Source organism: Phalacrocorax carbo, chromosome 4 (assembly GCF_963921805.1).
Source record: "Phalacrocorax carbo chromosome 4, bPhaCar2.1, whole genome shotgun sequence".
NCBI lineage: Eukaryota > Metazoa > Chordata > Aves > Suliformes > Phalacrocoracidae > Phalacrocorax > Phalacrocorax carbo.
In genome coordinates this window covers 35,252,428-35,540,785 of record NC_087516.1, presented here as the reverse complement: position 1 = coordinate 35,540,785, position 288,358 = coordinate 35,252,428, and the positions used below count along the sequence as shown (strand labels likewise).

At 38.2% G+C, this 288,358-nt stretch overlaps 2 protein-coding genes across 6 annotated transcripts; both read right to left on the bottom strand.

Moving 5' to 3' along the window:
• Positions 1-30,914: 30,914 nt before the first annotated feature.
• LOC104047760 (melatonin receptor type 1A) lies at positions 30,915-32,167 on the bottom strand. Its single transcript, XM_009508113.2, has one exon. The coding sequence runs from the start codon at positions 32,036-32,038 to the stop codon at positions 31,304-31,306; it is 735 nt and encodes a 244-aa protein (XP_009506408.2). The 5' UTR covers positions 32,039-32,167; the 3' UTR covers positions 30,915-31,303.
• A 90,162-nt stretch (positions 32,168-122,329) lies between these two features.
• On the bottom strand, positions 122,330-235,021 carry FAT1 (FAT atypical cadherin 1). 5 transcript variants are annotated; one of them, XM_064449560.1, is made up of 29 exons: positions 234,584-235,021; positions 223,448-226,736; positions 195,185-195,499; positions 175,758-175,819; positions 170,511-170,840; positions 169,742-169,952; positions 165,433-165,572; positions 156,578-156,853; positions 156,153-156,363; positions 149,561-153,628; positions 148,722-148,918; positions 147,157-147,310; positions 145,494-145,727; positions 143,828-144,217; positions 142,185-142,399; positions 141,636-141,773; positions 141,165-141,308; positions 139,099-139,296; positions 134,073-134,874; positions 133,070-133,201; positions 132,802-132,965; positions 131,873-132,335; positions 131,256-131,409; positions 130,890-131,000; positions 130,049-130,680; positions 129,663-129,800; positions 127,550-127,609; positions 124,728-124,763; positions 122,330-123,786 (listed from the first exon to the last, which is right to left on the bottom strand). In XM_064449560.1, the coding sequence occupies exons 2-29, from the start codon at positions 226,713-226,715 to the stop codon at positions 123,161-123,163; spliced, it is 13,869 nt and encodes a 4,622-aa protein (XP_064305630.1). In that variant the 5' UTR covers positions 226,716-226,736; positions 234,584-235,021; the 3' UTR covers positions 122,330-123,160. The 5 variants fall into 5 exon arrangements, with proteins under 5 accessions (XP_064305630.1, XP_064305627.1, XP_064305628.1 ...); XM_064449557.1 differs by lacking the exon at positions 234,584-235,021 and adding an exon at positions 232,699-232,785; XM_064449558.1 differs by lacking the exon at positions 234,584-235,021 and adding an exon at positions 232,224-232,345.
• Between the last annotated feature and the right edge of the window lie 53,337 nt (positions 235,022-288,358).

Below are 288,358 nucleotides of genomic sequence, written 5' to 3'. Positions count from 1 at the left end.
CCCCATTGCATTCCATAAGACCTGCAGCCATTTTTCAATGCAGTAAACAGAGAAAAAAAAAAATCCATTCAAAATGGTTTTCAAAAAGACCTGACATTTTAGCAGTTGCTGCTCAAGTCCCATATAACTCAGAACAGGCCTTCAAATATGAGAATCTTAAAAACTGAACTGTAAATAAAATTGTGGTTCACTTAGTGTTATATCTTGTTGTGTTCTGTCCATACTCCCTCCTGCTTCTGAAACCTTTACCAACTTTCCAAACCAAATTTTTATTTCCTTTCCAACATATTACCTTGAGATACATCTTGCAGTATGAGACTTGAACATACTGTGCATGTGTTTGCTTTGTGTATTAAGCCATGACTGTTCTGCTTATCTACCTTCTCAGAAGTTGGAACAAATCTATATCATGTGAACAATCCTCTATTAAATCTTGTACGTACCTGGCATGTGGTTCAGTAACAAGTATTTATATAATTTAGATTATTCTTAGAATTTATGGAAATTATTGCAAAATTAAATAGATGTTTCTCAGCCAGCTGAGAAGCAGTCTGTGAAATGAAAACTCAGGTGGGCAGATGTCCTGAACAGATGCATAAGCAAGAAGAATGAAGTATTGCAAGTCATTATTATAAAAGGAACAAAGACCCCAATTTCTGTACCACAGGAAGGTATGAGAAAGAGGGCCAAAGAAAAGCTAGATGGAATTTTTAGCATTAATTTTAACACAAGGTGCGAATATATGGCAAGAAATGTAAGCGAAGGCAAGATAGTTGTCAATGCAAAAAGGTGAAATATATAGCCAAAAAAATTAGTCAAAACTTCAGAATTGAAAAAAACAGTGGAACTACAGCAACTAGAAATGTTTCTCTATGCCAACACATATGCAGAAAATTAATAACTTTTGAGGATTTGAACAAGACACTGGGAAGAATGGAGAAAAAACACAGTGGTAAGTAACAAAATAAACGAGAAATCAGTAAGTTCAGGTGTTTGAAGAAATGACAATAGCCTCAAAATTCAATCCTTATCTGAAGTGACTGCTTATTGTAGGAAATATAAAAAGCTCTCCGTTGAGTCCTTTCCTATCTCCAATCTGCAGTGATTCTTGTAACCACACAGTCTGTAGATATATTTAGGGAAGGTTTTCTACTCAAGTGGTTCTAAGGTTTGGTTTTGCAGCAGCTAGGGCTCATGGCCAGTCTAATCTCTTTAGTGCCAAGTCCCCTGTTTGTGGAATGGTTGCTGGAAGATTTATGCCCTGTGCAGATGTATGGCACTTGGAAGTTTACCATCCTGTTCTTGTGGCTGAAAGTAACTATTGCAGGACTTTATGGTCACTCAGGTGGGTCAGGTAGGTAGGAAAATAATTTGATCACTAAATCAGAGAATTCTGAAGAGGAACGAGACCTTCATTTTAAACTGGTATTTAACTGAAAGCCAGTGCAGGAACACTAGATACAATCCTAAATACCTTTTTCAATTAGTTCTATTTTTTAATCAAAGTAAACGTTTTGCACTCTATAGGCAGAGGTTTAATTTCAACGTACACTGCAATAATCAACCCAGAAGGCCACAGAGCTACAAGATTCCTAAGTGATAACACATAGCCAGAACAGGACCCAAATTCTGGAAAGATGCTGGAGACCTAGGAGGACTTTTGCCATCTTTGAGAAGCAAGAGTCATTAAAAGGGTTTCTTTTTCATAAAGAAATGAAACATCTTACTGGTTTCAAAAATTTAATTTTATGAACATAGCAAGTTTCAAATCTTTGAACTCCTCATATTTCCTTTTCTGCTTACTTCCTTCCCCTCTTCTTCTCCAGTCAAAAAAAAAAAACAAAACCACAACCCCAAAACAAAACAAAATACCCACCAGTAAGGGGAAATCAAAAGTGGGAAGAAAGAAAAACAATACTGCTATTGGTTTTAGTAGGTTTTATCTGGTTTATAAGCTGTTTTAAGTCTCTCCAGTATTTTAGTACAAGTAAAGTATACAATTAAAGGGGTAAACATTTTCCATTTCACTCCAGCTTCAGAGTCTGAAAGATTTGACAAGATCAACCTAATTTCTTTGCCCACTAGATAATAAAGCCTTTTTTTAGTGCAAAAAAATAAAGCCATTTCTTAGAACTTGGAGAAAAGGATATATGCTCTAGGGATAATATCTATTCTCATGTCAGCATGGACAAACTGAAAACTGTCCCAGGATCTGTTCATCCTATAAAAATATAACAATAAATGTGAATGTGTCCAAGACAGGGAAACAAAATCATTATTGCCCACATAACAGTAACTAGCCCTGGCTGTAAATGGGATTGAGGATCCACTGAAACAAGAGCTATTATTAGTAATCATACTATTTAAAATAGCCTTAGGAAAACAAATTGCTATCTACTACCAAAAATCATTTCTAAAAAAGTTATGATATCTTGAGCTGAATGAATAATTCATAATGAGCAATTTAATAAGCTAACTTACTTGCTTCTTTCTGCTTGAGATTTGTCCAGGAACAGATTGCCATTTTCACACATTTGTTTCTTATTCAGAATTATTTTTCTTAATTAATCTCTGGGTGAGTAGTTGTTTGTTAAAAATTCATCAAAAATATCCACCATTTCTCATGAATTCAAATTACCTTGGCTCAGTTTTTTGTGGAAAAAGCATTTTGTTTCCTTTTTGGGGAGGAATTTTAGAACTGTGGGGTTTGTACCAATATGTATGCTAGGTAAGTTTTTATATTTGGCACCTGTCTTAATGGTGTCTGTATTGGATATAGTTCTATAAATAATACAGTAACTGCATAGAAATAGATGCCTAAATAACTAGACACCAGTGATGAAAAATAAGCGAATTGTGTTAGAGAAGGTTGCTTTGATCACAGTTACATGCCAAAAAACCACTGACCACCGGATTTTGATCATCACAGTTTCTGCCCTTTAAACACAGTTTGTTCACAATGGATAGATAAGAGTTCAGAGGCAGCCTCCACTGATGACCTTTGTGCCTCTGTGTCAGTCATATTCTCTGGGGACAACTAGAGAGGAGATGACAGAGAGGGAACTGGCTGGGCTTGAAGCATAAAAGGTGACTTAGTGTGGCTAGCCCTGCTCTTATCAGCCACACTGGCATGGTGAAAAAATCTGGCTGTGTTTTTCTAACTCATTCCCAACCATACTGCCTTATCTATGTATTAATGTGAGATGACAAGACTTCACAGGCAGATTAGAGACTAATGTTTTGTGGGCATATACTTGTAGACTCAATAGTCCCTGAGAACTCTTCAGTATATACATAGGTGTTCTGTAACTAGTCACCCAGACTTTCTCTCTGCTGGAAAGTCAGACTCCATGTTAAGACAGTGTCCTGGTTTCAACTAGGGTGGAGTTAATTTTCTCCATAGTAGCTTGTATGGGGCTATGTTTTGCATTTGTGCTAAAAACAGCGTTGATAATGTGGAAAGGTTTTAGTTGTTGCTAAGCGGTGCTTATGCTAGTCAAGGCATTTTCAGCTCCCCATGCTCTGCCAGGTGCACAAGAAGCCGGGAGGGGACACAGCTGGGACAGCTGACCCCAACTGACCAGAGGGATACCCTACACCATATGATGTCATGCTCAGTATATAAAGCTGGGAGAAGAAGGTAGTGAGGGGATGTTTGGAGTGGTGTTACTTGTCTTCCCAAGCAACCTTTAAGCATGATGGAGCCCTGCTTTCCTGGGGATGGCGGAACACCTGCCTGCCGATGGGAAGGAGTGAAGTAATTCCTTGTTTTGCTTTGCTTGTGTGTGTGACTTTTGCTTTGCCTGTTAAACTGTCTTTATCTCAACCCATGAGTTTTTTCACTTTTACTCTTCTGACTCTCTCCCCCATCCCACCAGGGGGAAGTGAGCAAGTGGCTGTGTGGGGCTTGGTTGCTGGCTGGGGCTAAACCACAACAGCTGGGAGGTACCATTGTCACGCAATGCTCAAGAGAACAGAATATATGTTAACTATATTGCAATACATGACTGCAGTGTTCACTGGGTAATTCAGTCTGAGGCCCACAATTACATATAAGTAATTTAATCAAGTTGTCATGAATATGACTGTTAGCAATGTTAGATCTATACAAATATGTACGCAGGATCAGAGACATCCTGGAAAACTGGTTTAGTTCAATGAAAAGTCCTAGAAATCATACAACTATAAAGTAGGCCACCTGCATTTTCATCAGCATTTTCATCAGTCTTACACTGAGCTCACTAAAGATTATACTTTTGTATGTGAATTTGACATGGGATTACTTCACTGTTTTTAAATAGGGAATACATTTTCCTGAAATACAATCCCAAAAGAACCAAAACAATTCCATGATGCAAATGAATGAATGACTGTTTCTGTACTTCTAGGTAAGTCATGACATTTTAAAGGCGGCATGACTCTTCCTGTTTGTCCTTCCCTTCCTTTTTAAAGTTGTTACTTACATAGGTGTTCAGTGTCATGCCAGCTATAAGAACAAGACAGCTTTGTAGAGCATTATGCTCATGAAAGCCGTTGGAACTAAATATGTCCTCCTAAGTCTAGAAAATCAAATTTCACATGATGCAGCACCAAATGAAAGCTTGAGACTTGGTAGATTTAACTAGCAGAAATAAAACATTCACTTCAGAAATTTACTTGATTTAAGAGATAATGTATGTGTTAACTTTGTAACAACAATTATAATATGCTTTAAAATAAGACTGCAAACAATTTTCTAACAGATTTAGATAGAAAAAAACATTTTTTATTTTATTTCTGTGCATGATCATGAAGGCAATAGATATTATGTTTTTCTACTGTGCTGTAATGGTTTCTTACACAGCAGAAGAGAAACCTAAATAAATATTGTGTAGATTTAATCCTGTATCATAACCAACAGAAACAGTGACAATAGAGAAAAATACCATATATTTGTTCTGTAAAATAGTAGTTCTTTACATTTCATGTAACATAAATCATTAAGGATGCTTCTGCAATGCAAAAGTATCATATACCACTAATTCTCTAAAAGACAGAGGTTCATGTAGATTATAATGCAGAATTAAATTACCTTGGATATAGCATCCAACTGGAAGACAAAACTGAGTCTGAACTTTCAGAAAATGACAGCTCACCTACGGACTCTGACAAAGCCCTCCCTCATTCAGCATCTAAGCTGTAATAAGGGCTACATCAAATGATTTCTGGTACTGCAAGTTTCTGGATGATCTCAATGTCAACTGACTGCCAGAGAACTGAATGCAGTGGAGCGAAAAGAAGAAATAACTGTTAAAACAGCTATACAATGACAGCTCCAATTAAGACTGCTGCCAAAATACTCCTCAGGAGGTTGATAATTTGGTAGAACTATTGCTGCCCTGTTAGCAAGATCAGTTCAATCTTCTTCTACAGTCCAAAACAAAGGCACGTCAACATATGGTGTAAATATGTATTATGTGTGCAATTCCCGTCATTAAAAAAATTAAGTGGACTGGCTTCTGAAATGACTGAGAAATAATGACCTTTATGGACAGGCTTCTCTTTACTGCTGGTTTGTCTAGTTTAGGCCTGACACACTCTTCAGAACTACAGTGATCAAAAGCCACATTTGAAATACCTCTTTTTCTTCTCTGGAAGAGAACCTTCTCATTCTCTTCAAATCCCAGCTGCTAGCACGAGCACTGCTGAGCAGACTAATATATAAAGGAATCGAAGAAACAAACAAAAAAACACTTCAAATATCCCAAAGAACACATCACTCATTTTATCCCCCCAACAACAGCTTGTCTAAATATCACAGATGTAAGAAGCTTCTACCTAACCTGTGTAATTTAAGGTCCATAGCGACATTTTGTTAGTACTGTTTCCTTCTCCCCTTATTTTCAATAGGTATGCCAATTAATTAAACCCCATCCTGATTGGCACTGACCTTTAACTATTCAGGGTAAAAGTAGTCTGTGATCTTCTTTCCTCACAGTCTTTTGTTTAGTCAAATGTTCTTTGTGCATGGCTAATAGCTTCCTCCATTCTTAGGAAGACACATTTATGTAGTCTCTTTTTGTGAAAGAAAGAAAGAACAATTTCTTTATTTAAAGTAGTCCCCATAAACGACTTCCTACCCTTTCAGAAATTTCCAGGTTTACAAAATCCCAAGGATAGTAAGAAGACAGACTTGTGAGGGCTGTGATTATACATCTTTATAAATGCAAGCAATGTATCAGATAGTGTGATTGCAAAATATTTCTACATTTTAGAAACTAAATACTTTGTAGGAGCAGTTTTTACTTCAACATTAATTTCAGAACTGTGAAAACCATGTTATCTAACAAGGGGCTTAGTGACTGGTTAAAAAAACTTATTCAAGTGAGCGTGGCATTGTGTGAGTTACTTTTTCTTCAATAAAAAATGCCTGTAAAAAGTCAGGAAAATTCTTTCCCCATTTAGCCTTTTATACATAAGGCTTAGGCAAATCTAGCTACAATTTGCATCATTATAAGAATATACTTAAACCCAGTATTGCATATGGAGCACTACTCCACATCTACCAAGTCAACCTATCGTGGATAGGACAGCTGAAAGTTTTGTTTCTTTTAAAATATGTTTGCACCTGTTTCTCTAGACATTGTGCTCTGAGACTTGACACACTACCTTTTTGCTTGTTTGCTTGTTGTTTGAAACCTCCTGAAAGCCTCAGAAAGCAAACCATATCCTTTTGATTGCAGAGCCACTGTGGAATAATTTCCATCTCTCAAGTCTGTGCAAGATCACAGCGTGTCCCAGTTTCTTTCTGCTAGTGAGGGTATGCAGGGCAGACTGCAGCCTGCCCTTTCCTCATGGCACCAAACCTGCACTTCTGAAAGCCAGCTCTGTGTGTGAAAAGCACCATGACAAGTTCTGTTTACATCTGCTTTGTGTACAGGGGATCCTATATCTGAACAACGTCTATTTAGTTTATTCCTTTAGCTGATATTTCCATTGTAATAATATTCATTCTCTGAGCTTCAAAGGTCTAATTGCAGGCCTGTCATTCAAACTGGAACCTGGCCCTTTTCTGACTGAGGGTGATGCTTGACACAAGTGACCACATAACCTCTGGAGGTCCCTTCCAATCCCAACCATTCTGTGATTCTGTGACAGGACTATGTATTCCAGCACTGATTCAGAATATCCTGTATGATAATTTCAAAGCACCACCACACAGAAAAATATCAGTGTAAGAAGCACCTTTTGTTGTATTTGAAACTAGAAAATTGTGCATTATATAAGGATATTTAGTAAACACAGTGTATCAACACCCCCCCAGTGTCTGTCACAGCCATGTTACTACAAAAGTGCTCTTGCCTTTTTAGATTATCCTAGGCAGCGTAGGTGGTGTTGCTATGACAGCAGAAAAGGTTCTTCTGTCAGCTTGTGCTGCATCTCCAGCCAGACCTATGCCAACATAGCTGTGCCAGCATTGGCTTTATAACGTAGATGTGTTCCGAAGTATCAATGGAGCATGATATCTGGAAATCAAAAATCTCTGGAAGCTGGTACTGTTGCTGGTAGAAAAGGGATATTTTGTGTTGTAAATAAAATTAGTTCTTTCTCAGAAAATATGGAGCCATGAAAATGTAGTTGCAGGATATGCTGGTGCAAACACTTTGAGAAACTCTGGGCATTATGTAATTCCATCCAGATACCATGCCTTGCTGTAGGACATGGTCATTGTTGAGGGTTTGTATGGAGGTATATATGCATTTAGGTGCCTACTTCTTTGAACCCCAAGGCAGAGATATTTGTGCCAGATGGTCTTCTTCCAAAGTCCTCAAGAAGACAGTAATTTGGCAGCTGTTCACGTTTCCAGCTGTTTCACATCTCCAGATCTCTTTAAAAACTGGATAGGACTCTGATAATATATTTTCAGGTTGTGATGAGAAAAAAAAAAAAAAGAGTACGGAAGGAACTGTAGTTCATTACATTTCACCATAAGCATGGGGAAACCATGTCTTGAAAGCTTGTAGAGTATGCTTGTGCTGAAATGGAGTAACAGGCTTATGACCTAGCTACAGTACAGACAAAAGTGATGAAGTAGCAATATCCCTTATATAGGAAAGAAAAAAACCTCATCTGAATGTATGCTAAGGAATGTGCTCTACATTGTCTGACATAATTTTCTGTCTATGAACACTGAAATCCCTTTGCTCTTGCAAATTCCATCTCTTTGGATAATATACAAGAAAATTCAATATGGGAAACAATCTCAAGTCATAGCAAAGATGTTGCAATGTGCGTGCCTTACCTTGTAAATAATATACAGACTGGAAGGGCAAATTAATTCATTTTAAAGAGGTTTATTTCCACAGTATATACTTTAATTGGCACTATTCCCTCTTCCAGTATGTTTCTGTATGCCTGTTTTTGTTACAATATATTGTACGTTCCTAAAGTCCATGTGATGCAATTTGACTGGGGGCAGGGAAGAGGGCAGGGGCAGGCAGTGGAATATCAGACTAGGGAGAACTGAGAGTACCAAGATTTTTGGAGTCCACAGAGAAAGCAATTTAACCTGAAATGCAATTGAGTTCCCTGTTTACTAAAATGCCCATTTCTTTCAACTAATCACACAATACATTTAAATGCAAGAAAGATAGAAACTTGATTAAAAAGAAAATTGTACTCCCAATTCTACTTACAGTCGTGAAATAAAAATAAATTGTTCAGTTTCTTGTCCATGACCACCCAATATACCACACTTCTAATGAGCATATATAACTTGTATCCCACACATTGTTGCTAAGATCCTTTTACTGGTACCTGCTTATAGCTGTAGAAGCCCAAGAGGATAACACACAACATGGCATATAGCTGTATGGAGATGACAAGCTTTTCTAAAACTATTTACAATATCCTCATTTCAGGTAAATTTTTAGGTGCATGAATATATAACATTTAGCACTTTATAGACTACACATACACAGTTCAAAGTAGGTGACTTATTTTCAAGACATTTCTATTCACTATGCCAACTTAGAATATTTATCACTGGTTTTTGAGTCTGCCTATAGTGCAATTAACAGCACTTCACAACCTATGATCTTATAGGTAAGGGATAAAGTAGAAGGATGACCAGTGCCCTGTTTGGCCCTGTTTATGCACAAGGACTGCACATTTTGTTCTTCATTCATATTGTGCTATGATTAATTATAAAAAAAAGGTAATTGTATAACTGTCCTTAGACCACAGCAAATCTTTGCTTCTTTATGATCCAGTAAAACAACAATTTATCTTTAGTAGTCATTGCCAAATCTCCTAAAATCCTGTGTATTCTAGCTGGCAGTCTTTGAGCCACCCTTGTCCTCTGGGCACTATCACCAGTGTATGGTCTGCTATTATTAGGCAATGATTTCTTATATTACACAAACTGTATAATAACCTGAGAAAAAGTTATCAGATCAGATAAAAAACAAAGCTTAAAATTAGGTGAAAATTACATGAAATATATAACATAAAGGCACTGGCAATGCAAACGTTCTCTGTGGGTTTGTAGAGGATTTAAAGTTAAATCTGCTTAAAAGAAATATTGAAGTTCTTGCATAGAGAGAGAGACAACTACAGGAACCCATGGGAAGGAGAGAAAAACACTAACAATGCTATTATTGTCTGACATGTGGGACAAGTTGGAGAAACTAGGAAAAAATATTTTTTTTCTTTTAGGCCAAAGACACGTGATCAAGGCAAGGAAATACTTTGTTTCTCTTAAGAGCTTTTAAGCAAAGAGGTACACACAACATGTAATTTAAACCAATAAAGCTGCATTTTACATGTAGGAAATATAAATTAAGCTAAATCCTTGTTAGAAAAAGAAAAATCTCAGAAGAAATTCTCTAGGTGACATCTTATAGCAGTGAAGATGATGACGAATAAGTGCTGATGCTTCCACAGAGTTCAGACTGTCATTCTAGTTGCTTATTTTTGTTGCTATTTCCCTGCCGGATCCAATACAGTGATATATTGTGAAGAAAAAAAATTACCATCTTAATGAGACCAGATGCTCTTTATCCAGTATTAGCTATATGAATAATTTTTGTTCTTTAGTTCTTGTGTTTAAGTCTTTTTTTTTCAAATGCTGAAAAAATACTATTTGATTGTGATTAGAGATTTAATGCTAAATGTTCCACATCTGCTTGTTTTTTCTCATTTCCTATGCAGATGTGTAATTTTCCTCTTCCTTTAAATTTCTGGATGAACAGTATTTAGGAAGAGTTATTTAGTTGGAGGAATTGAATGTGAAGAATTAGTTTACCTATGTTTCAAGTCTAGTTATGCATCTGAATATTTGTTATGCTGAAATGTCCTTGATGACATTTTTTGTAATAGGTAGGCTATGTAATTTTTTGCTATTGGTGGCAGCTTTGGGGACTACTGGCTTGCTAAAAACTGGCAGCATGATTAAGCAGTGCTTGTTCATTTAAGCTGCTTTTTACATTTTTAAAGCAAAAGAGAAAAGATGGCATCAATACAAACTATTACTGTAGGGTTTATTTACTGCACTTAAGTGGTTTTCATCTGCACTACATTGCAGGGATTTCCATCTCCCAGTATGAATAATGATGGGCAAAGATGAATATTGACAAATACAATTAAATCATGAGAGTTTGCAGACTGCAGCTCTTAATGGGACTGGAGGAAGCTGGGATCTTAGGGCTGGGACTGAGTGTTAGGAAGATGAAGTGAAGAGATGCTGGATGGCAGTAAGTCATTTTAAGTATCATGATTCCAACACATCTTCTGTAAAGTTTCAGAATATCTTATACTATCTTTGATGTACATGCAACTTATTTAAGTCACACAGCCAATGTACTTGGTAATTTTCCATCAGAAGTAGAATACACCCGCTCAGTCTCACTGTCAGCATCAGCAGAGCCAAAGTTTATAGAGCCAGGGAACCATATCAAAAGCTCTGAGATCCTCAGCCTCAAAGATAAGCTTTTGAAATGCCCATGATGGATGAAAGTCTTAACTCAGACAATCTGCTTGCTGCTTCATTCCTGCGTTACAGGAGAAACCTATAAGGTATGAATTACTACCCCAGGGGCCTTTTGATTTCTTCACAATGGCCAACAATAAAAGAAGTGTTAAATATAAACTTAAACTCTCTGAAAGTAGAAAATGCTGTTTTTTCTTTTAAAAAATGTCATGGTATATACCACTGATATGCATGAGCTTTACACTATCAACTACTTTTTACACTCAAATACTTAAACACATCTAAGACACTCCAGTTGTGGAAGTCCTATGCAAGCCCATCTTCAGCATTCCAGCTTAGTCTCCATCTCAAAAACAGACAGGCAAGTCTGAGGAAGACGTTTTCATTCTCAATGCACTGATATAAATAAATAAAAATTAATGGCCAACTTTACACACCCTTGAAAACAGAGCCTAAAATGAAAGGTGTTAACTCTCAAAAGAAAATCTAGTAAACAAGTCCTAAGGAAAAACACTTGTTACAGTGATAATGCCCGGAAACTATGCTAGGCATTTCAAGAAAATACCAGCAGGCAAATTCTGAACATAAATCACCTTATAGAGCAATAATTCCTGGTTTTATTTAATTGTAGTTTAAATATATATGCACAATTTTCTAGCCTTAAAAGATGCAGTCATAGGAGTTGGGATTTTTTTATTTTTTTAATCATTCTTCTTCTTAGAAAATCATTTGTCTGAAAAAACAGTGATGGCTTAATGGACTGAGCATTGTTACTTAATATGGTTTCTACTGAACTAGCTAATTCACATAACATTTTAAATGTTATTCCTGTTTAATGTTTTCAGCATACAAAACAAAAAAAAACCGTAGGGACAATCAAACCAGGAACTGTTTACACACATATACTGTATCTTTAGTTAGCAGATCCACCAACATCAGCATCCTGGGTAGAGCCCAGTTTTTATGTACAAGCTGTTTATGTTGATAAGTACATAAGGCATACATAAGAGTTTCCAAATCTCTTGTTACCTGGGCTGCTGGGTGGCTAGAAATTCATTGTTTGCTGCCTGAAAATGTCAGAGCAGTGAAATATTTCTATAAGAATTAACCTGTCTCTGAGAACAGAAAGATTGTCAGCCCTATGCAGATTCATTGGCACATGGTGTTATATCCCAAGTTTTTTGATACTTGGAGTGCACTCTAATTTGGATTAAAATTGGCAGTACAAAGGAGATCTTCCTAAACAGCCCCAAGCCTGGCCAGCATGGGCTACTCACATGGCATCCCTACCACTGCTCACTTCTATCAGGCTCCTAAGATTAAATGCTAAAAGCAAATGGCAGAGCACACAGGGCATTGCCATATTTCTACTATTCTTATGGTACACTATATACTAAAGCACACCCTTTGGGAATCACTGGCAACATTTATCTTTTGAGATTTTGTACTTGCTACTGCAAAGCCACAGCTTTGAAGAGGGGGACTTGTAGCTACCAAATTTTAAATATAAAACAATGATAAATTGCAGACTAAATCTGGGTGTACACATCTGCAATTTTCTCATAAATGGAAACTGACATGATTTAATGTCCACAGATCTATTAAAAGAAGGGAAGCAACAGCATATCTGAATCAAATTACAATATTGATTTTTCTGAGCACAGCCACAGATATATTTTCTTAGTACTACATCAACTAAAGACATGACACTTGCATTTAAAGTTAATATTTGATCCTCTCCATATTGAACACATCTTAAGGAAAACATTTCAGAAAAATACCATGCGGCCTTCAAAAAGATAATAATTTTTTCCACTGATCTTTTTTTTTTCCCCTAAACACAAAGGGTTTGGATTCAAAAGAAGACTTGGCAGTCCTTTCTTCAAGGGATGGTGTTTATAAATAATTTTCTTTCTAGTTTAATCAAGATAAATGTTTTGAAATATAAGGTGATTAATAGGAATGTTAGAAAACTGGTACACTTGTTCATGTGCATGAATTCAGAATGAGAAAGGCTCATTTGAGATCTAGTGACAGCCCAGGCTTCCACTTTCATATGGACTTTGAGAGACTTAACTTGATTAAAATAGAGTAAACCTGAGGAACTCAAAATGAGGCAAGATGGCTCTGCTGAACCAGACTTACCGGCAGAGAAGTCAGTTGGAACAAACTTCATTAAGTCAGAACATAATGGCAGTGTTTGTAAAATGGGACAACTGATAAGGCTGGTGTCTCTGACGAAAGGACTAGTGTCCCCTTAGTGTCAGGTGACAATTAGGCAAAAACAAAACTGAGGGGATCGAGTCTTTTCAAGACTGGGAATAAATACGGCATATCTGTCGGCACAAACCTTGAGCTAGACAGACCTGGCCTGACAGCAGCTAAGGAGAATCAGATCTGGTGGTAGAAGCAACCTAACTAAATTCATAAGGGAGTCCCGTGTGGGTGAACACTATGTTTGAACACTACTGTGAAGTAACCGAGCCAGTACAAACTGTGCAGGCTGTCATTCATTTTTTTTAACATTGCTGATTTCTTTTTGTGAGAAGAGTTATTTAACTCTCACTCCTCAGTGAGGTGTTCATCTTCCCAGGAACCACTAAGTAGATTGAAAGTGAGAAGAAAACAGTTGTTCTTTGTTGAAGTTCCTAATACCTGAAAGTTTCTGGCTGAGGATTAAAACCCAAATATTTCGTTTTATTTGAAAAAAAGTACTGCTAGACATTGTACTTGAATTGATTCTTGTTTCTGTTAATGACACTTAACAAAGAAAGGGTATACACCATGGTTTGCCTGTTTTCTTTTTACAGGAGGTTGCCAAACTCACTTGCTGTGTTTATAGGAGACAGTTTTACTGGTGTGATTCTGCATAACCAGCTTTGGAAAACTACCAGACCATCTAGCTTAACTGAAACTGACAGTCAGAAGTTGTTTAGATAGGGTTTCAAGAACATTATTCTGATATGGCAAATTGACACTTTGCAAATCACTTTTGCATATAGCTGTTAATTCACTTGAGTATAGAATATTGCTCTGTTTTATGTACATTTTAATACATCTTATATTTTTATAAACCTAAAATGTACTATTTATTTCAGAGAGAGATTGAGAAAGACAGAGCACAGTTTTTGTATACCTTCTTCAGTCTTACTCAGGAAAGACTGAAGAAAGCATAATTGGGAAAAAAAAGTTAAGATTGCGGAGCCACACATCCTAGCGGAGGGTATACCATTCCATGAATTTAATGTAGTGGTTCATAGAGATGGTGCCTTCTCTCTGTCATAATTTTTTCCATCTCTTATGCTCAATATCTTTGATAATTGCCATACTGTGCAAGTACACAAGTGAGCCCAGAGTCTGATCACTCTGTAGTTAAACTCAGACTCTGAATTTCAGTGCAGATTTATGTGTTATTCTTAGGCACCACTGGTACTCATCACAAACCACTCAAAAAAGAACATTTCCTCAAAACATAAGTAATCAGGTTACCACCAGATCTACCTAATGAGACAACAGTTTGTTTCTTTCTCCCAGAGAGTGTTGCAGCAGCCATTTGACTTACAGAAACTGAACCTGGCTGATTTTGTTGAGGTAAAATGCAGAACCCACAAAAGCATCAGTGGCCATTTTTTCTGTAATATTTAGGAAAGCTCAGTCTGGTTGTTTTGGGAATTAGGCCAGGAAAGTAGAGGCCAAATGCCTTGGTTCTTATTATAGGGCAGGTATGAGAAGGTTAGAATCTGAGGGTGATGAAAAGGAAAGGAGAGGCAAGGTGAAAATCACCTTTTAGATATTGAGAAGGAAGTTGTACTTGTAACACTCTTGAAGAGGGGGAGAACAGGAAAAAAGAATCCTGCTTAAGAGTTTTCAAGGGAAACGGTCGATCATTTAACACTACGCAATTTGTATTTGGCTCCTGCTGTCTGATTCATAAAACATGTTTTCAGTGTGATTCTTCTCCTTTTGGTGGAGAAATCAAAGCCTCTTTCATAATTTTAGGAGAGAAACACGGTGTTTGAATAAGTCAGACTCACTGCTGGAAGCTGTCCAAAGAACCTGTGATAACGCTCTGTAACAAAGACATGATTGAACCCATAAACAGAGTAACGGGCAAGAGGAACCTTAGCATTCCTGGAAACAAATGGTCTGTTTTCTATTAATTTTGGTTTTTTTCATTAACTTTCAGTATATTGATAGATAAACAACGTGTGTTGTTCCTTTAAGACAAAAAAAGCTACTTTAAGTAGCTTCCTATTTCTAAACTATGGCAGGCAGAAAACATCCTACTGAGTATTGATTTTATTGGATGGCAGGACTAAAACCTACTTTCAGATTTAAGTAAGGAATGTGAGCTTGGAGTCACATGCAGGGGCCATTTGACAGAATGACGCAATGGATACGTCCTTCGGTTGCTATGGTGATGGCTCATCTGCTTATATGTCCAAGAAATAGGGCTTTTCATTATTTCCTCTAAGAAGAAAAACTGCTAACTCATAATAACAAAGTAATTTGTTTTTGCACTATAGCACAGCTAATGCAAATACCATTGCTTGATTTTAATTTGGGCATGAAATTAATATCCTAAAGCAAATAATATGAACAAATAACTTTTCTATCCTCTACCTGGTTACCCCCATAGCATTTTTCACCACAGCAACTGTTTACCTCTTCTGTGAACCTCCAATATATCTGCAATAAATTGGATTTCTGGAATAACTGACACGAGGTCCCAGAACACTGTGGTAACTTTAATAAATTTTATTTCAAAGTAGGATTTAATTATTTTTTTTTACTCTAGTCATCCAGATGTTAGAGCTGGACAGATTTTACCAGCACTTTCTATTAATAGTTTCCAGAATATTTAAGTGAATTCTGCTCAGCTGTGGCCATGTTCTATTTCTGTTTGTTTTCTTCAAGTACCCTCTGACCAGTCTCTATTAGTGGGAATGTTTACAAGAAGCTCATATGAAAAATGCATGGCTGGAGCTCCTGCAAATAACATTTTTTTAATGTAACAGGGAATACTTTTGTTAGAATTGCCTGCATTCACAATCCAGGACCAGCAACACTAAGATGTGACTAATCAGATCAATTTTATGTGTCAATCAGAAGCAACTATTTGGTAGCACTTGATATTTTAACTCTTTGATTTGAGGTGCAATACTATGTTTCCTTAAGCAGTAGAAAAATCAGTAGAAGAATGTTAAACAAAAAAGCTAGAGGAAATCATGTTGTCTCTGCAAGTGATCTAAAAGAAAAATGAAATTCTCTGTCAAGATGCTTTACAGATACATCAGCCATGCTACAATTAAATGTAGCTGTCACTTCATTTTAATATTCCTCATACTGTTTCAGAAATTCAGATAAAATACATATCAAGAACAACATGATATGGAAAGTGTTACAGAAATTACAGACATATCTGCGACGCATTGAAGCCATCTTCACATTCAACTCATTCAAAATCAGAATGCATGACTATGTAATTATATAAATGCAGTAAGGGGCTCTAGGGCCTCCAAAAAGAATTTTTTTAGATTAGTATATCAGTAATTGAACTGTGACACTTATTTCCAGATGTCCCCTTCATAAGTATGCCAGATAGAAAAACTAAGAAATCTAAAAATACATTTTTGTTGGCATGCAGCCCCAAATCTGGAGGTACCTGTTGTAGAATAAGCCTGTTCACTTTGAATTAATTTTGATATTTTTTAAATGATTTGTCCCCCAGCTATATTGCATTACACTGCATGTTATAAATAAACTTGTTACAGTAATGCACAGCTATACATTTTGGATAGCAATAGTCTTCCCTGATATAATGGGAATTACTTTTTTTAAAAGGAAAAGAGAATGCATGAATTTTCTCAAATGCCTGTGAACATGAACCTCCTAGGCATTATCTTAAATGCAGAGACACATCTTTATGTGATTTCTATAGATGGTGCATTTTATTATAATGAAAGTTCCAAGGTTGCAAAATATACAATGACAGCTTTATGCAAATAGTAACTGTGATGACACACACAATGAAGCAAGGATTTTTGGGAGCAACTAAGGATTTTCTCCCAGAGCCGTTCCCACTGCAAGGCACCTGTGCAAATTCTGTGGCATGTTAAGCTCTGCTAGGTGTTGCATAACGTCTCAATCTCTCTTCCTAGTTTAAAAGTTATATTTAAATATAAGTAATCTGTTTATAAATCTGGGGTTTGTTTTCCTCAAAATTTTTTTACCCAATTTCTAAGTGTTGGCATAAGACTAATAATATAAGACTTCTGACTGCATGTTTTTCTGCAGAGATAATCCCGATTAACCATCTGCTTCATGTTTGAGTAACTGTATGCCACGCTGCAGTTCCTACCAACTCACCCATTTTCCCCTCACAGTAAGTTAATGGCTATACTGAGGTGAACAAATAAATTTAAAGGCCTAAAGGTCCCTTGCCCTCTGAACTGTCTCATGCAGGTCAAGTGCACTGCCAATACATCTCTCTAGTCTGTGCCCAGCCACATTTCGCATGTCATCAGTCTCCGGCTAAATTTCTCCTGGTAGTCTGGAAGCAGAGCTTCTGATCTGGCAGGGAAGCTCTCCTAACCACACAAAACACTGCCCCCCTCACCTTGGTGCTGATGTTAGCAGATGTACACTGGGGACACGAGGGCCATCTGCGGTATCACTCACCAGTGCTGAGAGATCTCTGCTGCGTTCCCAGTGGTGACATTTCTGTTTCTAATTTAGCCTCAGCTCCTGCTTTAACCAAGGTGATGTCAGTCACAACTGGCTCATCAGAATCCCTCTGGGCTGCAGCAGGCGCAGGTGATCTACCTGGCCTACCATGTTTTGCCTGAAAGAATATGCTGGACTGCAACTGAAAATTGCCTTCTTGTTTGTCTTCCTGTGACAGACTGACCTTACCCACTTTTCTGTGATCCACATTCTTGTCAAGCACACCCACACACCCCAAACCCCACAGGAAATTGCTACAAATAAGCCATTGCCTGGCCTTTGGCTTGACCAAGTAGAAACCCACTTCTCCATGGGCCACGCTCCTTACTTACTGCTTCTCTTCAGCAAATGCTCATGGATGCACACCATACTTCAGCTTTTGGGTAGTATGCACCTGCTCAGAACTCAGAACTCAGAACTTGGTCTTCACTTTTAACATCCTGACATTCTGCTTCATGCAAACAGCGTACCCGGCACTGCGCAGCAATATTACGCAGCCATCTTGGTCAAGGTAAAATGCAAAGACCTGGTGAAGGATCACGGCATTGCTAGCTGAAGCCCAAGTGTTTGGGTGGATAGGGGAAAAAGGCATCTGGACAAGGGGCGGTCAATTGCAGCTAAAGCTACGGGGCAGATGGCTGTCAAGGCAGTCCTGGGCCCAGGCTCCCTGAGGACAGCCATTTTGCTGGGCCCCTGGTTGCCATAGCAACAGGGGCTCCTGGCAGCAGGAGGCCTGACATGGCAGTGCAGGGTGAGCATTACATCCAGCTCAGGTGATCTGTTGCTCCTGAATACCCTCAAGCTTTGAGGCACTCCCCAGCTAATCTGAGAGAGTAGAAGCAGAGCTGAGTGCAGGAAGGCAATTATTCATTGGTAGTCTGAGGTGTTTGTGGGCCTATACCTGGGCAAGGCTATATGTGCCTGCTCACATCTGCCTGCTGCTGTCTGAGAGCTTGAAGCTGTTCACAGGCCTAGTGCTTACTGTGTGATTTTGGCTCAGGTTGTGGTAGGAGTTTGAGCCCCATAGGTAAGGCACCAACTGCCGTCAGGAGAGGTGGTGACAGACTTCCAGGCATGGAGGTCTGCACCCTGTGTGCTTGCTTGGGGCACACAGAACTAACATGCCCCAGGGCCAGTCACCCTCTGGAGGTTCACAGAAGCTCCAGCCCAGCCTTTAAAATCCTAAACACGCTTGTCGACTCACATGCTGTGCAGTTGCAGTGGTATATGTACCTATATTGGCAGGATGCATATATAGTGGTGTATGTAATCGTATTTATCTTGTAGTTCACTGCGAAAGAGAAGAGAGCCTCAGCCAGCAGTGGGAAAGCTTAGTTAAAGGCCAAGATTCTCTGGTGGGGTAGAAAGAGCTGTTATCACCTGCACAGTGAGTGAATTTGGTTCTTGGGTCTGATTCATCATTCTGCTGCCTCAGTGTTGTTTTGATGTAAAAACAGGATGGTTCTATATAGGACATTTGCAGACTATTCCTTCCTAATGTGTTTTATTATGGCACTTCCTGAGGTTTGCTCATGTGCTTCACCTTATGACAGAAAGTACAACAATAAATACATTTCCATGAGATCTTATCAGAGTCTGGTTTCCTTCAGAAGGGCAAGCTCATCAAACTTTACTGTTGTAGGGCATATCTCAGATCCTGAAGCAAATGTACACAGTTACAGGCAGACTGACAACGGCAACATTTTCTGTGGCCTCTGAAAAGAGCTCTTTAACAATTTAGATGGCTGGGATTTTTCCAGTGTTCTTTTAAAATTTGCTGGCTGTAATTAAAAAATAATACACAATATAATTACTATCCATTAGATAAAAGTGCATTCTGGGATCAAAATAACTCATCCCTGGACTGAAAGAGAGTTGTTTTACTAATTCCAAGTAGCTCTTTTCATTTTTATGGTACCTATGCATTTGTAGGAAATGAAAATGGAACTCTTAACAATTTTTGAAAATTTTATTTTTTGTTCAATGAATCTTCAAAAAAAAGTAATTCATATGTTCACTATTTAAATTTATCTAGTTTTCTTAGGTACTCTAAGCCAGCAAATTTTTAACCTTGTACTTTAAATTAAACAAGTAATTTGTCACAAAGCCTTTACTATAATTTAAATAATCTTAAATGACAGCATATCTTTTGTTACATTAAAAAATATAATTAAATCCCAATCCAAATTGCATATGTATTTTATTGTCCTCTGCACTCTAGTCTGTACGTCATACTGTGATGGAAATATGGGTTAGAAATTTTATAATTGCACACTGGCCAAACACATTGAAATTTAAAAAAAATCACTTGAATTAAAACAGGCAATAGAAACCAAATTAAACAATAATTTTATTGGAATTGAGTCTCAAATGTACATTTACAAAAACCTTCTCAGCTCCAGTAGGTAAAATTTCACTCACGGAGATGTCTCCACCCTTTTCTACATTAGGAATATTCAACTTATGCAGGCTCTATAAATTCCAGAAAGATTTTAAAAATTCATGTGCTTTCATATAACCACAGTGATGTTTCACTAAGCCAAAAGTTTGCAGTAACACTCCTCAAACACAGACACTTGACAAACCCATGCTCAGTTTTCACACAAATCAGCTTAGACTCCTGCATGTTATTGAAGTTTCCTAAGAGTTCAGAAAATAAAAAAAAAAAAGTCGTAACTGATTTTATGAGCTATTACAGTGTGACATGAAGAAAGATTGTTAGTAATGTGTAAGGAAAAAGTAAGATTGCAACAAGTATAATATTAGCTTAATAAAAAGGAAGTGTTAAATTTTCAGTGATTTTGTAAAGTTTTGAGTTAATATTGGATAGCTTATATGTTAACATCTTGTGAATGGTTACATTTAAATGCATATTTTTTGAGTGATGTTTTAGTAAAAAAGAGTAAGAGAATGATGTGCAAGCACCTTGGTTTAAGCATGCTGGGGAATGCAAAAACAGAAAACAAAAGAATAAAGGGTCTTTAATACCAATAGGTCTAAGAACCACTTCTAGTTATTGGGTTAGTTTAGAAGAGTTTGAACTTCCAAATAAGCAGCAGATTAATTATTCCACTCCTATGCCTTGGATGTCTCCAGCCTTGATGAAGTTCATTTACAGTGCAAAAATCCTACTGAGTTCAACGCTTACTGCATAGTGTGAGTAGATTTGCTTTTACCAGGTGAAAGAATGACTGCACATGAGTCATGTAAGAACTTCATGTGCAGTTCCATACTGAAGAGGCTGCAGTTATGGGCTGCATGCCAGAACAATTTACTTAGCACATGGCTCACTCCCTTGCTATTTCTGGAAAGGTCCTACGAAAGAGCTTGGAGGCTTCTTATCTACAGTATGCACAGGATGCAGTTATCCATGGGAATTTGAGTGGATAAAAATAGTTGCTAGTGCTTCTCATAAAGGAAAACAAGGCTACGGAAATTATCTGAGAATTTGCTGAAGGCTAGGAAAAATCATACTGCCTTCATGAATACAGGTAGTTGCATCTTAGTACCCAAGAATCACCCCAAAATTGCACATCTTAAGCATGTTAGACTGCCCCCATAGCAGAATTAAGCTTTGTCAAAAACATACTGAGCGAAATTATATCTTTTATTCAAGAAGGCATCTTGAGTTTGGTTTTGTTTTATTTTGTTTTGAATTCTTGGTTCAGTTCTAATATGCTCCTATATTTTAAAAGCCCTGTTTCTTCTATATGTGTATGAAAATGTGTACTTTTTAGGATTGCAAAAGTTTAGCTGACAATTGTTATGCATATTTGAAGTTACTGCATATTATTGGTTTGGTTTGGTTTTAATTTTCAAAACACTGATTTGGAGACAATGTAAAGGCAGTGACAAGTTGATCCAAATCAAAATTGATAGCTCTAAAACACTGAAACTTTCAGAAATAATTCATAATCCTGGGACTGTTACGTAAGGAGAGTACAGATAAAATTTGTTGAGAGTTGTATGCTGCTGTAAAATCTTGAATGATCTTATTAAATCAAATACATCAAATTCTCTTATTATACTGGCACATACGTCTTCTCTTCAGGTTGCTACTAATGGCTGTCCCCACGTGACATCTTGAAGTATCCTCATGCTTCCACAGTCAGACCTCTGGGTCTGACTTGCAATAAATACTTCCTGAAAGGGCATTTCACCACCTGTAGTGTAGCTGCTGCTCTTAATTTGTACAAAAGGTTGTACAGACCTGTACAAAGGAGAGTTTCTTTAGTATTTTGCTCATTCAGATGTGCACGTGTGCTGGAAGTGATGCACTCATGATGCCCTGCAGGCCTTCCAGGATCTATAGGATCCATAGTCAAAATGAGTGATGTTTGTTGTACAATCATCTTTATTTTAATATTATAAATATTCAGGATGGAAAAAAACAGGACTAGAAATTATCTAAGGGAAAAAAAGCCCTAAATAGTTGGAAGGAAAACATCTGCGTTTATTTCTTAGGTGAAACTATTTTTTAATATATGTAATATATCTAATTATTTGGCGATTCAGTAATGTTATTAAATTTATTGTATTATTTTATTTGTTTTGTATTTTAATTAAAAAAATTTCATTAGTACGGAATAGCAATAAAATTATCAGTAAGGACAATTTACATGCAGTTCCTCCACTGTGCTTTCCTCACACTGCCTCATCCTCCATAGGATTCTTTGCAAATAGTAGATGAAAAGAATGACAGAGTGGAGGTGTTAAAAGATAGTTGGGTGGTGTATCCACTCAACTATTTACAATGTATTTTACATCCAAGTGATAAAGGAACAGTGAAGTTTATGGGAGCTTCTTGTTGTGCTGTTGAACATGAGAGAAGTACATGGAGAGTGGTTTCCTGGTTTTCAAATATGTATCTTAGTATAGATCTAATTTCAGCATGATTATATTTGTTGGTTTTCACCAACAGTTACAGGAGAGCGTCACTCTTCACTGGAAAAGAAAAAGTAAATGTCTAGTCCTCCAAGTTTTCAGGAAGGATTGAAAATACAAATATGATTGCATCTTAAAGACCTGAAAATGGAAGGCAAATTAAAGTAGTCTATTTGTATTATTATTTGAAATCACATTTTTGTTTAATGCCATTTTCAGGTTTTTGTGTGCCCGATTCATGGTTTGTGAAGAATTAGGGCCGGCAATCCAAACTTCCAGAGTGACCCAGGGGACCAATTGCAGTCTATTCCTTCTAATTCTGATTGTCTCGCTCCTTTTTTTCCATTCATGGAGTAATTTTGTGTAGGGACGATTTATCCTACACTATTTGCAAGTAAAAGCACATGTGTATTTGATGGCTGGTTAAAGGAATGATTTGTGCTGCCTCTGTCATTTATTAGTGAAGTGTAGCCATCCCAGGAGTGTAATTCCTGTTGCAATGGAGTAGTAATGCGTATCAATGTTAAACAAATTTTTACTGCATGAAAGGAAAAATATACTAGGTTAACTCTAAAACAGAGGAGGGTCCTTTAGGCAGGAAGAATTTAATAACTCAGGTTTGAATTTGGACATAACTTACCTGTTCTTTCATGGTGTGTCCTTTAAAAAAAGACAAATAGTGGTGCCATGATGATACATTTTGTCTGAAAGAGACCACAATGTCCTCCAATCTTCCATAATAAAATTGGACTAGTATTGACTATCACGACTGGATAAAATTCACTGATATCACTTAAAAAGTTTTCATTCAGATGTCCTGTTCAAATACCAACAAATTCAAACTTGCTTTACTTGCAAGATATGCTGACATAAATGTGAGATAGCACATTTCAGCAAAAGGTGTGGTGGTGTTTTAGTATAAATTACTCACATTCTATTTCGTCTCATCTCCAGAGTTAAAATACTTGCTTTTTAGAAGCAGCAAAACATAGAAAATTCTAAATTTCTGTATCTGAAAACTAATGAAATTCTGCCAGTTATATTTACTTTCTGTTGCTGCAAGCCATGAAAATAAGAAAAAACTTCAGAGGATCTGCTGTCACGACTCAGTTGAAATCCATTAATACCTTGATCCCTGGTATTAGCAATTGTGCTTCATGTTGCCTAGGAAAGGAAGGAGTCAGGACTAATAGACAGTAAAATGAAACAGGGGTGGCTTTTACTAGGGATTTAGTGTGGTCCATGCCCACCAGAACTTCATAAACACCAGTAAAATATTTCAGACTTGTTTCCCTCTTCCACTAAGTGTGCGTGGTGCTTCTGCTAGCACCAAGCCCAGCACTGCAACACATCAGATCAGGAGGTATACCCTGGAGTGGGAAGTCTGCTGTGCCTGCAGAGTAGCCATAGTGGTGGTCACTGTGCCTCTCCTCAAGCTGGCAGAGAGAAGCATGTAGAAAATAAGGCTGAGAGAGAAGGGAGATCTACTACAGGGTGATTTTCAAGGTAGCACCCATTCTTTTCTGGTTTTCTACATATGGCAGCAGCAATCCTTGTCTTATTGGTAACAACAAATAACCTTATTGCTTTAGTTTATAAGATATTGTTCTATCTCACCTCCACTGAGCATGCATGCACACATACATGCATACGTGAAGTCCATTCCAAAATTTTATGTTGACTTCTCCACCAGCTAGAAAGCATTAGGATTGAATGAAATGAAATGAAAAATAGGATAACAGGGGAAATACAAGCCCAGTAGTTCAGTGTAGCTCAGTTTGGTGTTGACAAAACAAATGTAATACATATGATTTTCAAACAGTCATTCCCCATGGCTGTTACTTTTTACTGAATGCAAACTCAATTTTCATAGCTGCCTAGAATTATATATACCCAGCTGTATCCAAACATACTTGGAATGCATTATCAGGGTTCTCCCTGAATGTTTTCTTCTTCCAAAATAGAAGAAAGAACTGAAAACAAGAAAGTCTCACAGTCAAATGCTAAACTGCTGTTCTCAGTATCATGGAACTCTGCCCAAAGATTGTGATGCTGAAGAAGAAAACTAAAAAATAAAGTAACTGATGCAGCTGAAACTGAACTCCTGTGTAAGAATGCTTTCATGGGGCTACAGACACTGCTCTGAATTTCCTTGTGGGTTGTCTGGAAAGCAAAGGACACGTAGTGAACAATCCAGACTCAGACTGTGTGGACTTAATCTGCCTGTGAACAAGAAGGCCTCAAGGATGTTGCAAGATAAAACCAATGTATGCAGCTATTGCTAACAAATGTGATTTTGTATTTTCCAAGACTTACAAGGTGGCATTGTACAAACTTACTGTGGGGATGTGCAGGATGGCATTACGTCTTCCTAATAAGTTGCAAATTCCAAGGTTGGTGTAACATCTAACTATTCCTTATTGCTGAGCTTTTCCTGAAACAAGGTCTAATTTATTTTCTTTTTTTTTTTTTTTTAATCTTAGGTAACAGACACTTATTTTTAGTCAAAAGTTTCAATACTTAGTGATGCCTGCCCTGAATTTGATCTCCCTTCCTGTCAGCTTATAGACTTCAAGTGCAATCCTTCTTCTACTGACTATTTAATTCCTCCCTCAGTACAGAAGCTGGGTTCTTGACACGTGGAGAAAAAGATGGGTTAATAATGGAATTCATGAGCATTTAGAATTGATAAAATTATTTTGAAGATTATAAAGCAAGGTTTTTATTTAAAGAATAGAGCCCTGTGGAGTTTTATTCATGTTATAAATTGTTATGCTTGTCTTAAATCATAGATTCTTGAGAATGACTAGTACTGAAACTATTGTATTTAATTTGTCTGTAAGATGGTCTTTAGTTGATATCAAACTACTCTTAAAAAACACAAGTGGTCATAATAGATCACAACAGGACAGGGACATTTCAGAGTCAGGAACATGATGGCATACGTTCACTGGTATGGACAGATGGAATAGGGACAGCCAAGCTGATAGCATGGTCAGAACTGAGGAATGAAAGCAGATCGTCTGGGACTGGAAAGGGGAAAGGATTAATTTGGGAAGAAGTAGTATTTCTAGGAGTTGTCCTGGAAAACTGAATTAACATCAGAATTAGTTGGGAGAGATGATCTGTATGAACATAAATATTAATGAAGCAGTTAATATTTCTGCCTTCAAGCTTGGCAAAATTTATCGTGAGAAAGACATTGAATGTTATTAAACTATCAGGAAAGACTAGAAAATAGTGAACAAATTATTGGCATATTAGCCTTTCAGTCAGTCTGAAATAGAAGTTTGGGAACCTAAGGGCTTTATAGATGGTTTAATGTGCTGGTAGTATCTATATTTCTTTATGTTGGATGTACACATCTACTTGAATGTAGTATTTGTAGGACATGTCTTTCTGCATGACTTTAAGGTTGTAAAGTGTGAATATATAATCCACAGATCTACATAATATTTTTATGTAAATTTAAAAATAATCACAAAGGCCTTAAAGACATTTTTCCATGTGAATTTTTAAGTATCTGAAAATGTATCATTAAAAGGTGAACAAAAGTATCTCATTAATGTACTCTTAGTAGAACTTATTATTTTTATGTCATTCTTGCCCACATATGTTTTTCTGTTGTTAACTAAGCCGACTTTGTAATTTGAGTGGCTGTCTTCCTCTGTCCCATCCTAACCTACCCTACTTTCTTAGGATTTGACTGTGTTATATTTTTAAAATATACTTTTTACTGTATCAGCAGTTATTGACTAGTAAGGGAAAAAAAGGACTTTGCCGGTTTCTTGAAACAAATGATTTATGACTATGCCCTTTGTCTGTCAGAGTGCAGTGTTGGATTAGTTCTGTTTTACATTTCCAGATCATACATGATCAATAAAAGACTGCTGACTTAATATATTTACTTATAAAAGTGACAAATCACAGAAAGAGTTCCACTGAATGAGGTTAATTTTGCAGATGTTTAGCAGGCAAATTCACATTCTCCCACAACCTGGACAGATGACAACTGATGACTTCCTTCGAAATGAAACATATATTGCTTGTGTAATAGTGTAAAATAGCTAATTTTTACATTTATGAAATCTAATATGCCAAAACCCTCAGCTGGCATGAATCAATGAAGTTGTGCTGGTTTATGTGAACTGACAATGAGACATTGTGTTTCAGATACTGTTTGGTTCTAACTTTTGGGATAATCAGTATATACTTTTATGAATTACAAGCTTCTCAAAATATGCATGTATTGGTCAGTGTTTGGTAATAGGGATGGATTGAGTGATGAGTATTTTATTGAATTGGGCAAATATTTTCTGTGACTGTTATTAATATATGTACTTTGCTGAATTTTATTTCTATTTAACATTCTAAAGGCTATTGACTGGTACTGGGAGTCTTTTCCACCCTATTCTTTATTGCAATCTCTCAGACACATCTTTGAGGTAGGAATAATGTTTTTAATTAGTAAATTCATAAAACCACATAATGAAATTCTTACTTCACACAGGCAAAATTGGAGATACAGTACATGGGCTATAAGCCAGGCTTTTTCTTCCAAGAAATTCGGCTTTAGCATGTGCGATTTCCCAAGCCTCAGTGACAAGATAACAGACATCTGTAGTTCTTAACTATTTGTAAACCATATTAATGATACTTAGAAAGTGCAGTTATTAGAAAAGAATTAAAGAATAACAGTCCATCTGTATTACTAGTTTGTGAACAAGATGTTCAAACAGAGTTTCTGTGATTCAGTTTTAAGTTTGGTGACCACGTATACTTATGTACTTGTGTATTATATTTTAAAGAGCTTTTTTTGGTTGGGTTGGGGTTTTTTTCGGTGCAGTTTAAGGGAAATAACAGTTCCCTTCAGTATGTCATAATTAATCAGATTTAACATGATACCATTTCAAAGGAAGGAAAAGGTGTGATATTAACTGATTATAGAAGGATGTGCTATACACTGCAATACAGATTGATTACAACAGTATGTTTATTATGGATGATTCAAAGACTTACCTTCTAAAACACATAAGAAGAAAAACAAAACAAGTAAAATAATTGCTGTATATTATGCCTATTGAAATAACATATACTTACTTCATATCTATGAACTTCCACTAGCCCAGTGAAAGAAGCAAATGTGCAAAGCACTCTCAAGTGAGCTATTCCAAATAAAATTACATTGTTGCATACAGTTACAGTTTAACTACAATAAATACCCTGTTAATTGATTTAATATATTCATTAATATTCTCTTTGCTGGTAAATATGACATAATGCCAAACCTTCCTTGTTAATGTGAAGTTTGCAATGAAGATGACAACCACTAAAACTAGCTGTCTGTAAGGGTTCAAGATGTGGTGATATAAGATCATATAATCAAGATAGTAGTATAAGAGAGAAATTCTTGTACGATCAGGTCAGGGTTATTTAGGCTAGAAGTCTTCAGTCTGTTGCGTACAGGGGCTTCACTTCTTCACAGAGGTCCTTTGGCTTCACTGCAGCTCAGACCAGAAATGGATAGGAAGTAGGAAAGAGAGGGGTCCCTGCAGGTGTGGTAGACTGCCAAGACACATGTTTTAGAGTTAAGTCTGTCCAGTGCTGATGACTGCTATAGGACAAATACACTACCTAAAACTTCCAGATAGAGCTCTAAACAATGTATTTGTGCTATGCTAGCCTTTCAATACAGGGGAATATGTAATGACTTGGAATGTAAAAAACACGTCAGGACTCATCCACTTGCACAGAAGCAACTAATTTTGGATCAGTTTCTAAGTCGATTTCCTTAGAATGGATGGAAACCACAATTATTTTCATCAGTCATTTTAATGTTGACCGTGAAGAGACTGATCTTGTGAGGTGCTGACTTACATTATCATGCTCATTGTCAATGAGCAGCTGACAAGGCTACTGATTGTCTTACATGAATCACCTGACTCCTTTGAAGCAATAGAATCTGATTAAAAGAAATCATTACTGCAGTTAGACATCATTACGCTTTCACTTTTGTAATTAATTATTTTACAAATCTTACCTAAAAATGCTTCAGAATGGCAGTAAATGCAAAATTAATTTGAAGAGGGCAGCAAATATTTCCAATTTAAATTAAATTCTAAAGTCTAACACCCATCCCTCCCCCCAAAGAAGAGCAAGAGATTAATTTCTTAAAATTATTGCTATATTTAGCAGCTCATAACATCACCAACATGCACATTTCTGTGATTTAGATTTAATACAAATATTTCAAAATATCAGATCTGAAAAACACTGTCCATTTTTATTATAGGCCTATTCAATAAAATATATACCTTTGGTATAACGTGTTTTATTGCATATAGCAAACCATTTTCATTATCATCAAAAATATATTTTAGCACTTGTGAATTACCGGGGACTTTAATTCCTCACATAACCCACAATATTGGATACAGTATCTTGAACCGGCTCATAAATATGTAGACATGATAAACATGTAAATTTTCTGTTGGAAATGGCAAGTGAAAGATCTTTGAGAATTCTAAATTTACTAATAATTAAGCTATTTAAACTATCTTTATGCTACTTTATTAGATGCATCATAAGACATTATTTTCATTGAAAATATAGTTTAAATAAGGCAAGTTTTGTAAGAATTTAAATAGTGTTTTTTCTTACATGAAAAACTTCTTTTCTTATAAGGTGGTCATGCCTCCCTTGCTATTTTGAAATCACTACACACAAAGCAATGAAATTACAGAGCTAAGCATCCTCTAAGGATGAAATCACAGTGAAGAAAGCTGTGATACACTTCATGCTGTTAATCATGTTGTATCATATCACATCATATGATGATACCACACAATAGCAGAGAGCTGGTTATTTACACAGTGGTTCTGACTGGCAAATGTAAACAAAGATGAGTCAAGCACCTTGGCAGTGCATTGACTTGCTAGCTCATCTCCAGGGTTTTACAACATTGTTCATTAGTTCTGTTGTCAACTTGACATGAGGCACCTATATTTAAGGTAAGAAACTGGTCAGTTGACTAAGTGTCAGTGGGATTTTCAAGTAAATATGAATCTGTTCCCTTTTAGTTTATCATTAAGTCAAGGGTACGCTAATCTATGGTCCAAGAAAGATGAAATGCTGTTAAATTTTGTCCTGGTTTTGTCTGGGCTAGAGTTATTTTTAGTTAATTAGAGTTAAACCACCACAGATTTGTATGTAGTTTAAGGAATTATGTAACATAGAGTGACTGTCGGTTTCTAAGACATATAAGCTCAAGAAAATCTCCAGTACAGCAAGTAATAATTTAAATGAACTGTTTGGGTAAAGTCCACATTTTAATACAGATTAACAGAAGTCTGATGGCTATTCAGAAACTCTTAGTCCAGTTGAAATGATTGGAATTGGTTTGGAAAAGCTCAAGTGTACTTGAACACTACAGTATGCTTCCCCTCACTGAAGAGGTGCCTGCTGACAGTGGAAAGTCCACACAGCAGGTCCTGTCCTGAGAGTCATATGTTCCTCCATGTACCAGGGTCAGAAGTAGTGTCTTCTCTTTTCTATTTAAAGGTGTCTAATTGTTCTAGGTTATTACACTGTGTTCATCATTGTGGTAAACACCTGTTTATTATTTTGAAAAGCGTATCTGTGACAGATTACAAAATAACCTATAGTCTCAGGCTATTCTCAGGAGATCAAGTTGAGAAAGATGTTAAATTCTCATCCTGTGAATATTTCTTATTTCCCAGGGGTTTGTGAGGGTAAGATTGCACTAACCAGGCAAAACTGTCATCCCCACCCACTGTCCCTCTTAAATACATTAATCGTTTTCTCACAGAGGTTTAGATCTTCTGTACTGTACACAAGTGACAAATAATGGTCCTTCCTTACTTATGTTTCTAGGAGGTGTTTCCCCAGAAATTCCTCTGGGGCTCCTCCCGCTTTCGTGAACTATTGTCTCTTCAGAAAGAATGGTGGTTTATACTTCTCTTCCCACCCCTTCTACACCTTTTTTTAGTGCCCAAAAGGCTTGTGCTGATGAAACATGGCTCTTTTCTTTCCTTGTTGTTTACCCTCCTGCCCTTGTAGCTTTGAAGATAATATTTCTCCTCTGAAAAGCTGTTTTAAAATTGTGAAGTCAATTGAGAATACCATTCCTAGGAGGGCTGGTGAGGTTTAATCTCCAAAAAAATGAATAATCATATCCATGTTAGGAGCAAAACAATATATATAGAGGTACGTATCAAAAATACTAATGAATTTTCAGTTACCTTGATTTCTCACTTCACATTTCCTAATATATTTCATAATGGTCTGATTTAATTTTCTAAAAGAAGTTCTCAGAGGTTTTAGAATCAGGACCATAACCTGGCCAGAAGCAGCAGGCAGAAAGTACTAGGAATAGTTTTGTGATTTCTTTTATTGGGCCAGGCAATGTGGATACTTCTGTTTCAATCTGTTTCTAGTTGTTTATCTGCATTTAATGAAAAAAAGTATCCATGCATAATTTTGTAATTCCCTCAAGGATATAATCGTGTTGTATGAGAGATATACCATTGTATAACAGGATCTGTATGTCAAGGCTCTGTAACTGGAGTTCCCAAATACCATGCAAGGAATTTGATCAAAGTGCTTTCAGTGTAGAAGAGATTTTTCACTATAATATTTAACAGAAGGTCTAACAAAACAGATACTTTATTTGGATGCTCTTGAGTGACAGTAAGATTCCCATTTTCAGACAGAGTCCACCTTCACTTGATTGTTGTTTGTAATCAATGGAGAAGGTTTACTTTTCATCCTGTCTCCCACATCATTAGAACTATCCTGGAAAAAAACTTTTGCTGTACAGAAAGTGACAATAATTCTTTTGTATTCTCTTCTGAAGTTCTGGTTCAGGAGTCCATATATGATAGCGTTAAGGCAGCTGTTGAAATATGCCATGTAATAGCTAGATACAAACAACCACTCTGGAATCCTAGGGGTTATAGTTTCAGGATTGACAGCCACAGCAAGGCCTATAAAGTTCAAAGGAGCCCAGCAGAATGCAAATAGTACAAATACCACAAACATGGTTACAAAGTTTCTGAAGTCATGTGGTTTCAGTCTGGGGTTGTTATCTGGTTTAACCCTTCGCCTTACCTGAATAACCAGGATCCATATCCTCAAGTAACAGAAAGTAACTATGGCTATGGGAAGCAGGAAATGGAAAAACACAACTGCTATTGTATATGCTGAGCTCACAGATTGTGCAAATGTACATGAGTAAATCCTGGGATCATATTGTAGCGATCCCACAAACAGGTTGGGCACAATAGCAACAAATGTTAGGACCCAGATAAGAACAACATAGCACAATGAATTCTTGTCGCTGTACAGCTTGTCGTATTTAAGACTGTGGCAGATATAGCAGTACCGATTGATAGCGATGCCTGTAATATTGAAGATGGATCCAATGACACTTAGGCCCATCAAGAAGCCACTAATCTGGCAGTGAAGGTATCCCAGATTCCATCCGTTGTGAAATACAGATGTGAGGACCAGTGGATATGGGTAGATTGCTACAACCAAGTCTGCAACTGCCAGGCTTACAACAAACACATTTCCTGTAAAATAAACATAAAAAAGCAAGTATTAGGTTTTCTTTTCTCTTTTCTCCTTCTTCTGCTCTCAATATATTTTCCTTAGCTGCTGATTCTCAAAACCTTTTTTTTAATATATATTTCAAATATCTTAATATGCATATTCTCTCACTAATCTTATGCTTTAAATCACCAGGTAGAAATATTAAACCTGTAAACACCTACAGCGAAAACCATAGAAATTATATGGCTCAGGATGCTTTTTTTTTGTTTGTTTAAATTTTGCTACATGCACAAAGTACCACATTTGATATTTATGCTAGTGGCAGCTGGGACAAATGGCCTCAGCGAAAAGATTGCAACACTACTTTTCATAGATTTTGTATCTGGATTTATAAATATCTCTCTCTTGATGATGTCTGTAGTTGTTTCTTCTTTTGCTCGGGAATTCACTGCCAGACTGAAATATGCTTATCCTGAAGGCTTTGGCAGAATTCCAGATCATTTCAGCACAAACACCAGAGCTCCTTTAAGCAGAAGACAAGGGGAAAAAAACATTGCTTTCGGTATTTACCCTTGACATAGTCACAAGTGATACAAGAATGGATAGAGAGACTATATGAAACTCAGAGCTCTGTGTTTATCTTATGAATCAAGAAGTGGAAAGTAAATGAAAAGTTGCTGTTGGCAGGATTTTTTTCCCTGCCCAGAATATTGCAGGTTTGATTAATTTTCACCATATAAACTCCAGATGGGACAAAGAACCGGGACACTTATTTAAATGTCATACTTAGAAGAACCCTATTTATATTTGTTTATAAATTTTCTACTTCGCTGGAGACTGTCCATCCCGCACTTCTCTCTGCCATCCACTGAAACTTCTGGTGGTGCTCTCCAGTCGTACTGCTAATACTATGGTTATTCACCCACTTGAGGCAAAAGATTCAGCTGTAAGAACAAAGGTAAAAGTGTGTGGTGTTTTTTCCCTTTGCTGAAAGATAGGTGGTATACTTTTCTCTGAATAGTTTTAGAAACCCTGTGCTTTGGGAACAACTGAATCTAAGAAGAGTAGGCACTCTGTCTCTGAATCGGCCAAATTTCAGTCTTCCACAAACTGGTGCGCCATGGTTGTCCCAGCTTACCTTCTCAGTTGGCTGCTGTAGAGTGACAAACTGAAAGTCTTGGAAATACAAGCTGTTTCATATGGAAATTGAAGGCTAGCAGGACATCCTGGGAGCCTGTCTTTTTAACAAGATCCTGAACTTCGAAACCAAGTCCCAGGCTATCAGCTCACGGTTAGCATGTCGGCTGGATGACCAAGGCAATGGGCTAGAAACTGCCTGGAAACAAGATACCTGCTTGCAGAGAGGACATTTAACTTGCCTTTCAGGAAAGGTTATCTTCAAAGTTGACTTCAGATACATTTTCCTTGTGAGTACAGAAAATTTGTCATTACGATAAAATAGAAAATTCAAGTAAAAATTTATTTGGGATTAATATGTTTGTTGCATATTTTCAGGCTCTGAAGATGGATCTGAAATGAAGTTGAGCCTTCATATGTTATATAATACACAATTTAAAAATATCATCCCAGATTTAGGCACCCACCATTAGTGGAAAATATTGATATTTTATGGCATATCATGAAATTAAACTCTTCTGTTTGTGGAACAGTTGGTATTGTAGAGGTGAATGTATACCATAAAATAGATATATGAAAAATTAGTTTTTATCTTCAGAGTTGGCTTTTAACAGAATGGTATAAACAAAGCCTGAAGCTCCATACTGAACCATTTTTTTAAAAAGCCACAAAATAAAAATCTTTAATATCTCTTCCTTAAACAAAAAGCATTCATTCTCTTTTGAGAGTGAGATTACATTGCTGTGAAAAGATATGTTTTATGTAACTAAAGAATGCATTAGTGTACATTAACACCAGGTAGCTGAACTGAAGAGGTAGTGGTTGAATTTCTTGCCTTTGATATAAGTCAAATAAACTTTAAAAAGTTTAAGCAAATTATGTGATACAGATATATGTGGGAAGAAAGAAAATCTACTGGTAACCAGCTTTAGCAGGCTATTTTGTTAGATGCAGTCTAAAGCAAAGTTCCATTAAACATTTTCACCACACTTACTGAAAAAGACACCTTTCTGCTCAGCAAATACATACCAACATGAGACCTACCTGCTGAATAAAAAACTGCATTAAAGTGACAAACAACAAACAAGTGCTCTTCTAGAAAATTTGACTTTTCCAACATAAACTGCAGGTAAAAAATGTTACCCTGACAGATTATTAAAAAAATGTTTATGGGATTAATTTTCATGATGCCAAAAAGAATATAAGAGCATCAGATAAGAACTACATGGTGTGGTTGTTTGTATCAGTAGCATAACATATAGAAATTACTATTTGGGTTGTTATTCCCTACGTTTAGTGCTAAGTATGTCCTGAAGTTAATGAGAATTAGAAAGTTTCCAGAAATTTCTAGCAACTTAAGTGCAGAATATTAACCAAAAAGAAATTACAGCTGCTTAGTATAAGTGGTGGTGAATGCCTCCCATAGACTTCGACTGAAGGGCTGAGCACTTTGCCAGCAGATGAAAAAGGACAAATTCTCTCTTCAATTTTAGAATTGAGGGAGATGTGGTCTACAGAGCTCTTTCCTCAAGTGCTGACACCGTGAAGCATTTTACCTCTCCCCAAACTTTTAGCCTGGCCAAAAAAAAAAAGAAAAAAAACAATTGTAAAAAAGGGAAACAGCTTATCTATGGAACAAAATAACAATGTTTTAAAGCATTAGGGACTCCAGCTAGAATTTTTCCGTACTAAGGAAATCTTAATTAATTTTAGAGAACATCTCAGTTTTCTGACAAAATTGGTAAGGCTACTATTTCTCCTCCTTTTTTTCCCAAGATATTTCTGTGCCTTTTAATATTGGTTGCTAGGTCACTATTTCTGTTCACCTATTTCAAATTATTTCCTATATAAATAATGTATTGGCTTCTTACAACAAATACTTTCCTGACATCATCGAGTTTTCATCATAGTGCTACATTTTGAAGTATATAATGTTACATTTCCTGTTTATGCATTAGTACTTCAGGTTGCATCAAATTCAGCTAAGAAGGATTTAAAATCTTTATGCTAACTGGAGATGCTTTTGCTTTTAGGTTCATCAACTAAACAGTTCATGCAGCTATCATTGAAGTCACTTATGAAGCTTTTGTTTCAGTGGCCATCAACTCAGACCTCTAACATGTACTTATTAAGTATATCTTTAGCAAAGAGGATAGTGTAAACATTTACAGTGTTGGACCAGTTTCAAGATTGAACTTAATTTCTAACTACCAGGTCCGTGCCACTCTTATCTACTGTCTTTTTATCACCTGTCAGATATTGCCAGGTATGCTAACAGTCATTTCTGATTGTTTCATAATTAGGCTTAATTAACAGGATGTTTTGCTATAAATTTGGATCAGGTTTTCTAGAATTTGTGATGTATTCAAATATCATATTGCCAATATTGTTATGTCCACAGTTTTTATATATTTAATGGCACCAAAGTTTTTATTTATATTTTAAAGCACTGGTATCTGATGACTCGAATACTTCTACTAATTTTCTTCAAGGATAGTTTACAGAAATTTTTTTAGCATTTTGAAATGTTTCTCATTAATCCAGCTCTTGCTCAGAATGTTAATCTGGGGTTTTATGCTACTAGCTGAAAACAAGACTAAGATTAGGTGCGTGCTAGTAAATGCCTGCAGCAGAAAACTTAAATGTGGTAACTCATTTAAGCTGAGCACAGCACTGTACTGGCACATTTGAAACTAGCAAAAGTGACAGCATTGATAGATAGCTGGCAAAAACACCTGGTTTAGAAAACTAGTAACTCCCCTTCACAGCTGAATGGTAGGAGTAAGTCTCTGATTCTAGAACATAAGATATCACATGAAATACTGCGATGGGCTAGTTTATGAAGAAAGCAAAATTAGAAGGCTAAGCATAATATTCAATACTATATGCTTTGTTTTGCCACTAAGAGCTGAACTTCTTCCTTAGAAAAGCATTTTGTTAGGCCTTTGCTTTTCTTATGGCTGTTTCCATACACAAAATTATGTCTCAATGACAAATATTAACACTAGATTTGTTTCACATTCCGTGAACCTTTTTGCCCTGAATGTTGTTCCATAGCACCGGTATTTCACTTTTAAAACATCACAAACTACAAAATCAAGGAGAGAAAGCTGGTTTTGTGAGTGCCTAATGCAAATTTAACAAAATATCCTTGTTCATGTATCTGGAGACAGAGCTTGGCTCTACAGGCTCAGTAACCCTTCTCCTTGGGACCTCAATGAGTCATAATGTTTTAAGAAAAAGATCTGTCCATAATCTCTCTAGAATCAATCTAACATTGGAAAGTTGCTGTACAGTCTGGGATTCCACAAAGGTCACACGGAATAACAATTACTAAATACCTGTAAGTGGGCTCAGTGACCACTATTTCTTAGGCAAAACCCCAAAGCCAAGTAAGGTTACCCAGACAAGCAGTTGTGCAGACAGTCCCAGTTTCACTGAAGAAAGATTTTAAAGGTTTAAGAAACTAACAGTCCTTGCAGCTCAGCATCAAAATAGCACAAAACAGCTGAGCAAAAAATGTAGGAATAAATATTACATAAGCTCCAGTTACTCCTGGGAGCTTCATTCACTTTACAGATCATAATATCAACTCCCTTAGATCTGAAAAGCCTATTTTTAAACTAAAGGCACTATTTATAAACCTGGCCTGAATCAAGAAGTCCACGTGCACATTAAATTTGAATAGCGTGATGGGCCTGTGGGTTTTGCTTCTCATTAGCAAATTAACCCTGAAGCTGCAGGTGGTAATGCAGGGTAATTTGAATGGCTTAAAGCCCACAATGAACCTTTTAGCTTTAAGCACATGTAGGAAAACCTTTCCCCTTACTTTTAGGATGAAAAAAGACCTTGTATGATTTAGTGATTTTCTTAAAAGCTCATTCAAATGTGCAGCTCTGTCACAAAATAGAAGGGGTTTTCTGACCCTCTATCATCTAGTTGGGACACTAATGAAACCAGCTGTGTAATTACAAATATGGCAATTGCCTATAGCTTTAATGATACCAGGCACGTAGCTTGTGTGCTGGTTTCGGCTGGGATAGAGTTAATTTTCTTCATAGTAGCTACTATGGGGCTGGTTTGGATCTGTGCTGGAAACAGTGTTGATAACACAGGGATGTTTTCGTTACTGCTGAGCAGTGCTTACACAGAGTCAGGGCCTTTTCTGCTCCTCACCCCACCCCACCAGCCAGTAGGCTGGGGGTGCACAAGAAGCCGGGAGGGGACACGGCTGGGACAGCTGACCCCAACCGACCAGAGGGATACCCTACACCATATGATGTTATGCTCAGTATATAAAGCTGGGAGAAGAAGGAATAAGTTTGATATGTTCAGAGTGGTGGTGTTTGTCTTCCTAAGTAATCATTACATGTGATGGAGCCCTGTTTTCCTGGGGATGGCGGAACACCTGCCTGCCGATGGGAAGTAGTGAATGAATTCTTTGTTTTGTTTTGCTTGTGTGTGTGACTTTTGCTTTGCCTATTAAACTGTCTTTATCTCAACCCATGAGTTTTCTCACATTTACCCTTCTGATTCTCTCCTCCATCCTACCGAGGGAGAGTGAGCGGCTGTGTGGAGTTTAGCTGCCGACTGCGGTTAAACCAGGACAACTTGTTAGCACTGAGGAGAGAGTATTAAATATTTACGGTTTAAACTCATTTCTAATCTTAGTAAGGTAGACAGTCTGAGTGTCATAGACAGTTCAGATACTGTAATGACCTAAGTAACCTCAACTTTTAACTTCAGCTGATAGAAATTCAGGGTGCTGACTCTTAAATGTCTGGATGCCTGGAGAACTACGTAACAGTATATTTGACAGATATGGAAGAATAGATTTGTTAAAAAACGTGTTATCAGAATAATCCATATTGTAATACTTTATTACAGGGTGCTGCAAGTTGAAGAAAGTTTGACATATTTAGCAGATCATAAATAAAAAATCATACTGATGCACTCTGAAAACCAAATGTTATACTGTATTTAGATTATAATAATTGTCATACAGAAACTTCCAGTGAAGCTGCAGCAACAGTTTAATTTGAAATGCCTATGCCATCTTCTGGCCAAGAAAATTAGATGCATGAAAGAGTAATTGGCAGAAAATGGTAGTAAGGAATTATATAATACTCAGAATATGAGAATGAAGGATTTTGTTATCAGGTCCAAATTGACTGTAGCCAAACAGTATGTAGATGTGATTAAGTGGTTTTGCAGATATGCTGAATGGCATACAGTTTTCTGTGACTTTATCACCTAATATCTTTTTCTGCAGTCCCATGGCACACGTGTAAGCAAGACAGCTACTGCTTTCCTTACAGTCTAAAAATACTTGTCAGTGCTATTCTTGGTGTCTCAGTCATGAGAGGAAAGTGATGTGAGTTTTACTGTCAGGCAGAGAAAGGAACTGAATCCACATGCTGGATGAGTGCTACAGACTTGGGGATGTACCTTGCCTCTGGCAGTTTTGTATGACCTGTTAGGGCTGCTTTGAAAATGTCTCTTGTATTGGACCTCTCACATGATATGAATACTTAGTTTGTACTAGGCAGTAGATTTAGTTGGTGCATGGGATATTGAATATCTCAGTACTGGCAAGACTGAGGTATTTCTGGGTATGCTCTCCACTGGATGAATTTGTTTGATGTGAAATACAAAGCACCTGAGAAAAGCAGCAGTAAAGAAAAGGCCTAGACTCCCATTGCACATTTAGGCACCTAATGTAGGAGTAGATAGGAATTGACTGGAAATATTTTGTGGACCTAAACTTAAAAATTTAAAGGTGGTCAGGGTTTGGGTCTTTCTGAAGGATGTTTAAGAGTGCAGTTTTAAAAAGGACTTTAAATAATAGCAGCCAGAGCTACCAGTGAATCTCAAGATACACTCATCTTTCTGCTACATTATGCAGTGCCATGAGGCTTTGAGCCTCTACATAGTAAGTTCATGCCCAAGATATTTTACTTTAGAAGCAGCAGCAAATTGAACAAGACTTCTGTTCTTTTATGGAAACCTCTAAAATTTTATCATAGTACTACCTAGATAATATATATTTACTTTGGTAACAAGATTGTATTAAACTGGCACTGTCATACAGTTTTGTAGTTTTATAATACAGAAATAATAGCTGAAAGTGACTCTTGTTAAATAAGGAGTCCTGAAACTGAGGAATTCAGTTTTTTAAATGCTTCGTTGAGAAATCTCCAGTAGATGTTGATAAAATAAACAGTTTAATTGTTGTTTGACAAAAGTTTGAAAAGCAATATGCATATCCTGATATTCAGAATGAATATTGTGTAGTTAAGTGCACACACATTCAGTGTGTAAAGTTGTTTTTTCAGTTCTGTGGGTGTTTTTCACCAAAATGTGAAGTCATGACAACTAATCTGTTCAGATGTAATTTTGTTTAAATAATTCTTAACTTAGTTTTTTTTTGCCCACCCAGCCAACAGTGAAATAAGACATAACATAAAATACCAAGAAGGGTTGTAATGACATTGATGTGAATCAACAAACCCTGCTGTCTTGCAGGTGGAAGTTAGGAACCAGGGTAGGCAGACGTAATGGTGGATGTCTCAAGTTCTGCAAGCCTGGTTTTGGCTCTGGTATCTGCCTGGACTGTTCTTTCTACAGCTCACTGGGCTGGCGTGTTCTCAAGGTCAGGACATCTATTCCCTTTAAACACCAGCCCCTTCTACCGTGATGACAATATTTCAGAGACCAAATAGATTTGCCTGAGTAACTTATCCACTTTGACAGAAGGGAATTATATTACCACTTCTGATTTGATCTTTTCTATCTCTAATTTCTATGATTCATTTGGGAAGAAAAAAATCCTGCGGAACAGCCTGTTTTCCAACAAGGTATCGCCTAGATGTTACAGAACACTAAAGTTGTCATCACAGTTCAGCAAGCTGTATGAAACTGATTAGAATAACAATACTGCTGATGTCAGAGGATCATGCTACTGAACTGCATCACAGCAGAATCAGCGTAAAAGTACTTCTTCCCCCCTTCAGCTGTGTTTGCATTAGAGACTGGAAATAATTGGAAGGACAAAAATGGTCCTATCACAGAGCTCAGATAAATAAAACTAATAATACAGTTCAGAGACTAAAACAAATGAAAGGGAAAAACAGGAAAAGGCAGAGAGGGACGCTTGTGAAATATAGTTATGTTTTGTATTTGTACAAAATATCATAGACCAGTCATGATCAGGGCTAGAAAATAGGAAGATACAGCCTATTCCCTTCCAAGTTCTAATATGTATTTTGAGAAAACAAGTAGGAGAAAACAGGAGAGTGAAGGTGCAACCATACAACTGACAGCAGACTTCTATGCTGTATATAATATTGCAAACATGAAATCCCTTTCCTGAATATCTTTGAAAGTCGCTGTTTTATGTAACAGGATTTTGTGGCTGAATTTGTCCATAGAATTATTCATGGGAAGAAAAAGAAGTTAAAAAAACTCTCAAGGGTACAACATAATCCATTTTCTTTCTGACATGACTAATAACAAAATAGGTGGTCATTCAGTCAATCCCACATTTAACTACAGAGTCCGCAGTAGGCAGCAAATGAAATGAGTTCTTAAAACAGTCTTCCCAGTTCTTTCTACTAAAATCAGCAATGCTAGGATATCTGCCAGGAAACTAGAAAGTAGCACTATAGAAAGTATCACTTATAGATAGTTCAACGCATGTGTATTTACTCTCTTTTCCTCTGTCCATTCTCTATTTCTCGATTCCTTTTCTTCTTTCTCTTATGTATTCCATCACCCCATGTCTTTTCTCTCCTTACTGCCTTACAACCCAAAATCTTTTATGTTTCTGACAGAAGCCTTTTTCCTCCCATCTTTCCTGTCCTTTCCTCTCTCTGTTTGCCCAAGTTCCTTAAAAAAGGTGAGAAGACACAGGAGACTATCATATTACACTCCCACCTTAGCAGTTTGATTTTTAGGGGATATTCCATTGCGTCATTGTCAAAGACCCAGCTGCCTCCCATTCTTCCTGCCTCCCTTTCATTTCTTCATTTTCTCTGTTGTGTTACAGCAAAAATCCAGAAGTTGAACGGTCCCATACCACAAAGGGGCAAGTGAAATCGTGTCAAGTATCATAGGGAGTTCACTAGAATAAGTGCTATTTTAATTGCAATATTAGTGGGGTTTGTTGATGAAAGTAACTGCTGGTTAAAAGAGCTCCTGCTCTTCTATAGTATTAGAAATGCATTTAGCACCAGAAACTAAAGGAATGACAAAGAAGTGGAACTTGTATATGCGTGGCAGCAAGGCCAAGAATCTTAATACATGTCTTCTCCAATATTTGTCTATTCCTTTTTATGAAAATGAAATGGGAAAATAACAACTCTGGATTAAGAGAGAGTGAAAACCACATGATGAGTAGCTCCTTTCCTCTGTAAAAAGTTTTATAAACCTTAAGAAATTTACTACAACTATTGGACCAGACCTAGTCGAACACTGGAACACCTACATTATCCTCCCATATCTGTGTATATCTGCAGCCTGCCAGGAGAATCCCTTTCTTGGCATGTACCTTTGTATTTTGGTGAGCACCCACATCATTTGCAGGGTTCTGCACCTGCCACGCTGGGTTGAAAATACGGTAAGAAATGCAGATTAAACCTAAACTGGTTACACTGATTGTCAAGCAGTTTCAAAATATAACAAAGCAAAAATTCAGACTTCAGACAACTTCCTTAGAGCATGTCAGTTTAAGAAATACATTCAGGATTGCTGCAGCAAGTAATTAAAATGATAGCCTGATAATTTAAGTGTGTCAAAAGCTTAGAAACATTAGTATGTTTTCCCCCTTTCTATTATTTAAAATAACATGAATTTGGATATATAATACAGGATAGATTTATAAGAAATTAAGGAAGCAGCTAGTTTATTCATTATTGCCCTGATTCACACAGGCAATTAATTATCACATTTTAGCACCTGTGTAGTAAAATTGACTCAGAAACAATGTTTGTTTGCTTATATTAGGTGCGTATTTTAAAACAGCTTGCTGATAAAACCCTAGGCTACATTTGAAATTTTATATTAGGAATCTGTATTCTAATTTGTATCAAAAAGCTGGGGGTAATATATAATTTCTCTCCACCCAAACTTTTTTCTTTTTTTTTTCTCCCTAAAGATCTAATTTCTAGTGTTCTTACAGAACTAAAACACATTTGGAGAAAACAGATTCTCAGTTTTCTAATGCTATCCCCATTGCTAGTAGCATTTGTCTATAGAGACCTTAAGATAAACTTTAATATTTATGACATTTGAATGACCATAAAAATATTTTAATTTATTCTAAGGCTTCTCAGGATTCTTATCTTTGTACAATTTAGTTTCTTTGTTACTAAAGCAACTGGCAATACAGATAAAATAACAGGAACACACTGACTATAAAGAATTTATAGAACTTCAAAAAATATTTTTAAGTCATTATTCCTTTAATTCTTCAGAAAAATAAAGACATGAGGGTTTCTTCAGTATTTCTTCTGGGCAGCCTCAAATATACACTGTGACTTCACTGCTGGCAAGGAACAAAGCTATCCTAAATTCATACCAATACCTTCACAGTATACAAATACAAGAGAAGTACTGATGCATATGTATGTCAGCTAGTTATTCCACGAGAGAATTCATGATGCTGTTTAAAAACATTAACAATGTTTAAATAATTTTAAATATAATATTTAGAACAAGAATTATAATCCTACCTAAGCATTTCATAGTACAAAATGTTTGGACTGTCCTCCATTTAGGCATTGTGACCTATAAGTCAACCAATACTTACAGCTTATGACAGAATATGGAAACAGGAGTCTTGGCTTGGATATGCTGTTATACTTGTAGTTAATGAATATATCTCCACTAAAACCTTAACTGAGTAATCTATTTTTTTTGCCATAAGTTTGAGTGATAAAACTTCCACAGATGTTGGCTCTAGTTTAACCAAGCTCTAGAAGTTACATTGAGGAGGGAAATTAATTTATTGCTTGTTGCCTTTTATTTTTTTCCCTGCATGGTGGGATTTTTCACACAGTAGAGAATAAAATTTCCAAGCAATAATTACTTGAGAGAAAGTAGTAAGAGAAGTAGTCAGGTATGATTGCCCCTTGACATCATAGAAGACTTCAGGTATTTCCACAACGTACCCTGATGGGCTTACATAAGTGAGGTCAGCCTCCTAAAGCATTTCCCTTCTCTTTAGTAAATACTGACATACAAATCCAAAATTTTCTGTATCTTCTTGGTTAGTTAATTAGCAAATATATGACTTTAATAATAATGCTTATTATTTAGAAATTTCATTAGGAATGAAGGGAGTTTGGATTTGTGCCTTAACAATATTAAATGAGGTTCTTTACTAAGAGCTTACTTACATGGAGACACATAATTTAGCATGCTGATGAATTTGCCAAACCATTGCATCCTAAGAAGCAGGCTTATGACTAGAAACAATTGGCTAAAATAATGATTTAGCTAACTCTACTGACTTCAGACAAGTTGAAGTAGTGCTAGTTAGCAAATAACTGGCTCTGTATATTGAATATATCTCATAATTTTATTATGGAATTATTATTCCTCTCTACCTTGTTTTAGTTACTTGCCTGTTCCCTGGGTTTTTCTTTCATAAAGAGCGGTGTGGAATTTTTCAGAAAGTATTTATTTTTCTATTGTTTAAGTCTAAACTGCTTCTTTATCAACAAATGTAGTTGAAGAAAAATGAAGCTATGGGACTAGCTAATAGGAAAGAAGTATACAAATGCTGTTGACTTTCAGCAGGTACATATGTCTTCAGAACTTATTAGTCAGGGTTCCTACTTAAGCTGTAGCACCAGAAAAAATCTGTCCAGTACAATGAAATAAATTGCTGAAACCAATACTTGCTGTCAAAAGTACTGGATTTTGTATTATGGTAATTTCACTATGTTAGCATTTAAAAGTTGTGTTATGGTATCTCTTCTGAAGTATTTGTACCCACTGATTTTCATTACAACTCAGAAGTATCCTAAATGCTCACCTTGAGAATCCAAACACTATTTGTAAAATCAAGTTCAATACCTCCAGTGTAAAAAATGTGAAACCTTTCTCTGTGTGAAAATAAAATAGATTTGGAAAACTATACCACCAATATAATTTTAGTCTCATAATATTATGTATGTAATATCTTGGCTGTTGGATCTCCTTTACTTTTTTTAATGCCTATTTTTTCTCTTTTAGTCCTTTCTATCTTTGTTTAAATGTTAGAGAGAATCTCACAAAAAAAAAGCTTTTAAGCAAGCTGAAAAGCTATATATAGACAGCTAAAGATAGTATCCTTTTAAATATTCAGTAAAATCTTTGCCTGTTCTCCCTCTGAACCTTACTCCTGAGCTCTTCATCTTTTTTTAGGTACAGGTTTTTAGCGTGCCAACATACTTGATTATTTAACAAACCAGAAGTCAACACTTCTACTTACAAAGCTAAGAATAAAGAAGGCACCCAAAGAAAGGTGGGATAATTATCTCAATGAATATTAAAAAAAAAAAACCTATGCTGAAAGGGTGACAGAAAGAAGAGGTTCTGTACGATCGATGTATGTCAAAGATAAAATGTATATAAACTCTGTTGCAAAACCTGACATGAAATTTTTTATGAAAAGGATAGAATGGTGAGCAAGTGATAAAATAGCCTTAGCTACAGATGGCACTGGATGGTCCCTTTGCTTTTCTTTACTTTGGTCTATTAGGGAATAATCACCTTATTTTTAAACATTATCCTTGTAAAATGTTCTACAGGTGACTGAATGCTAAAAAAAAAAAAGGCAGGGTGGGGGTGGGGTGGAGAAGGAAAGTGTCTTCCATATCTCAGCTAAAGCCTCCAAGATTATCTTACTTTAGTTTCAGAAACATCTGTATTTAGCTTTGTGGATGAAAAAATTCCTTCAACAGTTTTGGAAGTGAAAGAGGGGTTGAGCTCCTCTGAGATCCACTTTAGCTGTTTCCATATATGAGCACAAAAAATGTCTGCTTTAGCAGATTAATATATTTTGTAAAGTAACAGTAGCAGGGCTTCCCTAAAAGATCTGAAAATTCTTCACTCTTTCAAAAAGTATGTAAACCCAGACTAACAGCTTTCATTTGTGTGAAGTAAAACTGGTCAGTCCATGATTCAGAAGTAATTTTTTTGGTAACACGTAAAAAAACTCCTTCAAACCCTTTTATTGAAGTTGTGTGTGTCAGTTGCAACCACTGATGGGTAATAGTTTGCTGTCATTATACTCATTTCCTGATAGACCTGAATTCATATTTTAGGAAAGTTCAAGGGGGTGTTTTTTATAAATTCCAATATCTGGAAGAGGACAGTGTCAGTTCTTGATTATATTTTTACATATATGTTATTAAGAAAGTCAAGCTTCCTGTAAATTTGGTGTGGCAGGATGTTGAGCTGGCCAGAACTTTAAAATAGATCAGTTAACCTTCTCCTTACAGTGAGCTCAGTGAGGAAAACCATTTAAGAGAGAGAAGAATAAAAATAAACCAGTTTCTCCCTGCCTTTTGTACTTTCAAGCCAGATCCTTTCTTCCAGGAATGATTTCAGCCGGTTCAAGGACTTTAATGGTCTCCTGTGGTCATCTTCTCTCCATTTCTTAGGCCTGATCTATTTTCTGTTCTCAGCTATCTCAGTCCCTGCTGTAGCTGCAAGCTCTCTTCTTCTGATCAGGATTGTAATACTAATCAATTGCATGAACATTTGTTCAACATGCTGTTCGCTGTTGAGAAATGCTAGAATCCAAGCATTAGAGATTGTATTTTCACAGTGAACCTGGCTGCTCTTCCTCTTCTCCTGTGGAGAGGGTTTCTAAAATGCAGTTCCCTGGAGCAGGAAGGAAGTGGAGCAGGTCTTTCTCTATCTTCCTATCACAAACATCCAGGACCTAAAGTTTAATGTGTTTAAAATGTTGACATTGCTTTCTGTGAATACGTGTATACAGTTTGTAAGACTTTGATCTATATGTATTCCTTGTATCAGTGTGCTTTCTAATGAGTTTACAAACAATAATTGATAACAGCTGAAGAGCTATATGCATATATAGACATGTAATGATGACTATAGAACAAATATGGGCCATAAAAGGCTGGAAATAATCTTAGCTATATTGTGGAAAAGAAGCATGGACTGCTATGCATTTGTGGTTCCATAAATAGGGAATATTATCTGAAATCATTGCTGCCTCTAGCTCATAATGAAAATTTATTTTTTAATGTAAATTTTATTATAGTTAGTACAAGATTTAAGATTTAAAAATCATGCTATCCATAGGTTCAAATTGCATATCGACCTCGCAGCAACTTCAGTTAGTTGTACAAATACAGAATATTTGGACTATGGTTTATAGTATTAAATGAGTACATTGGTATTTTTTTAATGTGATAAGCCTATGCTTCATTGAGAACACCAGTTACTATATAGTGATCTTTTAGTGTTCCCTACGACACCTTGCTCATCAAGAGTATTAATCTTCATAAAAACTGAGAGGGAATCCCAATCCCCAAAAAAACCAATGACAGAAGCCTAGTGAACTTCTCAAACCACCATTAATACATCCTGTGTTTTATATTTCTCACAGTCATTATTATTGCACACAATCAAGCCCTTCAAGGAAGACACCTACAAATTTCCATTAGCAGTAATTTCTGCATTTTATTATTTTAGTCACTTTATCTCAAGAAAAAATAACTAAAATGTAGTGATTTCAAAGCAATGCTCTTCTAGAAGAAAACTCTGAGAAGCAATAGTCAAAATATTAGCTGTTGGCTATTTAAAATGTTGCTATAGTCAATTGCTTCAGAATTTTTGAAATCAAAATCAGAAAAAGTAGCATGAATACAAAAAACTTAAATAGGACTTGAATACCTCTATTTTTTTAATTTCAGCATAGTATCTTTTTAAGTTTCAATATACTGATTCATTATGATGCAGTCTCCAGAATTAAAAAATCAGGCGTAAACTGTTTCCTTTTGAAGTTAACTATTCTGCAAATGGAATTCAACTATTTGCACTCAAGTATGTTTAAGAGTGAATAAAAGCACCCCAATAGATTCACTCATATAAAGTTCAAACAAACCTTTGAAGCAAATTCAAGGGTAAAAAACCCAGATATCTCAACTCTTTAGCTTTCCTGGCAAAGGTTAAAATAAATAAAATAGTACTTTTTAAAGAAAGGAGAAACATTTCCCTTTCTAAGCTGAATGTTGCCTGCAGAAATAAATTGAAATTCTAAGTGGAAAAAACTCACACAGAATACCAGAATAATGGAGGGAGACCTGACCTGTCCCTCACTCTGGAAGATATGTTTCAGAAAAATTGCTGGTGAAGTGCTTATTTTAAGTGTCCTTTAGACACTATATACTGTTTGCTGACGGATGGTGCTTTGCCTGGATATCCTTTAAGGTCAGTGCTTGCTGTAGAACTTCATCTAGTTTTCACAGTTTATTTTCTGAGCAAAGGTATTATTTTTTTTAAATCTCATGATTACTAGGCTGGATTGAGAGGTTACTTTAAAAACCTAACATTTAGTACAGCCAGCTTTGTGTCTTGTAGATTTTGCTAAAAGGTCAGAAAAGTGAAACTTCTATTTTCAAAAGAATGGTGGCATTTATAAGGACAGAGCCATAATAAATTCTGGGCTTCCAGTAATCTTAAGAGAGCTGCAGCATGCTCATGTACAGCCTGACCTGAGCCAGCAGAAGATATTGAAGATCTAGGACTTCTACAGACAGTAAATTAATGGATTTCGTCCAAAATGATGCTGGGTTTTTTTCATTTACTTTCTTCTCTGTTCTTTGATTTCTTCTCCCTTTCTTCTTCCCGCAGTTTGAGGCACAAGTAGTGGAAAACATGATACCTTAATCACACTAGGACCAACTCTTTTGCTTTCTCTTACTGATAAATTGCTGGTGGATAGTATATGGGGAAAGACAGCCTCTGAATAAAATGTTTCATATTCCCTAGTCTAGTAGTTATGTGAAAGGATATCACAGTGTCCACCACTGAGTGACGGACAGCTTTTTGTCCTGAAGTTTTTATGTCATGCAGTTAAGAAAAAATTGGTGCCTTTGCCAAAGACGTGTCAAGCTAAGGTGAATTTGATTGTATTTCTTATATAGGTGCTGGAAATCTTCGGAAACTAATACTGGTGATCTTGACATTGTTAACACATGACAATGTCTCATGGAGGTTGTACTAGAATTACTATAAAAATTATTATAATAGTTGAATATTTGAAAGAGTAAAAAAAATCCATATATTCTCCAGTAAAAGTTTACAATTAAACCTTCTTCCAATCTTTCAGGTAATTTTTTATTCTAAATGGCCAATACTTTGTATGTCATTTAATGTTGGTGCAGTCACTGAAGTTAAAAATCTGTCTGACATCTTCTCTTGTAAAGTTAACTGTTCTGTAAATATGATTGACTTATTTGCTCTCAGGTGTGTTTCAGAATGAATACCAGAAACACAGTAGATTCACTAGCCTGACTGAATCTTCCTGTATTCTTATACAGACACAGACCAGCCATTAAAGTAAAATCGTGAAAGAGCCAGTATTTGTGCTAATATGCATTCATGTTGCCATCTTGAAGAAGGGCTCCACGTTACAGAGGAATTGTAACTGCAATGATCACACTGCTATTGGATATGTGTTCACCTTCTGGTACTTTCAAGACAAACAAAGGTGACTCTGTTACACACCATTTCTGTGTCTTTTCTTGCAATTGTATTGGAGGAAAACTTTGGGGTCCAATTGGGTTTGCTTGAGTTAACCAACATAATCACAGTAACTTTGAGGAAACCATACAGGTGTACACACATTGATAATAAAGCTATTTTGTGGTTTTCCGAATTTGACAATGTGTCCTCACCAAGGCCTAAAATCAGTCATTACTGTTCTCCCATAGACTTTCTAAAAAGTAGACAGATGTGCTATAATTTTATGATATTGATATCTATCCTCTTATTTCAACATAGTGCCTAAGCGAAAATAGGACCTCTTACTAAAAATTATCCTTGACAAGTATAACTTTTAATTTTTATTTAACAAACAAAATAAGTTTAAATATCAGTTAGCAGCAGCATTTCTAGATCCGTGCATGTTGTATTTTCAGACAGTCAAGAGAATATAAATAATCCACTGTTCCTATCACCTGTTTCTCAGCTGTATTGTTCTTTGTATGTGCAGACAGTGGGTGAGAATGTTCTTTAAATCACTTCATCCACCATAATATGAGGTATCCACATTTCTTGGTCCTTGGCCATTTAGGAACAATATGCACAAACAAAAAAAGAACTCAAAAATGAAGCATGTGTAATTCTCAATTCATAATGACATATGCTACCTACTGTAATAAGTATAACCTCAGAGGTTAAGTGTTTCACCATAGGAACAACTTTCTGATCTATAGCCTGAACAGATGTTCATTTTATGAAACATTGAGCTTTTAGAGGTCTATTTATTTCTGATACTCACAAATCCCATGTTATTGGGAGCTGCAGCAGTTCAAAATATATGAAATTTCTAGCCAGTTTTTTGAGGTACAGGCCTGTGAAATAATAATTTTTATTTATTTGATATACACATAAAAATATGATACTATTTCAGAGGATATTTTAATTATGTCAACAGTTGGAATCATGTTCATTAGCAACATCTTATTTTGGCTCAGATCTTGCTCTGTATATTTAAATTATTTTTTTTTAAAAAGAGAAATATAGCTTTGATTATAATCTAGGAAAATTTTTTTTTTTCTTAGCCATTATTGCTAATCCATAATACTTTTCTTGGTAGAAGACCGTGAACTGTAACAAAGAGTTATACACTGAAAATAATAAACAGTCCTTGAAGTCAGCTAAATCAGAATGACTTGGTGTAAGAAGATCTGCACGGAGGGAAGAGAGACACAGTAGAGGTGAGTTGTTCAGGGTCCTCAAATCATGCCTAAATATTTGATATAGACAGGGATCAAGGTTGGTGGAGTTTTACTTAAGTTTCTAAACCCTTTCCTTCTCCACGAAGATAGAAAGTGTACAGATAAAGGCTTTGGTTCAGGTCCAGATCATACATGCAAAATATGTCTCTGGAATTAATCACATCCAAGGGAGACTAATAGAATCTTCAGGATCCTCAGTTAGTTTTAAGTTTTTCTAAGACAAAATGATCTAATCAGCCTGAATTTGCATATTTGAGAGCAGAATTCTGCCCTTCTTTGAGAGCTAGTAGCATGGTACTTGTGAAAAGCTCTGCAAAGAGCCAGCCAGTGCCATCATTAGAAACTTGTTTTGTTTAATTCAAGGATGTCATTAATTCAGTGAATAATTTTGCCATAAAGATGTCCGTTGCTTTCAAGTGCAGATTAAAATATATGGGAGGACCTTACTCTAGGCACTTCTTTTCTCATGCAATGAATTACACATAGTATTTACATACCTGCCAAGCTCCACTCATTTCAAGTGAGACTAATAACCAGCATGCTCTCACAATTCAATGCTCAAAGAAAAGTAAAATATAAAGTAGTGATGACATCTCTTAAAAAAAAAAACTAACTTCATTGGAAAACTAGATGAGCATCCAAATTGAAGTCATGAAACTTTTCTGAGCCAATATTCTGTAAAATTAGTATTTTAAATGTGCATCCATGAATGGGTCCACAAAAATATTTTAATAAAGTGGTAACTTCATAACTTGAACACAGTGCAGCACCCCCTGCTCTCTCCTCATAATGCTTGTGTCTTTAGTTTAAATGCATTCCGTCTTCAAAAGATTGCAGTCAGTATAGATGACTTGTGAATATGCAGAAGTAAATAACAGGATGTTTTCAATTTTTGATAAGAGAAATTATATACAGGATACCAGTTGATCAAGTAGTCAGTAGTCTTCCCTCTCTCAAAAAAAAAAAAAAAACCAAAAAAAAACCACCAAAACCCCACACCTTTTCTACAAAGTTCTTTTTTTAAAAAATAAATTTCTAAGGAAAACTCTTCAGTAGTATTCCAAAACTGACTAAATAGGTGTACAGGCAGCAACCCAGTGTATGGTAGCACTGAATCTTTACCATTACTTTTTAAACTAGGGTATTATGAAAGCTATGTGTAATATTTGGCAGTGCTCGGTGTGTTATTCTAAGGAGTAAGCAAACATGCTTCCTACACTGTGGGCTGCAGTGGAAAGATGGCTCCATATCTTCTGTAAAAGAAGTACTCTCCAACCTATTTGCTAGCCAGGGCACAGACATCACTATGATTCTTACTACTCTGTGGGGAACTGGCTGAAAAAGTGTGCAGGCAAGTTAAGTGCATTTGAAATGGCCCTAACATACAATAAGAAAGGACCATCCAGCTGCACTAGTATTATGCATAATGTAGGCTTTAATTTTGTACACACTGAACCAATTGTGTAGGCTGGCTACACAACCAACGTATAACATTTGTAGAGTGGGTTTAGTAATGATTTGACAGCAGAGACAACAGTGATAAGTTACAGAAGATTAAATCATAGCCTTTTTTTATAACTTTAGTTCAGATTTTGAAAGCTGCATTTAATGTTTCAACTCACATTGTCCACCAATTTTAACTGGACTTGGCCATCTAGCAGCTTGAAGTGGCATTACAAATATTACCCACCAATTACTATTTTACTCTACCAGTAGGTTGTGGTAAACTGTCCTAGCTGTTATATTAGACACCATCCTGACATTGCTGGTTTAGAACCAAAACGACTGAACAAGACAAAGTAGAGGAAAAAATATTTTCTCATCTATATGAAGAAATATTTCATATTTTATACCTATAGGTAGTCTTTTGCTGTACAGACTACGATGAAGAACAAGATGAGGTAAAATTTATTGACAAATACACGTGCTAGCAGAAGGATCAAACTTGGGTTCTAAATATTAATAAATCCTTTTTTAGATAAGATCTTAAGATATCATAAAACTTCAAGAAAAAAGCTTTAAAGATATTCCTGTCTGGATGTCCCCCTTTTCCAATGTCTGAAACTTTTCAATCAAATTTAAAAGAGGGTCTTTAAGACACTGATGCAAAGCTTCTACTAGTTGTGTGAAAAACTGTAGCTGGCTAAAGGTATAGGGTAAGCAAGCCAAGGGCCCAAGATGATGGGAACAGAAGGGACACAGCAATCAACAAAGCAACAGAGTCTAAGTGGAATCCCTGTGAGCACAGAAGCAAAGAAGGAAGTGCCTGCAGAACAGCCCTGTGGGGAAAACTCTCAGGCCTCTACCTCTACCACATCTGGGTGCCTTTCTGAAAGGCCTCTGTACTGATGCATGCAGCACGGAGAACGAATTGGAGGAGCTGGAAGTCTGTGTGCAGCTATGGGGCTATGACCTCATTGGGATAATGGAGACATGGTGGGATGGCTCACGTGGATGGAGTGCTGCAGTGGCACTTCACAGGCTTTTTTGGAAGGGCAGGCTGGGAAGACAAGAAGTGGGTGGTTGACCTTTAAGTGACAGAGAGCAGCTGGAATGCATGGAGCCCTGCCTTGGGATGGGTCAGGAATCAGTTGAGAGCTTATGGGCGAAGATTAGCAGGCAGACCAACATGGTCTGCTGCTGTAGTTGGTATCTGCTACAGGCCTCCTGATCAGGAAGAAGTTGATGAGGTTTTTTTCAAACTAGATGAGGCCTTCAAACAACTGGAAGAAGCCTCACATTCATAGGCTGTGAGCCTCATGGAAGCCTTCAACCACCCTGATATCTGCCAGAAGGACAATACAGCAGGGCTCAAGCAGTCTAGGTTCTTTGAGTGCACTGAAGACAACTTCCTGGAATGGGCAACTGAGGACCCAACAAAGAAAGATGTTATAATGGATCTGATACTTATGAACAAGGAAGAACTTGTCAGGAACTTAAAAGTCAGAGGCAGCCTTGGCTGCAGTGACCATGAGATGGTGGAGTTCAGGATTCTAGAAGAAGTAATTGGGCAAAAAACAGGATCACAGTGTAGATTTCAACCTTTTCAGAGAATATGGCCCTGGGAGAGGCGGCTGATATTCAAGCATCATCTCCTCCAAGCTCAAGAAAGGTCTGACCCAAAAATTAGGAGATCAGAAAAAGGAGGCAGAGTCCTGCATGGATAAGCAAAAACCAACTGACAACTCAGACATAAAAAAAAGAAGAGTACCAGAAGTGGAAGCAGGGGTAGGTCACCTAGGAGGAGTATAAAGTTCCTGTTCAGTCATGCAGGGATAGGGTTAGAAAAGCCAACTGGAGTTGAATCTGGCAAGGAATGTGAAGGGCAACAAGAAACGATTCTACAAGTACATAAACAGCAAGAGGAACACTAGGGAAAATATGGTCCTGCTGCTGAATGGGGCAGGGGAACTGGTGGCAAATGAAATGCCAAAGGCCAACGTGCTCAGTGCCTTCTTTGCCTCAGTCTTTACCAGTAAAACCATCCTTCCAGAAGCTCACATACCTTAGACCTGAGGGACTGTTCAGCCTGGAGAAGAGAAGGCTCAAGGGGAGACTTATCAATGTGTATAAATACCTGATGGGAGGGAATGTAAACAAGGGACCTCGACTCCTCTCAGTGGTGCCCCATGATAGGACAGGAGGCAGTAGACACAAATTTAAATAAAAGAAATTCCCTCTGAACACGAGAAAACACTTTCTTACTGTTGGGGTGGTCAATCACTGGCAGACAGGTTGTGGAGATATTCAGAAACCTACTGGACACTGTCCTAGGCAACCTACTTTAGCTGACCCTGCTTGAGCAGGGTGTCAGACTAGATGATCTCAAAAGGTCCCTTCCAACTTAAATGATTCTGTGAATTTCTGTTACTTAACAAAAAAGCATTATCTCTTTGATAATGAACACTTAGAAAACTGATAGGAGTTGGTTTTCAGTTCCTTAAATACAGAGATCTTTTGTCATTTTTGAGACCTTCAGGTGCCCTAACTAGCCTCTTGCTGCTGCCTCAGGAGATAGTTGTCCTGCAGGTTCTGTTTATATGTCCCAGCCCTGTGCAGACATCTGTCTCAAATACCATATGGCACCTCAGACGGCTCCTAGGTTTAAATACCTGATTTGTAAGTATCTTAAGAAAGTAAGATGAACGTCCAAAGAAGCTATGGGACAGGCAGGGAGAAGAAAAATAAATAACTTAAGGGAAGGAATGGGATCTTTCTTTTTTATGTTCTTAATTGTTAGAAAATTAGTTTCATGCCTTGTCTGAGATAGTTTAAAGAATTATGTCCCAAAAATACTGAAAAGATAAGCACAAACTTCTAGGATCTTGGCAACTGAGTGGGTTTGTGCTATATCTACCCAAAGGTGAAACATTCTTGGAAAAATGAGATGGACTAGACTCAAAATAAACTTTCCCAAAATATCAAGAAACAGCCTTCTTTGTAGAAGTACTTCTCTGTAGAAAGCATTTAAAGTAGACAAAAAGAAATCAATATTTCTCTAATAAAGTACGTATGTCACATTGTTGCATTAGGAAAGAAAGGAACACTGTAGTAGCAACATGAACAAACTAAGACTATGCCAGATCTTTCATTTACACTTCTGTACTGATTCTCAGCTACTGTACTACTAGTTCTCTCAGTAACATTTTGTGCCATTAAGGATTATCTGCAGTACTATGAAACAGGAGGCCTAAACCTGAGTGCAGCAGAGTTCAATTTTGTGGAATGCAGGTTAATCCAGATTGAATTGCACTTAATCTTTGTTAGTAGATTAACAAAATATATTTTCCTGTTGCTTCTAGATTACATAGAAATGTTTGTAGAGATTAAGAATTGACATAGCTTAGAGCTCAATAACAAAAGGTTTATTGGTTATGATTTCAACACTGGAAAAACACTGTATTTGCAATTGACAAACTCTCTAGGAAATGGGAAGACACAAAATGAAGGTTTTCCTGGATATATACTCTTTTCCATAGGGATCACTCTTTGTTCCCTTCCAGGTTAATGGTTTTACAGCTTACATATATATATATATAAAATTATTCAACAGCAGGAGAAAAATCTGTCTTTAAAATAAACATATGCATAACAATGCTTACATACACATATATAGTATTATATACAAGTACATAATGCCAAATTGTTTCTGGTATAAATATAGCACAAGAAATAAAATGCAGGTATCTGTGATAGATACTTCTGTGAATATCAGATAAATTCAAGTCCATATCAAGTTAATGGCAGAAGCCTGACTCTATTACAAACCAAGCTGAACTCTATTAATTTTTTTAGGTGCATTTATTTGATGATAACTCATAGTATAGCCAAAGTTGTTGAATAATAATGTTAGAAAACAATGGGATAGAATAGTACAAAATTAAGCTATTTAACGTATTCAGAAATCTCAGTGACAAGTCTCATTCATTAGTGATATATTTTCCCCTTGTCAAGTACATATTAGTCTCATTAGTATTAACTGGAGAGATTTATGCATGTTTAAAACTGAAGATGACATTTAATAACTGTATCAGCAATTGCATGGATATGTGTTACGATAATCTGACTACTCATTTCTGGAAATCACTGTCTGGAACATTTCAGCCTTGCTAAGTAGTCATGTTTGCTATACAATATGTATGAAGCTGTCCAGAACATAAATACTCCCTTTTATATATAATTTCATTATAGATATATTACTTTTATATAAGTGGTGCCTTGGTTTATCTAATGAGTTGCACATTTTGATTAATAATCAAGCCCTTACTTTGTGAAAAGCACTGGGATTTTATTGCTAATTGTCAGAAAAATCTCCCAATAGTCACATTTGTAAAACGATAAATAGAAATAATAAATCTTCCCAATTATTTAAAGTAGCTCTATAGAATCCTGTCTAAACTCTGTATTTGGCTGTCTCTATATAAAATTATCTACTTTCAGATGAATAAACCAATCAGTTTGTAGCACCCTTTCCTTCATGTGAAGATATATTTACACTTTAGGATATAATCTCATCAAGAATTTGGGGACTTCTGGAAATATTGCCATTCTTTCCTTTTGACATTTCTTTAAACTGCCTCCCCCAAAAAAAACCCAACCAAACAAAAAATCCAAACAACAAAATCAAACAAACCCCACAAACAAACAAGCAAGCAAAAAACCCCAAACAAACCCAAATCATTATGGGCAAAGGTGTCAGTCTTGCTTGTTACGATTTTCTTCTATTTTTTTTCTTTCTCCCCCTCCACCCCCAAATGTAGTTGCATCCTTGTCTTCTCACCTACCAAAGTTTGATACTATGAGTATCAAACAAAAGTTCATATTATTCTTCACTTGACAATTCAACTTTTGTCATCTAGTAGAACTAGCACAGCATCATCTCTCACCATACTGTAGCACTCAGACAAGGGGTAACTAATTACATTGAGTAATATTCCTAGCCAACACTCCTATTTATCTTTCCTCCCTTTTACTCTATTGCTTGCATCTATCAATATGAAAAACAGCTTAACATGCATCTCTGCCCTATGTAGAGTATTGCTACACCTTTTTCTCAAACTAACCCACTGAGATTTGGTCAATCTAAGCAAAGACATCAAAGTAATAAGGTAGCAGATATCTTCATAGGAGAAGCTTGGACTGAGGTTCTAAAATGGGCCTCAGGGACGTGGATGCCCAGATCTCACAGGTTCAGTGGGAACCAGAAATCTAGTTTCCTTGGGCTTCTTTGAGAATTACAAGCAGCAGGTTGTATCAAGCAGTTGTAATAGAAACAACCATAAAGACAGTTTATAGAACAGTAGCAATTATAAAAAATGAGCAAAGAAACTACTAGCAGCTATGATTAAAAAGTTATGGTTCTGAAAACTCTGGAGATAACTGAACTTTGACTTAGAGTACATAGAGAAAGAGAGCAGATAACATCCCACCACTTTTAACATTGTTCCCTAATGTCATATGCTTCTCAGGATTGGAGACATTCCAACATCCGGGATAGGATGTTCTTTGGCTTAGTTTCAGGAGTACACCTGCACATGTCTGTTGTTCTCTCTGTTACCCATGACTATTACCCAGTTCTGCTTTGTGTGCCTGTCTGGGAGAAAATACCACTGAATTTTTTTAAATCTCCAGTTTATTTCAAATAAAATGTATTTAAATATATATTTGGATATATATGCCCCAAATATTTGGATTCTGCAAAGGTCTAAGTATGCCAAATTTCCTTTTTTTTCTTGTTCTTTGGGTTTGTTTTGTTTTTGTTTTTGTGGAAAAGCAGAACATGGAGAGTATGGAATTCAAGAAAAAAGCTGGGGGACTAGGAGAAAGACCATCAAAAACATAAAATAATTCTTTGTGCTCGTGAAAATTAAGATACATTTCCTAGCAAAGATGAAACGTAGTTTCTGTAAATGAGCATGCACCTATAAAATGTTATGAGTATTCCATTGTAGATGGGAATGAAATGAATCAGCTATCATTACCTGTATTTTAATGGATTTTCAGCTTCCGTAAGGATTAAAAAATCAGATATTGTATCACATCTAAATACCAGCTGACCGCTTAGTAAAGAACAGTTATGAATCCTGTGTTCTCTCAGATCTGAGTGTTAATTCAATGACTCAATAACAACATCACTACAGTATAATTAATCACTTCCTGCTACAACTAAAAAATCTTTAACAAATGTTATTATAAGCGACTGCATTCTTATTCTGAGAAGTGATGCATAAAATGGAACACATCACAGTTTGGTTTGCATCTTCATGATTTAAAAACACAGAACATTTTTCCCCTCTAGCGTTTGGTACTGGAAAATACAACCAGTTGAATGCATTTTTGAACAATTACAATATTTTAGTTAATTTATAAAGATTTTTTTAATATTATGAGCATGTTAAGGTCTTAGTTAGACCTAATGAGTTATTTCGAAATTATTTCCTAGTCTCATACTGAAATCAAGGAAAGTTTTATTGTTGATATCAATGGGTTTTAAATTCCTAATTAAAATGAGAAACTGGGGAAAAGATATCTTCAGAAATCTCTGATGAGTTAAAGTAATATTGTATGACTGAGTTAGAAGCAATTATAGCAAATATAGATTGGATCTCATATTGAAAATGTGGATATTTAACTTTTGGAAAAGTTCTACGCCTTCAGATGTATCAATATCATCTGCATTACAAAGCAATGGTTTCTGGGAATAGCCAACATTTGTTAATTTGCAGTCAGAGCCTGATCTGCCCCATCCGAGTCTGTCTGTCTCTATCGGCTCTATAAATTTAATACAGCGGAGCCATAGATTGACACTGGCACTTACTAGATCAGCTAAATTCAAGAAATCAAGGAGAGCAATTCAAAGTGACTGCTATCTTTCATATCCTAGTCCTGCAGGGTCAATAGAGAAAAATCAGGCATATAATCAAGGAACTTATACTAGATGTTTTGCATATAGCATTTTCCTGTCTGTGTAGGGCGCTTTGGAGAATAGATGGTCAGAAACATTAATTGCTGCTTTGAATGTCACTATAGTGACTGGATTTTCTTATAGGCCTGAGAGTCTGTTCTCTGAATACATCCAGTAAGTGGTAAGTATTATTAAAAAGAAATCAGACTAAACAATGGAATATTTCTAATCTTCTGCACGGAGCATACGTTCCCACAGAATTTACAATTTATTGTACAATTACATTAAACTAAAAGCCTTTGTGTGTAAATGGGACTTAGCCTGGATTTTGCTGCTTCTTTTCAGATCTTATGAAAGGAGTCTACACTCGAAGTCTGCGTGTTTTCACCAACCATTATTTTAATCAAATTTATTACCCCTGTGCACAAATATTACCTCAGACAACTAAATTTCAGTAAGTCTTCCCAACTGGTGCTAATAGTAACTTTAGAACATTGTTTCTTCTGTTGAGTTTTCTGGAATTTGTCTGGGTTTTTTTTTTTTTTTTTATGAAATATCTTTTTTTTTTTTTTTTTGCTAAAGTTGTGCTGATTATCAGAGACAGCAGGTTCACTCTTGCCTACCCAGCCTACTCTCCAGCTGACCTTTCTCAGGAAAGGCAAAAGCTAAAACATTCATGTTCATTTCTCCACAGAAAACAAGTACACATACCCCATTTCTTCCCTCTTCCCATTCTCAGGCTGATGAAGGGCATAGGGTAATAGAGGGATCTTTTTCTGGCTACACAGTTGTGACCTAAAATCCTGTGCAGAACTTTGTACTTCTTGATGAACTTCATGAGGCCCTTGTCAGCCTGCTTCTCGAGCTAGATCATCAAGAAACATGTTTTTCTTTTATGACTCCTCTCCTTTTACTTTTCTGCTTTTAAGCAGAGGAAAAGCTCAGTACAAAATATAATTGATTATCAGTAAAGATTTAAAAAATGTGTTCACACTATTTAAGTAGTAATATTTATTTCATATTATTTGAGAGGAACATTGTCAAAAACAATTATTTATTTAAAAGTGGACATTCTGCAATCAGAAACGGTATTTATTTATTAAGGAAAAAGCTCTGAAGAGTCTTTAACCTGGACTCTGAAGTTTGCACACAAGACTGCAGAGGTGAAAAATAAGAGTGCCAGCTTAAATTATTTTATTTTCTGATCAATTTTACAAAAAAAACCACCCCAAACAAATAAAATAAAATAAAATAAAATAAAATAAAATAAAATAAAATAAAATAAAATAAAATAAAATAAAATAAAATAAGGAAAAAAGAGTAAAGAGAAGCAAAGACTATGGCTTTCCCAGCTTTCTGTAACATCTTCATTCTGCTTTGTGAAGCAAGCAATTAGCCCTCTGGAGATTTTTTTCTATTATTAAACTATTTTTCAAAGACTTTATATACTTTACTCTCTTCCTACTATCGTTCTTTTTTTAATAGGCCTTATTATTATTTCTTGGAGGAAAAAAGCACAGGATCTCCTATAAGATCCTTATTTTCTTTTTCCCCGTCTAGTTTTGTTCTCCTTATCTCTAGTTTTCTTTGAGGTCTACTTTTTATCTTCCAAACTTTTCCACTGGTTCTTATCTAAGAAGAGAAAGAGCGATGAAATCTTCTAAAATATCAAAGATGTCTCTATACTTTCACTGTTTCTTTGACTGTTCTGGCACAGGTATATGTGACTATATTTTATTCTTCTCCTGACCCAGTGATGTTCCCTTTGGGGGATTCCCTTTTCCAATGATTCTACTGTTTTTGAATTTTCCAGTTCTTGGCTCCTTCTTGCCTTTCTAAGAGGAGCTTATAGGTGGCTCAATCCATTACCATGTATTATCAGTAGTTCTACACTCTCGTAACTTTCTCTCCTCTGTCCCTCTGCTCCAACTTGTATGTCTAACATTCATTGTTCTGGCTTCTAATACCTTTGTGTGTCCCATATAGCCATATATTTAGTGGGAAAAATGAAACTTCATACACTTTCAATGAAACCTCTCACCTTGCTCCTTCTCTATTATAATTAGTAGCCCTTCCTCTTCCTCTCAGTGATTCAGGTATGCCATATGTTTATAAGAATGAGTAGTTATCCCAGTAACAAAACTATAAACCAGAAATAGTTACTACTGGAATGGAGCAAATAGCAGCCAGATATTTGTTTAATGAGAAAAAGATGGCTCTCAGAAAAGTCACAATAGTCCTGATTGTTATCAACGATCTGTATGGCACTCTCATGAACCTCTGAGACATCGTGAAAAACATGGTGGAGAATTCTGTCTCAGCTGACCAGCTTTCTTGAGGTATTTCCATCGATTTTATAGAGGCCTCTGATACTGTACTCCTAACTGAGGTACTTTGGTTGGTACTCTACAGCAGACGACTTGAATAACATTCCAAAAAAAAGAGCAACCATGATATAAATCATAGATACAAGAAAATAAGAATGCCAGATACTACCCATTCTTGTTTAAGAAGCAGATAGTTTGCAATTAATCATAAACAAACAAACAAAACCAGTGAACAGAACCTAAGACAAAATTTCTATGCTGCTTTTTAATCTCCCAAACATATTACTCAAATTTCAAAAGTTTGTAGGTGCCACAGATCTGTAGACTTTTTGGTGCCTAGTCCTTTGATACAACACCCTATTTTCCCTGTTCAGGCAATTGCCTAAGTATTTTCTGGCCTAAAAAATATTTGTGGAGGAGGATACATTCAGGAGAAAGAACTCCTACATATGACAGATTGTTTTATGACTGTCCTATGAAGGCAACCAGAAAAGCTGTACAAGTTTTAGAGACATTTTATAAATAAACTTAAATACAATACTGAAGTCCATTATTGTTTAAAATATTTAACATTCTGGTATAAGAATGAAATCAAATAGCCAGTTTTCAGTTAAAGAGGATGCTGGTCATCCTAATGGAGACATTCTTACAAAGGTATACGAGGCTTAACAAAATAAATTGCATTCCAAGAGAAGAAAGTTTCAGTGCCTAGTAGCAATCTCAGAAAAAAATGTTTTATGTATATCAAATGATTAATGTCTCTAACAGAATTTGCAGATTGAAATATGCTGCAACTTATTATTTTCAGTGTCCTTTAATGAAGATAACTGCCCTACAGGGGAAAAAAGTTCTAAATAGTTTGATGCAATAACACACAAGATTTTTATTGCGGTATTTACCCACTGCCAAAATCACTGCTAACAGATTACTTTGAAAATCTTGAGATGCAAAAAAATCTTATCAAGCTTGGGTGAGCTGTAAAAACCTGACGTTTGCTGAACCTTTGGCTAAATAGTGCCAAAGGAAGTATAAATCAAATACTTTGCCTAAAATGGCTCTTTAACAAAATCCCTCAGAGTTTGCTGTAGATGAATTAACAACAATTGGTTGCAGAGGGAGTTCTCTGTAGATGGCAAGCTAATGAATTCTGACAGGTTGAATGGTGCAAAGATAATGGGCTGAGCTGTCCACTGACTGTAAAGCAGAAGCTGATTAAGGTTAAGACTTTAGGAAAACACCCCAACAAAACTGGACCAAAAGGAACGATTTATTTGATTTAGGGGTTGAACTGCAGGGGTTCAGTTTACTAAAGATTAACGTGTTAGTCCAGTTCAAGCATTTGAAGTTTTACACTGGTATCATGACTTGCTATGTAATTCATGGTTGTTCTAATATTGCCATTCACTCCTCCTTTCCAAATATGAAGGGCCACACAAAACTGAGTTCATCGTCTTAATACTCTCTTTGAAATAATTTCAGATTTGATTAGATATAAAGAGTTATTATTGCATAAGTTGTTGGAAAACTTTTTCAAAACAGAGTACCTGAAATTGGATTTCAGGAGATGAAGCAAGACTAAATAATAGTAAGAGTTATCCACCAAAGAACTGTTACACACTTTTTCTTCCAGAAGAAGTGTCATTTTGTGTCGTTAAAGTCATGGCTGATGAAATTAAGACTTTATGTAAGAAAGGTGGCAAGATATACATGAAAAGGCTGGATGACTTTTGTCAGGCCTAGAATCAGTAAAAAATACATAGGGCTTGTTAGGTGGAAAAGAAAGTTTTGCTTCTAGGGATATTCTAGGGATATGTTTAACTTATGGACAAAACAGATTAATTAAATGTCTCGGAAACGAGCAATAGAACATTTACCCTTTCTATCATCAGCAGAATGAAAAACATTTAAAAGATACTTATTTTCTTTACTCTTTTTTTGGTCATTTTTTTAGATGTCGTCTGCAAAAAGCGGACTGAACTGTTCTAGCCAGTGACCTGTGGAATCAGCCAAGGCTGGATCCTATTATGACTACTCAAATATCAACAAACTAGCGAGCTTTTCTTGGTCATCATTACAAAGACTAAAAAAATATTCCACAAATGTAAATAGAAAAAGAAACAGAATCTGAATCTGAAGGTGAATTTGGCAAGATATCAAACTTAACGAGCTTTGATAATGAGGTTCTGAAAATTCTTATAGAGTTATGGATCATTAACATCAGTAGGCTGCTGGAAACAACTTTCAGGGGAAAAAAAACCCAAAACTTCAACAAGAAGACAAAGACTGTTTTCAATGGACAAGCATAGAACCTTCACTGTTAATGCTCAAGGTTAAGCCATGTCTTACCATTCACAAACTATAGATAAAAAACCCCATATTCTTCTGAAAAAAGATGTAATGATATTAAACAGTAATTTTCTTCTTTTACAAAATGGTAATCTATCTTGAAGCATAAAATTACAATATAGTTTGAAATTAAAGGCTTTGCCTTCCAAAACTCTAAACACTCTAACACATGCAGACACTTTTTGTCATAAACCTCAATAAGATGATTCACATGATCCAAAGTAGGTTTCTGATAGGTCAAAGTATTTTAAGAATTTTCTTCTTAAAGTCTTAGGTCAAAGATAAAGAGCAAGTGAATATTTCTCATAATATTTTATTGGAAAAAATGATTATGTGTTATTGGAAAATGAAAATACGTGTTTGATCTTTGTGTGTGACATAGACATGTGACAAAGATAGACCCGTTAGAGACTGATGATAATACTTTTAAGCTCTCTTCATCAATCCCACATGACATGAGAGGCAGGAAAAGAAACAACACCTCCTGAAGAGAATAAGAAAGTAATTACTGTATGCACAGATGCAGTCAGTCTTTACTCCATAACCTTAGTGCACAGAAGTAAGCAAGCAGAATCTGAAATACAATAATGAATTGACCTAGAAGATAGCTCATCAGGGTCACTTTGGTAGACCTCATCCTGTGTTGGGTAACATAAGAGGCAGACTGGATGACCCCTTGAAATTTCTACAACATCTATTTGCTGTCACCCCTCTAGAATTTGACTTATCTAGTATGTTGAGAGCTACTAATATTTCATTCTGAGGGCACAAAAGACTAAAAGCTTGAAGGGAGATAGTGTGAAACAGATCAAAATTTCCAAATAGAAAAAAATGTCAATATATATTTTAAGTTCCTAAGAGCCTTGAATTATTTGTTTTAACATCATGCTTATACGTCCCATTCAGAATTCAAGCGCCATTATAATGTCATAAATTATCTTTCAGCCACTGCAATCTGCCAGGTAGAAGTCAGACAGCAATCACTGTGGCTATATATTTTCCAAACTGTTGAAAATACTGATGTGAGCCATTTTTCTATTCTGGATAACTGCAATATAGATGGAATCTTAAAAAAAAACACTCTGCTTTGTGCAAGTGTTAATGATACCATTGGCAAAGCAAACATGTCAGGCAGATTTGGCTTGACAGTCCAAAAGGTAGTAGCCTCATCTGTTTTCTGAAGAGAGATGATGTTCTCATATGACACGCATGCTCCTGGAAACTTGGGGAGGTAAAAATCTGCAAAAAGTGTCATTTAGCTTAAAAGACATGATAGTGAAAGAAGTCACTGGCACAAACCAGTGAAGTCATATGCTTGCTGGAAATGGTCAAATTCGTCTTTTGCAAACCATCCATTTGCCTTTAGAAAACAGAAAAGCCCTGGCTGCTTAATATCATCAATAAGAGCTCTCATATGAAAAACATTCAAAGATGGGGTAAAATGGATACTAAAATTGTGGAATAAAATCACCTTGAATTTAATTTTAAAACAACAAAGACAAATAAACCCCAGAAAATATAGCAGTGAAAGCTCCTTCTGAACTTTGGATTGCAATTGATGTGCACAGCTTTGGCCTGCAGTACTCAAAGAACAGCATCACAAACTTTATTTTGATGAAAAGCAGCTGCCTCTATTAATATGACATTTGTGACAAGTCAAGCAGCTGAGGATAAGCCAAAGGGGAATGCAGTGTGTTGGAACTGATTTTGATTTTAGATAAATCCATGGATCTGAGTGACTAGAACATGGACATACTAGGCATGTAGATGCAATGACATAAAAAAATCTTCAAGTTACCATTGCTAAAAACATGTTGTGGGAGCTTCATTTTGAACACTTTGTTTACCAGAAGAAGAGTCAAGCCGTTTGAGCAGAAAGTGCCTTGAGCATCTGGATAGAAAATAAAATAAATTTGTCTCTTTTTCTCAAGTGTAACTGGCACTGAAGCTAGTTTTTTTCTTTCCCTGGATGTTTAATACATCAATCATACTCTGCTTTTGTGGAGGTGTTGCAGTAAGATGAAGACAAAACTATCTGAAGTTACTGACGTATTCTTGGGACTTGTTGCAAATTCAGTGGCAGCATTTTGTGTGTCCTGAATATTTTCTGCTCTCAAAAACATTTGAATCCTAAATTCAGTTGAGACAATAACAACAACAAAAAAGACAAAAAAAAATCTTTATAATGGGTTTTAATTCCAGGCATTCCAGTGTTGACATACACAGCTGAGCCCCAGACCTGCAAAATATTTAAACATAAGTCAGCTTCAGGGATAAGAATTGTTTGACTGGGGCATTCACATCCTTAAAATGTTTCTGTTGAAATGGAACTGCACAGAAAAAGATCACTGTCTGAAGAAACAACAACAACAAAAAAACCAGCAGTGACCACCTTCCCCCTTCTTCACTTGTGCAAAAAGGGTCATGTGAAAAAAGAAAAACAAACTTCATCTGAGTCCCCTATATTTGACTCTATTTGAAAGACAGCAGGAACCAGGTTTCTAAAAACATCCTTAGCAAACTATAAAGACTTGCTAATCTACCCAGGTTTTCCTGAAATGGACAGTATGAGCTGTTCCCCAGTCCATAGTTCCCAAACACAAAAAAGCCCCCTGTCTCAGGGAGACAACAAGACGACAGTCACTAATAATTACAGACCTTCAGAACTCTATGCATGCCTGTAACAGTACAGGAGGTACGTGCACCGTACACCCTCCAGCTGGAAGGTTTATCTCAAGAATACTCCTGCAGAGCTCAACTGTCCTGCTGTTCTCTCTACTCTGCAGCGGTGGAGAAGCTGGTACTTGCTTTCCATCTCTCAGTTCTTCTGAACTGCAGAGCTCTAGTGTGTCAGGGACTTTGAAGAGAGTAAAAGGGGATGTAGCACATGCACATGGATAACACACCTTGCAAAGCTCCAGCTCCCAGTAAGCAGCTTTCACTTTGTCACGTGCATATCCTACTATGGGTGATTTACATCCTCCCTACGCAGCTTGCAGCTCTAAACAAAGATGTCTAGAGGACTGCTTGGCCACTCCCAGTGTCCCCTCCGAAGTCTCTGCAATGATGTAAAGCACACTGCAAATGTGTAAGGAGTTTTAAAATGGCATTATGTGGAAATTCTGGAAAGAAAGATTTTTTTGAAGGGAGGCCACTTAATCTACCTGATAATATTCAATCAAATTCTGTTTTGGCTTGAGTGGGCAGATGTCATATTGAGTAAGAATATACCATAGCTTCTTATGGCTTGAAATAGGCAAATATCATTACAGGGGGGTGTGTAACATCAGCCGTAGCTGACTGTCACAGCGGTAGGAGCTGAGAACATTTACATCAGTTAAGGACCTGTTTGTTTGATTTAAAGCAGATTAAGGAAGAAACTACCAAACCCTGTGGTGGCACGAACATCCCACTTTTACACAACAAAATGTGGGCAATGCCACTGCTATTAAAATCTACTGTGAAACTCTCAATAAAATGTAAAGAATCAGCATAGCTGAATTCAATGGGGCAGATGGCTCTGGATTTTCATCTGACAGATGAAATATGACACTGAAGTGAAAAGAACAGTTTGAGATACACAGTCCATTTGAAATTAGGTTTGAAGAGAAATATATCAGTAGATATATTCTCACATACTGAGAGGAAAGAAAATCTCAACATCTGCAGCCAAAGGTGTATATATATCTAGGGATATATATTTCCTATAGTACATGATAGGCATAGTATATACTCATACACATATACACTAAACAGGCTTTCAGTCTGCCATATCTCTTACCGAACTCTGATACAAGTTATAGCTGTGACACACAACTAGAATGAATGAACAGTAGAGAATTCCAGAATACTGCTGTGATGAGACCTCAAATAAGAAATATTTGCACGAACCCAATTCCTAATTACTTGACTGCAATCCTTTTAATAGGTACCCCTTTTTTGGTGCTTTTGCAATGTTTATGGCATAGAAGCTCAATCCGTGACAGGGGCAGTATAAACAAACATGAAATTGATAAATATTATTCCTATTGCTATGTAATTTCATTTCTGTTGTTATAAACATAAGTCTCTTTCATCTTTTTCCTATGGTTTAGAAAATACTTTTTCAAATTAGTAGATAAGGCTCATGGAAATGAAAACAAGATACTGTTTCCAAATTTGTGCTTTCCCTTTATACTGGTCATGATAGTTTCAATATTTAAACCACTGCATATCAACAGAGGGACCACTCCAATGCTTTTTAGAAAACCTCTGTTTACAGTTTACAACTGTATTAACAAATCCCTGAGTCACACTAGCAGCTTGATTTGCGGTTTACTCTACATGACCTCAGCTTTGCTATTTAGTTTCTTCAAGGACAAAATTTTTTTCAGGAGTATGTCTGATTTACTCTTGCTTTTATGAGAGAGAATATTTGGCTCCTAGCCCCAGACTAATATTTTAATGTAAAAAACATGTCAATTCTATGATGATTACTTTTAAGTCAAAATCACTCATTGTCTCTTAAAATTAACATAAACGTGATAAACATAAATGTCAGTAGAACAGAAACTTTCTAGAAAGTTTTTATGGCAGCAGTTTATGTGTCAAAGACCATAACTGCAGTAGCAAGCATTACTAGCTTGTAGTGATTTTAAAGCTATGCCATGCCTATGTTTTATGACTTCTCTATAGTTGTCAGTAGAATTTTCACACACATAGTCACTGTCGACTGTTATTTCAACTTGCTTACAAGGACATAAACAAATATATTAGAAATTTAAAAATTTGCAAGCTAAAGGAGACCTGAATTCATAATATAAATCTGTTCACAGTTAACCTGCAGTCTTCTGAACATGGTCATCACACGTTGGCCTTAGGAGAAAACAAACAAAGCTGCCTGTAAATAAGAAGGACTGTAGGCTTTCCCAACAAGTACAGCAAAGTGGTTTTTGGCCAGACTGAGTGGCTGATCACTGATTTCACATATGTACTCTTTAAAACAATGTTAACTTCACTGATGTGAGCAATCCTAGCACAGAGAAAAATGCAACACAAGCCCATCTCCTGCTTTCAGAAAGTCCAGTATCTTCTGTAAAGTTTATGATTTCAACAGTATGGGAAGCTATTGAAATGTTGTGGAAGACATGACAACACTTATTTTGCCTGGTAAAATGGAGACTTTAGGGCCAGCTCTGTGAGAAACATCATGAACTTTAAGCATTTGTGCAAGACATGAGAGAAGATGCATTGTGGGGCATATTGGACATATTTGAACTGTCATTTGAGACACGAAGAATGGAAATATCAAAAAACTATTTTCTCTGAAGCTAAGCAATATGAGGCAAAGTCAACTAAATGGCATGGCTAAGGGGGCTGACAGAAAGCTAAAAGAATTCACATGAGCTTTTGAACTTTGTATCACTAGTGACTAACTCATATGTTTAATTCAATGATCTTGATTACATGGCATTACATGGAAATGCTGGAAATAAAGGCTTTTTGAAAGGAGACCATTTAATATACCTGATGGTATCAAATACCTGTAATCCAGTAACAAATACTTAGTTACAGTTATAGTGAAAAGACTATGCTGTAATGGAACCCAGCAGGTCAGGTGAATCACGGCCTCGTGAACTCCACTAGCTTTACCATCTAACTGATGTCTCTCAAAATGGTATGGTTTGGATCAATTCCAGAAAAAATAAACCCAATGTCCTTTAATGTTTATCTTCATTGTATCATCTCATCCAAAGACAGCTGGGTGGTTCATTTCAAGGTAATTTTTTGAAGCTGTATCGGACATATATTCTCTGAATAAAACGCTGTTGTGAACAAATGGCATTTATACGGAAGGCTATTTGGAGAAAGACTCAAACGTTTTCTTTTAAAGTTATCATTCTGGCAACATGCAAGGTACATTTTCAGAATTTCACAAGCTGCACAAATATTATTTTTAAAATGTATGGGAGGATCAAAACTGAATGCCATGCTGACAGACTCATAGACCACTCACAAAAGAGCAGGGAGAGTACCAAACTTGAAAGTCAGAAATGAATGTATGGAATTATATATACAGAATACATACAACAGTCCACACAACTGAGTCTCTGTACAGATACAACTTTTGAAGTAATGGGTCACAAATGTAGAAAACAAAATCCCGATCTGCCACATTCAAAACAGATGACTTAACAGATAAATTCAAAAATTTCTGTCTCAGCTCTAAAGTACTAAAGAATAAATCACATATAAAACTTGGAATTCAGAGACACTTAGCATTCTTCACTGTTTTTAGAGAATGTATCACTCAAGGTTTATATAGGAACTGAAGCCAATGTACTGCATTATTATGGATACTCATTTAATAGAGATAATAGTCCTCCCTCAGATAAGGTAGTCTGACATTGTGCTTGCAAGATGTCAAGGGACCCAAAAAAAGCCTCAGGTGAGACGATCTTAATGGAAGCAACAGTCCAGAATAAGAACAGCTCTTAATACTTTTTCTTGAAAAGTTCTACAGTGTCACTGAAGCTGAAAAGCTTCCTTTTTGGTAAGCCTAAATATGCTAAACTAGGCATGCTCTGAACAAATGCATCCATCACTGAAATAAATCTAATTGTGCAGTGTCTGAAATTTGTTGAGGGCTAGGGGCATTCCTGAGCATTGTACATTTGTAATGATTCATACACTCCTTTAAAATACACAAGTTTCAGAAAAATGGATTTTGGTCAGTAGACTCAGAAATGCACCTAGAAAGGGAAGAACCATAAGTGGTGTGAAGTCGTCATGACAAGTGTTAATAGCACAGCCCTAAGGCACCCTCCCAAATATAATTTGTATCAACCTTGAAGATCCTAACATAGCTATTAAGAAATAAGAACAGTGAACTTAACCACAAACATTTAAGTTCAAATAATCAAATAGGTGGTGAAAACAAATTTAACTATTCTGGATAAAGAAAATGGATAATGACAAAAAAAAAAAAAAAACAAAGAGGAAGAATCAGCTAAACTGGGCACACTAGACACACAGTATTACACATTTTTTTCATATTCTTTTGGGGATAAAGTCTACTGTGGAATAGTGGAATACTTTGACAAAAAAATTAAGAGACTAATTCAGGTACATTACAGGCATCCATGCAATAGCTGAGGACTTGATACAAACTCATAGAGAACATGAAGAGGCACTGAAGAAAGCAGTGACAGAAGATAGCAAGTTGGATGAGATAACATTGAGGACATGATGAAAGAAATCAAATACACTAACTATATGTTCTCTCCATGGAAAAACAAACCAATTAGCAGAAAAGCTGTGGTCATAGTCTGCTACAAGGCTTCTATATGGCACAGAGGTGATGCAGAAGATTATATTCCCTGCACAGTTATTTCAGATAAAGAATCACTGCCCTGCTGAGACAAAAGAGTGTTCCAGAATGAAGATGGGAAATGTTCATGGGAGCATACAAAGTACTGGAACAAGTAAATTCAAGAGCAGAACAGGGATGCGACACACAAGCCAATATCATTCTAACAGTGAAATCCAAAAATGGCTTAGGAACTGGGCTTTTACAACACTACAACAGAGGTTGTAACAGGAGACAGTCAGCTGTAACATGAGAAAGAAATAGATTCTCAGCTGAAAAGAAATTACTTATCATTGCATATGACTCAAAAAATATCAACAAATATATAAACAATATGGGTCAAAATAAAACAGACTGCAGTCAATTCCAGATATTTCATTTTCTTGGAAAGTGCTTCCAAGGTTATAAGCATTACTTCAGTTAAATAAGATGGATCTTAAAGTCATATTCCTTTTTCAGTTTGTATGGAAGGGAATCAAAGACATCACCCTAGTCCTTTTTCTTCCTCAAATATATTATTAACTCTGCCTTTGGCATTCCTATACATAGCTGCCTATTACATCTATATCTTAAATCAGCATGTGATCTTATCTTTCTTGTCCTGGACTAATTTCTTACACTGTCCAAGTTTCATCTACAAAGTATTACAGACTCTTAGAGAACTTCACAAGCTCTGAAAATGGAATATTTATAAGGTCCTTTGGCACCTGTGGCATCTTCAGGTCCAAAGCCAAGGGCTTCATGTCCAATTAGGGTTAGACAGAATCAACTCCAGGGAATACACAGGTCCTTAAAAGAGAGTCACTACTTTTAACTACTGCTGACTCCAGATTTTTCTAATACTAGAATTTTGAAAAATCTCACACAGTTGGAATTTTTTATTTCATACTTAGAAAGGCCTTGCTCTTCTTATTTCATTACATACTTCTGTCACCTATCTTTCGGCAACAATAGTTTGCATAATGTATAGTTTTACTCTCAAAGTACTTTACAGTGTATCAAAGAAAACAGTTTAGACCCAAACAATAGTTAGCTGTATAAGTAAAAGTCATTGGTGACAGAGGAAACTTGCAGTGATTTTTTTTCTGGATTCACAAAACTAACAAATGGCAATTTCAGGTGCCTACAACTTTCAGGTTCAAATTATTCTACCATTTGCTCTACTTAACTGAGACTAATTTCTAGACTCATATTAATCCCTTTTAAACAGCCCTTCCTCTCAGAACAGTGCCAGCACACCATGAAATTTTCAAGGCAATGCTGAGTCATTAAAGTAAGTAATCTGTCTGGACAATTAACATAGCATTAGGTACTGGTTTGAACAGCTTAACTCCAAGCAGACCTTTTTTTCCAGTGGCCATAATCCAAACAAGAACCTGAAAGAGCAAGAGGCGAAGACGACTTGTCAGTGAATCTTTCTAAGACACTTGCAGAGTAATACTGTATTTCAGAGAGTTCAAATCTAATTCTTTCTCTACTTACTACAAAATTCTTATCTTTTGAAATTGTTTTGACTGAAGTTCTGTTATTGCTGCGCTTTTCTTCAGATACTATTAGTAGTAGTTATTAACTAAAATGCTATCAAGCCTATTTACCCATGTAGAAAAGACTGACCTTCATAGCTGATCATTCCTGGTATCTGACAATGATTTGTAAACTGAAGGGATTTGATGTAGAGGTAGTTTATTCTGAAGTCCTAAAGCATAATTTTTAAAGTCATTGTTTCCTACGTGTACTAACAGTTTAAAATGACGTAGGGTTTGATACATAAAATGTACATAGAAAAAACTACATAGGGACTGCAGAAAGCAATAGAAGCCAAAGGATTTAGCTATTTTCTACACTGACAGCTTGAAAATCATGACATAAAGCAAGATCTATAAGGGGATCTAATGAAATGTAATGAATTCTAAACTCTGGCTAGGAACAAATATGGAAGGAAAGACATGACAGATAGAAGGAACAAAAAAAAAAAAAAGAAGAAAAAAAAAATAAAAAAGAGAACAGTACTAAAAGCAAAAGACCCAGGGAGAACAAGAAACAGAGGTCACATGTACACAAGTGCTCATAAAATTAGTATTCGATATATTGACACAAACTGAAAGAAAAAGGTCACTTCTGAACTTTGAGTATGGATATAGAGTCAATGAAGTCTACAGAGGACTGTGAAGATGGTTCTGGAAGACAATAAGGAAAAGGGCAACTGATGCCCTTTCATTAGAACTTCAATAGAAGATTTTTTAAATCTGATCTTCTGAATGAGCACAAAAAGTGACATTGGAGAGCTTGCTGCCATTTGTTGTTGAAGAGCTGGAAAAACAAACTAAAGCTGCTTGAAAACTCTAGAGAAATAAAGGGCAAGAGAAAATGACAAAATGAACTATGCCCACTTGTATTTATTATTCAGTACTTTAGAGCATACTGGATAATACGCAGTTTTGTTTTAGTTATGAGCAGCAAAATGTTTCATTATCCTTCTCAGATAATGAAGGGTAGGAGAACTGAATCAAATGGATTCCCTTAATACTGCAATCTAAAATGGTTGGAAGCCTGGTGGAATCAAGATATCCTGAATAAAAGAGCCGGTCCTTCCAGAAAGCTTCCTCATGACAAGGATTATGATGGGCTCTAGTACCATGCACTTTCATTTCTCACGGATGGTGCAGAGGTATCCTTGAAGTAGCTATATTGTTCTGCATGGTGGCTGAGGAGAATTCCAAGTCGGAGGCAAAAACTAAGTAGAATAATTAATTTCAGGGCAAATAAGTCAGGGTACTTACCAAAATCAGAATACTTATCAAATTATACTAACTGCAAAAAAGCTCAACCCAAAATGTTCTGGCCTCTGAAGGGTCCAGTTTCTTTTCCAAGAGCAAGAGAAATACGAGGAAGCAAGAAAGCATGAGAGAGAACAGCACCATTTTGGAGCTGCTAGCTGAATGACACCCTGTGGACTAAAATCACCTTGGATGACTGAAAGTTTGCAGTGAGGCCCTTTCTGTCCACCATGAGTACAGTAATTACTGCAGCTGAAATCACTGGGTGGAGTGCAGTGCTTCTAATCCTGAGAACAGTCTCCGGTAGCAAAGACAGACTCCAGCCCTAAGTAACCATGTAGGTACATGTACAGAGAGACTAGTAGCTTACTTCTAATAACTAACTCCACACTTAGACCTGTGAGAGGAAGGTTGGCTTTAGGATTACTGCCTAATTAGTGCACTACTATAGCTGACATATTAATCTAACTTTTCCAGTTACACTGCATTCCTAACTTGTCAGCTCACTGACTCTTTTCTTATGTCAGTAGCAGCTCAGAGTTTCTGAATATAGAAGGCGTAATGTTATTTTAATTTACAGGTGATCATTAGACAGTCCGTTATTTCCAGTAACATTCCAATGTACTAAAAATATTAATTTTTTAGTGTTTCTGGGAAAAGGAGTTGGTCATATACTACATTTGTTCTTATCACATGAATACGCAGAAATGATCCTACGAAATAAATTCTTAAAATGACGTTGATAAATATGTCTTCAGAATGGTTCTTAGCTTAAATTAAGCATATACTGGAGCTGTCACCCAGTGTTACTACTGGAAATTCCATTTACTTCATTGGAATACCTGTGTAAGAGAGTAGACCAAAAAATGACACAAGCAAATTCCTGATTTGGAGATTTATTTGCAAGACAAGCAAGTTTCATGTTTTTGAGTAAAGTAAGCGAACATTCTGTCCAGTCATTGCAAGGAATGCTCAACAATTCAAAACACACAAACAGACAAAATGTCTGTGAAATTTGAATCTGATCAAGAAAGTTTTCTGGGTAAATATGGGGACAAGCGATAACACGAATATCTGAATATAAGCAAAAGATCATAGAAATCAATTCACTGCTTTGGTGGTAGCCTATGAAGTTATCTCTGCACAAGAAAGATGCTCAGGCAGCTAGACTCCACTAAGCATTCTGGCAGCAAAGCCAGAAGACCCACTAGAAAAGCTTACAAGGAATGTGCCACTATTCTGACAAATGGGATACCCCAGTACAAAACAAGCACCGACAACAAGCAATTGCAAATTCTGCCTCCACTAGGTTGCTTCAGCTTAGCTTATTTGCTTCTTTTTTTCCCATTCATACTTACGCATTTATATATTTGTCAGATTCAGCAATGTCTTTAAGGCATATTTTAGATAATGATCACTGCATGCAGTATTAACAAGGTGCAAGGGCAAGCTTTGTACAACTGTGCAATCTCCCCCAGATTGTCACTAAGTAAGCATCAGAAATTCCTACCAGGAATAACTGCAAAAGCAGCACTTAACATCCTTTGAAAGTATTAGTATTCATAATGCCCCTAAGAACAGTCCAGCATCTCATAATATATAATAGAATATAATAATATTCTATTATTATAGAGTGTATAAAAACCAGCTTTCATTGAATGTGTAATCGATCCCATAAGGGAGAGACCCAAGTAAATAACAACTCTAAAACAAGAGCCTTTCAGACAAAACCTAACAGATCTACCCTCAATGGAAAAAATGTAGGGAAAAAAGAAAAAAGGAAAAAACTTCAGCAGCAAACAATTTGACAAGGATAGTGCAAAGTTATTCTTCAGTACAAGAGTGGTCATCTTCATGTCATCTTCAGCATAATACCCAGTGCGTATGCATTGTCCGAAGAAAAAGTGCAAACTTATGATGAACAGAAGCAGGACAAATTCCTGGCGATGTCCAAAAATAATTAAACAAAAGTGGGTATGTTACGTAGATAAAAAATACTGTTGGAGGAGAGCATCTATGAACAAGTATTATGCCATGAAAACGATGAAAGTCGAGGCAGGTTTCCAGCAACTAATAAAATGGTCATAGTTGACAATCATATCAGGCGCTGCAGAGATTCCCAGTAGTGCAATACAATGAATGGGCAAGAGAAAAAGGAGTCAGGAGAAGAGCTGCAAAAACCAGGAGTAGGATGTACATGAATTTGTAAAAGAAGCTGCAAAAGAAAGGCCCAATTATTTGCTAAAAACAGTATTTGAAAACCTTTGCTGCAAGAAAGGGCAAGAAAATCTGACTGCATTTTGAGCTCTACATTAGGTATTTAATATATGCGAAGACAGAAATTTGCTTCTCCTGTCTTTTCTGTACTTACCAGTATACAGAGATGAAAAGCTGTTTTACCCAGCCTGATGGGGATTACTGTTAACTCTGTAGTCCTGGACACTTCCATCCAGAATAGTTAGAATGAACTTGGCCAGTGAAAGTTATGTTTGCACGACATTCATCAATACAAAAATCCCTGTGGGAGCTGTTGCAACAAGCATGAATTGCAGAAACATTGACGCTGTTCTAATTTATACCGTGAACAAAACCTACCACCTGTGTCTAGGTGGAGGAAAGATAAAGAAACATTATTGTCCTTCCTTCCTGTCAGACATGAGGAATATTGTTCTCCTACATATGAGAAATCCTCATTTCTAGAGAGTGTGTACATTCACAAGCAATATACAACAATATCAGTTACAATGTGCCAGTGGTTGCTGCATTGGTGGGGGGGGGAGGGAGGTACTTTCTGCAGATATACCCAAATAATTAGAGGAAATTTTTCTCGGTGCATCTGTATCTATCTGTACATTCATAAAACCAACGTATACCACAAAATGCAACAATCTTTGGTATGAGTACCTTCTGCAACATGATAAAACCCAGTAGGATTGACATATGCTGTGATATAAATGCGTTTCTGTATATCCCCAAAATAAGACATAGCCAATACTAAGAAAATCCTTAGCAACAGGTGTTGAAATGTGTAACATCATCAGGAAGGGAAATAAGATGGGTTTCTCTCTGCAGAGTTTCTCAACAGTATGGTTCCTTAGACAAGAAAAAAAATCAAGAGGAGAGCTGAAATGGTAGGGGTTGTAGATAGGCAGACTGATAACAGAAATTTCCAGAGGAACATCATACACATATATGATGATGTCGTATCTGGCAACAAAACCACCAGACAATCTGTACAATGAGGCTATAGCAGCAAAACCACAATTCTGAAATGCATTCTGTTTAACGAACATATTAAAGAACTACGAGTTTCTAGAAAGCAGAAGAGGACGAAGATAATACCAAGGATAAACTGACATGATCTGACCAGACAACTCTAGTACAAGCAAACTGTCCTTGACCTAAGCAACATAATATCTATTTGTTAAACGAACAAACAAACTCCCAAACCCTAGAAAGGACAGCATGGCAGTAGTAGATGGTGTCTTGTGTTTTATTTGCAAAGGTGTTCTTGAAGCATCAATCCACAGACTTAAGAGCTTGCATACCTACTATACATGAAATTGCAAGTGGCTTCCCATGACGTACCCACCTCAGGATATATAGATGAGGCACGCACATCCCCAATCCGTAATCAGCTTTATTGCAAGGATTTCTGTGATCCAACAAAAATCCTGTTCTGAGTCCAAAGTTTTGGTAAAGACTCCTCTGCTTACTGCACTTTGGGTTTCAGGTTGCTAGCAGTATAGCAGCCTTCTTACTCATGGGCAAGCAGTACAGCTAAAAAAGTGAAAGGAGACAGGTACTCACCTTGGTAAGAGGTTTGCTATTGATTTCAGTAAAACCAGGATTTCACTCTTAGGGAAGGTAGTTCCAGAGACAAGGCGTACTCCTGGGGGTAGTGCTTTCTTGCAGAAAGGGAAATGTTCTTTTGTAAGCAAACTAACAGAATTTGATATCTGCCTTTTTTTTTTTTTTTTTTACTAGCAAGCCAAGAAATGAGGCTTTTATTCTCACTCATTACAAGGATAGAGAGATCTTAAGTATTGTTAAGTAAGATTGGTACAATACCAAAAACATATAAACTGACAGAAAATACGTTTCGGCAGTGAGAATACCCTTCCTGAGTCAGAATAAGGAGAAAAAGCTATAACTTAAGGGGACAGGTGATTCTGAAAGGATTTGCATGAACACCTACTACACGTGGAAATTGGACTTGATGATTGAGAAAGTCCTTTTCAAGCATTTTTTTCTAAGTGAGAACTACTTCAGTCACACAGATTTGGGGAAGGTCGGAAGATGTAATATGGCATAACGGAAACATGGGGAAGTACCTAGGTTTTGTAATTTGCAATTGCGTGAACCTGCATGTTAGGTGCAGGCATTACAGTACATTACAATACTCAAATTACAGAAGGCAGACCCCAGAACTACACAGCCAAAGATAATCTGGAGACATACCTTTAATGTAAATAATTACCATAAGTAAGACAGAACATATTAATTCAAAATACACATAAACTGTTAATAAAAACAGGTGAGTTGTTTTGTTTATAGGGCTTTAATTCTTCATCCAAAATGAAAAAAAAAAAAGCAACTGAAGTAACTGATTCATTCACATTTATGCAAATTTGGATTTTTCATAACATGTAAGTCCCGTATTTTCAACAATATCCAGTCTCAAAATAAGTCTGTGGATGCTGTTACTTAAGAAAAAAAAATATCCAGAGAGTGTTGAAGGAGGATAAAAAGGCATTGCAATTCTTCATTTTACAAACCACTTTGTGATGCCTGACTGAAAGGGTAAAGAGTGGCTGTTAATGAGGAAAATCTACCAACAGGTACCTTCCTTTCGATATTTCTAACACAACAAAGTCCATACCCTAATTGTATTGGGCTAAGAATACTCTTTCACCTCTAAAAATGAAATTACTTCTTTTCTCCCCAGCACAGACATGGAGAGGAATATGTCCTTAAAAATGAAATAAGACTAAGGAGTAGAAAAGTGCTCATCACTCAGTCTGGAAAACAGGAACATCAAATGAAATCCATAGCTACTACCCAGGGGGGAAAGAACACTGATGATTCTTCCCCAAAACATACACAAAGGTAGGTACCTCCTAAAACTTCTCTAGGGTGTGCTGGATACCAATTTTCAAGGCTGATTCCTGTACTCATGCCCATCCATCACTTTGGTCAACAGCTGTAGAGTTGGCCTCATCTGGCTAAATAACGTAGTACTGACTGTTGCATCATAACCACGCTAGGCTAAAACTCGGGTTCAGCTGAACAACAGCAATGTTACCAACTGACCTCACACAAAACCAAGCACCACGGGAGGAGCTGACCTCTGTCAGCACAGGGGCAGAGTACCTCTGCTTGGTAACCTCTCCCTGAAGACCAATTAGTTTTCCTAACCTTGCACCTGCACCCCAAAAGCAAAGTCAAGGTGATATGATATAAATGGACCTTGTATTTCAGCATCACATGTAGAAACACATGTGCACATCATGTAGAATGGGGTTTCTGTAGGCCAAATTGGAAAAATTACACATCCTGCCCAACTTAGACAACAAAGGTAGCTAAACAGTCCATTTAAAGCTGCAGACAGAAATATGAAATATAATCAACCTGAAACCATCCATAAACCTTTCCAGCTGCTTAGTATGTATTTGAATAGAGAATTCCAGTGCTTGGGCAGGCACAGTAGGGTTTGAAACCAGCTGTTTCTATTCTCTTTTTGTTTTAGACAGCAAGGGATCTTAGGAGTTCGGGGAGATTAGACAGTCTGAGTGAAGCATTGAAGGACTTTTTTAGAACTCTAGCAATGAAAAAGATGAGGAGTCCTCCCCACCCCAAACTCAGACAACCTAATTCAAGCCCCTTACTCAGGTATAGGACTGAGATAACCAAGAGCTGTATTTTCATGACCATCAATAAAGTAATAACTTCTTCAAAAAGCATATCTAACAATATGGCCTGGTACTGTATTAGAACATTTGTAAAATGAAAAGAACGAGCTGAAAAGTCTTTTCCTTCCGGTACAAGGTGTTTCCTCAAGGAAGGGGTGTAAGATTACCTTCTCTTTACAGATAAGCTTCATCAAAAACAGAACTATAGGACACAAAACTTTGTACAGTTGCTGGTTGTTTATTACCACGAAACTATTTAGAAGCTACAATGTCACTATTTAAAAGTTATAAACAGACTTACTGATTGTACCTTTGTTTCTGCTCTACTTGAAAAAGATTAAAGAGTTTGCAGCATGCTTATCTGAATTTAAGGGTATTGGTAAGTTTTTTTCTGTATATTTTATCCATCTTTAAAACTAAGTAGATAATCAGACCTTTTTTTTGTCAGGTAAGGTAGGAACCTGGATGATCCCACTGAACTGTAATATTGCCCATCTTTGTGACTTCAGGATTTTGAAAGAACACTTCATCAGTAGCAGCATTTGTATTATAGTCCCAAGCACTATTTAGCTACACATTAAGTACATGTTTATTTGTTCATTAAATACGCAAATGTTAAAACATTAGTAAATTGTTTTCTGTTATTCTGAAGAATTCTCAGTAACACTTGTCCTCCTGAAACAGATGTTGGTAATTGTTTTTCAGGAATGGAAAATGTGGAATTTGAGGCAGTTCACAGATGTGAGAAGAAAATATTGCCAACAGTAAGGGTGACAAGGTTCTTATTGAAGTTGCAAAATTAAACTGTGATGCCCAGCATTGAATTGACACGGCAACATTTTTATTGCCCTAAGAAAGCAAGCCTCATTGTACAAACAGAATGGACATTGTCCTATCAGCATTGGATATTCGTTGGTAGCATTTTCTGTCACTAAACTAGACTTGATGATGATGACTTACACTAGAAAGACATGAATTATCTATAACAAGATAAATGGCTAGTGTAAAAAGAAATAGAAAAGGGGTAAGAGTAGAAGCAGATCAGAAATTGCTAATGAAAAGGTTAAAGATGAAAAAAGCTTCATAAGAGAGAACCCCTCAAAAAAAAAAATCACCAACCCAAACTTAAAAGAGACAGCAAATAGTATAGCATATCAGTACTGTTGTCTGCTGGCAGCAGCAAACTAGAAAAAGCAGTGCCTCCAAAAACTTCAGAATGCAGAATCTTGCAGAAAGAATAAATAGCGAAGTTAATGATTTGAAGAACTCGTCTCTACCTTTGGTTACCAGCAGCACAGTGCCATTTAAACAGGCTTCTGAAGTAAACCTTTGATTCAGTAAATTATTCAATCAAAGCCAGTCTGAGGAACAACTTTATTTAAACTGTATTTTTATGCTCAGTTCTGTCCAACAATTGGCAAAGTTCAGCATCTCCACTAGACGTTTTCCCTTCTCCCAAACGGCTTACCATTTTTAATATTGGAAGTTATTCATGTCTGAAATAACGTTCATTGCCATCAACATGTCTGTTTTCATCAGAATCCTGAATTTGTGCTACTACTTGATCTTCTACAAGTTATCTCCCTTGAGTCAAACATTTGTCGGGCTACCCATTTTCTCTCGGAGCACAAAAAGAAGTCCAAGGATCACCTGTGACAAAAACAATGATTCCATTAGTCTGAATTCACAGCAGGAGTTTCATTTATTAGATAAAACAATCTTTAATAGAGCATTTCACATTATAATTTTAAAACGAAACCCCAAAACATCATCAAGAACAATCATATTCTCAAAAGGCTGATGAGATTTCCAATCTGATTATCAAAAGATAGTTCCATTCTTATATTTAAAATTTATAGCCTAGAAAATGCACTAAGAAAGGAACACTTCAGCTAGATTCTTACACTGCTCAAACCAAAACCCAGGGCTAGTTTGAAAAGCCTCTAAAATAAAATTCTTACTGATGGATCCCATCCCCCGATTCTGCAATGGCTGTACTACTTAACAAATATTGGATTTAAAAAAAAAAAATCCTAAGAGGCTGTGTTCCTGAGTTCTTCCACAAGTTACTTCACTGATCTTATAGATTTTGGTCAAGGCTTACTCTTGAGTTCATTATTCTTTTGAGCACTCACAGAGCTGACTTTGCAGACCTGTTTGGACCTAATGCAGCTGACACAGGTTTAGCATATGAACATGGGGCTTTGCCTTTTTCATTGCCATCTCATTCAGAAAAGTAGTTAACACACACACTTAAGTTTAAGCACATGTGCAGTCCTAGCGAAGTTAACTCTGTCTTGCTGCTCCAGGGCCCTGGGGCCTCGGCAATGTCAGACCTCCTCTCTGCCTTCTTCACTAGTAACAAAACCGAGTTTTAGCAACAGAGCATTTGGGCCAAGAACATGGGAAACAGTACAACAACCCAAATGCCTCTAGCACAGATCAGAGATTGGCGAGAAGGGGCCAAATGCAGCTTTCTGCCCTGACGTGGTAGGTGCTAGTTACCAGCTTGGCACCAGCCCCTGTGTTATCCCAAGGTATTAGCAGGGAGAACAGGCACAGAAGGGTGAGGGTGAGACTGCTGGGGTGAGGCTGCCTTCCAACCCAGGAGTCTGTTGGAGGGGTAGTCAGGGCACCTTTGGACTTTACCACATAAAGCGCCCAGGAAAAAGGAACCCACTGGGCAGAGAGAACAGTTTCAAAAGAAAAAAGAAGAGCAAGAGGGATAATAGCACTTAGGAGAGCTGACTTCATTGACCTTAAGAATGGTCCAGTCCTGCAATCACTGAGTACCCAAATCCCCTGTCACCAAAATGGTAGGTGCATGATAATTGACTTTTTAACATAACAAGCAGTAAACTAATCTCCATAGTTAAAGACTTACAACTGCTCCCTCACCTTGTTCTTGATGCATTGTTTTTCTTGGTGAGGGTAACAACAAAGGCATAAGGATACCAGCAATCACTCAATTTGTGTGTAATATTACTCAAATAACTTTAAATGATCTCTTCATTTGTCCGAGATGCTCTAATCCAATGTCAATAGTTTCAAGTAAACGTCACTTGTTGCAAAAAGTGCTGATATTCCTTTAATCCACCTTCCCTAGGACTAGTTATTTCACCTTTGTCGGGTGGAATTTTGACCTGATTTCTGATCTATGACTATGGGCAATGGAAAATGAGACACTATTTACACCAAACTTCTTATTTTAAAGTGAGCTGTTCTCATTATTTTTAAAATTAGTTGTTAAAGAAAGCACATCATTTTGAAGTTCAAGCTGCATGAATGTACTATCAAGATACGAGCATTAAAATCCTTATGCCTTGAATGTTTCCCCTTGAACTTTGTTTCAAAGTTAAGAGATCACAGTCACCAAACCACATTCAGTCTTTGTGTAGGCCAGCGTTCAATTGCAGCTGTTCCCATCAGGACTGAATTGGTGTCACGCACCTGTTAGATTACAAAGCCACCATAAAAAAAGAAACAGACCAGAACTATGAAACTTATTACAAGTCAAGTACATTAAATAAAAGAGGATCCTACCAGTTGCATCATCAGCTTCTGTGTCTAGAAGAGCATCTACTGAAGCCATGCTTGTGACTATGAAGGAGTCTGTAGTATCAGACACTCCTCGCTTGCTGTGACAAACTTCTTTGGGATACTGACTCCTCTGCTTTGATCAGTGTCTTTTACTACCTTCTGACTGTCAAGAAGGTTACACCACTTGTTGAGAAGGTTTTTCTAGGCTTTCCTACTATTCCCCAATGCACTTTTAAAATCATAAATCCACAGGTTCAATGTGTAGTTATCTTCCAAAAATATTTATATATTAGAGAGTGGGACAGAGGTGCAAGAAGTTTTGCCCCACCAAATCCACCTTTTTGGTAAAGTGTTAAATACTCCTTATTTCTGTTAGTCCTTTCTTGCAAAGAAGGAAGAAAGTCTTCAGTGAGATACATTTTCTTCAGGAGGTATCTTCTGTTCCTCCCTGACCTTTTTCCAGTGGAATTTTCATTCTGTGTCCTTTTTCCTCAATAAATGTGCCAGCAAAAGACTTTATTAATATAGGTGGTTGTAAAATCAGAAGTTTCTTATTACCGCTCTGTAAGAAGTTGTAACTGTCTTTATAATTAGAAAGTTACAAATTAACTGTATGTATAAATCAGGTTACTTTCAATGTAATCTCTGCCTGAATAATCTGAATTGGTGTAAAGATTTAGAAAACTTTCTTTTTCATACTGACAAATATTAGGCCAGACTTTTCTAAATACTTATGCCTTGCCATAAATTTGCTCACCTGAATAACCTCTTCTTAATTCAACGCCAAGTTTAATAGTGGTGCTCATGTAAGTAAAGTTATGCTGAGGCATAGATTTTTGCAGGACTAGTCAAGCACTTCACAGACCTTTTTGAAGCTTATTAATTACGTTCTTTCAAAAATCTCCTTTTATCCATAAACTAAAAAAAAAATATTTACTTTGAAGAAAAACAAGACTTTAAAACTTTAACTTTTTTTTCCCTAAACCAGACAATGAACTATTTCCCACCTTGTACCAAGTATCTACTTGTTTTAAGCAATCCTTAATTTCACAGGGTAAAACAGTATGTAGCTCATGTTCCAGTCTAAAAGAATTTATGTTCAGACAGAAGAATGCTCTGCTCTCCTAGCTGCAGGAGATAACTGTTGCCACTTTGCTGCAGTTCTTAACAGCCACTATGACAGAAAAGGCAAGAACAAGAAATGTAGTGAGAGTGAGCAAGTGAGCACGTGTCAGGATTCAGGAGGGATTACGTGAGATCTACAGTAGGGAATATGCGCACACAGAGACCAATGTTTGAGTTATGTTTCCAGAAAACAGGCACTACATTTATTTCAGACTTGTTACCAGACTTGTCTGTATTGCAAACTCCCCACAGAAGTGCTGAAGTATATATTTAGTAATTAAGGGGGAGAATATCCCCCTTTCCCCTGGAGTAGCCCCTGTAATATGCCTATCTCAACCCTTTCTCCCTCCATCTGAAAATCTCCCAGGGAACAAGGGTAGTCAAGCACTGACTTGGACTTTTGGAGTCTGATTCTCCTCTCAAACATGTGACATTGCAGTGTGTAACCCTGCCAGCTCCAGTGAATGAAATTTCTGTCAATGAAAGCAAGAAGAGAATATAGCTTTCAGAATTTACATCAGCAGCAACCGTTGGGAGAAAAAAAAAAAATCTGTTAATCTTCATGTTGATGCTGTGCTGCTGGCATTCCACCATGGCTGAATAAAACTGAAACATACAGCCCATTTGGGTTACCTGACTTAACCTTAGAAAGTTAAGTATACCACTGTTTGCCAGAGTCCAATGATAGCTACCTTTTTTAGACTAGCTTACAGCAAAGCCTGGGCTCACACTCCCTCTCAGATGAATTCGAAGCCACTAGCTAATGAACATAATAGTTATAGTAAAGAACCTGACAGCCAGCTGCGAAAAAAGTAAAAGCAGCCTCTCAGTCATCATGGACTGAAATTCTGCTTTCGTTAACATATGCAGCTCTCTTCGCATGCTCCCATATTTTTTTTCAATGAAAGATGCATAGGATTTTGAGTGCACAGATTTGGTACATGTGCAGCAGCTGGTCTGACATGATAAAGCAGAATGAATCTGAAGAAGTTCCTGCCTGTCTGACCAATAATCCATTAACAAAGAGGGATTTACTCAACAGACCATCACAGAATATATCTTGTTAGAGATTTATTTTTTTAAGAATGTGCCTAAATCTGTTTTCTGTCAGATGTTTCCCATTCCCCAAAGACCTAGATAACAAGTAGGAGGTGAACAAAGAAAATGAAATGACTGTCTTGTTTGTTTGATTGTTTTTTTTTCCTGCATCCTGCAATGTCTGTAACTTCGTATTTGCTTGATTTGAAGCTCCAGCCATGGTATTTGTTGCTGGAGACATCTCTGTAACTCAAAGAAAATCGATCAGAAGAATAGCATCCAGCATGCACAGGCACACGCTGTACGGCACAGCAGCATCCCCAGTACCACGTCTAAATTTCATTCTTAAGTAAGGCTTACTTGCCTTTCTTTTTTGCTAGGTGCGAACCGTCGAGAGCTAAAAATAGCACCACGATTCGGTGGCGGGCGCTAAAAATACTCTTACCCGCTCGAACACCGACTCGGTACGACAGATGAAGCCCTTGGCATCTGTCACAGCCTGTAACCGCTAGCTGGGAACGAAGGCAAAGAGCGCCCAGCCCTGGAGTTGGCGCGCCCGGGCGAAGTCCCACCGGCAGGCGAAGAGGGCACGGCGCTGCGCCCCCCGCCCCCGCCGCCCCAGGCGGCCCCCGGGCCCCCCGCCGCCCCTTACCCGCGTTCCGCAGCTTCTTGTTGCGGTAGACGGAGAGGATGACCAGCAGGTTGCCCAGCAGGTCCACCACGATGGTGAAGATGAGGATGGTGGCCAAGGTAGCGGTCACCCAGGGCGGGCGGCGCGGGGCGCCCTCGGCCGGCGGGTCCCGCGGGAGGACGGAGCCGTTCAGGTCGCTCCCGTTCACTCTCATCCTGCCGCCGCAGGGCCGGGCCGGGCCGGGCACCGGCGGAGCGGGGGCGGGACGGGGGTGTCCCGGCCCTAGGGCGGAGCGGGGCCGGCGGGAGCGGGCGCTCCTCCCATGGCCGCCGCCACCGCCGCTCCGGCGAGGAAGTTTCCCCGAAGTGTGCATGTGCCGCGGCGGGACACTTTTATAGCCTCCCCCGCGCCTCCCGCCCCGCCCGCCGCCGCCGCCGCCGCCGCCACCGCTGCCGCCAGGTGACGCCGCGCCGCCCCCGCGCCGGCACGTGCGCGGCCGGGGCTTCCAGCTGCCGCCCGGCACCGGCGGCGGCGCCACAGCGCCCCCCAGCGGCCGCGCCCGCCACCCGCCCGCGCCCGTCCCCCATTCATGCGCCCGGCCGCCCATTCATCGCCGGCCGCTCCATTCAGCGCCGGAGCCGCCGGAGGGATCGATGGGTGTTGCTGGCTGCCGTTACGTGGTTTGAGGCGCTCGGGGCTATTTTTAGCTCTCCTTGTTATCGCCGTCTCTTAATTACGCGCGCGCCTGAACTCCCCTCTTCTCCTCCCCCGTCTTTATTTAACATCGCACTTGCACGGTAACGTGAGTGTGGCGAGAACACCCCCCACCCCCGCCGTTCCCCCCCTCCCCCATCGGGGAGCGGGTCGGTGCTGCTATAAAAAGCTCCTCGCGAAGCCGCGCTTGCGGCGGGCGGGTGGGGACCCGCAGCCCGGGAGAGCCACGTGCCGCTGCTGAACGGGGGCGACGGGGGACACACCGCCCCGGCAGCCCCCCCCGCCTCCCCCTCCCTCCCGCAGCCGCGAGCCCGGGGGGGGTCCTGGCTCCGCCGTGCCCCAAAAGCAGCGCGGAGGGAGCAGGGAGCCGTTGCCCGGCTGTGAGGAGACACCGGCTGAGCGAATGGGGGTACCCCCTCGCCCCCTCGTGCGGTGCGTGGCCCGGTAAAAAAAAGCCAAAAAGGTACTTTCCTCTGACTAATGACGGCACTGAATGATCCCCTTGCGTGGTATAAAGCTGTCTGATATATCTGAGCACGCGGGGCACGGGAATTACTCTCGCACTCCGGGGCTGCGATCGCGGGCGGCGCCGCGCTCCGCTAAGCACAGGGCGGGGAGCGGGGCTGGCGGCCAGGGGCGGCCCCCGCGCACCGCGGTCACGCCCGAAGCACTTATCGGGGTCCTGCGACTTGGGGGTGCCCGCAACCTCGGTGGCGGGGGCGTGGGCAAGCCCGCAGTGGGAGCGCGGGGCGGGAGAGGCTCCTGCCGCCGCCAAGCCGGGCCCCCCGAGCCGCCCTCGACCGCCCGGCGGTTGCCGTACTTGCAGTAGCGCTCCTCGGTGGTGAATAATTAAAGCCATCGTGACGAGCGGTTAAAAACCGCTACGACCAACGGTGGCTCCCCCGGCCGCGTTGCGTAACGGCGGGGACTGTGACAAGGCAACCGGCGTCCCTTGGCAGCGCGGACCTCGGCGGCAGCGGCTGCTCGTACCCCGAGGCGCTGCCGACGGCCGCGCTTCGCCCCCGAGGGCTGACTGAACCCCCTCTCCGGGCCCCCCCGGGGCAGCCGGCCCGTTCCCCCCCCCCGCCCCAGCGCCGGGCCGGGCCGGGCCGCAGAGGCGGTGGGTGCAAGGGAAACCCCGAGCTGCCGCTTCACCCAGCGCTTTGTCGCACCGCCGCGGGCAGCGGAGCACGGAGCTCAGCGGCTCAGCCTCCCGCTGGTGCATGAGCGCGGTTTTTTGCGTGAGGGAGCGCTGATTCACTTCATCATTTATTGACTTTCAAAATGCTCAATATTCCGGCAGCGTGCCGTGCCTTCCAGCCCCCCCCCCCCCCCCCCCGTGATGTGGAACAGCCACGGGGAGATGTGTCGGCGCTACAGAGCGGTCCCTCCCAACTGGCCCGAGCAGAGCAAAACCCATCACTGGGATGCTGGGATGGAGAGCAGCGGCCCGCACTAGAGGGGAGGTTGCAGCGCGCCTCCCCAGCCCCTGGCGGGGTGAGCACACGCTGTGCCCCTCCCCCCCTTGCAGGTGATCTTGCACAGAGAGAAACGAGCGTATGTGTATACTTGTAGGTGCGTTACAGATAGGTTATCCAGACGTGGAAGAAGGTTAAAAATAGGGGGCCACCAGATCAAGCGCAGGTACACGTGGAGACAGGCAGGACTGGCTGTTCCTTAGCAGACCTCATCAGGTGTTTCACTGAACAGGGACGGGCTGCCCAGAGGCAGTTGTGAAGTTTCACAAGGTCAGATATTTTTAAACCAGAAGGCAGAGCGGATATGAGGATCAGCCCAGGATTTTGCTTCAAAGAAAGGGAATCTGGTCTTTGAGGGGACTGCTGCCGTTTGTCTCATTTCTGGGATGTTCAGCCACGCGTTTGCGATTCAGACCCAAGGGGGAATGGAGACGTCACTCGGGCCCGCTTTAGTCTTGTGACAAGAGTGTACGCTGGGCACAAAGGCTGCTTGTGCTGGTGAGAGCAATGCTTAGGGAAGGGAATGCTTCCTGAAAAAGGAACTGGAGATGTCGTATCAGAAAACCCTGTCAGAGCTAAGGGTGACCCAAGCTTCAACAAGGGCCAAGACACATTGAGAAACCTTGTGTTATTGCTCCGTGTGCTAACTTTGCGTCCCGGAGAGTGGGAGCTGAGCATCGGTACGTGGGTCAGGCTCCAGCCAGGACTACCTTCCCATTTCCCTGGGCTGTCCTTCTCTCACCCTGACAGAGACACCTCTTCCTAGAAAACATGCTGCCCTTTAAAGTTTTACAGGTGTTTACTCACATTTTGGAGGGTTAGAGACTTTAAGATGCCATGCAAAGAAGCGGGCTGTGAAATCTGCAGCTCTGACAAGGTCAGGCTAGTTCACACCGATCAGCGTTCAGAGTCAGTCAGGCAGTCTTAGAGGCAGTTTGTCTGGTACTGTCTCTGCATCCTCTGGGACTGGTCTCTCTTTCCTCACATTTGCTACACTTTTTTTCTACCTATGCATTTTTGAAGAGTAAATGAAATTACATTATGCTTTATGTGAAAGTGGCATAAAAATGATCAAGGTGTGAGAACCAGCAAATCACTAGGGCAGTCACCCCCTATAATAATTGTTTAAGTCAGGATTGACTTCACTGTAATCAGCAAAGCTAGCAGAGATCTGAATCAGCTTTTGGTGAATTTACTTTATTACGTGAAGAAACACAAGACTTTCTGGTCTGTCTTAGAAAAGCCCTGTTGATCTTTGCTTGAGTGGCGTTGTGGGTGTGCCTGTTTCCAGTATTGTCTCTGGCCTTGTTTCCTGGCTGACCTTGGACTGATGTAGTCTTGATTTTGGTCCTGTCTTCTGTTGATCCTCCTGTGGGCTCTCTGGGATGGTGCTAGGCCTGACTCATCTCCTTGCTCTGTCTAGGCCTGCCAGTCGAGCCAGTTGTCAGCTCAGCAACTTCCAGCTCACAGTATCCTGTGGGACGGTGCTGTGGTTTCCCTTGCCTCCTGACTTGCCTTCCCTTGTGGAGAAGCTCTTACTGCTACCCAGCAAGGGACACCAGATTCGTGGGGCAAGGTAAGTTAATGGTTCTACACAGTCCGTCTGAAAAGGTAAGTGGAAATGTAGAAAGCGTGAGAAGAAATTAGCAATTCAATTGGTTCTCTGAGTAAGAGAATGGAGGTTGCCTGGCAGGTGGGACTGGACCATGTGATAGTAACTGGATTAAGTACTGAGAGTGTGGTGGTATGGGTGCTTGGCAGAGAATGGAGTGGGAGGGCAAAAGGCGTAACACTTGTCTCCATCTGGAGAAGTCTTCATCAGGGTACTACATGTTTTTCTTCCATCAGAGGGAACAGCTGGGGAGGCTGATGACGCAGATAGCATGCTGGGGAAGAGGCTGACTTGGACATAAATCCAGGAGAAAGCCATTGGAGGCCTGTACTGGGACAAGAAAGTAGGTGAGCTGTGGTGCCTGTAGCAGTGAAGAGCAGCTTCTGATAACCTTTACATTCTGGTGTCTTTCTCTTCTTCAGAGAAGCCCAGGAGCTGCATGAAATAAATAAATGCAGACTCTGTTCTGCTCAATCCGAATAGGCATTTCAGTAGTGAAGTACAGAAACTAAGAGTTGAGGGAGAAAGGGGTGAGGTAAGCGAAGTGGCAGTGTGTTTCCGTGGCAGGCAGCAGTGTGGAGAGTAGGAGCAGCTGCTCATTTGAATGCTCAGCTTTAAATTATGTGGGTGCAGATTCTGTCTGGTGCTGTTCTTTATAGTAAAGCTTATTATTTTGAGACCTTCAGAGTTCCCCCATTATCCTGAAGAACAGCTATGATGCTGATGGTTCTTGGTCACTCTAGGACAAAAAGGAACTCATAGCTCCCCTGCACTGTGGTGCTCTGAGACACTTTCGCCACTACGTTTGCTCTCCCAGAGCGCTGACACAGTCCTTTAGTTATCTGCACAAACTTGCCTTGAGAGCTGATGTTCAGTACACAGCTCTTGCTGATATGCCTGTGGATAACCATGTGGGACAATTCTACTTCCTCAACAGTAAAAACAGTGTGGCAATAAGTGTGTTGCGTCTCATCCCATGGTGGGAGATGCCTGCTCTTCATTACATCAGACCGTTTGTTGTGACGCTGCACTACGAATGAACTTGGCTGTTGTTCCTTCCGCTTTGTAGAGGAATGATTTTGAGTGCTGAAATTTCATCATGTTTTGTTTTGTGATCTTCAGCTCTCTTTCCCTGCTGCATCTGTGTGACAGGTCTTTTATTTCAGTGTTGGGTTTTTTTCTCACAGTCTGTGGCATCTTCTACCTACATGTTGTAAGTCCTAAAATAACTGTGTACGTTGCATCCTGTCTATGAGTACCATTTTTGGGCAGATGATCTAAGAGATTAATGGGAAATGTGCCAGCTCTTTAGTTCTTCATTGAGCACTGCCTTAGTGCATGCTTTTTGCTTTCAGAGAGCTGTTATAAGTTCTTGAGCAGCACAGGTTGTTTCTGGCTTCAGGGTTTCTATGGTGAGATGACATTCACCACGTGGCTAGGACAGGGGAAAATGCTCTGTAGAAATGGAACTATGTCCTAAGACTCTTATCTATATTAATAGTCTCTTCTCCTGCAACATGAAATGGCCTGAAAAGGAGGCAATGCTAGCTTCTCACTGTAGAATAGCATATTATCTAATTGTTAAGGCACTCTTCAGGATGATTAGAAAATTATCTTCAAAACTTTGAAAGCAGTAAAGAGAATTAATCTTGGCTTGTCTGTTTTAGGCTAGGAATGTCCAATGTTGTATATTGTAGCTGACTGTTTTAAGCATATTACTTCTTAATTTGATGTTAAAGATTAATTGGGAGCTGACTTTGAACTTGGGCGGGGGGTGGGCATGGGTAATGTTCAGGGCTATAAAACCTGATTGGAAACTGATACTTTTTGAAGTCTGTAGTCTGACACCAAAGTTGCTGAGATAAGTGAGTTAATACTCAGTTTTGTCATCAGTGGTCCCAATGCTGTATTAAATCAGTGCTTCTAGTGGTAGGTCACACTAAGGGGCCTAACTTGTTACATGTAAGTCTAGAGTAAGGCTGCTTACCTCAAACTGTAGCTTTTACTACACGGCCTGTTTCCTTGCCATGTCCGTTTCTTTGTCCTGCGATTCTTCAGGGTATTGGTCCCTAACAACGAACTGCTTTTGAAAGTGGATTGATGCAGATTGTCCAAAAATGTTAGCAGTCCAGTGAGTAACAAGCAAAGCTGCTACACGAGGCACTCTGTGTTACTGTATACTTGTGCACTGAGGGGACGGAATTGTTCTATTATTTGTGACCGCCTTCCGCTTCCTCCAAGTCTGCGTTGAAAATGTTAAGAATAGGGATTTCCATGGTGCTAGCATTTTATAGTTTCATGACAACGCATCACTCTCCTGCCCTGCCTTCTGGGCACAGTTCCAGACACTGCCTGGTACATTCCATTTACTTGCATTAACTGTAGAAGTTGAAATACTCCTGCAATTAAATTAAAGTTCTGCCAAAAGCCAGAACAAACCTGCACATTCAGATTATCAGCTGGTATTCATTTCTTGCAAGGCTGTTGTGTGTTTATATATGCAGTTACGGTGCTTTGTTATTTAGCAAACTCATACTGCTTCCACCCATTTGTCTAGTGTTCTTACTGTGCTGACCAAATGAAGGCTGCTACTTAATACGTAAGTTTGTTTTTTCTGTACAGGAGTCATACTTCTTATGATAATATGGGGAATAGCATATGCCTTGAATAAGCACACAGAATAGTTTAAAACAGAAAGAAAATCCTCTTCCTGGTTTTATTTTTTTTTTTTATACTCACCTTTGAATATTCTGCTGTCATGTGTTTATTTTTTTCCTTCTCGGCAGCAATTTTGACACCTTTCAATAATCCCTTGTATTCTCTTCTATGGCTGTTTTCTCAGGCTGAGTGAATGTTTTCTTTGGCTTTCCTTTTGTTTAAATACAGGGAAGAGAGAGGACATGTTTTGAATTGAAATCACTCAACTGGAAAGGGACTACAGAAAGAATTGACTGCAGTAAAGCTTCATGTATTAAAATCCAGCCAGCACAGTTCTTACCAAGTGTAGAGAAGCAGAAAAATACATATAAGCTCAAAGAATGCATAAAGAAAGTTAACATGGAAATGGTTGAAGTGAATGGGAAGGATCGAGGCTGATAGTCTTTGGCAAGAAGCTAGATGAGAATGTGCCTGGGGTGGTGTAGGGTAGGCTGCTGAGTGTGGGGGAATGGAAGACATTAAAATGCTTACAATGGAAAAAACATGTGATTGTTGTGTGTAGTCAATATTCTAGCTTTAGGCTGTTAATACTCTGCTGAAATCAGTGGAATATAACTTGACTGAAACAAGGATGACAATTCCATGATGTAATGCTATGGAGCACTTGTCAATGGGCCCATTAAGAAATGTGGAAACATGTGCAATTAGAATTGATGGAAAAACAGTAAGACTTAATCTGATTTGAAGTAATCAGAAGCTGTACCAAGTATTGAGTGTTTTTGATAATATAGAACCCCACAAAAAAGGAATCAGTAACATAGTTGCTTTTGAAGTTTATTGATCAAATATGGGCTAGGCCATTTTCTTCATTTAGAGTATTGTCAGTGAAACAAGAGATCTTTAAACAGTCTCCTCTGTCTGCAGTATTTCCAAAAATCTCTTCAGTCTTGGGTCTACAAATAACTACTACTTGGTTTGGATTTTTTTGTTTGTTTGTTTCTTTGTTTGCCCCCCACCCCCAATAAACCCAGAGTAGGCTCAGATACAGTTTGTAGATGAGAATAAGGCTCATTACATTGATTTACCTTTCCCCCTTTGTCTATGAAAATGATCAAACCTCCACTAAGTCATCCAGGTGATATGCCACTGTGAGCCGTTTCTAAGGAGAGAATGTGTGTGAATAAAGGGAGCCTAGAAAGGCCAAATAAGTAATTTTGTTTGAGCTGGCGATTGTGTACTGCTGAATGTTTGCTCAGCTTCTCTTTATATTAATTTTCTTACCACCTTCAACAGCTTATTTCACACTTTATCTAATTTATTTTTATTTCCTACTCTTTGTTTCTCTAATAAACAAAAAATTGATTTGGAGACAATTTCTGCTGTAACCTGTTAATTCCCTCCACAGTATGATGCACCAGACTTCATCCTTATTAGTATTAGTAACTCATTAAGAGTCATGTGCCAATATAAAACCTAGCCACAAAACAAAGCACAAGGTCAGCAAAGGTTTCTCAGTCTTCTCAGGGATCTCAAAGTCAACAAATGTGATGTTTTCCTCAAATGGCTAAACAAGTAACACATCAGAGGTCCTTTAAAAAGGATTCAACACATTTAGTATTGTTCAGTAATCAAAAACCACTTATTTTTCAAGTGAATAGTGCCCTTCAAAGAGACAAGTAACAGCTCTGGGAAATGTTTCCTCTACGTGGAAAAAATGCAATACACCCAGGGGATAGAAATGCTGTCTCTATTACTGTAAACTTCAGAGATAATGGTGCACGAGAGGGAAATTCTGCCTTCACAGCAAGAGCTTGACATCTTTTCTGAAACTGCCAACACACAGAGAATACACAGAATCATATAGGTTGGAAAGGACCTTTAAGATCATCAAGTCCAACCATAAAGCTAACACCACCAGTTCACCACTAAACCATGTCCCTAAGCACCACATACAAACAACTTTTAAATACCTCCAGGGATGGTGACTCAACCCCTTCCCTGGGCAGCCTGTTCCAGTGCGTGACAACCCTTTCAGTGAAGTAATATTTCCTAATACCCAGTCTAAACCTCCCCTGCCACAGCTTGAAGCCATTTCGTCTCATCCTGTCACTTGTAACTTGGGAGGAGAGACCAACACTGACCTCAATACAGCCTCTTTTCAGGTAGTTGTAGAGAGCGATAAGGTCTCCCCTCAGCCTCCTCTTCTCCAGGCTAAACAACCCCAGTTCCTTCAACCTCTCTTCATAAGACCTGCTCTCCAGACCCTTCACCAGCTTCATTGCCCTTCTCTGGACACGCTCCAGCAACTCAATGTCCCTCTTATAGTGGGGGGACCAAAACTGAACACAATACACAAGGTGTGGCCTCACCAGTGCTGAGTACAGGGGCACGATCGCTCCTGCTGGCCACACTATTCCTGATACAAGCCAGGATGCTGTTGGCCTTCCCAGCCACCTGGGCATGCTTTTGACTCATGTTCAGCCAGCTGTCAGCCAACACCCCCAGGTCCTTCTCTGCCAGGCAGCTCTCCAGCCACTCCTCCCCAAGCCTGTAGCATTACATGGGGTTGTTTTGACCAAAGTGCAGGGCCCGACAGTTAACCTTGTTGAACCCCATACAGTTGGCCTCGGCCGATCAATTCAGCCTGTCCAGATCCCTCTGCAGAGCATTCCTTCCCTCAAGCAGATCAATGTTCCTGGACAATTTGTTGTCATCTGCAAACTTACTGAAGGTGCGCTCGATCCCCTCATCCAGATCAGTGATAAAGATATTAAACAAAACTGGCACCAAAACTGAGCCTTGGGGAACACCACTTGTGACCAGCCACCAACTGGATTTAGCTCCATTCACAGCTCTAGGCCTGGCCATCCAGCCAGTTTTTTACCCAGAAAAATGTACACCTGTCCAAGCCATGAGCAGCGAGTGTTCCCAGGAGGATGCTGTGGGAAATGGTGTCAAAGGCTTTCCTAAAGTCTAGGTAGACAACATCCACAGGCTTTCCCTCATCTACTAAGTGGGTCAACTTGTCATAGAAGAAGGTCAGGTTAGTTAAGCAGGACCTGCCTTTCCTAAACCCATGCTTCCTGGGCCTGATCACTTGGTTATCCTGTACGTGCCACGTGATGGCACTCAAGATGATCTGCTCCATAACTTTCCCTGGCACTGAGGTCAGGCTGAGAGGCCTGTAGTTCCCCAGATCCTCCTTCTGGCCCTTCTTATAAATGGGATACCCAGCTTGATGATGGCTATATTGAAGTGGTTAATATTATTCTGGACATGTAATAAGAGACTGCCTCATTTCCTGTGTGTGATCAGAACAAAGCTGGAGTGGTGATGGGAGGCCATAAGAACTTACTGAAGTCAGTGGTCAGCACTACATCACTGTCACGCTTGGCCCAGCCTGTTCCAGGTAACACAACCTTCATCTTGTGAATCCTCACTCGTCCTATTCAGGGTTGATTGTATTAATTGGATCTGCTGGTTTATGCATCCTCATGGCAAGATATGTGTGTGGGTATGTGCTTATCTAACAGGCAACATCTTGCAGCTTTATTTAGTATTTATGTTATCTCCCTCCACACGTCCCCATCCTCTCGCTGAGAAATCCAGTTTGTTTGCCCAGCTCCACCCCAGTCCTTGTGCTTACCCACAGAAGTTCTCTTCAGTTTTGAGCAAGTCTCACCCTGCAATGAACTTTCTGCACTTGTAGTTTTTCATTTTCCTTCCGTGCTTAAATCCTCAGGTCTGGGATGATAAAACAGAGGTATTTATTAATTTGTGATCTCTACTTCTTCATAAGATGCTGTTTCATGGTAATTACTCCTCTCTTCCAATGAACAACCTCTGAGGTCTGTACAGAAAAAAAAAATATAAAAATGGGAAGACAGTAAAACAGAAAAAAAAATCTGGTGATTAATCAGTCTATAAACACCAATTTCAGTACACACAGTCACTAAGGGGATACAATTTAAATGTATTGGCTTAGAAAATTGACATTATTAATCCATTATTAAGCCAAGAAAAAATATTTCTGGTTTTGCTGAAATTGTTTTGCATTCTAAAATAAAATATGCAAATCAAAACCACCTGCAAAGACAACATGCATGGTGATGAAAGACTGTCAAAAGTAATCTGAAAATCTTTCCCCCTTGAGAATTATGATAGTTACCATAAAATTTATTTATTCTCAACAGTTTTCATATATATATATTTAAGCGCACCCAGTTAGTCTCTAATCATGAAAATGCTACAGACTATTCACATGAGTATAATTACTTATATGCACAAGGCTTGCAGGCTAAGCTCTTATCAACTGTTTTTGTTTAACATAAGAATTTATAATATTTGTAACTCAACTTGTGATACAATATTTAATAATCTCATGTTGTGGAATCGTTCTTTTTGCAGTTATAAAATTGTTTCAGAACTCTTGAAAATATACATGAACTATTCCTTCACCCTTTGGAAAGGCACAAGTCAAAGTTATAAAAAAAACCTGAGGAATTACTTAAATTCAGGGGATACCTACAAACAACTATTAATGGATATTTTCTTAATATTTTTTGGCTTTCAAAGCACGTATTAAACCTTTTTTTTTGTTTCCGCAAGATATGAGTTTTTCCTCAAATACAGCAGCTGCACCTCACTCATGCAGTTTCTTTGTTGCATGCTACTGTGACACAGAAGAAGAAACATTTGGATTAAAATCTCACATAATCTTTGGGCAATTTACTTTAGAACCCACTTTTTTGTTTATGTCAAGTGTTCAGGCTATGTGAATAAAAAGTTTGGGCTTTGAAACTAAGATTCTGAAGTTTGCACCACTGTACTCTTGTTACTGGGCTCATTACACTTTGTCTTAAAGCTAATAAAATACCAGCAGTTGGTGTTTAAAGTATGTTAGAGCAAGCAATCTTCCTCATTGTCTTTGTAATGCCATTCCATTTTTGTAGGTTTTCACTTCATATTTTCTCGTATTTGGAAAGATAACTTTTTCTTTCTAGATCTATAGCAAGAGAGAGATTATCTTTGGAAGTCATTAGAACCATAAAAAAAGGAGGTAACGAGTCCAGAAAGACATTCTTTCTAATCACTGATGCACTTGGTTAAACAACTGGAGGCACCATGAGAGAACACTTACTGAACGGAGTGAAGCAGAAATAATTCTGTTTTAAGATATTTACTGCCCAAAGGATCAAGTTTTGCACTGATTTGCATTCTTTATTGCTAGTGGACTTTTTTAAATTTTTTTTTTTTCTTTTAAGATTACATGATGTGCAAAACAGCACATTTGAGTCTCTTCTAAATTCCAAAGTTCCAGTCACAGGTTGATTGTGTTCCCGTAGAAGCCACTGACTTCAGGAAAAAAAAGGTCTTTAGAAAAATGGTTAATCTACTACAAGCAACACAGTGTGTACATTGTACCACAGTGGGAAACAAATGATCTTATCTGCATATATAATTTGAAAGTTACAGATCTTTATCACTTGCATTAGCTGAGGAGCTGGAAACAGCAACAGTGGAAAGTTAAAGTCGTTAAGAATGGCAATATGGAAATTCTAGGAATAATTAACTGAAACTGAGCAATTGATGCCTATGTTTTGTGCAAAACTTGATTTTCTTTCCTCAAACTTAGTACTCTTTCATGACTCAGCATTTGATTAATTGTAGTTTGTTTGATTTGGTTAACTTGTAGTAAGCCCATTTTCTGTGGCAGCACTTCTGCTTATTTTTTTTAAACTAAGCTTTGCTAATTTTTGCTTATTTAGGATCCTATTATATGTAATTGTTTTCAGTTTTTACTGGTAAGAATTCCTACAAATTAGTATTAAAATTACTTTTCAATTAATGTTTTCAATTAAAATAGCCTTAGTTTCTTGGAGGGAGGAATCTTGGTTTGGTGCCATTATAAGAAAGAATGAGAACAGGCAAAATACAATATGGATAATGCACAACCGGCATGTAAATTATACAGTATCACATTAGATTCTGGCTATGTCATTGAGGAAAATAAACAGACTTCTTATGGGAAGGATGAGAAATAAAATTACTTCAAGGTACAGATATACCCTTAGAAATGTCTAAGCATAAGAAGAAAAGCTGTGCTACAGATGCTACAGTTAGAATTAAAAAAAAAAAAGTAGTAACAGAAGCAGAAGGACAGGATAAATAGAGAACATTTTGTCCAGATGGAGGATCCACATGCGAGAGATGCATTAGATGGAAGTTATTGTAGCAGTAGAGGCCCACTTGACAGGTCTATGAGAAGTCATTGCCTGTGAAGTCACAGATGGACCCTTGAGTAAAAACAATACGTTAACAATTTAGGGAAAACAACTCCATCAAAGTTGTGATGTTTTTTCAGCAACTAACCTGTGCATAAAGCACCTAATTTTTGACCAGGAAAGTTCTTTATTCATCATGGAGAGTAGGCTTAGGCTTCCATTATCCCATGACGGAGTCAACTAAATTGATGCCTGACTTATTTTCTAACATATTCTTCCATCCAGGGATGAATGCCTCATAGTGTCTGTAGAGCATTGATTACAATATTCAATTATCCCTAAAGCTGTGAAGATTTTCCTAAGATTTTGTTTTAATTTAAATGCAGACACTATTCAGAAGTAGTATTAAAAAAAAAAAAGTAAAAAAATCAAGCTATTACATGAGCAATGAAACTAACTGACCTTGGTTTTCCACAAATTTCTTTTACTTTCCTGTAAGCTGTTCCCATTTTCCCATATCCCTGTAAGCTGTGCCCTGTGACACTCCAGGCAGGTAAAAAGCACTGGAGTTGTGGCTGATTGAAAGCTACACATAAAACTGTAGGCAAACGAGGTATATTACAGTAAGCTGTGTACCTTTACCTCTGCTGATGTCTTTCTAGCTTCTGTGTTGCTTAAAACTCGTAGAAAGTGCCATTTTAGTTGAAATTGGTAAATTCAGTGAGGGAGGTAACATCTGAGATATATGTAATGCCTAAGCGTTATTTTGTAAGGAAATAAAACCAAAAATTACCTGGAAGATCGGCTTTTTAATTACAGCATCCAAGTGGGATAGAAAAACATCTAGGTTCAGGGTTTTTTTTAGCCTAAGACCCTTTCCATTGCCCAGAACAAGTCATTTACCCTCTGCATGCCTTAGATTTCTATCTGTAAACCAGAGATGATTATACATTCTCTCTCACATTTCTAAATCTTATCTGTTTCAACTGTCAACTTCTTAGGATAGGCACGATGTTATGAAATGTTTGCATTGTACTTAAACTGGAATTCTATCTGACGGAATTCTCTAGACAATTCTTCAATATAACCAACCAGTAATGTGTATTTAACTATGACACAAACAAGGTCAAATCAGGAAATTTAGAGGAGTTTTTGGACATTTCTTAATCTTATTTTAAAAAGAAACAAGACCAAACTGATAGCAAATACAACACCCGCCCTCCACCTCCCCCAAAAAACTCCAAACAAAACCCACAATGAACCTTTGATTCAGTAAAATTTTAGCCTCAGTAAAGCTAGTATAAATTTCAGAATTTTACTTACACTTGGTAAAAAGTAAGATAACTTCACTATTCCATCTATATCTCATGAGGAACTACTTCTCATTGAGTCCTAACTTGACCTTACTCCTTGTGGAGAAAGGCTGTGCTTTCTCGGAGGACATGAAGCATAAATTTAAAAAAAAAAAGAAAAGAAAAAATCAAACATATAAAACCTGAAACAGACCAAAATAAAGACAAGCTCCTTGTTTAGGTGATGAGAGAAGTGGTTTTACCTTACAAGAACAGCTGTAAGTGATCACAGCTGGCACTAATGGAAACTGAATTGCCTTGTGTATTTTCCTCACCTATCTCTGGTCCCAAAAGTCTTTACATAATTTCTTTTTCCTTTTTTTTTAATACTGCACTTAAATACTGTGCACCTGCATAGCAGTAAAAATTTTGAATTATTTTAATTTTGGATTACTGAGCAAAGGCAAAATAAGAGAAAAAAAAGATGTGTCTGGAAAATATTAAAAACAGGCTTTAAAATGTTGTGCTGGGAATAGCTGATCAGGAAATAAAGGTGTGTGCAGCTTTGTGCAATTAACTTTGCTTATAGCAGTGTAAAGATGTACTAACACAGGCTAAAGCCTGTGCTGGCAGCCAAAACACAAGTTCTTGAAGGACCTAAGCTGCTTAGCAGATGCTATAGGCCTTGTTTGGCGCAATTTCCGAAAAGGGTGGGCAACAGCTTTCCACATTCACTCTTTTCTTTTGGTCTGCCCAAATCAGTCCTAGATATCCTACGCTGTTCTGTTGTTATGAAGAGGTATTTCTCAAATTGGCTGAGTGACTGTGACTACTAACATTTTATTTTGACAAACTCTTGATTCAGTATGTCTCAGCTTGCTGCTTGGTATGGGTTGGAATTCACCAATATCAAAGAGGCTGCAGGCAGGGCAAGGACTATGACATAACTAAAGTTTATGGACTTGATTCTGTTATCATAAAAGTGGCTAGCAACCTGCAATTAACTGCTGTGGTTCATGGTCACACCCGAAGTGGAAAAAGTACTGAGCCTCTGCAGACTGGACCAAGGCAAAAGTGGGTAAAGCATGGTCTGTCTTTCGCCTGTTGGGAGTTGTGAAGCCGTGACACAGACAAGCAGAGGTAGCTGGTGTATTTAGCCAAAGGCTGAGGTAGCTCTGCCTGGTGAACTCATTCGGTGCCTCACAGAACTTCTTAGCTGTACAGAGTGCCCTGTGCCTAGCACGAGTGTCCAGTATGTTGAGGGAGAGAGATCGTTATGCCCAGAGGCTTTTGATAGGTCCTCTTTCACAAGAAAGATTTAGCTAACCTGCACTGCATATGCATCAGTTGTGAAATTATGAAATCACATCACAGGTATTCTGGTCAAACATTTAGCTGAGGCGGATAACAAACTGCAAAAAGCCTTATTTTTCCTTCTACTTGTGATCTCATAACAGATGAAGGTGCAGACTACCTTATATCTTCTGAGATTAAAAATCTCAGATTTTGCATGCTTGAAGTTTTTCCAATGGAATGAGTGGTGTTAATAAATCTGAGCTGAACGTGGTAATTTTTTAAACTATTTCATCTGTATGTTTATGAAATAACTAGTGGGCCAATCATAAGGAGCTTAGAAGGGTCAAGTCCTTAAGGAGAATAAGATCAGAGTATTGAGGATATCTACTGACATCAGAAGAATCAGATTATGGCATACTTTAAGTCTAGACCCTGATATATGAATTGCATTGGTTTTGAGTATTATCAAACCACAGCAGCATCAGGAAAGTCTGCTAAGCTACACAGTCTGAGAAGATTGTCGTGACCCCTGTGTTCTTGTATTTATTTCTAAAAGGAATCTGTACTGCTGCCACTTTATCCAGTGTCAGAACTTAACCTGATATGTAAGGCCATGTGAACACCCTTCTTCATGATTGATGTGTTTTGATTCTTTTCAATATTCTTAGAGGAGCAAGTAAACCCAATACATTCAAATTATTTGAGATGATGATGGCAGGAATGAAAGCAGTGGTACAGTTATGATAAAATTATGTACAAGGAAAGTCCTGCACTTTGATCTTACATAAGCAGACGTTTGTCAGCAAATTCACCCAGATTTCTCATACCCAGAAAATGAGTTGATTCCATAGAAACCAAACTTCTAGAGCAAACTTCTGGTCAAGTGCACTTTGGCAGATGAGTCCGTGAGTCCTCCATTTTCTGCCCAAAAGGATTTGCTACAGATGCAGAATCTTAGTCAGCCCTTAGCAGCTCCACTTGAGGTAGCAACAAGGATATGCAAATAAATATCTCCTTCTCTAGTGGTCTTCACCTTCCTCAAAAATTTCAGCTTTGTTTGGGCTTTTGATTATACTTTTCTTCCCCTAGCACTGTTTTCTAATGTTTGTTTTACTTCTGGTACCATGTGTTTGAAGTGAGTGAATCTGACAGAGGTTTTCCTTGCTAATTGATCAGTACCACTAACGTGATTACCCAGCAAGCAGTTTGAACTGGTTGATGCCAGATCATCCTAAAGCTTCCCATCTTCAAAAGCCTGTCATTCATTCTACACCCTTTTGTTAAGATGCTTTACCACCAGCCTGTTAGCTGAAGGTAAGGAGGCCCACCTGGTTTGCTCATGAGGGTAAATCAGTCACAGCTGAGTTTTGCATCTGTATGCAGGTGCGTAATGTCTATAAAGCCACCAAATGAAGGTGGCAGATGTGTTCTGGTTTTTTGTGGGGTTTTTTTTTGTTTTTAAAAAAGGAGACTTTGTGTGTTAGCAGCTTTATTAGGTTACATGCAATGGTAATGTATCTTTTTTTTAGCTGACCAAGCTAATCAATGGCTTATTCTACTTAATATTTATCACCTTTTTAAGGAAGTTGATGTGACTTGGAGGTTCAGGATTGTTAGAGCAGTTTGTATGGGGAATATATATTGGGTGAAGCGTTTGAGCAGCTTTGTGTTATCAATTTCATCATATCTAAGTTTTTACCTGCTGGGACTTCAGCTATAAAAAATTTTGCAGTAATAACCTGAACATGAAAATGCAGAGATTGTATTTAGAGGTCTTCTGTGCTAAAGTTATGTTAACCAGCAATTTTTAGTACTATCAATTTCAATTATGTTTATTATATCTGCAGTTACTTTGTTGATGTGACTGATTAATTTCAGCAGTGATTTGCTACAAGGTCTGCTGAAGGTATGTTGTTCTTTAAAGTTGAAATTTTCTGCTATTTATAAGATCTCTACAATTTTCTGTATAACTTTAATCTCCTTTGTGAAGGGATGTATTGCTTTTAGGCTTATTTTAATATCTAAAGATAGTAAAACATCATATAAAGTTGTCATGCTTTTTATGTGGTTGGGGGCATTGAATAAATGCTGTGGCTATGATATTGCAGGCTATGTGTGTTGACTTTATGGAATTTACCTGCATTAATACTGAAGTAGTTGTGATCAGTTTCAGAGAAGCTCTTTTGCTTTAGAATTTCATGGTAGATTTTAGCTATATTTGTATCATTGCGACTTCTTAGGTGTATGCATACTCTGGATTTATTTTTTGAACAAATTTGCAATTTCATTGGTGAAAATCGGTGACCAACGTTTTGACTCCAATTCCTGTGATATGCCTTTATTTACATATGAGGAACCAGCCTGTAGCATTATATTATAAGAGGTAAATATCAGTGGTTTGGAGTTGTATTTATTATTTGTGTAGTAGATGAGGAAACAATGGAGCTGTTAACAGTTGCATTGTTATTTTAAAAATCATCAATCAGAAGGGGCAAATATGTAACAACACTTCAGTGGTATTAAACACTGAGCTTATTCTAAACTCCAGTAGCTGTGATATCATATGAACGTATAATTCCCTAAAAAGACTTATTTTCCTTATGTCTCTTCTGAGTTATTTGGTAAGTGTTCACCATTTAGTGTTTCTTATGAAATAAACTAGTGTTTCTCATCTAGTTAATGGATCAAAGCAATGTTCTAAGAAAAAAAGCCCCTTTTATTAGCATTTTGTAACAAATTCAGCTGATACAATAAAAAAGTAGCAGAGGTGGAAAATGGCTTGCCCTTTCGCCTTTGAGTGTAACTCTAGGTTACAGCTAGCATGCGTGAGTGGTAGAGTTATTACTATTTTTAATTGGTCTGTGGAGAGATTTTCTTCTATGTCTCTAGTGACCTAGCAATTTACTTGTGGACTTAATCCACTTAAAATAATCTTTGGTGAAAAACTATCTGACTAATGAAGAAGTCAGGCATAATATTATTTAGAATGTTTTAACTGGGACAATTGAATTTGCAGCTATTTCATTGTAACTAAAGAACTGTTGTGATTTCTGTGGGAGAAGTAGTCATCTGAAAGCAAAACCCAAAGTTTTTTTACTTTTCAAACAATGGGGAATAACTTGACCACCTTACCTTTTTTCTTTTTGGCAAAATTTACTTAGTATTGTTGGCTAGCTTTGGTCAATTAGACTACTTTTTTTTATAACATATTTTGAGGAAATTACCCAAAATACAGAAGGCAAAAAGCTGGTTCCTGAATAAAGCAATATTAAATCAAACAAAAGTTACAAGACTTGCCAGTACAAGGATTTGTGGGGATTTGTGTGTTTTTATTTTGGTGTGGGTTTTTTTCTGATGGCAGTTTGAGAAAGGTTACATTGTTTGAATCACAATTTTAAAGTGTTTAATGATATTTCCATGCATATCTGTATATAATGTCTATGCACTTCTTCAAGTGCTATTAACCAGATCCTCTGTTTTTGTCTGGCAGGTTTCAGGTTCTGTGTGGTTTTTCTTATGAGAAAATGGATTGACAGGTTGACCTATCATACGGAAGTACATCCATCGTTGTGCCTGACATGCAGATTTCTTACTTATGAAGAACCTGCCCTCCTAGCACACAAGATGAGTCATTTGTTTGTACCTCTTGCTTTGATTCTTTTTGGACTTGATAATTCAGGCCCTGGCATCAGTGGTGTTACTTGGGATCAGCATGTGTTTATGATGAGTTTTGTTTGGCTGTCACAAAGTATCCTAGATAAGAAAATGAACCAAAAAAGGATAATCTGTTATAATTACCTGTAATTGTCAGTACAAAAAGAAGATCCATGATTAGGAAAAAAAGCATTTTTTTACTCAATTGACCCATTGAAATAAGTTATTACCAATTGAAGGTGCCCATTTTTTTCCACGTATATTCTTGCTAAGTTACAACAACATTCACTAAGTTAGGTGCTGAGGTATTTCTGTTATTTATTAACATATCTTAATTTGGTATAGCTCTGTGGCACCCAAATGAAAAACGTGTCAGGCTTAGTTCACTGTGCGCTTATGCGCTGTTAGTAATCTTTTTGTCAGGGCTACTAATGTCTCAGGAATCACTAAGAAAGTTCACTATGTAGCACTGAGATACCTTAGAGTAGGGACTGCCAGATCTTGTGATATTTAGAAATTTTTAAGGAGGAAAACAAAGAAACAGTGGAAATGAGTTGTAGTTTGAATGAGTGACTAGTAAAATCCTTGGCAGAGTTATGGATACCCGTACTTAGTTGATGTGTGCTTTTGCGTGATAACAGGTATGTGGAGAGTAGCAGAAAATTAAGTGCAGTTGATGTTGCAGTGTTTATTCTTATTTCAGTGGTTTTCATAATCTGTAATGTGATTTGTTCAAATGATAATTCCTTTCCATGTTTTGCTGTCACCCTTTCCCCTAGAATAATTTTCAGATGTGTTTCTCCCATTGTCTTGCTTTTACTTACAGACAGATAAATCTGTAGGCTGTAGCAGAAGAAAGGAGAACATACTACTTATTTAAATATTCTTGAACCTGGAAGCCTGGGGTAAGTATAATATCTGCTTCCAATCTAGTGAACTCTGCACACAAAATACTAATAAATCTGATGGAGTTGATCACTACATCACAGAACTGGGGCTAAAACACGGGTGGCTCTTAAGGGAGAGAGCAGAGACTTTTTCCTCCACCACCTTCTTCCCCATATGGTTTTTGCAGCAGTAGCAATCACTAATCGTAAGGTGCACTCCTACTGTGCCCTGCAGAAAGAGCAAATGGAAAACTGTTGAGAGAACAGTCAGGGCAAAATTGCTATATATTCCTTGTAGATGCACCCATTACCAATGAGCCCAGATTCTCTGTGCCTTATTTTACTTTGTGCATAGAGAGACAACCTAGATTTAGAGAACTGCCTATGGATGTCATGACTGTATTTTTCTGGTATTGTTAGGCATGTTCTAATGCTCATTGATGAAATTCCACACTTGAAAAAAGCCAGTTTTTCTCACGGAGTCACCAGTTGTTTAAAGTCTCTTCTCTGTGTGACTTTGTTCTCATTAACCTGCGTTTGCATGGCTATGTCAGGTGTATATGTGTCATTGCCTTTAATGAGCATGCACTGTGTGCTTTAGTTGCACAGTTGGCTTATTTCAGAGTCAAATTGGAGGAAGCAGCCCAGAAAATATGTTGTCAATGAAGCGCAAGGTGAACTTCAGTGTAACGGAATCAAAAATTATAATGAAGATGATAATATGAATTTCCAGTCTGAGGGGAAAAAAAATAAGGAACATATAACATGCTGTCTGCAATAGGTAATACTGAAGGCCGGGGGAGGAAGGGATTTTTATTGTTTTGTGTATGTTTGTTTTCTCCAAATGCCACTCTGAATTTAAGCAAAAAGGATTCAGCAGGCAACCACGTTTTGAATGTATATGTAGACTAGTAAGCAGAAGGGAACCCCAGGGTTATGCGAGGCAGGGTGTGGGGCCTGGGTAAGAGAAGTTGTTGTGGGAAAGGAGGTGAGAAGAGACTGTGCAGGTTGAGCTGCTTACTCTGTGCATTAGAAATTGATTAAACAATATGAGGATTAGTTTTCAAAAGCACATACTGCTGTTTCTCTTGTGCTGCCTTTCCCAGACTACATTTGATCCCAACATGCATATGCTATCCTGTTGTCTGCCACTGACTTCTGAACCTATTCTTCTGCTTGATTCCTGGGGGGTTTACTACCTTTTTTTCCTCCTGTCCTCATGTACTTCTTGTTGTTGATGTTCTCGTGGTAATTTAATTTGATTTGATAAGACTGATATGTTTTCTTAAATATATCCCCTTACTTCAGGATTTACCAATTTCTCCTCTACAACAGGTCAATTTACTCTTTCATTTACTACTGAATTGCTATCTACCACCAAAACTGGGAACTGTTCACCTTCCCTTCCAGTCTTCTTGAAAATAGTGTTATGAAGACACATTTCAAGGCTGATTTCTATTTCTTTTCACTACATAATCCTCAAAAGGCAGCCATGGCTTCAGAGCTGTCCTGCTGGAGATCCAGCAGCACAAATGCACAGTGTCTTCTTTAAGTGTGACATTGGAGGAGAGAAGTGAGTAGAGTATACTGAGAGTAATATAGAACATAGAGAATAGTAAATGAGATTTGAAAACACATTTTGGATATTAGACTAAATCTTATTATGGGAAACAAGGGAACGCTGCATATACATGGAGCCAAGAGTTTACTGCTCTTCTGATCAAAATCTTTACAATCTAGCCAAAATACAAGGATATTATTAATCTAGTAATAGCAGTGTTACTAGAATAATGGTGAATTCTGACTACATTAAGTCAGAGAGGTCTCAATAATAATAACTTTTATGCTAGAAAACTTACTAACGTCAGCCCCTTTTCTCTGGTAGCATGTTCATTCTTTCAATGACCCTCTGTGTCCTACAGTTGATGGTGCCAGTAACTCTGAAGTAGAGAGGTTGGGGGTGTCAAAGCAAATCACCTTTGTCTCAAGTGTATTGTCTCAAGGAAAAGTTTGACATGGGTGTGGGGAATTACTTCCTTATGGATCTTGGAGTCTGCTGGGGCTGTTGGGCCTTAACCACACAGGGTATTCCTGGTTCTTAAGCCAAAATGGGTTAGGCAACAGTCACTGACCACTGCACAACGGTTAAACCAAGATATACCAAGCTTAAGTCAAGGCACAGACAATCCTGAGGCTCTTCACTGCCAGACCAGTATAAAGCCTGATTCCTTCCCCTGGTAATGGGAAAAACTGTTTTTATGGGGCTGCAGAGGGGAGTTGTGGGATTGCATGAGGACTCTGAGACCCTGAACTCCATGGCCATATCCTCGCTATGATGGGTGACTCAGCCTACACGGAAGCAAAACTTAGTGTCCCCATTCTAGGTAAGGGCATCTGAGTTCAGTGTCAAGATTTTGTGAGCAGTGCATGTTTTGCTCTTCAGACAAGTGAAATCTTGGGTGAAAGCAGAGAACCTGTATTTCCAGATGCTTTGCCTGTGCTCCTGGGAAAGGTCTGTTCCTGTGGAAAACCTAGCTGCCAGAGCCTGGCAGTTTTGCTTGAGTTTTCTCATTTCACTGTATGGAGTTGATGGACAGGAGAAGTAGCCCAAGCGAGGTAAGTTCTCTTTTTAAGCTCCTTTCTGCTTGTCTGGAGTGGCAGGTTGAAAAATCTGGTAAAGCTTTCTTCTTACATGTGCACTGCCTCTTTATCATGTATCTTCTGTTTCCATTTGAAATCACTTTGACATATAGTAATTCTCTTCTGAGACACATACTCTTTTCAAATGAGTCTAGAAAAGACAGTGCTCAATAACTTAAGCAAAACTTATTTGTTACTGGCTGGACAAGATCCAGCTCTGTCTTCCTTTTTCTCTTTTACTAATTTCTGATTACTACAGCATCTTCATACACCACAGTTGGCAAATCTGTTCTTGCTGTGTTTGAATGAGGTCTACATACCTGCATAAAGCTATGCCTAATAAAAGCAGATATAAAAAAAACCAAAACTGATGTCAATATTGCAAGGGAAGTACTTCAGTAACTAGGCAGGTAGAAGAGGAGGGATAAGCCCTGGATAGGTGTCATGTCCTCTTTGATCTTCCTGCGTTTTCTGTTATATTATTCCTAACACCTGTCCTGTTGCTTTTGCTAATAGCAAATGAAGTAATGATACAGTTAATCTGTGTGGAGATTCATGACTTCAATAACAATAAAAGGTTCTTGTTATCAGTGTGAGAGCCTTGTTATAGCTCTTCCTCAGTAGGCTAGTTATGTCCAGGTTTTGACTAGAATGAAGGATTTTTCAAATGGAATTTAGATGTACGGCATATGGACACACTGGGAACGTGCATCTTGCAGTCCTCTCCTCTAAAGCCCCTCTCGCACCCTGGGAGCTGCAAAACAAAGAGGTAGATAGCTGAGTTGGAAAAGAAGATCCTATGCTGTGTGATACAGTTTAAATACCGGAGACATTTATGCATCTAACTGTGGAGAGCTATTGTATTTAGATGTTTCCTAAGTCGGGCGGGGGGGGAATAAGTGGATGAATCAAGGAAAAAGATGTAGCTGCTTAAACTCAAGTAAACAGCAAAACTGGGAGATAAATCTAGTATAAATACACATTTAACCAACAAGACAGGCATTTTCCATCCTTTATTACCCTGTATGTTATTAGCCCTGTATTTTCCTCCAGGGCTTGGGGGAAAATTTTAAAGTACGCTAGATGAACCTTAAACCTTAAATCAATATGCACAACAGAAAGCATAAGAAAAGTCTTTAAACTAAGCCTTAACCTTAATGTGACACATATTAGAAGAAACACTCCTTCTGTTGGAAAGGTTGTTTGTATGTTTCTCTTAAATTGCTTTTTGTGTAATAAGGAGTATGTTGTTGTAGGCTGCCTGTTAACATGAATACTTTGGGGTCGTAGGTATATTATTAAATGGACTACACCACTACACTTTTATTTTTGGTCTGCTTGCAGAGCAAATGCAGTCTTAACACTTATGAATGGCAGCCTGTAGTTATTTGTCTTTATGGGCTCTTGTATCACCTTATTTTGTCAATCCTGTTATCAAGGAAATAAGGTTTTGTCTTCTTGTGAATACACTTGCCACATAATTAGATCTCAGAAAAAAAACCCCATCATAAATATTTATAAAGCATTGTGTTTTACAAGATAAATTAGGTGGCACAGAGTTCCTTCTGATACTTTCCAGAACTTGTAGCTCTCTGCAAAGCAGACATAAGCCAATGTGAATTCATGATGAGAGGTGTTAATGTCCAGATAGCAGAGCGGTAGTAAAGACTTAGGGAAGGGTATCCAGGTCAGGCACTCCTCTATGAGGAGCGTCAAATACAGCAAATGCACACCTGAATCCTGTGTGAATGTTGTTATTGTAACTGCTGCCCAGGTGGATAATCTGCATGTCCAAAAAAGATGGGCTAAGCAGGCAGCCTGTGTGCTGGAAGGAATGAAGCATGTGGGAGGCACCCAGGCTATTTGTCTCAAGTGCTCTAATGTCTTACTGTGGTTGTTTCTGCATTAATGGAGCCTCGTGTCACAGCACAGGCATCTGTTATCTTGCAAAAAGAGTGCAGGTAAAGTCAGATTTGACTATGGTGAAGCAACTGATGATTTGCAGATGTTATGTTTAAGGAGAAAGAGGGTATCTTCTCCCACAATAGAGGAATTTGACAAAGACCTCTCATTAATTACAAGTTAGGAGGAGGAAGGAGTGCTGAAAATAAAGTAGATGTAGGGTGGAGAAGAGAATGCATTTTTTCTGATCAGATAACTATGAAATTAAGAAAACACTTCCATAATCTTTGTGGACTGCAGGATGACAGCAATGCCTCAGTGGTTTAGAGTGCCACAAAGATAATGGTGTTATTTATAAGGAAAAATGGGAATTCACTTTTTGCTCTCTAAACACCCTTGTTCTTTTAGTCTTTTGGCCCTCTGCGGGTAAGTAGCAAACTTCCTTGGGAAAAGGAGCACTTGCTTTTTGTTGGTTAGTTCAGCTGCTGTCTCGCATGAATTCCTTGGTTTGGTTTGTTGCCGTGCTGAAGGCTGCACAAGCACAAGGTAGTGGAGACATGGTGAGTTGGATTTAGCAGTGGGAGGAGAGGGGAAGGGCAGCAGAGCCAGTTTGTGCTGGCCAGGACTGACTGTGGTGCTCTAATACAGTGCAGTGAGGATGTTTGGTGGTGGGATGTCCATGTGTTCTTGATTACACCTGGCCACATCCTGAGCTGTATTTGTGTTTTGGCTGTTTGCCACTTATAGGATTTTCTTAGTGGCTTTGAGGTGTCCCTGAAAATGTAGCATCATGTGTCTTGTGAGACTATCTCAAGATGCTCTCCTAGCATAGCTCTGTATCCCTATAGACAAAGCCTGTTGGACATAATTTAACTGTAAAGAAGTTACATAATAGCCAATAGTTTGAGAAAAAGATGAGGTTTTTTCCCCTACTTAATGTAGTTGTCCCTTGTAACTACGTGTTATCAAGAGTTGATCCTCCAGAAATGTTGCCCCATTTTTCTGTCTTTATTGATTTAACTTTCTTCTTATTGGACTGTCTCTTATTACTGTAGCCTTTCTTCCACCTCCATCTTCATTTTTGCTTTTCGAGGTAATTTTCTCTCTCTCTAAATATGTATTCTCTGTGCACCTTAAGGGTAGCTATTACAAATAGTAAACAGATATCCTTCATGATGGTGCAGAGTATTAGCAGTTACAGCAAAGAGCCAATGGAAAAAACCTGAGATACCTTCCACCTCTCACTGAGCAATGCAGCATGTTTAAAAATCAAAATGGACAAAGAAGCTATTACAGAGCAAAGAAATGGCATCATACACAAAAATATATACTTATGGGAATGAAAAAAAAACACCCCAGAAATACTTCATGTAATATTTTGTCTTCTGAATGAAGCAACCGCTTCAGAGCACGCACTATACAAATACTATGTTGTTTACAACTATTATTCTGCTATTTTAGGAAAACTGTTTGGCATTTGATGTCATGCAGAACTGTACAACATATCTGGTGTGAAAGAAAATGTGTTGTTAAAACCAATGAACTGTGTGTTTTAGAAGCTGAACCAGTCACAAGAGAGTTGATGTTTAGATTTCTGAGGTTTATTTGCTGGCTGACAGAACTGGAAAATGGTGAACTTCCAACCTGATTCTAAAAGTCTGTATATATGGTGACTGAGTAAATAAGGACAAAGGTGGATAAGAAAGGGAACCCTAAACAAAATGTGTACACTGAAAAATGTTGTTATTGTTGACATAAATTCATATGAAGTAAACATAGGAAGAAAATTTCTTTAACGAGCTAGATGAGCCAAACAAGGGGATTTACTGGGAGGAAAAGGACAAATCTTCAAGGATAATGTGGTACTGCTTATTGTTCTGTGAAGACCGCAGATACACAGTGGCAAGAAGGATGTGTTCAACCTGGAGATCAGGCAGGGTGGGAATTCAAACAGTGGCATCATGGCTGAAGGAAACTCATAGAGGCTTTAGGCAGATTGCAGCACATATGTTTGGAAGGGAATTAATCTGTCCTATTCTGACATCAGCTTCTGTCTGTTTAGATGACTAATAAAGCAGAGGACTAAATTTTCAGCTTACAGTTGCTTCTGTGCTTCTGAGTTGCCTGTGCTCAATCCTAATGGTAAAAGGCCTGTTACTTCTTCCTTTTTAAACCTTTGTAATTGAAGCCACAAACCCCTGCAATGCTGTTTGCCTTCTCCCTGCCCCCCTCGTCCACATTGTCATGTGGACATTTTACAACTCCCTGCTGAAAATTTACTTCTGTGCATTAGACACTGTGTGTTGGTATGAAGGGGTTAGTAGGAGTGGGTGTCCTCAGTGCCCTGGGCTACACCTGAGGGCTGGGTAAGGTTACGGCTGTGAGACACAGGTGTAGGAAAGGTTGGTAGCCTTCATTTGGAAACAGGCAGAGGGGAGAAGGTTTGCTGGGTGTAATTCCTCCAGCAGAGGTGAGATGTTAAGGGGCTGCTTGTCTTTCTGGAGTTGTGTGGGAAGTGGGAATCCCACAAGGAGCTGCTTTGGGGGCTGGCTTGAGGAAGGGAGGTGAGCCATCAGCTACGTGGCAGCATGAGAGGCTGGACTGACCAAGGGGTAAATATTTGTATTTCCTAATTTGGTTTTCTGAAAAGGAGGTGGGGAAGATGTGCGTAAGCATGATGGAATGGATATTAGTCTAGGTCTTACTGTGACTTGCTTCTGTTGGTCTTATTACTGTCCTATAGAAGAAACGGGATAATGCTTTTTTGTTATTGTTAATGAAGCAGAATCTGGACTACCTATTGTTCCTTCTAATGTGTGTCTCCGATCGGTATGTGCAGTAGTCAGGACTGTGTGTGGCAACTTTCTGACAAGCCTTTATTAATTTGCTTTCCTGTTTAAATCCTCGTGATTTCAGAGGAACAGGGGTGGTCACTGTTTCATCCTTACTGATGCCTGATCCCCCAAAATAGGAGGAGGCACCCCTCTGCAGCTGCACCAGCATTTTACTGGTATGTGAATATCAACATGCACTGAAGTTCACACATAAAAATGTTCTGTAATTTTAGCTCTTGTGAGTAGTGTGTCGGGTATTTCTCCTACCCAAGTAACACTAAGCACAACTGGGTGTGTAGACCAAAAGGCTGGGTGCAGCTCCTTTTGCCTATCCAGTGTAACACCCTGTGTTTTCGCTATAACTGCAGCTCTCGTGCCTGTTACTTTTAAGTCTTTGTGTTTATTTTCCCCAGGGAAGAGTTTTCCTTGCTAATTTTTATACCAGGCAACCATGACAATCTTGCTGTATAGCATCTGGTTTCACTAATTCAGGCTGGCATGCCATCTGTAATACCTAAAGGTCAGTTCAGATGTTACTTGTAATTCTGTGGCTTCTTAATAAGCAGCATAGTAGTGGTACACTGATTCTTACTCCCTGATAACAGTAGCAGCAATCTAAATCCTGTACAAAAAAAAAAAAATCTATCACCTGGAAGAAACCTATATGTCTTATAGCTCGGGAGCTGCCACTGCATTTCTGAACACTCTGTTTCATTGCTCTGACATAATGAATTTTGCTTGATGTTGGTGCATGCAGCGATTTCCAAACCCCCTTGCCTTGATTATAACAGTTAACAGCGGCCTCTTGTGATAGCAAGGGGAGCTTTTGCCATTCAGGGTTTCCATACAAGCAGCAATGGTTAAACAGGCTCCCAAGCTGCTGCTGAATTCACAATAACTAGGAGAAGGCACTAGTACAACTCCTCTACACCTTTATTCAGTGCTCCAAACTGCTAAACCAGTTGCCTTTTTTGTGGGAAATCTTGATAAAAACTCTACTTTACATAGAGGGCTTTGGGTTGGTTTGTTTTCCCCCTTCCCCACCTCCCTCCCCTTTTTCACTTTCAGAATCAGAGCTGGCTGCTGCGTAAATCTGTCTTTCAGGAAATACTCATCTGGTTATCTTTGAGTAGTAATTCTAAACTGATATTTTTACCTGGATTTCTATCCCTGTTCCATAGCTATCTGAATGAAAGCAGAAATGTTCAGCTTTTGTCCCCTCGCGTTGAGTACACTCCTAACATCACAGTGCTCATGTGAGACCTGCTTTTACATTAGATAAGACTAAGCTGTTTGGATGAACATTTTGATAATGGTCGTGTTGGCAGCTGCTCTCTTGTCTCTTGTGTGTAGGAACAAAGAAAACATGAAAGGATTGTATAGAGAATCAGCAAATGCCCGGACTGGCACTACGTGATTAGATTCAGTTCTTATTTCACAAGCAGCAGACCAGATTGTCTAGTTTGACAGTATCAATTTACCTGTTTGATGCTGCTTCTGTTACTAGTATTTGCATTCTTTCTTAAATGCTGCATCCATGGGAAGCTGGTACCTGGCTCATCTTACCTGGCATCCTGTCTTTGTCAGTGGCCAGTCTCGTGGCCCGGAGGCAGTTTTAGTTGGCTGTGCCACAGGTAACATGGTCCTCTGATCCTTAAGTGCTTTAGAAGTGTTGAGTCAGTGCCATACTGTTTTTGATGTTGTTTGTTACCATTCATTAATATCCTTTTATTGTGTGATTTTTCATGTTAAGCTATTAGAAAGCAGTGAAACATCTCAACTTTTCCCACAGTGGACATAGATGCAGTGGGGAAAAGAGCTGCTAGTCTTGAATTTGCTAAGGTTCCTGTTACACCTTGATCTTCCATTAGTTGTATATTTATAGATTCTCTGGCAGAACTTTCTGCTTTTAATGTGTTTTAAAATGAACTTTATTTTCTGATGTCTGCAAATTGTTCCTCAGACACTTCTGGGTGATCTTACCCTGCACTGCGCTTGCCAGAGTTTGTTCCTTCTTATTTTCCTCACTTTTGTAAAACTTCAACCTCCAGAAGTTCATAGCCTTACTTGCTTCACTGTTGTACCTTGCCAGTCTCCTTTTTGTCTTTCAAGTTTTGTTGAGATAAATGGTGCAAGCTTGCCAATATATCTTTGTGAATCTGTGCTCCGTGCTAAGAATTGCCTTTTAGCTGCCTCTCTTACCCCCTTTAAAAACCTTGCTCACTTTTGTGTGTTTTTGGATGTTTTTGATGATGGCAGTAAAGTTTTGGCTTTTGATGCTCCTACAAAGTTTAATTTTAAAACTCTCTCACTAAATACTTCAAAAGTATTATTACTCGTTGGTACTGTGTAACGCAAAGGACAAATTCAAGAGCTGCTTTAGATCTTAGGGGCTCAAGGTATCTTTTATGCAGTGAAGGAGTCACTGACAGGGCTCAGGCTGAAAGATACTTCTTGTACACCCACATGATGTACAATACCAACACAAATGGGAACTGGAGAGAGGATAGGTACCCTACCTGCTTTGAGGCAGGGTAATATAGAGTTAACCTTGTGGTAAATGAACAATACATCGGAAGCATGGAGCAATTAAGATATTAATTGTGAATGACTCAAATGCTCTGTTTGAGAGGATTCCTTCTTAAATTTTCTCATCTTCTCTGAGCATCTGTAGGTGCTTGGCTATTAATGAATGTTGATGTGTCTAGCTATTCTTAATGGCAAAGCCTCCTTAAGCACAATATAAAAATGAGATATCTTCAACCTGGTACACTAGTCCCCAGACATGTACTGAACTGTTCAATATAACCTCCACACCTAGAGCATCCTCTTTTGCTAACTTTGTATAGAGATAAACAAAACTTGTTTGCTACAAGCTTTCATTAAGACTCTAACCCTGTTGTGAGAGATCAGGCAAGATGGACACTCCTGAGTTCTTTTAACTGAAGACCATTCTCTTCTGTAGGGGACACTAAAATTGATTGATATAAACAAGTTTCTGGCAGAGCGGTTAAATCAAGTATGAATGTGGGGGAAGATTTTTCTGACTTTTCCCAAGGAAAGTGACTAGTTGTAGCCAAAAGGGAAGAAGGACACTCCCCACCCCCCAAAAAACAAACACATAAAAAAACCAAAACAACAACAAAAAAACAACTGAAAAATCTTAAAGAACAGAGGTGCTTAAAATAACATGCTTCACTCCCCACATAGGGAAATAATCTCTGACATTGTCCTGGTTTTGTCTGTGATAGAGTTAATTTTTTTTCCTTGTAGGTGTTAGTGCTGTGTTCTGGATTTAGTATGAGAATAATGTTGATAACACACTGACATTTTAGTTTCTACTAAGTAGTGCTCACACTAGTTGAGGATTTTTCAGCTGCTTGTGCCCTGCCAGTGAGAAGCTGGGAGGGGGCATAGCTGGGACGGCTGACCCAAACTGGCCAAAGGGATATTCCACACCCTATGACACGATGCTCAGTATATAAACTGGTGGGGTTGGCTGGGGGTGGACCACTGCTCAGGAACTGGCTGGGCATCGGTCAGCAGGTGGTGAGCAATTGCATTGCGCATCACTGGATTTGTATATTCTTTTATAATTAATAGCATTTTCCCTTACTTTTTTGTCCTATTAAACTCTTATCTCAACCCACAAATTTTCCTTTATTCTTTTTTTTTTGTCCCCCAATTCTCTCCCTCATCCCATGGTGGGGGTGGGAGGGGGAGTGAGTAAACAGCTGTGCGGTGTTTAGCTGCCTGCTGGGTTAAACCACAACAGGCATTTGAAGTACAGCATAACTGTATATTTTCCTTGTTTGAGGGGTGACTCGGTAATATCTGAATCCAGTACAGTGTGAGCTGAATGTCAGCCTCTTAATGTGAGACCTTTTCTCCGCTGGTTTTGGCGGTATTCAGCCCTCCCTTCTGTGTGCTTGTGCTGCAGGGTTAAGAAGGGATGGACCTCTGCTGATCTGCAAAGTGGCTGTAGGCTGTTTAGTAGGGGTTTGGCAGCAGGATTTATTAGCCTCAACTAGAACTGAGCAAGTGGTGGGGAAACGAACTGCTGTCCCCACGAGACTGAGGAGGCTTAATCTTGAGTCAGCCTCACTTCCTCATAATGTTCGATGGGATTTTTTTTTAGGGTCGCCAATAGGGAAGTCATGACAGCAATATGGTGATAAATATGGATTCCAGTCTCCCTGTTAAGAAGCAATTATTTTCCTTCTTAGGAAGGCTATCAAGGGCAGCCCTGAAAGGTTTGCTATCTCCAGAGTAAGATGGGACTTGTCTTGAGACACAGCTCTGCATTTAGCTCTCAGAAAAGCTTGCACACTGGGCAAGAATTAGCTCATGCTAAATCAGAGGAAACCTCTAGGCTACAAATTTAAGTGTCTAAAATACTTAAGACATGGCCTATTAAAAGACTTTGAAACTGTTATTAGGATATATTTTCTTGGACTCAGAGCAAAATGTTTCTCTACCTCAGCTGCTCTGTATTTTTAGTAGCTGTCTTTGATTTTTTTTTTTTTTTTAATTCCTCACATTTTGCTTCTGTGCATGTGTGGCTCTGAGCGGATATGTTTGGTGTTTTGTTGTGTGTGGTTTTTTGGTTTTTTTTGTCATTTCTGTGGGTTGTGGTGTTCCATTTTTGTGTGGTGTAGTTTTATTCCTGTCACGGTGGTTTTGTCGCTCTTGTTTCCTTGGGACACAAGGAGCATTTTTTGTCTTGCCCATGTTAGATGGGTTTCTGGCTTCCTCAGCAGGAGCTCTTCAGGTGGGTAATCAGTGGAAAATGTGAGTTTAAACACTTCAAGTATCTAATCTAACTCGGGCAAAGTAAGCTTTGCTCTCCTGTTTTCTAGGTTTTTCTGAACAGCTACACTAAGTTTTTGGAGGTCAGCTCTGTGAAATTTCAGTGAGGCAGGACAGTGTTTGGCTTTAAAACAAAAAAACCCTCAATACATACAATCAAGCACCAGTTGTTAACAGGCTAATTGCACTTTTAGCCTTTTTCTCTGTGAGTTGAGGTCTTCCACCCCCACCCCATCCCCCCTGCCATGAAACTTGGCCACTGTAAAGTATTAATTGTCTAAACAGGAGGCACCTGAACTTTTATTCTATAAATTACTGTCAGTGCTTAAAATTCTCTAGAAGATAGAAAATTAGAAAGCAAACTTTTTGATGCAGCAGCACAATCTTTCCCTGTGTATTTCTTCAAAGTTAAATGCAAGCTCTGAAAGCAATTCATCCTGCTTAGCATGTTTTCCAAGTGGTACCCTGGGGATTAACGATAGTATGACTCATTCACATAATTGGGCTTCTCAGTGCTTTTCCTCACACTGAAGGTTTCTACTCCAAACATTGAAGAAAATAAGAAATGGAGAAATGAGCATCTGCAGCAAAAAGTTCAGAAAAGCATATGGCTCAGCTTTGCTAACTCTAAATGAAACTGTTTGCTCTTGTTATAATGGTCATGTCATGTTCTTACTGACAGCCTTGACTCCTGCATGGCTGCTGCAAATGCTGAGCTCCTTTGTGTGTGACATTTCAAATTTATGTTATGATCGGAATGCTTCTGTGGATCAGATTTTAGCAATGGATGTTGGGCATTGGTAATCAGTAAGCTTTTAATTATCAGCAAGTTTAGAAATTTATTTACCTTACATGAGGGGAAAATAATTCTAATAAGCTTTCTAAGTTTTCTCTTAAACTTTTGTCTCTAAGATCAAAGCGAATAGCTCACTTTCCTGCTTTGCAGCTGTGCTGGAGACTGTGCTGAGCTTCCCCAATTTTTCTCCCCCATTCCAGCTGTGGACGAATGAGTAATGCTGCCAAAATCTGCATCTGCTTCAGTGTGCTTGGTTTAATGGGGATTTCATCCTTTTAGTATTTTTACAAAGGCTTGTGTGGGCTTGAAAGCTGTTTAATACTAAAAATTGGCAAGACCTATGAAAAAAGCGAGGCACCCACCTCCTGGCTGTCCGACTTCTGTGTACGGAGTGTGTACAGAGCTTTGCTGTGAAGTGTGTAGACTCCTCATGAGGAGGTTTCGGGTACCTCGGTGTGGCAGTTAGCAGCTGCTGTTTAGTGTGCAGAGCTGTGACCTGGACAGAGCTTGTGAATACAAAGTCAGGAGTCATCCTAGGCACTCTGGTGAACTGCACCTATTCAGCCCTGGTCTCTGTCTGCAGACAGCCATGGCCCCTGATGGAGCATGGACTAATCCCTGCAACTGTCTTCAAAGGATTTACAGACAGATTCAAGGTGGAGGTGGTGCACTCCCCCTTCCCCCTCTGCCCCACAAAAGGGTGGATCTTGGGTCTTGCAGTTAGAGATCGGTATTTTCTTTCTTCTTTTTTTTTTTTGGCTTGACCAGATTCAGATTTGTATCCTTTGAGCAGTGCAGGAGCTCGTCTTAGACTTGGTTGCTTGGGACAGTATTTGTTTCATGGAGGCAATGAGTAAAGCAGGGAAGAGTGGAAGAACAATCTGAGTAAATCTCCATGGAGGAGGGGCCAAAACCTGGTACCATCTGGTCATGTTTTTCCTTGTAAGTGGATGCCTCTATCCTGGAGTCCTCAGACCAGGTGTGAGCATTAAATATTGACTGAAGCTTTATAGGGTTGTCTGTCATTGTTTCTACCTCAAATACTATTAATCGGGTAGAACTGCGGTTTGTTCTCCCCTCCCAGGCAAAATGACATTTCATACAATCCAAATAATGTAGAATAGACAGAACAGCAATAAGTTTGACTCAGATCTGCTCAATAAAACGTTAAATTCTACTAGCTCATAAGTATTTTAAAATAGAGGGGGAAAAAACCAATCACTTCCACATTCCCCTGTACAAGGAAGACAGGGAGTTAACTAGTGTCCAGCAAAGGGCCAGTAAAATGATTAAGGGACTGGAGCCTCTTTCATATGAGGCTGAGAGAACCGATTCAGTCTGGAAAAGAATAGGCTTGGTGGTGAACTTACGAATCTTTATAAACACCTGGTGTAAAGATATAAAGAAGACACAGACAGGATCTCTCCGTGGTGCCCTATGGCAGGACAAGAAGCAATGGGCATAAATTGAAACTTTTGAAGCTACCTCTGAACATAAATCTCTTACCGTGAGGATGGATAAACACTGGAACCAGTTGCCCAGAGAGGTTTTAGCTTCCATCCTTGGAGGTAGTCAAGAGATGCCTTCCAACATCAACTGTTCTGTGATTCCAGGTATTGCTTTAAGACCTTTTATTAGGGATATGCCAACTATTCAAAAGCTGAGATTAAGTTTGTATTTATCTTTAGCCACTTAATGTTTTACCTAACTCCTTATACAGATTTTAACAGTACTATGAGGATTTGAATGTATGACTTCACTGAAATTCCCTATTTTAAAATGTTTGGCTCCAAAAAGACATCATCTGGCCAATGCTTTTGAATATCTTTTGACTCCTATTGAGTCAAACAGCAATGCTCTGCTGTATCAGTGTTTTAATTGGGTTAAAAATGCCACCAGCTTGGTCTTGTGTATTGTTGTAGCTCTGTGTGGGAAAACAGGTCTTTAACTGCACTTATTGGACTTGAAATACTTGGTAATAGCTCCTGGTACTGCTACACAGGGAGCATTTGTTTAACATGATCTTGCTTCGCTTACCAAATGCAAAGCTGTTGTGGAATTGAAACTTCCTATTATTTCCATAAATGACTACTCTGATGCACCCTTGTCTAATGCTGTGAAGTATAACTCGAGTGTTGCATGTTGCCTAGCAGCACCGTTCTTGTGAGGGGTGGGGGGGGGAAAGGATATTCTGATACTTTCAACATAAGGTTGTCTTGGAGTCTGTTTGCAGAGTACTGAGACATTGTTCCTTTTGACCATGATGTTCTACACTAGCCTTCAGTTCACAGTACCGTGAATAAAAGTGTACTGAAGTGTTGATACTCCTGTCCTTTGCCCTCCTCAATTTTAAAAATGTTTCAGACCTTTCTGTTGTAAATGAGTAACTCAAGAAAATGTATTTGTAGGGTAGGCTTTCATCTTTACTTGGCGTCCTTATTAACTGAGAAATGATGCAAGTCTGTGCCGTGTCTTTCTCTGGTTGACTTCTGAGGTTCATTCTTACTGAGAAGCAGATAGAAGAAATCTTGAGTAGAACTGCCACTAACCTTAACCTTCATAGCTCAAGATGAACCTTAAGCAATGGTCCTTACCATAAAGTACATGACACCCTTTACTCACAGTTCTGCAACATTCTTATTTAATAGCTTGAAAAGGAAATGCTACCAGTGGGCCCAATGTACAAAAATCTCTTCATTATCAGGGTGACTATACCAGCCTACAACCAGAACATTGTTTTAAAACCTATTTATTTATTTTAGTCTTTTTACATACATCATGAGATGCTTACCTGCACATGGGCAAGTTAACACTGAGGCACGTCTGTGCCTGGCTTGTCACTCTGTCCTGTAATCCATCCATTTCCATTATACAGCTGTGAGGCGGGGAGTTTTTCCATTTTGTGCACAGATCGCACTCCAGATGATAGAAATCCAGTACCCTGTTCCCCTTGGTGGGTGGAAGGCCTAGGCTTAGCTCTCATGTCTGAGAGAATCTATTAGTATACCTTTCCAGGGTACAGAATTCTATGAGAGAGTAGGAAAGAAACAGAGGTAGAGCTGAAAGAATTTGAGGCTGTATTAAAAAATTCATTGATGTGCCAGGAAATCTGTTCAGAACTTAAAAGGTGTCTCTCATGCCAAAGGCAGAAGAGAGTTATCTTATTCTTCTAGCTTACCATCAGGGCAAATTTATGCTAGAGAACTTTGTTAGAGGCTCTGTTCTTCTGCAGAAAAGCAGCTGGATAATATACAGGCAAACTGTATCCTGTTTTGACTTCAAGGTAAACATCTTGTGTGAATTTATGCAAGAAACTGCAACTGAAATATAATTGTGTATTTATCACAAACTCAGAAATTGGCACAGAAATTTCAGCATGCAAGTGTACAATTAAGGGACAATTATTCATGAAAATAGCTATTTGGGTGATTAAGAAAGGAAGAAACTGCTTTGAAGAGCTTGGGGTTTTTTTTTCTGTATATATTTTTGGGGACTTCAGAAAAAATACTCAGTAATTTACATAGCTGATATTACATGTTTAAAGAAAAATGCAAACTACCGAGAAGGCTACTGAAGTTTGATACCCATCAATCTTTATTCATACTGGCCCGATTACTTTTGAAAACACCATTAAGTAGACACACACTGCCATCTAGTGAGCATCTCTAACACAGCTGCAGCTTGATTTCTGAGGAGAGGAAAATGTGTTGCTTGGAGCAAGTAACTTAATACAGTACAAAACATACACAGACTTAAAAATGCTGCACCGAATGCTTTGTCAATCGTATATTATATAATAGAGATACACAGAGCAAAGCTAAAGTATTTTATTAATAATTTATTGTCAGTAAGAAAGACTGGCTAATGGTAATTTTTCAGTAAAAACCTTTACAAGACCATTGGATCACAAATATACAGACACTATAAAAACTGTGTCATGGTGGTTTTGGTTCTAAACTGGTATGTAGAGGGTCCCCAACACACTTTCCAAGAGGGAAAAAATGTTACAGTTCTAAAATACAGCAACCCATTTAAGACATTTCCATGTAGCTGACCCAGAAAAGTATCAGACCTAACCTATGTACACGTGGAATTGTGTGAATATGGTTTTCTTTTCTTAATAATGAAATGTCAAACCTTAATTTTGGGGGAAATACATACAGTGATGCCCTGATTATAATAAGCTTTTAATGGCACACTAACACCACTAGTTTCAGTGGAAAACAAATTCACAAAATATCTACAAAATCTAGTTAAAACTATTAAAATCAAAACTGTACATAAAATTTACAAAAAGTAGGAGAAAATTAATTGCATTAGAACTATATAAATATATATATCATGCTAACATGGAGAAGTGGTATGTGATTTTTTAACATAGACAATGTAAGTACAAAAAGGATGTTCAGAAATGGCACAGCCAATGGAAATCTAGGAACTGTCCAATTACAGTATGTCGGGAAATGGAAATAGGCCGATTTAGTGAAATGAACTGCATGATCCAATGCCACCATGCCAGTTTAGCTCACTGAAACAAAAGCTCCACTGTGGCTGGGAAAAAGAAAGGAAGAAAAAAAATCTCTTGAAAGTTGTTCTAGAATTGATAAAGTCTATTAGAGTCCAGGCACTTTTGTTGAGCGTGTCAGACTTCTGTATGGTGCTGGGAATCAAGTGGAGGAATTTTCACATCTTCAAAATGACCATCGTCTCCACTCTCATAGTCACTCATCATGACTTCAGACTCCATTTCACAGCATGCTGACACATCAGAGCATGAAGCTGTGGAGGCATACACAGACATGGACATGTTGTCTACAGCGGGTGCTTCAAAGTCTCTATTGTACCCTAATGTGTATGGAGCATAAGGTTCTCTGTAACTGCCGTTGACACCACTGGTTGCGGTCTGAGGTTCTGACATGTCTGCGGGATAGTGATGGGGAAGGTACTGATTTATGTTAAATCTCTGCCTGCTTCTTGTAGAAGAACCCAAGCTACCTACAGCTGGCATGTCTCTGGGTGGCTGTATTGACTCAAACTGGTCGCTGTATTCAGGTGGTAACGGTGGAAGCTCATCAGGTGCAGGGAAGTCATCAGGTGGAGGTGGAAAATCACTTTCTATGTCATAACCGCCAGGGTAATAGTCTGTATCAATGGCGTTTGGATCCGTGTAGAGGGGAGCTGACTCCTCAACCACTTCATAATTTGGATACTCTTGGATACCTGGCAACTGAACACTTGGCATCCAGTCTGACGTATCCCAGTGATAACCTGAAAAGTTAATTTAAAAAAAAAAAAAGTAGTATTAGTATCTTGTCTTCAAGTCAGTCTGAACTGAGAAATCAACACATGTATTAAGACAATGCAATCGCTGTGATTAGGACACTATTTGTTATTAGAGAGCAGTTTGCCCCGGTTCCACAAAAGACATTCAACACGACACAACTTTACATTATGCCATGCATTAGATACTGCGTCATTCACACTCCAACTTTTACATTTCTCAGACATCTCACCTAGCATGGGAAGAGCTGTAGGTCACCTACGGAATGTGCTGTCACAATACATAATGGTATAGAATTGTTCACCGGATAGCAAAGAACCAACAGCCTCCCTGGTGCAGCTAAATTCTTAATCAATTGTTGTTGAGTAATTACAGTTAGGGTCATAATAGCTGCCTGTTTTTCTTCAGAATGTATTTAGCATCCATAAACCATGCTTTTCTTATATAAAAGAAGTATTTTCTAATTGGTGAAGCATCCAGATGATTTAAAGTGACTTTACACCCCTTAACTGAATTGTAAAGATAATTTCACACAATGCTGTTAGCTCCACAGTAACGGCCACACACCTCTGATAAAAACCTTTGACTATTAGTAAAGACATTCCACATTCAAATACAAGAACAAAACAGGAAAAATCAAGCTTAATCATGCATAATGACTGAACTTGATCCTCTCTTGCAAACTCCCCTTGAGTAATTTATATTCTCCTGCTGGAAACTAGATGTAAGCCTAATCTCATTAAAAAATAATTGTTTTTCTCATCTGAACACCAAACCGAAAATAATACAAAATTGTAATATGGTGCAAATCTAGTAATCACTGCAGACAAATGCACAGCAAGCAACTGATAGTAAGTAAGTCCATGTTAAAACCAATTATTAACAGAAATATTTTGGTGAACATCAATGAACTGCATGCAGAAGTCACCTCTTGAATTGCTGAGGTCAGGAACAGCAAAAGATTCTTTAGGTGGCGGAATGAGAAGAAAAAGGAGAAAACATCTGTAGTTAGGAATCAAACAGTAGAACCAACGTGAAGACAAACAATGACTGTCACTACGATGTTCATGCTGCTTTTGCCCAGTTTACTTAGCAGTACTAAAGTTGGCATTGTTTTTTTTTTTTCTCCTGGGCTGCTCCTTTGCTAAGCCCTGAACTGCAGAATACCTACGGAGTTAATGTACAGCCCACCTGGGACACAGCTGTGTAGGGGCAAAATCTGCAGCCTGTAGTTTGCGCTAATCCTCCTATCAGCAGATTTAGGACTTCTGTTAAAAAGGGGTAACAGAACTTGGTCTGTTTTTTTTCTTTTCTTGTATCCCCCCTTGTTTTTCGATTCAGGGCTGTATCTATTAGGACTTACACTTTCAAGTATCTCATGCAAAGATGGGAACCCTCCCTTCAGTATCCAGCTTGCATACACTGTGCACTAGGGGACCTGGCTCCCTTTGTACAGCAATCCCAACAACTTACGCTCTGCAGAGAACTGTCCTGTGTTATCTGAAAATTTTTACACCTTCCTCTCTTCAGGAATCTATATTCCCTATTCAGGTCTGTAAGGATGGGCGATGCCTATCCTAATAGCAGAAGTTTCTCCTAACAACTGATACTTTTATCTGTTCTTGGAAGACTGGAGGGACAGAGGCTGACTCTTGGGGTGGGGGTGTGTGTGTGGTGTCTCCTTTTATTTTTAAGCTTGCCTAGCCCAGAAGAGAAAAATACTGTCCACACTAAAAGAGATACCAGTCTGAGATCCGAGACTCTTAAAACACCTCTGGCCTCAGTCTCCAGGAAAAGGTTCCAACCACTAGTGTACTTAGAAGATGACATTCATTTTTCTAGGGAACCTGGGTACAAAACTAGAGCCAATAAGCAGGCTGTGCCCTTATTATTTACAGCAGTTTTACCAAGGAGTGAGGAGATCTCGGTCCTGCCCTCTGCTTCTGAGGCAAAGCCCATTTAACATAAAATACAGAAACACAAACTAGAACCTGATGTGCCTGCCTTTCTAGGTGACAGTCTGCTAGACTGGAAGTATATTTGCTCTCGCACTCAGCATTGTTGATTCGCGTGGAGCTACAACCCTCCCTGAGGAGCAGTGCAGGGAACGCAGGCCCACAACTGTCCTCGGATGAGACTAGCTACAGTTTGTGCTTCCAGGATACCTGTTGGACAGAACCACTTGGGGAGACTAAAGGAAAAGGCCATCTGTCCCAGAACTTGACCTTGCTGAAGGCTCGAGCAAGGCCCTCTGCTGCCCAGACTGGCACCCTCCTGAGGGTGCTCAAAAGCAGAACTCTTTACCTAAGGTGCTTTGAAAGAAGGAATGCTTATTAAGAGTAGAAACTTCCAAATGTTAAGAAGCAGCTGAGTAGGACATCTGTAATCTCTCTATGAGTATTCTGCAATGCATAAAATATTTGTATTTATCTTACAGTGATACTACACCACCAAGCAACACTGTCAACTTTGACTTGAGAACTACACCCATCATTTTTAGTTTCTACCAATTAAAGACTCGGAAAATCTGAATAAGTAATTTAATAATCTCCCCTGACAGATTTCGCCTCTTCTAGTCTTACAATTCTCCCTTTCGTAAGCACTGAGCATTACAATTTTTATGTGCTGAGGACTATGGCCTATAGGAACACATTAATGTCTCACGTTAATGAACCCACATATAATTAGAAGTCTTTACATTTGCCTACTTTTTTTGTGTGTCTGCATACATTAGACAGGGTGTACTTCAAATAACAAACCAAAGAGAATCTTTAGCTACTGTAAACATTTTTATGTTTACATAAAATGGCTTCAGGCTTAATAAAAAAGTAGGGTTTCCTAGTCTGTATTAAGAAATAGGAAACATACACTGTGGATGTTAATTCAGAAGTAAGCTCTGCAGACTCATGGTCATGGAGTGAATTACTTGTGTATTACTGGAATTTTAAGGATTTTTAAAGTCAATTAAAACAATAGTTAGCATTTGTACAGACTGGCACCTTTAATACTACTATTATTTTGTAAAGAGTTTGTGTTGTCCAGAGTGGTCAGTTCTTAAACGTTAGCAGAAAAGAAATTAAATTCCATTGAAAATGTCTGCTTTACCTCTTCCTAACTTCCAAATACATACTACACACAGGCACAAATATGAGTGTGTACATATATGCACCCAAACATACCTTTTAGGTACTGACGTAAGGCTGGGTATTAACTAACTACTTAAACTGGTAGGTATGTGTATGCCTCTATACCTCCGCTGCATACTAGAAATCAGTTTTTTCTGCTAAAGACACAGTCTGATCCAAAGACCAGGGAAGTGAGTACTGGTATCAGACTACTCCCATTCCGCTCAGCTGGACAAGGTGCCAACAGATGTGGGTGGGAGAAGAAAAGGAAGCGGGGGCTGCTGCTTTTTCATCTACAGTAGCACATGTAATTGCCTTTGATGCTGTCTCGATTCTGCTGCGACCTTTAGTGTGAATATTTTCAGAGGAGAGTAACCACCAAGATCTTTTTATGCCAATACTTTTTTCCCCCCAAGAAATCACACTTTGAAACCTGACCACAGGGTAGCTACAGCATACATGTTAAAATATGAACAGATACACAAAATATATTCTTTGCTAAAACTTATCAGAAAGCGCAATTAAATAATATTTTTTAACTCCCATCTGCTAAGGCTACGTTACTAGAAGACAAACGTGCATTATTCTGCCAAAGCAGTAAATAAATATGAAAACATGTATATACCTTCTTTTTCCACCGAGTCAACAACAGCATTGACAAGGTGTATTACAGTCACTACGGAAGCTTGTAAAAGGTATAAAAGGAGCAAATTAAAACAAACCTATAGTTAGTATCACTTTAAACAGCATACAGATATAAAGCAAAACATTTTAAAATTGCAGTTCATTACTATTTTATAGAGCAAGATCATTGGTGTACATATACATTTACTCTCTATCTAGAAAGCAGTTGCATATAATACACAAAATACATCTCTAAAACTGAATTTTGTTCTTGATAAACACGGAAAATAACTGCTCTTGAAGCAAATTTTGCACAAGCACAAAGTTGCTTTAGTTGTGGTAGAATTTCTGAAGTGTTGCCTAAACACCATTTGCTACCTAGACGAAGTGTTATGCAATAAACTAGGCTCTTCTAAAGGCTTGTGTTGGGTGAGCTAAGGAATATTGCATTAGGCTTCCCCTTTAGACTGCCAACTACATTTTTCCCCCCCCTTGATGCAAGACTAGGGGAAGAAATTTTCACTGAAATGAACTAAAATGCTGGGATATGAAAAATATCTACTGAAAACTTCTGTTGCTGACATACCTAAGTTGTGTATGAACAGTGGTATCACAGTAGGAATACCAAATTCAGGCTGTGACATTCTTATTTAGAAACAACCAAAATGAATGTATTTTTTATGTCTTTGCTTTCCCAAGATACTTTTGGAAGGGAGAAGGATGTACTCCTGTAGGGTAGGATGAAGTAAGCACATGCGATTTGTTTGCATGGCTCAGCGATTACACTTCAAAATAATAAATTCAGAATCTACCAAAAAGGAAGGAAGGAACAATATCTATGATGCTACAGCTACTTCTCTTAAAATGATATATTAATGAGTAATCAATACAGGACAAGAAATGTGAGTAAGAATATATGAAATACTTGGGATGGAGAGGAGGGAAGAACAACATGAACTGCACAACACTTAACACCAAAGGGAAAAAAGTTGAGAGTTGATATTGGGTCTACTGATAGAATGATGAGCACTGTAAGCATACCATTTTACTTTCACCAATCATGAACATAGATGTTTCTTTTCGTGCTGTTAAGAACAAATCACTCTACTTCGTTGAGAAGCAGAATGTTCTTTATTCCTAAGCTAAAGGAATTTCAAGTTCTTTTTACCATACACAGACAAAAGCAGAAATTGAAATAGAGAATCAAAACACCTTAACTTAGTGAATTAAGTTATGAGACAACTGTGGCTTTGTCCAGTCAGTCTGAAATGCTTCTGAATACACAGATGCATTCATATTAACTGTAAAAGCATCTGTCATCACAATGGAGAAGTAAAAGACTTCAAATTAATTATCATAAAACCCAGAAGTATCTATGCTGATTATATTTTAATGGACTGGAGTTGTGATCAAAATATTTATATTGATATTTTTATACTGGCTTTTTCAATGTATTAAAATTTTTTATGGATTCATTTTAATCATGGTGAAAGCCAAATATACTGTTCTACTATAACAAAATTCCTTTTTGTGCAGCTTCCTTCATTACTAAAGTAATCAAACTTACAAGCAGTCCCTTAAACTCTGCTCTCACTCAGAACTGATCTGATCCATATGGGAGCTGAGGTCGCAGCAAGAAAAAGAGAAGGAAACAAATGAAACTGTAACACCAGAAAGCTTTTTACTGAGAGCTGAACGTCAAAGCGAGTTATATTTGTGCAGAGGCCATTTTTAAAATTCACTGTATCCTTGTATAGGGTGATAACTAATGATTACCTAGAAGAGTGTGTCAAATTTGAACATGCTTTTAACACCTTTTAAACACAAGGCTCTGAACACCTTATGCTGCATTTTCACCATTAATATTCTAACAGCAGAATGATTATACATAACTTTAAGGTAAAGTAATCAACACGAGGTGTAAGACAGGCAAAATACTTCTACAAAATTAATATATCTGGGTATTAACATAAGTAAATTCAGATATATATTAAATAAGCTATTATTTAATATATATTCAATAAATGTAAGTTCTACTGATACTAAGAGATATAGATGCAAAGACAGACCAAACAAATGTAAGGGGCAGTACAGAATGATTGTATTTTACGTACCATTGTCATCACATGATTCAGACTGGAAGGAGCTGAGAGACTGCACCTCAGACATGCTTTCTCTAGCACTATAAGGATGGGAGTTCTTTTCATCCAGCGGCTTTTTTGAAAGGCAGGGGTCAAGATCTACTACTTTAGCTGAAAGAAAAAGGTTTCAAGTGAGATGATTAATAGACTCTCAATCTAGAGTCCGTAAAATTTAAGGCCGAGATCTACACACTTTTACAAAACTTAACAGAGCGGGAATCCTGATCAGACTCAAAACCCAGTAAAGTCATAATTCCTTTTGTACCCTAACAGGTATAGACAGAGACTTCGCACTCATACTAAAATTATACCAGCAAATACCTTTAACAGAAAAGTAATAAAATAAGAACATTTCTTACTGTCATAGTCAAAATCCCAGCTGGGTTTCTGTATTGAATCGCTGTCTGAAGGAGAGTTGGAGGGAGGTGGAGGTGGCAGATTTGGTGCTACACTGCAAACAGCTACAGCTTTCCGGTGACCATGTACTGAATCTGGGTTAAAAGTACTAAACTCTGGGTGCTCGGGGATAGCAGACCCCTCAAAAGAATTCCTGTCAAGGTTGTTCCTGGAGTCGCTTGGAATGCTTGGGGTGTACGAAATGGGACGAACAGGAACCTGTGGTGGGATGTCAGAATAGATGTTCTTATTCAATTTTGCATCAAAATAAGGTCTTTGCAGGAAAGCTGTTGTAGCTCCCAGTTGCTTGTCTTCAGGTTCTGGCTGGTGTTTCTTCTTTCTGCTAATCGCTTTGCGGCAAACCACAAAAATCACAACTAACAAGAATATTCCTGCGATGAAAACAATAATCCCAATCACTTCAGCTAAGCTAATGTTCCAAGATGTTGAAACGTATTTGTTAAGAACAATGTCCGTGCAGTGTTTTCCTCCAAATCCACGGCTACAGTTGCAGTGATATGAACCATAAGTATTCTCACAAAGGGCACCATTAAGACACGGGTTTTCCACGCATTCATCGACATCAGTCAGGCACCTACCAGAAAGAGAGCAGAGAAACAATGGTTAGTTTACATTAGCAGCCTTTGCTGTAGTCTCCTTGTTCTCAACGATTCTAGATATATTTAATATAGAGTACTGTACAGTACCAGGCAATTTGCTATTTTATCAACAGCCCCAATTTCAACCAGTTTGAACTGTTAAGTAATACTGTTAAAAATTCAATGTATGTGGAACACTACCTACCTTTCTCCACGAAAGCCTGCTTCACACTCGCAAACAGGGCCATCCAAACTGTCAATACACTTGCCACTGTTTTTACAAGGATTGTCTTTACAATATGGACCCAGCTGGCACCTGCAAGGGCAAAAAGAAAAAAAAGCGGGGGGGGGGGGGGGAGAGCATGAATGAACCATCACCTTACTGCAAGTGAGTATATAGTGCGGGATTCAGGGCTGTAACATAGGGGCTGGTATTAACTTCAACTAACTCCAGTGGTTTCAAAGTCTGAGATTTAAGTAGGAAACAGAGAAAAAATGAAACAGAAAAAGTGTTACGTTTACAGCCTGTTCGCTAAGGGGCCCATTGGTACAATAAACCATACAAACATACCTTTGGCCTGTGTATTGTCCTCGGCACTGGCAGATAAAATCATCACTGACCGGGATGCAAGTACCACCATAAAGGCAGGGGTTGGAAGCACATGGGTTGACACTTACATCGCAGTGAGTTCCCATAAACAAAGGTGCGCACTTGCAGTAGTAACCTGAAATCAAATACGGTCTTTTTGAAAGATACACATGGCTTTACTGGATTTCAGATAAAAACCTCCCTGCCCACCTACCTGTTCGAAGGGAGGAAGAATGGGAAAAAACAGAAATATTTTTACCAGAAGATGAAGAAAAGTCTAACAGTAAGGTTTTTCTTCAATATGACTGAAGGATAACTTCCATTTCTCTCACAAAACTATAAAGTAAGCAGTTAAGAGGATGGACCTCGGGTGTTGACACTGAATCCCTGCTTTGTCTGATGGACTTTGTCTACTTCGTACCCCAAGGAACTGAGTCTAGAGCACAGGCAGACACAGCCTTCCCACCTGCTCAACAACCAGCCTTCTACAGCTCTCTGGGAAAGCAAGCACTATTCACAAAGGTGTTTTGTCCTTCAAGGCAGGGAAGTGGAAAAGCAATTTTGAAACTAACAGCAAGAGAATATATAGCGCAGCTTACCTCCATTTGACAGTGCATTGCAGATGCCTCCATTCTGACATGGGCTGCTTGAACAACCTTCTGTGGTAGCCAGTAAGCATCCAGGAGTCACATCGACAGATTCTTCCATGTGTGCATAATTTCGTGGCTTACTGTTTAGGGGCAGCTCTTGTCCATTAAGTACGACAGAATCCATACAGCCTCTGAAACCATTGCTAACCTGAGGACTTCTACCATGTCTTGTACCTTGCTGCCGAATATGACCACCAAAAAACACATGATTATCGAGGTTTAGTGTCCTAAGTGTACCAGGAGCGGTACCTGACGCAGTATGCACCCTATCCAGAACAAGTCGTGCGTAATTTCCGTCCACTTCAAGAGATACTGAATGCCACTGCCCATCGTTAATCTGAATGCTCTGAACGGAGACAATCCCAGGTCCGCTGCCACAATCAAATTTATATTGCAGCCTCCCATGGTGAATCTACAGAGGAAAGCCACATCATCAACAAATGGTCTGTACACTTAAAGAGTATAAAATATTGATGCCTATAAGAAGTTTATGTTTGCTGGAGAGATAGGATGATGGTGGTGTTCATGAAAGACAGTTTAGTAACATTGTATTCCAAACAGTTGCAGTGATTGTGATTCATTCTATATGGTTCTTTTAATTAAAATGTATACTGTGTACATTTTTTTTCCTCTAGTAAAGAAGTCACAGGTCATCACCAAAAGATTACAACACTTCAAGAACTTTCATCTTGTGCTTGCAGAAAAAGTGACTTTTTCTGTATGGACATAGTAAGTAATGAATTACCTTGAAGGCAATTCTCAATTATAACAACTCTACAGAGATCTTATGATTCAATCTTTTAATGTGGCACAAAAAGTAGTACGGAGATGGTAAGAAGAAAAGAGGAGGAGATATGCACTAGGAGATTTTAATGTACCTCTAAGATACTGTAGTCTGTTCCTCGAGCATACATAACAACTGCATGAGCAGAGTAAGTCCTAAGTCTCATCGTCAGCTTCATTTCCTCTTTGTTCTCATTTTCCATAAGACGGTATTTCACATAGCTGCTCCCAGTAAATGTCACAGCAGAGCCAGCTGATGCTTAGAAATACGGAAAAGCATAAAATGTGTTAACACAGGGCTGGACTCAAATATTTGGAAAGTAATATGGTTTTATGCAGAGATTTTTAGAGTTAATTTCTTACCAGGACACTGTCCAGCTTTGCTCTCTTGGCAAATACAGGTGTATTTTCCTTCCTTTGGATCTCCTAAGCATTCGGTACCTTCAGGGCATGGGTTTCCCTCACACACACTATTCACCAGGGGACATTTCCCTTCTGTAAAACAAAATACATTATTTATCTTCTGTTGGTGGTAATGGTATTTTCTGAAAGGGACACTGAAGTACAGTAGTTGAAAGCAATCCAAATGATATTCCTAACTATCAAAGAAGTGAAGTAACGCTTACAGGACGTGACTGGCACAAATGCAGGCTTGACGAATTGTGTATACAGTGGCTGATGTTCGTAGTTATCTTGATTATGCGAACAATTCAGTTGGTAAAATTTGGAAACCGGTGTTGAGGTTTAAGGTTTACCATTACTACCATACACCATAAAAAACCAGCATGTTCACCCAGTAATGTTAAGTCATTATTTTAAAAAGCAATGTTTTCCTCAGAGCTAAAGACAAATTAATCTTGTGTTATACATCTGTACACTTATATGTATCTTAATGAATATTAATTTCCCAGTTCACCCTCTCATTTCCAGCCAAGTCTGGAAGCTGTGTGGGCTATTCCTCTCAGCAGAAACCGGGAAGTATTCGGGTACTTTGCAAGAACTTACCTTTGTGCATACAAGACTGAAAATGGCTGGCAATTTAGAAAAGGCAACAAAAAAAGGAACAGCTTCCATAAAATGGAAAATGAAGGTGTAACTATTTAAAAAAGACAACCCTCCCATAAGCTTATATAAACTCTTAAAATGAGGTAATGAGACAAGAAAGAATTACTCCTTACTCTGAACAAAATTAGGCAAATGTTGCAGTGAGGGTTACAGGACATTCTTAATCTTCTCCTGTCATATTATTACAGACATACAGATACATTAGATATATCCTAAAATACTAATTTTCCCCTGTGGATTATGGCTGCTCAAACCCAGAACAATATTTTCAAGGATGCTCTTCCCTTATTGCTTTGCTTACCTTTACAAAGACAAACTGCTGTTCTGTGATGACGGGGCGTGACAAAACTCAGCCTGGCTGTGCTGTGGGTAGACATTATGTTCTCATCCACTGTTACTTTTTCTTCACAAAATTTCAAAGGACAGTCCAGGCCGGCACAAAGCTTATGGAAAACATCAATTATCCGGACACCTAAAATCTCCTCTAGGTCAGGCACAGAAGAGTTTATCTTGTGGAGCAAAGTTCTCATTGGGTGCTGAATGCTACCAGACTTTTCAATATTCAGGAGGACATCAAGATTTGAAGGAGGATCAGAAGGCTGCAAACTAACAATCTGGATGTCATTCCTCCTCACGCCCAAGATGTTTCTTAAAGCTCTCTGGAAATTGCGCCAGTAATCACCGATGAATTCTTCAGGGGCAAGGTTTGCAAAGCGTATTGCAATGCTGTGATTTAGTATATCTTGTGTGATTTGTCTGATATGTACAGCAATATCAGCTGCAGTTGTAAATTTTCCATCTGTAACAGTGACATTTAGGAGGTACTGTCCTACGTCTAACCTTTTATGTGCTATTAGTTTGCCACCAGTACTGGAAACAGAGAACAAGGATTCCATTTTGGGGTCCAGACTGTATGTCAAAGTGTCATAAACATCCTGATCAGTTGCATGAATTTTTCCAATGACACCACCTGAATATTCTTCCCCAAAGGCTGTGATAAAGATTTCTAGAGGCAGAATTGCTGGAGGATAAATGCTTTCCTCAATAATTCTAATATCAATGTAAGTCAAAGATGACAACGGTGGTTTTCCATTATCTGCCACCTAAAGAAGATGACGACAGAGTTAGATTTTGCTTTTTCTCAAATTCTACTGTAGATATTTGTACTGTACACGGTAGCGTTATATTTTTCTACCAAAAAAAAGTTCCTACAGGAAAATGCTTTATGAAGTTTTCATAACACAGGCCCTGACATAAAATTTAATATTGAAAATTTAAAAAGCTTATATAAGCAGGCACACCCCAACATGTTTTCACTTCTTCCAAGATAAAAAGGCTACAGTGCTCTTAACAGCTGGAAATGCCAGGAAGCTACTAACACTTCTAGCAAATACAGAGGAAATGCACAGCGGCTGATTTCAGGCAGCAGATGGTGCTTGAAGCTTTTTTATTTCAAGCATGGAAACATTACAAACTAGAAATGAGTCATGCACTAGAAATTTACAACATGCTTCAGCACAGTTATTAGGAGGTGGTCCTGAAGACAATCTAAATGCAATATGCCAAACAGTACTTAAAAAGGAAAACAATACATGTAGAAAGTTACAATTAATTATGTTGTCTTTCATGATTTGTGATCATGGAGAGGAAAAAGAACCACCTGTAGTGCTATTTGCTTCAGATAATTAAAGTAATTATCCTCAACAAAATCAGCCTAATTCAATTTTAAAGCCTTTTTAAACATCACGTCCTCTGTTCTCCACCCTTTTTTGACAAAAGCATACACTGTCATTGTATGAAGAAGGGACAAAAAAAAAAAAAAAGTAGAAAAGTGAGAAAAGATCATTCCCTCGGGTTCACTTCCTTTCTTTCTGTTACTCAGTTCATGTTTCCCATCTACCTTTTTCCCAGAGGTCATTCCCAGTTACTGAAAGTGAGACTAGAGAAATGGGCAAAGAAGAATTGGAGAGATGTGAAGGGACAGAGGGGATACACAGGGCTCAGAAGGTAGAAGATATCCTGAAGTGTTCAAAAGATTTTACAGTAATTTTACAATGACTACAGGTAGTTGGTATGCTCTGAAGATCTACACAGCAAAGCTGCTTTTGATTTTTCATACAAATTTAAGCAAAAGAGGAAAAACTCCAGGCACAAGATTCTCTGTGGATGTGCACAGAATCATAGCATTTTTAAAAGGTAATGCATGTCTCATAGAACTACACGTCTTCCTCCGTTAACTCCAAAAGACAAGCATGGCTAGAAACTTGCCCTCTAGTTACCCAACCATAAATAACGAGAGAGAGAGAGCTCAAGTTGGCAAAGTTTTGTTTTGCCTAGATTTCTGCCTGGGAACAAGACAAGGCAGGCAGTTTAGCTACAGGAGAAATACCCAAGGGAAACAAGAAAGGGCTTAAAACAAACCGGCAAGCAAAATTATAACAAATGGACAGCAAGTAGGAAAGAGGAGCCCCAGGAGAAATGATTTTTCAATAGTGCAGATATTTAAAAATCTGCTGCGGTTTTAAACTAAAGACTTCGGAGTGTGGCACAAAGGACTGTGTGACTCATAGCTGAAGATTTCACACACTGATGCTGTGAGACATTTGTTAATGGATCGTCTATTTCCTTTGGAGAGAGGGAAAGCAAATGTGAGTGGCTGTTGGGGGGAAAAAAAATCCTTATTTCTATTAAACCCACAAAAGTAAAGTAAAAGAAAGGCTCATGTTAAGTAAAGTTTTTTGGTGGTAGTGGGTGTGGGGGGTGTGTGAAGGAGGGTTTTTTTGTGAAGTTTACGGTCTTTTGTTTTTGGTTTGGTTTTTTTCCCAGTGAAAGCATGCCTGTAACATAAGACCACCTCTGCCCCAGCGATCCATTCAGCTAGCAACTCAGGTGAAAGCTGCCGATACTGAAAAGCACACCAGTGAAGGTCAGTTAAAAACCGAAAATGAGTATCAAGAGATCATACACAGACATTAACTTGTGAGCTGCAGGATGAAAGTGCAGAAATTAAAGACAGTGTAAACTTGAGAAGATGCCTTCCTACAGCCTTTGAGAAATCTTTCGTTTAAATGAACAGGGGAAGAATATTTTTCCACAAAAGTCATGTATCTAATTTTGCATGTATCACTGGAACTGAAGTCCTGTGATATGGAAATGCTAGTTTTAATCTTAGATGTTTTCATACTCACGTACAGTGACTCACTAAGGAGAAGATAATAGCAAATTATAGCACTGTTTCTATTTTTAAAAAGCTATCATAGTATAAAGATGAGAAATAGCAATTAAAAGACAGTGACATATTTCCAGAATCCAGGCAGGGAACTTGTAAATCAAAGGACTAGGCAGGTGCAAAATACTGAGATTGGGTAGTACAGCACACAAAAAAATGCACATTAATATAGTCTGCTTTAATGATTTACAATCTCTGAGAAGGCTTTGTTCTAAATGGATAAATTTGTTTGAAGACACTTGTTTAGCTACTGGATGCCATTAAAATAGCCCTTGTTCATTCCCTAGGAAAAAGGCACTTCTCAAGCGCTGTGCTAAAGAGAAGATAGCTGAATTACTGACAGGCTGTTTACAAGCTTTCTACAGCCTAGAAAGTGGCTTGGAAATGAAAGAATTGCATGATTCCAGCCACAGGAAGGTGTTAGATAGGTGCCTCATTCTTAAAAGGCAGGGATGCTAGGAAAGGTGAAAGGTGCAGATAAATCATGAAATGTGACAAAGACAGTTTAAGAGTCTACACAGAACAGACAATTGCCTGTGTGTTCATTCACAGGAGTATGTTTTAGAAGCAGAATGAATAAAAATTAGTTACTGCTTAATGTAATATAAAAGATGAATCTTGTATCACACTGATTGCACATACAGGAAAAATATTGCTGGTTCTTCTTCCCTAAACAGAAGGGTGACTGTGGAGAATTGGTACAGAACTTGGAAAGTGCATTAGGTAAGTGTGACAAAGCCCAGATCTGCTGTTTTGCAGCCTAGCAAGGCCAGAGCCATCGCTTAAGTACCTCAAAGGCTAATCTGTCTTACCACTAATTAGCAGATCACTATTGAGAAAAAAATGGCTAACAGAGGAATGATATACCTCCCTGCCCCTTTTTTATTCGCGATTCTTAAACTCTAAACTAAACTACATTTAAATGGAACCTTTATCTATGCTGGTCCTTATACTGACAGCTCCTGATAACTTGGTTTAGTGACTCAACCAGCGAAAAACAGTACCTGCGGGAATGCTTTTTCTTTCCTCAAAGAAAGGAGATAGACTTTGTGTAAATATGCCATGGTTATTATGGCAACGTTCAGTGTACATTGATGAAGACAGAACTGCTCAAACTCTGCAACTGCATGTTTGCTCAGAAATGGTCTGGAATATTACGTATGAGAATAATTTGGAGATTGAAAGAAACACCTCATGTAAAAATAAAGGTAAGAATTTTTCTTAACACACGAATCTAGAAATGAAGTTTAAGAATTAAGGCCAGCTATTTTTAGCCTACCAATTTTAAGTCTCCTGTTCACAGCTACTTAATTTATAGCTGAATTAAAAAGAACTGGATAAGATTAAAAAAACTGGTTTGAACTTTTCTCACATTAGGTTACAAAAAAGTATTTTAGAGAACTTAGTTATGCTAATGTAACCTGGATTTTTGGACAATGGCAAATGCAGGCATATACTACAGCGTTTCAGGGTAATTTTTGAGTTTTATGACATGTTTTCCACTGGAAGCTTCTGAGATCTCAGAGTACTGCACTGCAAGTTTCAATGCTACGACTAAGGTCCACTGACCTGGTTTTCCAAACTTTGAAAAAGATATTTTTAATTGTCATTGCAAAAAGAATGTGACACTATAGAAAAACATTTCAGCACTGCCATGATGTGCAACTTGCAATATCCCTGTTTCTATCATATCAGTGTAGGCCAGCTCACAGCTGCCAGGATCAAAGCCATAGTGGCAAGAGGAAGTCTGCAGCCAATAGTAGGCGGCTCAAGGGACCTGTCCCCTGCTGGCGTTCCCAGCATCCCACATGAAAGGCAAAGGGCTTATCAAGACCACTCAACCAGTTAACATTTCACTTACACCTTACCCTTACCGTGAGTTTAATTCAGCTTACTGCCACAGATTTCCATATAAACCAACAGACATTGACTCGGAAGATGTTACTACAAGGGACATGCCTCAAATGACTACTTGGCACGTCAGGATCTTGTAATAGAAAGACAAGGGGTAGGCAGGAAAAAGCGGTGGATTGGGCACAAGTGGGAGAAGTTAACTAAATACTTACAATGCAAAACAGCTAGAGGTCGTGCATCCTACCTTAACATGAAGCAAATAGTGATCCCTCACTTTGCGATTCAGTGCAGCAGTCGTCGTCAGCACTCCCTGCTGGTTAATCTGAAAAGTGTTCTCTTCGTTTCCACTCAGGATGGTGAAGAGAAAAGGCGGGCCGTTGTGAGAGGAATCCTTGTCTGTCACCACTAGCTGCAGCACACTAAATCCAATAGGCTTATTTTCCTATAAATGCATAATGCAATCACATTGGTTTTGTTATAATTGAACGTAAAGCCTAATGTCGATTTCTTTTTTACAACACAAAAACCCGAAAATTACTGTCACTATAGAAGAAATCAGAATGACAATATTGTTTAAGGAAAAACACTACTGGCTGAGAATAACGATTAAAACAGTAAAAGGAGAAAGGCAGTACATTTTTAACTTTGTTTTTTTAAACTTTGTCTTGCATTTTTAGAAGTAGCTCAGCCTTGAATCTTTATGTTTTCCGCTTTTGGTCTGAATTAAGATTGCTGTCGATTAATTACCAAGTCATCAAAGATTTCAGATTTAGCTGAAACACCTGTTAAAAATAATCCAATGCCTTCGCTGGGAGCACTAGAGAAAACACACTCCTCTGTCTGACCCCTTGTGTCTCTAATTAGTGTTCTGACTACAGCCGCAGTCCAGTTAAAATATGAAATCCAAGTTTTAAAATTTGCATCATAAAATCCCTTGAAGTTTGCTTCATGTTGATACTTCAGGTTTCACACACACTTCACACACTTTGGTTTGTCATGTATTTGATACACACACACAACCTTATCTAACACTTGTAATGCTTCTCCCAGAATATTCACGCAATACTGCTCTGAACAGATTTTTTTATGTATGTACCCACATTTTAAATGCAAATAAAAAGTAGAAGCGTTACTGTGAAGTACAGCAATAACAAAATGCTATCCTTTGACAGTTGCAAAAAATCCTAATAAAAAGTATCCTCTTTGTCCTTGAGAGAATAAGTCAAGTTAATTATCAGATATTGCAGCTGAAGCTTTTGTTTCCCTTCAGCAAAACAGACACGGACCATCATTTTAAAATACCAATATTTACATTTGGACATCTAAAGTAATTTGATTTTCATAACAGCTAAGCACATTTTGAACCGTGTCCAAATATGCCCATCTCCAATACATCAGGAAATGCACACAAGCATTCTTGAGCAACTCCCCCAGCTTCTTCTCTGCTACCCTCATACTGGGATAGGCTGATACAAATGAACTATAAAACACGGGGTCTTCCTTTTTAATTGAGTAAGGGAAACGTTACAGACATCAGCTATATAGTCAACAGTTTTAGGGGATACATTAATTAACATTCACTTCAAGAAAGATTGTAATTGGGGAAAGCAAAATACCTTTGACAGCACACAAACATACAAATCAGTTGCTTTTAAAAAAAAAAGTAAGATCCAGGACATCTTACTTGCATACTCTGTGTATGTTGGGTAGCGATGAATCAATCACTTTGTCCTCTCTCAGAAACCTACTGTTACAAATCATGTACACTGTCTCAAACAGAAGTGGTATGTCAGGATGGCACAGTGCACCAGATAACGCTGCCTGATCGCCACTTACCTGTTGCACAAGGCCAGGCACCAGCAACAGCAAAAGGACGCTAGGGACTGAGCTCACTTGCCTTACTAGTATAAAGGTCTTAATGCAATTCCTTTGCTCCCTTCCATTTATTCTCTACTGGATTCAGGAAGACAAGAAGCACAGATGCTGCCTCTGCTATCTTTGCTTTAGCAGAAAGTTTTCTGAGTCAGGTAAGTACATGCCAGTCATTTGAGAATCTGGCCCACTACTACTAGCAATATGAAATGCTATAAACTGAAATGCAACATAAGTTTCTAAATAGACTGCACAATGTGAATTTTGTAACCCTTAACACTTATTCAGGTAAGCAGCCTCACTGACAACCTTAATTAATTTAAAACACAGAAAAACAGAATTAAAGCATTAGGTTTATCACATCTTGCAGAATTTTCAAGTCACAAATTAACACTCCGAAAGTATTGTTGATTTGACTGCTTTATTATCTGTATTTACCTGGATGATAACACTATAGTTTCCTTTTGAGAATACTGGAGGATTGTCGTTTACATCAGAAACATCAATATTAACTGTAGTTGTGTTAAGTCTAGGTGGGTTTCCGTTATCTGAAGCTTGAACTGTCAAGGTATATCCCGAAATCTAAGAAATAATAATGATAATAAAAAAAAGTCAAACGTTCACTAAGGAGCAAAGTGACACACTCAGTTTTCCTTTTAAGGAATGAATATCTTAGTGCCACCCCCCAGCAGAACTTGCTTTCATATATTTAATTCTTTCTCTTCTCCCCACAGAAAGCCCCACTACCCCAGAAAGCGTGGACACAAATAGATGCTTTCGCTTTGTTACAGCTGCATTAATTTTGGAACACTTGAAATGGTGATCTACAAATATAATCCAAAAAATGCTGGTCATCAATTACGTACAGCTAAATTAATCCTAACTGCTCAAAAAGCATCAAAAACTTACCTTTTCTCTGTCTAGAAGTTTAGTCACTTTTATTTCACCCCTGGTAGGGTCAATTGTAAAAGGATTTCCCTGATTGCCATCAATAATTGCATAGTGAATGCGGTTGTTTGAAGGTCCATCAGCATCATCTGCCATAACCTAAGGGACATTACAGTCTCACTTAAAACAGGTCAAAATAGACTCTTATCATCTTTCAGGTAAACTCATCCTGAAGATGAGAACTGCTGTTTTGGTCTAACACATTTCACAGTTCTCAGGAGAAATGTCATCTGAATAGAATGTACCAACATCACTTAATTTCCTGAATTTCTTCCGAAAATTAAGTCACCTTCTCATGAGGAGAACACAAACGTTTCACAAAATATCATCTACTTTCCCATAGCATCTGAAGTCCCTGGTTCTGAAGCTTCTTCAAAATAAATTTTCAGTTCACTTGGTGGCAAACTTATCTATTCATTTATGTCCACCTTCAAATCAATATTTATTCCTTCTGGACTTAAAGTATGATTGACAGAATATTTCAAAGAAAAAAACCCCAACAATACGTACTGTAATGACTGATTGTTCAAGCATAGCATCTTCGCTGATTACTGCAGTGTAAGTGTCTTGGCTAAACACTGGAGTATTGTCATTGATATCTGTTACATTAATATTCACGGTTACAACATCACTTAATGAAGGTGTGCCTCCATCTGTGGCTTCCACTGTCAAGTAGTATTCATGAGAACTTTCATAATCCAAGCTCTCAATGATAAAAATGGCTCCTAGGGAACAAAAAAAAACACCACAAACCAACAACAAAACAACCAACCCTCACACAATCTCTGCTATTACTGTATTATTATGTATTGCATAATAATAATAATAATAAATAACAACTACTTTTTATTTCAGTCTGACAAATGCTCAGCTTCTTCAGGGCTTGATTTGTCACTGTAAAGCTGAAGCTACAGAGTGAAACGATCAGGCTTTTCACAAAAAAGTAAAAAGGTGAGAAGTTCCTGCCATTACCACAAAAGACTCACACTTTAAAACCACCTGGCTCATATTTTGTAACAAAAAGATGAAGAAAAATAAAAAATATGGTTTAAAAATGTCCTTTTCTTAATTTTCAATTAAAATTAACCAAAATTATGAAATTACCTTTAACTTGACTCTCCCTGCAACCACCATTAAGGTCAGGCATGGAGCATGCAGAGGTAGTAACAACAGTGTCCGACCATGAATTTTGATTAATAGAAATATCTGAGTTAAAGTGTGTGTTTTTAACTGACTAGTTAAGATAGTGCAGTCCCTAACATACATGCTGATTTGCTGCTGGAACAGTGTTTTCCTGGAATCTTTTTCCTCCTTTCAAATATGTGAAGAAGATAAAATGACAAAGTACTTCTGTACCATAGTACCAGCATGCACACTGGAAAAAGCAGCTGGAAGCATTATAATTTCAATTACGTGGGTATAGTTAACTACTATTAACTTCTGGGCAGAAATCTTATTTTAAAAAAACTCCAAACTTTACCAGAAATTAACTCTAGAAAAAGAACCATATAAGGAAACAAAAGTAGAATCGACATGTATATTGATTTTTAACAAAGAGGATTGTTAATAGGGAAAAATTCTCCACAGAACCTAAATGCTTCCTGAGACTAAATATGACTAACATGCAAGCCTAAAATATCCACTGTCATGCTGGGTAAATGACTGACGGTACATTGCAACTCCTCTTTAATGCCATATCAAACTCCTCTAGATTTACAGTCTTTATGGACCAATTACTAGTTTTCCCAATTTATTTTCTGATCTTTCTTTTACCAAGTCTGGCCACTCATTCTGATTATACAGCTTCTGTGAAAAGACTGTTGTGCTTCTACCATTACAGAACTATGTCTTTTCACCCCCTCTACTCCTGGCGTGAGGAATATTCCAGCTAGCAAACCCTTACTCTTGCCAGCTAAATGAATCTAACCCAAATAACAATTAATAGCAGCAACAAATAAATTTACTATTCTACATTCTACTGCACTCCTCTAGTAAGTGTGCTGGCAAAATGGGTGAACAGACAGTAGCACTGGCTTTACAGCCAGGATGATGCACATCGATTACACATAACTGATTTGGTTGAGTTAATGTAGCACACAGTATGGCACTGTGCTTGACTAGCCTAAAGTATATTCACAGTTGTAATCTGTTACCTGTTGTTGAATCGATGCTGAATTTTCCATGTTCGTTCCCACTGACTATTGAGTATGTGATTTCAGCATTGGCTTCAATGTCCCTGCTTGCAGCATAGATCTGGAGAACTTCAGTTCCAACCAAAATGTCCTCTGATACACTTGCACTATACTCTCTGTGCTCAAACACAGGTGGATTATCATTTATATCCAAAACAGATACTATAAGATTACTTGTTGAAGACAGTCTTCTAGGTAAACCTTCATCTGTAGCCTTCAAAGTTAGAGTGTACACAGCTTGTAATTCCCGATCCAAAGGCTTCTCCAACCGAACGATTCCAGAGAATTCATCAATAGAGAACTGGCCCTCTGCAGAGCTCACCAGTGAATAATGGATTTTATGATTCATCCCTGCATTTTGAAAACAATCGCAGAGCATGAGGCAGCCACTAAAATACACTAACACAATAACAGATCTGACAGCTACAGAAATAAAACGTGCATGATAAACATGATCATTATTGTTAAAGCAAATTTCATTAAGAGTTAAAGGCTGCCTTGTGAAGGGCAGAATGGTTTCCAAAAAGATGAATCTGATTAAAAAAATTAAGCTAACACTTCATTGCACCGATTTTGTGCTACACAAAAAACATGAAGCATGGTTCTGCTTCAGTCACGGTACTAGCTAATATGAATCAATTACTAATATAAATCTAATTATAACTTTAGCACAACAGCATCTGCTTTGCATGCTTATAGATAAAATGAGAGGATATGGGAAAGCTACGCTGCATCAAATAACTAGACTTGACTCCGCTAAGTTTATTTAAGAACCATGTCCCAAAATTAAGGGGAACATAATTTCCGGCAATATTTTTGTATAAAACAAAAAGCCCACAGGTTTTTGGGCCAAGCATTTTGGTCCCCCTGAGCCTCAAACACTAGCGAAGCGTGAAAACATCTGTCTGTTACTTTCCAATTCAGCAACCTAGCTTTATCATAGCACAAAGCAGGTTGGTTGTTTTATAAGACTGATGCAACAATATTAATATTATTTGATTAATAAACTGATGATATACGGAAATCATACACCTTTAAAAAGACATTATCTTGTTATATTCCTTACAACAAAGCACAAGACAAACTCTTTGTAATGCCATTTTCAGTTCGTGTTCACTTAAATACTTGTAACTAAACAGTGAAGACAGAGAGGCAACAAAAATCTTAATAAGGTAGCATATACATAAAGCTGCAATTGACCGGGTTCTTTTTATGGTACGATCATTGATGGCTAGCCCGAGAGGCACACATTCAAAATACATGTAACACACATTTACATGAACAGACACAGCTTCATATTCCTTTTACTTACACCAGGAGTAAAAGGATTAACCTAACCCATCATAACTTTAATAGCTTCTCGCACTAAAAATATCCTATATTTTGTCTCTTTCCTCTCCTTTTTTGCAGGAGACACATATGGGATGTTTTCCAAGCTATTCACACGTGGAAGTCAGATGTTACACGGTTTAGTAGCCCTAAATATATCTTTCAGGATTCTAATCCTGAGAGGTATTGAACATCTGTCAGTTCCACTGAAAGACTTAAGACCTCTCAGGATAAGACTAAATATACATTACTGTAACTTTGAGACCATGACAACAGTAGTGGTCGAAAGAATGCATACCTGCATCTGCATCTGTGGCCTGCACTCTCGTCAGGAGGGTTTTAGGCTCTGTGTTTTCAAATACTGTAATGGAGTAAGGATCAGCTGTAAACTCTGGGGCATTATCATTCACATCTTCGAGAGTCAGAATAATATTAGCTTGGCAGAATCTTCCTCCTCCGTCTGTGGCTTTCACTAGAAGATAATAAACTGCTTGCTGCTCACGATCAAGTGGCATTAATGTTTTCAGTTCGCCTATAAACAGAATAACATACACAAGTTGATGCGAGTTGCAAGACTTAAGTATCCTTAACATGTTTTCCTCTAAAAACCTTTGTACTCAGAAAAACTAAACAACAATTTTCTTTTTGACGATAACTTCATCAGTGGCTAAGTCAACAGCTGTACTGCACTGATGAGCTCCACTTTGGGCAAAGCATGTCAGTGGCCTGCTTTTTCAGCTTTAAAAGATTAAATACTAAAACCCTCTGCCTTTTTTTCAAATGCCTCTGAAACAGAAATTACCTAAAGACAGACTACCTGACAGTGCAGAAAGAGAGAGAATGGGTACACATGCATGAATCCATGTGTTTCTGTGTAAAGAAAATAAAAATATTAAAACTCCAGCTTTAACAAAATGCAAGGTAAAACCCGCATATGGTTTTCCTGGGCCATTTAGTTGTGTTACTTCCACAGCTATTGAGCTGACTCTCCTCCTCTAACATTCAGTGAACAGACAGAGCTATTCACACTATCAAATATAACCTGCTGCCACAGACAAACCTCTAGAAGTCTAACACATACATTCCTTCCAGTGTGACAGAAAACAGTTACAGGCACAATGTGTAGCCATTATCTCTCTTTAACCAGTTCAAAAAAGTATTCTTAAATTGCTTATGAGTATTCTGGCCCCACCAATTCTGAGTTTAGGTAATGACATGCTAGTACAGCACACAGGTGATATTCAAGGTCAAACCCCCCCATGAAGTATGATCCTTCTCTTTTATTTTGCCACTGAAGTATTCTAATCTCCTCCATATTTCCACTATATCTTTACATTTATCTTATTTAAATTTTTGTACATTGTTTATGGCTCCCTTCCTACCGCTTGTCTACTGCGGCCTGCAGAACATAGGATTTTGACATTAGATTTGACCAATATTATAATCCAGAAGACACAAATGCCATGAAAACCAAAGTCAGGCAAGTTAAAAGTTAATCTTGTTTATATAATGCTGCCAATAAAACCTGAGGCACTTCTGTTGCTCCATCTAATCCCATTTAATATGCCAAACCAAATGATGGCAAAGAGAATCTGATTGAAGATATTTTCAGTTTATAAACCATTTCTGCTACTACTACAATGAATATAAAAAGAACAAAATTTATAGCATACTTTTACTCCAGTCATTTCAGCATGGAAGTTTCTGGCTTCAGGGCAATTACCCTACTTACTCTTTAGCTCCTCATATTAAAATACTTGCCTTTTCCCTGACTTCTATTCAATATACTATTAGTATTTGTGAAGTGGAAACTCACATTTTAAACAGTTATATAATAAACTAACCCTTAATGGAAAAAGCTTAAAGCACTGACATTTATGTATGTCTTAATAGTAAAACGTTTTATAAAATAAGGTGATGACTAGAATTTTGTATAGTGTAAGCGTACGAAGTGTTATTACCTGTGTCTGGAGTGAGTCTGAATTTTTCTGCTCCTGTGCCATGCAGTGTATAAGTAATTTCTGCATTGGAACGAATATCTGCGTCTGTAGCAGATACCTGCATTATCAGTTTGCCAGGAAGGGCATCCTCAGGAACAGAATCAGTGTATAAAGCCTGTAAGATTAAAAGTTACATTGAAAGAATAAACATATGAAATAAGTAGAGCTTGGAAAGGGGAGGGGAAGAAGAAATGACAGATGACGTAATATCCTGTTTGAATATTTGGTAACATATGAAGTGAACCAGAGGATGAAATACCTGAAAATGGAAAGAACTTATGATTTTCTAATTAATTACCTCACATTTATTAGATTATTCAGAAAGGTAATTCATACTGTGACAATAGGGACTCCTGAGTATCGCTGCATAGCCAGGAACTCTAAACACTTGTAACTGATTAACTAATAATTAAATGCATTCCCAAAATAGGTGTTATAAATTTTTCATAATTTCATTTTTTCCTCTTTTGATAAATCATCTTTTCTAGGTCTGACTTAATCTAGAAGAAACTGATACCTGCCTTTTTTATAATGGCATTAAATAAAGGCTTCAGTTTAACTAAAAACTGAGAAAAAACCACCCAGAATTTAAAGGCACTAAGCACTCTTACAGCTCATCCATATCAGGGATTAAATTAGAAGGACTGAGCCTTATGACGTCAGCATTAGCAAAGGAAAAAAGCTATAAACATTGGCTTACCTGTCTGTATATAACTGCAATCATTTATATAGAAGTAACCAACATAAACATCAACTAAGAAAAAGACGCAAACGCTCACTGTATACTTGACCCTTCCCAGAACAAGAAAAGATTTTGCTTTTCCACCCAGTAACATCAAATCTGTGTTCAACAAGATGGCTATAAAAAGTCCGAATGCGCTAAAGTAAGAAGAAAAAACCAAAAGCTGCAGCTGACTAGAACAACACAGGGCTTTCTTGTAAGGCAGTTTTAGGCCTTGCAGGGCCCACCTTTCTGGGTTTTTTTCCATTCTTTTTCAAGTCCATTTTTGCAGACTATAAAATCTGGTAAGGTACATGGCTTTGTAACAAGAAAACATTTACAGATTACAGATTTTTGGTGCTGTTGAGGTTAATATTGCAGTCTTTTCAACTCCTATCGTAGGAAATGCACAAATACATCAACTACGTGATAGTACGCAGCTGCCTTTGAGACTTTCCTTCCTTCAGAAAACAGAGCATATCAACTATCATGGCCGCAGCTTAAAACAATTCCTTTTGGAGAAGTATGCATTAACACAGGAAAAATGTACTATAATTCTCCTTATACTCTTCAAATACCCATAGAGTGTTAAAATTGTATCAATTAATCGGTTTTGGACTTTTATTTAAGAAACCTGTCTATGAAATAACTGTTCTTTGACAGCATTCTACCTTAATAGTCCAACCTCCTGTTACCAGCATAAAAGGGATACCTACTCGTCAGTCTCCTAAGAAGCAATTTCAGAGAAAGTTTACATTTTACACATGGAAGCAGCTGGACACAGAAGATACAAGATTGTGCCTACCTTTTCACAAACAGGGCTATTATCATTAGCATCAAGGACTTTAACCTCCACCACAGCTTTAGTTGCAAAGGTCCCATCAGTAGCTGTAATATTTAGAAGGTAATTATCCCTTTCTTCTCTGTCCAGAGGCTTTTTGACATAGACCTTCCATTCATTCTGTATATTTTCAATAGCAAACTGTCCCAAGGGATCACCTCCTGAAATAGAAAAAGAAACACTGAAGTAAAGACAAGAGAGAGATTGCCACTATTACTCTATCAACATTAAGTTATAGCTAAAGAGAAAAAATGTAAATGCAGATAAGCAGCCACTCTCTGTGGCTTTGTAGAGAAATAGCTTCATTTTCCAGGTAGAAATAATCAGTAGATGCTCATACAACAAATTTAACTGCAGCCAATAGAATCTATAAAAATCAGTGTAGAAAATCATGTAGCATTACAGATAACATCATAGCAAGACATATGTTAAATAACAAAAACAATAAAATATTCCACTGGAAATTAATAGTCTCTGATTTTGTGAAATTTCTTTTGTTTGTTCTTTAACAACATCACTAATTTCAGTGTAAGTACATTTTTAAAATAAAATTTGATATACAAGTAAACAAACGTAGGAAAGAATTTTAAGCAAAGCAAACATGAAACAGAAAGCCAAAGATCTGCTTCTAAAATGTGTTTTTTTCCCCTGAAGTTTTTAATATTCACATTAAGACACAGACACTTTTTCTTTGCAGTTTTACGATTGCTAATACTTTTCAATAATTTGGAAGATTAAGTGATATCTCACATAATTCCAGGACCACTTCACTGATTATTCTGACATTACTTAAAAAGATTTACCTGTAATGTAATAAGAGACTTGTCTATTGGCTTCTTCTGTATCAGCGTCAGTTGTACTCAAGATGGCAATTACCCCACCAGGAGGGTCAGCCTCACTGACTGTTCCTTTATATATCTCTGCAGTAAAGCGTGGAGGGTTGTCATTCACATCCGTAACAGTAACTTCAACCACAGCTAGAGAAGACAGCTGAATTTTTTCACCCCGATCAGATGCAACCACTGTGATGTTGTATTTGTCTCGTTTCTCATGATCAAGTTCTCTGAGAGTGGTAATCCAGCCAGTTTCCATGTTTATGGCAAAAGACTCTATAATGTCTGGTTCTTGAGAAGGATCCAAGCTGTAAGTAACCTGCCCGTTGAGTCCTGAATCTAAGTCAGTTCCTTTTACCTGGATGACTCTTGTTCCAGCCGGCATGTTTTCTACGACAAATGCTTCATATGGATTGGACTCCAAAACTGGTTTGTTATCATTTGCATCTTTCACCTGAATGCTTACCTCTACTGAGGAAACAACGTTATAATCTTCATTTGCATATCGTGCTTGAACCGAGAACTGGTACCATTTAGTTGTTTCATGATCAAGATTCTTCTCAAGTTTCAACTCTCCAGTTTGCCGGTCAATCACAAAAAAATCATCTCTATTGCTTTCAGGAGTGTTCCCTTTAATCAGACTATACACTAAAGTCTGATTATGCTCTGCTTTAATAACATCTATCTCAGTCCCAATTGGAATGTCCTCAGAAACTGTATAAGAATAAAATGGCTCTGAAAATTTTGGAAGAGGCACTTCTGGTGGGAGTATTCGAGCATAGACAGGAACAACTGACTCTTTTTGTGGGGATCCACCATCAACTGCTCTAACAAAGAAGGTCAGAAACTCATTTTCTAAACCAATTAAGCTTTCTTTTGTAGTAATTATACCAGACAATGAATCAATTTCTAAATTCTCTTTAACATTTTCAGACTCTGCTTCAATAGCATATGTGATGTCTGCATTTGTACCCTCATCGGCATCAGATGCCCAGACTTTAATGACAGAAGTACCCCGTGGAACATCGGATCCAATATTTACTTCATACTCTGTTGCTCGGAATTGAGGAGCATTATCATTGTCATCAGTAAGTATTACATTAACAGTACAGAAAGCAACTTTTCCTCCTGCATCTTTGGCCATTAAACTAATGGCAATTACTTTTTCGGCTTGTGTTTCTCGGTCCAGCTTTTCGAAGGTAAATATCTGGCCTCTCTCATTTGTATAAAATCTGTCTTTGGCAAAGTCATTCACAATGTGGTAAGTGATGTGGCCATAAGTACCAGAATCTTCATCTGTTGCTTTAACTTCAGTTACCAAAGTATGCAACGGAGCATTTTCAGCTAGCTCGACCTCATATTCATTCTGGCTGAAAGCAGGACTGTGCATATTGGCACTGGTTACAGTTATATGGACTTGGGCTGAGCTTCTGAAGACCCCATCAGAAACAGACACGTTAAGATTATAATGTGACTTTAGTGTCTGTCTGCGTAGGTTTGAGATGGTGATAATGCCAGTTTTACTATTAATTACAAAATTCTTTTGGTCGTTGCCTGTCAGAATGGAGTACTCCAGCTTGTCAACATCCGAACTATCTGCATCTGAGGCTTGCACACATGTCACAAAATGCCCTCGAGGAGCCAGTTCACTAATTTTAGCTTCATAAAGCAATTGGTTAAAAAGAGGGGGGTTATCATTGAGATCAGTTACATCAACAGTTACAACAGTATCACTGCTCAAGGGCAGCATGCCACCATCTATGGCCCTTACTAGTAACTTATGTTGCTTAATTTGTTCATAGTCCAAAGTTCTTGCTGTAAGAATGAGTCCAGTGCTGCTGTCTATGTGGAAGTAGTCATGACTTTCACTATCATCCTCAATCAAGTGATAGGAAATCCCCCTGTTTGTTCCAGAATCGGCATCTATAGCACTCACTTGTACAACAGATGTTCCAATGACAGATGCCTCAGAAAGGGTTGCAGTGTAAGACTGCTCTGTAAACACAGGAGGATTATCATTGATGTCTTCCACTATTATGTCTACAAACACATCAGCATGTGCCCCAGTTAGGGAGTCTGTTGCTCGAATGCTCAGTTTGTAGGCTGGATGAGACTCAAAGTCAAGAGGGGCAACAACATTTATAACTCCGGTGTTGAAGTTGATAGTGAACTGATTGAAAGGATCTCCATCTGTGATGCTGTAAAACACCTTAAGTCCTTCTGGGCTGTTTGCTTGTACATGTACCACAGGACTGTGGAGCTGAATGTTTTCTGGTATCTCTGCACTGTAGAAGGGCTTTTCAAAAACTGGCATAGCTTTACTCATAACTGTAATTGGGACTATAACTTCAGCAGAAAAAGCAGGGTCTCCTCCATCTTTTGCCACTACTGTGACCAGATACTCCTTATTTAGTGTGTCTGGTTCAAACTTCTTCTTCAGTGAGATTTCACCAGTGGGATCAATTTGGAAATGCTCATGATGTTCTTTGAGATAGTAATGCACCTCTCCATTTCTGCCTGTATCTTTATCTACTGCAGCGACACGTCGAATAACATGGCCTACTTCAGAGTCTACTTTAACGACAGCATAATACGGAAGATTGACAAAAAATGGAGCATTATCATTTACATCTTCTACGGTGACTTTAACTACAATGTGTGCAACAACTGACGGTTTATACTCCTCGGTTACTTCTATGACCACATCAAAAGATTCTTGCTGTTCACGATCAAATGGTATTCCTGTTGTTGAAAGGACTCCTGAAGTTGGGCTTATTTTAAATCTGCTGTCCGGATTTAGAATATGGTAAAACAAAGGCTCATTTATTTGATTCCCTATAGCAGTAACAACAGCTATTGTTTTTGCCTCTGTGGAATTCTCCTGCACTGTTGCAGAGTAAGAACTTTGTGTGAACTTCAGCGGGCTTGCTTTGCTTTCTTTCACATTAATTTTTACAGACGCAGTGCTTGCGAATCTGCCATCAGATGCTCTCACTGTTAATTCATACCTGCTTCTTAACTGAGTTGTATTTTGTACTGTTATATCTCCAGTCTTGGGGTTTATTGAAAATTTTTCTCCGATGTTGCCTTCAATAATGGAATAAATTATTTGTGAAAAGATGCCTGAATCAGCATCAGTGGCATTTACGCTGATGACTTTCACGCCTTTATAGGTTGGAACCAGAATGGATGCCTCATACAGCTCTCTTGAAAACACAGGAGGGCAATCATTGATGTCAATTACATAAATAGTAACATTAGCTGCATATTCTGCGTATAAACGTGGTATCCCCATATCATGTACTTGCACTGAAAAGTGGAAAATATTTGTCTCCTCGTAGTCCAGACTCATTACTGTCCGAATGGCACCAGTGCTAGAATCAATGGCAAAATACTTGCGGACAGATGGTTCAACAATTTGATAAACAAGCAAAGCGTTAGATTCTTTATCAGCATCTGTAGCTCGAATTACTAATGGGATATTCTTGTCAGTCAGAACCACACTGTTAATTGAAGCTGATTCACTGATGAGTCCTGTATATTCAGCCTGCATAAAAATTGGCGTATTGTCATTCTCATCCCGAAGATGTACCAAAACTGTTGCGTTAGTGGACAAGCCAGCCATGTTTGTTCCTTGCACAGTTAGAGTGTAAACAGGCAAAGTTTCAAAATCAACTATCTTCTGAGAAACAATGACACCCGAGTTTGGGTTGATAGCAAAGGCATCACCTATATTACCGTCTTTTATTTCATAAACGACAGAAGACTGACTGTATGCTGTAACCATGCCAACAAAACTGCCAATGCTGGCACTTTCACTGATTTCTGTAGAATATTCTTTGGCTGTGAATTTTGGTGAGGCATTATCAGAAACTGTAACAAATATATGCACAGAGGTCACTTCACTCATTGGAGGATCTCCTTTGTCTGTAGCTTTTACCATCAGGTTGTATTCTTCCTGGCTACTACGATCTAATTCCTTTGCAATTGTAATTATACCCAAAATGGGATCTATAAAGAAGGAATTTCCAATATTCCCTGTGAAGAAAAAGAAAAGTAATCAGAAAGAGGTATGCAGAACTTAAAGGGATGATTGCTTATTTAGCTGTATACTAAAAGAGATCACATAGTGAGAATACAGAGAAAATTAAAGTTTCTTAGTTTTGTTTAACAAATGCTTGTTAGCCTCTCTGGAAAGTTTTCTGTAATCACGAGTTAGCACTAATTCTAAGTTTACTTGTGGAAACATTGCATAAAACATAGCAATGCCATCCAAACTTTGAAAATAAGTGCAAAAGATGCAAAAAATTTCTTTCATTTTGTATTAAAAAAACCTTAAAAAGATAAAAAGTATTGTGCAAATTTCAACATTGTAAATGTATTTTCTTCAAGTTATCTTTGTCATTGAGTTCATGTTTAAGCCAACTAAAATATCTACTGAAGCTGAATGAAAATGATATTCAGAAGTTAACATTAGGGGAATACAAGTTACATTTCATGATCTAAAATAACTCAACTGCTTTGAAAAAAAGAAGTGTTTTAATGAATTCACTCTTGTGAATCTTAATTGCTTACGCAAGTATTGTTTAAATCACTGCTTCAAAATCAATCTTTCTGAATTGGACCCACGGTTATCTCTCTCCTAACTTCCCATTAATACATAGGCAAATTATTCCCTGTGACAGCATAAGAAAAAAAGTACGACCTGCTGAGGATTAACAGCTGCCATTTGATAAATACTTGTTATCTTTATATTTTGAAATATATAGCTGAATTGCACTGCATACAACATTCAGCTGTACTAAATATAGTAAGATTTAACATTTTACTTGCGTAAAAAATTATATTACTGAAGCCATGTTCTCAGCATGGAAAAAATTCATTAAGAACTTCTAAATTATGCACACAAGTAGGCAAGAGGGGTTTTTTCTGTGTTTTTTTGTTTGGGTTTTTTTTAGTGGAGGCTCTAAACACAGTGGCCTTCTTAGAATATCCCATTACAAATCTAGGCAGCCATTACAAACATTTAAGGAATGCTCCTTCCACATACTTAGAACATCAATTATAATGCTTTAACCTCCCAGTAGATCACAGTCCTGTAAAACAAACCTACTCCTACAAAAAGCTTGCAGAAAGGAAGAGAAGAGGGTGTAACTTCATTCTAGACAACACACACACATTTGCTTCTTGTCATGCTTCAGCGTTCGTAAAACAAGCACTACTTGAAATGGGAAAGGCAAGAGGAAAGTTTCATGGACATTAGTGTCCTGCTTAGTAAAAAGGTCATTTTTCTACAAATAATAGAAAACAAACATATTTTTAAGCAACGTATGAGACAAATACATTTTTCTTCTTCAGAGTATCATAATCACAGCTTCATTTTAAATACAGTGCTAAAGTATGCTTTCATATCAAACCCAAATCATATCATGGGGAAGAAAAGGAAAATATTTACAGTAAACAATTCCTGGGCTTTACACAAAGCAACTCGTGAAATAAAAAGAACATTTGCACACATCACCTTGCAACAGCAACTGAGTAACTTTTAACCTACTGTTCTCTTTAATATACAATTTCTTATGCTTGTTACTAGGATTTTAATTTTAAATTACTTTCTACCTTGAAAGTAGTACCGCACATAGGTAATGAAATTGAAGTATTTTTTTTTTACCCACTCATAGTGCCTAAATAGTTCAGGACCTTGGTAATGGCAGGCTTGTATCTAGATTTAACGGAGTGAACCAAAACTCACTTCTACCTGGTAAGTGAACTCAATGTCGTTCTGTTTTCATATTATTCAAAATTGCCATCATTTGAATTGCATTTTTATAGGCAAGTTCAGAAAGGTACTCTGATGTTAAAAGTAAGCAGCAGCACCAAATGCTCTCCTCTGGCCTGCAGTCTGAAAGGAGCCTTAATGCCAAATTGACCAGCTATTAAAGAATTTTTTATATATTTTACTGAGCTAAAATAGTAGTGCCACTACCTAAAATCAGCCAGAGGGAACCATGCAAAGCAACCCCATCCTCGCTACATCTATTAGAAAATTTAACTTAAAACCTGGGACTATTTAGTGGTTAAGTATATGGATATTTTAAAGTTACTTTTGAGCTCCTTTCTTTCACATTGTGCTAAACACAAAAGCACTTGTTGCAGGTTCTTACTCTTTTCTGCAAATCCTTGCTTTGCCTATGCCACAAGATATCACTTAAATATCAAAAAAGAATGCTATTTTTAGATCTGAATTTAATGTATCTGTAATGTCTAAAGAACACACCCCTCTCAAGGGTTTAAAGGTAGCTTTTTCTTCTACTACTACTAAAATGTTCTAAATGTATCTAAAGGATAATATAAATAGCTAAGGGAGGAAGATGAATATTTGTCATGGTAGCTTTCTTTTAAATGCTCTGAGGCTATATCTTAAATACATCTCTCAATATGACACATACACCTGTACTGCCCTTCTTTTTTTACAGCTATTTTTTTACATGTCTACAGTTGAAACAAACTATCAGCAAGCATTGTTTCAAAATAAACTGAAGATTTAAGAAAGACAATCTACCTGATTCAATAGAGTACACAATTTCTGCATTTTTTCCTTTGTCCTTATCTAACGCTGTAACCTGGAGTACTGCTGATCCAACAGCTGCTGACTCGTACACCCGTCCTTCATAGGAAGAGCTGGTGAACCATGGAGCATGATCATTTGTGTCACTAACATTAATGATGATTCTAGCATAGTTGCGCTTTACAGGAACATCTTGATCTCGAACCTGAAACAGTTAGCACATTGCTAGTAATTAGCACTGTTATTTCAGTAGTTCATCAAACATTAGTAATAATTCAAGGTTCAATCTGTACCAGTCACAAAGACTGCAAACCAATTAAACATACAAATAAAATGCTTGAATTAAGGGGACGAATTAAAAAGACATTAAAAAAGGTCTGTTTGTTACTGACTACAGAAGGAATTTTGTGTTTGTTTACCATTATGGTGAGAATATGCTGGTTCATGGTCTCATGATCCAATTTTTCTGAAGTATAAAGAGAGCCAGTTCCAGGGTCCAGACGAAATTTTTTAAGACTGATGGGATCAGTGCTGCCCTGCATAGTATAAATCAGTTTATTCTTCTCATCTCTGTCCGTGGCACTGACTTGCAGAATTTCTGTCTCTGGTACGGTGTCTTCAGGTATAACAATTTCATATTTTGAAGCAGAAAACTGAGGCCTGTGATTATTTGTGTCTATAACTTTGATGTACACCTGAAATGATACAATGGGAAGGGGAAAACATTGATGATATTTGGGAAACAGAGATGAAAAGAGGATAATTCACCAAAAAAAACCCCCAGACCATAATATTGAAATAATTCCACTCCAAGACAGTTGAGGGTTTTTTTCTTTTCCCCCCAGGGGACAGATCTAGGAGGCGTAGGGAAGAAGAATGTCACTAAATCCAAGTCTGCTGCACCTTCCCCAAAGTCAAACCAGAAATCTAAATGATCAAAAATGCCTTAGGGTAAGATATCTTAAAGGAAATTATTTTTGGCTAAAGCAAGATGAAACAGAATTCCTTAGTAATCTTGGAATTTTTAAAAAATTCAATATAGATCACAGAGTGGGTAGAAACCCTTTTTATTTGTGCAGATTTGGAATTTTAAGCAATGTTTTCCAAGGCAGCGGATGCACTGTATTCTTTCTTTTCCTAACATGGAAACAATCCTCTTTCAGCTCCTCATGTTTCCAAGCCTAGGCAAGAATGGAAAAGTGGTGGAATTCCCACAAAAGTATAATATTTCAAAGAACCACAACTGGAATTAGCTCTTCTTCAGCAATGTAGCACAATCTCAGCATAGGTCACCAACACAATTTCTCTGAAGTTACACTTATGCTAACTTCAATGCTTCAAATTGCATTTTCCCACTGAAGTTCAGCAGGGTTCACCTATGTGCTGTGCAGGCAATGCTCTCTTTGTCTGAATACTAATGTTCATTGGAACCACACAAGATCCCTGCACACCCACTTGCCTTTCACAGCATCCAACCCTTGTATAAAAAGGGTAAGGCACTCAGCCACCATCCTGCTCCTTCAACAGTGATAACATCAGACAAGTAACAGTACAGCAGAGGACTTGGCAGGTGCACAGCAAAGCTCCAAGAACACCTGCCTAAATTCAAGTTCTTTACGTGCTGCACATACAGCCACGCTTTTAGCCTCCCAAAGGTTAGCTGCTTTGTATAAATTGGTTAAGTGTCATCAACAGGTGTTTAAAGTAAGTACTTATGATATCAGAGGTGGGTTAAATTGCTCTTTGAAGATACTTATTGCTTTCCATTAATACCTGGTGGAATCTAGAGATATAATTTAGACAAGGTGCCAGACTAGTAGAAACTAGATGAGATGAATCCTGACGGTCATAAATAATAAGGAAATGCCATACATCTCACTATAGGAAGATAAAACTTCCTCAACTTCAACCTTGCGAAACTAACATCTTACGTTAAAACTTGTACCAAGAAAAAAACAGGTGTTAAGTGTTATCAACATGAGTCATACCAATTCTTAAAAATATTCACTTCAGATGCGGGTATATTCCCTCAGGTTGCAGCTACTACCTAACTCTAATACAATGAGTTCCTCCTAATGGCAAATATTAATACAGGCTGAAAGCATTGAAATAACTTCCAGACAGACACAGACAGTCCTTGGATATACTTTACAAATGCTACCAAGGGTTTAGGAGACTGTTAAAAGGATTTTGTCCTAAGTAACAACAGAAAGACAGATAGAAAAGCATCCACATAATGAAGTCCTGTACCAACCCTTGAGGCACCACGGGGCAGACTGATTAATGGAAGTGAGAATCTGGGAGCACAAAGAACTGGGTGTGGAACTCTTGGGATAACTTTGTATTATAACGTAGGAAAGTCCTCCCAAAAACTGGGATACCGCCCACTCTGGTAGCTGAAATAACTGTCACCAGAAAGAATATTCTCACTGAGAATTTCACTTGGATAATAAAAAAGAACAGACAAGCATATAAAAGGGACTATAGGAACAGAGTTGAAGACGGCAGATGTGGAATCTCAAGAGTCAGAAGCCAGATACAGAATTAAAAAGCCAGGTAAGGAAAAAAAAAAAGAGACTTTTAAGTTTATTTGAAACTGTGAAACAACCTGCAGGTAAGCAAGATCAGCAGGAAATATAAGGAACAATTAAGGAGGAGAAAAGCCTGCCAGATTACAATTTTGCCTCAGTCTTATTCATCAAGAGCAATAGGGAGCATGACCCTGAACAAAACAAAATAAAGATGAGACACTGGCAAAGCAGTGGTGCTGCAACAAGCTGCTTAACAGAAACAAATCACCAACACAAAATGGGAGCCACCCCCAGGTCCTGCTGAACTGCAGGGGAAAACAACTAGAAATATAAAATTAGCTGGCAATCCTCCTAATGTTAACATGCACTGTTAATAATACTGAGCTCCACCTCCAGACAGTCAGGGCAGGGAGGGGGGCACGCGTGTGCATGTGTGCGCACAGAGGCGTCCAAGCCACGCACACAAGACTTCAACCTTTTAGATGCAGGCGTTGCAGGTCAGCGAGCCATAAACCAATAGACAGTACATTTATTCATAAACATAGATAGTTTTTAGTGTTTGAAACAGTCTGTCAGGATAAACACAAACTATCACCGCACAGGAAAATTCTGCCTCCCACATTTTATTAGATTTCTCAGAAAATGGAAGAAACAGAAAATCGTCTGGCACATTAATAAAACCCCTTGAAAGATGTTGCTACGGAAACTAAGGAGTTTGTCATGAATTAGAAACTGATTAAAGAAAGGAAACAAAGAGTGGGAATAAATATTGATTTTTGTTGGGGAGATGGTAGGTGACCTAGGACACATTAGGTCAAGTTTTTAAATATATTCACTAACAAATTCAATTGGAAAATGAAGAGCAACAATGCAAAGAATATGACCTTAAATCTGTGATTTTTTAGACTGTCATGACTAGAAAGAACGTAATAAAACAACAGAAGCACAGTTGTTGCCTTCTTTTAAAATTCTGTATAAATAAAATATATTTTAATGCATCTTGAAGAAGAAATACAGAAGGGCCCAATACAGTAACTTACGCAGCATTTCAATGAAAACACCTGCTCACTGAACACTGGTGCTCAGGAAAATGAAACAACAACAAACCAGAAAACCCCAACACTCAATACAAATCAAACTAAACAAATATATTTTGTATAAATAGAAGGTTAAAAGACCATATACAATTACAACACTTAATGGATACTGTGCTCAGAAAATGAACACTTGAACCATTTTTTTATTCAATTCCCACCCCCAACAGATTATTAAGTTTAGACTCAGAAAAACACTAAGTGAAAAGATAAAGTATCAAATTTGATGAATTTAAATCAAAATTGCTATTGAAGTTCATGTCTATTTCCCCCTCAAATGAGGACATACAGTAACTTAGGTCAAAGCCAGAGGTGAGAGGGAATGCAACTCCAGAGCAACTGTGTTAGAGAATCTTCAGAGCGTAAGACATGGCCACCCATGCTGCTGGTACTATACAAAATGAACACAGGAAAACAGCATTTTTAGAATGGAGCACCACAAAACACCAGTGCAAAGTACTTAGTTAAATGCCAGGAATGTAGTGACGGTAAAACCAACACTGGTACCTGCAAGACTAACCACATAGCCAATGAACCAACTTAACTGAGAAGTGATTTGTTGATAGTACTATCAGAAGGACTTAGCATCAACTTCCTCTGTGTTGTGGTTTAGCCCCAGTCAGCAACTAAGCCCCACGCAGCCGCTCGCTCACTCCCCCCACCCCGGTGGGATGGGCAGAGAATCAGAAGGGCCACGGTAAGAAAACTTGTGTGTTGAGATAAGAACGGTTTAATAATTAAAATAAAACAGTAATAACAATAATAATAACAAAAATATTGTTAAAAACAACAATAATAGTAGTAATATAATGAAAAAGAAAATGAGAGAGAGAGAGATATGAACCCTCAAGGAGGAGGAAAAAACCAAAAATCCAAACAACAAGTGATGCAACCGCTCACCACCTGCCGACTGACACCGTTGGTCTCCGAGTTGTGATTGCTCCCTGCCCCGGCCAGCTCCCCCCAGTTAATATACTGGGAATGACGTTACATGATATGGAATATCCCTTTGGCCAGTTTGAATCCGCTCTCTTGGCTGTGCCCCCTCCCCTCCCAGCTTCTTGTGCACCCGGCAGAGCATGGGGAGCTGGAAAAGCCCTTGACTAGTACAAGCACTGCCCAGCAACAACCAAAACTTCGGTGTATTGTCAACATTGTTTCATACTAAGTCCAAAGCACAGCACTGTGCCAGCTGCAGTGAAGAAAATTAATTCTGTCCCAGCTAAAACCATGACACTCTGGTATTAGCTAGAGAAGCAGTTAAAATCACCTTGCCACTAACACAAGAGGAGACATCCTCCAAAAAGGTACTGCTGGGCTGAGCAGATGAGATACCTCATCAAAATGTACAGCACTATTAAACATAAATTATTAACAAAAACATTGCTAAGGAATAAACATAATGACTCAGTCACTCTGAGTGGATTGCTCAGGTATTCCATTACTTGTCAAATCACTTGCTCAGGCACGTAGTTTTTCGCCACGCTGGTAAACACAACTACAGATACACAATTTGATCTATTAGTGCAATCATTTTAAATATGCCTAAAATCCCAAATTTATCTTAGACTCAAGGGAAAGGTATTTTATCTACATACTTTAGGATTAATTTCTCACTCGCTGTTGTTACTTTACATCCCTCTGCTGATTCTGGTGGACATGCATAACGTGAATTGATAGGCACCCTTTTGGTAACTTGGCTAACTGCATGCTGGGCTGCTTTAATAAAGGGAGCAGCAGGCAGGGGGAATTATTCCCCTCTATTTGGCACTCAGAGGTGGGACTGCAGATCCCCTACAGTTTTGGGCCCTGCAGTCCAAGTGAGATCTTAACCAACCGAAATGAACCCAGTGAAGGGCAATTAAAATCAATGGGGATCTAAAAGCTTTCCATCCACTGTGTAAAGAGAGGGCTGCAGGACAGAGAGCCAGACTCTTCTCTGAGGTGCACAGTGAAAGGACAAGAGGTGATACTTGAAAGTGCAATCAGGGAAACTACAATTCGACATAAGAAAAAATTATTTTCAAGGACTAACATAAGAGCATGTCCAAGGAAGAGGTGTCCTGCCCTGTCATCTAAGTCCCTGAAGCTCACAAGTCCCTGAACAACTTGATCCAACTTTGCAGTTCGCTCTGCTTTGAGCAGGATTTTTAGCTAGACGAATTCCAGGGGCTCCTTCCAATCTAAACTATTAACTAAATGTACTAAGGAAACCCTACTTTCAAGATAGGGATTCTTACTGATGCTAAGTGACAGGTGCTAGATGTGTACTTTCGTTCTAAGAGGACCGAGTGTTCATGTAAACTCTTAAGGCTTTCAAATTAAATGAAAGGCACCTGAAGTAATAATTGTGAGTGCAATTTTAACGAACCACACAGAAAAATATGGATTTGCACGCTTGAGAACAAAATGCATTAAGAGCTTGTGTTATTCTAAAGTAACATGTATAATACAATAAAAACAGCTACTGAGCATTTCTCAATGAAATTATAAGATTAAATTCAAATTAAATATACTAATATTATCTCTTAAGAAGGAAGTTGCATGTTAAAGAGGCACACTGTAGCAAAATTTGACATTAACAGACCACAGTGGGATCTCTGAAACAAAATCGTCTGAAGCTAAAGAAACTTGACTCATTTTGCACAGCTACGCAAGGGCGCAACTGCCCTCTACTCGCAGATCTCACTGAAGGCAATGCAACCTGCTTATACAGGCAGAGAACAAAACAGCCCAGGATTATTTAGGGGAAGGTCTTGAAATCTATTAATTATCTGACCAGTGAAACCTAAATTTGCATAGGAATGCACTGATTACTAGTAAGTTATAGAAGAGGTATGTGCCACCGACAAAACATATTCAGTGCATAATATTTAAACATGATGTTGCTTAGGATTGTTTTAATCTAATTTTTCACTTGCTGATTCTATGTGGGGTTTAAAATCTCCTCCTCTCTCCATTCGTAATTATGTTATAGTTACATTGACATGTCTATAATAATTTTCATAAACAAAAATTTGTATTATCCAGAGATAATATAACTGCATTCCAGTTCTAAAATGTCTCTGGAGCAGTGTGGTAACTGCAAGCAAAAATGCACATTTAATCAATGAAGAATATTCTATCCTTCATTCCCAAAGCATTATACACATATAAATTTTGCATAAAGCAAGATTAAACATTCTGCAGTAGAACAGCAATAGGTAAAATGTTGCTTTAAACCATCTGAAGTATTATTTCCAGTGAAAAGACTCAATAGGCATAGCAATGACTGGAAGGGGTAATGGCTAGAAAGTTTTGGGTTGCGGGTTTTTGTTTTGTTTTGGTTTTTTGTTTTCCACAAAAAAGCAACTCAATAGTTCGTATATTGCTACTTGCAGCCTGTGAATAACTTTTTCTATTTCAGGCCAAAACAAAAACATAAGTACATTGATTTGCTTTGTAATGATATTCCTTCCTAGTGTGGCACTGGTCATCTCTAACATCATCTGTCAAACACCACTACTGTAGGCCTGGAATTTGTTTGTCCTTGTTTTGCATCATGCATTTGGCATTTAGATGCATGCAAAATTCTAATAGCCCCCACGCCTACTGCTGCTGTATTTTTCAAAAAAGCTATTTAACTGAAGTCCTGAAAGAGTCAAATGCTTTAGAGATGTTAATGGCCTGAGGCCTGCAAATGCCTTCTAGTTTAAAGTCAGATTCAATACACTGCTTTTACACAATAAGATTTTCATTTCTTGTCCCCCTCCCCAATGTTTTGAAAATGTCATTTCCTTTTTCAAATTAAATGTAAAATTACTTAATCTGCTGTTAATCAAGGTCTGTTAGATGAATGTTTACTGCATTTCTAATGCTCACAGCAATTATTTTGTAAGCTAAAAGCTGTGTACAGCATATTGTTCCTAATGCATGCACTCAGTATTCAGACTTTCTTTGGCCTGTCACTCCATTTCAACTGTTTATCAGCTTATAGAAGAATCCAACACCACATCAACACTCAAACTTTAATCACCATTACTTCAGCAGTGAGTAATGGAATTTACACACTGGCAGCCATAAATCACACCTTCAACTTTGATTTCACATCAACATTTTTAATTTCCCTGAAGTCAAGCCTCATCTGAAATGCATCTTCTTAACGATAGTCCTGAGGGCTGTCTTAACAGATCAGTCCATTTGGGTGGGCCAGGAGTTATGGGGGAGATAAGAGAATCGGTAGTCTGTTCATGCACCAACAGTTGCAGAGTTTGAACTAATCCATGCTCCTCAATCTATATACCACAGCAACAGCATAACTTGTGTTTATCCCACAAGCTGGGGAAACAGGAAGGCAATGCAAAGGAAGTCTTTGTGCTCGCTTGTAACAGAAACCACAACCTCTGCTCCTGCCAACTCTAGCTGAGAGAGGAAAGACACGAAAGAACGTCATACAAAAAGCAATCACAGCAATAAGAGACGATATATTTGAGACTACTATTCCAATTCTTCTGCAGAAGACTGCTGTGGTAATTGTTTACAACGTTCACTCAGCTTTACAAAATGCTAAAATAACAAATTCATTTAAAGAAATTGGACAAAAGCTACACTGTGAACTTCCAAGAAGAACTAAATGAGTCGCATAGCCCCGAGGAAGAGAAAGGGTGAGGGTTAAAGTATTTTTGTGACCTTCCAATTCTTGCTTGTTTCAGAAGACAAAGCAGATTATGGTTCAACTGTGACAGCTCAGGGCGCCTGCATAAATTCAGCTACACAAGCAGCTGCACTGGACAGAATACCTGCAGTCATCAAGACCACATATGCAGCCTTTACTAGTCCCCAGGCTACCCCAGCACACTCTGCATGGTAGCATTTTTGACTGCATTCTTGGGAGGGGAGGGAAGTGTGTGCAGAAAGCCTCTTGTTGTCTTTCTGACTTTCCTGGCAAAAGGAATTATCTTTTAGCTGGATTTGGGTTTCTTCTGATTTCGTTTTTTCCAAACTACTTTATGCCTTTTATCCAGTATTCTGTATAGGTAGAAATGAATGCTCAGTATTTTTACTACAGCAAGGCAATATATTTACAACAGGATTCTCCAAACGTTTTATGGTCATTATCAGCACCAGCAATGGCACCATGGCTATGAGAGCAGCAAGTTCTGACTGGGGGATGTGTTACTGTGTTTGGAGATTCAAGGTCTAGAATATCACTCACAATTGTCACCATTAAAGGAAAAGGCAGCTCTCAAAGGAAACTGCTAACCTGGCAATCTTCTACTATTGAATTTAGTCTATTTGACCTAATAAGCCCCCAGACATGCAGTCAGCTCAATAAAGATTCTGTTTTAAATCCTAAACATTGATAAGAAACATCATCTCTCTGGCCAAAAGGAGGAAGACAACATAGAAGACATTAGAAAAGATGACAGAAAAACATATAGCAGACTATATGCATAGTAACAGACAATCTTCCACCTGGACCGCCAAACAACATGACTCTATGAATATTGGAATCCCCTTCTATTTTAGACAGAGTCCCTAACTTATATAAACCATATTCACTGTCCAGGATTAAAAAAAAAAAGGTGGTAAGGAGAAAATGCAACACCCTCCTGACCCCCCAGCTACAAACTGCTTCTTCTATAAGTGCTTCATTAGAAAGTCCATTACCTGTGTGCTGATAGATCTGGTTCCATCTGTTGCCTCTACCGTCAAGTTGTAATTTGATTTCTGTTCTGCATCAAGAGGTCTAGCAACAATGATAGTTCCAGTGCCCTTGTCCACATCAAATCGACTGTCATAGTTGCCACCTTGTTCAGGAAATTGGGAGAGGGAGAAGTTCATAAAACACAGCTCTGTTGCATTATTTTCATGTATGATCATGTTCTGTCTTCAGATGCTTGATGAAGGTGGAACTACATACACATATACTTATATATGCACACTTATTTTAAAACCTTTGGGGTTTTTTTCCTGGTAATGTGATATGCTGCTGCTTACAGATGTTTAAAACTGATTAGCTTTGGACAAAGCTGATTTGTCTGGCTCACGGAAAGTTAGCAGGTAGATTCTTAGCTTTCCTCTACTTTTTTTATTTAAACCAGAGTGCAAAGATTCCAGGTAGCAGAAAACTGAGAATTACTAGTGTGATAGTTTATTCTGTGAAGAGAGTCAGGCTAATTAGGGAAAAATATACTTTTTATCAAAATAAATGAAAATCCCAAACCAGAAATACTGTCAAATTTGTGTCCTTTGGATCAGTGTACAAATTACTATCCTCATATATGACTACAGATAAGGTCAAAAAAGCTACAGTACCTCCAAAGGATTCTCATCTCGATGAGTATCTAAAGAACTCACTATCTAACTCATACTGAGATAAGCGGGGCTCAGATGAGCACTAAATGTTTAAATGCCCGATGTCTAAATACAGCCAAGCTCCTTTTCTGAAGCAAATTATCTTAACTTCCCTTGTGAAATATAGTTAAATAACCATGTAGATCAATAGCTACACTTAGGCATTTAAACATTTAATTGATCATCATCGTGCCACCCCGAGCAGACTGTCATGAGAATACAATGTCCATTAAAACCAAATATTGTTAGCAGTGATAAATACTGCCATTTAACTACAATTGCTTTGGAGCTTTCAATAAACTGCCTAAAATGGAGGAATCAATTTTTATTTTGGTCAAGCCAGCGCTAGACATGGAAAACCAATTTCTCCTAATTATATGCATGTGTTTTTCTAATTATATTTTACAAGGATAGCATTCAGGTATCATGAGTGCTTTTTTTTTTTTTAATGAGTTTTTACATGTTATGATTTATAAATCACTGAATGCGTTTTATGAAAAGCCATGGCTACAAGTGAGAGGGTAAAGTTCCAAAGGTTGCAAATTCATATTTAATCAAAGAAAGAACAGTAAATACTGAAGTGGTCCCCCATTCACATGAAAAAAGGATTTTACGTTCAGAAGGCTCCATTGCATGACAGACATATCAGTTTAGGAAAGATGGGCTGGATTCTGCTTCACTGGATTTAAGACATTTGATAATGACAAAAACAATGTAATTTTTCTAGTTTTGTTGAAGGCAACTCCTCTTACTGGTGCAGCAGCAGTTTCTGAATCACGTGAATGGATATAAGCTGGACAGCATGAAAGGCAGCTTCTTTTTAACAGGTGTACATGAAATTTTTTTTAATGGGCTTTGTGCAAGATGTCAGCTTCAGAAAGTGAGTTTCTAACTCTTCTTTTAGCTGGCATGCAACACCATTTTCCCAGATGAAGAGGAGAGGAGAATTTAATGTCTCAATGAAGTTATCTCCATTTTAAGGGAAGAGTAGGGTGAACGGGTATCTGTTCATTCAGTTTCCCTGATACAAGGACAAGCTCTCTAACCGATTTTTTTTTTCTTCCTTACCAGGTGATATCTGGCAATCCGCTGAAGCAGAACTCAACCCAAACTTCTGCATCTAGTACACTGAAAGTGTAACAGCAACAGTTTTGGCCAAAGCCAAAGCTGGATGCTCTGAATTGATGCTGTATAAATGTAATGATGACAAAACAAAACAAAAACGAACCTGTCACAAATGCAACTGTGAGCACTTTGATTTCCGAAGGGTTAATAAAATAAATATTTTATAAATGTACGCTTTCATTTCAGATCTCATAATCTGGTAATAAATTATGTGATCTCAGCAGATACCTTCTGCTGTACAGTTCAGGTCACAAGCCATCTGAAAGATGTAAAATACTTCACTAGCAAGCTTGTCTCCTGGCTCAGCCAAAAAGAAAGAAAGCATGGAAAGCAAGCACAGAACACAAAGGAAAGCTGTCAATCAAATTAATTCATGCTATTAGATACAGTAAAAGAGGGCAGTAAAGCAACCACCTGTAAGAGTAGCCGATAACTTCACAACATGATCCCATATCAAACGTTCCAAAACACTTTTACCACAAAAACAGTTAAAATAAAACGGTTTATTTTACAGTGTCTGGACAGGTTCTGCTCTTTCCCATTGGAGTTTTCTATATATCTTTCTAAAAATAGCAGGAAAAGATCACCTATTTTTTGTTTTAAGTATACAATAAAAATTATGTAAATGTCCAAACTGTGCTGCTGCATGCTTAGGAGGAGCAAACAATACTATCATCAGAATTCTATTCAGGTGCACATACTGTTCAGAGTGCACAGCAGTTGAAGCAAATTGAAAAAAAAAAAAACAAAAAAACCACAAAAAAACCCACCAACAGAAAACTACATCCCCAATCTAATTAACAAATTTTGCTAATTAAAGACCCCAGGAAACACCATTGGTGTACTCTGTTGAAACACGCTAGACCTCTGAGGCATCTTCTATCTACTCCCTTTCATCTCCATGAATCACTCACCTTTTCCTGACAATATCCCTTTCTTAACCTTTCCTTTAATGGACTCTTTTTGGTCTATAGATGGTCTGCTGGGTAACTCTGAACTGGAGCACACAGAACCTTCTCCTCTCTTCAGCTCACTTAAGTTATTTTTATATTTTCTGGTTTTCTACTCCCATGTCTATGTGTGTGTTAAGTTTCAGAGAACAGTAAAAAAGCAGCCTCAGTTCCAAAATACCTCTAATGCAGAGGGCTTTGGCCCTTTGAGAATGCAAGGGGATAATCCTGAACTCTTTACTCCCTCTATACAATTGTAGTGGTCTCTAACCCCTTAGTTTGGCTACATACAAACACTTTTTATTTAGCTACAGTCTATTTAGATAGGAACTAATTTTTTTTCCCCAGAATACATTAGAAATAACCATTTAAGGAAATCTAAATCTATGTAAATATTTAATATATAAGAAATTATTATAAGTATCATCACAGTTTCTTCACACATGAAGCATGCATTTAGAGAAGAGTTGTGTCTCTTTTCATGTGCTTGAAAGTTTTCCGATAATACCCTCAGGTACTGGCATTTATATATTCCTACTACATGTATCAATTTTACAAACTTTGTTTTTAACTGTTGCTGTTACCAGAATGCCTTAGGAAATACATACCACCAAAACAGACCTTAAAAATAATTATTTTTGGTAAGAAATAATTAAAAGATGCTCTCCGCAACAACTTCAAACCATAATCATAGCTAAAATTTTCAGCATTAACCAAGGTGAAAAGGATCCTTCTCTCTCTTGCAAATGTGGTGGAAAAATCCCTATCTGACAGGGATTAAGACCAGAAACAGTTCACTACAAGATAACTCTCCTGAAACAAGGTTGTGCTATTCTCCTTGATTCTGAAGCATGTAACACAGGACAGAACTTGTTTTTAGTACCAGCTGCAGAGTGAACACTCTCTGTATTCCTGGTGCTCGTAGGCCTAGTAAGTCTAAAATTAAAAAGTACTATTCATTTTGTCACCACAGCATCCATGTATAGTCATATTACTGATCAGAATTCCTCTTTCAATGGTAGAGGCTAAGGTATGATATAAGTAGGAAGAATATGTACAGCAAGAGGTTTGCTGGGGTTAGGAATATTGCAAGCTTTCCTTCTAGTACCGAGTTAAGGGACAGAAAACTGAGAAGCAGCCCAGAGGACAAGAAATCAATGTGAACAGTATAATCTCTCTTTGGGTATACTATCCCAATTTGCAGAAAACTGGCATTCTATTTCTTTCTCTATCCTATAGTCTATGAGATTGATTTCATTAGTTTTAATTTCACTGACACAATATTCATAAGTCATTTCCAAAACTGCAACAGAGAAGATATTTTGCAATGTAATTTTAATCTTTGATATAGAGTCGCATTGATAAAAATTTAAGTGATTTTGATTTATAATGAAATAAGGGAAAAAAATATGCATCTACAGCTAAAGAATGCCAAAGCCTTGCATTATTTAGAAGAGCGATTAAGAAACCAAGCTTCAATGAGCCCTCCAGTATCTCAGACTCCATGCATTTGTTTCTAATAATAAAAGCCCTTAAGGCATCCTTACCCGTTATGTCAAACCAAAGTGGTGTTCCAAGAGGTTCAACAGCTATTACACCAATCATGTGAGCAACTGGGTCACTTTCCATCACCGTAAAAGAAAAAAATGCTTCCTCAAAATAAATGGGCTCTGTGGGTGGGACGGGCTTTGGAATCCATTCTATGTGAAGCCGTGTAGTTGATGATTTTTGTGGACGACCATTATCTACAGCTTTAATCTGTGAAACAGACACATCTTTTAATCTACAGAATCACATAAATCATTATGTCACATAAATGGAAAAGCAGCAATAAGCTCCAAGCACGTTTGCTTGTGTGAGATCTACCCAAAAAGGTTAAGTGTCTCTCAGAGTGCCACTTGCCCTTCATTATCTGGGCAGCAAATGGAGAAAAAGTATGCAGCACCTGATAGCAGCACAAACTGTTACCATAAATTCACTTTTATTTTCCTGAAAGAGAGTCAAACTGATTGTTTATGTTCCCTCATCAAGTTCATTATCTGTCAAGCTCTGGAAAAAAATTGCAGCTTCTTGATTCACTTTCTCAATACAAAACATTTGAAATTATCCCTTACTGGGGGGGGGGGGGGGGGGGGCGGGAACCAAAACCAAAACAACCCCACCACCACCAAACCCACAAAACAATACTTCTGGATTTCGTGAGGCTTTTTTCCTTTCCAGCAACTGCACTCGTCTGCCAGCTGCTACATAGGAAGTGATGAGAATACAGAGAAAAGAACACTTCATGTATTCATGATATACAAGATTTTGACTCACTGAAAGGATATCATAGTCCCTTGCTGCAGAAAATTTCTTCGATGAAACCACTCCAGTTTTCGGTTCAATAAAGAATTTGCCATGTTCATCACCATCTTCAATGCTGTAAGAGATCTCTGCATTGGGGCCTTCATCTTTATCTGCAGCAATTACTCGATAGATTGGCTCTCTCCTAGCAGCTCTCTCTCGTTCTGGCTTACCACGCTCTGGAAGCCGGATTTTGTAGAACTTTTGCAAGAACTGAGGTTTATTGTCATTCTCATCTAAGACCTTCACGATCACCCGTGCAATTGTTGATTTTGCAGGAACACCGTTGTCTGTTACCGTTACCTGTTTTTAATGAAAAGGATAGGGTTAGCCTTCAATTCAAACAGTCTTTCCAACAATGCTCTTTTTATATCAGATTTTGCTACCACTGCCTGCAACAACTGTAAAGCCATTCCCTCACTTCATCTACTTAATGACCATCATGTAAAGCTATTTGGCGAATATTTACAAAAGCCACTAGTTATTCAGCTTCTATCTTAACATTTTGATGCTTGATGTATGACATGTAGGAGTTGATAGATGTATATTAAACCTATTTCACTATTTTGCAGCACTGTAAATGAAATATTAACTTGAATACAGGAACAGCATACAAGTGTAGTATCTCTGATAAGAGCCTTACTGTGATAGTATCTTAATATACTTTCAGCCTAGTGTTTCCCTGCAACTTTTCCATTTAATAATTTGATTTTACACTTCAAAATATGCAATTCATAAGAATATAAGTTTCAGAATTTGACAGGCTTATGCACTAAAAATCTCCTACATTTTAAGACATAAAATCACTAACTAGTTTGAAAGAAACTTAAAAAATTGCTTTTTAAGGAAGATGCACATCAATATTTCCACAGACTAAATGAAGTAAGGAAATTAAACCATATCTGCTCTTCCAGCAATAGTCAAAATTTCTACTAAAACACTAGGAAAGGAGTACGAAATCTTCCACAATATTAATTCTAGGACTGATCTGATGTTATTGATATGGGTAGTGAAAAAAAAATATAATAAAAGTAAGAGTGATGCTAATTTGAAGTCAGAAAACAAAAAATCCTTACATATTGTAAAAGGATCAAACTCATGGAAAAATTTAGTTCTTTAATAGGAACCTTACCGTATGACCTTAACTCTTACCTATTTAATCCCTTATTGGTTAATAAGGGGTTAAATATGAGCATATGTAAATTATTTTAGCACCTGCTTCAAAGACAAAAAGGAGAGGGGGTTTTATACTCTTGCTTCCTGCAAGAGCTCGGCTAGTAGAAGAGTTACAGAATCGGGCCCATCATTTTCTGGCTGCACCCTGCCATCCACATAAAATCTAATGGGCTCAGACAGACACCAGGCATTTTCAAGGGAGAGTTTAGCTGCTATTACATAAAGCATTTAGAACAAATACAAATTCTTCACTGATAACAGTACTACCTGATCTCTGGCAGTTTGGCTAAATGCCAATTTCTGAAGGGCACGTTTTCAAAAAAACTGGCATTAAAAACACAAGGAATAATGATGGGTAAAGACTTTTGTTTTTTCCTTTGTCAATCTTACATGTTCTTTTCCTTACTTTCTCTTGGCTGTTGTGTTGGTTTTGATTTTAGCTGTAGTACTTTAATCCTTGTGTCTCCCATTTTAAGAGCACTTTTATGACCAGGTGCAGCACTCTTCCTCAGCCTTTCTATGGCCTCCCCTTCATTGTCTTTCTCTCATTCTTTTTTTTATTATTATTATTTCCTCCCCTTTAAAATCATCTTCCTTGACTTAATTTACCTTCCTTATTATTATATAGAAACACATAGGGATGGATCTGAGAGTCACCTATGCCAGCTCTGCTGTAATTAGAGAAAACTGATAAACTGAGATATGCTCATCTAATCCTACTGGATACTTGTCAAAGCCGTAGAGAAATGATTAAAAAAATATTAAACACCCAATGTTTATAACAAATTATATGGGAAATGTGTTACATGCTGCAGGTTCATTTTGGTTTTGAGTTTGCAAGGAAGTTGCAAGTCTTTGCTGGGAGGAAGCTCCATATAGAAGTCAGTCACTACAGTAGCACTGGGAAAAAATTATAGGGAAGCTATATGGTTGGAGTCAGTGATCTTAAAAGTCTTTTCCAACCTAAATGATTCTATGATTCTAAGTTCAGTGCTGTGGAGGGTATTAAACAAAAACAAGCCCCCTTAACGCAAAAAAAATACCCTACACACCACTGATACAGAATATTCCAGTTCCAACAAGCCCACTCCAATTTGGGGAGAACAAATGTTTTTCAGGAATGCTGGTGGTAAATTCCTTCAATGGTTCTTAGGATGCTCTGGGAAATCTGACTATGGAAGAATGGAAGGATTCAAAGATAACATCCGATACAAAATAATGAAATGAATACTAATGGAAGACTAGAATTGAATCCTTGATGAAAAAATGATTTTACATTGACATGAATGAGGACATGATCAGATACTCTTTTTTTCTTTTCCCTTTCTCATCTATTTTAGGGAAGGAAAAATGGAAATACAAATGAAACATGGTATACCTTTCAAGCCTGAAGGAGATGAAAAAGCATGAGTAAAGTGATTAGCCATGACAAAAACACATGAAATGCAACAGCTACCATCTCTAACAGATGGCAGGATTTCCACATATATGAATGTCAGTTCCCTTTAGTACTTGTAATGGAACACCACTATGTATCTTTCAGTTTGAAAAAAAAAAAAAAAACAACAAAAAACCCAACTCAAAAAACCAAAACACATCCCAAAAGAGGAAATTCCAAGGGGTACAGAATAACTTGCCCATTAACATAAAATTAGCATTGCCCTGAGCCAAGCAGAAAAAAAACAGGCAAATTTAAGGAAAATCTTGTTTGATTTGAATGCAGCATCAGTTTTGAAGGAATTACTAACAAAACGAATGGGATACTAAGGTATGAGAGAATACCATGAAGCTAAGCTGAAATAATTGCATAAAAATGTGCCAGTTGGCACTCAGAAAAAAGTTACAAGTTGGGAATAAAAGAATGGGGCATATTAATTCCTATTATGTAAGCAGGAGTGCAATCCAGGATCAAATTTAAAAGCAAACAAGGAATAAACCCACCAACCCATCTGGTCAACATTTCAATGCTCAATTAATTAGCCAGATGCTCAGCACTTGGCTCATAATATTGCCCAATCATTCTGTGCATTTCTGGGTTTCTTTCCAAACTATTTTCAAAGGTGTCAACGTAAAACTAACAAATGGGAAAATTGCTACTTTGGGCCATGCTGCCTGTCATTCTTGCTCTGTACTTAAGAGTTCTTCCACTGGATACTTCACAGACTTTTATTTAAAACTTTAACAACCAGCTGGGATTAAAAATGAAGGAAGAATGAAGAATTATAAACGATAACAGCAGGCAAAAACCAATATTCCAAACAAAAGTGCAGTCAGCTTAATCTGCTGTCTTTATAGGGAATACTGACAACAGGAGGATTTATGTACCATTGTGTGATGCTGTAACATTAACAAAAGAAAAACCAAAATACTTTGAGTTCTGTACAGGTTATCTTGTAATAACTTTGGTGAAATTAGGAGGCATGACTGCTAGCAGACAACAGCCCAAGAAACTACGCTACTAGTGTGATCCCTGGCAGATGTTTCGGCCCATAACAAGCAGCGCACTCCCACATATAGCATAGCTGCAGCCTGAGAATTCGCACAATTCAGGCACCGTTCTCAACAGGCAGCTTGGACACAGCCACCCTTTTCCAGGGATAAGGTATAAGCAATCAAAGCCATACTGTGCCAGGTGGCTTCAGGGTCAGAAAACGATCCACAGCTCATTTTACTTACTGTATAAATCTAATGCAAAAGCCAGCGTAGGAGTAAAAGTAATGAGATACCAATTTTACAACCAGTACACATAGCAGTGGTCAAGAAATAAGATATGACTGACATAAGTACTTTGGGAAACTGACACAAGCAGATTTAAGGAGGTAATTTAAAAAGAGAATGATATAGTGACTTTAAAATTTACAGCAATAACGGGTCTAGTACTGAACCAGATTTGCCAATTAATTAACTTTGCTATTACTACTAATAGAAACACACTGCAGAGGAAATTCCACCCTATTGCTACTGAGGTGCAAAGAGTTCTTTCCAAAGCTGATACAGAAATGAAAATAATAAAAATTTGGTCCAACGGCTCCATTAATCCAGCTTGCAATGCACCAAAGGGATAGAAAAGGGCCAGGAAGACTGTCTGAAGTTCTGCAAAAGGGTAGTTTGTGATATCAAGAAATACCATTCACCTCCAAGTCTATGCAGTCCTTGCATTCCTATTAGAAAACCTTTCTACAGATTTCGTAAGGTGTGGGCAAGTCCAGACTTGCTTCTCTGGCTTTAGTGTTAGTTTTGCTGACTCACATGCAGTCCTTTACCATCCAGGAGGAGAGGCTCAGTAAAGGTTCCAGATAAATCTCAGTATGTATCACTGTGAATATTAAGCCTTCATTGCAGGTGAAGTACAATGCTGTCACACTGCATGACAACACCGTGAAACCAGAAGACTCCCAGTTATCTACATGTTTTTCTTTCATGTTTTACAGAGAATGAGAATAGCTATAACATAAATTCCAGGCAATCGATTAAATGTAGCTAAGTAAAAGAAATATGTAATGAATTTCATCCTCTTGGACTCTGAATCTATAATGCATATTTTGCAAATCATCTACTTATGTGACTGATAAATATGATATGCAGAAAAAAGGTCTATTCACTTACAATCTATTTGTATTCTCAATGCTAAAAAATGATTCTGCATTTCTTTTTCAGAGGTCTATATTCAGCACAAGGCAGGCTGAAATAGCTATTCCAGTAATTAGTGAGGAGAAAAAAAAAAAAAAAAAAAGAATCACAGGCCTCCTTTTAACAATCATGCTTTCGTACTGTTTGAAAAAAACCTTGGGTTACAGATATATAATAATAAAAAATTGCTTTCTACCCATATCTTAACTGTTTAAAAAAAAGTCCCAACTTAGTGTTTATAAGATAGGTAGTTTTGTGCACCACAATATAGAAGCAAATTACTTAAAAAAACCCCATGAAATCCAGTTCTCTAAATTCTTCATAGAGTAACCAAGTATGGTTACTCTTTTACTCTCTGTAAAAGAGCAATGACCTTACAGTTACTGTATTCAGAGAACTAAAGAAATCATTTACCTCCAGTATGTGCTCTCCCTGCTGCTCTCGATCTAGTTTTCTAGATGTGGTTGTAATTAGACCTGTAAACATAAAAGAATAATTCATCAGATCCTTCAAGAAAATAATTTGAATGAAGGTTAGGTTAAACCAGTAGTTACCGATATATCCGATTTCAATTTCTTCTTAGGTGGTCTCTTCTATTTTTGCAGAACTTACACTTTCATTAAGGGAAAGGGCGAGGGATTTCCAATCCTTAATGGCCATTAAAATATTCTTTGCAATCTGAAAGCTAAGCTGTTGTAGCCCTTGAGACAGACTGTTCAATTTTCCAACACATCTGTGCATGTCCTTCTTCTGACAGGAGTAATGTATGTAATTCTCTCATATGAAGACTTGTTTTCAGAGGGTGTTCATATGCCTTATTCAAAGGTTGCTTACGCACATTATTTGAATAATTGCCAACCTCTTCCAGAGAAACACCTGCTTATATTTTTAGCAATAACAACAGAAAAAGGATGACCTGAAGAGATGCGTTAATAGTGGAAACCAGAGCAATTTGTGTGTTTTGGCTTGATTTGGCAACGACAAGGAGACAAACAGTTGCTGTTGGCAATAGAAGAGAATGAGGATGAGTTTTTGCTGCGTGATGTTAGATTTTCTTGCAAGAGTTTGATACACCTTCAATGCAAGTTTAGGAAGGCATGACGAGTTTTGCTTTAAATGAAGAAGTCAAAGAGTAAGAGGTGACAAAAAGACAATGAAGTCTAAATACAAAAGGATCTTGTTTGAATTAATTCTTCCTAAAAGTAACTTCAAAATTTTAACCACTGAGTTTCATGAAAAGTAAGCTCAGTCAACAATCAATTAGAGTTGAATGGCTTGCTACGGTATGCCATGGATGTGGACACAAGAGATACCTCAGTTTCTCTGCTGCACAAAAGCCATTAGCCTGTTTGCAGGTACAAGCTGGCCCCACGAGCACCATCGCTGTGTTCATGGCACTGAGCCTGTGCTAGTAAATCCTGCTAGACCCAACCTGGCTTTTCACAGAGTAAACACCAAGATTTGGATTCACTCAACTCAAGCCACTGTTTGCGAAAGCATCCCATATTCCCTGTAGCAGGAATCCAGCATATGCTAGATACAGAAGACACTGCAATGTCATGAGACCTTTTACTCAACTATCCCAGCTTTTTACAGTGGCGGGAAAGCGCTGCCATCTTGATCCTTAATTGTCAAGCTGAAAAACAGGGAAGCAATTACCCAATTAAGGACACAACAGAGATCAAAACACAGGCTGCATAATTCATGTTCCTTTTTCTAAGCATAGTGTAAGCCTTTTATTAATAAGACCTCTTATAAGCAAAATTAAAATCCATTTGTAAAGCTTTCAAGGTTGATCTGCTGCAAGAAAAAAAGCCTTCAGTTTTGTCTCACAGCTGATAAAAATATAGAGCGTGTAAGAAGAGCAATAGAGACTTATTTACTGAAAAGAGAAAGGCCTATAGAAACACAATACATACCGCCACTGCATAGCTACTCAATGCTCCTGTCAAAATAGATTTGTAGTCTACTCATACCAACAAAACAGACAGCCTGTACTAAATAATAGGAACAAAATGTATACAAGGCAATATTACAACCATCAAATGTTCAAAAAACTATTCTTCAAAAAATACATAGTGCAAATAATGGCTGTTTTAATTAGGGCCAAATCTGTCCTTGTTTTTCCAGCAATTTGGTTTGCCATTGTATTAAATCCATTATATACACCTAGTATTCTAGATGAAGATCTAGTATCCTCTCCTACTTTATCTTTTTATGCTTTTGATACTGCAAGTCAGCTATCACTTTTACATCCCATAGAAGATATGTATGTTATTGTCAGGATACATCTTAGTGGTATTATAAAGTAATTGCCCTTAATTACAAAGAAAGTTGGAATGAAACTTAAAGGGAAAAATTTTGCATTACTACTGTAAATTTTTTGGGGTAGGAAGAGAGGGGAAAAAAAAGAGGATGCGGCAACTCTGTATTAACCTCCTTGAGTTAATAACTTGCTATAGAGATTGCAGAGCTGTGAACAATGACAAAATATTTTTGTCACATATCCTAAACAGAGCTTTCTCCTAATTTCCTGGCTGAGGCCAAGCCACACCTCTTCTTTCCACAGGCTCTATGGGGAACAGCACAGGACTGTTACTTGGAAAGGGACACATGGCAGAGGAGATGCCTCCTCTGCTTCCCTTAAGCAAAGGGGCTTGTAAGTCATTTCAAGAAATGCAAGCGCCCCTAAACACCTCTTTCTATCAAATACCTCTGGAGAAAGCCAGCACAAGGCCTTCCATGAAGCATTAACTGTAACTGAGACTCATCACAGTTGCCAGAGGAAAGGGTAAATTTCAGCATAGCCACTAAAGCACTTGGCTCTTGAATAGCTGGGTTGAAGACGGGGAGGATCTCAAAAAGCACAGGCAGGATAAAGTAATTCCAGCAGAAATATCTCATTATGCTTGCATTTCTCTGAATATTCAATATTCAGTCCATACTCAGTGACAGTATTGGATTCCATCTCTCAGCAGCAGCAGCAAGTAGAGAATTGCTAACACATGAGAGCAGAAAGATGGCACCTTTCAACAGTTTCCTATACACTTTTCCCCCAGCAAGAGCCATTAAGGCTGGTGCCACCGCTAATAAATGTCAACTAATACTCCAGGGGCAGGGGAAACCCCAACAACCAACCAAAAAAACCTGAAAACAAACAAAAACCCACCCACCCAAACAAACAAAAAACCCCCACGCTTTTGCTGCAAGCACTCCAGACAGAATTCTGCTATGTACCACTACTTTATATACTACAGTCTGTAAAAGAAAGTCTAATTCCATGTATTTTCTGTTAATGATGCGGGTCAATATCACTCAAAGAGGTAGGCAGAAAAATATCCAGTAAGAACAATGTATATATATATTTTCATCTGTTAAAACTTCCAGTCTTTTCAACCAAGCATGGTACACTTCTGTTAAAACACTTCAGACCAATAACAGAAGGGTTTAGTCTTCACCATATATATCCTGTATATTCAGCAGAAACTAATGCCAACAAAGGAAATGTAACACTTCTGGATTTAGAATCACATACGCATGCATGACATTCTTTTTATTAACTCTTTACTGTTAGCTACTTTCCTAAGTAAAAATTTTGCTTCTGTAAAGTGTTTCACTAAAGCTTCAGATTTAAGATCAAATCTAAAAGATTTGATTATGGCAATCTCTAAGTTTTTCCATCTTTTCCAAGTTTTTGTATATTATAAAATGCTTAATGCTGCCGACAGTTTTAATCAGTTGTTGAGGGCTTTTCTGAATTAAAGCCACGATAATAAGGTCGAGAGTTCCTATGCAGTGTGACTTTTGTGACTGCCCATTAAGATGGTTGGGAAGAATCTTTGGACCTAATATAACTCAGCACCCTGCAACAAGAGCCACCATTCTGTTCCTTCTACTGAAAACAAAAGTTCTTAAAGTTTTTAGATTGTGCTCCCTCTCTTTTCTGTTAACAATTTGGAGATCTCCTCACCATGCCCCTCCCTCTATACAAATAAATGAATAACCACACCTTTGCATACACTACATCCCCACAGAAGTGACCAGTATAAGATGATTTCAATTAATCTCTGAAGAAGTCTAACATAATCGGTTTCAAAATTCTTGTTATGAGGAGGGGAGAATCTGTTCCCTGCTGAATGACAGAAATAACAGTGTGTGTGAGAAACAGAGCACTGTGACAAAGCTTTCATTTTCGAATCAAAACTGACTCACTGAGCGTCATTTTGCAGTCATATTTTCCTGTTTTCCTTCTGCCTCCTCTTATCACAACACACACACCCCCCAACACACACGGACAGACAAAACCAACAGCTCCAATAATTCACATCACTGACTATTATTCCACCTGGAAATCAACACACACTATGGCAAGACGGGTCAAGCATCCTTGGGAAAACACAAGTTTATAACAAACATTTCTAGGATAATAATGAGAAAATAGTCTCTCTAGCAGAACTGGTGTGATTTTTCTACTCAGTAATGTTTCAAAACTCACCTCATCAGAAACATTTTCATAACAGCAGCTTCATAATTTAGAGAGACTGCATAAATGACAGCTGTTCTGTCTCATTAGCTGGACGGTACTATAATGAACTGGAACTAACTGTAAACATCCATAACAAAACAAAACAAAACACACAGACCAGTAACAAACAGAATTGTATTCTCCCTTCCTTCCTTGAGTTTACATTCTGGGGATTATCTGCTGTCTATCTGAGGTCTACTGAAAAATCAGAATACTTACAACTATATTCAAATAACATTTACCTCGTATTTCTATTCTAATTATTATTAAAACAAACAGACAACAATGCAACTACAGTATTCAATTACATAAATATAAATAAAACCTCTACATTTGGAATAGAACATAGCACAAGGGAGCTGACATTAGCAGGAATTTATTTTATCCCATATAAGCTTTCATCTCAGTGCCCAGTTACATCATGTTACCTCTGTATCTGAAAAATAGCACATCAGCAACAGCTTCCATTCAATGCTGAAATGGCAATCTCTTTAAAAAAAACAGAACATTAGAGGTGGGCACCACCTTAAAAATGTTAACATTAATTCCATGCTACTAGCTATCTTTATGGCATGGATGATCTAGTGATGAAAGAAGTAGCATCAGAAAAAGTGGCCTTTGCAAGGGTCGGAGGAAGGCTCAATATTTTTGTCTTGCTGTGTATACATCATGCATTCCCTACTACAGGCATATCTACAAACACATGCATTTGGCTTTACACAGATTTTCCAACTGCACATTCAGCCTGAGATGAGGAAGGTTCTGAACCTGGATGGGATTTTGGCTGGTAGCCAGAACTAACCCACCACAATCCAAAAGACTAAATCAGATGCCAAGTCTACTAAGCTGCCTCCAATGAGTTTGAACCAATAGGCTTGCTTTGAATGTAGCGTAACATGAATTGTAGAGTATGAAAAGAAATGCAGTCTCCCTGATCTTTGAATGCACTGACACTCCAGGTTTAAGGAAACATGGAAAGCAGCTACAACTTTTTTTATCACCAACTTCAACAGATACAAGACAGTGGAATTAAATATAAGGGAGGTCACATTTTGTTGATGAGATTTTTTGTCTTCTGTGTTGAATGCAAACCATAACCAGTCAGCCAAAATTGTTTCTCTGGACTGCGTTAGTGCAACTCAATTAGTTTAAAGATTTAGATCAGTTTACTTACAATGTATTATTCTTATTTAAGCTCTCATTCCCTGACTTCAACTTCAAAAATGACAAATTACTAATGAATGATAAATCCAATTACCTTGGTATCTTCTTTACAAGGTCTTACTATATATTAACATACCTGACAATCAATGACCATCAGAAAAGGCCTACATTTCCTTTCTAAAGATGTTCAGATACGTTTTTTAGCAAGACTGTAGCCAATCTTGTCTTCTATGTAAGCCAAGACAAGGCTTCATAGCCACGGTAAACAAACAGGTTAATAAAAACAGGTCAATGAAAAGTAATAGAGGTATTTAAGAACAGATTTCAGCTTTGCAGCTGACAAAATATAAACTCCATGTCTTACCAGTCATGTATAGATGATGATTATAGGCTAGACAGTGTGCCATTGTAATATATCACCATGAAGGGAGACTGCTGAGTTAAAAAACAAACAAGATCAGCTAACCAGCTATCATACTGGAGAAATCATACCATAAGGGAACGGAGAGCTTTGGTTCACATAGTCCTAAAGAGAGTTCCTTAGCAATTTGACTTGCTTTTCATTCCTAAACTCTTTCTTGTCCTAAGTGCCTCAATAGCTATCAATAAAACCAGCAACAGAATTGTCACCAGTAATTTTCAAGTGCTGAAATAATGACTGTAAAAATATAGTCCCAAAAGAAACTATCAATATCATTTACACGCACATTAAATGGTTGCAAATGCCTCTTCTACCCAAGTAAAACATTTAAAAGCAATAATTTCTGTTCTTTCAATAAAGACTGTAAAAAATGTTACCACTTTTCAAGAGAAATAGAGAGCCCAGGTTCCTCTTTCCACTCTCTTAGTTAAGTACTCTATCCTTTAGCCAGAGTTATGTTGTTGCTTGCCTGTTCTCTATGGCCTCCTGAGTCTTACCTTTTTTGCTATACAGTTGTTCAGGTAGAACAAAGATCACTTCTGCCTAGCACAGCTTACAGCCTGTGGCTTGGCAGATGTTTCTAGGCAGTTTAAATCCACTTTGGGGGCTAAAGTTGTAGTTTTCCACTTCATGTATGAACTCTCTGATTGGGGTATTTTATAAAAATGAGTTGCACTACCCTAAAAATAGACAGATTTAGCAAAAATTAAAAGGGAGACTTACTGCAGCACACTGTGCTGAAATCAGTGTTTCCCTTCTGTTAAGTATAGCATGATTGCACTCAACTAGTGCAGTCTTTCACAGCTTCTGTGCCTTTTCCCCTTCAATTCCCATCTGCAGCAGTTCAGGCAAAAGCCAGCAGGACATTCCCACAGTGTACAGGCACCTAGGTGAATTCCAGACTAAAAGTCAAAAATGCTTTATAGAACTACACACTCTATTTGCTCTTCAGATCACTCTTTATTTAGGCACTTCCTTATTCCTGTTCCAGATACTGATGCATATGCTCTGGATTTCACCCACAAAAAACATTTTTGGCACGTTTATCCCAGCTGAATAAATGTCCTGCCCTTTGAATGGTACTCCACGAAAAGTAAAGTAATAATTGAGATCTGTCCTACGCAAGTTAGGATTGCATCAAATAAAGGATAACTAGCCTAGTCCATAGGGGTGTGCTTGTGTCAGCACATTAGACATTTATTGAAGAACAGTAATATCAATGTTTATGAGTTTGTTACTTGTTGCCAAGACAGACTATAAGCTTTACATATGGGTCAAAAAGCAAGTTACTTAATCCTATGGCAGTAGGATGATGCCAGTCACCATGTTAATCAGCAACCAGGCAATTTAATTACTCAATCCTCCTACTACAAAGGTAAGAGCAAGGTGCACATCTGAAGTTAAGAGTCACTTCCCTGAACTATTTTAACAGCATCCAGATACAAAGACCTGGAATTTGCTGATCAGAATAGTCATTTATCATTTTAGTGATTGCAAGCAGGGAGCAAAGACAAGCAACCCACCAAAGATTAATAACGTATGGTGTAAGCCAGAAAAAACACTTTACGTATACAACTATGTCATCCAATCCAATAAACATTGTAGAGTTTCAATTTCAACTAGATTTCAAATGAAGCATAAAATCTGTGTTTAGTGATCGTGTAATTATAGAAAACTGCTCAAATGTATCCTACAAAAGGAAACCATATAGTTTTGTGTACTCTAATTAGTCACAGAGTACATTATTTTCAGTCTGGATATACTAAGTGGTGTACTGCTTCTGCAGTAATTCTTTCACTAGTAAAACTATTTGGGGAATAAAGAAAAGGAATATATAAATAACCACACACATACACACACACCCCCGAATAGCTATACTAGAAAAATAAACCTAAGTCTAAGATCCTGGATTCTGAGTACTTGAAAGCATTTAGAATGTGTCCAGCTTCATTGTCAAACATACTCTTTTGGTAGTTTGGTTCTCTCATCTATGAGAAGATAAAAAACAGAACAGTTAAGTCATAAGCAGTATAAGATGAAATCACAAAAAAAAATTGGTACTTAATAAATAATAAAAAATAGCTAAAATAATTCTGAATGGAAAATAAAACAACAAACCCCAAGTATAATTACTAAAAAGAAACTAGCAAGTGATGGTTCCTGCAGAATGAACTTTGGTCTTACTATCAAGAGAACACTATAAATTTTTGTTATCTCGTTGCTTACCTTGCAAAAATACCCTTGCCTTCAGGACCACCTGGTATACTACGGACACACCAATTCAAAGCTCAAATGCCTTCAGTAATTAACTCTTTAAGTAACCTGATCTTCACGACACTCCTTTATTATCTCATTTTCAGACATATTGTCTTCAATAATTAAGTATAGCATTATTGCCATAAAATCTCACATTATCTTGAAAGATCTTTTCCGACCTGATGTAACTTTACTGCATTTATAGCGCTTAAACAAAGATAAAAAACCCACACTCCTTTCCAAACTTGGCTTTTTTTATTTCCCCTGAACAAAGATGATGCATTTTTCAGCTTAATGTAGCCAGGCCTCCGTTGTTACTATGTTTTAGAAAAATCATGATCAGCTGAGAGAAGTATTTAAGACTGATTATTAAAGGATTGAGGTGAGTTTTGAGGTCACTTCCTCTGCCACAGAAGTTTTACAATTTCACAATTAATCTCCTATAAAACTGTTGCAACTCACACATGGATTAAGGAAGATTGACAAATTCACAAAGACAGAATGTATATAGTCTCTGGAATTTACTCTGCTGGTAATGCTATTTGTTTATAATTTATAAATATTGCTCTGAAATGCAAAGTAGCTAAACAAAATTTAATTGTGACTTTTTTGCATTAACTGAAGGTATTTATCAACAAGCAGATTTGTAACTACAAATAGCAACAACCATAAAGTCAAGGTCTGCACTGCAGCTACACCTCCATACACAAACAACCTAAACATTAAAACAGAGATTTAAAAAGTGATTACAGTGAGTTAAGAATAAATTATTTCAAAGAGAAATATCAGAGCAGGTTGCCATGTCGGCGGTTGTCTTGAGGTCAAAATTGCTTTTATGCGATTCAACACTTTTTACTAAGACTGTTCTTTAGTCACAAAACAGTGTTTTCGTTGCAATTACAGTATATAACTAATTCATTGAGAATGACTGTAAGTAGCACCAGAAATTATTAAGCTCTTTTTGGTATTTAATAAAATTCTACAAACAGGAAAATGTATTAGGGGGGAAGAATAGAAAGTTTAGTACTACTTGTTTTTTTTCTTTCAAAGTATGAGAAAAGCTGTTTAAAACTTTTTGATAAGTAACAGTGGTAGGTTCTGAGTGAAGTAATAAACAAAAGCATCTCGTTAAAGTTTCTTAGTATTTAGCATATTCTAATTAGGAAGTATCTTCTGGGAAAACAGTTTCCAAATAACCCTACAGGATGCCAGAAAACTCTACAGAAGTACTAGTTTTAAGTGTGATCTCTCTTACTGTAACAACCTTGGAAACAAAACTGTAAAGGGAAGGTTTTGATATCAGTTATCTTAGCACATCTAAGACCTCATCTGCACAAAGACAAATGAGACCACCCACTGGACCTAAATATGTACAGGTCATAAAACAACGCTGGCACAAAAAAGAATTCTTTCATAGTTAGATGTAGCTCATAATTCCGTTACAACACCATACTAGTAATTGATGCCAGCAAACGAACCAAGACAAAACAGAGGGGTAAGTGGCTACACAAAATACAGCTTAGTATCAAAAACCTTCATTTTAGTCTAGATAGAATTATTAATTCATGAAAGGTAAACTCATCTGAGAAAGTCATAATGTTTTATTTAACTAACATTACATTTTAAAATATAAAAATGTGAAAAATAATATTTAACTAATTTGTAGAGAACAGATATGAAACTAGCTAAATGACTGTCATGGACAAAATCCATTCCCTCCGAATTTTGAAGATATGGTTTATGGAGGGGGAGGATTCACCTTCCAAATGCTCATCACTGGATTTTTTTTTCATGTGCATGCGCCTAAATGGTTTATTAATTTCAGTATTTGTTTTTTATTAATTCAAACCATGAGGATTTCCTTAAGAAAGCTCATCAGTTGTAAGAGATGGTTGGTCTTGCTTTGCCGACTTCAGAATTGGCCATCTAATTTGAAAATACAGTGTTCTAAGTTTGAAAATGTAGACAAGTTCAAGAATGTGTCTCCTTCAAAAGCCAACAAACAGAATTATATTTCTATTGTTGAAGTTCAGAAGGCTTTTGAAAGACTTGAAAAAGATGAATTAAAAATGTGATTTTGCAGAGGTTTTTTCAACATTTATCACAGCACTGACACTGGATGTAAAAGTTTTTATCTTGAAGGAACTGACACAGGAACTGAGAGTAGCATGCCAGAAAGAACATCTTATGATCTAACACCATGAATAAAAATAATTCCTTTTTTTTTTTTTTTTAAATTAAAGAAGAATTGCCTTATTCCAGTGTTCTGTGTATATGGATAAACAAGGTACAGATTAGCACCTTGAGATATTTCAGGGTTCTGGGCAGCCTTAAGCCTACAAATAACCTTCTTGGAATTTTCATTGGCTGCTCATTTAAATCTTTCATATGAAAGGAAAGTTGAGGCAACAGTAAAACAACTCTGTTAGATACAATTGTTGTTACTATCTTCTCTCCTTTGATGTTAAGAATGGTTTATGGAGGACATATGTATTTACAAAAGGACAGAGAAAGATGTCCAAATGTCACTAAGAATATCTGAGGGCCCCTAACTTGCTACACATCTAAGCCCTAAAACACTCATTTCTAAGTGAGAATTTGGAGATTTATACAATGCGTCTGCCTTCTCCCTCACCACCCCCACCCCCACCCCCCCCCTTTTGTTTTAATTGCATGTTATTTCCTACATTTACAAGACAGACTACTACTAGAACAAGTCTGGAATGCACTGCAGTCTTTTATCTACTGATCTAAAGGAACTGCTTTTGTAACTGAACCATATGTAAAGACCTCCATGCAACGCTCATGACAGAGATGATCACATAAACTGCTGCCAAAGGTCTTGTCTCAGCTCTCAGAAGAATTTTATAGCTCACTCCTAGTTAGCCTTTGACTGTGACTCCACTGAATTTTTCAGATAGAAAAATTATATTACTTTATGGAGAACTATATTTTTTCTGGGATTCATCTGTTATTTTCATCACTCAAAGATCAAGCTAGACTTGAATCAGGGCACTAATTCTGAGTAACCTCTTAAGAGGAAATTAATCAATTCTAATGTTACAGTGTTGTTATATACACAAACTCCATTAATTACACTACTCAGAGAGCCTATCAAGGAAACATCTTTGAAAGCCATTATACTACATGAAGGTAGTACTATGCAAGTGGCTCATAATATTACCTGATCACCGTTTTTTCCCAGACTACAATTATAATTTTGCACATTATATATACCAGCTCAAAAGAACATACAATATAGAGGGAGTCTATCACCATTTCTGCATCAGAATATGGGAAAATTGTAACAAAACCTCTCTTTCTCTTAGACTCCTGCTTTACTACATAGATCATGAAGCATGACCTGAAGTTTTTATGTAGTTCCAGGGACAGAAAAAGAAGGGAAAGACTGCTATGCTTCCCATATATTTCACCAGCTCCTACCATTTCTTTTTCCAAAGAGATGTAACAGAATAAATAAATTAAAAAAAGCACCCCAACACCACTACCTGAAATTCAGAAGTTATCTCTACAGAAATGCTTGCAAATAGTTTTTAAAATTGAAAATTTGCTATACTCTAGGCAGCTATCTTTTGAAGTACTAAATGCCCAAGTATGGTACAGTGACTGGATGTGAAGATGTTGTTAGAAATTTCACAGACATGAACTTGTTTTCCAAGTTCCAAAAAAGACCAGGTCGAAAACCATTAGTCTAATAGCACTTCAAGTGCTTAAAACAATATTTAAAAAGGAAAATAAAAGCAGCTTTCTGCAGAATTAAACTCTTTCCAAATGTATGTCTATACAAACTTTTGTCTACTCATGTAACCCTCTCTGGTTGCAGGAGTTTAACAAATATTTGAGTTAATTCTGGTCATGTTTTCGGTAAAGGTAAAGAAAAAAAAATAATCTCTTCTAGAGACAGTGTAATCAAATCCTTTATTTTTTCTGCATGTGACAGGTAAACAGCTGGGCACATGAAGGCTGCTACATACACTCTGGGCTGTGTGACAAGAATGAACAATAATTGAGCCTGGCACTGTTTGCCAGCTACAGAAGTAACAAGAACAATTTCAGTGTTTGGGTCTTTATTTAACTTTAAATCACATTAGCGTGCAATGTAGTAATACCGGTTTTATTCAAGTTCTAAAATATTAGGTCAACTGGGATTAAAACCCACAAGTAGTTAAACAACAAAGATTTCCTTTGTTAAAATGAAGCCAATACTACTGTGTGGTCACTGGCCTTTCATTTCCTCACTAAGTAATTCTCCAGTGTTATCGGAAATCCATGGAAGTTGTTTGCAGCTGTACCCATTTCCTATTTCACTTCACTCAGTCTCCAAATCAGACACACAGAGAGAGATACTGCATTAAAGGTTACAAACCGTGTAAAATTATAAAATTGTGTAAGGTAGACGATTCACTCATGAGCTATTAGCATTTTATAACTTCACAAAGCTCTGATGATTACTAGAGACTAACAAACAGTGAGAACCACAGATTCGGTATTACCAAAATTTTTACCACGCTGTTTGATTGAACAAACTTTTTACATTAAAACAGCATTCTATTTTGGGATTGCATATATAAACATGTCTTTAAATCAGCACTTAATCTGATTGTTGATGTTGATGTTAACTTTGTAATGCATGTTTTGAAGCGTGGCACGATTTATGAAACAAACTGCCACAGTCCTAAATTGCCACAGTAAGTACATTGTAAGAACTTTCAAAACCTTGAGATAGGAAGAAAGAGAATAGAAAAAAAGAAAATAAGAGCAGAAGTAATGTCAAATAACATTAAATCCTAGACAAACACTTATCTTCAGTCAGTCACTCAAACAAGGAAATTGCAGAGTCAAGACTGCCATATCATCCTAACTTGACTGTCTTGCTTGTGTGCATTAAGATGCGCAGACCCAGGCCTCATTGGGAGCACAGGACACAGTATGCTCTGAAATGTGTAACTACTCAATGCTTCTGCTGGAATTCCCTGTGTAAGAAAGGCCTTATCTAAATGGCCTAACTCCTACACCACAGGATTACTAATTTCCTCAAAGGAATGTCTGCGGCATTCTCATGATAATACCGAAGTGCTTCATAAATATGGATGAATATATCTTCACAACAATCCCAAGCAATTAGGTTGTGCAATTATCCTATTTTATACCTGCAAAACTTAAGTATGGGGAAATTAACGCTCAAAATTAATTTTGTCATTCTCCTGTCCAGGTTATGAATCCAAGTCTAGTTTTCAGAGGCATACATCATTTTCATATCAAGTTGCATTAAAGGCATAGAAAGCTATATTTTAGCAGTCAGGATTTCTGCAAATATGACTCAAACTTGTTATATGGAGCAACATCAAGTAACTCCCTGCCTCATTTGCTATTATCGTTTTGAATTTCTGAAGTATGACATAGCTTCTGGAGAAAATGTTATTTGTAACCCAACCCTGACTCTTTCCCCAAGCCAAATCTAGTTGGTACAACAAATGTAACAGAAATCCCAGGGGAGTGGAAATAAGCATACCAATTCAGCAAAAAGATCAGAAATTATTTCTGGCCCGAATACATGGGCAAGGTAATGCAAAAAGCGTCTTCCCTCACCTTGTATGGATACCTGGTTAGGATTCCAGTTTCTTGCTCAGCAATACCAAGGAGAACTGGAACTCCTTTCACTATGCAAATGCAGTTTTTGCCACTCTAATGCATATACTGCCACTTACAAGGAAGTAGTATAAGCTTTCGGGCACCTTAACTCATCAGTCCTTGACATATTAATTCTAAAAAGCCTGTATCGTTTAGTAGCAGCCATATTTCAAAATCGTGGCATGGCAAAACTATTCCATCCATATGGAAACAGATGCAGAGCATAGGGGAATTCAGTGAGCTCTTTTGTTTAGAAAGTCCAGCCTAATGGCTCTAGTTCTGCAGCAATTAAGGATGGTTTCCTTAGCTCTTAAATCTCCATGTTTTACATATAACTTGTTGAGCCATTACTGTTGGTCCGTTAAAGCTGAATACCTTTCTTCTAATTTCACATCAAGGTCACAATCCTTCAATTTAAAGAATAAAAATAGAAGAAAACTACAAAACACAGGAAGCAATGATATAAAAATAATTTTGTGCCAGCCCACTACAATTTCACTCTGGGGAACTCTAAGTATACATCTTAAATCGGGGAGCTCATTTCTATTCTACCCTTACAGCTCTTACCAGGTACAACAAAAAGCTTGTATTTAATGGATGTCCCACTCTCCTGTCTCAGACAGGAAGAAATGACATGTTTTGATTGAATGCTCTTCATAAAATGAATAGAGTAACTTGAATTGGCACTAACAGATCAATTTCTAAATGGTTAATCCAATACATATTAGAAATTATTTAATCGTAATTCACAAACAGCCCATAAATGTACACTTATATACAATGGTATTACCAGCTATTTTTAGTAGATGCCATACTAATTACCTGTTCCACCTTCTCTAAGAATTACTGCAATCCTGCTATCAACTGTCAATGCTTCCAACACTCCTCCTCAAAAGCAGTAAGGCAAATTAAGATCTTACAACATGAAAGAATCAAAGACAGAAAAATATGTATTTGTCCACTCAGTATGATTGTGTAAAAATACTGAATATTCAGTAATGTAGTTCAAACAATATAATATTCAGCTGTGTTTTGTAAATAAAACCATTGAGTTTACATCAGTGAGATGTAAAACTTCATTCCTGCAACTAGATTGGAATTGTATCACTGACTTTTAAGTGAAACAGCTCATTACTCATTCCTCAGAGCATCCACTTTTGTACATTCATTGCTATCTCAGACAAAATGCATCCAAATGCATCCAGTGAAATACGAAAACTATCAGCTAAGAGTATTTTGATAATTAAGTTTCAAAGTCTTTGACCTTGTTACAAGGTAATTACAAAATGTAAAAATAAAAAACCAAACAACTCAAAAGCAAATAAACCACACCCACAATAAATAGAAAAATTACTAAACTACTTTCTGTTACACATACCAGAAAAAATATTGCACATGGTGAGCTCCAAAGCACAAAACCCAGAACTTGTTTACTCTTCTATAATCCTTTGCTTTACATGAGTGTTGCTAAAAGCGCAAACCTTTTCTGATCCTCAGTGAAATAGCTCTAGGGTTAAGTGGGGAGATTAACCATAGAGTCCCAAGATGTGTTCTGAACAGCTATCAAATTCTGCCATCTAAACATATTAAAATGCCTTGGAACTCTACCATTTTTGTCAATTGCTTCTGTATTTAATTACAACCTATTTTGCAAGAAGTTAAGCAGATATAAATTAGTTACCATAACTTACATATTTATCTACAGTTGTGTTCAGGTTGAGCATGAAAGTTGTGGAATTAGTCTTTGCTCTGTTTTTTTTTTTCCTGCAAATAATATTATGATAACTATTTTTATTCCACCTGGCCAGCTCACATGTACAGCAGCTTTTTTCATTACATGGAAACTCCAAAACTAAAGAAAAGGATATTGCACTTGCTTTAATGAAAGGCCAGGTATATCTGAAAAGTTACGAGATGTCCTGTGATGTACAATGTTATATATCCTGCTCCAAAAAGTGAAACAGCAGTTCTGCAGGTAAAGAAATATTTAGCAATGTTTCTTTAACTAAGTTATTTTATAATTACTTAAAATACAAAAGATGTTTTTAAGTGCCAATGAAGATTTACTGAAGGGGATGCTCAGAAACCGATCATTGTAAGCAGCACACAGATACTACTGCAGCTAGTAGCATTTCTGAGGAACAGATCAGCCAATCAATAGTTCTTGTCCTGAAAAGAGATCTCTTCTTTCTTTGAAAGATGAGCTATATCCTGCATAGGTCCATGTCAGTCAGCTTCGCCATCTAAAAATTCAGCATTACTGCACAAAGACAGAGACATCTTAGTGTGGAGCCTGTAAAACTCTAGAAATTAATTACAAAGAACAGAAAGCAGTATTTTACTTGACATAGGTTACATATAGGTTATTGCTATTTATAATCTGTATTACTGTTATGTGTGGGAGTTCCAGCTGTGGACCACAATATCATAGTGTTAAATTCTATAAAGAGACAGAAAAAGATGGATCCCTGACCTGGAGAGGAGACAATAACATAGTAGCAGATGAAACGTATTTTTAGCACTCACCACATAATTTAAGAATCCCAACACTAGCCTTTCCTTGACTCAGACTGAATGCCATTACAGTCCTCGATTTGCCTTTGGGGTTGCACAGTGGCCTGAAGTAAGTGTCACACATGCTTAACTCTCTTACTCTGTCACTTTCAGTGTTATAATGGGATACAGTTGAAGACTTGATTCATACTCCAGCCCTATCTCCCCTTTAGCTGGAAGACAAACCTGGGGCCCTGTGAAGGTTTCTCTTTCTTTGACGAATACCTTACAGTGCAATAGCCTCACAGGGTCCAACAAGGGTAACATACCTGCATAAGCGAAGACAGGGTTTGATCTCACTAATTCTAGTCAAATGAACTCTTCAGCTGAGACCTATGTTAATTAATTTAGGAAAATAAAATACACTGTGCTATAACTACAATAACTGGTGTCTTTTAAAGTCGTTTTTCAATTCCTTAACATCCCAGTCCTAGTGAAAGCGCTTTCACCCCAAATAAGATCTATTCAGGTTAAATATATTTGATTTCTAATAGACTGGCAAGAGACTTTGGAAGTTACGTTCCTGATAACCTCAGTCAAAACTCGTCTTACCACTACGTTAGTGCCTACTGTAGACTGACACTTTCAAACTGAACATGTACAGGAAAAACAAGACAGCCCATCAGATCACATGAAATCCAGTGTCCTATATATTAGAAAGACAATATACATGAGTTAGCTATTTAATATTGAACTTACGTGAGTGCACTCTAGGAACACAACAGAAACCAGCCAAAGAGGTTTCCCTTCACTTGTCCTCTGCCCATCTCTTCTCTTCCCCTCCTCTCTATGTTTACTATATCTAGGCATTACAATTTTAAAAGTAATAGACAATGAGTTTACCTATAATTTTAACTATATTAAAAAAAATTTCTCCTGCTGAACGTCAATCAGAGGGAGATGATTTTCTTTTCAGTGCTTGTATTCCAAAATATAATTTTAAAATTATTTCCATTTGGTGGTTTTTGTCTTTTTTTTTTTTCCTCCTTTAACACAGAGCTGAGAAAGATTCAGAACTGCACTGCTTGCTTCTACAATATGCATGCTACAATAAAGGCAGGTAAGAAACTCTCTTGACAGAAAATCTTTATTAGCTTTCTATTAAGTGTTCCTTCTCACTTCACCATGTACTGTGTTGAGCCCCCTCAAGCTCACTTTCTAACATAAATGAGATCGGCACTAAGCTACTGATGTGGAAAACTGCAAACTCTGTCTGAAGACAAGTCAGAGTCTCCTGCTGCCCTAATTTTTCTATCCATTAAATAGGAATAAAGATGTTTCTTCATCTCAAAACTTAGGTAAGGGAGGCATGCAAGTGTCTTTTTTAAAAACAAAGTTTGGGAAATGCTACATAATTATACAGAAGGCAGAGAGGAGTAGGAAAGGACCAGAAGAAAGAGGACGAGAAAATGCACTACAGAAAAAATAAGGAAACAGTAACCAAAAATAGTTGGCCAATTATACAGTAAAGAGTAAATGAATGTAGGTAGAGCTTATGTTCACTTGCAATTTGAGTACTGCAGTCATGCAGTTCTTTCCACCCAACTCACACGCAATTTTTCTCCCAGTTTTATCAGTATTACTGATTGAGATGACAAGAAGTATTGAAGTAGCAAGCAAATAGTACTTTTCAAAAACAGAAAGGGCAAGGAAGTAGATGAGCAGAAAATTTTTCCTTGTGCATCGTGTGTAAGCAGAGAAACACAAACAGAAGTAAAGCACGCACACAGAGTTCCTGCATTCACTTTCGAAGACTTTGTGGTTGAATTTTTCTTGTTTTACTTCTTAGGCTGCCTTTGTTCTAAAACCAAAGCTTCTGTAAATATAGTATTTAGATACAGGCTTTAACTATGCTAAAGCTCTTCTGTTGCTATAGCTATTTCATATGTCCCTCTTGGCAATGTCTTCACGAGCAGATGCAGCACATGCCAACAAAGAAGTTATTGTCAGAAATAACCCAAACAACATACCTGTGTTTGCACCCGCAGCTCTGCTGACACAGCAGTTACAGCTGATACAGCAGGCAAGTCTTTCCTACCCTGAGCTGAAACAACTATGAAACAGAATGAAGGCCATAATGTCAACCCAGCTTTCAAAACATATTTTTCACACAATTTTTGGTCTTTTAAATCCCCTGAAATACCCTCCACGCATGAGCAAGAGCTAAATGAATATGGCTTGTATTACTCCCTTCCACTTACTAGGTTCGTTACAGATTAAGGCCACTCTCTACATTTCTACAGCACCTCTAGTCTAAAAATCTGTGGATTCTGAGAAGAAATTTCTGGCTGAGTGAATCAGAAGCATCTCTTGTAATCTGTACTGTGAAACCGTACCCAAATGCAACATATGAAAAGTTAAGCTGCGCCCAACCCAACAAAACATTATTGAATTAAAACCAAACCCTACTTTAGCATGAGGAAAGATCTGTGCAAAAACCATCCAGTATATGTACTATTTTATCTACATTCATTCAGGAGCAAGGGATGGTAGAGGCAACCTTTACATTGTTTTCAAAATTGCTGTGTAGCTTCAGTTAAAATGGATTTTTTTTTCCCTGCCTCTCTGCCCTACACACATTACAGTATTTGTACTTCAGTTACTAAGAGGTCACTTGTTTCTTGTATTTGTGCTTTCCTGTTAAAACCTCAGCATGTTTTTTCTGAAGCTTTCCAACCAACCACTGAACTCAGACTCTTTCTCTTCATTAGGTAACCACCACCCCTGCAAATTATCTTCCAGGTAGATTTTGTATCTCTTACAACAGCAACAGTTACTGACAAAGACTGTCCCTTCTGACTGTGGGACGAGTTTGCAGTTAGTAAGTGGCTTGCATTGCTTAGACTAACACTACCCAGAAAGAAAAAAACCAAAAAGCCTGACAATAAACCTACACATGAAAATTGGAAGACAGACTGCTGTAAACAGTTTGGATGAAACGAAGCTAAAATATGTGTTCCAGAAGTATATTTACTGCACTGCAAACACAAAAAAGCACGTGGGCGTTGACCAGCCTAGAGTAAACCTTCCCAAAACACGCATGATGGTTCCAAGTACTTGACATCCACAACTGCTTCACTCTCAAATCCACTTCTACTTGTTTGTGTAACTTACTAATATTGATGCAGTCCAAGATACCAGGTTAACTCTAACTGTTGTGAAAGCATGGTTACAATGTTTAACCAAAGATCTTGATTTTGCCTGGTTTATGTATTTATGCAAATACATCGATTCGTTCATATGTAAAACAAAACACTGTACTGTACTTACCAGTTTTGGGGTTTATTGAAAAGAATCCCTGTGGATTGCCACTTGTAATCTTGTAGGTTAATTTTTCACTTGAGCTAGAATCTGGATCAAATGCCTCAATCTGAATCACGGATACATCTTTAGGTGAGTTTTCCATGACCTCTGGGTAATAAACTGGTTCTGTGGTCTGAGGAGCATTATCATTAACATCCCCAACTTCTATGTAGATTTCAATGAAAGATGATAAAGGCACAATGCCTTGGTCTGTTGCATAAACAGTTAACCAGTAATGTGAAGTAGTTTCACGATCCAGGCGATCTGCAGTCTCAATAATACCTGTTTAACAGGAAGAAATATACACAGAAAATGTTCAATAAATACGCAGAAGTGTGTAAAAACTGAGTAAGCAACAAGCTTAATAAATGAATAAATGAAAATGAATACAAGTTCAAAAGAACTGACACTGATTCTACAAGCTGTGTTAATATACACAAACATATTGAGTCTAACCTGAAGCCACAATAAAATTACTACAACAGTTTTCACAAATTATGCATTACGGATATTAAAACAATATATTACTTCCTTTCCAACATCCTTTGAGATTTATCAGATCAATTAGCACCATTCATAATAGCTATTTTGCCTAAAAGATTAAATATAATGAGCAATTCAGTCTTTTGAGATTTGAATGACCCTTTTTACTCATCACTGATTACAGCATATTTTATACCATATTAAACTATCTGATTTAGATGCCAAACTCTTGAACTGTTTACCATTATTCATATTAATGAGCAGCTACTTAGATGTGAAACATTCTTAACTATGTGCCCAAATGAATTATTTAACTGAATTTTCTTAATGTACTTATTTGGGTTCACACAGAAATTTCACAGAAAAGAAAACAAAAGTTATACCTGAAGCTAACCTCTGAAGCATTAGGACCAACCAATGGCTGCCATTACTCTTGCTATGAAAGCAGCACTTAGCTCAACCTTACGCACATAAAGCAAATTACCATTTAAGAACAGCTACACAACTCACAAACTTGATAAAAATCTGCCTGCTGAGTCTACAGGAGTTTGTCTAAGCCAGAACTAAAACAAGAACGAGGGACTCAAATTTTTACTCACCGCAAAGGAAATACAGATCTATTTTTATAAACAGCTTACTCTACAGGTACAGCCATAACATGCACATGTCAAAAGGGTACATGATGAGGTGTATGTAACCTATTTGATGGGGATGAATACCAAACAGATTCACAGAGCCATGGCAAAATTAAATTTTGCATGTTCCTCTTCCTGACCCAGACACTCTTACAGGTAGCCCAATTTGAGATATTTTCTAAATAGAACTTAAACTGAACCTGGTATGTGTCAGGGTGAGGGACAGGGCAAGCCCTTGCAACCATTTCTGTGGAAATCTTGAATGACACTGTCATGGCTCTTTTTGTTTGCTATACTGGGACACACCAGGCCTAATCAGGACTGGAGCTGAGAGGAATCAAACCGTCACCATAGCTTCTGGACTCTGGATATAGCCACATACGTGACTATGTGTGATGAGGCCCTTGTCCTTTACACATAACATACATTTTACCATCAGTAAAGTAAGACCTCAATAAAACTATGCCACTGTGCTTTTAAGAGAGCTCTACAGGAAAGGAATTAACTCTAAGTATCATTTCCTTCACACACCCCAGGCACTTTTTTTTAATGTGTTATACTGGCTGAGCAAAATGAGAAAAATATTGAGGAATTACTCATTTATTCATTACTTTCTTTGCCTTGTGGGAAGCTGCATAAAGGTCTGATGCTGATCATTTGAAATTTTTAAGATGTCAATAAGATAACTTCAGAAGGGCTGGAGGGGACAGCATCTAATGCTTAGACCTGCAAAATGTCCATATATAGCATTTCAAGCAACACAGTATTTCAGAACTGCCACCAGATGTCAGTGCGGAAATCACTTCTGTATCGCGTCAAAGGCTTCACAACTGGGATAAAAAGGAGGGGCACTGCAATTTGAAAATATACGTGCATTACATAGAGTCTATAAAAGTTTTCCTGAAAGCAAACTGGTGGCTTTATAACTTCCTCTTGGGGGTGGTGTTTTTGGTTTTTTTTCCCAGAGGAACACCATGGAGAACTAAGCCGAGGTGTTAATTTCAAGGATATTGGCATTTTACATTTACAGTCTCTTCACCTCAGTATTTATATTTTGTTTGAAGGCAGTTTCATTATTGAAAAAAAAAAAAAAAAATCCTATATAGTCACTGGATTTGTGCCGTGGTTACCTGCATAGTTTCTTATTGCTAATGTACATAAATTTGCTCTTAAAGTTATGGGTACACAGCCTTGAGTGCCCAGTTACCTGGATTCAGTTTTTGTAACTCTTACATTACATCTTTTGCACCTCTCTACTTCAGCCAGGAGACTTGCTTGGGAGTAAATGAATTTGTTAATTATTGTGGCCTCATTTCTAAACCTAAATGCTGGATGTGGCATGCAAGCACTTAATCTTAGGTCTGGGTAGACTCCATGTATGCCCTAGTAAACTTTTTAAAACCTTCATGTCCTACTAAACACAAGACTAGACTGTATTAATTCCCTTTTTGCAAGACTTCCAGCAATGCTGCTTTGTTGTTTGCGACCCATGCAGAACACAGTGGGCAGGCTTATGTGCTGAACTGAGGAACCATTATCATTTTACACCTGTCCTGCTTTCTTAACAGTAGCTACATCAGAAGTGGCAGATTAATTTTAAGATAGCCATGCCTGTTTTTAAAGAAACAGAAAGAGAGACTCTTGTGGAAATGGAGCTCTCCTCCTGCAATCTGCTCATCTGGCATTTACAAATTCTACCACCTTAGTTATCAAAGACTACTGCAAGGAAAAAGAAGACTGAACCTATTTTGTTTTGTGGACTATCAGTTCTTGATTGTCTGTTCTCTTAAGTCACATACTTCACAACAGAAAAAGGGGAAAAAAGTACCACACCAAAAAACCCAACAGTATTTCAAGAAGAAAATGTAAAAAGATTATAGGGATAGTAGGGACAGTAGCTAACAGTACAATACAGCAAAGATGGGCAACTTTATTTTTTGGTTCATTTTTAGTTTCAGATTAGATCTGCACATATAGCATGAGCCAACACTGCGCCCTTGCAGCCAAGAAGGCCAACAATATCCTGGGGTGCATTAAAGGGAGTGTGGCCAACAGGTCAAGGGAGGTTACCCTCCCCCTCTACTCTGCCCTAGTGAGACCACATTTGGAGTAGTGAGTCCAGTTTTGGGCTCCCCAGTTTAAGAAGGACATGAAACTCCTTGAGCAAGTCCAGTGGAGAGCTACCAAGATGATCGGGGACTGGAGCATCTCCCTTATCAGGAAAGGCTGAGAGACCTGGGTTTGTTCAGCCTGGAGAAAAAGAGACTGAGGAGGGATTTCATCAATACCTATAAATATCTAAAGGGTGGGTGTCTGGACTATGGGACTAGGCTCTTTTCAATAGTGCCCAATGGCAGGACAAGGGGCGATGGGCACAAGCTGGAACACAGAAAGTTCCACCTCAATACGAGAAAAGACTTCTTTCCCGTGAGGGTGCCAGAGCAGTGGCACAGGCTGCCCAGGGAGGCTGTGGAGTCTCCTTCCCTGGAGACATTCAAAACCTGCCTGGACGCGTTCCTGTGCCCCCTGCTCTGGGTGTGCCTGCTCAAGCAGGGGGGTTGGACAAGATGATCTCCAGAGGTCCCTTCCAACCGCTACCATTCTGTGATTCTGTGAATTGTTGGGTGAACATTTTTTCTTTATGTGCTGTTTGTAATTCCAAACTGCAACAGAAAGCATTTAGGAAAATTATTTTATGATCAGTCAGATATGCAAAAATGCCTACATAACTGTTAACACTAATCAACAGACTAATTCCTGAATGAACATTTCCTAGAGGCATAAAGGGTACTTAAAGTTTTCGGGTACCTCACAGTTCAAAACAGATGGAATAGACAGGTATGTATGCAAGTTGGAAAACTTAGAGACAGGCATCACACATAAGTGGATTACTTTGATAATATTAAAAATGAAGACTCAAAATAACATTCCTCCAGTATAAAAGCCATGCAACAGGGGACAGGAAGACAGGGAGCAAAAATTTCCCTTCACCCCTCGCACATTGACCGGGGCGGAGGAGAGACTACCACACCTAGTTCTCCTTCATCACTCAAAGCTGCAGGCACAGCGAGGGAATGGATGACTAGTCTATTAATATGACTCAGCTTTCTTCCTGCTGTTTCCACCCAGCAATAAAATGGAGTAGATACTGATCCAGTACACATGCCTGTGGGTGCGGGGAAGCTCTGACTACCAAAACCTGAACTTCTTCTGGTTCTGCATCAGCACTTTTGTCACAAAACACGATCAGCGCTAAATGGACAGAACTACATGCAGTACTTTCCCCCCGCCCCTTAACATCACTGAACAATCTGGCCTTACATCAGTAATTACAAAACACCATCCTTTTCTCATTACTCTAGTTCAAGCTGCTCCTGCAAGTTTAACACTAAATCTTTCCTGATTTTACCTATGAGGACACTAACAGCTTCATCTTTAATTTCTATGCGACAATAATGAATACAAATGCACGTAAACTTCAGTAGTCTACTATACCTTCTAAAAAACACAAGCCCAAAGAAGAATTTTTTTCTTCCCCCCAGATAACGATAATTCTCACATCAAATTACAGGTCTAAAAGCAGTCCTTAAAAGTATCATTGGTTGGTGTGCCAACTTTCTACTTTTGCAAACATTGACTATAGCGGCTTATTTTACATATTAAAGCAGCATAATACTGTATGTTGTCTGAAAGCCAGCACTTGTAGAGTTCATAAATTCATGGGCTTCTAGTTCTAGTGGTTCTCAAGACAGCTGAGAGAAAAATGATGGGAACTCATATATCAAAGAAAAGTAATAATACAATCTAAGTAAGAAAGAGCTATTTTCCTTTAATCTTACGATCGGCTAGATCCAATAAGCATCAGCAAGATGTTGCTCAGCATCATCAGTTTCAACAGTGTATTTTGGCTCCTAGAAAACAGTTTCACTTGTGCAGAGCACATTTCCAGAGTACAGCCTAAGTGTTTTTGTTCTATCTTCAGTGCTGTAAAAGCTCCACCTCTGCTCTAGCTCTTCTCCCATTCACAGAAAGATCTTTCATCAGCAAATTTCCCATTCACTCTCTATGCCGAGGCAATTTGGTAATTTTAGGTTTTACAAACCATTTGCTTTTTATGTAGCAAGACAAGTAGAGAAATCTTCTACAGAGCACCACTGAAGAATCTTTAGCATGTATGGTAATCCCAAAGACTTGTAAATATTATTGTTCATAAAATACAGTGAAGTGAGCATTCCAAAAACATTTTTCAGTTGGTTGGATATGCAATCCTGAAGTCTTTCAGGTGGTCAGGATAAAAAGAAATTCATATTCAGTTGCTAACCACAAGAGGGGAGTACAAAAGAGCTCTGATGAAATGTTTCTCAGTCACCTGCAAGAGGACTGTGAAATCAGAGCTGATTTTACAATATTCACATGTCTGAAATTTTAGACTAGATACTGTTCCCACTTGATGAAATAGGACTCTTCTATCAATTTCATTAAAAGACAAAAGTCCTAAGTGAATACTGTAAAATAGAATTTGGACCAAATTCAATATGGAGGAACAGGCTCATTCTTGAATACAGCAACTGAGGAAAAATCAGAATATTAACCCACACTCGACAAGAACCAATGTTACTTCCAATTTAAATCCCACAACCCAAGTCACTACAACCAAAGTCACCCTTAAAACAAAAATAAACACATAAATCCACCTCAAATCTGACAGTCTTACATACGCCAAATTATCTAATTAACAAATGCTCAAACTATAATACCCCCAATTCCCAGGGATGATCCTCCTTAAGTGTGCTTATCCATGAGAACTCTCATTAACAATATTAATGATTCTGTAATGGAAATCAAAACCTGCAATCATTTCTCAGCAAAGCATGAAAATGCAGTTTAGCAGAATTTGCCCTGGGAGTGACGTCTGAAACAAACTAAGAGAAATCCCTGGCCTGGAACACGATGCTTGAAATCTGATTACAAACTTAATTAATCTAAATTCTAATAAGCTGGGCAAATCAAAAAGCTTCTTCAGCTGCTTTAAAAGCAATCTCTGAGGGGAAAAAAGGCAATATTTTAATAATTGCATGAACAAAGGGTTTGATCAAATATGACCTTCAATGAACAACCAAACTAAATCAAAGTTTTAAAAGTGAGTGGATTAAGGCCTTTATAAACACAGGGGCATGCTGTCCCTCAATGGCACTAGTCTGCCAACACAGACTGCAACTTTGTCTTGAATTCTAAACAAACCTAAGTCACTGCAGTATAAACTATGTCTAATGTCTGCACAATCTTTTCAGTCAAAAATAAAATTGGGGAAAATGCTCACCACATACTGCAGTTTACTACTTGAATCTCTGCTACCTCTAGATAGGCTCCACATATATTTTTCAGAAAGTTACTCTTATTTATTAAATTAGCTTTTTATGTGGACAAGGGTCCAAAGAACCCCAATTCCCAGAAGTTACCAGTTTTCTGGTCAAGTTTCTGCTTCACATTTTGTGGAACTTTGCTTAGTAGTTGTTAAAACAAAGCAATAATCATACCAGCCTTGTGGATTAGTGGTTTGGTTGTTTTCAAGTAAAATTTTACTAAATAGAATACTATGATACTTTGCCTTCTAATGTTACGCAATTCAGAACAGGATGTTTTCAGGTTGTTACTAAAACCCCCATAATTGCACGAGCAGAATAGGCCAGAACACCAAAAACTTTTTACAAAGCTGGTATTTTCCACTTTCATTAACTTTTAATTTCTGTCCAGGTCATCTTATTTAAAATAGCATCTGTTCTAACCCATACTTTGCCTTTTGTTGCAAGTTAGTGAAAGTGCGGTTCTTCAACACTATCCAAATCGAACACAGATGAATGCAGATGACTTCCTTGGCAGACTTTTTGTTCCTATTTGTCTCTTCTTGTATGTTCTATTTTTGCTTTTCCTGCAATACACCTCTCTTTCTTAGATTATTACCTGCCATGACATGATAAGCATTTTCCTGAGCAGTATAAATACTGAGGCTAGAGCAGAGCTGACATGGAAGGGGGGGGAGGAGGAACACACACACACACACACACACCCCTGAAAAAAAAAGAACCCAAAAAACAACACAAACACAAAAAACAACTAAACCACCCAAACAACCCAACAAAAACCAAACCCACAAAAGAAACCCCAAACAAAACAAAACAAACAAAAAACCTAACCCAAGAAAGAGCATCTGGCCTAGGAGAAGACAGTGTTTGTTTGCTTCCCAGCAGTCCTCAGAGGCCTCAAAGAGGAGCACATCCGTATTCTTTCGTCCTCCTCTTCCCCTTGAGTAACCTCTAGAGGCACAGTCAAATCAGGACGGTTGACAAGTGCCATCCTGTGTATTACACATGGGGTGTTTGTGGGGTTCTTTAATCTGCTTTATGCACCCTCTCAGACATCGTAAAAGAGAGCAAGGTGACTTGGAAAAAAAGCAAATTTATTAATAGTTATGGCACCCACCTGCACAAGAGAAAACGGACTACAGCAGACTGGAGCACACTACTTACAAGTACTATACCCATCTCTAGCACTCAGTACAAACTGTGATTCTGTTACTAATTGTGACCAGTGTTATAGCTCAGATTCTTTCCACTTTTAGAATAATTTTTAAAAAATCTCTAGCCAATTTATCTGTATTTCTGATAACTTCTTAACTTCTGGCCACCACTGTAGACTGACATTGGGAAATGCCTTGAAGCAGCAGCCAAGTACAGCCATATCCCAACTTGCCATAAAGAGTTCTATGAAGTGATGGTTTTGAAACATACAACCTATTGAACTTCCAAGAAAAAATTCTTTCTTTCCCTGAGGCTACTGTGCTACTGTAACTCAGGCTTCTACCAAGCACCAGTGTGTAAAGGACAACTGAGCCTTAAGCCTACAGTTCTTCTAAAAGCATCCAGTGCTAATGTCAACAAAATTTAATATCATATGATCAGTCAAGTAATAACCACCTGGTAAAACCAAAACAAAGGCAGCACAATATCACACCAGTCTTTATTCCACACAAACCAACTAGCCTTAAACACTGAAGATTTCAAGTATATCCTGCCACAGAGACAAGAAACTGTTCAGCACATAAAACGTCAGTTGAAAAGACCAAAATCTCCATCCTGTGAATTCCTTGAAACAATCTCCTTCTAAAGAAGGAATGGAATGAGATTCCTTCTGCAGAAGTGAAATGTCAGCTCGTCCACTCTATAAACAGGGCAGAATGCCAAGAGAGGCACTGCACTCTAACTCTTGAAATACTAAAGACCTTCAGCAGGCAGTGTGAACTTTTTAGAAGTATATACAATCTCTCTTTTAAGAGAAGTAATATTTTTGATAAATACGCTGCGCTGGAAAAGTGCTAGCCCTCCTTACTTGTATCACATACACACTTTGGAAAGGAAGCATTATGGGTTTACACCTCTATGGAACAAAGTGCGACAGCCACCTAGAGAAATATGATTTGCTCTTCAACTCAACTTCAACAAGCAATTTAAAGCTTACCACTGGCAACGCAAGCCACACATAGCAGACTTCACACAGACTAAACTGTACTGTTTCAGAATATAAATAATCCTTGGTTGCAGCCCTGAAGGAGAGCAGAAAGTTTTAGCAACTATTGCTTGTCTTTAAATCACACGTGAACAAGAGGTGTTCGCTGCTCTTCTCTCTCCTCTTCTCTGGGAGCATTAATTAGGCCCAGCTAGGAAGACTGTAACCTAGCAACGAGCCATCAATATTGCATTCTGCATAACTCATGAAGAATTCCGATTACCTGTTTGCAAACATGTCTGAGGAATATGAATGCGCATAAGTAATAATTCAATCTAGTTTGAAATAGTTTCACTGCTTTTTTTCGACCACTCAAGAATTCTTCTGTTCTGCCTGAATAAAGCTGAATCTTAAATTAACACATTCTGGTTTATTTTTAAATAATTTGATGGCTTTACCTTTAATGCATCCTGGTTAACTGTACTTTAATATTTAAGGAAAACCACAAAAACAACAAAAAAACACCAAACAAAAAACAAAAACTACCTTTGAAAATTTCTGCAACAAATTATGTTCATAGGCCACAGAGCTAAGATTTCACATGCACCCCAAAAGTCCTTAGATCATTATCATCTAACATCTGTCATTAACATAAACATTCTTTCTAATAGTTACGGCTTGTCACATATTTAGATTTTACACATTTATTTGTTTAGATATCCAGACATTTTCTGTAGAACAGTCTTAATCCACTTTCATATATATATAAAACATTTCTTCTTTATAAGTACTGAAGAAAGGCAATGAAAAAACTTAAACTGTATAATTTTTGCTTCAGAGAACACTCCAGAAAATTTCTCTCAGGAGAAGCTAGGAAAATAAATACCAAAAATAAGCTGAAAGTAACATATTGGAATTACAAGTCCTTTGTCAGCATTTATAAAGGCAGATTCCTAGAAAATTGAATGAAATCTTAGTTATAGCCCTTTGAAATAGAAAGCTGTACACATTTCAAGTTCCGTCTTGTGTATTACTAGCTGGGAAATCATGCATAGACAGGACTGTTAAATGGAAAGCAACTCTTGTTACTGTTTCAAGGACATTTTCTAACAAATCAGGGCTTAGGAAGTTTCAAGTAACTTATCACTAGCAGTATCAGCAAGCTGATGCAACTGTAGTGAATTTGCACAAGTTCTCTAACTGGTAAATGTCACAGAATCACAGAATCATTAAGGTTGGAAAAGACCCTTAAGATCATCAAGTCCAACCGCTAACCTATCACTGCCAAGTCCACCACTAAACCATATCCTCAAGCACCACATCTACCCTTCTTTTAAATACCTCCAGGGATGGAGACTCCACCACCTCCCTGGGCAGCCTGTTCCGATGTTTGACAACCCTTTTGGTGAAGTTTTTTCCTAATGTCCAACCTAAACTTCCCCTGGCGCAGCTTGAGGCCATTTCCTCTCATCCTATCGCTTGTTACTAGGGAGAAGAGACCGATCCCCGCCTCGCTACAACCTCCTTTCAGGTAGTTGTAGAGAGCAATAAGGTCTCCCCTCAGCCTCCTCTTCTCCAGGCTAAACAACCCCAGCTCCCTCAGCCGCTCCTCATAAGACTCGTTCTCTAGACCCTTCACCAACTTCGTTGCCCCTCTCTGGACATGCTCCAGCAGCTCAATGTCCTTCTTGTAGTGAGGGGCCCAAAACTGAACACAGTACTTGAGGTGCAGCATCACCAGTGCCTCACCTATTCCTGATACAAGCCAGGATGCCATTGGCCTTCTTGGCCACCGGGGCACACTGCTGGCTCATGTTCAGCCGGCTGTCAGCCAGGACCCCCAGGTCCTTTTCCTCCAGGCAGCTCTCCAGCCACTCCTCCCCAAGCCATTGCCTTGCATGGGGTTGTTGCGACCCAAGTGCAGGACCCGGCACTTGGCCTTGTTGAATCTCATACCACTGGCTCCGGCCCAACCACCCAGCCTGTCCAGGTCCCTCTGTAGGGCCTTCATGCCCTCCAGCAGACTGACACTTCCACCCAGCTTGGTGTCATCTGCAAACTTACTGAGGGTATGCACTCAATCCCCTCATGCAGATCATCAGTGAATATATTGAACAGGACCGGCCCCAACACTGAGCCCTGGGGAACACCATTCATGACTGGCCGCCAACCAGATTTGCCTCCATTCACCACCACTCTCCGGGCTCGGCCGTCCAGCCAGTTTTTAACCCAGTGCAGAATGCACTTGTCCAAGCCATGATTTCACTGTGCAGCTGCAAGACCTTCCAACATGTCAAGTCCATGTCTAGTTTCTTTCCAGGGACTAGTTACTGCAAGTTCTGGGAGGTGGAAGGGGAAGAATATCACTGCAGACCACACGTGGTCTCTAGAGTACACAGAACCCTGAACATAGTATAGGAACTATAACGATCACAACAGATTTGAGATTTTAACTGAACAAAACCAAACTGAACAAAGTAAAACCTCAATCATAAAATAATGACCTTTTTTATATTTCAAATTTAACTGCACTGAACTGTCTAGATGTAATGAAATACACAGCCAAACACAGTTTTGTACCAATCCCTTCAGTAAATCCGATACAAGTTTTCAAAAACTCCCAAATTCCATTAAACAACTCACTGGATGCAAAATTAAACTATTTCTGCATATGACACTAATGCAACAACTGAGAGAGTCGCTGGTGAAACAATCAAGCGCGATCAGTGTACAGTCAAACCTGGCAGACTCACTTTTCTGAATGCATAGAAATCACCAGTACATTCACAGTGAAACACTTTTTGGGGGCAAAAATTTGGCATCCAGAGAGCCCCAACATGTAGTCAAATTCAGACCTTGACATGAAACTTAAAGCACAGAACAGTTTATGCATCACTTCTGAGCTATGAACAGAAAGCAATAATTTGTGTTCCAGTAGAGGGGGAGAAAGGGTCACTATTGATCTCTGCTACAGAGATACAGAGAGATTTGAAGAAATGCAGAATGTTCAAAAGTTAGGAGCAGCTATCACTTAAACAAGCATCTAGACACAGTCCAAAGACCTAGAAGCAAAGACATGCATAGTTAAAGCTCTGCACCAAACACAGACTGTATTTTAAAACATTGAGAAAACAGGTCTTGCTGGCCTTAGTTAGATGTGTAAAGCAGAACAAAATACAGGGCAAGAGAAAGAATTGTAAATAATTAGACCCAGCAACATTCTGACTTCCAGTTCCTGCCACATTGCTTTCTGCACATTTGTACAAAACCGAGCCAAATGAATGGAAAACACAGTGTTTAGGCCGTTTATAAAATAAAAACATTCTGAAAACAAGTTCGTAAACTTGTCTACGTAAAAGATTATGCCCAGAAATTCTGATTCAGTACTAGGTAGTCTGGGCTACAAGTAGCAAAGCTGCTAAGGTCCACAAAGATTGTGAACTTGCTTTCAGGAAGTCAGGGGGTGGCAAGGGGGAATTTTCGCAGTTAGAAGATCCCTGATGGGGTTTCCTTAGAACTCAACTGATTACTTCCAGTTCAGAAAATCTTTTGGGACAATGGCAGACAGCTCCTATTGTCAGCCTCATTTACGGTTATTTTAATAGCTCCAGCTTATTTCTGTCAGCTAGGCGGCTTGTATGTCAGGCTCTCGGACAGGCAATATAATTGCTATACAGAGGAACAGTACCATGTTGCTAAAGCTCGATATGGAGAGACATAAAAGCCCCCTGATGAGTACACATTAGGGAAATGAAATGTTAACTCCTATGCCAATAGGAAAAATTATTGTAATACAACCACATATGATCTATGTTTCTTTGAAGTGAGAACAAGTAAAAGCAAGCTTTGCTATTAGCAGGAGCAGTTGTTCATGATTTGAGAGCAAGCATGCTGGAAAAACATGACTGTACTACTATATCAGCATTACAGCACATTTATAAAAATATTAGTGAAAACGCAACGAAGTGCCAGCAGGTTCTAGGCCAAGCATGTGGGCTCTCAGTACCCACAAAAGCAGCTCCTCTTACTGTGTTACGTGAGCAAGGTTTGCAGGATCTGATGAAAATCATTGTTCCAGTCATCCACTCCCTTATTCGTGACAGACTTTTGCCATCAGGTAAAAACACAACCAGTTTCTACATCCCAAGAAATACATTACACAGTATCGTAAAATTAGAATAAGCAACTATGTTTAAGCAAAAGTACTTTGGGATAATACTGTTACACTATTCAGTTACCTTTAAATCCTACTCTCTTACCACAGTTTCACGACCAACAGAATTTCTACTGAAATGCAGATAATTCAGAAACAAGTGAAGGGCTCTAAAGGCCTACTGTCTGTTTACTTCTAAGTGTTGAAGACAAAGAATTATTTCATCAAGGAAATGTATTTAGTCAAGCTTTTAGAATGTATGTGTACTTATATGTGCATAAGAAATGCAAAGGATGAATTTTTATGTTTGTTGCTAAAGTTTAAAAGAATTTCTTATATACGCACACAAATGAACACATATATGTTCTTCAGAACTCTGGCTTCACCCTGCAAAATCCCTCTAACTTCACCATCAGTCTTCCTAGTCCTAGGGAATTGTTGACAATGTGAGTGGTTATATTACCACTCTAATAATTTAACTCGGAAATGGGGAGCCTCCAAAGGGGAAATTCCTCTGCAAATGGCCCCAGGAATTTCAAAACTAACTGGAGTTGACAGATTAACCTAGGTCCCCCTTAGGCAGAAGAGGAGGCTACAAGGAAAATAATGAGACACATGGGAAGCCAATTACACACAAGAGCAACACATTTAATTGTACAGAAACTGGTTTGTTGATCCAGAAGGATCTAGCTGTTTAGACCTCTGCAAACTATTAAAATACCTGGACAATTCTGCAGCAAGTATACTCACTTTTTGTCTGTAAATCTCAAAGGTTAATGGCCATCTTAAATAAGGAAAATTGTTCCATGTATCCCATGAATCTTTTTCCTGCGTACACAGCATTTCTCTCAGATTACCTTTTTGGTTGCAATTTGAACAACTGCAGCCTACCTGCTATTACTTCAGCAAAAGTAACTCTGAAGGCCTAGCAAGCTCAAAAGAGGAGTCCTGCTCTTTAGTAAGAAGCAGTTACAGATATGCTCCACAGCAACACTGGCTCACGACTAACCCACATGCAAAAAAGATCTTCATTTAGCATGTGAGTGTTATTTATACTGATTTGTGTTTTGGACTGCTGCAATTTTGCTTCAAGCTTGCGGTCTCCAGATTATTTTCAGTTGCAGGAACTGCTGGTTAACAATGACAGTTCCCAGACCAGCTCTGAGCAAGAAAAGATCCTGCTACCTATCAAAAGGCAAGTAGCACGTTGAGGAATACTGGAAATCAGGCTATTACTGCTGTTTACTTTACTGCACCAGGTAGCTATATACACAATGGCACTTAATTACTGTCAATAGAAATGCTGCTCCCAAGCAGATGTATGTATACAAAGAAGAGCTGATATACCTGTGCGCACGTGAGTGCTAGGAGAACACAGCAAATCAAGGAAGTCATGAGATTAAAGCGTCTGGGATACAGAAGCATCAAAAGATATTTTCATCTTTGTTCTGACAAAGTCAGATTTAACAACCTACAAAGTATCCATTTATTTATTCAGACTTTATTTCTACTTATGTATCCAGAGGGGATTCCACACCGATCAGTACTTGCTATACTAATTTTTTCATTGCTTGCCTTTGCATATGTATCAAATCAAAAGACCACACAAAGAAATGTTTCTGAACTTGTTTGTATCTCAGTAAGAACTTCAGGATAGAAGAGTCATGAAGGCAAAGAAATTTGGGGTTAAAAAAAATATGCTCGTTCTCTTTGGTTAAGATTACTGTATTAAGTAAATGAGAAATCTGTAAGTAAATTCTTACATGCACACTAAAGAATTGATACTTATCTAAAAAAGATACTTGCAACTAGAAAACTAGAAATAACTTATTAGATGTCAAGCATATTTATTTCTAAGTGCCCTGGATGCTTACTGGGATATGGGTTCAGTCTTTTTCACATAAATAATGGATAACTACCTGCACAGTTTTAATCAACATTTTTCCAGAAGAAAAAAAATACTAAAGGTAGCAGAAATTAATGCAAGTTAACAGGGGTTTTTTTATTTAAAAAAATCTATAAATTTAATTCACTATTTATTGCTTAAGAGTAGAACCTGCATTTAGACAAACAGATCACACAGTTTCTCTCCTAGAATTTCTGCTGGAAACCTCTTAATTATTCCCCACAGGAACATTTTTCGCTGAAGATAACTGCACCTTTAGTAACAATACCGAAGAGAATGGGTGATGTGAATAGCTCTACACTAAACAAGAAGTTTAACTGTCGTGGAGCCATGATAAAAGTAGAACAACACTGTCTACACAAGTGCACTCAGTGGAAATTTAAGAACACTACAATATTGTAGGTAACTAGTAGACCACTTATGCACAAAATGCATTTTGTTCCTGAACCACTGAAAATTTTGTCTTTAAAAAATTCATAGAATCTGCAGTGACTAGAGATGGAGTTGCACCAGACAACCTTCTCAGATCCCTATACCCGTGCATGACTCTTCTCAACACTATGTTCTCAAATACTGGCCATTCTTGTGTTTGACTAGACTGAATAACTGAATTTCCAAAGGATTTTTTGGTCAACCCTGGAATTACAGAATAGCATGGCATATACTTCTTACTCCATTTCCCCCTGTCATCACATGCTGGATCAATATTCACTCCCAATTTAATCCACTAATCTGCAGTAATCTTGTTCTCACCATAGTCATCACTCCTTTAACTTCTTATTAAACGATGCACATCAAAACTGATGGGTCACTTGACTCAATGACAACTCACCTTTTGCTAACAGTTTTTGAACCTTCTTACACTCCCCTCCCCTACCTTTTCTGTATCTGGAAGGATTCCAATCAGTCCAAAATGTCGCTGTTCAGCATGAATATTTTTAAACAAGCAAAATCTAATTGACATGTGCAAGTTCTATGATTTTAAAAAAAATTTTAATTATTTTTTATATATATATTTGGAAGCACAGTTCTTGATCTCTGGGATTCTGTACTTACTTAACACCCAAGTCCCAGTTCAGAAAGCTGATTAGGAATGGTGTGAAATAGTGGGGACTATGAACTGCTTAGATTCTCATTTTAGCACTTTTTGAGCTATGTTCTCTCTATACCCATACACAAAGTAAACAACTTTTTAACAAGTTGTCACCTCTTCTCACATACTTTTTACTTTAAAACGGTCTGGACAAACCCAGACAACCCGAAATATTACTGTATTAGCTAGCAGAACATGTATGGAAGCATATACATATAGCCAGACATCAAAGAGACAGGCATAGGTAACTTTTCCATTTCCATTTCTACCTGCTAAAATTGGAACTGTAATATTCAAACTACCTTCAAAGTGAACTGTGATACCAGACTTCTTATGCAAAGGCATAGTCATCTTTCCCTCCCTCCCTGAAGTAATTAACATTCCTTGCACAGGCAGCTGGACATTTGTTAATCATTAACTGTTTGTGTAATAAAGAAAGGGAGAGAAACTGCTAGCCATTCTTCACAATGGTCCATCAAACAAAACCCCTCTAAGACAGGAGATTTAGTGAATAGTGTAAAATTATTTAGAGTAACAAAAACCTGCTGTATTATCATAGCACAGTCAATATTTTGCTCACAATATCCGTTTCTGTGAGCAAGATTTTAAAACCTAAATAATTAACTCTGGAATGTAATCAATAAAAAGCCAGCACTTTTAACTAAAACAGAAAGAGGTAGCTTTTAAAAAGATGCACTATGCTGTTAATCTGTTGGATAGTAAAATAATACATAGGACCAGAATTGCAACACCAAATATAACAGAGGCATAACCAATGCACACATTCCAATCTTATCTAGAATCACTTTGATTCACTCTACCTTGCTTTCATTACAGGAAGGGCACAGCAAGGGCATTCCTCTCAGATCAAACAGAAAATTCCACAGACAGAAGTTTCCACATGTCTGATTCGCTGCAGATTAAACCCTTATCATGAGACAGCAATCTCTAATTTTCGTAGAGACAGGATATACCCTGTCATGGTAAATCTACAGGCAAAGGTTTGGGGGGAGGGTGGGGGAATTAACAAAAAAAATTAAAGATTTCTGTAGAATGGAGATGTATTCCCCATGAAAGAGCTATGGATGTCACCCTCACAGCTTTGCAGAAATGGAGGGGACAAGGTACTAGCACTAAAGATCACATACATAATTCTATTCATACATTCCATCATAAGCTTCTTTGTACTGCAAAGCTTTCAAGCTGAACTACCAAACTCCCTCTGTGCATAAATACAACCGGGACTACAGGGGACACATGAGAAGAAGTCTGTATTCATTTTTAGCACATTATTCAATCATTCTGTATTCATTTTTAGCACATTATGGTCCAAAAATCTTCATTTCTTTACCTACATGACTGGAGCAGTTCTGTAATGCTAATGCACACTTACCAGTAGCACTAAAATCAGAAGGCTACTCTGTAACTATACTTCTTACATTTTGAAATTTTTAATACGATAAATCTTTTAATCCTTAAGTCCTGTACAAAATACGAATAAGCACACTATGATCAGCAACTTCAAAACTAAAACTCAACAATTTTCATTTTTTAGCGTATAGAGGTGGTTTCAGGCTTTTTGCATCAGCAAAATAAAAACGGCCTTTTGTATAAGCACCCAAAATCATTGATTTAAGAAACATGCCGATTTTGGAAGCAATCCCTGTCAGTGGGGGTTATTCGAAGAAGTAGATTGGGCAATAAAAGAATGCAACTACTGAATTTTCTGTGTGCAACCTTCCTTGTCATATAGGCAGATTCAGTTCTGGTATCATCAATGCCACACTGACAAACACGCGCAGACGCAGAACTCTGAGCTGAAAGAACTATTAATGATCGCCACTACTGGTAGGTCAAGACAATTCATATTCACTAACTCAGCAGTTGGCTCTTTAACCCTAATGCCTATCAAAATTACCCAACTCTTCATAAGAACCATGCATGTATTGATTTATCCATGTTCACAAATAGTTTAAAATTAAATAGAAACAGCTATGAGAAGCGTGGATAGAACACAAGGAGTTTGGGAAAACCTCATTTCTGAATAAGGAAATTATCTGTTGCACTCCTGTTGCTAGATTCTTTGGATGTCTGTTTTCCCTAAAATCCTTCTTCGATGGCACTGGAATGTTAGAGGTTTTCTTTTGTTAAGCCACATGGAGACTGATGAACTGAAAATTCATTTTTGGTCATGTTCAGATGACCAGTGCAATGAAGTCACAAATGCACTAAGGCTCACATGCAGATAACAAAATGGATCTGCAAACCGTAGTTTCAGCAATGCCTAAAGGATTTTTAAACCTAAGTTCTAAAGCTGCAACTACTGCATGTTATAAGTTGCAGAAGTTTGCCAAATACTCATGTAGGTTTGTCCTTTGTTAAATATGTCCAAATGGTGTATGATTAAAGTCCAAAATCTTCAAAGAAAAGAATAAACATTACACAATCATTGCAAGCTCCCTGCCTTTGACCTTAATATGTACTTCAAAAGCTAAGCAGATGCTTACTAAGAAATAAATCCCCAACTCAACAGATGTACCAACAATGATATGGCAAGATGCACCTTCCATAGCTTTTGGCAACCCTTCCCTTTTATTATTCCTCTGCTCACAAGTACTTTTTAAGTCAAAGAGAGGCCTACGCGCCTATGCAAGTTAATAGGCCCTTAATATGTACTGTGCTGCCTGAATTGATTGCTGTTTATAAGGTAATCTTTGGGACCTCATGTGGCTCAGCCTCAGTGCATCTCCTACAGAGACACAGCCCCCAGGCAGCTCAGTTTTCATCAGACCAAGCTGTAACCCAATCAACACCTTTCACAACAAAACAATCCCCTATTTCAGCATCCATGCAGAGGAGAAGGGGAGCCCCAGCTTTTGTATGGGAACTCTATTTGGCAGCTAAGGTGATGTTTTACTCAGCAGGATACCTAAGAAAACCCTCAAACTACTTTGGAAGATCCCCCTGCCAACACAAGATGAGTATGTTTGTCTAAAACTAATTCAACTTCTACCAAGGACACATTGTAAAAGCTACATTAACAACCTAATAGCACTTTGTGAGTTACCACCATCACAAATGCAAATTATATAGTTTCCTTCTAGCCTAAGAGAGAAAGGTAATCGGCTAGCTCCAGGCTGCTCAGGACCTTAGTCCAAACCCAGGCCTCCTTAACCTCTGCCGAACTGAAACTCGACATTAGCTCTAAATGCCAAGCTTAGCTCTAGCACACTTGACACACCTGAGGAGAAACACGAATGCCAACAGCATCATCTCACAGGCTAACCCAGCAGCACCATCAGTTCCAGACTTCAGCCTGAATGTAAGCAGACCCCGAGTACGGTAGTGAGAAGCTGCAAATTGTAGTCAAGACCAGACGGTCCCCCACAGGTTAACCAGGTAACCTCTTTTGGCTTGAGTACTTAAATGCATACTCAGGTGTAAAGCAGCCAAGCTGTCGATACCAGCAATAAAGCAAAATAATGCACATCTGAAAGTTAGTTGTCTCCTAGGAAAAATCTTTCTGGATTGGTTTTTTGGATAGCAGCAAATTTAGGGACTTGTCCTCAGCCTAATTGGTAGCGAATCTCTGGCTCTTACCTTTATTTCTTTAAACAGACACAAATTGTACTGAACTGGGTCTATAGTTCATCAAAAAAAGTTTTTAAATTTCTCCTAATAGTAGAGGGGATCTAAAGATGCAACAGTTATTCTTAGTAAGCTGCTGTTACAGCTATTTGTACTGTCTCATAAAAGAGACTCTATGTGCCAAATGCCTCATTTTAAAAACCATAACAAATTGGTGGAAAATATAGTTTAGTTGCATGAAATTTTAAGCAAATGTTTTTTAAACTCAAATTATTACTCAATTTAGACACAGTTAATTTTTTTTAACAAAACTAATTTTTCTTGCACAATGGCCTAAGTTTGGCTTAATGCCACTGCAGAAAAATGCCATAAAAACAGAATGAAACTGTACAGATGTTCCTATGTGTCATCTTCACTCTTATTTTCAACATCATACTGAGCACACTCAAACCCACTGGGTATCATTAAGTAGAAAGCAGAAAATAAGATAACACCCCATTTTAAAAATAGTCTACACAATGAGATTTTAGAATATCTGTAATCCACAATCATAAATATGCCCCCTCAGTTTAAGCCTCTCATACAGATACATTGTTTCTCCCATCTTGCAGACTAAGCTAGGATTTCAGCTGTGCTCCAGGTATTGTGTGCTTGATTATCACTGAAAATTCTGGTAGGAGAGTCATCAAAAAGTGGGATAAATCTTTAAAAAGCAGGTTATGGTGTTTGGGTGGGGATGGTACTGTAAGTGGCTTCATTATTTATTGTCACAACAAAACCTTTCTTCTGGCAGGCTCTGGAGAAGTTTGATAAGGACTCTTCTGCAAAGGATTCACAAGACTGCCAGTGGGAGAGTTGAAATGGGTAGATCTTGTCTCCCAGTCACATCAATTCAAGCTGTTCTCATGGTGTTCACCTTTCTCAGTTCAATACCAGAGGGAAGGAATGCCCAGGCACAGCACAAAATAAATACGTCACTAGAGAAAACACTGAACATATATCAGCATTAAAATATCTTTATATAGCAGTTAACTACCAAGTTAATCTTCACTTCCCCCCCCGCTTTTTTTTTAAATACTGTGTTATTTTGACTAAGCTCTCCTCACAGAGAAAGCTAAGGGGATGACCGTTTCTGCATCTCTGACCTAAACTACTTCCTGTTTCCAGAATAAGAACAGCTGTATTTTTCATTAATATTATTTAGCAGTGATCAACTAATATTTCTTGAACAGATATGTTCCCAACATTTCTAAAAAAAAAAACACAAAAACCCAACACCCAAGCAAAACAACCCCAACATACACTTTTATCCTGATATGTACAAAAAATATGCCTCTCAAACTCAGAAAGCGTTACTTGAATTCCTTTAAGGGTTTTAATTATACACTCTTCAAACAAATAAAAGATGTGTGCCCTTGTGTGATTTTCCAAAGAAAGAATGGGCTTAACAGTTCGTGCTTGAATTCCAGGTTTTGACCTGGAATTCTGTTCCAGATATCAGGGTGGCAACTGCCCTGCCAATTCCAGACTCCAAGAATAATCTGCATAAATCCTTTGATTAAGAAAAAACTCCTCTCTGCTGACTACAATTTCATTCAAATCTCCAGTGTACATATTAGAATCAGGTTTTAGCTCTCTTAACTGCCAGCTGAAGTGCTGATGCAGCCCCTCATTTAAAAGATTAACCTTCCAAATTAACATTCACAGGCTTAAGAACTTAACTGTAACTTAAAGTTTATGGAACCTAGCAGTTGTACTACAAGGAGGTTTTTGTTTTGGTTTTGGTTGGGGTTTTTTGTTGTGTTTTGTTTTGGGGTTGGGTTTTTTATTATCATTATTACAGACCACACCAGAAAAACCTTAGAAATTCTTACTGTAGCACATTTATACCTCAGCCACTGAAGAAAGTTAGCTGCTATAGCCACATGGGCAAATCATTAACTTCAGTACAGTGTAATGTGTCAGTGCAGAATTCAGTGCAGGGTGAAAAATCTTGTTTGAAAAGCTGATTAGATACCTGGGAGATTAGTCTGTGCTCTGAGCATCACTCATGTCTGTACCCGAACTAGCTAGGGCAAAAAATTTCTTGTGCAAAAAGCTGCAACCACTTTGTACTCTACAGAAATAAAGCACCTCCTAATGCAGCTCTCTTCAAAAACAGCGGGAAGAACTACTGCACTTTACAAGAAGAAAACACTATGAGAAGACCCTCATAGGAGAGGGGTTTCTTCCCATTTACTCCTCATTTTTAACTGGTCAAAATACTCACATAACGAAATTTGATGTCAAAACCTATGTGCCAGTAAGACTCTATCTGCAGACAGAAGCTAAGCAGGAAACGTCATTGTCACAACTTCTGTAAAGAAACTTTGCCTAGATCTTAGAGCATCTTCTCTTCGTAGCCCATCATATTAAACCCACCAGAAATATTCATTCCTGACTATGAACATCATCTAATCAATTTCAGGTTTTAATTTAATGTTTAACAGCTTTCTTACAAAAATATTTGCCCAACATTTTTTCCGTTTACAGTTTTCAGTGACCTAAAACCTATCTGACAGATCTGCAAGGACTTCGAATAAACACAGCATACAGCCACCATATGGCTTTGACAGCATCATGTCTGGAATATGTATAGTAGAAAAATCAGAATTATTATGAACTTTTGGGTTTCTTATTTTTGGGATTTTTTTTTTTTGTTGGTTTGGGTTTGGGTTTGTTTTTTTGGGGTTTGTTTGTTTTTAATTAAACTGAGGGAAACTAAGTTTTTTTTTATATCCTGGTGTTTATATTCAGGACTTATACAAAAGGAGTAACAAATTAAAGAATATGGAAGGTGCAACTTCAACCTAAAGAATTCACTGAAAGAGTGTGATGGAAGTCCCATATTTGTAAGGCTGCTTAACTACAATTAACTTAAAACCAAATCATACTAGTCTCAGTTGATTAAAAATGCCTCTCCCACCTTCAAATGGTTTATGGCTGTATCAGTACAACAAACAGACAGAAAACGTTCTCAGGCATTGGAACTTGAACTCCATTGCTAAACTGCTTTTGGCCTGTGCCAGCTACCAGAACTCCAAAGAGCACCAGGACACAGTCTGGAGCCAAAATACAGCGAAGAGCATTCCCAACAGACAATCTGGGTACAGCCACCCTGCCTAAAGGTACGAGAGTTGTTAGGATAGATGCAGACCAGTTGGCTTCTGCTCCAGACAACACTGCTGGTTTAATAGCTATCCAATAGGTACTTAAGTGTTCCGCTCAGTTGATGATCATAATATTTAATCTTTGCTAATGCCTGTCTTCATATTAAAACTCAACAACAGTGAGTGGTGGAATGATTTGAAAAGCTCAAAAGCCAAAGATCACTCAAGAAACAGAACCTAAACCTGCCCCTTACGTATAAATGTAAACCATATCCTCCATTTTAACTAACGCAATTACAAGAACACTACGAAGAAATGTTAACGTGCTTATTACGTGTTAGCAATGCTCTGTACCTTTTAGGAGTATAATCCAGTACTTTGCTTTACATAGTTAAAATGCTATTCATTCTCCTTAATGAATTACGGTCTTCCCAGGTGGAAATGGTTCTGGTAATATTAAAAGTAGTGTCTCATAGACATTAAGCTTTACTGATGGTATTTTATGCACAATGAGATAGTGCAATTAAATTAATTTTCTTCCACATGTCCCCTTTAACTTTTTTTTTACTTGCTCCTTTAGCATTCTTTACCAAAACAAACCATCTTTCGTTACCACGGTAAAAAGGTTACACTTAAGAAGTACACGGTTCCAAGGGAAGACTACACAAGAATGATAAATCCAGTAAAGGCTGCAAACCGCACCTGACTCAAAAACTCCCCAAACAGAAAACAACCAGAGACTGGTAAAGTATTAGAAGGAAGCATCATATGTCTGCCCTGCTCTTCCTTATTCTACTGGAGACAGCATATCAGGCTAGACAGACCTTTGCTCTAATAAAACACTCTAATACTTACATTTTATTAGGTCAGCAACTTAGTTTAATCACCTTAAACTTTGTTAGAACAGGATTACTGTTATTCTGTAACACTCATGGCCTAATAACTTAAACTCAGGTTACTGAAAAGAGTGAGATTCCTGGCAGCAAATAACTATATTACTGGATTAAACACAAGTAATACGGTTATCATGCATGAAGTTCAGAGTGCCACATCACCCTTAACACCATTTTGGAACTAGGTTAAGTGCTGGGAAATATACTCAATTGCAGAAGTTTAGAAAACACCTGCTGGTAGCCTTGCAAGTTGAACTAGCTGGGAAATTTCTGATAACCATGTGTTTGTAAAATTCACCATGGTTTATTAAAATAGGTCAAACAAACTGTCACCAGGGGAAACCTTAGTGCATAGGGCCTACATGTAACACCCTGTATCTGGGTGTACAGGGGTTGCAAATCCAACCGCTCTAGTACACAACTGGTTAGACACAACCAGACACCAGGGAATTAATGACCCCTGAAAATTCCTTTGTTTCTGAACATCAGCTTCCAGGATGGGCTCCCATCTTGTATAAACACTGCAATGAGACCTTTCTTAGGCTAAATGAACAAGGGCATCTGCGCTCCCAAAGTCTGCTGGCTCCCTCAGCTATCTAAATTTTGAGCACTAGAAAGAAAACCAAAACAAAAAGACGACAACCTTGAAACAAGATAAAAAACAGCTCTCAGTAATAAGCTAGAAGCCCTGATATCTCAGGGAAAGGAGCATTCTGCTTGGCAAAAAGTCTTTGGAGAAGGCCAGATACGGAGCGAAACTAGTAACAGTTTGCATTTTTACAACTGAAAATGAGTGTGGAAACTTGCTCACCATGTGCTGGTGCTCCCATTACAGTGTCACATCCAGCCCAGTGGGTGACACTAAACGGCCTTGTTCACGTATACAACTGGAAGAAGTACCGGAGTTCTTTCCAATACCGTTTTACATACCAGAGCTTCCATCTTTCATTTCACCTTTAAGGAGTAAAAATACGTAATGGAAATGCTCTGTTCTTATATTTGATGATCAAAAAGTAGACAGGAAGAATTTCCCTTCCTTTTCCCTGCTTGCCTGCTGGGATGGGATCTGGGACAAGGAAGAAAGACGTTTCAGTATTGCCTTGGTCCCACATAGCTTCTGCTTTATGTTCTCCTCCAGAAGTTGCTTCTATCATTCCTTAGAGCTTTTCTAAATGGCAGAAGCGTCACAGTATCGACATGATTTATCTCACTTTTATTGCTCAGTGCTAATGGGATTTTTTGTGGCACACTGGGATCTGTATCAACACAATGCATTCTATTATTGAAATATCCCAATCTGTTCAACTCCTTATCAAATTCTTTGGGAAAACACTTTACAGCTGCTTTAGTAGGCAATTTATATAGCCAGTTGATCATCTCAATTTGCAGACTTCAGTCTACCTCACACATAAAAAGCTATCTTAAATTCCAACTTCTGAACGGACGTACCTAAAGGATAAACAATTTGCTTTGTTGTATAAATTCACCACACAGAAATCTTGTTTTAACATTTTTCCTCTCGTACTGTTATAATACACCCAGAGTCTCCATTTACTATGTAATTTTAATTTTATCTCTGAACAATAACAGTCACAATGCACTGTTATAATGAGTCAGAAGTATATATTGAGTGACGATCTCTGATGTCCTTCCCCTAACCACTTGGCTTCCAGTTAACAATTTATAAGCTGGAGATAGCTGAGGCCAAACCTCAAAATAATCTCATTAGTACCATTTATTTTCTTTAGTCATAGTTTCAATCTCTATAACTTCCTGGGGAAATGAGTTTCATGACTTGATTACACTTCATGTGAAAAATACTTCCTTTTACATTGGTTACCTGTTAACTGTATGTGCTCTATTTCTTACATTAAAAAAAAAAACAACTATATGAGGAAGATGGTACAGAAACTATTACAATTTTATAGACTTCTATCACCTTGCTCTCCGCCTCTCTTGACCATTATTGCCTTTCAGGCTAAAGAATAGTTACATGAAAACTAAAAATTGACTGAATACCAAGTTCTCCCCTAATGTACTTTCTTCTGTGTCTTCAGAGCAACTAGGCAACAAAATAATCAAAACAACTCCGGAGTATGGGCGTACAGGTATATTAGGGCTCCCTGTTAAACGATTTTCTTCTAAGGTTTTGGACAGGACTGCAGAAAACAGAACCTATGAAAACCAGCTGACCTAAAACAAAGGTAAGTCTTAGAAAAATGTACTCAAAAGTTAGTAGCAAAGTTATATTAAATTCTCTTGTGAAAATTCCAGAATTAGAATCACAGAATTATTAAGGTTGGAAAAGGCCTCCAGGATCATCAATCCAACCGTCATCCCAACACTACCATGCTTCTTAAACCATACCTTGAAGTGCGACATCTACACATTTTTTTAATTACAGGTACAAATATCACACACTAATAGAGTTTCCTACCTTTAAAAATGTAAAATTTAAAAATTTCCATTAACATGGAAAAGATAATCTGAAAGCCAGCAAAAATTCCATGCACAGAACCAGCTATTTGATCCTTGTATCATCATAAATCATCTAGTCTTTCTGCAAATGTGATTGCTGTCCTTGATTCTAAGAAACAAGGCACAAAAGTATTTCTCTTAGCCACCGAATAGTTAAGTGTTGACTCCAAATAACTTCCTAAAGCCTGGTTATCCATCTTTGAATTGAAAGTGTAGTATGATGCTTTCAAAGACATCAGAAAGACACATGTAGCTCAAGGGTAAAGCCAGAGCCCTTTAGCAAGCTGAAGAAGTTACCCAGTTGCTTGCCAGATCTCCTCTTTCACATATTCTTTAATGTGCTTTCTTGGCTAATTATCAGTCTGCTCCCTATATCAAGCCAGTCCATTTTGAAAAACATGATGAATATTCAGACAGCGCAGCATAAAGAGTGCCTTCTGTAACACTTCTGATGGCTTCTTAGCAAAAAAGTCAACACAAAATTTAGGCTATGTTGTCAAGCTTGTAGATAGTCCATGTTCTTTCCTCGGTTCCTTTTTATCAATATTTCAAGGAAAAACACATGCATTCTACCCCACATCAGTGTCTTAAGGGGAATTTGCTCACTAAGACTGTAAGTAAGTAACCCCTCTTCACCACCTCCCCAAATATCTCTACTTTCATCCCTGAAGAACTGCAAACACTAGATACCAGATATGAACACAGGCAATGTGTCTCCTCTGCCTTCAAAATACAGAGCCACTGTCCTGGACAAGATTATTAAATAGAAGCCAGTTTTGCCTCAAGTTCTGCCATCTCTGTAAACCTGGCAGATTAAAAGGAACTTACTTAAACTCACATGAATTCTTCAGTGAAGCAAACTCTCATGCCAAAAGTGTAAAGAGGCAGCACATGCAGACAACTAATTCTGCCACAGCAGTAGCGTCACAAAAATACTCGTACCCGTCCAGATACACGTGAACAGGTACACCTGTAAGTATTGGTGTCAAAATAAAATATTTCTTTGCTCCTTCATTCTCATTACTGTTATCTGTCATTTAGACAATAAACTGGCAAACTCAGACCCATTCGGTAGGACAACTAGGCACTTATTCAAACCCAAAAGTGAAACTACAAAGTCTTGGAAAGTATTCAATTATCCATTTTTAGAAAATCTGTTCTATCTTAACTACGTGCTTCATTAAAAGCAAAGCTAAGGGAAGCAATACTACATTTCAAGCTCTGGAGTTGGCTCTTTAGCCACAAACTACATAATTTAAAAACTGACTCTCTATGTAAGAAAAAGTATTGTCAGTAACGATTTGTTCATCCAAACCTTGAAGAGTAAAGCAACTTTGTGAGTCTGTATTACCCACATTCAAAACTGTGGGAAGCATATAGAACACAAAAAATGGCTACTGCATGAATCAGACACAATTGCCATTTTTAATTCTCAGTTACCAGGTTTTTTTCTGTAAGACATCAATCACGTGTCATAATTTGCCCACATGCAACTCGTAGCCACATTTTGCACAATATTCCTCCTCAATTTATTTTAAGGCACTTAGATAGTAGCAAAATATCAACATTCTATTGTGATTAGAGACATAAATGAATGGGTAGCTTCAGAGATGTCCAACCAAAATGCTGTAAGTCAGCACTAGAATTTTATTAAAACCATAATTATGTTTCTTCTGAATACATGACACTAGAATAATTCTCACAGTTGCTCATTATTCATGCAATATTAATGAAATTAGCCAACAGTTCAGTCTGCTTCATTTATATGAGTTGGTTTGGGGTTTTTTTTTAAATAAGCTGCATCTATGATTTCTTTGACAGAAGCCTCTCTATGAAGAAGGCACTGCTGAGTAACTTAGAGACAGGCACCTATAACAACTCTAAAAGATAACTACCAAAACCATCATGTATGGCAATATCACACCCATGCATTCCTCCAGCAAATGAAGCAACAGAGATGTCACTTCAGATTAAAAAGCATCAAAATCCCTGCAGAGAGCAGTTTGCTGCCTTAGCTTCACAACCTCACTGTCCACAGCCCAACAGCGTTCACATGAGGCAGACCTTCTTTATAACAATAGTATCCTTATTTCTGCCAGGTGGCAGAAATTTTAACATCTAAGAATGTCTTTAGGTAGGCTAGATAGAAATGAGGACAACAGAGAAAAATTACTTACCAAATGTATACATATAACTTCACTAAAGTGGTAGAGATCTACATACATTACGCTGACATAGTTTTGTCCTAACAAGAATATCTACGTCAACTGTGACGCTTCAACTTCTCTTATCTGTTTGCTGACATGTGATTTTATTTAGAATATAAAAGTAACAGGAAGCCACCTTTACCTTTTTCTTCATCTATCCGAAAGACTCCTATACCAGATCCATCTCTGATGGAGTATCTGATCTCCCCATCTCGTCCTGCATCTTCATCATAAGCAGACACTGTCATTACTGAGGTGCCAACTGGGGCATCTTCTTTTATAAAGCCTTTATCTGCAAATATAGAGAACCGTGGAGGGTGCAAGTTTTCATTCACATCAACCACCTCAACCTCAACGTAACACGTAGAAGACAATGAAATGGGTTTTCCTTTGTCCTTGGCCCGCACAGTCAAGTTATAAAGTTGTTTCTTTTCATAATCCAGTCTTTGTACAATACGTATCGCTCCACTTAGTTTGTCAACATCAAAGGTGCCATCTCCACTGTCCAAAAGACTGTATCGTACTTGACTTGACTGGCCTAAATCCGGATCATAGGCTTCTAGCCACGTAATAATAGTCCCCTCGGGAAGATCTTCTCGAATTTTCACATTATAATTTGAAGGAATAAATTTAGGAGGATTGTCATTAACATCTTCTACAGACACTTTCAATATAACTGTGGAAAATAATTGAGGTTCTTCAGTAGGCTGGTCCCTAGCTTCTATTTTCAAGAAATAGACATGCTGTTCTTCACGATCCAGAACCCCTACAACTTTCACAATTCCTGTCACAGCATTAATGGTAAACTTGTCTGTATCTGTAAGAAGCGAATATTTCACTTCTCCATTAGCCCCCAAATCTTTATCAGTAGCTTCAATTTGAATTATTTCACTGTTTGGCTCTTTGTTTTCACTCACTTCAACAAAATAGCTGTCTTGCAGGAACTCCGGTGGGTTGTCATTAGCATCCAAAATTCTTATATCTAAAAGGTGCCAGGCAGATTTCTGTGGTATTCCAAGATCATAGACAGTAATATTTAAAGTATATTTATCTTTTACTTCTCGGTCAAGGGGAGATAAAATTTTCAGCATTCCTCTTTCCATATCAACAATGAAACTACTGTCTTCATTACCCCCAGAGATAACATACACCAGCTTTCCATTGAAGCCAGTATCAAGATCAGTAGCATCCATGAGTATTATGCTGGAGCCCACAGGTTGGTCTTCTCTTATCTCAATGCTACTGGGGAGAGTACTTCTAAACTGAGGTGCATGCAGATTCACAGAGTGAGTGTCAAAGAAAACATCCTCAACCTCTCCACGACTGTGCAATTTATTTGCTTGTAAGAGTTTCTCTGCGAGCATTTTGGCAACACCAGTTTCTTCACATTGCAAATTCACTGGTTTGCGACTAGTAGCTACAGTTATGTTGATATACAATGGTTTTGCAAAGTTTTCTCCATCTGTAGCGGTAATTTTCAAACTGTGAAAAGACATTTTAGCACCTAGGCCATCTATTAGTGACTGTTTGAGTGAAAGTACTCCAGAATTTGGATTTAGGCTAAATAAATCCAGTTCATTTCCGGATTCAATTTGGTATCTCACCAACTGGAGCTCATCAGCATCAATAGCAGACACAGTTGTTATTTGTTCTCCAACACCAAGATCCCTGGGGATAGTTCCCTCACAATTTATTTTCTCAAACAGAGGTATATTGTCATTGAGGTTATTTAAAATAATAGTAACAGGAACTTCAACTTCTCGACGATACGGTATACCCCAATCAGAAGCTCGAATCCTTAAATTGTAAACCCTTGGCATCAATTCATAATCCAAGTCTTCTGAGGTACTAATAATGCCACTGAAATGGTTAATCACAAATGGCAAGGGATTTAGGTTTGCAATGCTATAGGTCACATAACCATTCTCCCCTTCATCGGGGTCTTTTGCACTTACTCTCATGACACTCGTACCAATTGGCACATTCTCATCGAAGGAGGCTTTATAGGATGTCTGAGTAAATTCAGGAGGATTGCTGTTCATTCCTAGTACCTTAATTAATACTTTTGCAGAAGCTCTTCTGTCACTTGTCACAACTTCAAGTTCAAAATGGGATGCGTATTGTGCTTTTATGGGTTCTAAAGTGGTAATAAGACCAGTGTGAGTGTTTAAATTGAATTTTGCTTTGCCAGGTGTGTTTTTAAATACATATTTTAAATGTGGGTAAGTAGGCAGAGCTTTCACCATTATCACAGGCGTGTTTGGAGGGGCAAATTCACTTACTTCAGCTCTATATATCTCTTTTTCAAATCTGACAGGACCAGACTTGAATTGTGGTGATGTCACATGAACAACTTTTACAGAAGAAAACTGGGGGGGATTTCCTTTATCTTTAGCTTGAAGGGTAAGGTTGTATCCAAAAGGGTGGCTCTCCCAATCAATGTGACCAATAGCTTTTATCCTGTATTCTTTACCTCCCGGAACAGACCTCACTGTTTTGAACTGTTGAAGCGGATCACCCGCAACAATATTTAATGATGCTATTTCTCCATTTGAACCCTGATCATTGTCCTCTACAGTTACAATTGCATACGTTGGATCTTTGTCCAATTCTGATGGAGCCAATGTAACAGCTGTAATAACAGGGGCATATTCGTTTGCTTGCTCTACATGAACAGTTAGTTTTGCCATACTGCTTATGCCACTGCTACCATACAGCTTCAGCCCACGGTCCACTGCAAGAATTTCCATCTCATAACGCTTAGTATCCGAGTAGTCAAGTCTACCAGTCAGAACTACCACTCCACTAGTTGGATGTATAGCAAACACATCCGTTCTTTCTTTAAAGCTATAGTAGAACTCTCCATTTGTTCCTATATCTGCATCTGTTGCACTGACTCTTGCAATGCTTGTCCTTATTGCTGTGTTTTCAGGCAAAGAAACACTGTAAGATGTTGGAGAAAACAAAGGCCGCAAGTCATTTGTATCCAGTACCTGTATCCGGACCTTCGTGCGCGTTTCAGCATTTGTATTTTTTTCAACTGCTTTAACAGTCAGCATATAATGGTCTTTAACCTCTCTATTAAGGATAGCTGTGTTTCCTCCCTTGGTCCGTATTCTCAAAAAGCAAAAGTTTCCAAGAACATATTCTTCAGCTTTGAATAAATTCTCATTGTCACCAGAAATAATCTTGTATCTTAGGTCCCATAATGGATTTGTAATGTAAATGCCCATTTTCACTGGATGCCCAACATAAGTCTTGGCTGCAGAATTCTCATACACAGTGGCATTGTATTCTACTTGTGTAAACTGCATTGGTGGAGCGTGATGTGGCCTTGGATTTCCTTCACAGTTTCCAAAATGCTGCACCAGCAGCATCAGCAGCAACATCGTAGTCAAGTATCTTCCCATGGCAGCAATTACAAAAAAAACCTGAAAAAACAGAGAGATGTGTTAACAAATGTCAAGTATTATTCGAATAACTTTGATGTTTAGTTTAGAATTCCTGCTTGAAAGAACACTAAAAATTACATATCTAGGTTATATCCTTTTTTTGCCGAAAGTTTCAACATGATTTACAGTAACAGAAAAGCAGATAAATTAAAACTGCTAAAAAAAGCCAAGAATCCACAAGACCAAAAGTCTAGGAACTACCACCATGACACAAGGGGAACACACAGAGTTAACTTCAAATGAACAACTCCATGAAGCAACACGTTAGAAGAAACATGCTGCTGCTGCCTGCTATAAGCAAGCAAACTAGATCTGAACTAATCTCGAGTAGTGAACATCGACTCCGGTCCTCTAATTCATATGTGACATTGTCTTCTGATAGAAAATTCTTCTCCCTCGTTTCACTTAGATTGTAAAATGGCTGATGTCCAATGATGTGGAAGTAAACTGCAAGAGTTGGCTTGAAATTACCATGAATTCTTCAAAGTATCCTGTAAGAACCTGTCCCAAGAATTATAAAAATTATTAACAAGGAATAGTACTGTATGTATTCTAACATTTTTATCAAGCATCACTAAGTCGTAAAACTAATAAAGAGTGATGCATACTGCTTTACGCCCCTCTCAGAACAGATCTGAAACAAATCAGTATCAAGAGAGATGAGAACAAGAATCTATCAAAATAACTGGAGGAACTATTAAGATATGTTTCTCAAACAAACCCCAGAAACAACAGTAAAGAGCCTGGAACAGCAAGACAGACACAGAGACACATCCTCACTGCCTTTCCTTTTCAAGAAGTAATTCCCAATGCCTAAATCCAGGCAAGACTGTGGTAGGAAGAAAGCCAGAAAACTCAGGAACAAGACCTTTGGGACCACCATCTTCATCTGGGATTATACCACCATTATCTCACAGGATAACGAATCAAAGCTTCAGAATGCTTCTTCATCAAATCTCTCTCCCCTAACTCCTACCTGTTCAAGGTAGATACATGAAAGATCGCACTGGCTGAAATTCCATGGACTGCCTCTGCCTACTAGAAAGCATTAGAGCAAATTCATCTACTTGTGTCAACAGCTCACTCCAAATCCTCAGAAGCAGCTAATTCAGTCCCAGCCATTAGTAAGTCAATGATTAGTAAGTCAAGAAAATAATTTAAGACTCAGGTCCACACAAACTATAGGAAATATTAGAGAGGAGTAATGAAAACTTAGCTAGTACCCTTTTGGAAGAAGAAGAAGAAAAAAAAAGTACATCCATCTTCCAAATCTAGCAATTAAGTTACATGATTAAAGCTATAACCATGGCAAACAATAAAAAGTGAATGAGCAAACAATAAAAAGTGAACAAGCTTTTAAAAGTAAGTCACTAGCTGAAACCACTACTTACAAGGTCTTAAAGCCGGATGAAAGAAAGGCTGGGAGGCCAAATGAGTGTGAGGTTGGAACAGCCACCATTTCAGTGGATTAACAATATTATTTTTCCCTTATCTACCCTTCTTCCCAGGCTATGATTTGTCCTGGGAATAAAGAGACACTTGGGTCTCCAGGGCTTCATCCCCCTAACATACAGCCAGGTACATGCACGTTTTCATTAACAACAACAACAACAACAAAAAAAAAAAAAACCACAAAACAAAACAACCAGAAAACAACCCAAACCCACCCACATCAAAAAACAACCAAAACTCTGCAATAAATAACTGATATCAATACTTCCAAAACTCCGAACAACTTAAGATGCCACTAGACTGTCCTAAAAGACATGTTAAAAAATGATTACATAATTTTTAATTAAATCAACAGAAACAGGTTATTTTACTCATGCTTGCTGGAATTGTGGAAGCTGTCTATTATCAAAAAGCATGTAACCATCACATATTATGCTGATCTGATCAGATCTTTCCCTCTTTTCTTCCTCAGTTACACTAAGGGTTTGTTTTGTGGGTTTTGGTTGGTTTTTTTTTTTTACTTTTTTTTTTATTTATGCCGAAATCCAAAATCCCACTTGACCTCTGATGCTATGGCATCCCGTAACTCACCGCCAGTACTTATGTTTGGCAACCAGCTGCCTGAAGTGGCATATTTATTATGTGGAACGTTGTAGCTGTCTGTATCTTTCATCATCTGCTCCTCACATCTCAGGCACATCAGACACAACGTGCACCACACTATGATCCATCAGACTGCATTAAGATATTCAAACTCTCCATTAAAATTCGAAGTTGAACACATGTGTGTTTTACTATTCCCATAAATATTTTTTCTGTGCCATAATAGCTTAAGCACTTTTTTGCTGCTTTTCTGTAATAACTTCAGGCGGAGTCTGCTCAGAACTGGCGACAGGCAGCCTATTACACGTGATGATGCAACTACCAGTAAGAAAATCCATTCCTCAGCAGCAACTTCTAAGATTTGCTGAGTCACGATCGAGAGCTTATGAGCATCTCTCAACTGAACAGTTAACCACGTTAGACAGAAACAAGTTAGTCATTTCTGTTACATGATACTTCTTCCATCTTGTCATAATTTACAGAGCTACTGGAAACTAAAAAATGTTGATCCAGGATTATCCAAAAATCAACAAAATATAATCTTGATAAACATCTAAAGTATTAAACAATGCCAGTTGTAAAGACAGTTAACTACTAAGGGAAGGCATGAAAGTGTTAGGATAATGTGATAATGTGCTAGATATAAACTCAGATAGCTCATTACAGCGAGCCAGAAATGACTGAATTCCAGAAAAATTTTAGCCAAAGGCTACACTTTGAACTCCTAAATTTTTTATTATCTTTGGAATATGACCAGTTTAGGATTTTCTGCATCCATTTTCAACACATAAGGCAACCGTTTGCTTAACAAAATATCACAGCCCTAGATTTATTAGAAACGCACACCATATTTATTCTGAAAAGCTACTTTCAAACAAACTTTAATTACCTATTTGGAAACTCTTATTCAGATAATTTTTATTTATATGCATATCCAGGTCATTTTTATATGCATAGTCAGCGCTGGGATACATAAGATAGTATTTTTGTTACCATTGTAACTAAGTAGTAAAACTAACACATCAACACCATTAACACAATTTGTATATAGGGAAAAAATAATAACACAACTTAGAAATATGAACTATATTCATATTAAAGGTACAAGAACAAGCAAAATTTTGGGGCTAGCAGACCTCAAGTAGATAACTTACAAATGAAGATGATTTGGACATGATGGCATTCATATAGAAGACTCTTAGCAGCGTGCTTACAGTGTCTAGACTTAAAAGTTTATAGTTTGAGATTTAGAAGTTTTAAGCATAAAATACAGAATTTAATAAATGGCAACCTCTATGCCAAGCAAGTGTATAAAAAAAAAACAGGCAAAACAAGCTTTTCTTCTACATAATGTATCAATGGGGAGCATAAACTGAGAGATCTACTCCCCCAGCAACCAGTCGCAGGTAGAAGAAGAACCTGAATCAGGCCACGTAGCCCAAGTCGCGATGAGTCTCAGCCCCACTGCTATCCCTTTTCTACAGGCAAGATCTGTCAGTTCAGTCCAGAAGGACCCACTGTAAGACTAAGTTACCTCGTTTACATTAGCAGAAGGAGACTCTCTGAGCATGGCCTGTTGCACTGCTCAAGGGAAACATCAGAGAGCATTCTAGTGCCTAAAAGAGATTCTTTAGTGCTGTTTCTACAACGCTTGTCTACTGAAATCTTTAACTTTTAACAAATGTAGGGGGGCTCGGCCCCACATGTGCACCCACTTCTTTGATTTGTAATGTTATTAACACTAAAATGTTCCTCTCTGTCAAAACATCACCTATTTACTTTAAAGGTCAGTTTTAATCAGCATGTGCAACTGATGCTGTCTGACACAAATGCACTGTGAAAAGTTATTACTGCAGTAACTAAACTGTCACGAGAGGGTTCCTATTGTAGGAGTCTATAAGAGATCGTGTGGCTTTGTGGGCTGTACTAACTGTAGTTGCATCTATTCTTTCAATTGTTTAAAAGCAGTCATTTATGTAGTTTGATGGGGGGGCGACGGGGGGGGGGGCGACGGGGGGGGGGCGACACCAAACCAAAAAAACAGGTTCAGCTGTTCCAACACACAAGTTTCCACACAAAAAACTTAACGGTGTCTTTTGCTCTTCTGGCAGGGAAGGTGTCTGGCTCTTTTGGTATCCAGAGAATTAAAACACACAATGAAAGCGTATGGTAATGTCACTTTGGAAAAGCTGCCAAGTTATCTGAAAAATGTACATTGTCACAGAGATTAACATAACAGTTTTAGCTTGTGACTGAACTCCAGTAAGTTTTATGCTTGTGTTCTCCACATGATGAGGTAATCTTATGAGATACTCTGACTTACGCTTTCGAGATCTTTGCCACTAAACAGAAAACACAGCAGCTGTATTCAAACAGCATACAAAGATTCCTAATCCGCTGTGAAACAAAGTTTCGCACCGAGAATTTTTACTATTTACCTGTATGGCAGTTACTAGCATATCTAATACTGAACTCAGGAGTCGAGCAAGGAAAAGAGACCTCTAATCTCTGTGAATGAAAGAGTTCGGTCGAAATTTAAGATGGCACCTTCAAGTTTGTGATGACAAAAATAGTTTTACTGAGCTTGAACTCACTTTTAAACTTTAAAAAAAATATATCTTTGGGGTTATAAAGGGATTTTATATTTGCTTACTTGCACTGATGGCAGTGATAACTTAGCCATATAAAGTTCTTTGTCATGCTAAGTTATAAAAAACAGGAGACTATCCAACTACTGGGACGACTACTAAAGCTCTCCTTCCAGTCTCCTAAAAGTGAGATTTTAGGATTTCACAGAGAATAAAATGAAAACTTTAAAATGGAATAGTTTTCAGCGTCAAAGTAAGGTATTTTACTCACTAAATAGCTGAATAAATCCACATGGTTAGACGGGTAAATAGGAAATACACAGCATTCTTTTCTTTTGCAGAAGGACAGCAGAGGTGGTGAAAGAATTCAGGTAATATTTCCCATGCAACTGCCTAGGAACAGCTCGCATGCAAGTAGTTTAAACCGCAGGTTTAAACAGGTAACTGCTGTTAGAAGGCAGCATTTTTAAAATTTATTAATGCTCTTCCAAAAAAAGTTTAGAAGGGGGGCACATTCCCAGCGGTAAGACACACCGCCACTTACCGACGCCAAGACATTAAAAAGCGCACCTCTCAAACAAAGCTTTGTTTTGTTTCGACTGCCGTAACGAGGCAGAAAAAAAGCAGCCGCCGCCGGCTGCTGCCTTGGGCCGGGACGTCCGAGGCAGCCGCCGCCAAACGCCGCGTCCCTGCGGGCCCTGCCCTCTCCGTTTCGGAGGAACCCGGCGAGCACCGCACGGAGGGACGCGGTGCCGAGGTGCAGACAAAGGAAGAAAGTCGCCCCGAGGTACTTACTCGCCGCGAATCGCCCCTGCCGGCTTACCAGGGAACTAAGTTTGCAACGGCCCATCAGACGCATCCGAAGACACCTTGCCTCCGGCGGGAAGTATCACCGACAACCCTCTTCCTCCACCTAACTTAGGAGCAACCTGCCGGCTAAAGCCCTGCCGGCTCTAGGGGAGCGCGGCCGCGGCTCCGGCCCCGCCGGAGGGGGGGGGGGAGGGGAGGGGACGGGGGGGACAGCGGGGCGCCAGGGCCCGCGACGCCCGGCGGCCGCCCCGCGGGACGGGGGGAGGGGGCCGGCGCCGCGCCGCTCCGCCGCCCCTTCCCGCGGGCCCCCGCGGCACGGAGCGGCCGCTCGCCCAGCGCCTCCGGCCGGCCCGCCGCGCTCCCGGCCTCGCCTCAGCGCCGCGACCTCCCGAGGGGGCCCTCACCGACCGACCGACCGGCCGCCCCCTCGCCCGCCCACCCCCACCACCAAAACTTCTCCCAAGTCGCCCGGCGCCGCCGCGCCTTACCTCTCCGCGGCTCGCTGCCCGCGGGGCGGGGGCGCGGGGCAGGGGCCAGCCCCACATGGTGCCCGCCGCGCCGCTCCCCCCCCTTCTCCTCCCCTGCTCCCCCCACTGCCCCACGGCGCCCCCCGCCGCCGTATTCCTCCGCGGAACCGGCGGCCGCTCCTCCGGAACTCGTTTCTGCGGCGCTCCGCGGCCGCGGGAGCGGCGGCCGCAGCCACCCCTCCTCCTCCCCGCCCTGCCCAGGGCCCGGCCCCGCCGGGGGAGGACGAGACGCGGGGAGGGGGGGGCGGGTGAACCACAGCACGAGCGGTTCCTCCCGCCGGCCCGGCGCTCACGGGGACGCCCGCGGGGCCGGGGCGCGGGGACCGGCCAGCCTCCGCCGCAGCCCGGCCGGGAGAGGCGTGCCGATCCGGGGACGCGGGCGGCTTCGCGTGGTGCGAAGTCCTCCCTTGGAGAGGCTACTCAGAAACTTCAGAAAGCTCCTGCCGGGGCGTATCTTACGGGGGTGGCGAGGGAGACCGTCAGACCCCACGGGAACGGGCGGTCCTCGCTGGCGGGGCTCTGCCGTCCGAGGAGCAGCGGGGACTCGGGACAAGCCCCGCGGTCCCCGCCCGCGCCGGTGGCAGCGAGGACCGCTCTGCGGCGACCGCAGCGCCTCGGCGGCCGCTCCTTCCTCCCCGTGCGGCGAGCGGGAGGGGGCGCGGGCGGCCGGGCTGCCGCCCCCGGGCCGCGCCGGCGGGCTTGGCCTCACGCCTCCCCGCCTCGGGCGCCGGGCTGGGCTGGGCTGGGCGAGCCCAGCTTAACGCCGTGCGGAGGGCGCTCTCCTAGGAGAGGCCAAAACCGGCTGACGGCTACCGCGGCTCCCCGCTACCGTTTTAAGGAGTAGCGCCGGCGCCGGGAAAAGCAGCGGCGGGGACAGCGTGTGCGGGGCGACGGCGACCCTCGGCCCGGGGAGGAGGTACGGGCTGCCTCCTGCGGGGAAGCGCCCTGCAGGGGTCGCGCTGAAGGGATGTCTGTGAGGCAGCCCAACCTTTAAAGATTAATGTTCCTCGGAGGATTCCCCGCTCGGTAATAAGTGATCACGCTTAATAAGGATCAAACGTTTGCCTGGGGAATCCCGACCCCGCGGGCTCACGGCGAAGCTGGGCTGCGGGCGGCAGAGGCCGGCGGGGGCGCATTTACCGCGCGTTAGCCCCGCCATGTCTTTTATTAGCCACATAAATAAATAAAGCCAGCTGCGCAGGGGGCCCTTCTGTAAGCAAAGCCTCGCCCGCCCGCGGCTGGGGATCAGAAGAAACCGACCCCTTCAGAAAGCGGCCGCTCTCCGGCTCCCCCGCCCGCCGCCGGGGGGCTCCGCCGCCCAGCGCCCTGGCAGCGCCCGCGCCCCCTCCCGGGGCCGGCCGGCAGCCCCCGGCCCGGGCACCGGCCGCCCGCCGTGGGCGGCGGGGCCGCAGTTCCGCGGCGGGCGGGCAGGGGGCGCCGCGCCACAGCGCACGGGCGGCGGGCGAGCAGGGCGCCGGGGGCCGGCCACCCCGGCCGGGCGTGGAGCGGAGCAGAGCCGGTAGCCCGCGGCGCCGAGCCCGGCTCCGGCTGCAGGGGGCTGGGCCGGGAAACCTGCGTGCCGCTCCCTCCGTGAAGGTGGCGGTATGGCCGGGGGTGCCCGCAGCCCCGCGTACGCGTTGCTTTGGATAAAGTCGGTGTGCGTATATATAGATAGAGCTATTGATATACAGAGAAACATACATGTACTACACAGTTACAAACTACGCCTTGAAGGGACGACCCGAGTATTTCCAATACCGCGACATACCAGAGCACCAAAACTCTCCCGGGAATCATCTTTCTGAGCACCCCCGCTGATAATAAACTAATTAAACAAAGAACTCACCAGACCAGCTGGACCCGGCGCTCTTCTCCCAAAGTCCGCTCCAGCTCAGTTCATGTCCACGCGCTTCCTCCCCGCCTTTCTTTTTTGTCCTTTTGAGAAGAAGCGAGCAGTGCCCCGCTGCCCACGCACCTCTAGAGCCTGACCTCCGCCGCGGCCCCGGCGCTCAGCGCGGCCCCGGCGCGCAGCAAGCGCGGCGCCCGTCCCCATCGCCACAGCGCGGCATGTCGGCTCCGACCCATCCGCCGCTCTAAACTTGGACGAGGGTGGGAAGGAAAAATAGACAAAAAGGGGGGGAGAAGCAAAACAAATATTAAAAAGAAGAAGAAAAAGAAAAAAGAAAAAAAAAGAAAAAAAAGAAGACGAAAAGGAGGGACTGATCCAACTTTTCAAGACATGTCCAGGCAAAGAACGAGCAGAGTTGATGAGTTGCAGCAGCGGGGAGAGTGAGAGTGGGGAAGCTGCGCCGGATCGCTGATTCCCTCCCTCCCTCCTTCTTTCCCCCGCCTCCCTCCCTCCCTCCTTCCCTCCCTCCCTCTCCCTCTACCTTCTTTCGCACTCCGTCCGTCCCCCTCGGACCCTGCTCCCGGCAGCACCACCCCCTCCCTCTCCTCACCGCTGCAGCGGAGCGCAGCGGCGGCGGCGGCGGCAGCGCGCACCTCTCCGCGCCGCCGCGGCTCCGCGCGGGGCCGCTGCCGCACACCTGGGCCGGGGCCGCCCGCCCGCAGGTGCCGCCCTGCGCCCCCCCGCGCCCCCGGACCCCTTCCGCGGCCACTCGCCGCCGCCGCCGCCGCCTGGGGCCCCGCTGGCTCCGCCGCAGCGCCGCTCGGCTCGGCTCGGCTCGGCTCGGCTCCCCGGCGCACGGCTCCTCCTCGGCGGGGCACCGCCGTTCAGATAACCGGGTGACTCCAAGGGGGCTGAGCGCCTTCTCTTTCTCTTCTCTTTCTCTTCTCTTTCTCTTCTCTTCCTCTTCTCTTCCTCTTCTCTCTCTCTTCTCTCTCTCTTCTCTCTCTCTTCTCTCTTCTCTGTGTCTTTCCCCCCTCTTTCCCCCCTCTTTCCCCCCTCTTTCCCCCCTCTTTCCCCCCTCTTTCCCCCCTCTTTCCCCCCTCTTTCCCCCCTCTTTCCCCCTCTTTCCCCCTCTTTCCCCCCTCTTTCCCCCCTCTTTCCCCCCTCTTTCCCCCCTCTTTCCCCCCTCTTTCCCCCCTCTTTCCCCCCTCTTCCCCCCTCTTTCCCCCCTCTTTCCCCCCTCTTTCCCCCCTCTTTCCCCCCTCTTTCCCCCCTCTTTCCCCCCTCTTTCCCCCCTCTTTCCCCCCTCTTTCCCCCCTCTTTCCCCCCTCTTTCCCCCCTCTTTCCCCCCTCTTTCCCTTCTCTTTCCCTTCTCTTTCCCCTCTCTCCCTCCCTCTCCCTTTTTTCCTTCTATTTCTTTTTATTATTATTATTATTATTATTATTGTCCTTTCTTCTTCCTTCCCCTTTTATTCAGAGAAGCTCTAGTTTTCAAGGCACAGCAAATGGTGTCACCCCCCACTCGCCCCCTTCCAAAAGAAAAAAAAAAAAGGCAAAATGGCAAGCCCTTCTCAAAAATAATAAAGCATAACCAAGCAAGGCATATGGTGGTTCTCTCTCATTCAAAGCAACCCCCGAACAATTACTCTTCCTTGACAATGCCCAGCAGAGGTGGCACTGCTAAGTGGCAGGGATCAGCTGAAAGCAGGGAGCAGGGGCCTGAGTAGTTCCTGAATGGTGGGGTTTATAAAATTTTGTGAAAATTACATAAAGTACTCCAAAAGTTATTTACCTGAGAGAGATAGTGTAACACTAAATTTATAAAGATTCTCAGAAGGTAAAATATTATTTTATGACACCATTTATCCCTAAGGACCTTAAAGTTGTGGCCTTCCTCCAAAAGACAAATTGACTTCTGAAGACATTGGATCATTATTTCCTATAAGATACACCACTAAAATCTATCAGCCAAGTGAGCGTGCAGTACATTCTGTGTTAGGAAGAGCAGATACAAACTGCAGTACATAAATACTAAGTACATTTCCAAACAGTGCATACAAGCCAATTCAGCCTGGGAATGATCACTTTGAATGAACCTGTCTGGAAAGTTTAATGTCAAAATTCTCTGGCCTTGTAAATTTCCGCAACAGACACAGCTGATTGATTTACTTAGCATCTCAGAGTTACCTTTTGAAGACCCTAAATGGAATTATTCTGAGTCCTTATCCAACTGCCACTGGGCCAAATGATCTTTCCTTCTGTGAAAACTGCTTCAAAGTGATCTTCATAAAGTAAACTGCATTGAAAACAGCATTCCAGAAAAGAGCTAAAACGGGCACACATTAAAGAAATTATAGTTAAGGGCTAGAAACAAATGTAAACCACACTTCTACTCAGTACAGTTGCAAATGTTTCTTTATTCTGGAGTACAGAATTTGCTACCTTTCAGATTCATGGCCATGTTGTGGTTGATTTCTGAGTTAAGTAGTGAAAGGCCAGAGCAGCAGATCGTTTAAACTTTTGTCTAAACTTTAATTCTCAATGCCTGGAGAAGTTCAGCGGTGGTTAATTGCACTAACGTCCTATAAATGGGACAGGAGCAACTCTCAAAAGTAGGTGGTACAGATAACCAAAATATAGGGGCTTCTGATTTGGATTTCCTGCTGTACACATGCTATGCTGACAGTAAGTACTATTAGATGAAGAATAAAGGGATATGCTGTCACTCTGCAGTGGTGGGTAATGGTGCTTAGCACTTCAGATAAAGTGTTGGAGCCAAGATGTCCAGGCAAGTGTATTCATAAGTCTTCTTGATATATATATATAGTTTTACCTTTTAAAACAGGTTCCTAACACCATGAATACTATTGACAAAGTCATTCTGATAGTTACTGAATATTCTATTTTTATTTCATGTTTTCTCTGCCCTTTGATTTTTTTTCTTGGAAATAGTGTCAATAAAGCTGTTATAATCACTGTTGACTGTCACATTTAAAGATTAATCTTCCCAGGCTATCTTTTTTATAAGTCAGCCTAAAAAAAAATAATATATTCTGTTACATTTCACTAACCTGTAGGAAAGGTACAAAAGAGAATACTTGAAATCACACTTCAGTGCCTAGGGCACCATGCACTGCTCTGAAAAACTTATTTGTAGCAAAATATGTTCAGTTCTCCCTGTCATCTATTAACATATCCTTGTTCTTATGAAACTGGCTAAGATGAAACAAGTTTTAGCTCAGTTATCAATAAAAAAAAAATAGTTCTCTGGATTAGATTGTTTTCTTTTAAGAGAAACGTGGATACTTCAACTTTGGAATGAATTATTTCCCCAAAACTAAAACAGAAATCCAGTATCAGACTGCCAGCAAGCAATTGTGTTAGAGAACTCTTGTCATAAAATAGTAAGACAATCAGAAATTATATTCCCACATAATCCTCTTCATCATCATCTCCCTGTAAAGCGTTATGGCACTAACACACTTCTCACTACCCTCTCTCAAAACCTAGCCTCGTGGATCTCAGCTCTTGTTTGCTATATGTTTAACAGGAGCTGATAGATTGACTGGGTAAGTCAATAGATCAGAGGTAAATACTGAAGTCAAGTGTCCTCCAGAGCAATTTTCCTGCTACCAGTGCCAGGTAGGCACATGGGGAATGGTATCTCAAGTACTTTGGACTGATCTCTCAGCTCCCATCTTGGAAAAGAGAATTTCAAATTGTAGGGACTTGAGCTGCATAAAGCTTTAAAGATCGAAATCAGCACTTTGAATTGCACCGGCTCAGAGATGGCAAAGGTGAAGATAATTATGGCTTGGTCTCTATGAGGGTGAAACAGTTGCAATTGCTACACCAAGTGCGGCTTCAAAAAAAGCACTTCTGAACACAATAGCAGCCTGTGACTCAGAGGCAATCAAGGGCTCATAAACATTGAGCCTCCGTGGCAGAGGGCAAATACATCTTCTCAGTACCAGGGTCAGGCGCAGTTTCAAGCAAGTTCTCCATCAGTTAAATATGAACTGATCTGACATTGGATTTACAGTAAGAATAAAATTCTCTACAGTACAAAAAGCTAGCACAAAACCTGTACCCTATCTAAATCACGTTTACACAGAGAAAAGGAGGCTGATTAGAAGCTCTGCTCTGGCCATTCTTCTTTTCCTCATCTGGCCCCAATGTCTTATGACAGCACTTCAGGAAGAACTCCGCAGCATCTCAATTAGCTGTAGCCTTTGGAAAGCAAAACAAAACAGAACAACTCCCAAAACTTGGTAATTATCCTCTCCCTGGCCTGCAGTAAAGGATGTATGCTCCTTTACAACTCCATTTTGTTTCCTCTCTTGTAAATGCAGATCTGCAAATAAAAACCATTTCAGCCTTTCTGGCTGTTCTTGCCTGCTCTCTGCAAACTGGGCTGAACCACAACTATCCACTTTTTTCTCCCCTACATAGAGAGGAAAAGAGGGTATAGTGTGTATGGCATGCACATTTGAGAGTGCTGGCATTTTTCTACCTAAAACAAACTCTTGGAAAACCCCTGAAAATTTTTAGGATTGCCTTTGCATGCATCTCTTCACCTGACAGAATTTGAGCAAGAATATTTAACTTTTCATAGTTTAATTATTTGTATTGACTTTCTTTTACCCTAAAGAACTCTTACTGTGTAAAATATCACTGACTATTTGATTAGGTACCCTTTCACAGTGCTTTTCAAGATTTTCAAGGCAGCAGTGTCAAAATAATAGTAATATATCGGCATTGGTATGATGCTAAACAATCTCAGCTACTTGACAATTAATTGTGTGCCCTGTGAACCTGAAGAGGAGTTTACTGAGGCGACTCAATCACTACACCTACGAGCTACAGCTATTTGTGGATATGCATTAAACACGCACATATGCAATATTAAAGAAAACCTGGGGCAATTTCACAGAGAGAAAAAAAATACTTAAAGGATTATTTCATATTCCTAGGTACAACTAGCTCTTCAGGTTCTAATGGGAGGAGGACACCCAAATATTTGAGTAGTTATTTTCTGAGTCTTTAAACTGGCAGAGCCAGCTGATCTGGAAAAGAGTGATGTTTTGTTTTTTGGTTGGTTTTTTTTTCCAAGCAGCAGGGATGAGAACTGCATTCTCTAAACAGGAGTGAACTAGGCAGCCCCATATTTACAACATTTTGATCTTACAGATTACCTCTGTGTATGCCAGCTTTTGAGAAGCATTTTATCTTTACTTCAGAAACAAGGCATTTTCCATCTCGCACTTTTCTTCATTGGTCTATCTCAGGCTGAGGGCTAGACAAATAGATTACTATAAGTCTGCATAAAAATAATTAAAAAATCACATAAGGTAAGTTTGCTTTCATGGCATTTGTCCTACTCTATGCCAAACTGGAACAGAACCAGCTGCACCGTTACGGACAGTACTGGTATTTTGATTAACAGTTTGGATTGAAATTAGGGTAATGGTTTGTGCTAGTGCATCCCAAACAAAAGTGAAGCATCCCACTTATCTTCAATATTCCCTAGGGTGGAATGATAGTGTTATGGAGATCTGCAGGGATTTTTTCTTGGCTCAGTAAGGTATGATAAGTCTGCTCCTCCGTTAGGTGTTGTTATCTCCCTACTAAGTGATGCTTGGGCTGCACTATTGAGTTCAAATCCACAGACCTCAAGGCAGAAAGGCTTCAGTTTACAATCTCATGCCTGTAACATAAGGAACTCTTGATTTTAGATTCAAATAATTAAAGGACAAGTGAAGTGTTCAAAAAGATCAGAAAAGGGCTAGGCTATAATGGTGATTAAACCTTTTTTATTATTATTATTTTTAAGCTGTGTAGGCTGGTGTTTTGGTTTTGAGAAGCACAGGTTTAACACTGGAGTTAGGTACAGGTTTTCCAGGCTCACTGGTCCAGAGCCAACATGACTTTGGCACTCTGTAGGACAAAAAGAGGTGAAATAAACCTGCTTGCCACTGGGTCTTAAGCCTCCTGTTTTCTTGAGCTGGTTTTTCACCTGTAAATTTATCAGTTTGAAGCTTAGGGCTTTCAAAACTAAAAAAGTTGGAGTCCAGATGATCTTAATGTATCATAGTGCTAAAAGATGGTGATAAAGTGGGAACTAAACTTCCTTGGTTTTGAGTAGTTGGAATTTTAGTTGTCCAGGTCCATTAACCCTGGAGCTGGTGTGAGTTCGCAAAATTAAAGTTTTAAGAGCTCAGGTGACATCATTAGTATGTAGGGCTGAGTGAAGTAAAAGAAAGGCTGGTGTTAAAGTACTGTATTCTGTTTATAATAAGGCACTGGCCCTTCTGGTTCTAAAACTGGTCTTGAAGCTAGAATTAGGGTTTGAAGAACTGTAGACAAAGGGAGAGAGCCCTAGGACTGGTACTCGTAAACATCAGGAATAAGGTTGGTCTCTGCATAAGCCATGGATTTGCGTAGCGTTCATGGACTGGTAGCTCAATTTTAATTTAGTCTAAGATGATTAATGTTGGAATTTAATACTCTGAATGTCTTAAAAATTCTTCAGGTCATAAAGGAGAAGGAAAAGCATAGGTCTCTACTGGGACTAAGTCATATATTTTATTGTGGTCATCAATCCTTTTGTAAAGATTAGGTTTAGACTTACAGTTTAAAAATCTATAGCATTAAAATATGTATAGCATATAAGTCTAGAACCCCATTGACTTCTGTGTACTGAAGGGCTCAAAGAGATTTTAATTGAGCTGGCATGTAACTACGTCATAAGCCTGATGTTTCTTTAAGAGATATAACTTATTCCTCCAGCTTTAATTAATCTTAGCTTATGGTTTTGTTTAGGATTTGCAAATCCAAATAGTTAAAAGCCCAGATGACTCCAGAATTTTGAAAAGCTGATAGTTAGAAAGGAAGCTGTTTTCCATTATCACTAAGGCTCAATGTTTTATTCCATAGTATGGAACACTATACTTAGTCCTGCTGCTGCAGTTAATCTAGACTTACAGCTAAGTTTAGGGTTTTCAAAAATAAAGAACTGAGAACCCAGTGCTTGTTGTAGCGCTCAGAAAGGTTTAGTATCCTGTGTGTGTAGAGTATTACACCCTCTTTTATGGTGGGCTCGGAGCCCTTAGACTTCATCAAGATGAAGATTCCTGGTCTTTACTGATGGTTTTATCTCATTTTACTAATGTTAGGATTAATTTCTGATTAATCTTTGTGTACATGTATCCAGGTTCTGGAGTTCAATATATTTGGGAATGTTATTTCAACCAATGGAAGAGAGGACTCTTGTGACTAGCTATTCCCATCTCACATAACATCTTACCTACTGTAAGATGAGTTGCCTCATCCAGAAGGAATACATATGTGAAAAAGCCCTTTCTTCATTTGCTTACATGGTGTTCTTCTCTATATTATTAATCAAAATCCAACTTAAATAAATGAATACAACAAACGCTTATTGGATCTTGCAAGTGCCTCGATACCTGAGTAACAAACAGGAGGTGCTCAGCATGACAAGAAGTCCCCTTTCCTTTTAGATGTCTAGCTCAAGCACAGTGTCATAGCAAGGAAATGAGAGTCTCTGCTTTAAGGGCAGTTGGCTGGAAGGAACAGGGAGCTGATACACAGCTGTCTGCCAGGGATGATGGAAAGACAACTGGCTTCATGAGTACTAGGGGACAGTTCTTTACTTCTCAAAATGTTACCCATCTACCTGAAATGAATCCAGCACATGAACAAGAACTTCTGCAATGGCACAGTGGGCAGGGAAAAAATAATTTATGAACTCTTTTTATTTGTCTTACCTAGTCACTGTGATTTTTTTTCGCATTTAAGAATTCAAATCTTCCACTTTAAAAGTTAATAAAATCTACTTTTCCTGTATTTGAAAGTAATTTACTATCCTTTTTGGAAGCTTGGTGTAAAAGAAATGTCTTGGTCTATCCTCTCTACCTGATCTGGGTTTCCATCACAATCCTTCTTATAGAACTATAGTGTTTCTTTTCTAGCATATGCAAAGAAATTATGCTACTAAAACAAAATTTCTGAAGAAAAGGATTAATATATATGTTCAACATAGAACTTATCTACTTGATCTCATTCTCCCATGTGTTCTGTGTTACTGAATAGCATTTGACAACCTGGTTTTTTCTCTTACTCTTTCAGCACTTAAAACACTTCTGTTTCTCTTTCATTATAAAAATAGAGAATATGGTTTGCTGCCTTCTTTACTCCTGTTTTTGCAAAGTTCTGTATTTTAAATAACTAAATCATTAAAAGCCTCACAGAACATCCAAGATCAATATAACACATCATCCTCCATAACAAAGCTATGTCATATTTAAGCTCTAGTCTCTATACTATCTCTAGTACTTTATACCATCTTTAGTACTGTTACGGTACATCAGATAGGGTTATTACTATGTAAATTAGCCAAATAATGAACACTGTGGAAGTGTTCATTCAGACCAATATTGTATCACTCCGAATGTGTGGAAAAATTCCCTCATATAAATGGGATCACATAAAGGTCAATGTCTGTAAAATAAAAGCATATATCAAAAAAGGGTCTAAGTAAGAATCAATATCAATATATCCCATTTTCACATCATAAGCATATATAAATGTGTCAGACACAAGAAATATATTGTGTCGTTTTCTGTTTGTAATTGCAACATCATTGCTTACCTACAGTAAGTTACAGAGCATGCCTTCAGGCATGAATTGCCCTTAAAATAAAATTCTACTGTGTTATTATTCTATATTGACAGTCTTTATAAAGCTAGTGTCTTAGAAGCTGAAGCTGTGTAATAAAACTTGTATGCCACCTAGGCTCAACTCCTAACCAGTTTCTTTAACTTCAGAAAAGCTTACCCTTGCTTTATTTCAAACTAAATTGAAAGACATATCTGCCAAGAAGTTCTTACGCAGGGAACAGAAAGAAGAAAGAGAAAGTAGATTGGTGAGGTAGACTGGGTACAGTTCAACAGACAGTGCATGACAGTGAAAGAAGGAAATATTTCACTTTCAGAAAAGGTAGTGTGCAAGCTACAGAGGCGGCATTCAGTTAAGATGTTCAAACTTACCATTACACAGGACAATTTTTGCATGTTTCATGCAGATTTTTCTACTAGCCAATGTAGTTAGGTCTATTTGTACCTTGAAGGCAGATGTAGCCAGTAATAAATGCTTGTGATGATTCATTCATCTGCACACATCTTGCACAGATAGAATTTTTCAGACCTATGGGTGGAACTTTAGATACATTGTTCAAGGCTGTTGAGTCAAAGACCCTACAGACCCATTCCAATATTCTGGAGAAATCACAATGCTGCCCAAAAACCGGAATAAAGCATACTTCAACATGTATTTTATCAACACAAACTGATTAATTAATACCCACAGGAAAATGCACTTCAGTTAATCAGAAGCAGTCTAGTTAAAGAGAACAAAGAGAAAAAAGATTGCTTTAAATTTGACATTTGGCATTTTCAAGGCATTGTATCAAATGAAATAATTTTGAAGAAAAATCATACTTAGTCCTGCTTTTTCTTGGATGTCATTTTGTGTGTATTTTCTCTCTTCCCTTCCCCTCCCCTCTTTCCCTTTTAACAGGTTTTAAGGACATTTCTGCTAACGCTGTCTCACAACTTTTCTGCGTACTTACCATGCCATGACTGTAATAGGAACCATAATCTGCGTACACGACGGAAGTCTGGCTTTGATAACGCCTTTTCTGCTCTCAGGTTATTGACTTTTCTCTTTACTTAGTTTTCTCTCCCCTTAATGCTACCACAATAAGTGCTCAGGAATGGGGCACTCCACTGAACCTTCATTTGAACTTTTGCTGAAAATCTACTTATATCAGCAGAATATCTTGTCTAGTGTTTCCTTGATATAAGTGAAGAGGCCTTTCTGTGTCAGGGGGCCTTGGTTTTGAAACTTTCTTCCCACAAATGTAGTGAATCCAGATTTTTTTTTAACCCTTTGTCTGCTATAAAGCCCATCACTCCCTTTTTTGTATTTGATATTATCAAGACACTATTCATATGGAAAAATTCTAAGGAAAGGATGTATTGAGCTAGAATTATTTTTACACTAGCATTTTTAACTTATGACCCAAAGAAAACCAGATAAAATAAATGCAAGGATTATCACCTGTACTTACTTTCCTGTCAGGACTGAAGTATGTCAGGGAATCAAAAGCAGTTGAGTGATTGTATCTCATGAAGTCTCTACCATAACTCTCTCATAATCCTTTGCAAAATGAAAGTAAAATGCAGACTGAAAAAGACTGGCTACTTTCACAGCAATGGAAAGGTAATTACTTCAGTAAGTAACTTTCAGTTTTCAGTATTCAATAATGCTTCAATAAGTAATTACATTTGAGCTGGCAGGAGATAAGTTTTGTACTGAAATACTTGAAATATTCTGGCTATCTCCTTATTTCATTACTGGGGGCAGCAGGCAAAAGCTATAATGTGAAACTGTGTATTGCTGTATACAAGTCTTTGCATCTTGCTTGATTTAAACAGTCAAATATACTAACTAAGCGCATAGTCTATATGGTGACAAGGACTGTGCAACTATCTAATTCTGTAAATAAAAGTACTTATTAAAATGATTTTATTTAGTTCTGGCCTTCTTTCTGATGCAAAGCGGTGTTTTCAGTCAGGTAGGCTCATCGAAAAAAGATTCTACATAATTAAATTGCAGTGGCTATAACAGAGCACTACTTGATTGTATTATGTTAACTCTATTTGTAAAATGTGTTATGAAGATTTTGTCCTTTTTTAAGTATTTGGCAACACTGACTGCTGCCTTCAGTTCTGATTAAAATAATTTTCCAGAGTATCTTCACACGCAGTGGACTCTATTTCTCCTTTTGTATTTTCTTCAGTTGTGTTCTAATTGCAAAGGTCAGTGCACAGAAGAATAAAAGCTCTGACCATGAAAAAGCTTTCTGCATTTTGATGAAATATCAAATATAGAAGTTAAATTGCCTGTATCTTACCAAGCATCATAGGGTACTCTAGAGTTTAGTGGAAATAAATAATTACAGAGTATAAAGGCTATCTGAGATGATGGATGCTCAGGGGAGTGAGAATGGATTTTTCACTGCCAGGTCACTGGCTGGAAGCTGACCCATTTCAGTGGGGACTGAATGTAGTTACCTTCTGATACCTCATCACTGGCTGTAAGAAATTTGTTTGTGAATTAATCTAGTTCTGTGTAGATGCGTGTTTAGGATGCAGAAAAAGACATTATATACACATAAAGTTTCAGAAGATAAAAAGGGATACTTGTAGAGACTTATCATACGACTTTTTCACTGAAAATGCAAATAAATGGGTAATAGCAACACAGTGAAGCCTGTACTGCCATACCTTCATGTATGCTCTGTGCATGAGACGTGAGTTTCTCAGACTATTCATAGATTACTACAGACCATAATTATCCTTTTTAAAAGTACCTGATTAAAAGTAAGGAGAAATTCTGTAACTACTACTGAACAAGACTACTTCTAGAAGCAAAATTCAGTGTAAGCAACTGTTGCAGAATTGGACCCTAAGCAAAAGTCAAGATCAAAAAAATGTTTACCATAATCTTAAACTGTAAAAAAGTACAGACTGATTTTTGATGAGATGTTACACACAACCCCAAGGAAATCTTTCTCATGATTTATTTGTTAAGAAGGCACCTTTCAGATTTCCAGCTGTGAATTAGGCAGTTATTAAAAAAGAACACAGTCATGACTGATATTTTTTTAACTGCTTTTTCCCTTTGGTTAAGATCTTGAAATATTTCTTCAAGCTGCTCTGTGTAATATGGTCTATTCTAAGTGAGACCTCCATAGTTTATTTATGTGTGCATTTCAATCTGCTATTAAATAAACATTTTGTTTATCTTCGTAATACCATGATAACCCTTTCACTAGTTAGTATATATTCTGAAACAGGCACAATAGCAGAAAGACACACACAAGTATGCTCCCCCTTCCAATGGAAATGTCAAGAATGCTTTGCCCACCCCCCTTCCCCCCAAAAAAAACCACAAACAAACAACAAACAACTCTGCTTTATTTGATTTTTTTTTTTTCTGCAGAAACTACAGAAAATTAGAGATTTTGCTTTCTTCACCTTTTATTTAAATGCACTTGGTTTCTTGGTCAAATTATAAATATATGTTATTGTTGCCTCTTCTGTTCAACAGCATTTCATGACTTCTACTCAACAAAGACACTTAAATCTTTAAAGTGTATTATTGTTGTTATTGTCAAGTATGGCTATATATAGAGCCTACATTCTCTGCTAATGCTTTCAGGGACAATTGTTCTTGGATTCTGTGTACATGTTCAAAAAATCCCACTCCAAAGGTTTCATAATGTGTGTATAAGCAAAATAGACAGATACAATCTGATGACAAGAAGTACCCAGAAGCAGTGTGACTGTGCAGGTCAGCTGGAGAGGACTAAGTATCACTGCCAGTAACCTAACTGTTGTCAGGACTACTTTTGAAAGTAATTCAGAAGGATTTTAACTAGTTATTTTGAAAACATTTGAAGGAGAGGCTGACATTTTGTGCCAGTGAATCCAAATAAATCAAGATGCTTTCTAGATATTTTAATAATTGTACGATTTATATCCTTAAGCAACTTACTTGAAGAATGTCAAGGAATGGCTGTCCTTTGAAATAATTTTCAACGCTTTGTGCTGCATAGTGAATTTCCATATAGCAATATGTTTGTAAAAGTAACAACATGTTAAATAGAATTTGCAAACCATCCTTGATTCTAAGTGCTAAAAAAGGATCCCTCCATGATTTCCTCTATGTGTCTGTCATCAAGGTGTAGAAGTGACTTATGGGAGATGAATTGAGAGGAGGAAAACACCAGAGCACCAGTGAGGAAAGCTTTGTGACCGATTTCCGAAGACAAATGTTTTTGTTAACGCCAAGGGGACATGCAGGAAACAAGGACAAGGATTCGTTGCCATTGCTGAGACGCTCAGTGGCAGCATAAGAAACGTAGTTATTGGTAAGGATTAACTGGTCAGACTGGGTACATCTATCAGCTTATGGAGTTGATATTTTCCTCTTTGTAAGAAGTTTTCTTTCGGTTCTTTTAATCACATGTGGATCAATATATTCTGTTTTGTCAAAATATTTTTTTGGGTGTGACAGATATGAACAAGACCCTCGATTTATTGAGAAGCCCGGTTCCAGCTGGTTTATTTCATTCTCTCTCATGGTGTTGTTCTTTCTAGATCCATGGCCATGAAATGCACTTCTTCATTGCTGTCAGATAAATGAACTGTCTGAGGATTTTACGAGACTTCTGAATATTTTCAGGAAAACATGTAAGATAGACAAATGGTACCTGGGCAAAAGAAGCTCACATTTTAGGTATTTCCTTTATCTGATTGTACATAGCAAGATTTAAGAACCAAACTTTTACATTCACTGGCTAATTAGATGAAGTATATGCATTTCACTAGCATACCGTTGGACACCATTGGCATTTGAGCTTCATTTCTTTTGCAGAAGAGAAGTAAAAAGTGTAGCAAAGCTTCTAGTATAAGATAAGTTATTTTAGTGTGGAACTGTCATATGAATCATATCATTGATCTATCTCAACATCCAGTGCTGAAAGCCTATGCAACTAGTGTCTTACATTGTCATACAACCATTGTTTACCGCACAACTTCAGTGTGTTTCTTTTTATAATAACTCTTTGTGGTTAGAAGGTTTTAGTATATTCACTTCATACCTGAGGAAGAGAAACAAAAAGAAGAGCTTTTATTAACATGCCCAAGTCCCATTTTTAAATTACTTTGATGCCAAAATCTCACTGAGTACTATTGATATTCAAGCACCTAAAGGCCATATTTTAAATTATTAGTTGTAAAATAATGAGGCATCGAAAATAGGTCAATAAAGTCAGAACAACAATAATTAGCATTTTATATGAGACAACGTCAGAACCAACTGCATATTGCTATACTTTCTTTAACTGTTACTTCTTGTGCTGTGCCTGATCCTGAACAGTAGAAATGGTGGTGACTGCATCTGCTCTTAAGGCTGCTATGTAAGAGCGAACATGGAGAATTGCTTCAAAACAAGTTTTTTACTCTCAAGCCTTGGAAAATTGTATGACCATCATTTAGGAAGGTAAAGTGCTATTGCAGTGTAATAACATACTGACAGCTTATGGTTTGGGGCTGAAGACTTAAAGGGTGACATCATTAAAAAAAAATAAAAGACTGAAGAGCAAAGAGCAACTCTCATCAGCTGTCTGAGGACCCATATCTCAAGATATGGCTACTCAAAACTTACTCGATATTAATCCCCATGGCGTTTTTTAGATTCCTTGAAATAAGAATATTTGCATGAAAAAAAGTTACAAGCTTGCAGGTTGATAATGTTTAGCTCTACTATAAAAGACCCTGAAGATATTTAGTAGATTAAATGCTGTTGACACAAATTTAAGGCAGTATCAAGTACCACTTATGATGCAACTTAAAAAGGATATACGTAAGGGTCACAACTAAACTGGACTACCTCAGCAAACAAGCACGATTTCCTCCATGCTACTTTCTAGCATGCTGTTATCTAAGATATTAGCAATTTGTGTCAAAAAAGTAATTTATGTGACAGAAAATGCAGTTAAGTGCTAATAGGTGTTTTCAGAAGTGCCGTAGTATGTTAAGCACTTACCTCATTCAAAATATTAATGCAAATGCTGACTTGCCACTGAACTCATCTGTCCACATATGTAAATGATATTAGGCCCTAAACACATTTACAGATTGCAGGAATAACATTCAAAATATTAGTCTGAAACAATTCAGTAGTTCTTGTGAGTCTGCAGACAGGCTGAAATTAGTGCTTCTCCAGAGTGTTAACTGCTTAATCATTGGCTGAATGGTAGAAGAAAAAAAGAAGAGAGAGAATAATTTTATAGGAAACTCTGAAATTTATGACTGTTCTGTTAAATATCAAAACCACTTCTGACTGAAAGAAATTCCCAAGACAAAGTGTTAGATGAGCGCTCGGGAGAAATACCTCTATTTGCTTACCTTATGTTAACATTCTTCCCTAGGCATTCCTGGCATCACAGAATCACAGAGAGTCACTGAGTGGTTGAAGAGAGATCATCTAGCTTAACCTCCCTGTTTAGGCAGGGTCAGCTAGAGCTGGTTGTCCAGGACTGTGTCCATTTGTGTTTTGAATATCTACAAGGATGGAGACTCCATGACCTCTCTGGCACACCTGTGCCAGTGTTTGATGATCCTCACAGTGAAAAAGTGATTCTTATGTTCAGTGGGAGTTTCAGGTGTTTTAATTTATGCCCATTGCCTTTTGTGCCCATTGTCCTGTGACTGGCCATCACTGAGAGGAGTCAGGCTCCCTCATCTTTCACTTTCTTTATATTTATACACATTGATAAGATCCCTCTGAGTCTTCCCTTCTCCAGGCAGAACAGTCCCAGCTTTCAGCCTCTTCTTACCTGAGGAGTGTCCATGTCATTAATGAACATGTTAAACAACATTGGTCCGAGTGTCAGCCTCTGGGGTATACACTGATTTGCCTCCAGTTGGACTTTGTGCTGCTGATCACAACCCTCTGGGCCCAGCTGTTTGGCTGTTACCTGGTATTAATATTCTTCCCATGGCATCTCTGTTGTCCATGGTTAGACCATAGGATACTGGGCTAGATGGTCCTGTTATGGCCATTCTTGTAATTTTCTTTTCATAACTAAGGTAGAAAGAGATTGTTCTTAAATCATATATCCTAGGGCTGTCTGCCCTCCCCAGAACAACCCCGGGCCCAGAAGTAAAGAACTGCCCTGAAGGGATTTACTGTAATAATTTTCCAAGCATATAACAAGAACCACTTGGACCAATGTGCCCTTTCCTTGATATTAAAAAGATGGGATTACAATAAAGCTCTGATGTTTTAAGCTCACTGGCAAAAAAAAAAAAAAAAAAAAAAAGCCAACACACACACAAAAAAACCAACCAAACCCAAACCCCAGGGATTATGTGAATATCCAATAGTTTAATTTTCATGCTGAGCACCCTTGTCCTTTAAATGGCCTTGACAATCCTAACCCATGAACTAAGTCCGTAGAAATAAATATATGTCCTTCTGAATGGTCATCTTTACCATCATTTTCTGTAAATTACACAATGAATAAATTAATGCAAAATTTCTTGTTTAGCTTCAACCTCTGCATGTGTTGTATTAACTCAGTGTGAATATCTATGTTCACATGTCACATGGCGTTCTATTATTCTTTGCTGGCATAAAAAGACAGAACATTTAAAAATATATTACAAAAATAATACATCAAAAGGAACAAACAGCTTTGATCCTCACATCTAATTAATTGGACATTGGACAGATTTAGTTCCTACAAATGCGGGATAGTTACTTCACTCTAAATGATTAATAACAATGTATGAACAGTTGTTTGTTTTTCTTCATTCTTTCACCATGCAAAAACACAGACACCTACAGTTCAAGCATCAGGAAAGAGGTTAAGGCATGCTATGTCTGACCTCTTCATAGTTATTTATGCTATGTAGGGTCTGAGAAGCACTCATCTTCCAAGAGCTTTTCAGTAATTCAGTTCATAAGCAGGTAGAACATGCATGCGCTTCCCTGAGCATCATTTGTAAGTCAATACAGATGCTCTCATACCAATCAATAAAACATGAGGAGCTATAATTTATAATAGCTAGTACACCAAGATCCATTTATTATACTTTACACCTATACAGCAATTGATGTATATTGCCAATTCCCTTGGGATATGTGAAGGCCTTGGGGACAGATATAATATTATTTAGAATCATGAGTCACATCACAAGCTGCTTTGATCTAGGTATAAAAGGAAGCATAAAATAAACCTACTTTTCTAATGAAAAATTTCATGTAACCACCAAATGATTCAACTTCTTTCTCTGTACCAAAAATGCTGTGATTCCAAAGTAAAATTTTAAAGGTATCTTTCACATTATAGTCTGTGATATTTACAATACTATTCATGCATAGTATACAATCATTTTTTTCAATTACTCTTTGACATAATCCTGCCAAATGCAATAGATATGAATTGTACATGATGAGTGGAATTTACCTTCAGTTACACAGCAGTAACTCATTGATTTGGCAGAGTATGATTTCACAGTGAATGAATCACTGGACGTGTCCGCTGATTTATGCTCTCAGTATGCTTAAGTGTGCTTGAGTGTATGTACGTATAGATCACACAATTCTTTTGTAGCTCTGGATGCTCTGCAATTTCTCTGGGATGGCAGACATTGAGAAAGTGAAAGGTGTGTATTTTCCCAGCAGGGATCAAAGTGGAAAAATAGTACAACTTAGATAACCTTTCTGCCAGGCTCCCTCCATGGTAGAATTCCCAGTTAAACATCTTTCCCAGAGACACATCTCCTCCCTTTCTGTGCTTTACTGTTTCTACACCAATGGCTATAAGTAGGAGGTGCAGTGAAAGGTGAAACCAAAATGTTTTGATGGTGGGGACTTTGATCCTTCCTGCTCTTTTAGGATCCCTTGTGTCTGAAGCCCTCAATCAAGTTCTGAGAAACTTCTGGGAGGAAGGACAGTCTTAAAGAGTTTTTCATTCCTTTTTTTGTTTCTGCAGTTTTTCCCACAGAAGGGCGTATTCAGATTCCTAAAGAAGGCTTTGAACGGGATCCAAAGAGGCAATCACATGCATGTGCAACTATTTTTTCACCAGGCAAGAATATATGGAATGTGAATGGAGTTTCAGCATAGCTCTGCAAATGTGAGTATCAATTGAAACTGGTTAGGCAAATTCCATTAAGTTCTAGGTAAATTAATGTTCATATAGCCATTGAATTACTGACTTCATATAACTGAAAGCAGGAAAACCTGTCTGCATTCAGTTGTTAATATAAAGTTTAATTAGAAGGAAGATCTTTAAGGGTGAAGAGTGTCACCAAGCAGCACAGACTTTACAGTATCTCAACATGATTCTACCAAGTATAGGATTTCTGAGGGGAAAAATGAGTTAGTCATGCTTCTCTTGTACAAATAGTAATATCTGTAGACTTTCTATCTATATGTTAATCCTAAGTAGGAATAAGTACTTTCCAAAGTCCAGACAATATATTCTTTCTCCTCAGGTAAAAAGGTGTAATTGAAATCCACATAACTTATTAAGTCTTCGAAATGTAAATTAGTTCAAATATATCTGATTTTCACATTCAAAATATCTAGTAAATACAACAGCATTTGCTCTTAATTATTGCCTGTTATTTTTTATTATCCTCCTGTTAAAAAATTCAATTCATCCAACAAGACAACAAAAAAAATCACTGTGTGACCTTGCAAACAGCATACTGCTTATGTCAATGGTTTTCAGTCTATAGATCCATACACTGTACCTGTGAAGAGAGGACATAGTTGCAGCAGTTAGGACTGATTATTAGAAAGCATAGAAGCAAACCCACGATATGTTCATGGTGTGTTTTCATATGTTATTGGATACATCCTTTGCAGTAAAAAACAACCATTTGTAGCAATTATTTACTGCTTGCACAGTTGTTTTAAAATAAGAAGTCCCTAAAGTTACCTTCTGTTATCCTTACTTCTTAAATTTTATTTCCATCTTTACTTTCTAGGAATGCCCCATATGCCTGTATTTAAGGACCTATGTGGAATGGTGTAATCCTTACAGAAATTTGAGTAATTACTTAATTGAATTTTCAGTTTGAAAATGAGGTTCCAAACTGTATAGAAAATGTATAGCTAGACAGAAAAGAAAAAAATAGCTGAAAAGCAAAACATGCCCTCCGTTTTTATGCCTCTGTCTAAAGAAAATACATACACTGGGTATTTAGAAAAGTAGATCAAAGTTGTTGTTTGAAGGATGTTTACTGGATGTAGTTTCTAGGACTACAGCCCTAGTGAAGAATGACCCATTCATGTTTGCTTGACTTTTCTCAGTTTATTGTGACCCAGCATTGCTGGGTTTGTTGTATCTTTATTTAAACTTTGTTCCTCTGTGAGGAGCTGTGGCTTCTGTATTTTTCAACATCACTGTACCCCATGGGTGACATTTCCCTCTGATCCTTAAACTGCTGTGTTTCAGATGTTATATCACACCTCTGAAGAGTAGCTTGCTAAGGAAAATATAGCTGTATTATCCTGAAGGAACTGAAGCTACATCAGGTTAAATTTCACCCTGTAGGTTATTTAAGCACAGTATGATGTTAGACAAACTGAAAACAGAGGGTAAATTCCTGTCTGCTACTAAGACATGTCACTGACAGGAAAAAAAGAGCAAGCAACTCCCATTCCCTTCCACTGATGTCTTAAAGGCAAAGTTTTAATCTTGCTAACCTGGTGAATAACATTAATTTCCAAAAGGAATGACATACCAATAATTTGGCCCTTGCTTTGTAGCTCAGGTATATAAAATAGTTCATGGTATCTCAGTCTGATCTTGTTTACAGAACATTGGATGAGGGATTTTTTTGTTTGCACTTTTTAGTTTTTTGTTTGTTTTTTTTTTTTTTTTCTAATTTTCACTGGTTTTAGATGTCCTTTCTCTACTTTTTCATTAGGTCCAGATGTCAAAATGCTGTGGGACAATCTACCTTTACATTAGGGATTATTTTTTTTTAATGGAAAGTTTGTAAAGTCTGTGTATCATCTGGGTCTGTCTTCCATTCTTTTTACCTGCACTCTTTCCAGTGCTCGAGATTCCCCACATTTGCCATGATCATTTATATCAAATTGCAGTGAGTAAGCAAAGGATCAGTGTGTGGCAGCAGCACTTCAAAGACAGTGTCTCTCTGCAGTGTGTCTGAATGGGGACCTGCTTCCCCATGTCCAAAAATGGTTGGGGAGATCAGAAGAGAAAAAACTGTAAGAAAACCAAAGCAGCACATCTTAATCCTATTTTATGTTCTTCAGTATCTGAGTTTCTTAGAAAGCCATACAGATCCTGAAAAGGCACATTTTCCAACACTGGCACCTGTGAGAAGCTGCATGGGTCAGGTCCTTCAAAACATAGATGCATGCTCATTTGCTTGCCCATGATCTTTGTTCCTCTTTGGAACACCTGGCTCAATCTATAGTCTTTGTTCCCATTATAGTTCCACCATTTCTCTGCTATAATCAGACCATGCTATTCCTCAGTAAAAGAAGTACAGAGAGTGACCTGCTCTGTTGAGTTTAGTTGTATCTCGTCCTCTTCTAGCAGCTATTTGATTGCCAGGAATGCTCTATGCATATCTTTTACTGTATAAATATATCCCCATGTATATGTACATTTAAGTGAAGAGATATAGAGATACAGAGATATAGATATAAAAACTTAGTCTATTTCTTTTAATTCAGAAAGTGAACACTAGTGAAATTCCTTACAATAAATAAAGTATATGATGATGGAAAAGTATAAGGCATGTTCTTTTTACTTCCATAGAGAGCATTCTCTAAAAATTGAATACAAGTATGGTTAAATATGAGAAGCAATCCAAGAATCTGAGTCTGGGCTTTGTAGCAACATGGATTACAGAAGAAGTTAGAAGCAGTCCTGGATTTCTGGCTTTTTGCTAAGTCTGATTAACCTGTAAGTACAGATGTATGGACTAAGAATTGGTTAATTGCTAGGCAGGTGTAAAATGGCAGATATGTCCTTTTCAGTCTGCAGCTTTCTCTGCGGCAGAACATAGAAAATTTATTTTCTTTATCCTTTTCTTAGCTAATTTTTAAGTTTTCAGATTCACTGCTATAGTTCTGCTCCCCCTTCTGAGAAGGTAGGTTGTATGAGTATGCACCCTTGTCTGCATCTTAATCTTTTAAAAGCTTCTCTTTTCCACTACAGAGCACTGTGATATACTGAAGAAAAAGGCATTGCATTTTTTTTTTCTTGTTTTTGTAGGTATATTTGGCCATCAAAATGCAATCTTTCATTTGTCCCTGTCAAGAATTGTGCCCTGAGCATGTACTACCACGGAATGAAAGAATGTCCTAACAAATGCTTTTAGACACTACTTTGGATCATTGTTTCACAGTAGCTTTTTAATACAGTTATAAAGTTGCATCTTCCAGGTAACAAGAAAATACATTTGTTGTCTGACGGTGATAATACTGTTAAAAGCCTTTCAGAAACTGCAGAAAGGGTTTGAAACATTTCTTTTGTTTTGAGCAGCAACACCATGTAGTGCAGTGCCGAATTTGAACTGATAAATGTTTTGTAATGGGCTTGTCCTTCCCATCTCTCAGCATTTTCCTATTTAATGAAGGGAGGAATTGATACAATACAGTGATTTTACATGTTTAGAACATGAATAATAAGGGTGATATACAAAGTTTTCAGACATCTCTTTCTGTCTCAACAAACATTAATCCCTTCCCTTTTCCTTCCCCTTTCATGTCTGTGTTTATCATTTCAGTTTATGCATACAGTTCATATTTGAATATAGCAATGAAAGCAAGTTCATTCTCAGTTCGTATCTTTGCTTCTCCACCAACATTTCATACAGTTGTATATAATTAAGTCTCTCCTCCTCATTTAGTCTTTTTTTCCAATCTCACATATTCTGCTTTTGCTGATTTTAGATGAGGCCTAAACAAAGTCTCACAAAATGGGATAATTTCCTTTCAAGGTTTACATTTTGACTTAATTCACAACCTGCAACAATACGTAATGCCCAAACATAGGTGAACAGATAAAGAGAGGGTTGGGCAGATGGGCAGACTAAAGACATTAAAAACATAGTTTATGGGAAAAGGAACAGGAAAGACCACCCCCCACCAAAAAAAACCCAACAACCCAACCCAAACAAAACAAACACACTGAAACTGTAAATCAAGGCAGCTCCAACTTAATGCTGCTCCACTGATAACCACTTATAATGGCTGAGGATCTGTGCCTGTGACTATCAACCCAACGCACAGAGAAATCTCATAACACTACCTGTCTTGAAACTCATGGTATATTTAATCAGTTTAGCTTACTGTGATCCTTCACAGTGAAAAGCCATATTGTGCAACATGATCCAGAACATCGGCAGTGACGCCCCCAGCAGCTGGCCATTTCCCCTTCTGCTGATTTACAGCAGGATATTTCTACACCACATCATGTGGTGCTGTATCAAAGATGTCTCTGTTAACTTAATGTAAACAGCACTGCGTGTAGTCAGGCTAACATGCTACCCTTAGGGACTTCGAGATGCGTAGCTTCGCCCCAGGTTATCAGAAAGGAAGCTTGGCAGAATGCAGCATTATGTTTTCTCTCCTCCTCTTTGTGTGTTTACAGAGGTAAGTATATAGGGTGCAACGTCACATCAATGGAGGTACGCCGCACAGTTTTGAAGCTACTGTAGTTGCAATAAACTAGACATCTCCAAACATGGTATGGATAAGTGAAGATGTGACCTACAGTTGTAGACCTTTCCTCAGCAGTTAAAGGTTCTTAAAAGCTGGTTAAAAGCCGGTTAAAAGCCAGCTGCCTGCTTTGTTACAAAAGTTCTTTGGTGTTCAATCCAAATTTATTTTAGTCATTCAGTTCATAGTGCCCATCTGCAAACTATTGCATTATCATATGTGAAGAAAGAGTGATTGGTGGTGTGGGTTTGTGAATGTCTAACTTCACCACTGACAAAAAAAATGGACTGTCTACAGAACTCCGGAATTCACTGGTTTCCTGAATGTACCAAATAACCTTATCCATTTTTAATAAAGCAGTTGAACTGTATTACCCAGTTTGATATTCATACAGTGAAATGGCAGCTGAGATGGTGTTTACAGCGCAAAGGACAAGGCATAAACACAGACCTTCTGAGAATCAAATGCAAGACTATTCCCCAAACTCCTGGTTGAGGAGGAAAATTTGAATCCCACAAATAATCTATATCATAACTTTGTAGTTGCAATCCGTCTCTACCCCTCTGTCACAATGGAGATTTTATTTTTTTCTTCCTGGCTTGGGGTTTGAACACTTTTCCAGAACAGCTAGGGTTTCATCATCAGAGATGAAGGCCTTGAACGATGAACTCCAAGATATTAGATAAGTACTTTGACTCATGTGAAAGCAAAACCAGTGTTACTGGGGGGGAAAGAGGTTTTCTATGAATCCTGAATTCATATACATCTGATAGGAAATGTTGGAATATGCCAAACAGACAGAACAGCTCAGAACAGCTGAAGCTATAAGGTGCCTAGAAGATGGATCCTTTTTGGGTTTAATATCTATTAAGAAGGGAGCTGGGAAGCATCAAGAACAGAGCTCTTCTTTGTACTGAGAAACAGAACTTCGGGTGTATGGCAAATATTAATGTTCAGACTTCTGTGCCTGTGGATCTTAAACGCTTTCAGCCTAGGCAGACCTGAGCAGGAATCACAGCTGTGTTTCTGGAGATACATAGTCTTTTTTGGGTGACATGCCATGCATTTCTTCAGAAACTTATCCACCTAGCTCAGAGCTCTGGATTCCAATAGACAGGCAAGCACCTAAGAATGAAAAATTGCCTAAATAAGATTGAGGCTTCTGTACCAAGCCAGCACTGATTGCTATTGATTTCAATGAGAATGGGACAATTAACAGGAACTTTCCAAAATATAACCTCCTTAATGAAAATCCTAAAACTTTAGATGAGTCTTCAGAGATTTCTAGTAATTTTGAAGAGCAGAATCACAGTTTTGTCTTAGGAACATGCTTTTTAGAAATTCTGTTCATGCATGATATATGTTTTTGTGCAATATCAAATGCATTTAAAACTGGACAACTTCTTTGTTCCTACAAAATATTTGGATTTGTGGATGCACTGTTTATATCTATGGCCATTAGTCATAATTTGCAAATTTGCTTTAATTGTATACCTGTTCATTTTGTTTGCAAAAATGACTGTTCCTGCCACATCGCACTTTATTACATGGCTTTTCAAATGTCTTTCTGAAATTCAGCCCCGATTGTCCTCCTTAAGACATAAGAAGAGATTAAACTTCATATATCAGCTTCTTTCTCTTTAAAGCTTATTAACATCTAATCAAGATTAGATATGGGGTCAGACTTCTGGGGGAGGTGTGTCAGCATGCAAAAACATGTAGAATACAGTGCAAAGTGTTCCAAATTTGTTCATCCTAATTAAAGTGGTAGAAAGGCTACATGACTGCTGGAAAGTAAAATCTTGGTGAAAACACCAAAGGGGGTTCTTTCCATGATTCTGTCATTCATTCAGTGTTTCCGATTTTTTTTTTTTTGCTCTTCAGGAAGCTGAGCCATCAGATGGAGAACAGTTTTCTCTGAAATATTATGATTTACTTCAGACAGTAGTGATTATTATTCTACAATTTTAAATAACTATATGTTTCTCATTTGGCTTCTATTGCAGAATAATTTATTAAGCTTGTCACATCCCAACCCGAGAGCAGGAGGGAGAGTGACCAGGGTTCTAATGATCCCTTTGGGCTAAATCAAGGTGAAAAGACACCAAATGATCAACTAAACATTTTATTTCAATGCAGAAGTAACTTGAACTTGAAAAGGCAACTCAAACTTGAAAACATGGAAAAACATTGACGGTGGGGGTTCTTATTAAGAATATTTGTAAAAGAAGGAGAGGAAAAGAAAGGAAAATGAAGTGGGGAGGGAAAAAGGAAGAGAGAGAGAGATAGGATCCAGCGCTGATGACGACAGACATGACGATCCTCAGGTAGTGGGCGAGCATCAGTCTCTTTGTTTTGGTGTCTTTTATAGTCTAAGCCCCGCCTTCAGCTCTGCGTCCTGTGAGCTTATATGGTTCTTGTTCCAGAAGTTTCATGATCTTCTGTGCAGACGCCCTTGTGAGGGGTGGTTGAGAGGGGTCGTTTGGGCAGTCACACACCCCTTCCTCAGATAAACTTTGTATGACCTCAGCAAGTTGCTATGTGAGGCCCAGCAGAACCTGGGACTGCCCGTCCTCTGATTTGCCCCCCATGCCCCGTGTCCATCAATTTCCCTCCTGCAGTTTGCTACATCCCACTTTACACCAACGTTTGAGACATTAACTTTTACAGTCCCTTACAAAGCTTTTGGTACAAAGTAAGCCCCAGCAGAATTATAATAGCCAAACTTCTAATATTTACCAAAATATCTTTCTGATGTAAAGAAGTTGCTGTAAAACTTTTAAAATTGATGGATTTTCATTTTAAAAAAATTATCCTTAACTTCCTGTACAGAAGCATGCTGTAAGTTATATATAAAATTGGGAAATAGTCTCTACCTTTGGCATAAAATTTCCTGAACTAGATTTTCCTCCATTAAATCAGAGGGGCTTATTCCATCTGCTGTTTTCAGGAGGAGCAAGAACAAATCCTTGCTTCACTATTACTCTCCTCAAAATCTTTTTTCATAACTGTGTAGGCAACACCTTAAAAATAAAACTTTCCTACAAATTTTGGTAGTATATAATTTGCTTTCCTACCAGAATCCATACATCCCCACTGACAGGGGTTTACCACAAAGCCTCTCTTAAATGACTGTCATCTGTAAGGAATGCACACATAAATATTGCATTCTTCTCTGGGTGCTTTCTTTATAAACTATAATATCCTTAACTAAAAATAACATCTGTCCAGCTTTTCTGCCCCCCTCCCCCTTCTTTCATTGCTTTAGGAATTATGTGTATTGACAAGGTTGAAATGTTGGCTCTAAAGGAAAAATGTGAAGTTCTGTAAATCTGCAACTGTACCTAACAGGGATAAAAAAAAGATATGTCAAGCCTGCTTTTTATCTCCTAAGCTTCTAGGTAAACATTAAAATAAAGGAAATAGTGGGCTCGGGGTTGGTTTTTGTTTTGTTTTGTTTTGTTGTTAAAATATGTTTCCCATTTTTCAAGATAGCTACATCTGTCATCAGGAGAAATCTTTAATACAAAATCTTATATTATTATTGACCCAAACATCTTCTTAAAATTATATTCTATGTACTGAAGATAGCTAAAATTGTTTCTTGATTCCACACTGTATCACTGTAGGTGTTACAGTGATACACCTACACCTCTAAAAATAATTGGAGAAAGATCAAAATCTGTTATATCCACATGCACTTTTTGTGCAAAATACACACTGTGGTAGTTCCTCAGAGTCTTATAATTTTTATACAATTTTATAATTTTTGTTGTCATTATACTGATACTAAGGATAAGTTGCATAATTTATATGAAAGCGATAATATAGTTGTGTACTACCAATCTATATTTTATCAGATACAAACTTTGAATGAACAGTTCACCTAGACAGAATAATACACCATGTAAAGAATAACTACAGATAAGCCGTTGAGTAAACCCTCACACAACCTGGATTCCAGTTATTACATATGAATACAACATAGATTAAATTATATTAAAATTATGCAAAAAACCCCCAAACTAATTTCAGCAATTATTTACTGTGAGACATACTGCCTACAGCTTTTCCTAACTGCCCATGACAAATCTTGAGAAGAATATTTATTCCAATTTGGTTTTTTGAAAACGGAGTAAAATTCTCCTTTTACCTCTGCTCCACATAAACATACACATCATCTGATATTTCTTGAAATAGTAGGGTAGTATTCTGTGTAACTTAGGAAATTAAACTGGGTTTTAAGACATGAATCTTACTTAACTCTCTGAGTCCTATTTATTTCATTAACATTGTCAGAAAACAAATTTGGTGCAGGTAAAAACATTTTGAGACAGAAAATACAGACATAGACATGTTTGAACTGTATCAAAATTTAAAACATCTATGCATGCGATGCATTTTTGTTTTCCTCTCACTTTCCTCTAGCTGAAGGTGCCAGTGCAGGGTTAAAACTAGTTTGGAAGATATTCCAGTGAAACTCAGAAAAGATATCAGTCTAAATAGGTGCATAGAACAGAGGAATAAAGTGCTTGCTTTAAATCAAGTAATTTAATAATGATTTATTCTATAATTTCTCTCTGAATAGCAGAAATGTGTTAAGTAAAATTAGATCTGCTGCTGTAATCTTGTAAATGCTTTATTTGAAAATAATGAACACCATTTTTACAGCAGCTTTGGAACGCACCTATAAAGATATGGATTTGAGTTTCACCCGTGTCTCCAAATGAATGTGGTGGAGTAAAAGCAATACCAGGCCAAAAGGTAAAATCCGTACTCTAGATGGTATGTTATTCAGACACTGTATATTAGCTAGGGCAGTCAGATTCAAGGACTATTAACAAACAGTGGAGTTAATGTTGTAATGAAAGGTTCTTATTCTCAGTATCTTTTTGCGTATGTTCATCTTAATGTCCTGCAACACCAACATAGCATTTGCCAGCAACTCTGGTTTAGACTCAGCCTTAGAGTTTTATAATTTATCATCAGCTCCTTTGAAATTTTTCCAAATTATAGGAAGAAAGACAGCAAAACTCAGCTGGACCCTCGGTCAGCATTTGTGACATACAAATACCTTAGTTCCAAAAAGTAGCTCTATGAAAGATTTCCCATATACGTACTTATAACTCAAGACCATATACCATGGCAATTTAGCTTCTACCAAAAAAGAATAAAAGACAATTTTACCCGAAATATCCAGAATCTGAGGTATAATATAACACCTTTCTTTCTACCCTTCAGTATAATATAGTGCTTCTTTGTCTGTCCTTCAACCCTCATCTCTAAGAAATCCTAAGAAAGAGGGCTCTTTTGAAAGAAAGCAATGATCAGATATTGATTACAGAAATAGATATGCCATTTTAAGTTATTACCAGTGTTGCTGCTCTTTGTTATTGCCGGTCTTTTGGAAAGCTGAAAAGCTCACATAATCATCTCACATCATCTTCCATGCAAAGACAGCTGAGTTAGTTTAAATACTATTCCCCGCGTAAGATAAACTAACTAGACTGACTTTGAAAAGAAATAGAAATACAAATAAAATTGTTACAGATTGAGCATTTCTGATGTTTTTTTTCTTCTATTCAAGTTGTTACATTATTTAACAGGCTTAGCCATTTTTCAACCTGAGTAACAGGCACATGGATATTATTTAATGAAATTGTAAATAATAATTTCATTAATTGTAATAGCATGAACAATGTTTTACAAGACCAAAATATAACTTAGAAGAGCTTAGTACTGTAACTGTCAAGCAACTTCCCTCATATTATTTCCAATTTTCTTGATCTAATTAATATTCTTGTCTGTTCAGTTTCACCATTAAGATCCAGTAAGCATCAGAATATTCATTAAATTACCCACATTCATACTTATGGAACTGCAATGCATTAAATGGCAGAGATAATGCTTTTCTGAAAATTGTGGGCAACTGAAGTAAGGAATAAGAGCAAGCACCTAGCACAATGCCAAAACAAATAATTAAAATTATTCAATTCAAATCATCAGTCATCAAAACATGTTTCTTTTCACATGTACTTTTTTTCAACAAGAGAGAGTATTTCAGCCACTCTCCAAAGTAAACTTGAGTCCATTTTATATGACATTTACAACCATATAGTAGCTGGGTTATTTGGAACAAGAGCAGTTAGCCTCAAATCAAAGAATTACAAATGCAATATCAAAATAATATAGTATATCTCTCTGTTTTGTTTTATTTAAAAATCTGATCATATGCATTTAGTGGGCTCTCTGTTTTTTAGGAAGCATTTATTTATGATGTGGAAATGCCTTAGCATTCGTGGGCTGTAATTTATAAAATTGACTGCCTAAGTATATCCTAAAATTTCGCAGGTTAGAATGTTTACTGTCATCCATCTCTGATTTATCATAATTTCAAATCTGTGTTTTCTCCATAATTTTCCCAATGAACCAGAGAAATACAATAACGATCAGTTTTTAAATTCAACTGCCCTAGTCAATAATAGTTTGCAGAAGTGAACATTTAGTTCAATAAAATTCTAGAATAGAAATGGCTAGCAATTAATTTAACTTTCCGGAATCTTTATTAAAATTTCTTAAGAAATGTACATGGAAGCCAAAAATTATTTTGCTTTGGTTATTGGTTTTGGGGGGGGTGGAGTGGTGTTTAAGGGGGGGTTATAAATATGGGACCAGATTATGGTGCTTTTTCTGCAGGTGCTATTTACTACAGGACCACTGAAAATGTTCACTATTCTTCATGAACATGAGGATCCCAGTAAATATGAAATATAAGCAAGAATGTACATAAACACAGTAAGCATGATCTGCAAACTTTCTTCATGGGAACAAATAAAGACCACAAGGCTGCCCACACATACAATCTGCAGCCTCAGAAAGGTGAAAATGAATGAACCACACACTTTCACCCATTTGTTTAACTTACTACCTTGGCATTTTTTCACTAATGTTAGAAAACAGGGTAAGACATCTAGTTATTACTAGCTAGACAACTAAATGAATTTTTAGCTATGAAAGTAATCTCTATCATAACCTCCTTTACCCTGTGATATTTAACAATGCAAGTTATGATTGCATCACTTTATCATAGATTAATTTCTAACTTTTAGGTATTATGCATTTACATTTTATCTTTAAACTCTGTAAAATGAAAAAACATTAAAGCAGATTTATTGCATGTTTATGGTTTTTTAGCAGCTAGTAGTAGGTAATAAAAGGATATCACTTTGAAGAGGTTAACAATAAAAATGAATATATTTTGCTTTTTTTTTTTCACATGCATGCAAATAATTCTTAATGACCTTATTGCATACACTTGTACTTTATCAAAATTATACCCCATGTATCAGTAAGTAATGTGACATGGGAACTTCTTTGTGCATGATATAAATCAATGATTGCTGTCTTAACTTAAAAGCTGAGTGATGATAAGGTGCTGTGACTCAATAAATTTGAGCTTCTAATATGCAGAAGAACATAAAACCTGTTTGTGCATTATAATGTAGCAATAACGTATCCCCTCCTAATCACCGGCATACCTGTGTTTCCTGGCTTGCCTACAGCATACATAACAACAAGTTTGCAAAATGTGGAGAAATTCTAATTTTCATATACCTGCATTATGAATCTCTGCAGCTATTACAAAAATACTAAAATCCTTAAACTATGAGGGTAAAATACAATTTACAGAGTATGTTTTCTTATTATTGCCTTTGAAGATAGCATCAGTTGTCTACACAGACTTATAAAATGTTTTAAGGGTTGAAAGATACACCTTAATCCACTTATCTTTCCTTTCTTAATAAAAGATAAAGCAACAACAACTCTCTGAATGATAAACAAACAAAAGCAAGCAATAACTTACTGCTTGCCTAAGTTGACCTCGGGTTTAAGAATCAAGGATTGCTTTTTATTGGCTCTTGCATTAGCTAAACTAAATCCTAAAGCATATTCTTAGATGGCGTGAAGTCAGTCTGATTGTATTCAAGTGAAACGACACTGATTTGTGCTAGCTGCAGATCAGGGCCCTTACAGCACTAACCACCTGCCCATGTTTCAGAATTAACGGGGGATAAGACTGATTGTTTTGTAACTGTTTAGTAGAGGATTGGCTAGCGATTAGTTCTTTTTGACCTTGTCTTTTTAACCTTGTGCACATATCTCAGTGGGAGAAGAAACTGGAACGGAGAAGGTGGAAGAGGATGATAAGGAAACTGTGATATTTTCTGGTGCAAGAAATTAATCATTTAATATATATTCAATGTGAACTTTGTGATCTATGGGTGATGCATGGGTGTTTCTTTTAGCTTTTCAGAAATACAGTCCCCGCAAGCTTATATATCAGCTGGAAAAAGAAGAGAAAGTACAGATAATTGTCATGCATCTAAGACAAGAGTGAGAGGGAGGGGGGTATTTTTTCCTATATTGGAATCACTTCACAAAGAATATTTTTGAGAAGTTTCTTCAATGTAAATCACACCATTCTAGTTCAAAGCAACAAATTCAAACAAACTTCCAAAATATACAAACTAGTAAGTTCAGGATACTAATTTAGATATGGTTGTTTACATTCTCACCCCATTTTGCTAAGTGAGAAATGTTGAAAGCAATTGCAGAGACCACAAGCATTTCAGTCCTGGCTTTAAGTAAAAGAAACTGTGTAAAAAGGGAGTTATCACCTAATGTAACAAAAGCTTTTGCAATACTTGCATTTTCTTTTCAACAGAAGTTTCATACACTTTAAAAATTGTTCACTGGTGGAATACATTAATAATTTTTTTCTTTTTAGCAATAGAAGGGAATAAAAGACCTCATAAATATGCTTACAACTAGTGTTTACAAAATCTACTAATGATCTCACTAATGGAACCTAGATTACGGAATGTATTTTTCACCAGGTTTATGCCCAGAGCAGCCATTTTACAGGGACTCCCTGACTGATGCTAATTTTTACTTTTGGATCTACTGTTCTTCAATTAAAAGATCATGTATTATGCTAGGGAATGAATGTTTCAGTGGCTGCATTTACATGTACTTTTTGTTTTGTTTTGTTTAATTCTGTGGATCTTCTTTACACATGCATATTTCAATTATAAAAAAAAAAATGTTCTAATGATTTCAAGCTTAAGTATGTAAAACTCTCAAAGAATCCATGATACTTAGTTTCTATTGGTGTGTGATCCTAAAAATGTCAACTGTATTTGTAAGATGATGTACCCTTCCACCTTTAAACGCGGTTTGTGACCTAGAGCAAGTCAAGTTTTAGATTGGTGGCGTAGATAAACGGCTCAGGTGAAATGTTCAAATCTGATATTTGTATGATCTCACTAGTGGAAAAGGGATTATAGAAAGTATTTTACAGCAGGTTTATTTAAAGACTGCAGGCCCAGTGCTGGTACTGTTCAAGACAATGACAAATATCCAATTAATTACAGTTAAGAGAAGATCAGGTGTGGAACAGGTAACCTCTATTAGATTTTATTGCTCACCTCTTGGGCTGTTGAAGATACACACTAACTTTCCATTTTCTCCTGCCCTCCAGGGTAAGTATTTGCAGTATTCACCCTTGATGAACAGTACCCACAATCAGGGACTATGACCTGTGAACCTCCCCCACTGTGGTCCTGCTGTTAAAGGACCGCACCTTGGCACACTGGATTACAGAGCTATTATTTTGAGGATGTCAGCAGTGCCAAAGTGGAGGAAGCAAGTTCCCAGGCAGAGAGAAAGATGCCTTGTGCTCTGACTCTGCAATAACAATAATACTAGTAATAATAATATATCAATAGTATCCTTCAGTTTAATGGGAAAACAAACGAATCTTGCAGACCTTATTGTGATTTCATGTAATTGAAGACTACACTCTGGAGCTCAAGTTAAGAAAAGACTTTGACATTTCAGTGTTGCAGAGACTTAACCTCATTAGAAAGAGTGAGATGGCTAGATATTGATGTCTAATATTAATTATATTAACTATAAAACAGAATTTATTCATTAAAATATAAAAACTGTAATATTAGGCTGTTAGGCTGGAAGGGAGTCACAACCCGAAATCTAATGCAAAGATAGAAACAGCAAGTTTTCAATCTTCCCTCTATTATCCCAAGAATCCTGATCATTTAAATGGTGATGTTTTTATGTTACTGCCAAAAGACAAAAAAAGGCATCTCTGATACAGGTAAAGCCATAAAACAACTAAACCTGTTCATCACTTTGCACCACTTGCCATATCTTGGAAAGGCTTTGGGTTTTGAAAATTTCGACAAAATTAAATAAGTAAAGATTTCATCTTTTTAAACTCTGATTCTATTCCTTTGTCTATCCATTGATTTTCATCCATGAAAGTAAATAAATACTAGCCATTAGATTTTTTTTTACAGTTAGTCATTATACGTTCCTCATATACTTTTTACTAGTTATAAAGCAAATATATCTTTTTAGAACAGATTTCCCATTCACCACGTTATCACCTTTCAGATACCAGAATTTTAGAATCATACCATATCCAAAAACAAATATTTACTTTAGTCTTGTGTGCTTCATTATTTCTCAAAATATTGTGACATGCCTTGGAGAATAAGGTGGTTTTTGAAAAGGAAGTATGAATGTGCAAACTAGGCATACAGAATGAGATAAGTTTAAACCTGCAGAAGACAAAGGTAATAGAATTAGAAATAATTCAGCTGGGATGCAAAAATCATTTACATCGCTAAGTAGGAAGGAAATAACTTCTGGGTGGATTTTTGAGATACATTTCCTGTGTTAACTTTTTGAGAATATATGGGGATGGAGTGTTCTAAATATAGCTAGCAGGGTCCTAGAAAGCAAACGTATTGTATTAATCTCCGCCTATTTGCTTTAGTTTTCTCTCTTCTTATATCCTGCTCACACCGCAGTTATTTTCCTATATTAATTCAAAATTTGAGCCAACCTTGGAGTCTGTTTGCCTGTCTCCCTCACTGTTGAGAGCCCACAGCCAGTTTGTGTGGAAAGTCAAAGAAGGAACATTAGAGAAATAGCTGAAAGAAGTGATGCTTAATTTTTCATTTTACCTGCTATCCAGAGGAGATCATGGGAGGATTCATCTGAAGTCTGCTTCTAAATGAAGAAGAATAGCAAAATTCCACAAATCTTAAGTTTTTAAACTTTTGTTAACTCCTTCTCTGTTCTTTCCTTGGAGACTGGACCCAAACCAACCTGTTGGAATGGGCAAGTATATGCATGTTCCTAACCAACACCTTATACGAGAAAATGAAATGCTAGATAATTCACATTAAAAGGTTGAAAAGATTGGAAGTGAAATGAAAATCTGCAAATTCTAACAGTGAATATGTACTGGGGAGTTTACACACTTTCATACTGTATCTATATATTCTTCATCCCCACTTCAATAGATAACTATAGATCTCCATGTATAATAAAGACTCATAAGCACAAACCTACTTTTATACTCAGTGTTAAACTTTGCTTTCTTAAAATAATTCTAGCCATTCTCTGAGGGATTCCTTTGCCACAGAAAATCCACCAATACATATTTTTACAGGATGACTCATTGATTTATCTTCCTGTATTTCATTTTGTTTCTTGTGTGGAATCTGCACAGCAATTAGCTTCTGAGGTTTCTGACTGTTTTCTCTTTCAAGTTTTCCTTTTGAGGATTTCCTTCAGCCTTAGCTGGATTTAATGTATTTCTTTTTGGAGCTTTTAAGCTGTGGATATGAAGGGAAGACTTAACATTATCATAGTACATCCTGTCTGCCTTCTCTCAATAGGTCCAATCTGAGCATGTACGGGAAAATAAACCCTTAGGGTCAAGCGATATAACAGACTCTCTTGGACTTACATGTATCTTTTAAAACTCAAGAATTCATGTGTCCAGATATGCTTATGCATGCCTACATGCACATCCATAGTCAATAATTAGAGGTCAGACTGCTGAAATCACTGCAAGATATTTTTAGTTATTTCAGTGTGTATTACAGTGGAGATGTAGTTAAATGGTAAGTCATATTTTTTCTAAAGGTATTAACTTAAAAAACTTGTAAAGTTTCTCAAATCTACTGAATGTTCACAGTTCTGATTGATTTCAGTCTGTATATTCCTTTAGAAAATGATATTCATCCATGCTGAGGTGAGGATTCTTAGGCTTCTTTAAAATGGTTAGTAGAAAAACATGACAGTGGAACCTTTTTACTCTTGATGAGGTTGGGATGACCACATATACCCCAATACAAGTGTTGAGGCAGCATGGGAATTCATAATAAGAGCGCACTATAGCAAATGGGAATACGGCCTAGAGAAGAGAATGGCTACCTGAGGCAACCAAACTGCTCTTCCAAGATCTACTGCAACAGCACATCCAATTAAATGTTTTTGAAGACTGCAAATATTTCATGTTGCTGCATTCATTTTTTAATGAGAAATCGAAATTTTTACATCAAACCAGATTTTTACATAGAGGCATGAAACATATAAAGCTATATAAAAATTAAAAAAAAAAATTTCCATTGCTTATTTCTGAGGGGGTTTGGGGGTGGGGAGAGGTGTTTGGATTTTTTCATTGCAGTACTGGAGTTTGATACACATAGGAAAAAGTAGAGTAATATACTCTTAAGCTAACAAACATGTATGTTCAAGTCATCTTTTATATTAGAAATTGTATAGCATAGGCAGATAAAGGGATAACTCCATGCATAATGTCCTCAATAAGAAACAGAGTTGTTCAGGAACCTCAGTAAGGTCAGCTCTTAGGTAAATATGGTTGGAGCTATGAAGAAGCGGACAGAAAGCACCAGATGGAGAAGCAGCTGGATTATGTGTAGTAGGAGAAAGGTGTTTTGTTTTTCTGCTTGTTTTAAACTCTTTATATATTTTTTGTGTGTGTAACTAAATATTTAACAACATACACTGAATAATAAATGTTTCAGAAGACACATCTTAATAAAAGACCCTTTGTTTTGCTGGTAGACAACAGGAATCAGTTTCAATTGTTTACACGACCGTAAGTGCTTCTTGTGGATCTGTGCCCAATGCATACCTTTATTATTTCTGATACCTCTTAGTGTTCAAACAGCACTAGAACTAGAAAATATGTGCAAGGATGGATATATTTGGCAGCCATTTTTTGGGTCAGAGTGTATAATCATATCGAAATATGCATTTCCTCGCTGATTAGGGACTCTATTGTTCAACTATACACTCTGCCCCTTTATCGCATCTTTGAAGAAACGGAGGACATTGTCATTATGCTATACTAAGGGTCACAACTCATGTGGATCACAGCAATGTATATATCATAGGTTTGAACGTATGAACGTATATACTCAAACAGATAGAATGTGCCTCACAGCCATTTTCCAGTGTCATGACATATCAGTGAAATGTAACAAAGTCTGCTGAGTCAATGCAATATCTGCGGCAGGAAGAAAAGAGAGGGAGAATGGTTAATAATACAGTAGGAAAGACTGAAGGTGTGCTTTACTCTTTACATATACATAATTGTCATGTTCTAATTCAGAGAGGTTGGCAGGACACAATATTTCAGAATCATGGCGGTAAATGCCCAGAAGCTTGCAGCTTCATGTGCCTGACATACATCATTAGTGAGAGTGCGTACCGCTATGTAACTATTAAGGAAATGTGCCAGAAAAGTGGGCATCTGGGTCTGATATTGCCAGGGAAAGAAGACTGCCTGCTTAGCTACATTATACTTAACGTTGCAAGACAAAGTTGTTCATGATCTTGCAGATTGGAGGCCATCTGGAAAAGGCCTGTGAGTGAACAGATAATTAATCAAGTTGAGAAATATTTCCGCTTTATGGAAGCCATTGCCCTTCGCAATGAAATCTAGTTCCATCACAGGTGGGAACAAATATAAACGTACACTGAAAAGTGAAGGTGGAAATGTAGAGCCAAGCACATTTGCTGGGGAATGGAGAACTGAAATCCTGGCAACTGAGCCATCAGCTTCAGCTGCAAGGGCTGCGCAGGCAGGCATCATTTGTCATGAAATTATAAACAGTGTTGAGTTTATGAGGCGACTGAGCCCTACGCTTGGAAGCAAACAGCTGCTTTATTTTAAGAAAGTAATGTTTTCTATCTGTCTACCTGCCCCTCAGTGACACATTCCCACTTCCTAAGCAGAGGGAGTAGAAATGAACGCTGAGCCAACTCTAAAAACAAGGTATGTGGTTTCCTGTGAAAGGAGAGGGCTGGCAGCAACAAAATGACTGTGGGCTACAGCAGTGTCCTGGAAAGCCCGTCTGGCAGCTGCTGCTGCTCCTGAGGCAGGCGATGGTGTGGCGTGGTGCCCTGCTTTGGGCAGTTGGGAGACAATGGCAGAAACTGTAGCTTCTAGAAGGAATCATCAACATCAGCTGCTGCAGTGAGTAGCTGGGGTCTTCTACTATCTTTTACTAGTTTCTTTTCTCAGCTGCTTCTTCTCCCTTCTCATCTTTCCACACAGAAGTGACTCAGTGGTAGCCAAGCCCTTGTCACTGTGGCAATAAAATTCAGCTTCGCCCTTCCTGTTCAGAAATGTTTGCACCATTTCTGAGTGAGTTAATATGTGCCTTGCAGTGATTAACACTTAGGTGTTTTAGTGCAATACCTCCTTCAGCTACACTTTCAACTAAGATTTGAGATGAAGAAATGGGCTGAGCTGTGATACTGTAACCCATTTTAGCTTGCAAGAAAGCAGCTGGGGGAATGAAATATCTTAATAGGCCACAGTGCCTTTGTTGAATGTGTTAGATGGTATAAGCTGGACCAAAAAAAGTCCAGAAGAATTACATATTTGGCAACCCTAAGGCACTTGATGTAAGCATCAACTTTTTAATATACTAAAATATTTACAAACTAAGTTTTGGCATTTTTAAATTTATATTTTTTGAATTTTCTTTTGAGTAGTTTTTCTGTTAATTGAATTAAATTTTAATCTAAAACTGTAATTAAATATCAAAACAAGTAATCCTTTGCCTGTGACATAGATTTTTTTAAAAAAATTTCAATTAAAAATGTTGACATTATGCATTTGTTCTGGCCTAGTGATTTTTTTTTTTTTTTCATTTCAGAATAGCTAATAAATTAGATAATCTATTTCTTCCCCTAATAGAGAACACTATGAGGACCACTGAAGGAATAAAGAGGGCATCTGTTGGCTTTTTAAAATGTCTTCTATCTTGAGCTAGAATGCTCTTACAACTGGCACAGAAGTCATGGATCCACTTGATTTTAGTTTTTCTTTTGGCTTTTAATGTGGTTGAACACAAGTGAATGCGAGAGCAGTAAACCTCACAAACTTAACTGAAAATCTCCTATTTAAGTCCGGTGTTTCAAAGGTATTTTAAAAAGTTGTCATTAATGGGGAATAATGTGAAGGACCTCATGTTTAGTATATAAAACCTTTATGGAATCAGCTGCTTTTTAAAATGTCAGGTTTTGGTTAAATATAAAGAAAATGTGCTCTGGGATCTGCCCTATTTTACACTGAGTACGGTGATGGAACGAGTGCTCTTCTTATTTATTATAAGCAGGAAACCCAACAGATCATTTCAAACAAAGAGAAATGCCTGTAATTTTTGACATTTTCTGTACCATGCTTCAATGTTTACAATCTTTTCCTGAGGGAATATTTATCTTAGAAACCACCACAGAAAATCACAGGCCTCAAAAATCAAAGGAAAGGACATGGGTATGAAAAACTTGAGGCACTGTGGTATATGAAAAAAGCAACTAAAATTAAGCGAAGTAAAAAGAGCATTTCATTGCTAATTAAAAATCTTCCACATTTAAAGGCCAAGTAGTGGAATCTCTACTGATGAGGAAATGTGTATGTATGAACAGATGCAAAAAAAGTAATTATGTGTCTTGTTATATTTCATCTAATTAGGAATCATGATGACTTTAAGGTATGCGTTTAGGAAGAAATATGGCTAAAAAGCCCCTGAAGTATGTACTCTGACCAAAGCATTAGATTCAAGACAAATGGAAACTTTTCTGTGGTCCTTGTGTAAATTATCTTGCAAATACAGAACAGACCTGAACACTGTTCTTCTTTTGTGCAAGAATATTTTACAAAAAGAAAGCTGCTGAAATACATATTAACACAGAACAAACAAGATACAGTACAGAGTTCCCATAAAGAAGAAACTATGTTGTAAAAGAGATTATCTCCTGTTTAAAAAAACATCAGGATGTCGTTCACTGATCTATACAGAAAGATATGTGAGTAAATATGAGCGTTGGCATTTTTAATCCCTTTCTTTTATAATGATAATATTTTTTACTTCATTAATTAAATCAAATATGTGATGTAGTGTTAACAGAGAAAGCAGGAGGAAAAATGTAATGATTAGGTGGCCGATGGCTATTTCACACTCACTGTACGTTCTCTGCAGGTAGGGAAGACTCTGGCCATCTGGGTTTAGTCGTGTTGCAGAGCCAGGGCAAAATGCATGCAGCTTAGGAGATAATCAAGATTAATGACTAACAATGTACAAGTGCAGGGTTTTTGTGGCTGTTTTGTTTGTTTGCTTGGTACTTTCTCTCCCCATTGCATTTTTAATTGATTTACAAATTATTTTTTCTGGGATAGCCAAATGTTCTCAAAGGACAAAATTAAAATTTAGTGTGCTTTGAAAATCCTCCATCTTGGATTGGAGAAAGAGGCAACACTTAAGAGAGGCTTTCTCTTACGTATTTATGCCTTCCTCATCTTTCTAGCAATGCTAGTTTGTCAGTGATAATACTGCCTCTGACATCTGCTACATAAATGCATAGCACCCTTTCCTAAGAAGCAGCCAGCCAGTTGTGAATTGTGCTATAGAAAGATTAGAGTGCTATGGAAAGGTGCAGAGTTAAAGTTCTGGTATTCTGATTTTAGCTTGGTACAGAGCCAAAGTGCTTTAGAAAAATACTCCTTTCCACTGAAACTGGATGTGGTCCCTGTAGGAGAGGTCTCAGTAGGCCTGATCTTCCCAGCAACCCATCCTTTCCACAACCTCTCCAGAAAGCAGTGGCCATTATTGTAAAGGACAGATGCATTTGTGGGACAGATGGGTTGTGCTCTGGGAGCTCAGGGACCTGGTTTGTGTCCTGGTGCTAAGAGAAGTGGCAAGTCTTGTAGCACACTGTAATTCCTTCATGCCTTAACATGCCTCTTTGTGTTGTTAGGGTGCATAGAAGCACACCTTGCTTCCAACTAATGCTCGGAATTTACCTTTAAGATTAGTGATAATTGTGGGGTGACCTGGCAATGGCACCACAGAGTTTAGGTATGTGCATGGGGTTGTGTGCGCAAGCGTGTCCGCATGTGTGTGTGCACGTGTGTCTGTGTGTGAGTGTGCAGGTACAGGTGCAAGGAACTTTCACAGCCTTAGGAACAAGGTGAGCATACAGTAAGGCACCAGATCCCTCTTTCATTCACCAACTACCTTTGGATTCAGTTCGGGTGTGTGTTTACTGCAATGCAACACTAGGTAGATGGTCCTTGTTTCTCTAATAGGGCCGAAGCGATTTTTTATTATGAAGAATAAAATATTAACGAAAAGGTAAATATAAACAGGCAAGCTTGCTTTTGCACAATCAATAACAAATTACTTTCTCTTGCTAAGGAATATAATATCTTGACAGTGGAAAATGGAAGAATATTTAAGGCCTGCTTAATGAAAAAATTAATTGCCTGATAACATTTTTGCATAGTTGCACTAGGAGAGTACAAAATGTACCATTTCTGTATTTATCAAACTGCCTTCTGACCTGCATATAATAAAGCTTGACCACTGTTATGAATAGAAAAATAAGTAAAAAATATGTGAGCTAATTTATAGATAAAACCCAATAGATTTCTGATAACTTTTTACTAAATCCAGAATCCTTTCCTCTAAGTATGGGCTTTTTAGTTAATAGCGGAGTTATGTGAGAGCACAGGTATATACCTGTCAGTTACGTGCTGCACTGTATGATGTGTTCGACATATGCCATGAAGATGAAATGCAGTATTCTTCGTAAGAATTCAGTACCAGACTATTATGTATTATACCAGATGTATAGTATAGCTATGGTATATAACACTGTGTTGAGAGAGCAATGGGAAAAGTAAAGTTCCTATTACAAACAGCCCTTACTGAGTTCTATCACAAGCATGCTGGTTGGTAACACATGTCAACAAGAGCAACGTATCTGAATAAAAAGCATAATATAGCCACCATCTCAGCATGAAGTAAAATACAGTTTGGATGTTTATAAAACTTTACGAAATACTAGTTATTAATAAAAAACTGCATCTGAACTCCACAGCCAGTGAAGCTCTTCTGTGACCTCTCTCAGCTAAATCCATTTCTTTGCAATATGTAACTCTGAGGAAAATCTTGCTTATAGGCATTCCCTGTATACTTTCAAAATCGAAGTAGGCAAAAAAAACGTAGAGGTGCTGGGAATGAATGCTTCTTTTGGATTTTTTAGTATTTTAACATCCAACCTGAAAACATGAACAAATGCGTTTTGTAGGGGCAGTTGCCCCTATGGGAACTGTTAAATTAAAGATAGGGGTGGTTGATAAAACAACAAAGGCATTTTTAGTCATACCACAGCACTGGCTAGATGCTCATGAGGTCCTTAAGTATTACACCCATGTGCTAGTGAGGTTCTCCTGAGCAGGCAGTAACTCTAAGGACATAGGGTCCCTGTCTGCAACATTTCACTTTTCATGTGATTCCCAAGACTACTGATGATACCTGGGCTCCGCAATAGTTCATGAGTGTTTAGGTGTGCTGGGTTTACAGTGCACTCTCCAAGGCTTCTGTTATTTCAGAGGAGACATCCAGATCTCCTAAGAGGCTTTAGTTACAATTACCCTTTACTTTAAATAACACAGAAAATAGGTGTAGCCAAAATAATAAACATATCGTGCTGGATGGTTTTGTCTGTTAGGAAATTGGTCAGCTTTTAGGAAGTGAATCAAAGCCCCCAGGAGTCTGTTGTGCCTGGTATACCCTTTCTCCCCTAAATCACAGAACCAGAGATTCTCATCTAAGCATTGATTGCTCCTTTATTTTTCTGTCCAAACACCCACAGGGTAAAAGACAATTTATCTTACAACTCTTACATATACCATTGTCTTATGTTCCTCTAGTCAGCCCATTCAGGTAATTAAGTTCCTTCCTCACATTCTGGCTACCAGCCCACAAGGCAGAATAAGATTGATTTATCTACAGAACCACAGTTAAATCTATTCAAATGTCATTGAGCCCAGATAGTTCACCCTTCCAACCTAGACCTGGTAGTGTGCTGTGCATTAGTCCATTGACTGACTTTTCCTCAGTCCCAGAGAGTATCTCTGAACAGAAGTTAATCCCTTGAAGTCAGCTAAGCAATCAAGATCACACAGTTACACTAAGTGACACTTAATATTTCATAAAAATACAGCAAAAAAAAAAAATTCCCTGTGGTCTCCAACAGCTGACATTTGTTGGAATAATTTATGCCTAAGCTTCTACAGGTGTTCAGTGAGTAGAGGTTTGCCGGCATGAGATTTTAAATGTATTTTGTCTAATTCAGACACATTTAAACATTCCTCGAAGGCTCAGGTTTGCCTGTAAACCCATCATTTCTGCAGTATTTGGGAGTCCGGTGGCAAATAATGAATTATTATAGTAAATTCAGCAATGAGAAGTGCAGTCTTAGGCTTATTCTTTTCATCACACTTGTACTAGCTGTGTTGTAAAGAATTGTGAGCTAGTTTACATTCCCAGCTCTTTCTGGGGTTGTATTTTCTATGAAGTTCCACTTGGCTTTTGAGTCTTAGTATTCCTTCCTTCCCCCACATCCCTTTCCCCAGTGCTCATTTCATCTCTTGACGACACAGATCAGGCAGCCAGCTTGCCGTGACAGGAGGGTTACTAAATGATAAAGGCCTCTCTCAGAATGACGTGTGGGCTCTGAGAAGAGTAGTCTAGTGGCACTAGGCTTGTAAGGAGTTGGGTGACCACAGGAACCCTCTGTCTTCATCAGCCTCTCTGCAGAAGGGTGTGACGAGTGTAGAAAGTGAACTGTGTGACACAATCTGGGTGACTTAAAATTACAAATGCTCAGGACATCAGAAGTATGTTCCCATTATAGAAATTGCCCCATAATGTGGAATTTTGCTTCAGAGGTCATTCAAAATGCTGAGTAGGACCTCTTCAATGAATAGATCTGTTGCAACAGCTGAACATTATAGCTGAATAGCACCTGAACATTATGAGGTGCCTCCAATTTTATTTGGCTTGAAGTTTTGGGAAGCAGTAGCAATATGTGGTTCTGGAGTATAATTTTAGAGTCATGAAAATGAAAACACATATCCAATGTTTCAATCATTAGAAGAAACCCTGGCTTCATTAAGATTACTAGTAACTATACTAAAATATTAACAGGTTTCTGGTGGCATCGATGATGTCAGATTTCACTTTTCTTTCACTTTTTAGCAGGAGATGTGGTGTTTAGATGTATTTAGGGTCTGGTTGCATAATGTCTTGCCTGCATAGGAAAAGTTCCATTTTTAATTTTAAAACCGCTCTAACTAAAGACATCAAAAGTACACATGGATCAAAGTGAGACCTATTTATCTGGACATTTTTCTCCTCCATTGACTTTGGGCACACTGGAAAGAAGAAGGGGTGAATAAAAAGAGAGCTTGACTTAAGCTACAACTGACATATCTAAATGTGAGGCACCAAACGTTTGCAGTCAAAACCAGCCTTGTTCCATACTGGAAGCAAAACTACAGTAAATAATGTTAAGTAATTCTGGCTATTTCTATGAAGAAAGTTAAAAAAATGCTGAATAATAGGAGAAATGTTTTATTATTTTCAAGTTTTTATTTAATGATAGCCTTATATTGAATTGGGAACACCTACTATCCTAGGTTACTGAACTAAAGAAGAAAACCAGTGGCAAAGTTTAGCTCCAGGTTTTCTGATACAATCATATCTGAAAATTCAAATTTTTCTCTTTTCCTTTCATCCACTTTCTTCCTTTGACAGTGGTCAGGCTGTTTTATCTCATCTTTAGTAGACCTTGGAGAGAATCCAAGGCCACCCACAGGTTACTCTGAATTCAAGAGAAGAACAACTTATTTTCCTTCCAAAGAAACACCATTTTCTAAAACTGAAATTTATTGCTTCATTATTTAGGAATCAAGAGCTCTAAATGGGAAATTCTGAAAAGATAAATGAAAGACAGGCAGAAGTAGTGTGTTGCCACTAATTAATTTGATTTCAAAAAGGGAAAATAGAACCGGGCAATGTTTAGAAGAATTGTCTAGGACTCCCAGCCCTTGCAGAAATTCTCTTCCTGGGTTTACAGCAAGGAGAAGTGTAACTAATTCTACATGAATTTGAAAGAAGAGGAGGAATAAACTCATATTTTAACCCCTCTATGCAAGGCTCGAAGAGGGTAAATGTTGTTGAAACTTGTGAGAAAACAAAGAGGCACCATATGGATACAATTCACCAACTTGGAGAACATCCTTTATGAATTACCATGTGGCAGTTTTTGCCCTTGCTCAGTAAATAAAGAAAGGAAGGGGTGGGTAGTATTGAAGAGAAAATAGGTAGAAGTAAAGGTAAGAAGGAAAAATATCCCATATAATTTTATGACATATCAAGCAACAGTACTTGCATATTGTTAAGTAGTAAGATTACATGGAATATAAACATAAATATACTAAAAATATACAGGTGTTTTCTTGTTGCTAATTCTTGTTGCTTTTAGTTCAAGACTGGAACTTAAAAGCATGAGCACTCCATACCTCAGCGTAAGTAGCAGTTTCCTGCAAAACAGTGTGCTTATCATGCAGCATGCTGATATCGGTCTAGCTCTGTGTCTTGCTTGGCTGGTTCACAAATCAGCTAAATTGAACCAAAAGGATGTGGCACCTAGTATACTTTATAGAGAATACTTTTCTTTTGGGAAAAGTAAAGGCAGAAGTAATACGCAGTGCATGCCTCCTAGCTACTGTGCAAGACTTGTTGTGAGCGGACATAAGTTTGAGTACACTAGTTGTATAATCACATACACATAATGTAATCACTTGCCTGCTCTTCTCTCAAGACTTGGCATTTAGTCTGGAAGGGTGAGGGAAATGCGTTGGAACAAAAGACAATCTCACCCTGAAGCCTTAGCAGTGTGCAACACCGTTGCCCAAGTATGAATTGCTTGCTGCTGTGGGCAGGCCTTTTTATGGGAGCTTTTTGATGCTGAACCTTAAACCTTCAGGCTTCATCTCTCACTTTTTCTTGCATTTGAGGCAGCTTCTAAAATTGTTGGTGCACTGGGAACAGAACCAGGGTTTTTCACAGACGAAGGTCGCAGCAGCACAAACAAATATCTGGATCTACTCACATTCGTTCTGTGATTTGAGCAACTCACATATACTATATACACTGTCAGGTTATACACCTGCCCTTGGCAGGGAAGGTTTTTTGCTAACATCTGAAAATTAGCTTCACTATTTAGCAGCAAGGTGAATGTGGCCATTCCTTCTCTCAGGGGTTGGCTTATGTCTGAGGCAAGGCTAAGAGCTAATCCTGGGCCCCCCTGAGATGATTGTGGGGAAGTGGTGCCACGTGAGACAGACTGGGCACAGCACACAGGACACAAACGCTGAGAACCAACTTTTCTATCTACAGATGACCAGGCCATCAGCTGATGCAAGCTGATGTTGCTCCATTAACTTCAACAGAGCTCTGCAGATTTATGAGTTGGGAGTTCAGTTTTAAATCCTGCTATATCCTGAGGAGTAAAACAAGGCATGGGAAGTGGTCCAACAGGTGGGTTGTTGGACCTCAGACTAAACTTCCAAGGGTAGATGAAACATAGACAAAAGAGTCTTACGGTAGCAAGCCCAGAAAAAGAGAATCTCTTGCTCAGAGACAGCCAGAAGTAAGCTGATTCAGAGAAATCACTGTGTCTGACTTGAGTTCAAATCTTTGTATTTAATTCAAATCTTTCAATTCAAGGCTGAGCCAGGCTAACAGAAAGGTATGAGGTACAAGCCAGAAGTTATGATGTTAGATTAATTTTAATCCACATAATACATCTGCTAGATGAATAATGTTTCAAATACTTTAAGTAAATTTGATTAATTAAGCTGTGTACTGACATTCTACTCTTTCGTATAAGTCTAATTTTGTTTCAGAGCTAATATGAGATGAGCAGAGAAATGAAACACCGTGTCCCATCTTGGCTATATTACGAATCAGTTACAACTGCAACATGCAACTCAAAACAACATAGCTGATTTATAATTATGCAAGCAAGCACTTCAGCTAATTGTATAATGATACCTAAATTACTGAGGTACAGTGACATTCTCTTGTTATGCTCAAGGATATGAGTAGCAAAAAAATTATGTCAGACTATAATTTTAGTGTACAACTGGACACAGAGCTGAAAGAGAGATAATAAGTCCTTAATTAATATCAAACTGAGCTGAGTTATCTCTTTTGGCCATTACAAATTGAACATTCGCAAACACTTATCAGTCATTACTTTTCTTTCTGCACACTTGAAACCCTGTAGCCTACAGAGGTGCTTTAAAAGTAATTATTATTACTTAGTGGGACTTAAACGCCTACTGCTCTTTTTTTTTTTTTTTTTTTAACCAAAAATAGTGCTTTATATTGCCTTTTGCTTGTGTGCACATTTCTGTTTATACTTTCAAATAATCATTTCTCAACTAGCATCATTCTTTCCTCAGTGCTATTGGTCTCTATCCATGCCAAAAGCAACAATCACTGTGCAAACAACATATAGCTTTAAGAAAATGATGATAATGCCCCAAACACTGTGCATTTGTTTGTCATATATAGTTTTTCTTAAGTAAAATGATAGTACCTTTTTTCCTATAATTTCGTTGCAAGGCAAAAAATAAGAGTTTCTTGCAGAGAAGCCTTGGGGGACAAAAGCTCATGAATATGTAGGCGAATTTGGCTATGGTTATAGAAGAAGATCAGAAAAAAAAGAAGAAAGAAGTATATTATCATTACAACAAACCATGTATTTTGGAAAATAATTGCTGGGAATGCAAGGTGCTAACAATACCAGAAAAATAACGTAAAACTAAATTATTTTTTTTTACTGTGAAACCTCCTGTGGCAGAAAACCTGAATGCTGTCTTTTAAGTTTTTTACATTAACATTTCTGATCTGCAAACAAACTTAATTTTTCAATATTCTCTTGCAGATCACCTCACTAGGAAAGGTCCTGTGTCCTGACTGGGAGGAAAGAATTGTTAACTTCGTAGAACAAAACAAATCTTCCATTACAACTGTTCTAATTAGAAGTGATCAGGTAATGAATTAGATGCAGAAGCAAACAAGCTGTGGAGAATTCCAATGAGCTGTTTTCTCAACTGGATTCAAAGTCATCAACAGCTGAATGAAAATGTGTTATCCCAAACCAGGTGCATAGGCATGGAGCCCTCAGTGTATAAAAAATATATGAGGGGTAGTTGCTTAATGGTTCAAGGCATCTGTGTCCCCTCCTGAGCCAGAAGGCCTGCAGTCACCTCCACAGGTGGGTAGTGCTGGCTATGAGTGTATGAAGAGCGGGAAGGAGGAACAGACGGATGGACAGACAGAGAGAGGAGAGGAGAAGAAATAAAGGGATATATTGGTTAAGAATGTCTTCTCTTTATCCATTTCTGCTAGGTCTCCTATAAATCCTTGGCAGATGGTGAAGCTTGCCTTGCCAGTGTTAACGTAAGAGCATCTAACAATATAAACAGGATTTATCCTATTGTAGAGGTAAACTGTCCCCTACCTTCCCTCAGGATTCAATAGCACTTAACTGGTGCCAAGTGGCACTGTTTCTGCCCAATGGGGGTGTTTGATGGCTAAGGAGAAAGAACAGATAAAGAGAATGTAACAGATCATTTTACTGTGGTGTGTCACTGTCATGCACAGGCTGGCTGTCCTTTAGTAAAAACAAGGTGCTCATATCAGTGGGACTACTCAAAGAAAAAGTTGCTTTGAGAAAGGCATCAACATCTGGCTCTGTTCTGACTAACATAACCCACAAAGAAATGGCTGTCATGAAACAAACAGATGTGCTTAGAAAACTGAAGCCAAATTCTCGTCAGACCTATGCAACTCCATTAGCTTCAACAGAGCTACATGGGAATACGTGAGTGAAAATTAACTTTGAGTCTTTTATGCAAACAGTTCAGATACTTGGGTGGAATTCTGAATAAGTTTAGCTCTGGCTTAAATAGTATGCAATTCCACTATGTAAAGCAGAAAAGAGTTTAGCCATTTGTTAGGAAATAGCTGCAGATGAACACCCGTCTGTTACTACCAAACTCTAAACACAACTGTGTTTTGTTGATATTTTAATTCATGTGTACTGCTGTAATGTGCAACAGCAATCTCCTCCAAATCGTCACTATAATTAATGAGAAGACTGCTATGATTTTAGGTTTGAATCAGGAAGCTGCTATTTGAATGACAGTACCAATTGATTTGGAGACAGTAATATCATCTGATGCTGTGCATGAGGAACATGCCCAGCTGGATAAGCTTTGAGGCAGCCTGAGTAGGAGAGTGGAGTCCTGTAGTATAATTAGTCTGGAAAATAATAACTGTGTGAGTCAAAGGTGCTATAAGACTTAATAATTTCTGTTGTATCATGTATCATCAAAAACTAGAGGAAAAGCAAAGACAAGTATTCCCTGAGGGACAGATGTTGCTGCCATTCTTGATACAAAGACTCCATAGACTTTTGTAGGGCTTTCCAGTTAAAAGAGATGACAGGATAGGGAACTGCTGTGTCTGTGATCTGGTCATGGTGATAGGCAACAGAAGAGTTAACACCAGAAACCTTGTAGAGTGGAGATAATGCTGATTCAGCCACATCACTTCTGGATATCAATAAACAGCTTAACGGTGTTGAAATCATACATGATGTTTTGCTCTTGCCTCTACCACAAAGCAGCGGGGACCACCCAATCAACATTTCAGTTGTGCTGAATGTATATGTATTTGAAAGAAGTCATGAAACAATTTAACATGAGATGCATTTCAGAACACATGCTTCTATGATAACAACACTTGGGATCTGTGTAATGGGATGAGCGATAGATGGTATGAGTGAATGGGAAGCTGCTTTCAGCAATATACACTGTTAAGAAGAGGTAGTTTGAAATGTTGGCCTATGAAATCCAGAAAATAACCAAAACTTTTGGGGCCATATACTGTAACAGGTTGAGGAGAATAGAAGCTGATGAAGATGATATGGACTGAAGAGATCACAGTAAAAGAAGATGAAGTGAAAAGCAAAGCTTCTTTACAAAAAACTTCACTGTATTAAAAACAATGATAAATTGGATACAGTTAAATGAACAGTCAAAACAAAGGCATAAATCACACTTTCCACTTGCCATATAATTTATGTGTACATTTTAAGTGCCCCTCACTAATAAAAGCCAATATCCTTCAGTGTTAGAAACTGTAAGAAAAATAATAATAAAATAGAATGGAATGTGAAATTGCAGAAGGGGCACTATGAGAAAGAGTAACTAACCAAAGCACCACTAGAAAATTAAAAAATGCTAAAGCATTGGACATTTAGGGCTTTTTTTTTTTTTAACTGAAAATGTGAAAGTGAGAATAAGACTACAGAAAAAAATATATAACAGTTCAGACCCTAAATTAATCAGAAAAAGATCATATAATAAAATCACAGAATGGTTTGGGTTGGATGGGACCATAAAGATCATCTGGTTCCAACCCCCCTGCCATGGGCAAGGACACCTTTCACTAGACCAGGTAGCACAAAGCCCCATCCAACCTGGCCTTGAACACTTCCAGGGATGGGGCATCCAGAGCTTCTCTGGGCAACCTGTTCCCGTGCCTCACCACCCTCACAGTGAAGAATTCCCTCTCCAGCTTTCTTGTAGGCCCCCTTGAGCTACTGGAAAGCCACAATAAGTTCTCTGTGGAGCCTTCTCTTCTCCAGGCTGAACAACCCCAAATCTTTCAGCCTGTGTTCATAGGAGAGATGCTTCAGCCCTCTGATCGTCTTCATGGCCCTCCTCTGGACTCATTCCAACAGGTCCATGTCCTCCTTATGCTGGGGGCCCCAGAGCTGAATGTGGTACTCCAGGTGGGGTCTCATGAGAGTGGAGTAGAGGGGAAGAATCACCTCTCTCGACCTGCTGGTCATGCTTCTTTTGATGCAGCCCAGGATATGGTTGGCTTTCTGAGCAATCTATAGCTCTTGAAAATCTTATAGGAAAGATAGGGAGATATTTTCTTTAAGGTGGCTCAGAACTAAAGTAGGAAGCTGCCTTTGTCATTTAGAGAGGCTACTGCTATTGTAGCGATGAGGATGAGCTACTATTTGAATTTGCTTTAGAACCACGCATCATTCTGTGCTAAAGGATTGAATGAGATTCTCAGATGAAAGGAAGATCTTATTTATATCAGCAATGTCATAATAGCGTAGTTGCAGCTGCTACAGACTGAGGCTATAAATTAGCCTACCAGCTTGTCTCCCCCTGCTACAGCTATATCAGATTTGTCTAAGAAATACACTACTTTTCCTGACAAACTTTGTATGCTCTAGATCAACCATGTGGTGATTTCCTCATATTCGCAAACACTAGCTGTATTTAATCATGCTAGAAAGACTAATTCCCTGCTACTCTGGGATAGTTATATATACATCTCAACTTTTGCGTTGAATTATGTGCTTACTGTAATATTTTTTCATATCCTCTTTCTGAATCATTTTGTACTTTAATGGCCACACAGACTGCTCTTTATGTACATCTTCCTTCTCAAGGAGTCTGTGGGGAGGCTTTGTAGTTCCACATCTGTTTTTACACATTCTTCTCTTTCATATCAAAAGAACATATGCATTAAAAAAAAGAGGGAAAAAAAGAAAAGAAATCCCTTTATGTCTCTTCCTCCCTCTCTCTTCTAACCCCCCCTGTTTTATTAAGATTCAGAATTGTTACCATCCAGATGATCCAACTGTGTCAATAGTGGCCCTCTGGCAGTTTTATATACGTGCGTCTCACGGATTCACTCCCTGGTCTTGCTCAGATTTTGTAAATAGACCAAATGTTCTTTTCTGCAGGAAATGGTGATGCTGTGAAATGAAGACACATTTATCTATCCCATGTAGAATAGGATTTACCTGAAAGGCAGTGGACTTCTGCCCTACAAACCCACCTCCAACTATGAGCGCTAGTTCAGGACAGCAAGCATTCAGGCAATGTGACAGCCTGTTGTTATGCCACAGCACAGCAATGTTATAGATGCACCTAACCTTATCTCTGTTGCTTATCTCTGTTGTTGAAATAACTACGAGCTGAAATGTCAGTGACATTATGGCTTGCATTATAGAGGTTTCTGGTTGTTTCCGTGGCCTCAAAATAAATATATATATATTTTTTAACTTAAAAATTATTATTTTTTAATAAGAAAATCCCAATCATATTTATTTGTGAGTGTCAGTATGCAGCAGTAGTTTACCAGACTGAATTCAAGTCCATTAAAACCAATGGCGATTGTAGAGCATTTTTAGTGCGCAGGCTCCAGCTTCACTGGTGGTATTGCATGCAAGAGAGATGTGCCTTTCCAGATCTAACTATATCCATGAAAGGGTAAAGGTTTTCACCCAACCTTTTCTTCAACACTTTCTACAGCAGTTATGGGTGGCTCCCTAGATCAACATACTCATGTCTGTGGATCTCATTCTTTGGTGGATTATGCAGCTCTGTTCGTGGACATGCATGTAATTCTCTGTTAAGCAGAATATGTCTAAGAGCCAAGCATCGCCATGCTTGGTTGCCTAGGATTTAGCTAGAAAGGACTTAATATGATGATAGAAATCAAGGCAACATTGGAAAAGAACCCAGCAGAACCCCTGATAGTCTTTTTTGTTATTTCTGCTCTATTACAATGTGCTTTCTATAACCATAGTCTTTCAGTTTTGTGCTAAGTATTTATTATTAAGACCATTTTTCCTGCTTCTTGCTTCTTCACAGGGCATTTAATCATGTATTTGTGTCTGTTTATCCACATAGTAGCTAGGAATGTTCCTTGATGATGAAAAGTTCTTGAATTGGTAAAGCAAAGACAAAAAACATGAATATTGACTGAAAAGCAGTTGTGGGAAATATGCTAATATAAGTCATTTTACTCATGTATAAAGGAGATAAAATTGTTTAGAAGAGAGGAAACAAAAAATCTCTTTTCCATATTGATACAAACCCATAAATGAATAGGTGAATACAAACTGTGTATTACCCCCCATCTTTACTTGACATGATAATTTAGTCAAAACAGAGTTGTTTATGTAATTTCAGCAGTGAAATCTGAAAGAATGAAAGCGAAGAATTGAAATGCAACTTGAAAGAAACTGTGAGCATCTTTCTCCACAGTACCCTTACATTAATAGATTTCCACTGACTTAAACAGCTTTCCTAAGAAATTGTGTGACAAGTAGAAAAGAGAAGAACCAGCATTACTATTTTTTAGAGACACTTTTTCCTCTTCTTTATAGGAATGGTGTTAAAATAATTTTGTCGCTTTCATTAAAGGACATTAAAGAGCGGTAACATTTTTTTATTAATATAAAATTGTGCAGCCCTCAAAATTGTGATCCCCATTTTATGTGGCCCCTTCAACGAGAACAATATAAATTCCCTCACTTGCACTCTGTGAATCTACTTTTTAACAGAATGTTGAAAAATAAGTGAAGAGGTGTGAATATTTTGCTCCATAGTTATCTTTCTAATAATAAGATTTGGGGCCAACTATTTTTCTTTTTTAAGTGACATTTGTACAATTTACTTTTTTTTTTTATTGAAACATTACTATCTAGGATTTCTGTGAGCGAACTCTTGTTGTTCTGAGCCAACAACCACATTTAAAGTCATATGAATATTTAAGTAGCTAGTTTAAAAACAAAAAGGCCATTTGGATCTCCCAAAAAACACTTGAAGGAGAACGGCTTGTGAATGGAGCATATGCTACTTGCAGGATGTCCAGGTATGGTAGTATAGCTATGGCTTATGTTATGGTAATGTGACTATGACTTGTTGGCTAGTGCAGGTTTGAACTACCTCCACCCTCAGCCCCCAAACTTCACCTAACTTAACCTAGGGAAATCCAAGACCTACATGAGCAGAAGCTGGACAGTAGTCAGCTATTTCCAGAGGAAGTTTGCATTTTATGAAAACTTATTAGTTACATTTAAAAACATTTCTTCTTCTTCTACAGAATCCCACCATCCCTACACTGCCTGTAGAAGTGGGTCAAGCCCATTAGAAGAAAAGGCAGAGTTACTCCAATGGTCAAGAGTGGTTTTTCCACTGAGCTGTGGCAGTTTTGATTCAGTCCCTAGATTTGATCTGCCAACAGTAGTGATGATGTCTTGAAAAGAATCAAGAGAAAAATAGAGTATTGGGAAAAAATTTAGATTATATACAGGGGAAAAGAGAAGACTATTCTTTGGCATCGTTGGGAATGAGTGATACACAGGATGGAACATAGTAGTATGACACAGACAATCCACAGCTCCCACAGCCAGTTTAGATGGCTTACAAGCAGCAGAGCAGCAGGGCTAGTGGCTGTGACTGAGATAAGGCTGGTCCTGGATACAAGATCTGATGTATGAGATAATATGGCCTAAGTGTCATAAAGGTCACACATTGAACCTGCTTCCGCAAATTAGCATGCTGTTGTGCATCCCATGAATCATGATAACTTACCCTACATATACTTACAGCTTACAGCAAGTAAATAGCTTAGATATTAACTGATATTAAGTACCCGTTTTTCCATGGAAACTTGTCTGTATATCCAAGTTTCTTCTCATTGAAGCAAAAACGAAAATTTCTGGTCTTCAATGAAATCATATTCATGTTCATATTCATTAGGCACACCACTGAGGGGTTTAAAAGAATAAGTATGAAACAGGTGAATCTCATGTACTTATGGTGTTAACTCTGTTTCTTACACTCAGACAATATGTTCCTCTTTGCCTAAGGGAAGTGCTGCAGTCACAGGTTCTGATTTACTTGCAAAATGATAGTTAACCATTCCAAAGCTTGGTATCCTTAAATCCTGAAAAACCTTTTCCATTGGGAAATTACAACTATTGTGACTGGGCTGGACAATAGCCATGAGAAAAGGGATTTTGCTGGGGAGGTCACAACACCTTACCAAACTCCAGTAGCCAGTAGGGTTTTTTTTGCATCAGATATAATGACTAGCTGTTCCAAATAGCAGTCAAGATTCAACTTTACGTAGAATAGTTTATAAAAGTTTACCTGTAATGAAGTTTGTACTTTGTCCTCTTAAGGTAAACTAATTGAACTTGGAAGTGTAATTCAGGATATGGCCAGCTGAT

Coding starts and splice junctions, on each gene's coding strand:
- LOC104047760 (XM_009508113.2), bottom strand. CDS start 32,038: ATGGGCCTAAGTGTCATTGGATCCATCTTCAATATTACAGGCATCGCT.
- FAT1 (XM_064449557.1), bottom strand. CDS start 232,755: ATGTGGGGCTGGCCCCTGCCCCGCGCCCCCGCCCCGCGGGCAGCGAGC. Junction 156,854..165,432: donor CCAGATCTATCAGCACACAG/GTAATGGACTTT, acceptor GTATCATTTCAG/GTGTACATCAAAGTTATAGA. Junction 156,364..156,577: donor AGCATATTCTCACCATAATG/GTAAACAAACAC, acceptor TAACTGTTTCAG/GTTCGAGATCAAGATGTTCC.